The sequence below is a fragment of the Chiloscyllium punctatum genome, chromosome 15, assembly GCF_047496795.1.
Source record: "Chiloscyllium punctatum isolate Juve2018m chromosome 15, sChiPun1.3, whole genome shotgun sequence".
In the NCBI taxonomy this organism is placed as follows: Eukaryota; Metazoa; Chordata; class Chondrichthyes; order Orectolobiformes; family Hemiscylliidae; genus Chiloscyllium; species Chiloscyllium punctatum.
Window position 1 is genome coordinate 2322695 of NC_092753.1, and position 288358 is coordinate 2611052.

Here is a 288358-nt window from a genome sequence, read left to right on the forward strand (position 1 = left end):
ATTAGTTATCAGATTTTGGAGACTTGACAAACCATGATGACTGGGACCACCTTGCTGCTGGAACATCCTACAGCCATCGATTCCCAATCTTCCTTCACTTGTTCTGCTGTTGAGGTCCTTCAGACTGCATTTTGTCTGGCATCTCACCCTGATCTTTCCCTGACCAAGGATGACATTATCGGATTACACAAGCTGTCCCTTCACATTACAGTAGTGATCCATGGAAGGAGCATATTACAATAGTGTTATGGAAAGACTGGTCTTGTGACTCAAAGCTTAATTTGTAATATGGGGTGCATAGGTTTTCCAGATTGAAAATATAGGATATCTTAAATTTAGAGACAGGATGCTTAATTTTCATAAACACTCTGGTTTATTAGCCGCAGTAAGAACTAACTTCATACAGCTATTAGCTATGACAGCAGCCTGCAGTTTAGAACAACCTTTTTTTGCTACTTGAATGATACAATGCAGATATATCAAGAGCTTCTAAAAAGTTAAAATCTAATCTTTAATTACTACAGTTAAATTCAAAACAGTATGAAGGTGTGAATTACTTTGTTGCTAAATTGTAATGAAGCTTTATTTACACATCATGGATACAATGCTATAAAAGATCTAATGCAAGCTTTGAACAGTTTTCATCCTAATCACTCTTCATTACACTCCACTTATTATATGTTGTCTCAAAAGTTCTGTACTTTCACCATGAATGTATGAATTATTAAATAATTGCAGGAAAAGCAGACAAATTCATTGCAATGGGATATGTTTTAGAATTGAAATTGTGTGCCTATATTCAGGTACCATCCTAGAATTTTTAAAGAGTTCAATTATTATTTGTTTCAAAGACATGATTGACTTTTCAAGTTACAATTTAGGGATTGACGCTTCACCAAGTTTATTTTCAGTATTATTTAAAAATATTTATTTGCCAACAGATAAGTTTCAAACAATGGATTAAATTTTTCTTTTCAGTTTATTATCACTAGTGTTTGTTCCTTGGTTTCCTTCCTCTAGTGGATGTGGTTAAAGTTTTAGCCTCCAGTTGATTATGGAACTGTATTAAGTAATGCTAACTAACACTAATTAATACATTGGGGATAAATGATCCTGCCAATGCATTGAAATTTATGTGCGATGCTGAAACTGACAGTGAGTTTATGTATTTCATTGTTTTTAAATTGTGTGATTTTACTTCATTGTGAAGGTATTGTATTTTTGTGACAAGGCGATAAGGCAATAATATGTTGAAGAAAAACAATAAGACAGAAAAGGAGATGCATTCTGTTAAAGTGGACATTGCCATTTTATATATATTATAGCAAAGCTGCAGGTGGGATTTTCAGAGCAGCAGATGTTCTTCGTCATCCTTCTGTATAGAAAACCTTACAGGCATTGAAACAACACAGAGGAATATCATTGTATGACCTAATTGTATATTATGAATGCTGCACTAATGACATGGGTGAAGAATGTGAATGATAGGTACAATTATTGAAAATCTTTTATTTTAATAATGCGTAAAACTATAGCATAAATCCATAGATTCAGTGAAATAAACCACTTAGTCATATTAATTCTTTTGTGCTTTTTCTTAAAACAAAGCGTCATCAAATCTTGATTGTTGAAAAACCAATCATTAAGATTTCAGATGATTACATGTTGTTGTGTAGTGTGACTGTGTGTTCAACCCTGTATTTATTTCACTGTCAATGATCCTTTTCATATTGTATCTGAGTAGAATGTAACAAGTTTTGTTAAAAAGGGAAAAATGTTGTTTGCACTATATAGTACCATAGATTTATGTATTTTGTAAATCTATTGGGTGTGCTCTGAATAATTTAGATATTTAACCCATACAAAAAGCTTGCTATAAGTGGATCATGTGTGTCACTGTTCAAAGCACTTATAGCTGAAGGTATCTTACACACAAATTTCATAGTTGAAGTCAGCTTTAGACCATGGAACCATGGCAAGTTTAATAATTCAGATTAAACCAAGGAATAGAGTGCTGGTGTCATAAGAAGTGACTGTGTCAACTGGATTATTCTTCCTTTCATCACATGGTTCAGTTATATCAGGACTGTACTGTAATATCCAGTGTTCTATCAAATCTGCTATTGTACCTTTTATAAGAAACATTTTGAATCTGACAAGACTTCTGGATATAATTATACTGAAGAATATTTTTAAAGACTTTATTTATACATCAAAAACTATATAAACACCAGATATTACAGAAATTTTAATGCTCTGTAATGCCAATTAACATGTGCATAAATGTCATGCCTTACACTGTATTCTGAGCCAGTTTAATAATTACAGATTGCCACTTTCAGTTTTATGTTGTGAACAGCATGTTCTATGCTGCTTGTGTTCAATTTATTGCAAGCACACCATTCTGTATACTGATTGTTTTCATGATGCTGTACAGTATATTGATGCAGTACAACCTTGGCGTGGGTATTTAATAGAATATCAGAGAACTGAATTTTTACTCAGAGGATACAGCGTCATCAGGGATTGGTTTTGTTCGCTAAAGAAAATATTATGAATTTTCTTCTATTAAAGTGATTATTAAAAAGGTTTTATACTTGTTGTGAGTTTCATTGAAAATCCCTAAAATGCACCTTTCTTTGGGTCACTGGTCCCAAAATCTCACAAGGCCCAGTGTCAAATTACATTTAATAATCACTCCTGTGAAGCCCCTTGAGCATCTTGCCACATCTAAAATGTATTTTTAATCAATATAAGTTGTCAGTGCTCGTTAGTGAATGACTCTGATCAGTTTCACCACATCAATCATTATTAAAACAAGACATTTGAGCAGGAGTGGACCTTAATACCCGAACTTCAGCTTCAGCTACACTTTCCCACCTACTTCACATATCCTTTGTTTCTCTGGTTCACTGACATCCTTTAGGGAATGAAATCTGCTTACTCAGTCTGTCCTACATATGACTCCAGACCCACTGTAATGTTACAGAGTCATACAGCATTTTAAAAAAAGGCTCTTCAGCCTACCATATCTATGGAGACCAACAAACACTAAACAACATTAATTCCATTTACCTGCATATGGCCAATAGCCTACTATGCCATAGCATTTAAAGTACTTATCCAGATGTTTCCTAAATGTTTGTTCCTGCCTCCACCATCCTCTCAGGAAGCACATTTCATATTTCTACCACCCTCTGGTTTTTCACAGATCTCCTCTGAACCACTTACCCCTCCCCTTAAATTTGTAGTTCTGGTCTTAGATATAAGATGAAACATGTCTACCCTGTCTATAATTTTGTATATTTCAAAAGTACACAATTGCCTATGAAAGAATGGTGTCAAAAATAAATCTGTGCCAAATATCTTAACAAGGAGCAGGAGTAAATCATTCACTCCCTTTTCTGCCATTCAATAAGACAATGGCATTCCTGACTGTCACCTCAAATCCCATTTACCCATGATAACCTTTCACCCTCTTGCTTAACACAAATCTAGTCACCTCTGCCTTAAAAGTATTCAAATTCTCTTCCCACCACCTTTTAAAGAAGAGAGCTCCAAAGACTCTTAAGATTATGACAGCAAAAAACATCTGATCTCTCTTTTAAGGGGTGACTGCTGATTTTTAATCAGTGATCCCACCGCCAGTTTTAAGTACTCCTTCAAGAGAAAGTATCTTCTCCCCAGCTATGCCATCGCACATGTTTCAATCAAGTCACCTCTTAGTCTTCTAAGTATAATTACAGACTGTTCTGCTATAACACACATTTCTTCAATGTGAATTGGCTTTAACTCTCCTTACCTGTATTGGCTATAATGTGATTCTGGTCCCATTGGTTTAAATGCTGCTGCTATTACGTGATTTTCTTATAATGCAAGATTGCATGGGAACGGAACTATCGCGATATATCAGAACAGTCTGAAGTAAGTTTTCAGATGACAAGCCTACTCTGGTCCAAGGAAAACAAACTCAGCTTATCCAATCTCTCCTTATAACTGAGATTTTTCATCTCAGGCAATATCCCATTGAGTCATCTCCTCACCCTCTCCAGTGCAATCACATCCTTCCGATAATGTGGTGACCAGATCTGCATATAGTATTCCATCTGTGGTCTAAGCAATGCTTTATAAAGTTGAAACAAGACTTCCTATATTCTATGCCTTAGTTAATGAAGGCAAACATTCCATAAGCCTTCTTTCCCACCATGTCTACCTGTGCTGCTACTTGTGTGATTGACTCTTAACTACCCTCTGAAATGGCCCAGCAAGCCACTCAGTTGTATTAAACCACTACAAACTCTAAAGAAAAAAATGAAATCAGACAGATCACCTAGCATTGGTATAGAAATGACAATGGCAAGCATAACTCTGTTGGTTCCACAAACTTTTCCTTTCTAAACATCTGGGGTTTTTGTCCCATAGACCCAGTCAAACAATAGCCTGACATCGTCATTCCCATGAGATCATACCTTACAGGTGCCACCATCACCATCCAAGGTGATGCACAATACAATGACACATTTTGGAGGGAGTTGCCTTTAGAGTCCTCAATATCGACTCTGGACCCCATGAAGTTTCATGGCATTGGGTCAAACATAAGCAAGGAAACTTCCTGCCAGTTACCTCCTACTCCAACTCTCCTCACCCTTGACTGGTGAATTAATTATCCTCCATGAGGGTGGCAAGGACACAAAATATACTCTGGGTGGGGAATTTGGAAGTCCATCTCCAAGAGTGGCTTAGTAGATCCATTTCTGATCAAGCTGTTCAGGTCTTAGCTGCTAGATTGGATCTCTGGCAGGTCGTGGGAGAACCAACAAGAGGAACATACATACTTGACCTCATCCTTACCAATCTGCCTGCCACATCTCCATGACTGTATCAGTAGGAGTGACCATCGCAATCCTTGTGGATAACAGGATCTGCCTTCACGCAGAGAATATGCTCCATCATGTTGTGTTCAGTATGACTGTACTAAATGAGATAGACTTGGAACATTCCTGATGAAGGGCTTATGCCCGAAATGTTGGTTCTCCTGCTCCTCGGATGCTACCTGACCTGCTGTGCTTTTCTCGCACCACACTTTTAGACTTTGAACAAGTCTAGCAAGACCAAACCGGGCATCCATGACGCTGTGGGCTATCAGCTGCAGAGTTGTGGTCAACCACAATTTGTAACCTCATGGCCTGGCATACCCCCACTCCACCATCATGATGAAGACAAGGAATCAACCATGGTTCAATGAAGAGTGCAGGAGGGCATGCCAGGAACAGCACCAGGCATACCTAAACATGAGGTGTCAAACTGTGAAGCTACAACACAGGATCCCTGCATGCTAACAACAGAAGCAGCATGAAATAAGCAAAGCTTAGCATTCTGACAACCAATAAGTCATATCTAATCTCTGCAGTTCACCCTCATCCAACATTGAGTGGTGGTGGACAATTAAACATCTAACATGCTGCACAAATATCCCCCAAATGGGCGATCATTGCATTAGATAAGGCTGAAGTATCCATCTTCAGTCAGAGAACCAAGTTAATGATCCATCCCTGCTTCCTCCTGAGACCCACAGCATATCAGATTTTAGCAGATTTGCTTCAATCATTCACCATCCAGAATCAACTGATAACATTTGATATTGCAAAGACAATGCACCTTGACCCTGATTCTGCCTATAGAACTGAAGACTTGTGCTTCTTGTTAAGCTAACACAGTTCAATTGCAACACTGACATCTAGCTGACAATGTAGAAAATTGCTGAATTATATCCTGTCTGCAAAATGCAGGACAAGTTGACCAGATCCCTCAGGCTACTGCCCCATTAGTCTACTAATGACAGAAGAGATTGGTGACAGTATTATCAAGCAGCACTAATAATAGTAATAACCTGCTTAGTTCAATTTTGTCAATTAATATGTCTATATCGAACACGGACACCAAGTGTCCCTCTGCGCATCTATACTTTCCAAACTTGCACATTTAAGAAATATTGTGCATATCTGTTCTTCCTAACTAAGTCGATAATCTCTCGTTTTTCCACATTATATTCCAGCTCTTGCCCAACTTCTCAGCCTATCCATATTCTCTTAAAAATATTGTACTTCTTCCTCACAATGCAATTCCTGTTTAGTTTTGTATCACTTGGAAACTTGGAAATATTACATTTGAACCCCACATCAAAATTATTGATACATATTGTGAACAGCTGCGGCTGAAGTACTGATCCTTGTCATACCCCACTAGTCACAGCCTAACAATGTGAGAATGATCCAGGTTGCCAGCACATTACCTCGTTTAATTTCACTAACCAACCTCTGGTGAGGGACCTTCTGAAAATTCAAATATACTACATCCGTCAACTCCCCTTTACCAACTTTGTTAGGAATAAACTTTGTTTGTCAATCACGATTTTATATTTGCTAATCCATGCTGAATATGTCCAATTTGATCACGTTTATCCAACTGTCCATTTATCACGTCCTTTTTACTAGATTCTAGCATTTCCCTTCTACTTTTATGAGGCTGATTGGCCTGTTGTTTCCTTTGCTCCTTTCTTAAACAGTGGGGTGACATTTGCTACTTTTCAATCCTGAGGAATCATTCCAGATTCTGTGGAATTTTGTATGATTACCAATGCAATGACTATCACTATTGCCAGGTCTTTCAACCCTCTGGTAGACGAGCAGATTTCAGGAGTGTATCATCTTTCAGTCCTAGTAATTTTTTCAATACAACCTTCTTCCTGATTACCAAATTACTTCAACTTCTCATTCTCTCTGGTCACTTGGATCTCTAAGTCTGGGAGATTTATTGTATCTTCCTCAATGAAAGCAGGCACAAAGTGATCATTTAGGTTCTCTTTTTGTCCATTTCTCTATGATGATTACAATTTCTCCCGACTCTGCTTTACTGAGCCAACATTCAACTTTGCTTCCTTTATATGTACCTGTGGAATCTCACAGTTTCTAAAATATTTTTTGCTAGATTGCATTTGTATTTAATACTTCCTTTCCTTATCAGTTTCTTGATCGACCTTTATTGTATTCTCAAAATTTCCCAACCCTTAGATTTATTAGTTTCTAGTTGCTTTATAAACTTTTTAATCTTGTATAGTCATGAACTTCCTTTGTCAGCCATGGCTGACTGACCTTGTTAGTGTTTTTGTAACTTGGGAAAATATATAATTGCTACAAACTATATAATAGTTCTTGAAAGACTATTCATTGCAAAAGTACAGTCTAGTCCTTTTATGTATTTTCTCAATTCACATTGAACAATGAGTAGACTTTAAGCTATGCTGGGCATTATACAAAGAAGTAGCACTCTCTTAATTTCTAAAATGGGATGACACCAAAAATGGCTAACCTGGGTCACTTGATTCTTGGAACAGCAGTTACAATGTCAGTGGACCAGACAGGCAATGATGCAAAATGGCAATATATTTACTAATATAAACTTGTACTTGCAATGAAATGTCACCCATGTTCCCTATGTGCATTCAGAAGCTTTTTTGGTCACCTTCCACTGACTGCATTGTGAAGGGCAGCTGCTATCTCACAACACCAGACCTGGTGCATGGCGACAGTACTGCAAATCCTAGGAATACTTGCGACCCTGCCGGGTGCACAATAGCACAAGTGGGTCACCACAGAGATGTGGTGCACAGCTATTATTGAGCTGTGGAGAAGAGTGTGCGAGAACTTGTTAGAAGGCAGGCTTAATTGAAATATTCAAGAGGAAGATATTGGATGTCTGTATAGATAGAAATGAAATACAAGCATATGGGGGGAGAAAAATAGGAGATTGGCATTAGGTAGTGATGGTCATTTGACAGCCAGTATTGAAACCATTGGTCAAGTGGCCTCCTATGTTGTAACCCCTCTGTGATTCTGTGGTCTGTCCTGTTGTCTTCTGTTCCTAAATGCACGCTGCATACAATCTTCAACGGCTTCATGTGTTATAATGGTGAAAGTTGTTGGTTCCTCATCCTCTGTCTCTTCCCCATTCTCCAACAAATATGTTGTAGAACATAGAACAACACAGCGCAGAACAGGCCCTTTGGTCCCTCAATGTTGCGCCGACCTGTAAACTATTCTCAGCTTGTCCCCCTACACTATCCCATCACCATCCATGTGCTTATCTAAGGATTGTTTAAATCTCCCTAATGTGGCTGAGTTAACTACCCTGGCAGGCAGGGCATTCCTTACCACTTACCACTCACTGCATAAAGAACCTGCCTCTAACATCTGTCTTAAATCTATTACCCCTCAATTTGTAGTTATGCCACCTCGTACAAGCTGATGTCATCATCCTAGGAAAAAGACTTTCATGTCTACTCTATCTAATTCTCTGATCATCTTGTATGTCTCTATCAAATCCCCTCTTAGCCTTCTTCTTTCCAATGAGAACAGACCCAAGTCTCTCAGCCTTTCCTCATAAGACCATCCCTCCAGACCAGGCACTATCCTGGTAAATTTCCTCTGCACCTTTTCCAATGCTTCCACATCCTTCCCGAAATATGGGAACCAGAACTGTACACAATATTCCTAGTGTGGCTGCATTAGCATTTTGTATGGTTGCAGCATGATATTGCAGCTCCGGAACTCAATCCCTCTATGAATGAAACCTAACGCACCGTATGCCTTCTTAACAGCACTATCCATCTGGGTGGCAACTTTCAGGGATCTATGTACATGGACTCCAAGATCCCTCTGCACATCCGCACTACCAAGAATCTTTCCATTGACCCAGTACTCTGCCTTCCTGTTCTTTTTACCAAAGTGCATCGCCTCACATTTAGAGGCATTGAACTCCATTTGCCACCTCTCAGCCCAATTCTGCAGTTTATCCAAGTCCTTCATTCTTCCAAACTGTCCACTAGGCCACCGACTTTAGTGTTGTCTGCAAATGTACTAATCCATCCACCTATGCCTGCGTCTAAGTCATTTATAAAAATGACAAATAGCAGTGGTCCCAAAACAGATCGTTATGGCACACCACTAGTAACCGGACCCCAGGCTGAATATTTTCTATCAACCACTACTCACTGCCTTCTTTCAGAAAGCCAGTTTCTAATCCAAACTGCTAAATCATCCTCAATTCCATGCCTCTGCATTTTCTCTAACAGCCTACCGTGTGGAACCATATCAAAGGCTTTACTGAAGTCCATGTATACCACATCAACTGCCCTACCTTTATCTACATGCTTGGTCACCTTCTCAAAAAACTCAATGATGTTTGTGAGACACGACCTGCCCTTGACGAAACCATATTGACTATCCAAAATCAAATTGTTGCTTGCTAGATGATTATACATCTTATCTCTTATAATCCTTTCCAAAACCTTTCCTACAACAGAAGTAAGGCTCACTGGTCTATAATTACCTGGGCCATGTCCACTGCCCTACTTGAACAAGGGCACAACATTTGCAATCTTCCAGTCTTCTGATACTAAACCTGGTGACAATGATGTCTCAAATATCAAAGTCAAAGACTCTGCTATCTTCTCCCTAGCTTTCCAGAGAATCCTCAGATAAATCCCATCTGTCCCAGGGGACTTGTCTACTTTCACTCCTTCTAGAATTGAAAACACCTGCTCGCAACTAACCTCTAGTCCTTTCTAGTCTAATATCTCGTACTTCATTCTTCTTCTCTACAATATTCTCCTTTTCCTGAGTGAAAACCGATGAGAAATGTTTGTTTAGCACCTCTCCGATCTCCATAGGGTCCACACTCAACTTCCCACTTCTGTCTTTGACTGGCCCTATTCCTACTATAATCATCCTTTTATTCCTCACATACCTATAGAAAGCTTTAGGGTTCTCTTCTATTCTATTTGCTAAAGACTGCTTGTGTCCTCTCGTTGCTCTTCTCAACTCTCTCTTTTAATCCTTCCTAGCTGATCTGTAACTCTCCATCGCCTCATCTGAGCAATCTTACCTCATCAGCACATAAGCCTCCTTCTTCTGCTTAACAAGAGATGCAATTTCTGTAGTATACCACGGTTCCCTTACCTTATCACTTCCCCCCTGCCTGACAGGGACATACCTATCAAGGACACGCAATATCTGTTCCTTAAATCAGCTCCACATTTCATTGTCTTCATCCCCTGCATTTTGCTACCCCGTTCTATGCATCCAAATTCTGACCTAATCGCAGTATAATTGCCCTTACCCTATCGATAACTCTTGATCTGTGGTATGTACCTATCCCTTTCCGTCGCTAAACTAAATGTAACTGAATTATGGTCACTCTCTCCAAAGTGCTCACCTACAACTAAATCAAACACCTGGCTGGTGCATTACCAAGCACCAGATCCTGTGTAGCCTCCCCTCTTGTTGGCCCTTCAACATACTGTGTCAGGAAATTCTCCTGTACACATTGGACAAAAACTGATCCATCCAACGTACGAGAGTTATAGCATTGCCAGTCAATGTTGGGGAAGTTAAAGTCCCTCATAATGACCATCCTGTTCTTTTAACTCTTACTCAGAATAATTTTACTAATCCTCTCTTCCACCTCTCTGGAACTCTGCGGAGGCCTATGAAAAACCCCAAGTAATGTGACCTCTCCTCTCCTGTTTCTAACCTCAGCCCACACTACCTCAGTAGACAAGTCCTCGTCAAAAGTTCTCTAAGCCACCGTTATACTATCCTTGACTAACAAGGCCACACCTCCCCCTCTTTTACTGCCTTGCCTGTTCTTAATGAAAGATCTAAACCCAGGAATCTGCAACATCCATTCCTGACCCTGCTCTATCCATGTCTCCGAAATGGCCACAACGTCGAAGTCCCAGGTACCTATCCATGATGCAAGCTCACCTACCTTATTTCAGATACTTCTGGCATTGAAGTAGATACACTTCAAACCAGTTTGCTACCTGTAAGCACATTCCTGTGACCCTGAAATCCTGTCCCTGTCCTTCCTACTCTCATCCTCCTGTGCACTGCAGCTACACCTCTGGTTCCCATCCCCTTGCTGAGCTAGTTTAAACCCACCTGAATAATGCCAGCAAATTTCCCACCCAGGATATTAGTACCCCTCTGGTTCAAGTGAAGACCGTCCTGTTTGTACAAGTCCAACCTTCCCCAGAATGAGCCCCAATTATCCAAGTACCTGAAACCCTCCCTCCTGCACCATCCTTGCAGCCATGTGTTCAGCTGATATCTCTCCCTATTCCTTGCCTCGCTATCATGTGGCACGGGTAACAAACCAGAGATAACAACTCTGTTTGTTCTTGCTCTCATAGTCAGGATTACTGCAGCAATAATTGCTCCTGATCCATTGCATTCGTTGGGGATGGTTGATTTCTGAGATTGATGTTCATTTGACTCCTTGTGCATTTGATGACACCACATCATCAGCCAGCCTCTGGAAAGGAGCAGTTTCTCCAGTTGTACATCCATATCTTCAGTTATAACATTTAATCTAGTCACTAACTGTGCACAAAATGTAATTGATTAATTTCTATTGTAGCACTGAGGAGTCAATTGCAAATTTTTCCCGAATGAAAGAGCAATTTTATTATAAACTAACCCGAAGAAAAATAAACAAAGATGCAATATTAAGTATTGGAATACAGGAATGCAAAGTTAAAAAGGGATTGCGTGCAGTACTAGAGGAACATGAAATTAATATCGAGTTTTAAGTCCTTAGCGTGCCCTTGAGTTGTAAATTGAGTTTTAACCTTGGATTGTGATTGTTTAGTTGGTGTTTTGGATCACTAAAAGCCAGAGCTGTGTAGACTGGTGAGCCTGATGTCAGTGTTATTGTTGGAAGGGATTCTGAGGGACAGGTTCTGTATGTTGTCTGTGAGAAATCGTGTCTCACTAACTTGATTGAGTTTTTTTGAAGAAGTGACAAGATTGATGAAATCAGAGTAGTAGATGCTGTCTATACAAGCTTCAGCAAGGTGTTCAATAAGGTTCCACATGGTATACTAGTTAGCAGAGTTCAATCACATAGAGTCCAGGGAGGGCTAACCATTTGGATGCAAAATTGGCTTGAAGGTAGAAGACAGAAGTTGGTAGTAAAGGATTGTTTTTCAGACTGGAGGACTACGACCACTGCTTTTTGTCATTTATATACATGATTTGAATGCGAATGTAGGAGGAATAGTTAGTAAGTTTGCAGTTGACACCAAAATTGGTGATATAGTGGACAGTAAAGAAGTTTATCTCAGAGTATAACGGGACCCTTGATCAGATGGGCTGAGATGTGGCACGTGGAGTTTAATTTCGATAAATGTGAGATGTTTCATTTTGGTAAGGCAAATCAGGGCAGGACTTATACACTTAGTGGTAGGGTCCTGGGGAGTGTTGCCATACAAAGAGACCATGGAGTGTAGGCTTATAGTTCTTTGAAGATGGAGTCACAAGTAACAGGGTAATGAAGAAGGCATTTGGTACACTTGCCTTTATTGTTCAGTGCATTGAGTATAGGAGTTGGGATGTCATGTTGTCACTGTGCTGGACTTTGGTGAGGCCACTTTTGAAACACTAAGTTAATTTCTGGTCTCTCTGCTAAAGTAAAAATGTTGTTAAATTTGAAATGGTACAGGAAAGATTTAGAAGAATGTTGCCAGGTTTGTAGGGCTTGAGTTATAGGGAGAGGCTAGAGCTATTTTCCCTGGAATGTTGAAGGCAAAGAAGTTTATAAAATCACGAGGGACATGAATAAGGTCAATAGCCAAGGTCTTTTTCCTAGCTTAAGGAAGTCCAAAATGAGAGGACATACGTTTAAAATGACAGGGGAAGGATATAAAATGGACCTAGGAGGCAACACCTTCATGCAGATGTTGGTGCATGTATGAAATGAGCTGCCAGTGGAAGTGTTGGAGAATAGTACAATTACAACATTTAAAAGGCATCTGGATGAGTACATGAATAGGAAGGGGTTATAGGGATATAGGCCAACTGCTGGCAAAAAAGGTAGGCAGGTAGTGCAGGAGTCTTCTGTGGCTATCCCAATTTCAAACAAGTATGCTGCTTTGGAAAATGTAGTGGGTGATGGATTCTCAGGGGAATGTAGCACAGACAGCCAAGTTTCTGGGATTGAGACTGGCACTAATGTAATGAGAGGTATGTCAAGTTCCAAGTGATCAATTGTGTTAGGGGACTCTCTAGTCAGGGGCACAGAAACTCGTTTCTGCAGCCAGCAGTGAAAAATCAGAATGGTGTGTTACGTCCCTGGTGCCAGGATCAAGGATGTCTCAAGAGAGGATGCAGAATGTTCTCAAAGGGGAGAGGGACGAGCAGGAGTTCATTGTACACATTGAAACCAACAACATAGGAAGGGAAAAGGATGAGATTCTGAAGGGAGAATATAGAAAGTTAGGCAGGAATTGAAAAAGGAGATCCTTGAGAGTAGTAATATCTGGATTACTCCTAGTGCTATGAGCTAGTGAGGGTATGAATAGGAGGATAGAGAATATGAATGCGTGGCTGAGGAGCTGGTGTATGGGAGAAGGAGTCACATTTTGGGATCATTGGAATCTCTTCTGGGGTAGAAGTCCCCTGTACAAGAAGGATGGATTGCATTAAATTGGAAGGGGACTAGTATACTGACAAGGAGATTTGCTAGAGCTGCTTGGGAGGATTTAAATTAGTAAGGTGAGGGGGTGGGACCCAGGGAGATAGTGAAGGAAGAGATCAATCTGAGACTGGTACAGTTGAGAACAAAGGAAAGTCAGTCAGGGCAGGCAGGGACAAAGCAGAGAACAAGGTAGGACTGATATATTACATTGAAATAAATGCAGTTTAAGAGGCCTAACAGGGAAGGCAGGTGAACTCAAGGCATGGTTAGGGACATGGGACTGGGATATCATGGCAGTTACAAAAACATGGTTCAGGGATGGGCAGGACTGGCAGCTTAATGTTCCAGGATACAAATGCTGCAGGAAGGATAGAAAGGGAGGCAAAAGAGGAGGGGGAGTGGCATTTTTGATAAGGGATAGCATTACAGCTGTACTTAGGGAGGATATTCCCGGAAATACATCCAGGGAAGTTATTTGGGTGGAACTGAGAAATAAGAAAGGGATGACCACCTTGTTGGGATTGTATGAAAGACCCCCTAATAGTCAGTGGGAAATTGAGAAACCAAATTTGTAAGGAGATCTCAGTTATCTGTAAGAATAATAGGATGGATATGGTAGGGGATTTTAACTTTCCAAACATAGACTGGGACTGCCAAAGTGTAAAGGGTTTAGATGGAGAGGAATTTGTTAAGTGTGGACAAGAAAATTTTCTGTTTCAGTATGTGGATGTACCTACTAGAGAAGATGCAAAACTTGACCTACTCTTAGGAAATAAGGCAGGGCAGGTGACTGAGGTTTCAATGGGGGAGCACTTGGGGGCCAGCGATCACAATTCTATTAGTTTTAAAATAGTGATGGAAAAGGATAGACCCGATCTAAAAGTTGAAGTTCTAAATTGGAGGAAGATTAATTTTGACAGTATTAGGCAAGAACTTTCAAAAGTTGATTGGGGGCAGATGTTCACAGGTAAAGGGACGGCAGGTAAATGGAAAGTCTTCAGAAATGAGTTAACAAGAGTCCAGAGACAGTATATTCCTTTTAGGGTGAAAGGAAAGACTGGTGGGTGTAGGGAATACTGAATGAATACTGGGTCATGAAGGAGAGAATAGGGCCCCTCAAAGATCAGCAAGGCAACCTTTGTGTGGAGCTGCAGGAGATGGGGAAAAAAGTAAATGAGTATTTTGTATCAGTGTTTACTCTGGAGAAGGACATGGAAGATATAGAGAATGTACAGAAATAGATGGTGACATCTTGAAATATGTCCATATTACAGAGGAGATGGTGCTGGATGTCTTGAAACACAAAGATGGATACAATTGCCAGGACCTGGTCAGGTGTACCCTAGAACTCTGTGGGAAGCTAGGTATTTGCATCACCGATAGTACAGGTGAGGTGCCAGAAGACTGGAGGTTGGTTAACATGGTACCACTATTTAAGAAAGGTAGTGAGGATAAGACAAGGAACTATAGACTGGTGAGCTTGATGTCGGTGGTGGGCAAGTTGGTGGAGGGAATCGTGAGGGACAGGATTTATACCTATTTAAAGGCAAGGCTTGATTAGGGATAGTCAACATGGCTTTGTGCATGGGAAATCATGTCTCACAAACTTGATTTGAGTTTTTTGAAGATGTAACAAAGAGGATTGATGAGGTCAGAGTGGTGGACGTGATCTATATGGACTTCAGTGAGGCGTTCAACAAGGTTCCCATGGGAGACCTGTTAGCAAGGTTAGATCTCATGGAATACAGGGAGAACTAGCCATTTTGATATAGAACTGGCTCGCTGTTTTTCATATCTTCCTGATGGTGGCAATTGAATAAAGATTCGTGCACTTTGTGTCTTTCACTGTGTTTCACACCTGCACACACATACCATGGGTGCTGGGGAAAAAATAAGCACTACCGCAGTTAGGCGATAGTGAGGGGGTTAAAATAAAATAAAAAAAAACAGGAATGTTAGGGCCCGAGTGTTTATGGAAAAAAAAAGAAAAAAAAATAGAACTGGCTCGCATGTAGAAGACAGAGTGTAATGGTGAAGGGTTTTAAGACTGGAGGCCTGTGACCAGTGGAGTGCCACATGGCTCAGTGCTGAGGGTCCACTACTTTTCTTCATTTATATAAATGATTTGGATGTGAACATAGGTATAGATAGTCAGTATGCAGATGACACCAAAATTGGAGGTGTGGTGGACAGCAAAGAAGGTTACCTCAGATTACAATGGGATCTTGATCAGATGGGCCAATGGGCTGAGGAGTGGCAGATGGAGTTTAATTTAGATAACTGTGTGGCGCAGCATTCTGGGAAAGCATTTATACACAAAAGGATTTATACACTTAATGGTAAGGTCCTAAGGAGTGTTGCTGAACAAAGAGAGCTTGGACTGCAGGTTCATAACTCCTTGAAAGTAGAGTCGCAGGTAGATAGGATAGTGAATACAGCATTTGGCATGCTTTCCTTTATTGATCACACTATAAGAGTGTAGGAATTGGGAGGCCATGTTGCTGCTGTACAGGACGTTGGTTAGGCCGCTTTTGGAATATTGCATGCAATTCTGGTCTCTTTGCTATTGGAAGGATGTTATGAAACCTGAAAGGGTTCAGAAAAGATTTATAATGATGTTGCCAGAGTTGGAGGATATGAGCTATAGGGAGAGTTGAATAGGCTAGGGCTGTTTCCCCTGGAGGGTCAGAGGCTGAGGGACCTTATAGAGGATTATAAAATCATGAGGGTCATGGATAGGATAAACAGACACGGTCTTTTCCCTGGGGTGGGGGAGTCTAGAACATAGGTTTAAGGTGAGGTGAAAGATGTAAAAGAAACCTAAGGGACAACTTTACATGCAGAGGTTGGTGGGTGTATGGAATGATCTGTCAGAGGAAGTGGTGGAGGCTGGTACAATTACAGTATTTAAAAGGCATCCAGATGGGTATATGAATAGGAAGGATTAGAGGGATATGGGCCAAGTGCTGGAAAATGGCACTAGATTAGCTTGGGATATCTGATCAGCATGGACAAGTAGAACCGAAGGGTCTGTTTCCATGCTGTACATCTCTATGACTCTAAGTCATGGTCAGAAATCCTTTGTGAAACATCCTGAAATTGACACAACTGCTATCTGGGAAGATTAGTCCATTGTTTCCAAAAAGCCATGTGATCATGTCAACTGCCTGGCAGGATAATTGTAGTGTGATTTGCTGGAATGCTCATATTGCTCAGAAAATGTACCAGCTGCCATTAGTTTATCTTTTAACTTCAGAAGAATTAGATGATCAGTTTGCAGGAACCATTTCCTCTTTGTAGGAGAATCCAGTTTTCGGTTCAAATGCAGAAAAGTTTTAGTTTGTGAAGTCTCCAAGTTTAAAGAACTTGTATGGAAGTTGTCAGAATTGAAAAGAGGCTTAGGTCAGCAGTCCAGGGAGAACCAGAAAGAAATCTTAAACAATCTTAACGGTCTCAGAAGGCAAACTTTTCAGGACTGGTAAATTTTAAAAACTAAACAATTGGGTAGGAGTGGAGCACCTTCCAAACATGCAATGTCTACCACCATGAACAAATAAAAATTTACAGCATAGAAAAATAACCTTTGGCCCAATTGATCATGTTTGCTATTTAAGCTACCTACAAGTTTGTTGCAGTTTCTTCTTTCCTGCCTTGTGACACAATTTGTTTCTCCCTCAATTTCAAGTTTACCCATAAATGCATCACGATGCAGCACAGGATTCCACATTTTTTCCACTCACCCTGCCCTACTTTAAGATTTTTTTAATGACACATTTGCCTACTCTTCTTTCCAATCATTCCTGTTAGCTGCATATTCTCAATTTTAGCTTTATCTTTGTAAATCTTTTCTGTGCTTTCTCCACTGCTTTATACTTCTGCTATCTCAATAGCATTATTCCATACATGATTTCAAGTGCATTTCCTCCATGGATTGAAAATTACTGCTTTTATCTATTCCTTTAGAAACAAGCACCAGAACTTTCTTACATTCTTTATGAGTTTAGCAGTTGGCTTCCAATGTATGTTTGTATGTTTTCTTTGCTCATCTATCCAACTTAGTTTCTTACTTTCCTTGGGGTAAATCTTATTTCAATACCCACAAAATAAATTACTTCATACTTATCACGGTCTGAATGTCTTCCTATATTTTAGTATAACCCTTTTCATTATTAACCATACGCTGTTCTCCTTTGACTGTAACATTCAACCCACTTCCCCAATTTGATTTGTACGTGAGTTTTGACACAGATTCAAAAGAATTCAAATTATTTGTACATACAATGAATCATGGTCCAGTGTGGATCCCTATGGGACACAACTCACTTTCTGCCATCCTGAGAAACTTCCATTTACCAACTTGCAGCCAATGTTTATTGATATATATATATATAGGGCCAATCAAGATTCTGGGTGGCTGAAGTGAAAACCAACATCCATACAATTCAAAAACATTGGCATAATAAAGATTTAGCAACCTTAAAACAAATAAATAGCAAATTACAGCAACTATTGCTTGCATTTATTTAGCACTCTAATATGAAAGAAAAACATCCTAAACCACTTTTTGAATAGGGGCAGAGAACACAGCCTAATCAGCACATGATTAGGAAAGGCAATCACGTTTTGAGAGACAGGGAGATTGACAGGAATAAGTCATTCTGTGACAATGGCCTGAGAAAAGTATTGCCACAGAATTGGAATAGTATTTGCAATTGAAAGATCTAGTATTTTGAAACTGAGCTAAGAACACAAAGATCATAGGCCTATCCAGCCGATGATTTAAGAAACTTTGCGGTGACAATTTCAAAATCTGTTTTTGCAATGAAGTTGCGGGCATGGGAGATATGTAAAAGTTGGTAGGTTGCTGTTACATAGCTTGTGAATTCCATATAGTACAAAAACAAAACTTGGATGGAAGAGATTAAGCATGTTGCTTCTCGGAGTCTTCTAGCTTCTCGTTTATTAGTGCAGTTACAACCAGATGAGTGATAGATATCCTACCACAATACTAACTTGTACCTTGCAGATAGCAGAGAGTTTCTTTTTGGGGAGGGATTGGTGGAAATTGAAGCTCAGTATTCAATCTCTGCGTTTGTAGCCAGTGTTGAGATACTTAGTTCAGGTTCTGAGTTGGTTTGGTAGAGGTGAATATAGGATGATGAGCCCAATAAGGAATATGAACACTGTTAAAAGACTAGTGGGCAAATTATTTACTTTTGTGCTATTACCTGGATTGAGGGATTTTGTAGGTCACTACAGGTCAGAGAAGGAACCTGGCTTTTCTCCTGTTGTAAATGGCATTGCCTGAAACTTATGGTACAATTATACTTGCCACTTGTCAGACAAGTGCATGTCTTGCTATGGACAAGCATATCCAACTTCCAAAAAAATAGGTTTGAAGAATTGAAATACTAGGATCAGCAATTAAAACAATGGATGGTCATTGTTGAAGCAGCTGAAGATACATATGGCAAGGTTGCTTTATTGAAGAACTCTGCATCAATGCCATGAAGCAGTGATGACCCATTTCCCATTTGACATCTGTGGATCAGCCAATGACTTGGGCCCAGGTATGGTTGGGCAGAGATGCAGGTAACCTCCTTGATCCATGTTTTGCCAAGGCTTTTAAGTTTCTTACTTCAATTAACGTGTATCAATGCGGAAGGCAATATTTCTCACCTTTCCATCTAATGAGGGCTGTTATGAGACCTGAAATCAAGTAGCTCTGGTGTAAACTGAACTAACAATTGATAAGTAAGCACCACTGGCTGGCTTTATTAGTTTGATTAGCAAAAGTTTTTTTAGGTTCATAATTGGTTGCATTTTCCCTTTGCATTGAGTATAGCTTATACATCTATTTTTTGGTACTGTCCAGGTTGAACAAGAATGGTTTGGCTAGGGACAAGTCAACATTTTTCTTTTCATCGGTACAAACATAATGTGTTACATTCTTCTATTACTAAACAGTGGAGTAAGACGATTCATTTGGAGCTTGTCTGCCCCAGATGTTACTTTTTGATTTCTTGTTCTTTATTTCTTCTCGTCCTCCAATCCAGATGTCACAGACCTGCCTCAGATCACCTGACCCCAGTGCAGATCCGCGGGATACACTTGGCTTGGCGTACCAGCCTCCTGACCCAGCGTTGCCGTCACTCAGTCCAGCATGGACTTCCAATCTAGAGGTGATTCCCCTCCCAGCCTTGTGAACCCTGAGATGAAGTCCAGCAGTGCCTGGAGTCAAGGTTAGGTACCAGTGTGGTCTGAGTTGGAAGACTGTTGTTCTTAACTTTTTAATTTTTCTCCACTTCATAATTTATTCCTAAAATATACAATGCTGGACGACTTCTCTAAGAACTGTAACTGAAGCTGTACCTAAGGACCTTTGTGCCCAAGATGGCCCTGTAAGCGGCGACTTGTACAGTTTTCACTACACTCATTTGAGTACATGACAATAAAGCTAATACTAATTATATTTCTGTGTACATCTTCAGATCTACTGCTGAAATGCTACCAAAACCTATAGCTTTTTCTGTTCAGTGCTTACAGGTGCTGCTTTGCAATATGTGGAAAAAACATTTTCAGCTCACTATGATCTATGATGTTGAAAACGTTTAAGGAGGCCAAGTAGAATTATTTTTGCACGAGAAAACCTTTTTTTTCCTTGCACTGGTGTGTGCTGGACTCCACCATAGTTACGGCAGGAAATATGTACACCATCTTTTTACTTCATTATCCACAACATCCTCCAAAAGAGATGGCTGGTTTATACAGCTTTGGCCTTATCAGTTTATTGTAGAACAACTTAGTGTTATCTAAAAGCTTGGTGTGTTCAGCACAATGATGGAATCTCTTACTTTGAAATCAATAAAGATAGCTTTAGGGAACCATTTCCATTTTGTTCCTAGAAATCTTTATCACTACCTTTAGTCTTCAGGTATGATCTGGAGTCTGAAGTCACCATTGACCTAACTGACCTGTCCTGTCATTAGGGTCACCACACCTCAAGGTGGAGTCAGAAAGCATAGCAGGTTAGGAAGCATCCAGGGAGCAGGAGAGTCAAGATTTCAGGCATTTGCCCTTCATCAGGGCACTCCTGATAAAGGGCATATGCCTGAAATATCGACTCTCCTGCGCCTCAGGTGCTGCCTGACCTGCTGCGTATTTCCAGCTCCACAGATTTTGACTCTGACTCTTCAGCATCAGCAGTCCTCACTTTCTACACACTTCAATGTCAAGAAAGTGGGACCTTTATGGTGTGCTAGCTGGTATGGGAATTTAACACACTGTTAGCATAACCCTGCAGAACAACCAGCAGTCCAACTGGTCTAATTTTTGGTTTGATTTCCACAACTGTAGTTTGTGACAAGGTTAGGCAGGTGGAACTCAGAAGAAGAGTTCCCTGATGGGGGCTATTAATCTGGTCTACTCAGGGAACCCTGGCCGACAGATATAAACAGGCATGTTTTGAAAAAAAAATCAACAGGCATGTCAGAAATTCTGGTCACGGAGAGCTGTAAAAACAGCAAAACCCCCAGCCAAACGGTTAAAATTTTCTTCAGGATCCATGCCGATGTGGCACTGGAGTTGCTGCTAGTGTGCAGAGTCGAGACAGCGAGACTCCCATTCGACCTAAATTGAGTAAGAGGCCGTTATCAAGGGCTGAGCACACGCTGGAAAGTCCACCTACATCTGATCTGGAACAGTTAAATTACTTAGCAACATCAAAATCAGAACCAAAAATATATATCTGGTTAGATGGTAACCTGGTTCTAATGCAGGTTGATACCAGCATGGCCATTTCAGTGATCGTGCAACCAGTCTTTTTAGAAAATTTGCTCTGCTCCAACTCTTAAGTTTGTGCAATACTTCAGCTGGACTGAGAATCTTTACCAGGGAACTTTTACAAATTAAGGGTACAATTTTACTTCTGATCTCTTATGAGAAGCATCTGGTTTGGTCACCACTAATTGTGGTAAAAAGGCTAGGGCCCAAGCTTGACAGGCAAAATTGGTTGAGAAAGATTCACATTAATTGGATCAATTTCTTTTGTTTGAAAATGGCTGAATGAAGTCCTAATTAAATACCCAGAAGTTTTTCCAACAAGGTCTAAGGACTAACAAAGGAGCCAAGGCCATTTTGCATGTTGGCCAGGAAGCAATTCCATGATTCTGCAAGTCCTGCCCAATGCCATTTGCCTTATGGGGAAAAGTAGGCACAGAAATCAGGAGGCTGAAAGCAAAGGAATCATTAAACCAATTCAGTTTGCAAAATGGGCAGTACCAGTCATATCAATTGTGAAGCCCAATGGGTTGGTTCACCTTCATGGGGATTTTAAACAAACCGTAAATTGAGTTTTGCGGTTGGATCAATAATCAATTCCTAACATCGCAAAGCTGGCAGGGGGCTGTCCTTCACGAAGTTGGACATGTGCCATGAGCACTTGCAAATAAAGGATGACTTGGTGACGGGATACTGGCCTCTTTGGCGTTATTTCACCAACCATATCTAATTCTGCGCTGGTTAAGTATACTGATGTGTAGCTTCAATATTGTGACACCTCATTTTAAAATATGCTTCATACTGTTCCTGGCATATTCCTTTACAGTATGTTCCATTGATGTAAGGTTGACAGTGCCAAGGAATGAGTTATCTTCCAGGCCAAAAAGTTAGAGATTAAAACTGCATCTATTTCTGCAGCAGTTGATGCTGTGTTGTGCTTAAAAGCTGCCTAGCTTCAGGCAGCTGAAACTGTCACATTCTTAATCTAATTCTGTCCTTAAAGTGTCATATTCAGAATTGCACTCATGCTGCTTGTCAGAGGTAGTAAAATTCAAGACTGAGAACAGACCAAATTCATTTATTTCTTACCAAGATGCTGTATTATGTACAGTGGCTTGACTATTGCTCATTATATTAGAGTTGCAATAGAAAAATGTGCAGTTAAAGTGGGACTGGATTATTCGTGAACACTGATGAAACAATGGTATTTAAATTATAACACAACTACACTCAAAAGTATTATACATGATTTTATATAACTACAATGTTTATTATCCATAATGCATAAAGCATTCTTCCACAAGTATGTTGTTACCTATGCAAATGTTTTCTTACTAAAAGGAATTCACCTTGTATAAAAAGGCAACCAGCAACAAAATAAAAATCTCTAGTTTCATAGACTACGTACTTATGTAAAATAGTCATTTCTTCCAATTAACACATTTATGAAATACATTCAAGCTGTTACTGGCTAGGAGATTTTACATTCGTGTCCCTGATTTTTTTTTTCACAGGCACAGATAGTAACACAGCTTACTATCAGTATGTCAGGTCTCACAGTGTAAAAAACATGGCTGGCTGACTGCATATCATCAGTCAACAAATTACAAAAAAACTGAGTGTAAGAACATAGTATAAACATACAAATATTAAAAGGCCTTTAAGATAATCTGCCAAAACATTGTGCTGGTTTAGTTTTCAATTACTGCATAACAGTGTAAACCACTGCCTGATCCCTTCAAGGGCGACAGTATTAGCCTGGTTGATCATATGACAAAAATCATACGTACAAGATTGTTTACTCCACTGGAGCATAAGAGGAGCCAGGTAAGAATAGTCACAGGGTTTGCTGAGGCAAGAATACCTGATCACTCAAAAATCCTTCTAGTAATCTAGAAGCTTTGCATAAACATTTTAGTACAGTAAAATCCTGACGCAGATATCCTTTGGATTCTAGCTATTTGGTACCAGGAGACTAAAAGCAGTTATGGATTAACAGAAACCTGCAAATGGAACACTGCATTCCTGCAATTTAACACCTGGAAGATAAAAATGAAAATTCTCTATCCTATGTCTAACTGCAGACTCAACTGTGTCGAGTTAAAAAAGCATGTACAGAAACACCCGGAATGCATAATATTCAGCACTATTGCATCCTTGTTATACGAAATACAAAAATGACAAAACTGCCTTGGACACTGCAAAACAGACCCATTTCAAGTATTATATCGCAGGATGAAACTGTACATTTTCTTGGTTTAAAAGTCTTAAATAATATTAAAACTGCTCCTCTTAAAAAAAATCATGAAATTATTTCACATGAAGAGGAATTCAGTGGCTTTGAGGACCAACTTTCCATCAGGCTGATGAAAGGCAAAAAAGATATGTTAGTATTTTCCATGTTTCAGTCTCTCAATGTGATAACAAAGCTTCAAAGCCGGGCCCAACTTCAATCCCATATATTTCATTATCATGTCACTTCGTAGTAAGAGTAATGCCTTTCCATCAATTTCCTGCAACATACCATAATACACATTAAGGATTAAAACATATTTAGCAAACAGATTCTCAGGTCTAATACGTGTTAAAAGGTTTTCCAAAGATCTTTGAAAAATACTTGCATGTTTTCTGAAGAGATCAGCATGTGGTGCTAAAGCCTGAGGATCTGCTTCCTTAACAAACTTCATGACTTCTTCAATGGACCAAGTGGAAGGATCTTTATTACTAGTTCTTGGCGATTCACGTTCTGTCGAATGAAGGTCCGGTCCAGTTGTAGAACTTGCAGCTACATTACAAAAATAAATGAACATAAGTGCAGGCATTAATTTCTACTATGAACATTCAATTCAGTTTTCTACGTCTGTTAAAAACTCATCTAAGTGGATTAACAAAAATAAAATTTAACTCTAATTTCTAGAAGTATTAATTTTGTTTTTGATGTGCTCAATGCTAGCTATTTTTTGATTTTTGGTTCAGCCAGCACTTTAAAATGAAATATGATTGCATAACAAGTAGCATAGTATTCAACTACACTAAAATGCCATTGCGAAATGAAAATTTGAAAGTACGACAAACATCAGTACAGAGCCTATAGGGAAACCACAAAACAATGGATGCATCATCTCATGCTACTTTTAAAAAAACCCTCAAAATTTAAAGGATAGGCACATCACAATTTTACAACATAATCTGCTAGTATCACAGCAATATCATACATCATGCCAAATTTTGGATGGCTGCTAGATTAAATCTGGTAATATTGAACTAAAAAATATTTGTAAACACAACCAACATTTTTGAGAACATTCCATCTCCAATGTTCTCTAGATCTGGGAGAAGTGCCAGAAGATTAGTGCTGCAAATTTGACATCTTTTAAGAAAAGTTGCAAGGTCATTCATAATAACTACAGGTTAGTCAGTTTAACATCAATAGAGGGTAAGATTTTAGAAATATCAGGAACTAAAAATCAACAGGTGTTTGAAGATGTGGCTTTAACAAAGGAGAGTGAGCAAAAACTTATAAAAGGTAGATTAAACTTGACTATTTTAACAAGTTTTTTGATGCACTAACAGGAAAGGTTAAAGAGGAGAATATAAATATTGTTTAGATGAATTTTAAGAAAATTAGTGCCATTCCAGCCACATCCAGCTATCTTCAATGACCTTGGACATTTACATCCAAGTCCCTCTGCCACTGCAGCACCTTTAGAATTCAAACATTTATTTTTATTAAAAGTAAAATACGTGGATGCCAGGACATTTACATAAAAACAAAAATTGGAGATACTCAGCAGGTCCAGCAGCATCTGTGGAGAAAGAAATGGTTAACTTTTCAAGTTCAACATGACTCTTGCTTGGTACCCTTTATGTTATTATTTGCATACTCTTCCCATCATGCTGCTTCATTTGAACAGTTAAAAATCACAACACCAAGTTATCAAGAAACAGCACTTCGATAGCTAGCGCCTTCAAATAAACCTGTTGGACTCTAACCTGGTGCTGTGTGATTTTTAACTTTGTCCACCCCAGTCCAACACTGGCACCTCCAAATCGTTTTAATGAGGCATTGAACTCTTTTGGCTAATTGATTGTGCATTTCAATATAACAGAGTATAATTACAGAATTACTGCAGTATGAAGGCCGGTTATTTGGCGCATAGAGTTCACACCAACTCTCCAAAGAGCATTCCACACTGATCCAACATGTAACTCCACATTTATTCTGGCTAATCCACATAGATGACATATCACTGAAAACTATGGGTAATTTCAGCATGGCTAATTCACCTAACCTGCACATCTTTGGACTGTGGGAGGAAACCGGTGCACCAGATGTTTATAAATGTTAAGTTATACGTTTTGGTGTGAAATCAGAAAGGCTGAGTAGTATTTGGCAGTGCATGACAAATCCCCAGGTGCAGCCGAGTTGTATCCTTGGCTACTGTGGGAGACATGGGGGTGGTGGGAAACTACAAAAGGCCCTGATCCAAATTTTTAAATGCTCTCTGGCCACAAAGGAAATGCCAGAGGACTGGAGGACAGTTAATGTGGCTACACTTTACAAGAGATAGACCAGTGAGTCTAACATCAACGCTGGATTGACACTGCTTCCCCACCACCCAATGCCTGGAGGAAGAATGCCTCAATCTTCCGCCTTCGAACACTTTAACCCCAGGGCATCAATGTGGACTTCACCAGTTTCCTCATTTCCCCTTCCCCCATCTCACTCCAGTTCCAAACTTCCAGCTCAGCACTGTCTCCATGACTTGTCCTACCTGCCTATCTTCCTTTCCACCTATCCAATCCACCCTCCTCTCTGACCTATCACCTTCATCCCCACCCCATTCACCTATTGTACTCTATGCTACTTTCTCCCTACCCCCACCCTCCTCTCATTTAGCTCTCCATCCTGAGGGCACTCTCCTCTATTCCTCTTGAAGGGCTTTTGCCTGAAACTTTGATTTTCCTGCTCCTCAGATGCTGCCTGAACTGCTGTGCTTTTCCAGCACCACTAATCCAGAATCTGGTTTCCAGCATTTGCAGTCCCTGTTTTTACCTAACATCAATGGTGACTAAACTATTGGAGAAAATTGCTAAGGAGGAAATTAATCTCCATTTAGAGAGGCAAGGTTTGTTTAGGAATAGCCAGGGCAGCTTTCAGAGAGAGATCATGCTTAACAAATTTGGTGGAGACGAGATTACAGCAGCTGATGCAGTTTGCAAGGACTGTAACAAGGTTCCATGTGGGAAACTGATGAAGAAAGTAAAAGCTCATCACTTCCAGCACAACTTGGCAAGATGGATCCAAAACAGGTTTTGTGACAGGAAACAAGAGGGTGGTAGTACAACATTGTTTGCTAGACTGGAGCCTGGTGTGTAGTGGTATTCATAGGGATCAGTGGTCTGTCCATTATTGTTGTGATATTCATAAATTATGTAGATGAGAATGCCCACAAAGATAAGTAGTTTGTGGTTGACATAAAAATTAGCCAGGTGGTTGACAGTAAGGAAGGTATAAATGGATTGGTTAGATAGGCAGACAGAATTTATAAATGTGAGGTAATGTACTTTGGATGAGGGAACAAGGCCAGGGAATACTCCATGAATGACAGGACATTAGGAAGCTCAGAAGAACAAAAAGAACTTGGGGTGCCTGTCTACAAATTCCTAAAGGTAGTAGGACAGTTTGATAGGGTAGTAAGATGACATATGTGATCTTTGCCTTTGTCAGTCATGGCATAGATTATAACAGCAGTGGGGAGCGGGGGGGTGGGGGAGGTCACGTTGGAATGGTACAGAACTTCGGTTAGGCCACAACTGGAGCAGTGTGCAGTTTTAGTCCCCACACTATAAGAAGGATGTGATTGTACTGGAGGGGGTGGAGAAGAAATTCACAAGGATATTGTCTGGGATGGAACATTTCAGCTATGGAGAGAGGCCGATTTATCTGAAGTTGCTTTCTTTGCAACAGAGGTTTGAGGGGAGCCTCGGTAGAGGTGCTCAAGGAGCATATTTGTAAGGTGAGAGGAGGAGGTTTTGAGGAGGACATGAGGGCCAACTTTTCTTTTAACAACACACAGAATGGTTCGGTGTGGAATGAACCACCAGAGGAAGAGGTGGACGCAGGTACAGGAACAACGTTTAAAGACATGTAATAGGGAAGGTTTGGAGAGATATAGACCAAATGCAGGCAAGTGGGACTAGTTTAGTTTGGGAACATGTTCACTGTCGAATAGTTGTGCAAAGGGTCTTTTTCCATGCTGTTTAATTCTAAAACTGGTCAATGACTATTTTTGAGAGTGCAGATATGGAAAATAAAGAGCATGAAAGTATGGGAAGGAATAAAGCATGAAGACCACTGGCGATTTGTTGCAAGGGGTCGATGGAAGGCAGGATGGGATAAGAATAGTGGAATGCTCTTACACCAATTAGCAGAGTACGGTTAAGGCTGAAAGGTCACTATGGCGAGATAACAGTTAGTAAAGGTAGTCTCTCTGTTAAGTGTCATTATGATAAGATTGGGACCATAAATATTTGGGACAGGACATTAAATATCTAATTAATAGTTAGTACAGTCAGCTTGAGACAGGAGACTATTGTAATAGATGGAATAGTTAAATATTTAATCACGACAGATTAGTCTGGAGTGGAAGATCACTGTAGCAGAGGTGATAATAAATATCTAATCATGACATTAGGAAAATATTAAGTAGGGTCTGGAACGAAAGACCATTGTTGCAAAAGTTAGCACTAAATATCAAACCATGACATTAGAATAACATTAAGCAGAATGTACAACTAAAGAGATAACAGGAACTAACATCACTGGTTTATTGTGTAGCTAGAATGGAGTACTTTGATTAATATAGTTGGACATGCTGATAAGCTAACAGAGACATAATTTTAAAAATATATAAAAAACCACGGACCCTGAAGTTTGTGAAGTTTGTAGAAAGTCATGTTCTCAACATATGAATGAATATTTATAAATTACTTGTTTGGAATGTAGGGTAAATCTTAAAAATTTGCCAAAGACAGCACAATTGGAGGTTTGGCGAAGAGTGTCATGAGACCAATCAATTGCAACAGGAACTATAGATAAGCTAACAAAATTGGTAGACAAATGAAAAATGTAATTTTATAGATCAACTTTGTGACATGTATATTTTACATACTCTGCTCTGTTTCCAAAGAGTCAGAGATATACAGTACAGAAACAGTCCATGCTGACCAGGTATCATATATAAATAGAGTTCCATTTACCAGCATTTGGGTTATATCCCTTTAAGTCCTTCCTGTTCATATACCCATCCAGATGCCTTTTAAATACTGTATTCAGATCAGCCTCCATTACCTCCTCTGGCAGCTCATTCCATACACACACCAACTTCAGGATGAAAACGTTGCCCCTTAGGTCCCTTTTATATCTTGCCCTCTCACTTTAAACCTATGCCCACTAATTTTGGACTCCCTCACTCCAAGGAAAAGACTTTGCCTACTTATCCTATCCATGTCACTTATGATTTTATGAACCCTTATAAGGTCACCTCTCAGCCTCTAATGCTCCACGGAAAATAGTCATAGCCTTTTCAGCCTCTCCCTATAGCTCAAACCTTTCAACTCTGGTAACATTCTTGTAAATCTTTTCTGAACCCTTTCAAGCTTCATAACATCTTTCCGATAGGAAGGGGACCAGAAATGCATGCAGTACTCCAAAAGTGGCCTAACCAATGTCCTGGACAGCTGCAACATGACCTCCCAACTCCTTTATTCAATGCACTGACTAATAATGGCAAACGTACCAAATGCCTTCTTCACTATCCTATTTACCTGCGACTCCACTTTCTCGGAACTATAAACCTGCACTAAAAGGTCTCTGTTCAGCTGTACTTCTGATGTGCCAGAAACAAACAAAATTGCAACAAAACATACCTCAACATTTTAAAAACGGTTCTCAATTTTTAAAATTCCTGAGGGGTAAATTTCAAACTGCCTGGCCATCTGTTTAATTTCAAGAACGTAAAGCAAAAATAACTTAAGAATATTCCAGATGGTTAGACGGTAATATTATATACTGCAGAATATTATTCATCTTCAAATCAATTCTTTCCCAACTAGACTTGCATATCTTTTGGCTTTTGCTACCTTATGTAAGTGATTAAGGGATATAGTCAATGTGTCATGTGTAACAATGTCAGCTAACTATTCTTGATGCAGTGTATGAACTGCACTCATTCATGATGTCAACAGTTGAATGCTTTATATTGTACAATATATGTAGATAAGTTAAGCACAGATTTTTATCTTTCTCTTCTCTCCCAACACAACTGATAAACCCTTTGAATCAATTAAGATAGAGAACATGACCAAAAAGGTTGGAATATTGCATTCAATTCTGGTTACCTTCTTATCGGAAGGATGTAGTGAAACTTGAAAGGGTTCAGAAAAGATTTAAGAGGATGTTGCCAGGGTTGGAGGATTTGAGCTATAGGGAGAAGCTGAATACGCTGGGGCTGAGTTCCATAGAGTGCTGGAGGCTGACGGGTGACTTGATAGATGTTTATAAAATCATGAGGGGCATGGATAGGATAAATAGGCAAAATCTTTTCCCTGAGGTGGGGGAAGTTCAGACCTAGAGGGCATAGGTTTAGGGTGAGAGAGCAAGATATAAAAGAGACATAAGGGGCAACATTTTCATGCAGAGGGTTGTATGTGTATGGAATGTGCTGCCAGAGGAAGTAGTGAGGCTGGTATAATTGCAGCATTTAAATGGCATCTGGATGGGTAATTGAATAGGAAGGGTTTAGAAGGATATGGGCCAGGTGCTGGCAAATGGGACTGGATTAGGTTAGGATATCTGGTAAGCATGGACATTTGGATCGAAGGTTCTGTTTCCGTGCTGCACATCTCTACGTCTATCATTTTCTTCATACAGAAAGTGTTTTCTGCAATTACAATGACCAGTATTTTCAAGCCTCCTCTACAAATAACTCATGACTTGGGTTTGTTTTTATGCCACACCTGTGAAACGAGCAGCTTTGCAAAAATTGACAGATGAGGTTTTGCAATTTAAATGAGTGCTTTTCATGCGTCTTCTTGAACGCAAGCAGGACCCTAGAGTTTTCATTTAAAGACATGGCTTAGCCTTTAATTCCCATTACAAATGCCTGAATATCAGTTGCTACAGGAGACTGACAAAATCAGCTGTATTTTTACGTATAAGTGCAATGTACATTTAGGCAATTCTGACAACTTGTAGCTTCAGGTCATCTATTCAAGTTCAGAGTTCATTTTCTTCGCTATCATGAATTTTCTCCTTAACGTGCAGCCCTTTTACAACTCCATCTAATAGCTGTTAAAAAACTGATTTTTGTAAAACAGTTTAACTTGTGCTGTGGACACACAGTTCCACTACCTTGCATCATTTTGTTTATTTGATTTCTCTTATACTGCAGAAAAACCTGGAATATTTTACCTTATAATTTAGGAATAAATTGAAATAAATAATACATAAAATGTAGTTACTGAAATTGCAAAACAGACACTTCCTATTTGATCCCAGCAGATCTTATTTACCTTTCTTTTGTGCACTGATTAATTTCTATTTCACCAAGATTATCCTTACACAAAAAGCATCAATACTGTTATAAAAAGGCATACTGTAGAACCAAATGACTTACCTTCTATTCTCCTTTGCATGCGGGTTCTGTTAACATCATAGTAACTATTATTTGCTGCTGAATTTGAAGTCTGTCTTCTCAAAGTGGGTGCAGAATTTGAGGCACAGCCTGATGATACAACAGAACTTCTGAAAACAAATTTATTTCCTGAGTTACGATATTCACTGGAATTCCGTTGATGGGGACTAGGTGGTTTTACAGAATTTAGGGCAGAATCCAGGGACTCTGAATATTTGTACTCCTTCGGTGTAGCGTTCTCTTCTGCAGGCAATGCTTCTGCTGAAGGCAAAATTAAGAATGATTATTTAATTTAAAAACATTTGAATTAGAACTTTGTTCCATTAAATCATTATTTCTCATAAGGCAAATGCTACGTATATAAATCTGTGCATTATGTTTGATTCTATTTTTCACAGAATGTGGGATTAGCCCTTTTGCTGATTCTTCAAAAAAAATGAAGATCATTCAACTACATGGCAGTTTTCAAATGACTTACTTTCACACTATCCCACTGCTGACCATCGCTCCTCCTGAATTTTCACAATAATTGGGTTTTGACGGCAATGAGTGCACTTCTTGCCCATATTGGACTGTTCCCAAGGAGGTGGTTATCCGTTACCGTTTAAATTGCTGCAGTCCGTGATGCAAGTATACTTATGGTATTGTTACTGAGGGAAATCCAGGACATTGATGCTGATAGACTGAAGGACTGATAATATAATTCCTAATTAGTGTAGTGCATAAAAAGGAACTTGCAGGGTGATATATTTCCATATGATAACTGGCCTTATTCTTCTGGATGTGGATGCCATGGATTTAGAAAGTAGAGTCCAAGGAGGCTTGGTGAGTTAATGGTGCCTCTTGTGTATGGTACAGACTTCTGTTATCTTCTGCACAGGTGATTGAGGTACTGAATGCTCAAGTTGGTGACCGCATGCTACTTTGGCTCAGATGGTGCTGAGTTTGACTTTTATTGGAACTGCACTCATAACAAATCATAAGAGAGAGAAAACCATATAGCTCCTTAAGCATGATCATCATTTGGTGCTACTTGTTGGTCCACTGCATACACCATCAATTCCAACAGATTATCTAACAGAGAAAAGGGCTGCTCACTTATGAAGAAAGCTGCCAAAAAGCTCTCCTGTTTCTATTTCAAGAGAAAAACAATTGAGTCAAACTCTATCGCCTAAGTACGGGTGCAGAGTGAGGAATTCCCAGATATCACAAACTTATCCCTGCCACCTCTTGTTGGTTGGCACAGGGTTGATGTTGCATGTGGGGGAAGGTCATCCTCTGGGGAGATGCCTTATACAGAACATTTTTTAACATGGGAATGTTACTGCACAATAGCAAACACATTGTCCTTGACAGAAGCTGGACCAAGTTCCAGTGGCAAGGAAACCTTGAGTTGGAATCTCCTCACTGTTGCAGCCTTTAATCACCATCACAGTCACTGATACCACATGAATATTTACAACTGGATCGCCGCCATTGAGGCCTTGTTTCAGATTGCATTTTGTCTCGTTCCTTCCTTCTAGCTTATAATGGGTGGCATTGCCAGGTGTTCTGAAGAAGGGTCAATGAAACTGAAATGTTAACTCTGCTTTTCTCCACAAATGCTGCCAGACCTGCTGAATTTTTCCCAAGTTTCTCTATTTGTATTTCTGATTTCCAGCACCTGCAGTGCTTGGGTTTTACTTTGTTCCATCCAAAATGATATTAGTTTGTAAACAATCACATGGTAAACTGCTATTTTCTTATCAGATGAAAAAGACGTGAAGTGAATAATAGCTAATCGTTGCTACCTGAAAGAAATGTGTTTTACAATGCCATTGGGAAGAGGACAGTGGAAGTCATTTGAGAGCAGTTTGCCCTACAAATCAACAAACATCACACACAAACAGCTGATATGGCTAACAGAAAGAAAATGGCTAAAATGTGGCATGTAGTTGTGTCATCCTTTTCAACTGTTAACCAGAAGTACAAACGTCTTTTTAAATGTCATCAATTTTTATGGAGATCATGACAGTTGGATTTTTCACTGTCACGCTTAAAAAAGGTATAGTAATAGAGCAAGAAGGCTCTGGGCATCAGAATAAAATTTATTTCCTACAAATTCCACTCCATTTTTTTCTTCAGACTAGGTACTATTGAACATGTAAAGTAATATCTTTTCCTGAAAATAAATAGTCTAACATATATCAATAATTCTAATAAAGTGCAGCTTGTGCCCAAAAAACCTTTTCAAACACCGGTTGCAAACAGTAAGTCTTCAGTTGTATTTTCAGTTCTTTTCAGAGTTTCGGCACACTGAATAAATACTCATCAGATCAAATGATCAAAACAGATTTGTGCATAGACATACAAACATGAAAGAGGAGCACTTCAGATTCAGTTTTCACAGTCAAGAATCCAAAGATGTGCAGGCTAGGCGGATTGGCCATGCTAAATTGCCTGCAGTGTCCAGAAATGTGAAAGCTAGGTGGACTTGCCATGGGAAAATGCAGAGTTACAGGGATTAGGTAGGGACGGTGGGTCTGGGTGGAATGCTCTTTAGAGGGCCAGTATGGAGTTGATGGACCAAACGGCCTGCTTCCATATTGTAAGCATTCTTTGATTTTTAGTCTGATTTCTAATCTTGTGTTTGGAATGCCAATTCAAGGCTAAAAGAACAAATGTTGAGAGATGGCCAGATAAGTGAAACTTCTGTCAAACTTGAAATGACTAAATTGGACAAACGCAAATTACACATGAAAACAAAGAATATTTTTCAACTATATTCTACTCTAACTTAAGCCATCAGTTTTCTGGTTCATCAACCAAAACAGCTACTTATAAAGAGAGAAAATAACAGGAGTAGGCTATGTGGCCCATCAAGTTGCCTTAACCTTCAACGTAATGATAGGCGATCCTCTATTTCAAGGCAATATTTCCTCTCTCTGCCCATACACTTTGGCAACTTTATGTGGTTTCTTTTTAAAATATATTTAGGGATTTGACATCCACAGTCTACGGGTTCAATACTCTCTTGTGTGAAGGACGTCTCTCATCTTAATACCCCATATCCTGAGACCATGAAATATCACACAATTACAGTTCAATTAAATAATATGCACAACAGATTATGACAGACAATGAGATTAGTGGAGTTATACATCAATTTTAGCTATTCTTCTCTCTGTCCCAATCTTGGTCCAATATTTATAAATATTCATAATCATAGAAAACAATGATGCACATCATTGCCAGTGTCAGTGATTAGATAAAATCACTAAGTTCCATGACTCATCTTACTCTATTCAATTTCTCTTAAAACTCATGTATAATTCCACAAGTGAACAAGCCTTGTTACCATGTTTAGAAGAAACACAGTACAGAAAAATAATTAAATATTCATGATTTACTCAAGGTAAATACACTTTGCAAGCTTACTCTGACATTGTCTTTTTCGAATTTCTTACTAAATATTCAAAGGATCAAATAATGGGTCACCTTTATTAAAGGTCTAAAGTACCTTCTGAAGGATGAGACTCTGTTCTTGCAAGTTTTGGAGAGAGGGGTGCACTGTATGGTGGAGATTCTTGAGGAAACCGTTTTAATCCCCTGGTTAGCGTGGCTGGATCTAATGTTTCTTCTTTGGCTAAAAAAGGTTGCATTGGTTGTCACAAGTACATTGCAGCAGTAAAATCATAACATTTAAACATTCAACTAAAATCTTAGCCATTCACCGGGCTAACTAACAATTTGATAAATTATCTATTTTTGCTTCAGAATGATGGACGACATTTTTGAAAACAAACAAACAAATCATTCTACTGAATGCATGTATGCTTTCTTTATAATATTATCAATACCACCTTATAAACAAATACAGAATGTTAGAACATAAATTCTATGGCATACTTTTCAGACTTGCCTGACAACACAGAGCTTGCCGCAAAGTTAGAAACATTAGAAAGCTGGATATATGGAAAATCAGATGGAGGTGGGTATGGCACTCTATTCCCAATTATTTGTTTTCAATATCCATTTGTCAAATTTACTCTCCAATCTGAGCTGATTCAGATACAAAAAAATTGTGTGACTGTGAAAGTATTTTTCGCCTGTTCAATAGATGGTTGAACGTACAGGAAATACTCTTGCTTCAGACTGCTCTTTCAAGGTAAACTTGGGAAAAATTAGGCTTATACACAAAAGTACCATTCACACTTAGTTTCCACAAAAATAAACAGAATTTCTCTGTAATATGTGCAATGCCACATCAGTGACTGAGGAAAGTTGGAAGTGGCAGACCATTCTGGTAGCGCAGTCTTTTTTTTTGACATGTACAAACACATGTTTCCACACTGTATTAAAGTTCCACATTGACAGTTTTGCAAACTTGAACTATGACCCATTTAATAATGACATTCGTAATGAGAAAAGATTCAACTGCCTAACTGATTCTTCCTTACTTCACAAATCTGAAGGTAAAGTTTATTAAATCATTGTATTTTGGGAATGTACCATTAACTTAGAGAAAAACCAAGAAACAAAGGGAGCCACAAGACCTATTCCGAATTCTGCTGACAGTAAACCCAAGTATGGAAGGTCCATACGATCCATTACCCCAAGGTTGTTTCTCGTACACAGGTGCACAATCCTTTATTCGAAATGCTCAGGACCAGGCTGGTTTACAGAATTCAGGAATTTTTCCAATTTCAGAATAAGTGAGAGTTTGATGGTGAAATTTTTAAAAATCTTACCAGAGGAGCAGACTCTGAATAAAATGGACCCTGAAACAAAATTGAGGCCTGCCAGTGCTGGGCTACACCCCCCATCGCATCTGAGTGACACGCATCGAGTGGGTGTTGACTGTTTGCATGCCAAACAACCTTGTTAAATGAGAAAAAACTTCACAAAAACACCTTTGGATCTTTGGAACTTTTCGAATTTCAGATAAAGGGTTGTCTACCTGGACAACCTTATTCTATTAGGGAACAATTGACAGTATTCAGTCAGTTGTTTTGCACTTGCATTGTTATTTTAGCACATTGTCAAAAATTCTTTCATCACTTCTCATAGGAAAGAAAACCCTGCTTTTGGTTCTTTCACATTTTGACATATTTTTCTGAAGTGTATCTCTGACAGGAAGGATTCCCTGTAGTTTCATTTTTAAAGCTGGAAGAACTCAGTTTGCTTTACTGAGGACATTTGTAGACAATGACAGAGGCATATATACTGACAGTGGATAGACTATTAGCCTGTGAAGTCATATGAGAGTGGTAAGAATGTCAGGTTTTGCAAATGGTTATAACTTAAGTTTGTACTTAAGAAAACTGTGGGCGGCACGGTGGCACAGTGGTTAGCACTGTTGCCTCACAGCGCCAGAGACCCGGGTTCAATTCCCGCCTCAGGCGACTGACTGTGTGGAGTTTGCACGTTCTCCCCGTGTCTGCGTGGGTTTCCTCCGGGTGCTCCGGTTTCCTCCCACAGTCCAAAAGATGTGCAGGTCAGGTGAATTGGCCATTGCTAAATTACCCGTAGTGTTAGGTAAGGGGTAGATGTAGATGTAGATGTAGGGGTAGGGGTATGGGTGGATTACGCTTCGGCGGGGCGGTGTGGACTTGTTGGGCCGAAGGGCCTGTTTCCACACTGTAAGTAATCTAATCTAATCTAATCTAATCTAATCTAAAAAGTAGTTGGGAGTCTAAAGCAGTGATTCTCAATCATTTTTTGGCCACGGCCCCCCAGGAGCTCTTATCAGGTTCCAGGGCCTCCCTTTCAGACAGGGATACAACACAAATAGATAGACAGAAAATATTATTGAACACCAAGAAAACCTGAACATTCTGACATACTGGACAAAACTTAAAAAGACTATGAAATTAAACATCTATCAGGCCTAATGCAATCCTTGAGCTTGGTGCTTTTCTGCAAGTTTCATAATGCTGGGCTTCAAATTAGATTAGGCTTTGATATTTCATTGGTTCAGTTACCAGGGCCAGCATAAACCCTTGGGGCTCCCCTTCGCACATTTTTTAGTCTGTGGTCCTCTTCAAATGTGCCAGGGCCCCTAAGGGGGCCATATGGCCTCCGTTGAGAATAGCTGGGCTAAAGAACAGCCAATTAGCATTCCCACGTTCAGGGAACATCATTTTTAGGATTTGATTTCAGCCTCTCCAAAGAGTGAGAGGGAAGAGGGAGGGAAGGATGGATGTGCAGTCTCTGCTTTGTCACATAGAAACACGCACTGGAGCTCTCCCTCAGACTGAGAAGACCAATTTCCTGAGCATTTAGAATAAAACTGGAAGAGTCTCTGAGCTTGAATAAGAAGGCGTTTGCCTCACAGAAATATTGTCTATGGTTGAAAATACACTGAACATACTAAATCTTCTTGGTTAAAATCTCACAACACCAGATTATAGTCCAACGCTTTAACTGGAAGCAATAGCTTTTGGAGTGCCGCTCCGAAAGCTAGTGCTTCCAATTAAACCTGGTGGACTTTAACCTGGCATTGTGATTTTTAACTTTGTACACCCCAGTCCAACACCGACACCTCCAAATCAAATCCTCTTGTGTTGTCCTTTCAGCTATTCACTAGAAGCTTGAATTTCTTTTTACAAGTTTTTGGTCTCTACATAGAGTCTGATAATCTCCAAAAGGCAACTTTAACAGGATTCTCTTGCCTGATATTCTTTGCCCAAAATTGCAGCATGAATGACTATTTCCAGGTAACCTTTCATTAGAACTGTGCTTTCGACATCAATTGCTAAAATCAAATAAACTATTCTAGCTTGTTTATTAAGTCATTCAACACAGGAAATGTGCTACTCTACAGTTTCACGTATACTGGTTTCACTTCTAATCGGATGGGTCATTTCATGAAGTGAAAGGTGGACAATTGGTGAAGTATAAAATATTCAAGGCACAATTTTCCTCTTGTAAAAAGTGTAGGGGACAAAGATATAAGGAAGCTAGACTAATTGTGTGCCAACATCCATTAAGAGTTGACAGCTGAGTGTGGATGCATTTGTTGGCCTGTTGGAGGTCTTGATGCTGGGCTCCTGAATCAGAAGTTTCTGGCTAATTGAATTCTAGCAACGTCTGGGTCCAAAAGATCCAATAAGACCTATGTCTTGGTAAAAGGCATTCTCATGGGTGGCTCTTCAATCTTCTTGGAGTTGTGAGGAGATCAAAGGAAAAAAAAAAAAAGAGAAAAAGCGAGACTTTCAGAGGCTAAGCCCTGGCTATTCATCCATACCTCCAAATGTCCCCAGACAAGACCAATCAGAAGTCCCTAGTAGAGTCACCAAGATTTTAAAATCTACTCACGTTTTGGATGTAGGTTTGCTCGCTGAGCTGGAAGGTTCGTTTTCCGATGTTTCATCACCATACTAAGGAACATCAATGAGCCTTCGGATGAAGCACTGGTGGCATGGCCCGCTTTCTATTTGTGTGTTTAGGGCCCTTTGGTTGGTGACATCATTTCCTGCTGTGACATCATTTCCTGTTCTTTTTCTCAGAGGTTAGTAAATGGGATCCAAGTCAATGTGTTTGTTGATGGAGTTCCAATTGAAATGACACGCTTCTAGGAATTCTCGAGTATTTATCTGTTTGACTTGTCCAGGGATGGACGTGTTGTCCCAATCGAAGTGGTGACCTCCTATGTAAAGATACTAGCGAGAGTGGGTCATACCTTTTTGTGGCTGGTTGATGTTTGTGTATCCTGGTGGCTAGTTTTCTGCCTTTTTGTCCAATGTAGTGTCTATTACAGTTCTTGCAAAGTATTTTGTAAATGACATTAGTTTTGCTTGTCTGTATAGGGTCTTTCAAGTTCATTAGCTGCTATTTTAGTGTGTTGATGGGTTTGTGGGCTACCATGATGCCAAGAGGTCTGAGTAGTCAGAAAGACCCTATACCAACAAGAAGCAAAACTTATGTCATTTACAAAATAGCTTGCAGGAACTGTAATAAACACTACATTGGACAAACAGGCAGGAAACTAGCCACCAGGATACATGAACATCAACTAGCCACAAAATGACATGACCCTCCCTCACTAGTATCCTTACATACAGATGAGGAAGTACACCAATTCAACTGGGACAACACACCCATAGTAGGGCAAGCCAAACAGAAACACATACGAGAATTCCTAGAAGCATGGCATTCCAACCAGAACTCTCAACAAACACACTGATATGGATCCCACTTACCACCCCCCCACCCCCCCAGAACAGGAAATGACATCACCACAGGAATTACCAACGCAAGGAAACTTAAACACATAAATAAAGCAGGCCATGCCACCAGTGCTTCATCCAGAGGCTCACTGATGTTACCTAGTATGGTGACAACATGTCTGAAAACGAACCTTTCAGCTCAGCGAGCAAACCAACATCCAGAACCTCAACCTGAGTTACAAATCTTCTCAAAATTTGCTAACTAGTCACAGTTATTGCCCTCCAAGAAAGCAGCTATTTGGGCAAGATGCATGTTTAGATTCTTAAGTAGCCATTAATTGATCACAAAGACCTACCTGATGGCAGGTCAATAAAGTTGCCCATGGATATTCTCACCCAGAACATGACTGGTGAGATGAAGAAAGGGGTTAGCATCCCTGTACGGCCAACTTGTCAAATCAGTTTTCCATGTTAGGAGGGGAAAATCATGCTCTGCCAACAAATTCCCTTGGACGTTAAGACTCATTTAACTTTAAGGGAAGTATTGCTGAAAATTACACACTTTGCTGAAGCCTTTTGTCTAGTACTCAACAGGACAATTTGTGAGAACACCAGTTTAAGGGGCAGACCGAGACTTATGCTGCACAAGAAAAGTGTATGGATTGGTTGACAAAATCATTAATTGATAGACACTATTTGGAAAATGCATTCACCAGTACTGACTGACAGTTAATTGCCATACTTTGTTCAAATTCAGAACCAGGTAGGTTAACTGATTGGTCAGGGAATTACTCTGAGAAACTAACCACTGAATGGCCATCATCTACCTGCTGGGTTTTTTCTCTCTGCACAGAACAGGTCACGGTATATTAATATCTGTAGCTTCGAGTACACACATGTGCCACAATGACAACCAAACTGACAGTCTTAAATTGATTATCAGGGTACTCTTTTGCACATGTAGGATAATCTAGCAAATATTATCCAACTGCAGAATCACATTTAATATTGGACACTTTAGTTAGGCACCCTATTTGTTGTAGACATAAAGAATGTGTACCCATACTGCACCTGTTTTAACACATCAAACAATGTCAGCTATTTGCTAGTTCATTTTTCAGAGCAACGCTCTGACCAATCAGAAGCAGCCTGCCTGATTTAAAACTTAAATAAAACCTGTCAATCAACATTAATGGTTATGTTTCTCAACATCTCTACAAATCAGAAGAACAGAAGAGATGAAGAATAGGCTCTTCAAGCCTGTTCCACCATTCAATAGGTAATGGTTGATCTGCCCCAGGCCTCAAATCTTCCCTCATGCCATCTCTTCATAGTTGTCAAAGTCCCTGATATATTCAAAAATCTAACTCCTCTTTACAAGTTTTTGTGATTGAACCTTCATAATTATCTGGGGTAAGGAATTTCCAGACATTCATTACCTCCTGGGATAAGAAATATCCATTATACCTCAGTTTCCCTATACCCGTTTAGCTATTCATGATTAGTCAACCGTTTCAGCTCAAAAATCAACCCAGTGAATGAATTTTGAAGTGCTTGAAATGTCAGCATATCTTTTTTAAAATTAGACCCAATCAGTATACAATACTCCAGGTGCAGCACCATTTACAGCATACACAGCTGTGACAAGAGTTCCCTACTTTGAAAAGGCAGCGTTTCCTGACGTCAACGACTGCAGAAAACTAACACAGACACTTGTTGGGGAAACACATGGTTCCAAGCATTGAAGTAATAAGTAGACCACCAGCACAACCAAACCTGTGCATGTGATTCAAAGCAGCATAGAGCACGAGTGTATGTGTCCACAAACATAGCCTTTTCTAAATTCCATCACCCCAATAGCAAGACCGACCAAAATTCCACTTCCCTTCTTAATTATTTGCTGCACATGCACGCTAGCTGTGCCTCAACCAGATTCATCTGTGCTGCATTTTTTGGAGTCTCTCTCCATTTAAGTAATAATAAGCCTGTTCATAATTCCTACCAAAGTGCATGACCTCACACTTTGCTCACACTCCATCTGCCAAGATTTTGCTCACTTATTCAACCTAACTACATCCCCTTGCAGATTAGTTACGACTTCATCACAACATGCCATCTCACTAATTTCTGCATTTTCAGCTAACTTGAATACATTGAATTCTATCCTTGAGTCCAACGTTTTGACCAAAATATTTTTTTGCTGGGTGTCATGAAATAGCTGTTTAAATGTGGACAATGGCCTTCCCCTTGGTCAATCTTGCTAGTTACTTTAAACAACTTTCTTTCCACCTCTGTAATTGCCCTAAATTGATGACAGTAGTTTGAAACTCATGTTGCTTCTTCTCAATCCGAATTTGAAATCCTAACATGTTGCAATTGATCCTTAACTACAAGATTTCTTGGAAATCTACTTCATTACACATTACTGGATCTGAAATAGACTGTTTCCAGATAGTTGTACCTGCTTTAACTGCACTAAGAAAAAACCCTGATATGCCCTCCACAAAGTCATCTGCCATGGTCTCCTTGTCCAGTCAATCTGCAGATTAAAACGACCCATCACAATTTAGTGCCCTTCTCACATACCACCATTGCTTCCGGATTTACGCCACAGAGGGGCAAATCTTCAGGGGGCTACAGATTACTCCCACTTATGACTTCATTCCCTTGCTATTATCCAAACTGATTTCACATCATGTTCCAATGCACCAATTTCACAACTCACCATACCTTCCTTTAGTAAGAAAATTAGCCCAAGTTCTGTTTCCTTTTTGCCTATTCTTCCAGAAGATATAGTACTATTGAATATTGAGTTCCCACTATCGGTGACTCTACAATCACATTCATTTATTTATTTGTGTCACCAAATTATCTACCAGTATCAACTGGTCAACCAGTCAGCACTCGGCTCTTAAATGTTACAAATATCTTTTCTTGAATAGGTATTCTTACAAACAGTCCTCAAGAGCAAAACTACTCAGAAGCCAGTTCATATCTTTAGTTATACATTATTTAGCCAAAGAATCAACACCACTGCTTCAGGCAAGCAACTTATCCTGAGTGAGTCATTAAGTTATAAAACATGTGCTTAACTTGAAATTTCTTCCACTGAATTCAAACAATTGCAAACATCTGGCATTCCAAAACTCAATACTGTTGTGATTGGAGAGCTGAGATGAGGAGATAGATGATGCAACAATGAGAAACCTGGATAGGGAAACTATGATGATATCGAGCACATGAAGTTAAGGTGAAGCAGGACAAAGTTAGTCTTAATTACTTTTATCCTACCATCCTACCAAAACTAAAATAAATAATAAAAAGAGGGTATGAATGTAAAACATTCACACTCAGACTTTCTTATTCCAGATTTAACTTCTGAATCAATATTTTCACTTTGGCTTTCCAGGCAAAAAACTGCAGTTTTATTCTAAAATCATAATAATCGTTCTTTTTTAACAGAAATTGAGGTTCCTTTACCTGATTTCACTCGCTCATATTCTGTTGGACTGTGTGCATTACCTATGTATGGGCTGAAAGGCTGGCTGCTAAAGAGGTTCTCGCACTGCAAACTGTAACAGAGCTTCTCCAGAAATCTCAATACAAATGAGACGCTATTTACAGATGGAAGCTTCACAGTGTGTTTCTCTCCATCAAACGTGGCTATAAGAGGATAGAGAAGAAAAGTGAAAAGCGCTCATTGGACAAGGTGCAAAACACTTCAGCACATGGTACAACAAAATAAATAAATGTGAATTAATTAAAGGATGTTAAAAACATTATGCAGTTCTTTAACATATCTAGTTAAGCATCAAAATTACAGAAGCATAGAATTACAATGGGTCATTCAGCCCAACGTTTTTGCATATTTTGGCTGAGTGCCGACCCCCTCCCTTTACCCCATAACCATGAACATTGTTTAAACAAAATCTTTCAATGTCCTCTTGAATACCTCAATTGAATCTGCCTTCAATACACTTCCAGGCACTGCATTCCAAACTTGGAACTACTCACCTGGTATCAAAGCTTCTTCTCATCTTATTTGCTTCTCTTGCAAGACACTTTCAAACTGCTCTCTGATTCTCAATCTGTTTAAGAGAAGGAACAGTTTCTCCCTTTCTACTCTGTCCAGGCACACCAAAAGGTTTTAAAAACCTCTTTCAGATTTCCCCTCAGCCTTCTAGTCTTCAAGAAAAACAAGTTCCAAATTCTCCAATTTATCCTTGTAACTGAAATTTTGTATCTGCGGAATCATTCCCTTAAATCTCTTAGCGCTCTCTTTCAATGCATTGCAGAACTTTTACTGAAGTGTGGCATCCAGAACCGTACACAATACTCAAAAGTGAGATCCATAGTCTCCTGCACAGTTTCAGTAGAACATTCCTGGTCTTATACTCTGTCCTATTAATAATGAAACCTAGAATACAGAAAGCTTTACTGATAGCTCTCTCTACCAGTCCTTCCAGCACTAATGGTACATCCAGATCCTTCTACTCCTGCACATATTTTAGAATAGAACTCTATTTTATACTTTCTGTATTCTTTGTACCGTTTATCACCTCATACTTCTTCACTTCGAGCTTTACCTGTCATCAAACAATCACTTCAACTTACCAATGTCTTTTTTCAACTTCAACACTGTAGTCCTCACAGTTAACCATGACCAAGATTCTGTCATTTGGCATCTTTTAAATTGTCTCATTCAAACTAAGACTTGCATCATTTTTATACAAGTCAAGGTCCCAATACCAACACTTGCAGAATTTCACAATAACCTTTTCTCTAATCCTAAAATGCCCATTCACTATTACATTGTCAATTTTGTATCAACGTTGTTACTGTTCCTTTCTTCAAAGTTTAATGTGTAGCACTGTTGTGTGTGTGTTTTGGAAGTCCACCAATACCATGACAGTCCAGTCTTCTTCTACTCTGTCACTTTTCGAAAAGGCAAGTCAGTCAGACACTATTTTCCCACAACAAATCTATGCTTACTCTACAGAATTACCACACATTTTTCAAGGTGACTATTCCATTCTGAAAAATAATTTCTAGAATTTCCCTTCAAAAGATAAATAGATAGCAATTACAGACTAATCTTTACAACAAATTATATGGGAAAGTTAATAAAAAGAGAATGTGATGTAACGTATTTGTGACAATCTTGAACATACCACAAATCTGGATCGGAAAAATCCAAACAGAATTTTAACATTTATATTGAATATTATATTGAAGAAACTTCAATTTAAATTTGGAGAGACTGGGGTACTTTTCTCCCTTTGGAATGTCAGATATACAAAGAAAACAAGACCTTCATCTTAAAGTATATAGTACAACCTCAATTATCCAAATGAGATGAGTGGGGAGTATTTTGTTCGGATAAGTGACTGATTGTTCGGATAACTGATTACGTTTTTACTGAATTTTGAGAATTTGTTCGGATAATCTGAAATTCAGATAATTGACGTTCGAATAACTGAGATCGTTTTGTATAAAGGACCATAAGATACTGGTGCAGGATTAGCCATTCAACGCAGTATGCTCTACCATTTGATAATGAATGATAAGCTACTCAAGCTTATACTCCTGCCTTGTCCCTATAACCTTTGGTACCCTTACTAATCAAAAACCTATCTATCTGTCTGTCTTAAATACACTCAACGACTTGGCTGCCACAGCCAATTGCAGCAATGAGTTTCCCACCATCCTCTGACTGAAGAAATTCCTCATTTCAGTTCTAAAGGTTCATCCTTTCACTGAGGTTGTGCCCTTAATTCCAGTCTCTCTGACTAACGGAAAGATTTTCACCTTCACTGTATTCATGGTTCAGTTCTCAGTGTTCTCCAAGTTTCAAATCAGATTCTAACCTCCCACCATCCCTGCAATTTTCTTTTATATTACTAGCTAGCTTGCCCTCACATTTCATCTCTCCCTTTATTGCTTTTTCAGCTGTCTTCTGCTAGTTTTTGAAGGCTTCCCAATTCTCTGGCTTCCTACTCATCTTCACCATATAGTATGCTATTCTTTTTGCTCTTATGACGACTCTAACTTTGTCAGTCAGCTGTGATTGCCTCATCCTCCCTTCGTAGGTTTCTTCTTCCTTGGGATGAATTTCTGTTTCCTGAATTATTGCCAGAAGCTGTTGCCATTCTGCACCATCGTCTTCCCAGTTGGACTCCAAGCAACTCTGGTCAGCTCCTCCCTCAGGTCTTTCTAGTTATCTTTACTCAACTGTAATATCATTAAATCTGATTCTGGCTTATTCCTCTCAAACTCCAGGGTGAATGCTTTCATGTTATGATCACTGCCCCGGAGGGGTTCCTTCACCTACAGTTCTTTGATCAAGTCTGCCTAATTATACATCATCAAGTTCAGAAAAAGCCTGTTCCCTAGCGGGGTCTACCACAAGTTTTTTCAAAACAAAAAGAAGAAAATACCATTTTTTGGACACTCCCAAATTCCTTTTTGGGATCCACTACCAGTCTAATTTTCCCAGTCCACCTGCATACTAAAGTCCCCCATAATTACTGTCATTTCTCACGTGTTTTCTCTATTGTCTGCCCCATATTCTGACAACTTCTAGGAAGCCTGTACCTAACTCCCGTCAGGGTCTTTTCTCCTTTGCCATTCCTCAACTCTATCCACAGATTCAACACCTTCCAACCGTACATCACACCTTGTTATGGATTTAATTTAATTTCTTACTAACAAGGCAACCTTTTGTCTACCTGCTTGTCTTTTTGATAGGACTTGCATCCTTGAATATTTAGTTCCCAGCCCTGAACACTTCGCAGCCATGTCTCTATGATGCCACACAGCACAACCACCAATTGCACTACAAGCTCATTTACTTTGTTCCATATATTGCATGCATTTAAATACAACACCCTCAGTCCTGTGTTCACTGCTCTCTTTCTCACAGTTATCCCCTTATCTGCTGTCTTGTTAGATTTCCGACCCTTTCCATACTTTGTCCTGTTATTTCTAGAAACGTTAATGACCTCTCGAGCCCTCTTTTCCTTTAAGCTTAAAACCCTCGTAGCCTTGCTTTACCCAATCAACTCATCTATTCTTATTCTAAATGCTTCTGTAAAAAAGTAATTTGACAAGGTTATACATGACAACTTGCACTTTCATAGTATCTTTAACATTGCAACATCTGACCAACTTAAAAGTTCATACGATGTTTTGAAAACTACCCAATAGCCTTACAATAAAAAGAAACATCCACCTGAGTAGATCAGTAACTATTCAATTCCTTTGCCCTCGCAAGTGATCAAAGACAGTAATTGCAACTGTGTGGCTAACAATTGCAAATTAATAGCTTAATTATACACTAATGGCTTGCAGATGAATATACGTGAACATAGTCACATAAGCTCTTTACAAAGATGTATTATTTTAATTATTCCTCTGTAGATCAAAGTCATTATTATTTCAAACAATTATCTTCCTTTTTTTGCTTATCTTATAATAAATGTTGCTCTTCTCTAACAGTCGTTATGCCATAGTAGCTTTCCCCGACAAAAAATTTGATTTTTCTTCTAACTTTGCTTCTTTAATCTACTTTTCACCTCGTTTTTGAGAACCAACTATGTTTTCCGACACATCTAACCAACTTTAGCCCTCAGGTAGGCTGAAAGGTAAAACCTGTGAAATTGTCAGATGTAAATTTAAAAGTGGGATTGAGCAATTAGAAAGCAAATGGAGGAGAAAGATACAACTTGTTTTTGGAATTCTATGAGGATGAAGTTAAAAATTTTAGAAAGTCAGGCACAGTTAAAGAGAAGATATCCATCCAATGAGTTAAGATCCAGTTTACATGTAGCACAAAACTCATGCAAGACTTTCACTCAGTGTCATTGCTTCTGAGAAATTGAAAATAACAATGCAAATAAGAAGTTTGGAATTAGTTAACACAGATAGATGCAAACCTATAAATTTAAAGACAAACTATTTGAAAATCATCACAATTGTCAACATCTGAAACTATTTTAGTTTTGCTTTCAGTGAAAAACATTTGGTGTGCATTGAAATCGTAACAATATAACCGTATCTCCGCATTTATTGTTACAAAACGGTCATCCATGGTAAGATAATACATACATATGATAACTCATACAGTTTTGAAATTTCAACGAAACTGCTAAACCTTCTAGTTGAACGAAGTGAAAGACTCACTGTTGGCAACATTTTAATTTATAACTAAAATTATGGATAATTCATTGAACCCTAGTTCCAACATTCTGTTTGGGTTTTGCTAACATGCATTTTGAATCATTATTCATATAAAACAATTCAAAGTATGCCAATGACTGTCAACAGGATGTTAACTTAACCACTGAATCATAGAAACTCTAACGCGTGGAAAGAGGCCTGCTGGCCCATTGAGTTTGCACCAATCCTCCAAAGAGCATCCCATCCAGTCTCAGACCTCACCTTTCCCTGCATTTAACATGGTCAATCCTCCTAACTTGCACATCTTTGGGCTAAGGGAGGAAACCAATGCAGACACAGGGAGAACATGCAAACTCCACACAGTTACTAAGGCGGGAATCAAACTTGGGTCCCTGGTGCTGTGAGGCAGCAGTGCTAACCACTGAGCCACTGTGCAGCCCAAAATAATAATATACAGAAGTATAAACAGTATATAACAGTAAAAATACAGAATTTAAGTTAAAGTTCCTTCTACAATTCTTAACATTTAGTCACTCTCAAAGGATTACTTTTGACTACTTAACATGTTAAGTCTACACTGGTGGCCAATACTTGTTATTTGTTGTCTAGCTACCTACACTAAAAGATAATTCTGTAATTCACAATCAATAACTTATTTAACTTCCATCTTGGCAATACTGGAGAACAGATGCAAGATACATTATTCTGTTGAAAGGAACAGTACAAAGTATATAAAGTACTGCCATAAAATAACTTTACTTCAGCCTCACTTGAAGGTACTGTGGACAGAATTTCAATCAAGGCCTTGAAAGCACAATTAGATGATTAATTGAAAAGCTACAATTTGTAAGGCTGTAGAGAAAACACAGAAAAGCAGGGTCAAGGAGAACTGCTCTTAGAGAGTTGTTATGGGCATGATGGGCCAAATAGCCCCAGCCGATGCTATAAACATTCTCTGAATCTATATGAAATGCCTCTAAACGGTCAAAATACATATTGAGCTCATGACAGGCACAATACAAATTTTTTTTTTGATCAGTGTAAATTCGTCAGTTTTTCATATTTATCTTTATTGTATAGATAAAATATATCAAATCTGAACAAACTGAAAAATAAATCTTTACAAACATTTTTAATTAAATGTACCTGTTATTGCTTCTCCACCATGATGACCCGACTTAAGAAATGAGAAGACTGTTTTAGCCTGGTAGGCACAATCAACACAACCTTGTACAGCCTGTTGAAGCACTGTTGGTACAGGACCAGGTCCAAAATGATCTGGAAGCTGTTGAATGTTTTTTTTATTGAGATGTGGTCCGCAGTTTCCATGTTTGTTAACGTACACACAAACTGTAATAAAACAGCTGCTATTAAACATTAATACTTCAGCTTAACCTAGCCAATGAATTTATTAATTAGTAACCAACAAATTAATTGCTCCTAGCTTTCACTTAGGTGATTTCTGTGCTTACTAAGTAAATTTAATGATGTTTTTGCAATTTTTTACCAAATTGCAAGTTAATCTTGTCTAGAAATTTAACAATCACACAGTCACAGCACAGAAACAGACCCTTCAGTCCAATCAGTTCATGCCAAACATAACCCCAAACTAAACTAGTTCCATCTGCCTGCTCCTGGCCCATATCCCTCCAAACCTTTCTTATTCAAGTATCTATCCAAATGTCTTTTAAATGTTGTAATTGTATCCACATGCACCACTTTTGCAGTCCACATACGAACTACCAATTGTGTAAAAGATTTGCCTCACGTCTTTTTTAAATCTCTCTCCTCACTTGAAAAATGTGCCCCCAACTTATGAAATCCCTCAACCTAGGGGGAAGATAATGACCATTATGTGGATAAACCAACTGTAATTGATAAATATGTAAGCCAAGATAAGGATAAACTACATAAACATGCTTTGTATCTCACCTTACCCAGAAGCAGCAATTACTTAGTACTGTGGTTTATAAGATGTTGAAGTTTTCATGTTGAGAAGTGAATTATTGGTCTAACTCAATGCCTTGGAAAAACAAATGTGGTTACATGTTTGTAAAATGTTTAGAATTTTTGTCCAAGGAAACTTCTTGAAATGCTATGCAGAATTGTGACCTTCAGAATCTTTTGCAAGAGCTTTTACGAACAGGGTAATCCGGTTCACAGGATGTGAACTGAAATGTAAAGGAATTATGACAGCAGCCTAAACCAAAGACTGGGATATGCCCCAAGAGGGTAGACTAACAAAAGGATTAAAAAAAAAGTGCTTCAAGACACTGGCAGACACTGATAAATGAACCAAAGATTGTCAACTGAACACTTCGGAGACATGGTGCCACAGGTATGCAGGAGATAAACATTAAAGTAACATAAAGCTATATACTGCTGCCATTTATATGTATCACAGTTTAACTTGCACTGGTTAAAACTATTGCCATTCAATCATTGTTTGCACGTATGTGCGGTGCTTGATTAGTTAAACAAGTCTGAAATGTAACATACAAGTTAAGAATGGCATTAACCAAACCAGAAATTTCTGGAAATACTGATTATTTTGGTTCCTTAAAATAGGATTGTCAACTTCATGTTGAATTAAGGAGAGTTCTTTGACATGGCAAATCAACTCAATAGGAGTGAGAAATAATCATTTCAAATGATGTCCTTAAACCTAATATTAAAGGGACAAGTTCTTGCAACCCATCAGACTGGCATAAATTCAAATCGGAGTTTCAAGTGGAAGAATAGTATGTTATTCATCATTGCATCAAATTCCTTAAATTGCAACCTTGAAGCATTAACTGTGCAAGTAATTTGTTTAATTGGTTACATTTAACCACATTCATCAGTCACAAGTTTTAAATCGCATTATTCCAGTACACTGCAAAATGTAACAAACTACAAACAGGATACAGAAGTTAGATTACTGTAAAACTTGACATCACTTTCACAATTGTTGAAAATGTGTTGCTGGAAAAGCGCAGGTCAGGCAGCATCCAAGGAACAGGAGAATCGATGTTTCGGGCCCGAAACGTCGATTCTCCGGTTCCTTGGATGCTGCCTGACCTGCTGTGCTTTTCCAGCAACACATTTTCAACTCTGATCTCCAGCATCTGCAGTCCTCACTTTCTCCATCACTTTCACAATACAAAGATACCATTCATAGGACATATTTTCAAAGTGGAGGTAAAATGATGGATCAATGTACAAATCTGTTCTTCACAAGAGTCAAAGTGAGCTATTAGACATCTGATCTGATTATGTATCAAATTGACATGAAATTAATCATTGAAAAATTGCAACTGTTATTCTATATACTTTATGAAAGCATTAAACTTTCAATAAAGTAATACTTGGGATTCATCTGGCTCCAATATTTTCTTGGAAATCTCAAAATTATTATAGAAAAATCAAACCAAATTGAAACAATTTTCTAACTGGTTATTTGGGGGTCAAGCAAGTTAACTTAATTTCAGTTATTAAACACTAAGTTAGCAGACATCAAGTTATTATGCACCATTGAACTTATGAAATTCAACTTATGAACTTATAAATTTAATGTTAATTCAAAACAGTAAGTAGTTTTTTTTTACACTTCATAATAATCAGGCATCAAATTTTCTCAGTATACTTAATGAATTGTTCCTCTCAGGATATGCGCCCCAATTCCAAACAGCAAAAGCAAAGTTGATCAATAGTGTTCAGAATATGTTCATCATTCATATGAGGGATAAAGAGTGCTAAATTATGGCTTTCAGTTGACTGCACATATCCACAACCATACCATATCCTAATTGTCAACTTGGAAACAGCTGTTTAAAATTCATTATTGCATATTAGTTTGAGATGACTAGTGACATTTACCTGTAGACATTACAGATGGAGTTGTATTGTGAATACTAGCAGCATCTTGAGTTGCAAGTGCACTGTCAATGTCAGGTTCAGGGGTTGTTGTGGTAGGAGATGGAGGATGTGGACTCTGTGTGCTTCGTGACTTCCTCTGAAACGTTACAAAAAAGGTTGAAAATTCCCACCAACTGTGCATAAAGTATGGCAACATGATTTATTTTGTTGATACTTCAATAATGCTGACTGTCTCCACAGTTTAACCAAACATTTGATATTTGAAAATGTGATTAAGAATCAAATTGAGAAATTTTACTTTGTTTCACTTACAACCATTAATGACTTGCAAAATTTTGTTGAGTATTGCAAATACATCAAGTCATTAAATAGATTTCAGTACAGATTCCACTAAAGATTTTAAAAATAAATTTCTGGAGTAATTTTATTACATCACTGTGAAATAAATTACTTACGTTTTGTTACCCAAGGAATTGCTCTGTATTTGTATTCATGATGTTGCATTGCATTAAATATTTAATTTATACTTCACTGCTTTACTTTTGCCAATATTTTATGTTCCACGTTTGTAGTGAGTTTGGAAGCTGGTACAGCAATTAGTTAGACAGTATCCCAATTGAGTCAGCGGCACAAAAGGCAATGAATTGCCTTCCATCCATTGCCAATTTTACCCAGAGATAAGGAATTAACACCCAATTAAGGGTCTCTTCCCATTACTACTGGAATTAACCTAGGACTGCAGAGTTAGCTGGCCAGTCATCAAGTGGGAAGCACGACATGCGATCTCTATGGACTGAATGCGATCTCAATGGAGGAGCGCCTAAGTTAAAATCAATCAGTGCCTCAAGATATCTGGCATCAGGAAGGGATAATTCACTGAGTGCCACCCGCTTCTGCCCTAACTGCCAAATCCCCTTGACCCACACACCACAAACCCTTCTGTCAACTTGTAACTTTGGCCTGGGTTACTCTGCTCATGTGATGTTCTAGATGGGCTGGAAGGTTTCGTTATGATGAAAGCACCACATAAAATACAGATCATCATTGTTGATGAGCCATATTCAGCATCAATGGAATGTTGCAGCCAGCACTTTTTAAATCATAACAATTACTTTCAAATTAACAACATCCCTTCACAGGAATATCAGTAGGCTTAAATATACATTCACCTCTATTAAACAGCAAAAATATCATTTTTTAAGAGAGATATTATACCTCTCAAAACACAAACGAAACTCTAATTTTTGTCTATTACAATTCATAAAACAAAATCAAAGTGCTGAATACTCTATTTAGAAACATTTCAATTGTGTAACTGGACCTGTATGAACAAACCTTGACTCCTGGCTTTGCCCCTCTTTTCACTGTTTTGGATGGATCAGAGATGGAATCAGATTGAAGTGCTGAATTGGTTGGTGATGGTGCACTCTTTTTCGAAGTAGATTGTCCCGGTCGTTTGCCTCGTATGCTTTTACGATTTTTCTGATTTGTCACGTCATCAGATTTCTGTGGTGACTGCATTGTACGTTTTGGCAATCTGGAAGGAGTTGATGGAGTAGCAGGAATACTCTTTGGAATTGACACTAAGATTAAGGAGAATATTTTAAAAATGCTTTATTAAATTCAACAATACGGATGTACAATAAATGTTTCTCCTTCAAAACAAACCAAATCATCGACCATATTGTCTGGTAAGATTATCCTTGTCTTGTGAAAGTTATAAGTTAAACCATCACTGACAGCCTAAGTTCAATTGCAGTACTCCCACCTACCTGTCAACAGACACTGTTTCATACTACATTACATGACTTAAGAACTAACTGGTGACAGGAATATTGAGAGCACTGCAATGCTGGAGGTGTCATCTTAGAACAAAAATCTCCAACTGAGGTTCATCCTTCTCTCAGATGGAAGGAGAAAAAAAACCTTATATCGGGGAGCATTCCCAGTGTCCTGGGCAAATTTTAGAAACACTCAAATATGTTCATTAAAAAATGAAGGTGGTATTAAGTCAGGATGTAAATAATGTTTGCTCAATCCAACTGAAATTAAATTTGTGTCTATTAATCAGCTGTCCAGTTTGCGTGTTAAATCAAAGCTTAGACATCTGACTGCCACCGCAAACTGATAAAAAAACACCGAGTTAAAAGGTAACATTGAAGTTAGAACTAGAATTGGCATCACATTTACTGCTTTCTAAAAACCTACTTAATCATTTGTGGAAACTTAGGAACCAAAGAGGTGGCCAGACCGCAAAATGATGAGTTCCACAAGCAGAATAATTGAAGGAAATAATATACTTTAACAACAAACATACACAACTACAGGTATTAAGAAATAACACAACACTGAAAGGAGCTTTTGAAATGATCCATCATATACAGGGCCTCACCTAACTATCCATACACGACAGATGAACTGAACATTTACATAAAACTTTAGAGATTGGAAATATTTAATTAAAATTGAGGTTCTGATAGAAGTTAGGAAAATTTCAACCTTGATCCTAATTATTATTTGAAAGGTTGCAGCCTTACAAGTTTTGCCCAGTTATGCATACAGTGGAGGAATACAGATGCCATGAAAATTAAAACTGATACCAATCCAGTATGCCCTCAATCCTACAACTAACGATTGACCATTGCCTTGGAAAATCTCTTTCCACGCTGATCTGATAACCTGTAAATGTTGGGCATGACCCAAAATAAAAGTTTTGAATATATTCGATATTAGCTTTATATAATACATCAATAACTTTTACCATTTACCATGTGCAATTGCCCTTGTTGTAATTGGAATAGGCAATATATTTGTTTGCCTTGAAGTTCAGGCAATGCAATCAGGTCGGCAATTTTAAATAATCAACTCTCCATAATTGAAAAGAGTTATATTGTAGGAATAGCAATCTGTGTAGCAATTATGCAGATAAAAAGTTAAAAAGCTGACATGAATTAACTCAAGCCAATCCACTTTCCTGTGCATTTGCGAATGGCTACAAAATTGGCAAAAGAGATTTGATTTTGCAGAACTGTTGCCGGGGTCGCGTCAGAAGCAATAAGCCTGACCTCAGGGATATGAGTCAGGACTTCAATTTATTTGCACAGACTCCACGTGGAGTAGTCAAAGGGAACTTAAGCTGCTCAGGAATGGGAGAATTTTAAAGCTCTGCAGCTCACCATGATAGTAATACAGAGAGATGTTTAAAAAAAGTGGATAAAATTGTTTAAAAGACTGTTGTAAAACATGCAGAGAAAATTTGAAGATAAGCGTACCCAAAATCAAGCAGACCATTAATAAGAAGACAACTTGCAGAAGTCACAAATCTGGTTGCTCCAAAGGAGACTGAATGTGACCATCTTGAACCTTTATCACTCAAAGCTGAACATCAATTAAACAGTGTAGCAGTGAAATGACTCTCACCATAGAAGATACATCTTCTGAGATGCTCTCCAAATTGACAAATCTATCAGTAATTATATATTTCCTGCATTATTATGGACAATGAAAGATGTAAATAGTGTATCCATGTAACCATCAAGAGACACACAAAATTGAAGAGAAGTTCCCACTTTTTGCTGCCCAGTTAAGAGTAAGCATGCCTCAACATCTTTTCAACACCATCTTGCTCACTCCTTCCATCCTTCATCTCCCCTCCGTTCCTCCCCATCACAGGGTCTTCCCTTCTAGTCTCCCCTGTTCTCCAACCCAGTCTCCCCTCCTTGGCCCCTTTCTCTCTTTTCCCAATCCCCTCACCCTCCACCATCCTTCCCCACATTTCCAGCTCAATTGAGTATCAGGAGTGGTTTGAAATATGACAACACATTAACATCACAAAAGACATGGAGGTTATCATTGTTCCCATATGCAGTAATATACTTTTGAAAAATTGCATAAGGCACAGTATTCTTGCAGCTTACCTTTAGAAGGTATTCTTTCCTGATATCACTAACATATCTGCAATTTCCCACTCTATAAGGTCTTCTCAAGATTGAGTGGCTTTTTGATTACCTTAGTATTTCAAAATCTGTTTTGTCACACATTACACAAGAAACAGCTTGGGTACATACACCCTTGGGCACTTGTACCATGAGGTAAAGGAAAGAGCACTAAATATAGTCCAAGTGAACAGTCAGTAGTGGAAATGACAGAGGACCAATATACCAATCCACAGTGCCAACACCAGACATTTCACAATTATATGATAGCCCAGCATGTTTTTGGTTGAACCAGTTTGTTCTATTGACATCAAGGTTGCAGATTGTGACACTGCAACCCCCATCATTATGGTAGCAATAAATAAGATTTGCTGTGCATTGAGTACCAAGGTACCCCTGAAGTTCAGGTCTCATACTAGACAATTTATCTTAGTACAGCAATCCATCTAGTATGATTTAGAATCTTCTTGGTATCTGAACGGACAGGTTGAGAGATAAGATTGAACTCACTTTCATGATGTATTTCACACATTTCTGTGGTGTCTGATTATATATGTCCTTACACAGATACCTGCTCACCCTGCAGGAATCCACAACAGCTCAGGTAGAGGAGGAGAAAGGCAGCGTAGCAGGAGAAGGAATAAATGAAGCAACAAGACACTTGTCCAAACGCAAAGCTCCAGATATTGCAGAGCCATTCTATGCTCTTCTATTAAAGTACACATGGACCTTCACCAGGAAGTTTCTGCTTAAAAAAAAATCCTGCAACCAAACACTTCTTCCACAGAGATAATAAATGCAGAACAAAAGACAGCATCTCCAACAAAAGAGCACTCACAAAATACTGTGTTCAACTATCAGCCCAGGTTATGCACGTTTATCCATAAACACAATTCAGACCCACACCCTCTATTGTACAGGAAGTATTGTTGCCAGATGCTGAATGACACCTTGAACTCATGGAACACTTCCATTCAGTGGAAGTTATTTTCAGGCAATGCATCCATTCCACAGGGAAGTGTCGCCTCTTGCACACATCTGCCAGATGAATTGGTGAGCAGTAAATTGGTTAATGTGGTATGTATAATTGTGGTAATTCAGAACATCGAGCTGTATAAATTAATACATTGGTGAGCCCTACTGCTGTAAAAATAACTCTTCCTGTTGTTGAATTTATCTGTATGTCATCATGGAAGAGGTGGCTTAGCAGTTTTAATTGTGAAAAGGTTCAGAAAACAGACAACTAGTCGTAATTTTTGAATACAAATTCTAGGATTTGGTCTGATGTTCACATAATGTCTTGGGTGTTATCCCACCCAGTTTTCTTACACTATGTGCAACTGTGCAATACATTTAGTCACCAATCATTTTCTCGTACTTGAATTAGCTGGCTTGAATCAGGGTTTCAGGAAGCGATTGCCATTAGGGAACTCCAGTATTATATGACATGATTGGAGCCAAGGAGCCTCACAAATGAGATACCCACTGCTTGCAACTGGTTTCAGTGAAAAGATTGTTTGAGTTATACTGCTCATATCTATCATTTATCTTTAATAACATGGATTTCTTTCCCCATTTGAAGTATATTTAAAAGATAAATTGATCAAAAATACATCGATCTAATTTGTAAAAGGGTTGATTTGATAGAGGCATTTCAAAATCATGAAGGGTCTGGACTGCCTAGATAGGGAGAAACAATTACCGCTTATAAAATGATTGAAACCCAGAGGGCACAGCTGTAAAGCATTTTGCAGAAGAAGCAAACGTGAGGTGAGAATAAACGTTTACGCACAGCGAGTGGTCCAGGTTGGAATTCACTGACTCCAAGTGTGATGGTGACAGATTCATTCGAGGCACTCATGAGAACATTAGATGATTTAAACAGAAACAATATGAGGGGGTAATGGGAAAAAATAAAGCTAAAGTTAAAATGCTCAGAGAGCCAGTGCAGGTCAAATCGCTACCTTGTACACTGCAACAAGTTCAATGAAAAAAAATTCAGCTCAGTGCAACATTAAGCTAATGCTTATCACTAAGGAGGGTTGCGAGAACTGTTTGTTTTATGTTCTGATGGAAAGTAAACAACTCACAGCTTAAACTGAGCAATTGCCTTCAAATGATAAGTTTGAGCAAGGGTCACTTGACCCAGAATGTTAACTTTGGTTTCGCTCCGCAGAGGAGGCCTGACCAGCTGAGCTTTTCCAGCAATTTCTATTTTTGTCTGTCTCCAAACGAGGCCTATATACATTGGAAATGGGAGAAGAATATTAAACAAAGCAATTTTCTCAATTTAAATAAACGATTTTGCTATAATAGAGTTTATTCACAAATCACAAGTTGCAGAGATTCCTTAAACTACCGTTAAAGGATATTATTTAACTTTTTTAAAGTAATGCTGTAGTATTAAAAACACTTTGATAGGACTATGGTCTTGGCAACTAATAATGGCAGGGTATTTTCTTATTTTCACACATGTAAAAGATCGAATTATTATTTAAGAATTGAATTGTGGGGCAGCTGGTCAATCTTGGGTATTAAATGACATGCATGGAACATCACGATTTCAAACACAATATTTTCAGACAGATTTATTGCTCCTACTCAAATCAAAGTCTAAGCATACTGTATCAATAGATTCATATTTAAAAAGATAATTAAACTAAAAGTAGAACATTTGTTTGCAGTTCACTCTAACCCAATGTCAAGAGTCTAATTTTTTCACAAAGCTACACTATTCTCACAAGAAAACATGATTAAAATTGAAGTTATGCTGTGGCAATCTGACAGCTTATTAAACTTCAACAAAATAACTGAGCCTTTTATTTAGAACAAAGAGCAATATTCACTTTGAAGGAGCAATCTTATAAGCATTTTAGCACATTAAATTTCAAATAATATCAAAGACCTGAATGCAAAGAAACTATTTTATAAAATAGTAAGTTATAGTTTGAGAAGTTTTTGACGAAAATTTGCAGCAAAGTGAAGCTATCACTATAAAACATTGCACAATACAGCCCTCAAACAAAGACTGCAACATTCTTAATATAATGATTAACTGGAACATAGTATTTATTTCAAGTTTATGTTCTGCAACACTTGGTCTAAACCTGTTGACACTTGACTTTAGTTTTTTTTAAAATGTTTGACTTTTTTTAAACAAAAGGACATACTCTACAGCCTTCATTTGGATTGATCCACTCTTGCCACACAAAAGGTATACAGGCAAACAATAAAGGCCTACATCTCTGATCAATTTAGCAGTAATGTTACTTTTTTCTAAAAAAAAAGGATTTCATGCTCTTGCATTGCTCACCGTGATTTGGATTTTAATTCTTAAGACTTGAGTTTAGGAGCCTTGAATTCTCTTTCTGGATTTGCTCCGTCGACTGCACTTTTTTCTGCCTGCTAACCCATCAACAAAGCGCATGCTGACTTAAGCTCTACATGCAAACGGCATGTCTAGGATATTTGCATTTGTTTGGTTGGTTAGGGGACAGGGGGTGGTAGTGGTGGTGGTGGGGGGGGGGTGCGAAGAGAAGAGAGGGAACTTGGGTTTTAAAGTAATATGTATATTGTGCGTAGGGCACAGTGACAGTGCTCATCAGTCACCTGCTCCCACTATCTCCACCCCCAATTTTGCAAAAGGCCATAAGGTTAAAATGGGTCACAGATCCACAAAAGGCAGAAAACTAAATTGGTCATTTGCATCTGTAGACAAAAGTGTCTATTCTGAAACATATGTGATGAAACCAAACCAAAGAGACATAGATCAGATTCTTGTAGAATTAGATTTTGACAGTCAACTGGTTTAAGATTTTTTTGGAAATTTGGTAAATTGATAACTACTGTGTTATCTGATTGAGTGAGTGAGTGAGTTAGCAGACAGGGGAACAGGTAAAATAGACATTTAGACTTGCACTCAAATCACTAACTACTATGTTTAGAATTACGCAGCGAGGTCAACGGTCAAAGGCAATATTCAAATAATGCAACAGCAATGGTATTTCTCAAATATAAACCACAATGATCAAAATAGCTAGAGCCTGTACAGGTATGGAATCAGCCAAATAATGGCAAAGTTCAAGTTTAAAAGCACTGTTTCTTTTCCTGTTTACTAAATTGATAATGGGCTCTCCCCAAATTTCATAAATATTAAATAAAGCAATTTTCTCAATATACAAACTATTTTGGCAAAATAGCGAGTTATTTATAAATCAGGGTAGGTTGCAGATGATTCCTTAAACTGTCTTTAATAGAGATGTGAATATTTAGTCGACTAACACAAATCCTAATTCATTTTCTTCAACAATTTCAAATGGCCTTCATAAAATCTGAACAGTACCTTGATGTAATTGCTTTTATGAGAAAAACTGATTATCTAGAATACATTTAGTTAGCAAATAAAAGTATGGCTAAGGGAAATGGTTAATAATCTGCTGAATAAAAAATGAATACAAAATGACTGCAATGCTCATTACTACAAAATGGTTATTTTTTAAAAAACACAAGGTTTATTTTAATCCTTTTTGGCAGAGAGAAAAAAAATTAATCTTATGCATATGCTAACACCCTTTTTTTGATTCAGAGCCCAAGGTCCCCTGAAAAAAAATCTTGTTGTTATCAGAGAAGGTCCTATGTTCATTGTAGGCACTGCACTCTGCCTTTTTGTCACCATCAGATTATCACCTAAGAACAAAGAGTCTCTGTCCTATTGGCTCAAATGAAAATGTCACATCTCTCCTCCTTTTCTCATTCAAAAGATTCAAAGGGATTTAAAGGTAGCCATATTGTGTGCTGAATAGCATTTTAGAATGCAATTTAATGAAACAGGATATGGTCTGCATAGAAGAATCTATAATTCTGTATTTGCAAGTCCTGAGTTAACATTTCATAAATTCCCTCTCTCAAGCTGCTCACAATGAAATTGTACTCAGTTGTCAATTCCAGATAAGCACAATCTAAGCATAGATTCCAAAATACTTTTTTTTAAAACAATCTCTGTATATTTTTTTCCTAAACAATTCAAGCTCAAATACATACACCCAGAGGTACCTGATGTCCTCTTTAAACAAAAAGAAAATTTTAACAATAAGATCAACATACTGAAATATATTAGAGTAACAGTTGATCTCATGTAAAAGTCCATCCTCTATTATTGGCCACATAATTGGGAATTTGCTACATATCTCATGCAAAAGTTGACCCTACTTCTTTACAGATAACAGATCAACGTTTATCAGTCAGTGTGCCAGCTGTCATGCCCCCACTCCAGCTTTCCAGTCTGCTGGTTGTTCTGCTTCAATCCTGGTCTTCCAGTCCAATGGCTGTTGCATTCCACTCCAGGTTTTCAGAACTACCACAAATTGTTATTTTTCTTTATTCTTCAGCGATCAACTGGGCTTCTGCTAAAGATACAGTATGAATTTTGACAGGTACGAATTTAAGCCCCTCAATAGTAGTATCCATGTAATAGTCGACCACATAAATTTAACCTTAAAAAGTAGTCAAAAAAATTCAACTATTACATGAGTATATATGGCAATGGAAAGGAATTATCACTCATTGTATACAATGAGTTACTGAAGACAACAGCATTAAGTGAAAAGATCACTAATTATTGCTTGCCTATTTATGGAAACGCTCAAACTAATACTTCACCATTAGTTATTTTGGTATTCATAATGGAAGTATGCTACGTGATAGAAAAAGAGTCAAGGAAGTTAGTTTAGATTGGGGATCTCAACCTGGGATCTGCACAGAACCCCTAAAGAGTTGCAAGGGTTTCATAACCTAGCCTCCAGATCAGTTAATTCCTCACTAACTGTTGACTGACAAACATCATGGTCAGCAGAATACCAGTCATGTCATCCATTCAACCTCTTCCTTCTTATGAGCCCTAATTCGCAAAGTGTACTGTTATATTTTTAATATTTATTTTTCACATTTCCAAGAATGAAGTGTTACCTTTAACAATGCATGGTTCAATTTTCATTATCTCCCAAATGCTCCTCTCCCTGCCCTCACCTGTCAGCCCCTCCCACCTCTGGCCTTGCTCTTGGAGCTGATTATTCTGGCTGAATTAATCGTGTGCATGGGGTACAGCATTTATAGATTGGAGTTTCTTACTTAGGGAAACAGCAAGTGTCCCGATGTACACAGCATTTTTCTTCTGTAGCACAGAAGGTGCTGGATCTATTAGGTACAGGGTAATAACACATGGACCTTCAGTGGCAACAAAAGCAAAGTATTAAGCCAGAATAAACCGATCAAAGATGCTGCCACTGCACCAGATCAATTCAGTACCAGCAACATGTTTCATGTCCAATGATACATAAAGAATTGATGTTCAGTTCAAAAACTACATGTTTTTAAAAGATAACTTGTTTACAAGGAATCCATGGAATTTTAAATAGAACACTCCTATATTCTAAAAAGTCCTTTTGTAAATGCTCATATATTGCACCATGACGAGATCCTTGTGGCAATTTCCAGCAGACAAATCTTTATAGTTGAAGCACTAACACCAAAGTAAAATCAGGAAGACAATTTAGGTGACAATTAAAGTATTCAGCAGTCGACCACAACATAACGGTCATGTCGCAAGACATAACCCAAATACTCAAGATGACATGTTGGACATGTTTTTGAATCGCACCACGACAGCTGGTGAAAATTTACTTCAAGTAACAAACATAGAACATGAAGGCAGTATTAGTAATGTTGACCATAAAAACGTATTGGCTGTGAAGTACCTGTTAGAGAAGCATAGCTTACCCTCCTTACTCAATCAAGCCCACATATGACTCCAGACTCTCAACAATATGGTTGATTCTTAACCTGCAGGAATGGCCTAGCAAGCTACAAAATTTAAAAGGCAACTAGGGATAGTCTACACATATTGGTTATGCCAGAGTTGCCCACATTCACAAAATAATAGAAAGTAAAAAAGATCCTATAATACAACCATTGTGTCACATGGTACAAGTTGTTCATTCCACTTCAAAGTAAAATGTTATGTTTTGAAAACACATTTATGGAACCTTCTCATTTAATTTTTCCATCTCTTTCAGGTTGACTGTTATAACTTGATTCCTGACTTTGATAACATGATTACTACCATAATTTGGGCCAGCATTTAGATTCTTACAAAACATTCTTAGCAAACAAAAACCCTAGAAACTTCAAAAACAAGGCACTGCACCTTTCAAGATACTAAAGGTGAATTACACACCATACAATTTGACATGTTTCAGCAAATTGTACATGTTTTTACATACACAATTCACCATGAATTTTCTACTTGTTGTAAATTTCAAGCTTCATCAGTTGTGACCACAAGCACAGCTTGCAACATAAAAATCCATTAACACCAGATCACAATGTCATGGGAATTAATAATTTTTGAACTTGCAATAATCTTTAAAATATTCTTTCATCAGTGCCACTGGTGGGTCAGCAATTATTACACATCCTTAATTGGACTGAAGAGGTGGTCAGCTACTTTCTTCAATTTGTGCAATTGACTAGTTTAAATGCTGTTAAGAATTAAGTTGCAGGATTTTGACCCAGCAACATCTTAAAACTTGGAGGGTGCTTCTACGTGGCAGAGGTCATGGGTTGAAAGGTGCTTTTAAGGGAGGTTTGGGAAGACGCTGCAGTGCTTTTTACAGATGACAAACACTGAAGTCACCGTGCAGTGACAGAAGTGGATCTTTAACGTGGTGGATGGGGCATTGAACAAGTGGGCTGCATTTTCCTGACTCTGCTTAGCTTCATGTTGTTACCTCGATGTCAAGGGCAGTTATGTCAAGTTCATCACTTCTGTCCACATTTGGATTAAGGCTGTAATGAAGTCGGAAGCCAAATGTTCTGACAGAAACCAAAACTGAAAATTGTTGAGTGGGTTATTGCAGTTTAAGTGCCGCTTGATTATATTGTCAATGACATCGTCCATCATGAGAATAGACCAGTGGGTGGTAATTATCTCGGACTGATTGGACCTGCTCTGTGAAAAGGGCTAGTTTCCTGTTGTAAACATGAGTATATGACACACAATCAAAGACACTTCAACCAACAAATACTAACAATCATTACTTTTAAAAAAGTGATGATTTTAACTTTTAAAAATTATTACAGGAAATTCTGATGATCAAAGGATTTGGAAAAAAAACAAATCATGCTCAATGCAAAGTTAGTTTTAGATGTTGTGAACTAGCTCAAAAAGCTAGAAGCTGGTCATGCACCCAGATCGATCACCATTCTGATTTATTGTCCGTTTCTGATATTTGGGGCCTTCAAGGGAGCTCTAAAATGTAAAGGTTTAATTACTTAATAGGCACATCTCAAAATTTTTAAGTGTTTAAAATTTACTAAGTACCCAAGTTCTGTAATACCGATACAGCTAGTAAATCATTCTGTTCAGTTTCTCTTCAACGAAATATTCATTAATTTACAATTCGTTACTCACAGGTAAGGGACAAAACACTGGCTTGTTTCAGATAAACCTATTCAAATTACACAAGTGGGAAGTAAACTGGTAAATTTTGAAATATAATAAGCATGCTTATAACGGAGTATTTCAAATTTATAGCTTAAAATGCTTTCCAATTGTTCTAGTTTATGGAACATTTACATGTGATAATATGCAAATGAACTCCAGCAGGAACATGAGCAAAAAACTTGTTAAAACTAGTTCAATTGAGAGAACAAATTTGTACCAAGACTGCTAATTATAGTCGATGTTGAAATATTGGGCCTCATGATTAACAGTGCACGAACTTTCTGGAAAACAAATTCAATATATTTCCTAAGACTAAAAGATGTCGGAGCAAAACAGGTTACTCCACCCACTGAGTCAACTTCACGATTCAATGAGATCTGGTTGACCTGATGGAAGTCCTCCACCTTAGCCCCACTTTTCTGCCTTATCATCACAACCCTTGATTCCCTTACCGATTAACAAACTAGCTCAACATTTAACATACTTAACAATCCAGCATCTAAAGTCCTCTGTGATATAAAATAAAATTCCTCAGACTCTGAATCCTTTGCAAATTGAAATTTCTTATGCCCGTTTTATATGGGTAGCCCCTTAATCGGAGAACATGTCCTCTATTCCTATGCTCACCCACAAATGGGGAAAGAAATTCTCAACTTACTGTCAAGCCCCTCAAGAATCTTCAGTTTCAATAAATTTGCCTCACTTTCTTCTAAACTCCCATGTATATGGGCACAACGTGGGCAACCTCTCAAGAAAATTCCTCCATGCCCAGGTTCAACATGGTAAAGCTCGTCTGGACTTCCACCAGACATGGTGTTTTCCTTGTTAAAGGAACTAAAATGACTCTCACTATTCTTGGGGTGATGTGACTCATGCCTTAATTTGTAGAGCAATAATTCATTATTTTTGTTCTCCATTCTCTTTGAAATAAAGGTCATCATACATTTGCTTTCCTTATTACCTGTTCAATTTGGATACTAACTTTTTACGATTCATGCACAAGGAATCCAAATCCCTCTGCACTGCAGATTTCTATAGTCAGTCCCCACACAAATTATAGAAATGGTATTCAGAAACAAAAACAGAGTGTGGCAAAGGAACAGTAGGTTTGGCAGCATCTGTTGAGGGAAAAACAGTTAGTATTGAGTCCAGTGACCCTTTTTAGAACTGGACTTGAAATGTTAATTCTAGATAGATGCTGCTAGACTTACTATGTTGCTTCACAATTCTGTTTCATATTTTCAGCATCTACAGTTCTTTGTATTTTTTTTTAAGTTTAATTAATATGCAACCCCTCAATTTTTCCTGCCAAGGTTGATAATCTCATACTTACTCACAACACATTCCATCTGCCAAATTTTTGCTGAATCATTTAACATGTCTCTATCCCCCTTGACCATGACCCCACCTCCCACCACCAAAACATCATCTCCCAGACCATCCATAACCTCATCACCTCAGGGGATCTCCCATCCACCGCCTCCAACCTCATAGTCCCACAACCCCGCACCGCCCATTTCTACCTCCTGCCCTAAATCCACAAACCTGACTGCCCCGGCCAACCCATTGTCTCAGCCTGCTCCTGCCCCACCGAACTCATCTCTGCATACTTCGACACGGTGCTGTTCCCCCCAGTTCAAGAACTCCCCACGATGTTTGGGACACCACCCACACCCCCCACCTCCTCCACGATTTTCACTTCCCCGGTCCCCAACGCCTTATCTTCACCATGGACATCCAGTCCCTGTACACCTCCATCCCCCATCACGAAGGACTCAAAGCCCTCCGCTTCTTCCTTTCCGCCATACCAACCAGTACCCTTCCACTGACATCCTCCTTCGACTGACTGAACTGGTCCTCACCCTGAACAACTTCTCTTTCCAATCCTCCCACTTCCTCCAAACCAGAGTAGCAGCCATGGGCACCCGCATGGGCCCCAGCTATGCCTGCCTCTTCGTAGGATATATGCGACAGTTCACCTTCCGCAGCTACACTGGCACCACCCCCCACCTTTTCCTCTGCTACATCGATGACTGTATTAGCGCTGCCTCGTGCTCCCACTTTACCAACACCTTCCACCCCGACCTCAAATTCCCGTCTCAGGCTCCTCCCTCCCCTTCCTAGACCTTTCCATTTCTATCTCGGGCGACCAAATCAACACGGACATTTACTATAAACTGACAGACTCCCACAGTTACCTAGACTACACCTCCTCCCACCCTGCCCCCTGTAAAAACGCCATCCTATATTCTCAATTCCTTCGTCTCCGCTGCACCTGCTCCCAGGAGGACCAGGACCAGTTCCAGTACCGTACAACCCAGATGGCCTCCTCCTTCAAAGACCACAATTCCCCCCCAGACGTGATCGACGATGCCCTCCATCGCATCTCTTCCACTTTCCACTCCTCTGCCCTTTAGCCCCGCCCCTCCAATCACCACCAGGACAGAACCCCACTGGTCCTAACTTACCACCCCACCAACCTCCATATACATCGTATCATCTGCCGTCATTTCCACCACCTCCAAATGGACCCCACCACCAGGGATATATTTCCCTCCCCTCCCCTAACAGCGTTCCGAAAAGACCACTCCCTCTGTGACTCCCTCGTCAGGTCCACACCCCCCACCAACCCAACCTCCACTCCCGGCACCTTCCCCTGCATCCGCAAGAAATGCAAAACTTGCACCCACACCTCCCCCCTTACTTCCCTCCAAGGTCCCAAGGGATCCTTCCATATCTGCCACAAATTCACCTGCACCTCCACACACATCAGTTATTGCATCCGCTGCACCGATGTAGCCTCCTCTATATTGGGGAGACAGGCCGCCTACTTGCAGAACGTTTCAGAGAACACTTCTGGGATACCCGGACCAACCAACCCAACCCAACCACCCCGTGGCTCAACACTTCAATTCCCCCTCCCACTCCACCAAGGACATGCAGGTTCTTGGACTCCTCCATCGCCAGACCATAGCAACACGACGGCTGGAGGAAGAGCGCCTCATCTTCCGCCTAGGAACCCTCTAACCACATGGGATGAACGCAGATTTCTCCAGTTTCCTCATTTCCTCTCCCCCCACCTTGTCTCAGTCAAATCGCACAAACTCAGCACCGCCTTCCTAACCTGCAATCTTCTTCCTGACCTCTCCGCCCCCATCCCCACTCCGGCCTATCACCCTCACGTTGACCTCCTTCCACCTATCACATTTCCAACACCCGTCCCCCAAGTCCCTCCTCCCTACCTTTTATCTTAGCCTGCTGGACACACTTTCCTCATTCCTGAAGAAGGGCTCATGCCCGAAAAGTCGATTCTCCTATTCCTTGGATGCTGCCTGTCCTGCTGTGATTTTCCAGCAACATATTTTCAGCTCTGATCTCCAACATCTGCAGTCCTCACTTTCTCCTCTATCCCTCAGTAGACTTTCATTCTCACTGCTTGCCATTCCACCTATTTTTGTGTAATCCACAAAGCTGGTCAAAATACATCTACTTCCCTCATCCAAAATTGTTAACATATAATGTAAATTACTGTAGATTAAATAACACAGTATGGAAACAGGCACTTGGGCCCAACAAGTCCACACCAACCCGCCGAAGCGCAACCCAACCAGACCCATTCCCCTACACCTAACACTACGGACAATTTAGCATGGCCAATTCACCTAACCTGCACATTTTTGGATTGTGGGAGGAAACCGGAGCACTCGGAGACAACATACGCAGACACGGGGAGAATGTGCAAACTCCACATAGATAGTTGCCTGAGGCGGGAATTGAACTCGGGTCTCTGGCGCTGAGAGGCAGCAGTGCTAACTGCTGTGCCACTGTACTGTAGTCCCTGATTTCTGTGGCACTCCACTAGCTACAGCTTAACCCACCCTAAAAATGCCCTTTCTCACAACTGTCTATTTTATGATTTAATCAATCCTTTACCCATGCTCTCATACAAGCCCTGACACCCTGGTCTTATCTTATTGAGGAGCCTGATGTGTGGTACCTTACTGAATGCTTTCTGGAAATCCAGATATATTACATCTACTGCTTCCCTTTTTATCTATCTGCTTGTTTACCACCTCAAAAGAATTTTAATATATTTGTCAGGAATGATTTCCCGGTCACAAAATCATGCTGACTCTGCTTATTATATTATAAATTTCTAAATACTCTGCTCTATATACATTATAATAGACTCTTAATACTTTTCCAACCATAGACATGTTAACTGGCTTCTAGTTATCCTTCTTTGGTCATCTTTTCTTTTAAGTAAGGTGTTACACTGGTAGTTTTCTAATCCTTTGGGACATTTCCAGAATCTGAGGATGATTGGTATTTTACTACCACTGAATCACCATCTGTTGTGATCTGCTTTAAAATCCTAGGCTGCATCTCATCATGTCTAGGGGATTTGTCAGCGTTTAGCCCCATTAGTTTCTCTAGTACTACTTCACTCATGACAGTTATTGTATTTTTTTCCTATCTCCATTTTGTCTCTTGATAATTTAGTATTTTTGAAAGGTTATTAGTGTCTTCAACCATAAAAAGTCTTGCAAAGTATTTATTTATCTCCTCCACTGCTTCCTCTTTCCCCATGATTTCCCAAGGTTTGCTTTTAAAGAACCCCAAGTCCACTTTGGCCTCTTATTTTCCTTTTCGTTTTAGGGAGGTCTTAGTAGATTTTTTTAATATAAATAGCTTCCCTTTTCAACTTACTTAGAACTCCCCCTGGAAAGAAAGGGGAGGCAGAAACTATAGCCCATGTGTGCAGTGGGCAAGGTCTCAGAATCTAACATAAAGGAAGTTATAACTGGGCACCTAAAATCTCAAGTAATTGGGAAAGTAATGTTGAACCAAATTTTCTGAGGGAGTAACATGTGCTTATGAATAAAGGGGAGCTCAGACATTGACGTACTGTACCTGGATTTTCAGAAGGCATTTGCCAACATTTCACATAAAAGGTCATGGGGTAAAGTACAAGCTCATGGTAAGAGAGGTAATGTTGAAATGGTACATCTGCTATATTGATTGATTGAAGTAAAACAGCATGCATAAATTAGTCTTTTCCAGATTGGCAGGATGTAATGAGTTGGGTTCCACAGAGATCTGTATTGGGGTCTCAATTTTTTATAATTCACGTCAATAACCTAGATATGGGAAACAAAGATATGGCAGCTAAATCTGCAGATGACAAAGCCAGGTAGGAAAGTACTTGGTGAAGATAATAGTGTGATATAGACAGGTTGACCAAATGGACAAAAATATGGCAGATGAAATCCAATGTGATAAATAGTGGTGCTGTTCACACTTATTGGAAGAATTTTTTAAAAAAGGAGCATTATTAAACGTAATAGAACTGCAAACATTCAAAAATGCAGAGGGATCCAGATGCTCTAATGCATGAGACACAGTTAGTATGCAGGTACAGCAAAAGATCAAGGCTGCTAATGGGATGCTATCTTTCATGAAGAGAGAAAGTAAATGTAAAAGAAGAGGCTCTGCATCAGTTGTGTCGGACACCAACTAGAATAGTATGTGTAGTTTTGGTCTCATTATTTAAGGCAGCCATGATGTGGAGGTGCTGGTGTTGGACTGGGGTGGACCAAGTTAAAAACCACACATCTGGTTATAGTCTAACAGGTTTATTTGGAAGTACTACCTGATGAAGGAGCAGCGCTCCGAAAGCTAGTACTTCCAAATAAACCTGTTGGACTATAACCTGGTGTTGTGTGACTTTTATATTTAAGGAAGGATGGAGAAGGTTCAGAGGCAGTTAATCGGGAATGAGCGGGTTATCTTAAGATAACTTGTGGATTATCTTGAGTAGGCTGGGCTTGTTTACATTGAAGTTTAGAAGAGTGACTTGATTCAAGTGTACAAGATACTAACCATCTTGACAAGGTGAACGTGAAAAGATTGATTCACCTTAGGGACAGTGCAGAGCTGATTTAACTCTGATTTAAAATCAGGGATTGCCTTATTTTAATCTGCCTTTGACAGATTAAGAGAATTACTCTGAGGAAGATGTGAATTTGGAACTGTGCCTCAGAAGGCAGTGGAGACAGGGTAATTAAATATTTAAGGCAAAGTTAGATTGTTCTTGTTCAAAAAGGGAATCAAAGGTTATTGGAGTTGATGGGAACACGGAATTCAGAATACAAACAGCTTAGCCATAATCTTTAGGAAAGGCAGAGTAGGCCAAAAGGGCCAAATAAGTTTGCTCTTACCTCACATGTTCCCTCTCCCAACTACATGCATCCGACTCCAAACTCCCAAGCCTGCCTGCACCTTCTTTGATCTCAAAACCCTCTTGCATTTCCACTGTTCAGGCTCTCTTTCTCACCAAAACTCTCTTGCAGCCTGCTTTTCTCATTCTATACTCCTTCACAGCCTTCTTCCCTTTCCCCATCCCTCTGTTCTTACAGCTTTCTTCTCCCATTCCAACCATACATGTAGCCTCCTTCCAGCCACTTTACTGACTCTCCTTCTTAGTCTCCTTCGCCTCAAACTCAATTTTGTACCTCCTTCCTAGCCCCACCCATTATCATCACCTTCTCCTCAACCCGACCTCTTGCAGTCTTTTCCTTCCTATTATTTTAACAGCCCACTTCCTACACCTGTTCTTTCAACTTTCTTCTCTTCTCCAGCTATTCTGTCAAAAACCTGGCAACCACATCTTCGCACCTGACCTGAAGTGTTACTCTCAGCCTCCTCCTCCAAACTCCACTCCTTTTGCAGGCCTTTTCACTACCATCATGCAGACTCCCTTCTCACACAACCCTTCTGGCAGCCTTCTTCACCAAGCCCCAACTGCTTTGGTGCCCCCTTGAGATAATTGCCATTGTTGAATAAATAATTATTTTTTGTTTTTATCAGTAAAATAAACAAATCAACCAAGGTTATTTGACTCTAAGCTTAAACAATGTAATGTGTACTTAGTAAATATGATAGATACTTGCAATCTATGATAGACTTTTTCATAAAACCTATAGTTAACACAAAAACTCAATTTCATGGCTGAAAATATACAAGGTCTACAGAGCACCAACCATTGACTAACTTTATAATATTAATGACGAGTGAAAAAGGAAAGATCAGTATAGAGCTGCTGAAAAGTAATACCCTACAGACCTTTCTCAAAAGGGATGTACAATGACAAGTCCTTTTCCTTGAATATAATTCTTTATTTACACTGAAGGGTAACGGACCATACACACACACACAATACAAATGACAGTTGAGCAAAAATATAAAAGGAACATCATTATGCACTGCCTATAATGTGTATTCCAACAAACACTATTGGAACAGAGCATAGAAAACACGTGAAGCAGAAAACTACAAATTTGTCAGCATTCATTCAAAACTTCAAAGCAAGATATTATACAATGTTTATTTTAAACAAACTGAATAACTGACCTGTAGAGGTCAACTACATGGGCTTTAGCAACATCTGCAATGTCAGTTTATAGATATCGAATAGATTAATGTAACATAGACAGGCTGATAAAATTATATGTCCACAATGTAGCACAAGAGTTACAAGAGCTCTTTTGAAATTTTAGTCTACAATGTTCCACAATTTAGAACACTGTTTTTGGCAAACTTCGTACAAAATGACAATCTATTTTAAAACCTTACCTCTATTTCCAGGTGGCTGAAGGCCATCGCCTGTCATGCCACACCATCCAACTGGAAAGATGTCACGAGAATCATATCTGCACCAATAATCAAATGCGCCTCTCCAGCCATCAAATGTTATGAAAATGTCATCGGCTTTCACTTCACTAATAGTTGCTGGACAAATCAGATGAGGGTTTTTTCGATCCACTGCTTCTAGTTTCATCCCAACTTTGAAATGATTGTGCTGAGGACTTGGAGGTTCCTCAAACAGAAAAGACATTAGTATTTTTCCCCTGCCGAAGTGCATGCATGAACTTAACACAGAACACATGGATTGTTATTCCTTTTAATAAATAGAATCCAGCATTTCTGGGCTGCGACTATATTCAACATTTTCAGATGTGCAATAAACTTTTGTCAATGTAGAATGTTTGCAGATAAATGATTGATGCATCATTTTTTTCACTAAACAGAAATCCAAAACATATGGATGGATCACAATTTGATGAGTTTAGGGAATTTTAATTTATACAACAGGAAAATAACTACTGAAAGAAGCCAAAACTGCATTAGAGTAACAATTGACATTAGCAGCTGATAGAATAAACTCCTCTCTTCCATTGATGATACTTCACCCACACCCAAGCAACACCTTGGCCCAATTGCTGATTTTAAGTTGAAGTCTTTAAAGCATAATTTTAAGGAAGTGTTTGCTGATTCTCTCCTTCTCCCCACTCCCATTTCCCTATTCCTTCCTTTGCTGAGCCCCATTTCAAAAGAGCATGCATGCACAGTGCTGTACTTGCTATGGCATCATATGTAAATTCTACCTGATGACAATGTCTGGAAGTCATGCACAGGAACATTTCTAGATTAGTTCACCTGCATAGTTACCCGCAGTTCTGAACTTTACTCCTCACATCACTCCCACCAGTATTGGCCCTGAGCCTTGCTCCCCAACCCTTTAACCTCAATTCTTGTTGCCAGTGACTGTGGCTACCCGTGACATTGCTGTTGTCGATCATCTGACTGCACCAAATCACAGATTATTTCACTCACACATTTGCTGATGGATTCACTGCGAGCTAATTATACCAAATATAGGATAGAAGAAACCTGGGATTGGAAGAGCAAGCTCCTCATCATTATCTTCTATTCAGTTTTTGGGAGGTGAGAGACAGCAGGAGATACAGCATTTCTCCAATTGAATAGTGGCAAAGGGTTGATGTCTGATTTTCAAATACTGGCAAATCTTTTATATCCACCTTTGAAGGCTAAGGTTCTTAGCTCATTTGAGACAGTTATCTCTAGCAATGCAGCACATAGGTGGAGGCGAGGACTTAGCAATGTTATTGTTAGACTATTAATCCAGACACGCAGGTAATGTGCTGAGGACCCAGATTTGAATCCCAGCTTGTCAGAGGAGTTCAATTTTTAACAAAAATCTGGAATTCAGGGTCTAATGATGACCATGAAACCATCTCAATTATCAGAAAAATCTACCTGGTTCATTCATGTCATTTAGGAAGGTATTCCTGCTGTCCTTACTTCGTCTGTCTAAATGTGACTCCTGAACCACAGTGATGTGCTTGACTCTGAATTGCCCTCTAGGCAATTAGGAATGGGCAATAAACGCTGGTATCACCAGTAACACACAGTCCCCATGAATAAACAAAATCAAACATTGCTTCAGCACGACACAACATCAACCTTAATTTACTGATTCAAGTCAAAGTCTTCAAACAGAAACATTCCGAGAGTCATAGAGGTCTACAGTATGGAAACAGGCTCTTTGGCCTAACTTTCCCACACCCGCCAGGTTTTCAGAATTAATTTCTGACTTCAAGGGTTTTTTGTCCACTACTGCACTGTTTATCAGTTTTTTTAAAAGGTAAAATCAGTCCAAGTTTTTCCTTGGAATAACAATGTAACTTTAATCATCATGTTCACATCACTAAAACAAAAGAACACAAGTTAATTTTTTTTACAGAATGGCAACTTCCAAGACAAGCACTATTTTACAGGACCATGTGCTGCCTAATTATTTAAGAGGATATGTTACACAGTAAGAAAATGAACTTTATTACAAACATCCAACAAGCAGTGAGGCACCAAGCATAATTTTAAAAAGTCACAAATTTAGCTAATCTTTTAAAAAGATTTTGTTACCTTCTTAAATATGCACGCTGGGGCCATTTCTGCTCCATTTAGTGTTCGCAACAGAAACATTGGCCAGGATGAAGCATTCATTCTGAAACCTGTTCACTCATTAAAAAAAAAACGAACAAATAAACAAACAAATCAGTTAGCCAACATTGAAGTAGCAGAAAGGTCCACTCCAAAAAACATTTCATATGCCCAATAAAGTGATAGGATCTTTAACTTCACCTGGAATGCCAATGAATCTTTAGCATGGATGAAGTTCTACCCCTTACAAGGATGTAGACCTGTGATTAATTTTGCACTTAGGATCAAGGCCATTTACACGGTTACATGCCCTCTAGCCTCTGATGAGGTTCAGAGCTTGACAAAACATTCTACAGTTAGTGCCCTCTGTTTTAGCAGTAAAAACATTTTTGGAAGGGTCTTTTTTCTCAAAAAAGAATCTTTTGCAAATTGCCCAGAGAAGCCAAACCCCTTCAACAGTCCAGACATAATTCAAACTGGTGATAGCAGATGTAGTGTCATCAATTCAATCTACAGTATGCCATTTTACCTGTGGATGCTGAAATAAAGAAGGTCTTTGCCAAAGCATCAAGGCCCAGGAATTTCAAATAACTGGAGCATGAATCCGAAGGGAAGCCTTGGCTAGCCCATGCGATTGAGTCAGGATATGGTTCCAGAACACTGAGGAGCTCAACACTTGGCAAGAAGGGCTCTTTAACATTTGTCAGTATTTTAAAGACCAGCATCATAATCTTGTCAATAATCTTCTCTTCCCCATAAAAAAATACATTTACCTGTTGATGTCTTCGTAAATTTCAACATATTCTGAACTAATCTGGTTTACGTTTTAGAGTAGAGATGCAAATAATTATTACCTCTCTGTTGCAATATGTCTCAACTTTTATTACTACAATAATATAATGTGCACTGAAATGTAAAGTGATACTTCCCAGATAAGTCCAATACTCATTCTTATTAACCATCCATCACCCTGACTTGCAGGATGCCACAAATAATTATGTCCAATTCTTTTTCAGGAAAGGCTATTTTCATGCTATCCGTGCTTTTTGTATTTTGGGATAAACCTAAACAATGTTGATGTCAATTCAGTTTTGGCACAAATCACTTGCAGTGAACAGAAACCCCATGAAACTGGTATGCCTCCAGCCCTTTAAAACAACATGCATTGGTGATTTCTTTAACATGAAACAGAACCACTTTAAAAACAACCTTTTCAGATGGCTTACATATAATGGTGGTACCAACATATTGATTGGTTGCTTTATGAAATACACATTATCAGATTTGTTAAAAGATAGATCTTGAATATAGGTTTGCTTGCTGAGCTGCAAGGTTCATTTCCAGACATTTTGTTACCCTACTAGGTAACATCTTCAGTGGGCCTCAGGTGAAGCAGTGCTGAAAATTCCTGCTTTCTATTTATATGTTTGGGTTTCCTTGGGTTGGTGAAGTCACTTCCTGTTCCTTTTCTCAGGGAGTTGTGGATGGGGTCTCACTTGATGTGATCTCACTTGATGTGATCCTTCGATTGGGACAACATATCCATCCTAGGACAAGCCAAACAAAGACATGCACAAGAATTCTTAGAAGCATGGCATTCCAACCGGAACTCTATCAATAAACACATCAAGTTAGACCCCATCTACCACCCCCTGAGAAAAGGAACAGGAAGGAATTTTCAGCAGTGCTTTGCCTGAGGCCCACTGAAGATGCTACCTCGTAGGGTAACAAAGCATCTGGAAATGAACCTTGTAGCTCAGTGAGCAACCTTCATCCAAAACTTCAACCTGAGCTACAAATCTTCTCAAAACTTGCAAAGATAGATCGCTCTCTTTCAAGCAGAAGTTTTATAACCTTACCAAGTGGAGGCTGCAGCATTCCACTGTTTTTCTCACAAGTTCCAATAGGTTGTATATCTGATGAATCAACCAATCGCCAGAAGTCATTTTTGTTGTCACTCCCATCTAATCGTAATCGTAGCCTTGCTCCAGATATGCCAACCACAGTAGCTATACAAATTGAGGTAACATTTCTTGGGTCCTGAGCCTCAAGTTTCATGTCTATTTTGAACTCATTGGTGGGTGGTGTTCTTGGCTGGAAGTGAACGCACAACGTAAATACACTTTTTGAACAAATATCTTTCTCAGCATAGTTCTATAAGAAGCCATTAAACACAAATTTCAAAGTCACTTATCTGTGAACACCCTTAAAACAGTTAAACTACCACAAGATATCTCACAACTAAGCCCTCAGAACAGGGTTTCAGACCAAGAGTGTCCGTAAGAAAGTTCAAGAGTCGAAAACTTTCACTCAAAACTCTGGAGAAAACTGCATGTCAATGCAATCCAGAAGTGCCAAATCCTGAAAAGAAATTCAAGTTATCATAGCAAGATAATTGATTTACCATCCGCAAGCAGCCTTGAACCCAATGCTTAACACTTCCACTTTGCTAGGTTTTGGAGAGCGCCACCTGCTTTGGATTTTACAGACCAAACTTGCACTGTACCAGGCAGGAAGAACTAAAGCCTCACGGATACGATCACGTATGTGCAGGGTGATGGCGGTGGGCACCTGCCTCATCAGCCTGGACCATGAGGAGGCCTTTGACAGGATATTGCACACCTACATGAGAGATGTACTCTGCAAAATGGGCTTTGGGGACTATATCTGCAATTGGATCCAACTGCTTTACTACATCAACATCAGTAGTGCAGTCTCAATCGATGGGTAGGAACCAGACAGCTTCCCAATCCGATAAGGAGTCAGGCGGAGCAACCCACTCTCTTCTATGCTGCTTGTGTGTTGCATCGAGCCTTTTGCCAAGTCCATCAGGAAGGATGTAAATTTGAGAGGTGTGACAGAAGCAACAGAGGCCCACAGGTCAAAGCCTCCCTGACATGGATAACATTGCCATCTTCTGCTGACAGTGTGCAGTCTCATGAGCATCTGCGACCAGTTCGAACTGGCCTCAGGTGCAAAGGGAAATCGAGGTAACAGTGAGGTCACATTCTTTGGGAACTGAGCCAACTGATCCTTCATTTCCTTCACCATCAGGACAAGTTACTTGAAGGTGCTGAGTATATGATTCGGAGGGGCCAAGGCATGTGCCAAACCTTGGGAGGAGCATATTACCAAGGTGAGGCTGAAACTGAGCTTTAAAAATCTGATCAGGTGTGAGGTCCTCTTGGTTTTTCTGCTGTATATTGCACAGGCCTGTGCCAATCCACGAACTCTTGACACTGCAGTCACCTAAGCCATCTTATACTTCATTTAGAGGTCAAAGAGGGATTGGGTCCACAGGGACATCACATGTAAAGCACTGGGCAAGGGGGCTTACTCTATCCTCATCCTGATGGCCACCTTTGTTTGTGGTTGCATCAACTATGTACTACCCAAATGCCAAGTGCCTCTGCTTACTGAGGTTCTACCTGCCTCCCATGCGTGCTACAAAGAAGGGCCTCTCTGCCGCAAAATGTTCCAAGTAGTTGGACTGTCCCATACACCTGTACCTCATAGAAACATTTTGTGAAATAAAACAACTTGGACCACAAGTCCTCATTTGGCAGTGGTCAGCACGAAGCATGCTCGAGACCCTTCAGGAAAAGGATGGGGGGGGGTTGACCTTGTCAGGTGATTCCCAAGCAGACTGTCAAAGCCATTTGGCAAAACACCTCATGGTCTGAATTTTCCGAGAAGCACTGAGACATAGCTTGGCTGGTGCGAGAATGGCACTACCTGCGAGATCCTTCACGTACACACAATCGGTCAACAGCATCACATGCTGCCCTCAAAAGAGCTGCAGAGAGGATAATTCTGTCACACATTTCCTTTTGGAATGTGTCTTTGCAAAGGTAGTCTGGAGAGAAATACAATGGTTTATAATTGAGGTTCATTCCGAGCAGCTCATGACACAGGACTCTGTGCTCTATGGTCTGTTCCCGGGAATGCACACTGACAAACATGAACTGCACCTGGAACGCCATCAACTTGGTGAAACATACATTTTGGTCTGCCTGAAACTTGCTGGCCTTCCAGTTGAAAAGGAGTTGACCCCGACAAAGTGGTGCAGACTGGCACATTCCAAAGGTCTAGGACTACATGCCGAAGGAACCACTAAAAGTTGGAGCTGCTGCCACCAAAGCATGTTGAGGTAAGACCACCATAAGGTCTTCCTGCCAAAGTACAATGGGAGTCCGTTCAGTTATCGGACCCTCCTCGTGCCTAAATGTATGTCCCAAGAAATGCCTTGGTTTGCTTTTACAACTCCAGGGATTGCCAAATTTCTAGTGTTTACTTGCTTCATGTACAAAGACTGTAAAAAAAGTTTCATTAACTATGTATATATAAAGAATGAAGTACATTTTTGCAAAATACACTCCCCTGGACACCTTTCAAGAATTCTGCCTTTTTTGAGGCCTTTGAAACCTTTCTTATTCCAATTCCTACTGGGATCATTCCTTTTTTTTCTTTTGCACATCTGAGATTTGTATATATATCTGCCTTTTGACTTTGCTCTGTCTACATTATATGCACAAAGTGTATATAAGTTCTTTAAGTTCTGCCCATATGGCCAATATGAGATGGCAACTGAGTAGGATGCTCCAGCCAGAGCTCCTCCGCTCTATCTGTTCTTCCTCTTCTTTTCTCCTCTAAGTTTCTTATTCTTCTTCTCTCCAGGCCTCCAGCGACTAGAGACCTCCCAGCCTGGCACAACAGCTTCCCTTAGTGGCCTCTCAGCCTGACGCAGCGGCCTCCCATAATAGCTTTCTAGCGTATAATTACCACTTCCCAGCCTAGTGCAGCTGCCTCTTGGCAGAGTGGCCTCCCAATTTGACATGCTACAGTGAACGTCCAGCCTAGTGCGGTAACCTCCTGGCCTGGTGCAACAGCCTCCCAGCATGATGTGGCATGGCAACCTACAAGCCTGACCTAGCAGCCTCCTGGCATGGCAGCCTGACCCAGCAAGTGGTCAAAAGCGGTGTCCTTGCCTCGTGATCCAAGAGGTGAAACCCAATGCAGTCTGGAGGCTAGGTACCAGTGTAGTACCATGGATTGGAAGGTTGTGGTTCAGAAGTTTTACTTCTGCAATGCTGGACATTTTATTTCTCTATTTTCTAAGATTGTGTAACTATAGAAGCAGTACGTACATACCTTTGCACCCAAGATGACACTAAATGGTGACGTATAAACTGTTCACTACACTCGTTCAGTATGTGACAATAAAAACTAATTCCACAGCCTTACTTTAAGAGCCTTTTTAAAGAACCTAAGATGCCATCCATCCCTACTGCAGTAATTGACATCTTGATCAAGGTTACATTACCTCATTTACACCCCTTCTGTTTCTTCTCAAGATTTCATACTCTAGAATATAGAGCTGCTAATCCTGTCCCTCCCTCAACTATGTCTCTATGATACTCATGATATCACATTCCCAAGTGTTAATCAATACCCTCAACCCAGCTGCAAGGTTCCTTACTTCAAAATAAATACGACCCCCCTTTGACAGCCTTAATTTGACCATATTCACAATGCCTTCTAAACCAACTTTGCTTTTTCCTCTGTCTGCACATCACCCCCTATTGTATCTCTATTCCATAGCCCTTAACCCTGCAAACCTAGGTTAAACCCACACCAACTGTATGAGCAATGCTCTCCCACCCTCAAAGTTAGAACAAACAAGAAATATTTTAACAGTGATTAATGCTGAACAATCAAGAACCACTCAACTTGCAACTGGAAACAAGAAAAATCATATTAAACTTCCAAAGTACAGTTTGAAAGATTAAGTAGAAACAAGGTGTCCTCGAATGGGAAAAAATAAACAGTTACTCCAATTTGAGCTCAGACCTTCACATTGTTTGCGAGTATAAATAACACGCTCAAGCTGCCATGCATGTTTCTGGCATTGTCGAATACTGCCAAAGTTGGACATTAGAGGCGGGGGTAAGGGACATTATGGACATTATATGACATCCACAGAACGTATCCCTGGTCCAGCTCTATTTTAGGAATATGTGAATATGAGGATACACGCTATGTAGCCAATTAAGCTCATATTTTCAACAGTACTATTCTTGTCATTTAAACTAATAACTTCATGCAGATGCACATCAGAAACGTGTCATGATGAAATTGTGTCAAACTGATTGCAATTCCAAATTCAGTTTGTGGTTACTTGCCTGTTTAAAACAATGTGAAGGAGCAGGGACTTCTCCATTTTCCTTTAAGTACTCATCCCAGTTAAAATGTTCTGTGATTAACAAGAAACAGTTTAGTAAGTCATTTAATCGAACCATTTCACAGCCAGTAATCCTACTCATGGTCATACTAGAATCACACAAATAACAAAGGAATATTTATTCTGCTTTGCTTCATGGGGTTTTGGTTACTGTCACTTATTGAATATACACAACAAAGGCAATTAAATTCCACAGTTGGCTTGATAAGACATTTTCAATAAACCACACCAAATTATCATTCTTTAAATTAAGACAAAAAAAAAATTCATGACTCTTAAGCTATTATGCAGGGCATCAAATCTTTTCACGAAACTAAGTGATCGCATAGAAAAAGGAGGAGGAGGAGGATGTTCAGCCCTTTGGGCCTGCTTCGCCATTCACTATGACCATGGCTGATCATCCAACTTCATAACCTACTCCTGCTTTTCCCCTGTATCTTTTGACCCCTTCAGCCACAAAATGCTATACCCAGCTCCTCTGGGATACATAATGCTTTGGCCTCAACAGCTTTCTGTGGTAGTGAACTCCACAGGCTCACCACTGTCTTGATGAAGAAAATTCTCATCTGTCCAAAAAGGAACTGAACAGAAGCTGTTCCCGTTAATAAAAGAAAGAAAAGAACAAGATGGCATAGATTTAATGTGACGGGAAAATAAACCAAGGGCGATGGAAGATACCCTGTACGGCTGTTCAAGCCGTGAGTTTCAGCAATAATAGTAACTGAGTTAACTGTTAAAGGTCTCTGGAAGCAACTTTATTTGAAGTGAATAGTGTTGGGTGACTGAATTTTGGAATCTCAGAATTGTTATGGCATAGAAGGAGGCTATTCAGCCCATTATGTCTGCACCAGTTCCATTACCTTGTGTTTATCTCCTGCTTTTTCCTGTTTCCCCTGCACACTTTTCAAATAACCATCACTGCCTACCTGGAATGCCTCTCTTGAACCTACCTCCATCACCATTTCATGCCATAACAATTCTGAGATTCCAAAATTCAGTCACCCAACACTATTCACTTCAAATAAAGTTGCTTCCAGAGACCTTTAACAGTTAACTCAGTTACTATTATTGCTGAAACTCACATCTTGAACAGCCGTACAGGGTATCTTCCTCTCAGTTTCTGGAGTTTTCTCCTCAGAACATTTTGCTGTTTTGGCAAGGACTAGATGAATAGCACCACTAATAGTCATTCTGAATAAAGCAGTTTCTGACAATCAAACACCCTATACTCTCAATTGCTGAAGTGTTTGCAAGCAAGAATCTGCTCAGGAGCTTATCAATCATTTGCTGAAATCATACAATTTTGTAGAAATGTTATCTGGAGTTCAATGTTCAAAATAAACTTTAAATTTAAAAGAAACACAGATCTTCATAGAATTGAAAATTAAAATCCATTTATCTTCCACACAGAGCCTTAAGTTTCGAAATAATAGTATACTTTGATCTTTCACCATATTCCAAATGCATTATTCTTTTCCGATACTTAACAAAATTCAGTTTTGCTCAAAATCCAAACAACTGAGGCTAAACAGGGCATTACATGTTGCAAACTTTTAGAATGCCAAAACAAGTGTCCGCAAAAGTAGTTAATAGCACAGTGTCATGAGTGGTGAATCACACTCCCAAGAGCAGTAATAATGTGTGGTGTTAACAAGGATTTGCCATTCTTGTTTTATGGTTTGTGGCTCCTTTTCAACATCAGTTTCATAAAAGACCGAAATTCATCAGCCGCATATAAATGTCAACAGGAATGTTACACAAACCCACCACATCTCCAACATGCCCAATTATGCAGGGAAAAAACTGGGATGAACCTGAATCCGATAGCTAGTTAAGTCAGGCATCTAGCATTTTACTGGATTCTGTGATCCTTATATAAAGACAGATAGCACAGCAAATTTAGACAGAAGGACTTTCAGATGGGCATTTCCAAATACTGCAAGTTAATTTTTTGATGGGATGCAGCTAAAGCTTCTCAATGAAACCTAGGTTCAAGACAGATACTCGTTACATTGTTTTTTTTGTCAGTTACAAAATAACAAACTGAGGTTCCATCAACATTTGGATGTAGAGAAAGTGTGATGAATATATCTAAAGGACTTGAGTACAAGGATGCAGAAGTTATGCTGCTGTTATACTCAACCTCTGATAAACCCCACAAGGGGTTTACTGTGAGCAAATCTGGGCATTACACCTTCGGAAAAATACATTTGCCTCACAGGAGTACAACACAGGTTTACAAAAATCATAAGAACTACTTCAGCAGTTAGGTTTGAGGAGAGATTGCCCAAATTAGGCCTATTTGATCGGATGGAAATCTTCAAAATATTGACAGGAAAAGGCAGGATAAAGATAAATTCTTTCCACTTGTTGGAAATTCTGGGAGGGCATTGTTTGTGAATTTGGACTAAATCATTCAGGAGACACGTTAGGAAGCACTTCTATGCACAAAGGGTGGTAAGATGCTTGGAACTCCCTTTCATAAAACAGCAATGGATATAGAATCAGTTGTTAATTTTGAATCCGAAATAGGTACCGACTTTGCTTAACAGAAAGTTAAGGGACATGGGCCAAAGTCAGGAATATGAAGTTAGGCTATAGATCAACCATGATCTCACTGAATGATGCAACAGACTCGAGGGGTTGAATGGCTTTGCCCTGTTTCTATGTATCCATAAGCAATTAGACAATAGATAATAGGTATAGGAGCAGGCCATTCGGCCCTTCAGGCCAGCACCATCATTCATTATAATCATGGCTGATCATCCACAATCATTATCCCTTTCCTGCCTTATCCCCAAAACCATTGATTCCAATACCTCTAAGAGCTCCATCCATCTCTTTCTTGACAGTATGGAGAGACTTGGCCTCCACTGCCTTCTGGGGCAGAGACTTCCATATATCAACCACTCTCTGGGTGAAGAAGTTTCTCCTCAACTCTATTCTAAATGGCTTACGCCTTATTTTTAAACTGTGTCCTCTGGTTCTGGACTCACCCATTAGAATTGATTACTTACTGTGTGGAAACAGGCCCTTCGGCCCAAGTCCACACCGACCTGCCGAAGCGTACCCACCCAGACCCATTCCCCTACATTTACCCCGTCACCTAACACTACGGGCAATTTAGCATGGCCAATTCACCTAACCTGCACATTTTTGGATTGTGGGAGGAAACTGGAGCACCCGGAGGAAACCCACGCAGACACGGGGAGAACGTGCAAACTCCACACAGAGAGTCGCCTGAGGCGGGAATTGAACCTGGGTCTCTGGCGCTGTAAGGCAGCAGTGCTAACCACTGTGCCACCGTGCCGCCCACAAAGTGGAAACATGCTTCCTGCCTCCAGAATGTGCAATCCTTTAATAATCTTATACATCTCAATCAGATCCCCTCTCATCCTTCGAAACTCAAGTGTATAAAAGCCCAGCCACTCCAATTTTTCAACATATGATAGTTCTGGAAATTGACCTCGTGAACCTACGCTGCACTCCCTCAATAGCCAGAATGTCCTTCCTCAAATTAGGAGACCAAAACTGCACACAATACTCCAGGTGTGGTTTCATCAGGGCCCTGTACAGCTGCAGAAAGACCTTTTTGCTCCTATACTCCCAATTCCTCTTGTTATGAAAGCCAGCATGCCATTAGCTTTCTTCACTGCCTGCTGCATGCTTGTTTTCATTGACTGATGCACAAGAACACCTAGAGCACGTTGTACTTCCCCTTTACCTAACTTGACTTCATTTAGATAGTAATCTGCCTTCCTGTTCTTGCCAAAGTGGATAACCACATATTTATCCACATTAAACTGCATCTGCCATGCATCTGTCCACTCACCTAGCCTGTCCAAGTCACCCTGTACTATCATAACATCCTCCTCACATTTCACCCTGTCACCCAGCTTTGTGTCATCAGCAAGTTTGCTAATATTACTTTTAATACTTTTATGTATATCATTAATGTATATTGTAAACAGCTGCGGTTCCAGCACTGAACCTTGTACTACCCCACTGGTCACCGCCTGCCATTCCGAAAGGGATCCAAACCCATTTATCACTTCTTTGCTTCCTGCCAGCCAGCCAATTTTCAATCCACGTCAGTATTTTGCGCCCTATACCATGTGCCCTAATTTTGCTCACTAATCTCCTATATGGGACTTTATCAAAGGCGGTCTGAAAGTCCAGGTACATTACATCCACTGGCTCTCCCTTGTCCATCCTCATAGTTATATCCTCGAAAAGTTCCACAAGATTAGTCAAGTGCAATTTCCCCTTCGAAAATCCATACGGACTCTGACCTATCCTGCTACTGCTATCAAAATGGGTCGTTATTTCATCTTTTATAATTGACTCCAGCATCTTTCCCACCACTGACTTCAGGCAAACCAGTCTATAATTCCCTGTTTTCTTTCTTCCCTCCTTTCTTGAAAAGTAGGGCAACATTAGCAACCCTCCAATTCACAGGAAGCGTTCCCGAATCTATAGAAAAGTGGAAAACTATTACCAATGCATCCACGATTTCTAGAGCCACCTTCTGAAGTACCCTGGGATGCAGACCATCAGGTCCAGGGGACTTAGAAGCCTTCAGACCTAACAGTCTATCCAACACCATTTATAAAACTATATGAAAACAATAGAAAGTAAGAGGCCAGTATTTTGTAGTGGCAGCTTGAAACAAACTGGGAATCTCACTGACACTAACACATAATGTGGCTGAACAATACTTTAGTTCAAGAGATAGAAGCCAACTGCCTGGATAGGATCGCAACATAGATAATATTGTACGTAGCAAGTTCAAAGTTAGGTAAGAATTTTATGAATTTGAAATCCTCGATGTAAAATTTTTAAAGGCCTCATAAACGCCCAACAGATTTTGTAATGTAGCCTATTTTTGAAATGGGCATCTCAGCTCAGACAGTAATTCTTCAGAATAGGGAACTAGAAATTTTATGAAATCCGATGAGAGTTGCTTGATATGAGTGATTTATTTGGCAAGAATTCTACTTAAGACTTTGTGTGAAGTGAGCCTAGGAATGGAAGATGGGGCTATTGCTCCCAATTCTTCCCTGCTCAGAGTCACAAGTGGACATGCCAACAAATCTACTGTGTTACCCAAATGTCTGGATTCTCAGCAGACATCACATTATCACCAAATGATTCAAGTCAAATGCAAATACTCAGGTTTTCAGATAGTTATTATGAATTCCTCTTTCCTTTGTTTGTATTTTAACTATATAGCTGTATAAATAAATTGTGGTTTGCTTCAACGTCAAGTAGTTTAATCAGTCACATATGGAATACAGCACTTCACATCTACCTTTAAAAATAAGAAAATGTTAAGGTCTAGGCTACCTTCTTTAAAAATATATTGAGGGGGTCCGGTCTGGTCCATAACAATGTATCGGTCAAAACATGCATGGACCTGCCAGTACAGAGTGAAACCGAAAGCTGTGGATCAGGAGTCACAAATAGGCCAGAACATGTAAGGACGACAGTTTGCTTCCCTAAGGGATGTTAACGAACCCCAGATGGGATTTCATGAGATCAATAATAATTTCAGCATTACTGAGACTAGACTTTAATTTCAGATTGAGTTAACTGAATTTAAATTTCCCCAGCTGCCATGGTAGGATTTAAACCCATATCCTCAGGATATCACCACGATACCACCATCTCTCAATATATTTGGTGCCTTCATGAACAAACCTGGTACATTCTGGTCAGTCACAAACCAAGGTTCCCTATATATCAGCAGGGGTATTTGTCATCTTCAGGCACGCTTTAAGGCCAGGCTTGTGGCACTTGCCTTGTTCTTCTGGGGAATCCCCAACCATGTCTAAGTTGGAAGGATAGCAATCTGGTGCCTGGCATATTAACGATTTATCCTGCCCAACAGAGCAAATTCTGGATAGGCAGAAAATAAGGAAAGGAAGAGTAAAACTTGTGCTTGTACTAAACTACAGTTTATCCATAAAGCACCTGCACATTACTAGACAGCTTCCACTGCTGGGCTCATTATGTGGATAAATATCTAACAAATATCTAATCTGCACAATTGGCAGGTCTCTAGGCCTAGTCTATCGCTGGACCAGACTTTGGATGTCAGCACAGTTATTGTGATCCTGAAGTAAATATATAACACAAAAAAAAGAGGGAGAAGGGTTACAAGACAATGTTGGAAGAAAAGCATTTTGTAAACCCAGCACCCAGTGTGAGAGTTATTTAAAGTCAGCTATCCTGAAATTAAAAGCAAGTAGTTTGGTAGTTATGGTAAAGGAATTGTTTTGTATCCAACTTGAGTAACTGAAGTCAAATTCAAAATTCTGCTAAGAACAAGGCTGCAGCCTGAAGAAATTTACTTCTGCCAACTCATGAAGTAACACAATTCCTTGTATTCCTGTTATTAGAAATCCAACATCCACGCAATGCAGTCATGAATTTATTACAACTACAGCATTCTCACAGTCATCTAATGACAAGATTACACCATTGGAGGGCACCAGTGTTCTATTTACTGACTTCCTATTCTAAAGAAAATCAAACTCAAAAACACCAGTTAAATTTTGAACTCACCTGAACAAAAACTACTGCATTCTAAATTTTAACAAATGAATCAGATTCCATGTAAAAACAATTAAGTTAAAATCTAAAACTAAAAACTTTCTCCTCTACATGTTTTAAACAAAAAAAAACATGGTGGAGAAATTCAGCAGGTCTGACAGTATCTGTAGAGAGTTCACAGAATCTAAAATTCATCATCTACTGTGGTGAGAATCGAATCCAGAAAACTAGCCTGACTGGAGACCTGTAACATGACGACCACACCTCCATAACCAACATACAGTAAACATCTACAAGGTGGAGTACAACATCTTGCCAAGGTTTCTTCGAGATGACCTTCCAAAGCCACAAAAGCTTTCAACAAGGAGAAGACACACATGAACACTATGACCTAAAAGTTCTTCATCAATGGTTCAAAAATCATTAAACTCCCTTTCCAATATCACTGTGGATAAACTGCAACTAGAGATTGCAATAGCTCAAGACAACAACTCACTACTCTATTCAAGGACAATTAGGTTTGGCCAACTAATGTTGACTTGACAGAGATGCTCAATTCCCAAAAAGTAAATTTTTGAAAACATTGCAGGTTCAGAAATGTCATGTGAATTGCAAAAATAAATTAATGAAAACTGTTGAAAGATGAAATGCATCACTAATTAAAGGTTCAGGAAAAACGTTTTCATATGTTGCATTTTTAAGCACAAACATTCCTGCTCAGTTGTTACCAATTCACAGAGAATGGTAGGTTTGAAAGATCCTGCCTGTACATAACAGGTATAAACCTTTAAACTTCCTCACCATGAGTCATTTATGTAATTGTATATCAGTCTCAGTAGTACAGGAGTGGAGAAAACAAAAGTTTAGCACAATAAAGTTTGGTGAAAAGTTTGGTGATGTACAACCTAGTCAAAGCAGGAATGCAAAGAACAGAAACTGCTGGAACAATTCATTAGGCCTGTCGAGTAGAGTGCAAGGAAAAAATATTTAGACCCATTATCAGACTTGGAGAATTATAAATGGACATGTAAAAAACATGTAATAGATAAACGCTTGCACACGATATAAAAGACGATATAAAGATTTGCGAGCTCTTAAGATGGATGAAGTGACATTATCACAAGACAACAGGAATCATAACCAAAAAGGCACGATTGGGGCAAACAATCAATCTGAAGTGGTGAGCGGTATAGCAAAACAAAATCATAACCTGAAAATGCTGGAAAAGCAGATCAAGTTCAGGACAATAAAACTGAAGAGCATGCCAATAACAACAAGGATGTAGAACACCCCACCAACTTTGTGCTCTGAGTGTCCCTGACTCCCTCACCCACAAAGTTCCAACACCTCCTGCCAAGGAGAAAGGAGGACATAACAAGTTAAAACCTAAAGCAGTCACATATGAATGTCAGAAAACTACACAATTTAAAAGTTGGAAATAGTGATGACTTTTAAATGAATTTTATTTCAGTGAGTTTATTTTTATATCTTTGAGTACCAAGATACAATTTCATTCTGCATGATTTTTAAAAATTGATATTTGTGAGACTATCAATTTTCTATGGGCACACTTAGAAATTATTTCCAATGGAATCCTTAAAAGATGAATTTGGCACCATACTAATTGGTTTCTACATCAAGTTAATTAGTAAAATAAATGCATCACACAGAGTACACACAGTGATGAATATTGCCATTTTTGGTTGTTTTAAGTAGGTTAGATTAGAAGTATTTTACACAATAAATTTACAAGTGGAAAAAGTGAAAAAAAAAACCTTATGCTGGCCCACTGCTTACATCAGAGCTTTCTCATATTGAAAGAAAGGGGGTCAAATTCATCAACGAAGTCCAACCGAATTCTACTATATTACATGGCAAATTATTTTTATAAAGTAAACCCAAAAAATTTCTTTTTAAAAATAATGCTGGTACAGTACATTTACGACTACAGAATTGCAAAACATGTTTACAAAATAAAGAAAAAATATTTGAAGATGGTTCCAATGTTAAATAGAAAGCATATTTAAGCCACTTACAATAATGTAACTTGCAGAAACAAAATATATGCACCTGCGTTTGTGTGGCATGAGCACTTGAGATACCAGCACATGTTTTAGTGGTTTAAGAAATAAATCAAATCAGATACTGTTCAATTTTGTACAAGAAAAACCTAACACAACACAAAAGTTACTTACCGTTGCTCTTAAGAGGATTATTTGATACTTGGCTCTTCCCAGTTTTTTCTTTTCGATTTTCTTTTGGATCTAAAGTGCAAACATGGTGCTTTAGGTACATTAATTATTGGTACAATGCATGAATAAGTTCTTCATACTACTAGAGAGATTAGCTTCAAAACAATTACTTGTATCTTCTTCAAAAATCCATGTATTAAATTTAAAATGGTTATTAAAGGGAAAGCATCCAGTGGAAAATATGTGGATGTAACGTTGGATTAGCAAAGGATCTAAAACTGACATAGGTGTCATATATAAATTCTCTGGTAGCAGCTCTGATGGGCTGGATTGTATAAATGCTGAAATTTGGCAATGGGGTATGAAGTTCAGGCAAAGCAGGATTAATGAGGGGGGCCGTGAAGGTGGCTAGCTTTTAACATAAATTGGGAGAGGTAGACAAGCACCTGTCAGAAAGGTAAAGCATTTCTGGAGTGTGTCCGTGATAGTTTCCTAAAGCAATATGTGCTAGATTCAACAAGGGTACATGGGGGAATGCTCCATTTCAGAGCCATGGATAATTAAAGAGCTAAGAGACAGAATAAAACTAAAAGAGCTGACATAAATTCAAGAAATAGCACTGTTTCTGCTGAATGGGAAAGACAGACAAGAAAAGGGCCATAAATAAGCTTTTAAGAGTTACTAAAGGAGATAATGAGAGAAAACTTGCAGGGAAATCAAGAATCAATAAAACAAAATTCAATAGTTACATAAAGGGAAGGCAGTGGTCAGGAGCAATGTCAGCACACTAAAGACTAAGTGGGAACACAGAAGTAGATGTTGCCTCAGCATTTACAGTAGAAAAAGGAGAATAGCTTGCCTGAAGTCCTAAGAAAAAGTCCTAAGATCAGGGACAAGAACAGAATAAAATTAACAAATAAAACATTAAATTAATGGAATTAAAGAGTGACAAATTACTGACACTTTCCTTCTGAGGGTGTTAAAGGGAGCAGAAGAGCACATTGTTGAGCCCTAACTATAATGTTTCAGACTTTCCTCAATTTGGGGGTTATCCCTCTGGATTGGAAAATTTCATGTCACTTCACTTTTTAAGAAGGGTGGAAAGGGAAAAACCAAGGAATTACAGACCAAGTAGCCTAACATCTGTGGTGGGGAAATTATTGGAGTCTATAATCAAGGATGGTATAACTGAAAAGCTTGAAAATGTTTAATTAATCAAGGACAACCAGCATGAATTCATAACAAGTCAATCATGCCTCACAAATACTATTGAAATTTCTGAAGAGGTGGCTAAGGTAGTGGACAGAGGAATGTCTATAAATGTTGCTTATATGGACTTCCAGAAGGCATTTGATAAAATCCCACACAAGAGACTTAACTAAGGTACAAGCGCATAGAAATAAACAGATTACTGCATATGGGCTGGGAATTTGGTTAAATGGCAGGCAACAGAAAATAGCAATTACAGGAAGCTATTCAAATTGCTGTCCCACAAGAACCGTTTTGAAGGGTCACTGGATATGAAACGTTAACTCTGATTTTTCTCCACAGATGCTGCCAGATATGCTGAATTTTTTGAACAATTTTTGTTTTTGATTCACATTTCCACAGTTGTTGTTACTTTTTAATGACTTGAATAATACATAGACACAGTCATATATTCAAATTTGCTGAGGACACAAAGTTTACGGCATTACATGATGACAGGTCTGTGACAAGGAGACATTGGCACGACTGGCCCTATAAATTTAAAAGAATGAAAGGAAATCTCTTTTACATAAACTCTGACAGGGTCGGGGATGTATTTCCCTTTCTGGGGGATGTCCGTACTAAGGAGTTTCAATCTCAGGATGTGCAATAAGCCAGTTTAGACTTAGATAATGAAAAACACCTTTTCTCAGAAGGGATGGAGGCCAAGTCACTGAATATATTCGAGAAATAGATTTATACAGACTAAAGGTACCCAGAGGTATGTAGAGAGTATGGGAAGATGGTGTTCATGTTGAATAACAGAGTAGGCCTGATGGGTCAAATGGCTCCCTCCTATCCCTATTTTGTGTGTTTCTACAACTGGCTCATGATTAATGATTATAACTGATCAGGATTTACTCTCAGAAATCAGAAGAATCAATGAGATACAAGTGATCTTATTGAAACATGCAAAATTCATACAAGGCTTGACAGGGTAGAAGCAAGAAGGGTTCTTTACCCAGCTGGAAGGGGCAAGACCAGCAAACAACGACTGTGGAAAAGCAGCAGGCTACTTGGGATTGAGAGGAGAAGAAATGAGAAATGGTGAATCATTGAAAATCTGACACAGCTATTGAGGTTCAGTTGTGGAGTACATTCAAGAATGAAAAAAAGAGATTTATACAGTTTAAAAAGATAGGGATATGGGAATAGAGCTGGAATAGGGTGTTAAAGTGCATGATTTTGCACCATTTCACTGAATGGCAGAGCAGGTTTAAAAGGGCTAAATAGCTTACATCTGTTCTTTTTTAACCATTCTTTTCATGATGGCTGATTGAAAGTGGACATGATTAGGTTATACTTTGGGATTTTTTTCTCAATGACCTGTTCAGAGGTGTTACTACACACCTCTGGAGCAGGTGAGACTTGAATCTAAGTCTCCTTGTTCAACAAGTGACATTTTGTCTTAGCTTGCTTAATTTATGTTGACTGATCAAAGAAGAAATGTTAAATCAGGGACATTAATTGAAGTGTCACTTGAAGACATCCCAGAACAGGTCATACAGTTTTCAAGATGGGTGGAGCTTAGGATAGTTATCTGGTTTACAATTTTTCTACAGGTTAACTGGGGCAGACTTTTAGTTGCAGTTTGCACTAAAACCTTGTGTGGTTTGCAGTTTTCAGAGACAATTAAAATAAACTACCGATACACTTTGTGGAAGCAGAAATAAAAGGTTAGCATCTGAGAGAGTGTTGAATTAACTGAGGCATAACTGCAGTTTAAATTTCATGAGGAAATACATGTTGGAAGATTGACTAGTTTGAAGCCAGAGAGAGAAAATACAAAGTGGCACAAAGTTATGTGGCAGAGAAAGTGACAAGTAAATTAACTTGGGAACATGAAAAAAGTCAAAAGGTGTGGTGCTGGAAAAGCACAGCAAGTCAGGCAGCATCCGATGAGCTCTTCATCAGGAAATGTATTGAAAAGTAACCAGAACAAGTCTGAAAAGTCATCTCCTGTGGTGAAGTCACTTCCTGTTCCACAAACCCACCAACACACTAAAACAGCAGCTCATGAACTTGAAAGACCCTGTACAGACAGTGAGCAAAACTAATGTCATTTACAAAGTACCGTACAAGGACTGTAATAAACACTACATTGGAAAAACAGGCAGAAAACTAGCCACCAGGATACATGAACACCAACTAGCCACAAAAAGACATGACCCTCTCTCACTAGTATCCTCACATACGGATGAGGAAGGACACCACTTCGACTGGGACCATACATCCATCCTAGAACAAGCCAAACAAAGACACATGAGAATTCCTAGAAGCATGGCATTCCAACAACAGAGTTGGACCCCATCTACCACCCCCTGAGAAAAGGAACAGGAAGTGACTTCACCACTGGAAATGACACCACCAACTCAAAAGAAACCCAAATATAAAAATAGAAAGCAGGAATTTTCAGCATTGCTTAACATGAGGTCCACTGAAGATGTTACCTAGTAAGGTAAGGTAATGAAACATCTGGAAAGAACCTTTCAGCTCTGCGAGCAAACCTACATCCAGTTTGCCCTGTATTCCATGAGGTCTAACCAGTCCACCATGTGGAACTTTGTTGAACACCTTACTGAAGGTCACATGCATGTCCACCACTCTGCCCTCATCAATTCTCTTCATTACTTCTTCAAAAAAAAACTCAGAGTCAAGAGTTCCAACTCTGAGATTGAAGAGAATAGGTTTGCAAACAGCATATTTAACAGAAAGCATGAATGTTTTTAGATTGGCAATTTTCCAATGTTACACTTGGGGGGGGGGGGGGGGAAGGAAGATGAAGCCATCTGGTAACTATAAGCTTATTATATAATTTTCAGGAAGTTACTATAATGCATCAGAGGCAGTGTGACTGAATACTTGGACAAGTACAAGCTAATCAAAATTGATGTGAATTTATGAAAGTAAGCCCTTTTTGGCTGGATGTAACAAAGGATGTTCCCAAGTATCGGAAATGGTACCTCAGCTTTTCATTGTCTATATTTGTGACTTGGATGAAGAAAGAGTTACACATTCAAGTACATGAAAGCACTGTTTGCTGAAAGAAAAAGGAAATTAAAAAAGGGTATGGGATGGACAAAGTGAGTGGGCAAAATTATGGAGGATGGAGTTGCATCCTGGGAAAGGCAAGAACATGCACCTGACAAATCAGAATAATTTCCTAATGTCAAGATACATGCAGCTCTGAGGCAGCAATGGGATTCAGATGTTATGGATACATCATTAAAAGATACTGTAGTGGTACAAATGTGGCGAAATGAAAGACCAAATAATTTTGGAAGAGGTACAGCAGACTCACTACAACGGTCATTTGTGTGAAATTGTTAAATTACGGAGACAAAGTAAAATCTTAGTTGGCATCTCTGTGTATGCAGTAAAGTCACTCCAATTATGCTCATGAGAGCAACCACGAGCTGGCTTTCTTCAATATCACTAACACATGAGGCAGCATGAGCAGATATCTTCTGGAACCGAGTTGGGCACCAGCTCCATTTCATCCCAAGTTATGAAGACACAGTGCCTTTCAAATATACTCAAGCTTTACTGGAACAAAGAAAATCGCTCTCCCTTTAGACACAGCAATTAATCTAACTTTCTCACAAGGCTTAGCCAACATGAGGCTTGTAGGAAAAAAGGTGACCCTCAAAAGGGTCTTATCTGGCTTGCTACTCAGTTTCTAGATACATGAAGCATAACTAAAAGATACTGCAAAGAGATGCTCCTCCAATCCAATGCCATTTCTCTGCTGAGAACGTTAGTAAACTAATCAGCAGCAAACACAGGAAACAAAGAACAAAGTTGTGCAAAAAAGAATAACATTGCTCAGTCTAAGCCTTTACAGCATGAGCAGCAGCAGAGAGTCTGCTTTTCTCTTAGAGGGTTCAAGGATTGGGCATTCACTGGATTTTGACTATGGGGCAGAGACCTCCACATGGCAAGCAAGTCAGGCTGAATACAAGACCCTCACTTTGATGCAGGGCCACTGAAAAAGAATAATCAAGGTGGCTGCATGTCTCAACTTTCAGGGCTATGAGGAGCTTGCATGTGAAGAGAGGAGTAAATGAGAAGGAGATAGAGGGGGAAGAATGGATGACGAGAGAGAGGGAGAGTGTGTTTGAATTCTGAGACTGAGTTGTACACACTCCCCTTCCACACATCTATCCACAAAGCACATCAAGAAAGGAGAAAATCCATGGGCATCCTGCAACTTTCACATCAATGGCACCAAGGCCCATTCGGAACGTGCCAAAATCAGAGGTCAACAGCACAGGAAAAGGCACCGAGTCTGCACTAGTTGAAAACAACCCCCAAACTATTCTAATTTCATCTTCCAGCACTTGGCTCAAAACTTTGTATGCCTTAGTATCACAAGTGCACACCTAAACACTTACTGAAAGTTCCAAAGGTATCTGCTTTTAATACCATTAAATGCAGTGATTTCCAGCTTCCCACCAACCTCAGAGTCAAAAAGACTTCCTCACATGCCATCTAAATCTCCTGATCCTTACCATAAATCTGTGCCCCCGGTCACTGATCCCTCCACCAACAGGCAAAGGTTTCTTCTTGTCTACCCTATTATTTTCCACATTATTTTAATACATCTTGATGTTGTTCCTTAACCATGTCTGCTCTGCTCCAAGGAAAACAAACTTAGTCTACACAGTCTCTCTTCATAACTAAATGTCTTCAGTCAAGGCAACATCCTATCCTTCACTAGTAGGAAACAAAAAGGTCAGTGGTTACTCAAGTTCAACTCCTTAAATTGATCTCAGTCTCCTCTCCTTCTTTCATGACAAGAATTTGGGCCCTGCTCTAAGTCTTAACCAAAAAGGCAAAAATAATTAGTCAGCTCTGCAGCTTGACACTTATAGCAAGTTTACTCATAGGTCATTTAAATGATCATTTCATTGATTGGAATTGTGTTTTCCTTTCACACTCACGGTTACTACTGTTCCTAACCTTGCTTTCTTGAAAGCTGATCACCAGCCACGACAGAAAAATTGATGCATGCCACCGCAAGCTGAAGAATTTGGAAAAAAACCTGCTCTAAAATAATCAAAGGATTAAGTTAAGTAAATACAGAGAAATTAGTTCCTCTTATACAAGCAGCCCAGAACAAGAGAACATAATCTTAATTTAAAGTAGCCATTCAAACAGGAAACATTTTTCCTCCAAGTTGTTAAAATCTAGAAGTTGCTCTCAAAAAGCAGCGGTTGCTAAGTCATTTGGAATTTTCAAGACTGAAATTTATTGGTCCAAGTTGTTGGCCCAAGATATCTGAAACTAAGAGGGCGAAAGGAATTAAGTAAATGCTAGTCACAATCTAACAAGGAGCATAGATTTAAAGGGCTGAAAGGTCTGCTCTAAACCTTTAAGCACTGTGCGTGTTGCACAAACTAAGAAAGCCAAACTTGACTGTTTAAAGACAAACAAAATAGTTACACAGGAAAAACTCTGCAACATCCCAAATAGGCAGTACAACTTGGCTTTGGTTTTGTCTTTTCCACAAGACAGATAGAAATGAAACTATTTTAAGAACACTTGCTAGTTTAAGTTTTTAAAAAGGACTTTGTTGGTCTAAAGATACCAAACATTGATCGCATGATGGATAACTATAAATTCCTGGAAAATTTTGAAGCAGTTAGCAGGAAGCAGCTCAAACATCATACTACTGAATCTCTCATCCTTACATTGTGGGAGCTGAGCAGTCAACAAAATAAACATTCAGAGCTGTGTTTTACCCCAGCAGGGACCAAAAACAAACTGGAGCTCTTGAATCTCTGTACTTGAAATGGTGTTAATGGCCCAACACCTCACTCAAACAACAGTGGATTTTCATTAGGGCAATAGCAGTTAACTTTTTCTACTTAGAGGTACTGTTGCAGAACTTATTTCATTAGGTGAATATTGGATCTCTGGCCAGAGGAATAGAAACCTATTCATTAAATAGGACGTTACTCCTTAAATTGGCCTCATCACATTAATAAAAGTCAAGAGAGTTTTAGTTACGCTTTAACTATATCGTCTGGTAACAGTCTGGTGTATTGTTAACATCACAGTTTGCTAAGAATCTAACTAGTTATGCCTCAACTCCAGGCATTGTTCAACCTGCCTCAGGTGTAGATCTTCAAAATCTGATTCTGGAGGAAAACTTGTCGTTGCCTATAATGTGGTAAAATTCGGTACACTATTATCTTGTTGGTCCTTCATCAATTATTAAAGATATACTGTTATATCAGCCTTCTACATCCATTTGAATCTAAGATCCTACAAAATTTTCATTGGATACCAACTTTCTAGATCCTCACAAAAACCCAAAGGTCATAACCATGCTTTTGATACTTTTCCCCCTCAAGTTAATGCAAATTATAAACTTTTCCTTCCTTCCTAATATACCTGCTTGTATATTTTAACACAATCACCTAGGCTTGAATGCCAGAATAAACCAACTTTTGGTTTAATCATAAAGAACATTTCTTGCATGCCATTTAAAAATTTGAGTTCATAAATTGAGTGTTTGGGAAAAACTAGGCTATAGCCTCAGGAAAAAAAAACTAAACTATAAAACCTGTGCTTGCTGATAGAAGAGAACCTTGGGAGAATTCAATTACACATACTCTCTCTCTCTCTCTCTCTCTCATGTGCATAACAATAATCCTATAATTTCATTTTCTGTCATAACATTTGTCTGTTTTAATTTGAAGCTAATTTAAACATATGAGCAATCATAAAACCAAGATGCCAGCGAATAGGTGGTAGGGGGATGGATTGATTCCCATTCATTGAATAATTCTTTTCAACTTCCTAACCAGCTTCCACGTGCCATGGCAGCATAAGAACGTATACAATTTAAACAAGGGAGAAAGTGATCTCCAGCATCTGCAGTCTTCAGAGTCGAGAGTGTGGTTCTGGAAAAGCACAGCAGGTCAGGCAAATCCGAGGAGAGGAGAATTGACGTTTCAGGCATAAGCCCTTCACCAGGAATAGGCTCTTCCTGATGAAGAGCTTATGCCTGAAATGGCGATTCTCCTGCTCCTTGGATGTTTGCCTTACCGGCTGTGCCTTTCCAGCACCACACTCTCAACAATTTAAACAATGCAGAGTGTCCGACAGAGGATCCACCATACATCAAATAATTTATTATACCTTTCAGTCAAATCTACATAAATGAAACAGGACAAATTCGACCTGTGGCAGCTTTAAAGATAGCATAAACTGGAACTTGATTAAATGGATGCAATTGAAGAGAATAATCATTCATGTCGCTTCTCTGGTAAATAACGTGGTCGTACTCACCTACCAAACTACCCATAAACAACAAATAATTATCAAGACATTTAAAATTCTTTTGCATCAACTTGTGGAAACTTGGTCGTCAATGACAGGTCACAGTGAAAATAACGCTTCTTTTTTGAATGATGTACCATAAAAGTCAAATAAATGGGATAATAATGCCTTAGTCCAACTGAAACTCAAACTTCAAAAAGGTGTAATAACATATATCAAGACTGAATTTGAAGGGTCATGAGTCAATCTCCCATAACACATTTACAGTTCACTGTACCATTAACTAGAATACTCTTCCTAAAAGAGAAATTTTAGGTCACATGATCCACAACATCCACTCAACACATCTTAACTGCTGACAAATGAATAAAAGATTCCAAATCATAATAAGAAAAGACAAACTTTGCACAATTTCCAAACAGCCTTGTACATGAATTATCATAAATGTGAGTCCCTATTAAGCCAAACAAAGTCATGAAAGAACAAAACTGTCAGAATGTCAGTCGGATCAAACTTGGTTTTAGCACAAATATGATTAAACCGCTCAGAATTTGAAAGCTACTATCCTATGAACCATAACCACAGCACTTCGCAATGCCATCTAATTCTGTAAATGAAAATCCAACTTCCTCCAATCCTTTTCAATTATTATGCTGAAACAACTGAACTAAAATTTGAATCTAGACCTGAAATTTAACCCCAAGAACTGATGCCTGCTGAGAATCATTGTATCCAAGTTAGTTACATGGCAACTTTAGTTTACTACACCATGGATGAAATCAAGAGAACAAAATATATGGAAAAGTTAAAATCCAGGAGAAAAAGTTACTGCAGTCCCCAATTTAATTTACTTTTTATCCTCCAATAGAAAATCACCATCCACTAACCAGAGAGGACTTATCCACTTGTGGACAGGCCCAAGCCCTGAACATTTCTCTAACTGCATACAATGGACCTTTCACTTGTTAGTGTACCACAAGACTGAACAACGGAACATGCTGCTTTGTGGATGACAACTCATTTGGTCAATACAACTTCTGTTATATAGACACCACTGATTTCACTGGACTATGCCTGATATGCTAACTAAGAGTACTTCCTCCCAGTTAACTTTGACAAACTTGACATCTACTTTGTGTCTTCCCACTGTATAACTTTGCCTTCAATATATGTGGAACACATAATCCAGATTCTTACAGCATTTGAACATGACAACTGTCAAGATCACATTTTGGTAACAAGCACCACATGCCCATATCATTTTAGATTTTTTTTTAGAAGCTCTTGATAAAATTTTGTCCATACTGATCAAATCAAAATCACTATTTAACAGCAGTAGTTTTGGATCAACAAGAGATCCAACCCTTAATCTATTCCCCAAAGATTGTGCTGTGCAATGAAGTCAGTTTCTATTTCAAAAGCCTTAATTTGGTTTTAATGGCACTTTAAGGTTACAGCAAAGCTAGTTTATGGTTAATGAAAGATTCCCACGTGATCTTGCACATTACCAGTTTTACTCGTATTAGGTTCTAATCAGGCAATTAGTACTGATGTAATTCCAAATAATTATTCACAAGAAAAAGGAAAAGGACAATTGAAAACAAAAGACTGAAAAAGCATTAATCTTATCTGCAATGAAAAGCACAACATAAAGGCCTTGTGTAATAAATCCTACTGCTGGTCAAGACAAATCATACTTTCAATCCACAAAAAAGGTGGCACATTAATAAAATATTATTTTACCCAGACAAGCTTACCTTTTGTTGCTGAAGCTCTCCCCATGGCAATTTCTGCAATGTTCCACAACACGCAAAAGCTGGAATAATACCAACTTCCTTCTTTTGAAAGGTTTTTTCCTGCAAGAATTACAAAATGCAAGTAATAGAGAATGTAATAAGTTGCCCATGAACAAAACAGGAAAATGTGCCTATACGTGAAGTTCCAATCAAGAAGATCGACACATCAGTTATAAACAACTGTCACCTGTGTCTGGTTCATCCTCCACTCTTCTGTACGAACTTTAAAGTGACAAATTTCTTTGAATTGATTGAACATTTTCATTTGGTTAGCCAGGCCTCGACAATGTAGGCACACTTTGGTGTATACAGATTGCAGGTCTAACCACAGCACGTGCACTGCAGTCATTCAAAAAAATGATAATGTGCCACCAACTTCTCGACTGGGATGGGCAAGAAATGCTAACCCAGATGGCAGCACTTCATTCCACAAGTGAGTAATAAAATAAGACTGGTCATGACACTTCAGCCATCTGAAAGCTCAAAGTCGTTACTTTATTTTGCGTCATAATTACAATGAGAACTTTTGCATGTGTGTGTTATGGCATTATAACTTATCATTGAGCACTGTTGGCACCAATCAATAGCAATTCAAAAAAAATGGCAGCTTAATCTTCATCTGGTCGCGAAATGCACAATTGAAGTGAGGTAGCCGATAAGAATTAGATCAATAACTATTGTTCAAGATATTGCCCTTTGTTTAGAAAAAAGGTATTACACAAATCAACTTTCTTTTTGAAAAAGGTCATTAACTAGTTTCTACTGTACTTCACCAGCTGAAAGGATCACGTGGAGACAGCTGTAAATTGCTCATTTCACTTGCGTGTTAAAGAACATTGTAATTAACAGAGGGCTTCCTTTTGAATGGTCATCTTCTTTAAATAATGGGAGACAATAACCTCAAGTCGAATATTTGCTTTGAACAATTTTGTGAAGAACAAGGTTTTTCGGTACAGTTTCAGGAACTGATAATGTAAACTACATTGCAGAATTGAATAGTTACCTTCCACCAGTCTTTGCTCTCAAAAATATTGTAAATTAAGAAATGGGCGGGAAGTTCCCCAAGGAAAATTACAATCACCAGACAAGCAATACTGAGTAACATGTTGGAAGTGCAAGCTGACAAGTACCGGTCCTGATGGACCTCTCCTACAGTTTCAGACAAAATGGCTAACAAGATAGTTGAAGGACTGGCTTGAATTTTCCAAAACACTCTAGATTCACATGAGGACCCATTAGAAGGTAGCAAATGTTGAGACCTCAAAAAGGGAGACAGAAAGCAGGAAACTTCAGGCCACCTCATTTAACACCAGTCATAAAGAAAATGTTACAAGTTACTAGAGATGCTACAGCAGAGAACTTGAGATGTTCAAGGTAATCACACAAAGTAAACATTGTTTTATGAGAGGGAAATCATATTTGACTACCATGTTTGAGCTCTTTGAGGAAATAAAGTGCTCAAAATAAGGAGAACAATTGGATGTGCCACATTTACACTTACAGAACACATCTGATAAGTATTGCTTCAAAGGTTATTTTGGAACATAAAAGCTCATGATATTTAAAGATAGCATATAGTTTGGCTAACAGGAAGCAGAGCTTGGACAGACATAGGTATTTCAGGTTCGTACAACATAAGTGATGTGACATAGGGATTAATGTTGAGACCTCAAAAAGGTATGGTTGCCAAATTTCTGAGGACACAGAAACAAATAGGCAAGTAATTTGTGATGAAGCCATAAGGAAGCTATAAAAGGATTTAGATAATTTGTTTGAATGAGTGAATTGTGAAATTGTCATTTTAGCAGGAGAAATAAAAAGCATGTAATTCAAATGGAGAAAGATTGCATAGCTCAGAATAATAATAATCCCGGCGACCCAATACATGGATCACAAAAGGTTAATATGCAGATAAAGCATGCAATGAAAAGTTAATAGTATGTTAACATCTATCACAAGGAGAATTGGACACAAAGTAGACAGGTTGCCCTTGAGTTATAGGGATCACATCTAGGATATTGTGCACAGTATTGATCGCTTCAGTTAAAGTGAGAAAGCAGTTTAAAGAAGGCTTACTAGACTACCTGATGGGGTGGGCAGGTTGTCTTGGGAGGAATGGTCGGACAGGCTAGACTTGCACCTACAAGCGTTTAGAAGTTTAACAGGTGACTTGTTTGCAACATATGAAGATCCTTAGAGATCTTGACAAGCTAGATATGGAGATGATATTTGTTCTTATCATACAAACTATAACTAAGAGTCACTTTTAAAAATAAGAAGCCACCCCATAAGACAAAATTTGTTCTCACGGATAGTCATGAGTCTTTGGAACTCATTGCAAAAAGACAGTAGAAGTAGGAGTCTTTGAATATTTTATGGCATATTTTAGGTGGAGCAAAGGGGTACAAAGTTGTCAGGGGTTAAAGGAAATATCGATTTGTGGTCACAATTAGCCATGAACTTACTCAATTGCAGAGCAGGTTCAAGAGGCTGAAACACCAATTCCTGCTCCTTGTTCATATGTTTTTAAAATTTAACTGAAAACCCCTGAAATTCTGGAAGGATAATAATCAATTGCAAGTCACTGAATTTAGTGAAAACTCCATTTATTGCCATTTCACATTATGCTGTATCAAAACACACTATGAAATCATCTAGATATGGCATACTGAGTTCAACTGAAATACATTACTATTTTAACTCCATATTTATATTACATTCAAGGTAATCTAGTTTTGTGGACTGACTTGGTAAACCACCGGGACACTTCAGGTACAAGTTATGACCATTTAGTAAAGCATAAGCACGGAAAGCCAGCTTTAGGCAGCCTAAGCTTGTGCTGTGAAAAGCTTCTAGTCTTACTCTTTATATCCAATTTTGGTCATGTACGCATACTATCACTTCATTCTACAATTTAATCATATGCTAAACAATTGTCCCTGGCTTGATCCGGTGATACATACATCAGGCATTATTCTTATCCATCTAAGATTTCCCAGATCTCTCTACTTGTGAAGGCTGAATTCCCTCATGTTTCGATCAGCCACTCCTTGGCCTGGTGCCTTTCAAAGTCTCATTCCTGATCTTATCTAAAAGATATCTGGTAATCTTCTCATCTGCTTACATCTTTGTTAACTTAAAAACTTCTAATTGAAACTATTTAAACAGTTCATAGATAAACAAGCACATAGTTATAGCACCTGCAATATAGTAAGACATAACAATTTGCCTCAAGAGTACAATACAGACAAAATTGTAATTGGGCATATCACCAAAGCTTGGTCAAAAAGTGTCTGAAAAAGGAGGCAAGTGAAGATACGGGGCAGACAAGTATTGGGAGGGTATTCTAGAGCTCCTGAAAACCTAAGCAGGTGAAGGTTTTGTGACCAATGGTAGATTGATGGAAATAGGGCTGCCAAATATTCCAGGGTCAATCTTCTGGTGATTGGAAATAGCATTCAGGAGATTGGAATGAGGTTGTTTCCTTGTTTGCCAGAATCTGAATCAAGTTTTTAAATCAAACAAGAGGTTTTCTGATGAAGTCAGATTGAGACTGACGACTAGCCTGTTGGCATCCCCCCCACCAGTCAAAATTCTCTAAAATTTTGTTTGGTGCATACTCATTTTTCCCCCAATGTGTTGTAGTTTTTAACCTTGTTACTCAGCTGCTTATACATTATATTTAACACAGAATAAGGTCTGCGCAATACCTTCCAGTCACACACTAATCAGCATGATGGAACAGCTGCCAAGCCAATTTTCGTCAGCTGGCTCAGAATAAAAGTTGATCACTGAGCTCTTGTGGTCCGGTGCTAAATTCCATGCCTCGGAGCCAGGTTCAAGTCCAAGTCCCACCTGTTCCAGAGGTGTGCAATAACATCGGAGCTGGTTGATTAGAAAATATCTAAAAACTGATCATCTAAAAGTAATTGGTAGCAGAATTCTCATGTGGCAGGTAAAGCTCAAACTTTAAGCTCATGCCTCCTCAATCTTCTCCAGAAGAGATAGTTTCATTCACTCATTCCATGCTACCAGCTGTGATATCACAGCTATGAAGGTTCCATACTGTCACTTCCACTGGACATTTCCCGAATATGTCCGCTAGTGTTGGCATCACAATATAAAAGCACAGTGACTCAATATCCTAAATAAGTGCACCCATAATATTGAACACTGCACTAGCTCACCTGCTCTTCATTGATCAACTAATTAATAAACGGTTGATTGTGCTTTTTTCAGCACCTGGTTTGTTGTTATGCATTCAGATAGCAAAATGCATGCAAGATATTTCGCATCATATCAGTCGTCAGTTAAACTAGGTTAAGGAATGCAGCATGAATCACCAACCGTTAAGTCAAAGAAAAATGAAAAAGGCTTGCCTCATCTTACTTAACAGCTGTTCCTTAATAGTTAAATTTTAAATTGAAGAGGATGAAAAGTACAGCGTAGTCATGGTTTGCATTTTGCCTTTCATCTTCATTTCCCAGGGTGCGGTGTCAAACATTTCAGTCATTAAAGGAGCATCTGGCTTGTCTGAAATATACATGAAAGGAATCCCATTGGTCCAACCAGAGAATGTGCACCAGCAAATCTTTAGTACACACACTTGGCACTTAAAGGCTAAAGAGAACAGGAAGTAACTGCAAAACAAAGCACTGGCCATTTAGTAAAGGACAATGTGAATTCACATGACATTCATACTACAACCTAAACTCCTAAACATCAAAAAATCTCAAGTTATGGAGCCAAGTCAAATTACAAAACGCACAGATTAACAAGTGCCCTTTCAATTTTCACTTGACAACTCTATATCATTTGCAGTAAAAATCTTGACAATGTTGATACTATGATCTGTAATCCAAAATAAGGCTGCAATTGCAGTGTATTCAAAAATGGATTCACAGCTATTCACCACCACTGCAGCCACAAATACTAGCTAGAAATATAATCTGTTATAATAATATAAGACTATGGATGCAGATTAGTTGAGATTCTGCAAAAGCTTGATAGTTTTCTGTTTGCAAATAGTGCAAGATAAATAAAGCAAAGGGGAGCAAATGAAGTGGAAAGCAGATGCTAAAGTGTCAGGCCTGAATGGCCAATTTTTACTCTAACACAGCTACATACCAGGATCAGGTTCTACACCCAATGTAATTATTATTGCTGCTCATGTCACAACTCATGCTTGACTGTACACGGAATGCAGATCTGATTTCTGAGTAATGCTGACACTTGGATAGGGTCAGAGTTTTATATTTGTGAAAATGTCAAACTGTGATTGCTTCCTTTCTTAATTGCTGCTAATAGCAAAACATTGTTGGTATGATGAGGGGGGGGGGGGGGTGGTGATGGCGTAGGTGGTTATTCCAGGATGGCTACCTGTCACTAGTGGTCTGCAACACGGATCTGAGCCTACCATTATTTAAAAACATTAATGATTCAGATGAAGAAAGGAATCAGACTACAGCCAAGTATACCAGAATAATTGCACAATGATAGAAAGTGGCAGCAGAACTACAGCAAAAAGAACTTTGTTGCACTTATGGTCCAACTTCTCCAATCTTTCAATTAGGGAGACAGGCCCTAGAATATGGGAATAAAAGTTGTCCATTCAGCCCAATGAGTCCGATCTGACTTTTCATGAGATCATGATTGATCTGATAATCCTCAACTCCACCACCCTGCCTCTCCTCTAACTTTCAATTCCCTTTCAAATTACAAATCTAACCCAGCTTCGACAGCCTTCTAAGGTAAAGCATTTAACAGATTTACCACACTGAGAAGAAATTTCTTCTCATCTGTGTTAAAGGTATGACCCCTTATTCTGAGATTATGCCCTCTGGTCCTCAATTCTCACAAGGAGAAACAGTATTTGCATATCTACACTGTAAAGGGACAGTCTCACCGTACTTGGTATCAGCCTAGTGCACCTTCTCTGGACTGCAGTATATCTTTGTTTAGATAAGAGGACCACAAAACTGTTCATAAATGTGGTCTGACGAGTGCTTCGTATAATTTTAGGCAAAAATCCCTACTTTTATACACCTTTCCCTTTAAACTAAGAGCAAACATTCCATTTGCATTCCCTACAGCCTGGTGAAGCCTGACACGCACAAGTGCTCCGATACCTTTTTGCAATATTTCTCCACCTAGTATTCAGCCTATTTGACCGTATATTTTTCCACATTATATTCCATCTGCTAAGGCTTGAGAGTAAGCAAAACCTATCTATACCCTCCTGCAGACTCTCATCTTCACAACTCACATTCCCATCTATTTTTGTGTTACTTGAAAACTTGGATGCATTACATTCACTTTCTTCATCCAATCATTAATACCTATTTAAATAATAGTGGACCCAGATCCATGTGCCACACCACTACTTATAGATTGCTATCCTGAATATCTCTCTCAATGTCCCCAAGAGAAAGAAGCAAGTTGCACTGGGGTGTGAGAGATGGTGATGGTTGATGGCAGAAGGAAGCAGCAAGAACATGAAATAAAAAGGGTGCACTAAGAACAAGTTTGAAAGGGCAGACTGAGAGCTTCAAAAGAAGAACAATTTTATTTAAAAGAATACTCAGCCAATTGGAACCCAAGTAAATTTTGAAATAAATTAATTTCTTTCAAATGTATATGGACTCGCCAATTTAAGGCTGTGCAAGTTCAACAGCTACTGTAATAAATGTAATGTGTCTGACTATAATCAACATTTAAGAAATGTAAGCTTCCCCTGCGCGTTGCCATTTTAAGTTTAATGAGATAATTGAGGATACGGATGGATTCTTGGAATGCTGCCTCTGGGTGTGTCCAAACACTGACATCAACACAAATCCAAAAGCTATTGTTCAGTGACTGCTTCACTAAATAAGTTAATAAGAATGAAAAAGTCACTCAAGAAAATATCAAGAGCAGCCCCCAGAGAAAGAGTGACCCTAGATAGCGATAAATGCCCTATCAGTTAATCAAAACAACACTGACAGAGAACAGACAACACCACTGTTCTTGATGTTTTCTATTATAATAATAACAAGTGGCAGTAAAAGTGATATACAGTCTGATAACAGTTACCTTAGGAGTCCTCAACATTGATTCCATACCCCTCGGAAACATAGGAAAGGAAACGTTCCCTGCTCCTCTCCCTCAGCTGATGAATCATAACTCCTCCACATTGAATAACATGTGGATAAAGCATAAACAATGGCAAAGGCGCAGCATGTACTCTGGGTGAATGACTTCAATGTTCATCATCAACAATAGCTCAGTAGTATCACTACTTACCTAAAAATAGTTGAGTCCAGGTGACAGTGAGGAACCAGAGAAAACCTCATTACCACTAATCTGCACCTGACCACGAGTGACCAATGGTGGTGAATGAGGAATTGTGAGGGGCAGATGTGGCTGTGGAAGCGGCCACAATGGGGGCAGAAGTGACATCATCAATCGCCATGGGGATGGTAGCTGCACCAGCCACATGGCTGATGGCGTCAGAGAAGTTCCAGAGGCAGGGGAATCTTATGGAATGTTTGAGGAGCGTTGGTCATGGAGGTGGATGTATAAGAGTTTGTTGTACTTACAGTTTTTGATGTTTGAGATGGTGTTGAAATACTGTTTGTTGAGAGTATGAATTCTTCTTAGAATATAGTAAAGGAGGGGTCCTTTTGCATTCTGAGAAAGTGTGGCCCTCAGCTGTAGCAGGGCGGACAGTAAAGAGGTTAGGTGCCGGCACGTGGCTGAGTGTGTGGAGCGGAGAATCCTGTAGGAGAACTGTTGCTGTTGTTTTTAAATCTATACTCTGTACAGTTTGTCCTGTTCGGTTCCAAACTCTGCTGACTTAAAAGTAGTCCGGAGTCCTTGTGGGATTGGTTGGTTACGGAGGCAGGCACTCAGGAAGCAAATATGGCTGTGGTAGCAAGTCTGTTTCAGGACATGGTTGAGGAGCCTTAGGGCGGAGGAGATGACCTGGGGTTGCAGTGAGAGAGTGAGAGAGAGAGAGAGAGAGAGAGAGAGAGAGAGAGAGAGAGAGAGAGAGAGAGAGAGAGAGAGAGAGAGAGAGAGAGAGAGAGAGAGAGAGAGAGAGAGAGAGACTCTGAGATTCTTGTAGAGAGAGAAGATGTTCAATGCAATGTCATTGTGAAGACAAAGTCCTGTCATCACATTAAGGACACGGTGGCTCGTGGGCGGCACAATGGCTAGCACTGCTGCCTCACAGTGCCAGAGACCCGGGTTCAATTCCCACCTCAGGCGATTGCCTGTGTGGAGCTTGCACATTCTCCCAGTGTCTGCGTGGGTTTCCTCCGGGTGCTTCGGTTTCCTCCCACAGTCCAAAGATGTGCAGGTTAGTTGAATTGGCCATGCTAAGTTACCCATAGTGTTAGATGAAGGGGTAAATGTAGGGGTATGGGTGGGTTGCGCTTCGGCAGGTCGATGTGGACTTGTTGGGCCGAAGGGCCTGTTTCCACACTAAGTAATCTAAAAAAAATCTGGGGGGGGGAGAGAAAGAAAAACACAGTCAACAACATTCTGTAGATACCTTGAGTAGCAAGTGAAACGGAGTGCTTGGTCTGCTGAGATGTCCATCACTCGGTGGTCTAAATTTATCTAACCTTCAGAACTTTGGTACTAACTATAGTGTTGAGCTAGACCGAATAGTCATGCACACAGAATTGATTGAATCATTGTCAAAAACCCACAATAATGGCCCAAGATTGGCAATTAAAAGTGTTTTTCCATTGAATCAAATGCCATAGTAATGTGCATGGCAGTCCTAAATGGAGCAGTTTGTGCACCTCTCTGTAGTTTCTTAATCAACATTCCAGGTTACAACAACCAGTTTGGATTCATGCCTACTGGCTTCAAAGTCCAATCAAAAATACTATGTTCAGTATGACAAAATTTAATTCAGGAATACAGGTAAAATTTGAACTTTACAACATCCTGCAAACTTATTTCGATATCTGAGCAAATGAAAATATTCCCAAGAATACAAGATGATCAGCTTACCTGCAAGAATTGAATTATGGTTCTAAAACTATGTCAAGAAATTAAGTCTGATGGGAAAGATGTTTTTCTATCACATTTGATTTATACAAATCAATTTTCAATATAGCACAAAATCAACCCATGCACAAAAGGTTCCATTTACATACAACATCCCAAAGCTTCCCAACTTTGCAATGAAAAACAGGTACAAAATCAATTATTACCTTCAAATTTACTTCACATCTTCTCACAAATCAAAACCAAGCAAACCACAAATCTTCATCCAAAATATTTGGCAAGCCATCTGCTTTTCAAACCATTGAAAATGAAATTTCAAGCCTGAAACAGTAAATTTATATTTGACCTAGTGTCATACAGCATGAAAACAGACCATTCAGTACAACTCATTCATGACAACCAGACATCCCAATCTGTCTTAGCCCCATTTGCCAACATTTTGCCCACATCCCTCTAAATCCTTCCCATTCATGTACCCTTCCAAGTGCCTTCGAAACGTACCCACCTCCACCACTTCCTCTAACAGCTTGTTCCCTACACGCACCACCCTCTGTGTGAACACGTTGCCCTCAGGTTCCTTTAAATCCTTAGCCCCTCAGCTTAAAGCTATGCCCTCTAGTTTTGGACTCACCCACCCTAAGGAAAAGACTTTTGGCTATTCACCTCATCCATGCTTGCTATGATTTTATAAACCTCTAAGGTCATCCTTCAGCCTCTGACGCTCCAGGGAAAAAAGCTCCAGCCTATTCAGCCTCTCGCTACAGATCAACCCTTCTTGACCTGGCAATCCTTGTAAAATCCTTTCTGCACCCTTTCAAGTTCAACAACATCGTTCCAAGAGAAGGCAACCAGAATTGTTCGCAATATTCTGAAAGTAGCCTCACCAATATCCTGCACAGCCACACATGACATCCAATTCCTACACTCAATGCCCTGACCAATGAAGGAAATCATTCCAAACACCACCTTCACCACCCTACAACTCCACTTTCAAGGAACTAGGCACCTGCACCCCAAGGTCTCCTTGTTTGGCAACACTCCCCAGGACCTTACCATTAAGGGTATTGATCGTAGCTTGCCTTACCAAAATGAAACACTCACGTTTACCTAAATTAAACTCCACCTGCGACTCCTTAAGCTCACGATCAAGATCCTGCTGTAGCCAGAGTTAACGTTCATTGTCCATTACACCACTTATTTTGATGTCATTTGCAAACTTACTGACCATACCTCCTATATTCACATCCAAATCGTTTATATGAATGATAAAGTATTGGACCCAGCACTAATGCTTGTGGAACACCGCTGGACATAGGTCTCCAGTTGAAAAAGTAAACCTCCAAAACAACTCCCTCTCTCCTACCTTCAAGCCAATTTTGTACTCAATTGGCTAGCTCTCCCAGATCCCTTGTGATCCATCCTTACTAAACAATCCACCATACAGAATCTTCTCAAACACTTTGCTGAAGTCCATATAGATGTCAACCAGTCAGCCTTCTTTGTCACCTCTTCAAAAAACTCAATGTTAGTGAGACATGATTTCCCATACATAAAGCCATGCTGACTATCCCTAATCAGTCCTCGCCTTCCCAAATGCATTAAAACTAGTCCCTCAGATTTTCCTCCAACCTACCCACCATTGATGCAAGGATCACTGGTCTATCATTCCCCAGCTTATCCTGACAACCTTCCTTAGAAAATGGCACATTAGCCAACTTCAAATCTTCCACCATCTCATTCATGGCTATCAATGATACACATATGGCAGCAAGGGCCCAAGAAATCTGTTCCCTAGCTTCCCATAAAGTTCTAGGAAAAACCTGATCAGTTCCCAGAAATTTCTCCAACCTTACGCATTTTAAGACCTCTAACACCAACTCTTCTGGAAAAGTAACTCTTTTCAAGATATCACTGTTTATTTCCCCAAGTTCCCTGACTCCAATGTCCTTCTCGAAGTAAATATTTGTTCAATATCTCACCCATCTCCTGTGGTTCCACACATTGCTCATTAAGGGGCGCCCATTTTCTTCACTCAATCCCGCTGTCTATACCTGACGTATGCCTACTTGTTTTTCTTAACCAAAGCCTCAATTTCTCTAGTCATCCAACAGTCCCTAAACCTTTCAGCCTTGCCATTCACTAACAGGAACTTACCGTCTGTGAACTCTCAAATCTCAATTTTAAAGGCCTCCCACTTCTCAACCATCCCTTTACCTGTGAATAGCCTCTCCCAATCAACTTTTGAAAGTTTTGTCTCACACCATCAAAATTGACCTTACTCCAATTTAGAACTTTGACTTTTTGATCAGTTCTATCCTTTGCCATAATTATTGTAAAATTATCATCACTTGCTCCAAATAGTTCCCCCACTGATATCTCCGTAACTTGCACTGCCTTATTTCCCAACACAAGGTCAAGTATTGCTCCTTCTCTAACAGGTATATCCACATATTGAATAAGAAAGTTTACCTGTCCACACAAATTCATCTCCATCCAAGCCCTTAATACTATGGCAGGCCCAGTGTATTTGGAAAGTTAAAATCTTCTAGCATGACAACTCTATTTTTCTTACAGATATCTGAAACCTCCTTATGTATTTGCTTCTAGGCTTCTCACGGACTATTGAGGTGGCGGCAGTGCCTATAATACAATCCCAACAAGGTAATCATTCCTTTCTCATTTTTAAATTCCACCCATATAGCTTCATGAGATGAACCCCCAGGAATATCCTCCTTAATATTATCCCTTAAGAAAAACTCCACTCCTCCTCTCTTGGGTCCCTTTCTATAGCATCTGTAACCCAGAACATGAAGTTGCCAGTTATATCCATCACTGAGTCACGTTTCTGTAATATCTATGATATTCCAGTCCTATGTTCCCAACCATGCCCTAAGTTCATCTGCCTTACCTATCAGGCCTCTTGCATTAAAGTAAACACAGTTTAATTTATCAGTCTTATCTTGTTCTCTGCCAAGCTGTCTGCCTTGACTATTAGACTTGCTACCCTTTTCTACTGTACTAGCTTCAGCCTTTTTGTTTTTCTCACTTTCGCTTTGGTTCCCACTGCTTCTCCTGCCCCTCCTAGTTTGTAGCATCCTGAGTAGCAATATCAAATTTCTCCACAAGGGCATTTATCCCCTTCCAATTCAGGTGGAACTTGTCCCTATTACACAGGTCATTTCTATCCTTGAAGAAATCCCAATGGTCAAAAATGTGAATCCTTGGTCCCTGCACCAGCTCCTCAGCCATGCATTCATCCACTCTATCCCTCCTATTCCTACCCTCACTACCCATGGATTGAGAGTAGTCCAGATATTGCTACCCCCAAAGACCTATATTTTAACCTCCTGCCTAATTTCCCATACACTCTCTGCAGAATCCTCTTCTCTATGTCGTTGCAACCAAGGCGCACAACAACCTCCTGCTAGTCATTCACCCCTTTCAGAATATTCTGCACCCTTGCCAAGACAACCTTGATGCTATGTCAAGGAAGGCAATACATCATCTGGATAAGTTGCTGATGGCTGCAGAAATGCATGTTCCCTATTACAATTGATCGCTTGGAACCTGACGTACCCCTCATTATAACAGAGCCAGTCATGGTCCCAGAAACCAGGCTGTCAGTTTTCTACTCTCCTGAGGGGCCATATCCTATCCCAGTATTCAAAACAGCATACCTGACTATCGTTTCTAGCAGGTAAAATTACACCGGCTTGTTGGCTACGTAGAGCAGTTGATCTTCCGCAATTACACCAGCACCACTTCCCACCTCTTCCTCCGCTACATTGATGACTGCATTGGCGCTCCCGCGAGGAGGTTGAGCAATTCATCAACTTCACCAACACATTCCACCCTGACCTTAAATTTACCTGGACCATCTCTGACACCTCCCTCCCCTTCCTGGACCTCTCCATCTCCATTAATGACGACCGACTTGACACTGACATTTTTTACAAACCCACCGACTCCCACAGCTACTTGGATTACACCTCTTCACACCCTACTTCTTGCAAAAATGCCATCCCGTATTCCCAATTCCTCCGCCGGATCTGCTCCCAGGAGGACCAGTTCCACCACAGAACACACCAGATGGCCTCCTTCTTTAGAGACTGCAATTTCCCTTCCCACGTGGTTAAAGATGCCCTCCAACGCATCGCGTCTACATCCCGCACCTCCGCCCTCAGACCCCACCCCTCCAACCGTAACAAGGACAGAACACCCCTGGTGCTCACCTTCCACCCTACCAACCTTCGCATAAACCAAATCATCCGCCGACATTTCCGCCACCTCCAAACAGACCCCACCACCAGGGATATATTTCCCTCCCCACCCCTTTCCGCCTTCCGCAAAGACCATTCCCTCCGTGACTACCTGGTCAGGTCCATACCCCCCTACAGCCCACCCTCCAATCCTGGCACTTTGCCCTGTCACCGCAGGAACTGTAAAACCTGTGCCCACACCTCCTCCCTCACCTCTATCCAAGGCCCTAAAGGAGCCTTCCACATCCATCAAAGTTTTACTTGCACATCCACTAATATCATTTATTGCATCCGTTGTTCCCGTTGCGGTCTCCTCTACATTGGGGAGACTGGGCGCCTCCTAGCAGAGCGCTTTAGGGAACATCTCTAGGACACCCGCACCAATCAACCACACCTCCCCGTGGCCTAACATTTCAACTCCCCCTCCCACTCTGCCAAGTACATGGAGGTCCTGGGCCTCTTTCACCGCCGCTCCTCACCACCAGACGCCTGGAGGAAGAACGCCTCATCTTCCGCCTCGGAACACTTCAACCCCAGGGCATCAAAGTGGACTTCAACAGTTTCCTCATTTCCCCTTCCCCCACCTCGCCCTAGTTCCAAACTTCCAGCTCAGCACTGTCCCCATGACTTGTCCGGACTTGTCCGACCTGCCTATCTCCTTTTCCACCTATCCACTCCACCCTCTCCTCCCTGACCCATCACCTTCATCCCCTCCCCCACTGTACTCTATGCTACTTTCTCCCCACCCCCACCCTCCTCTAGCTTATCTCTCCACGCTTCAGGCTCACTGCCTTTATTCCTGATGAAGGGCTTTTGCCTGAAAAGTCGATTTCAAAGCTACTTGGATGCTGCCTGAACTGTTGTGCTCTTCCAACACCACCAATCCAGAATCATTTCTAGCAGTCAACCATCTACCTGACCATATCTGTACCTTCCTCAAACTACTATCTGTCACACCCCCTTGCACTCACTGTACACAGTAAACCCCTCATTGCCCCTACCTGCTTCTTCGACCAATCCATGTGGTCCGATAGAATTCAAAATCAAACACACATCCTGTAGACAGACAGTCTCTAGGAACATTCAAAATCTCCCACATCTGACAGGAAGAGTATATCACTACAAAAAGCCATTTCTGCCCTTTTAACAACCTACAGAACCCACTTCATCAGACTGACATCAAAACTTGACTACATTGTTATGAATTTTACAAATCCTTAAAGCAATATTTCTCTGCCCAGTACTGCACTCTTCCTGGGGATTTGGTTTGATTCAATAGAGATCCCTGTGTCAGGAATTTTAAGCTTATTTGCTTTCAAGCATTTGTCATCTGCAATAATTACAAGGCTGCCATGCCCACATCTGGCAAAACTACATCATAAATTGAACTAAGAGTTCAAGTAGTTGATTATATGTTTAGTACTCAATTGTGAAAAAAATACATGCTGGTAGTATCAAACAGTAAACCAGAAGGCAGTATTTAAAGCATTGTAACAAATTCTGAGCAGAGATTTTCTAACAAAATTTCTAGAGAACAATAAGATTGAATGTTATGACTACACAAAAGAAAAAGGGTGTGAATGGGAAAGAGAGAGAACTGAAGATCAGGGTAGGATGTGCACTGGTCCACCTTCTTTAAGATAATGAGATAAAGGAAGATGCACAATCATGCCTGCTTCACCATTCAATAAGATCACACATTTGATTGTTTGTCTTCAATTTCACTTCCTTGCCTGTTCTCAGTGGTCCCGGCTCCATTGTCAAAAATCTAACTCAGTTTCAAATTATCAAATGACCTTACCTCCATTGTGAAAGAGAATCTCAAAGACTAGAAAGCCTCAAATGAAATTCTTCCTGATCTCTGCTTGAAATGAGAAGCCACTTATTTTCAAATTTTTAATTCTAGATTTATTCACAAGAGGCAAGATCCCCTCAGATCTATAAAGCTTCTCAAAATCTTACATTTCAAATCATTTTCATTTGGAGGTGCCGGTGTTGGACTGGGGTGTACAAAGTTAAAAATTACACCACACCAGGTTATAGTCCAACAGGTTGATTTGGAAGCACTAGCTTTCGGAGCACTGCTCCTTCATCAGGTGATTGTGGAATACAAGTTCATAGGACACAAGTCACACTATAGGTGACCCCACTGCACTACACATACATACACACACACACACACACACACACAGACCCTTTCTCATACACTCCCACATGTACCCTCTCAGACTTACACCCCTTTACACTCACACATATACTCTGTCACACAGACACTCATACCCTCCCCACACACACACGTTTGCGGGGGGAATTTATACCTGTAGAATTACATTTTATTTTGCTCAAAAACTACATTAATCCATGTAAGATTCTGTAAATCCCTCTTTTAGATTAGAATCAGTCTGAACATTGGGACACAGACAGCCTCACACAGGGCGCCTCACATCTTCAATGTATTATTTGGGCCAACATGGCACTTAGTGTTAAAAGTTCACTTGAGACTGGAACGTGAAGTTCTGGAATTTACCTAATAAAGAACTGAAACCAACATGCTCATTCTAAAAGATTAGAGAGTTAAGAAACAATCCAGGTCTTTTTAAATTTATAATTTCAGTTACATCACACTGTAAACTTCTGCTATAAATTCTGTATCCTACAATCTTATACTGCATAACCACCTGATGAAGGAGCAGCGCTCCAATAGCTAGTGCTTCCAAATAAACCTGCTGGACTATAACCTGGTGTTGTATGATTTTTAACTCCATATTTCAACAAGTTCATTTCACAATATTCTCAGCTCTACCAAGGCATACTATTCTATAATGCTCTTTGAAACATCAAATGCTACAAATCACCCTGTTATACTAATGGTGATTTAAGATTTAAATTCCAATCTGTTCAAATTCTTATCGAAAGTACAGTCATCATTTGTAGATCAACAAATCACTTTTCAAAAAAGTGAAAGGAAAATGTTGCATATTTCAGGGTGTTGCAGGCTTTCCTATTTGACACTGGATTTGAGAATCGTTAAAAGGAATCTGTATTTGGCAATACTGAAAATCTTGCATTGGGAACAGAAAACTGTGGGAAATTATTTCAATTTCCGAGACTGCTCAAAAAACAGTCTAAACTTGTGAACTCAAGTGATTGGGAACACATTTGGTATGATCATACTAGGCAAGTGATCCTATCAGGTGACAATGTCAGCAATAAGGATTGCAAGGACAAGAAGGTCTGGGAATAACAGAGATAGTTTGGTTAAAGATGAATTCAAGTGGCTGCTAACATGGTGTATTAGCAATGCTACTGGGCTCAATCCAGAGGTCGAGACAAATTCTTTGGAGAAAGTGAGGACTGCAGATTAGATTAGATTCCCTACAGTATGGAAACAGACCTTCAGCCCAACAAGTCCATGCTAACCCTCTGAAGAGTAACCCATCCAGACCTGCTTGCCTACCCTATATTTAACCCTGACTAATGCATCTAACACTATGGGCAATTTAGCATGGCCAATTCACCTGACCTGCACATCTTTGGATTTGCTGGAGATCAGAGCTGAGAGGATTCCTGAAGAAAAGCTTATGCTTGAAATGTTGATTCTCCTGCTCCTCTGATGCTCCCTGACTGGCTGTACTTTTCCAGCATCACACTCTTGACAAATTCTCTGGAGACAAGAGCTCAAAAACGGGAGAAGCTAAAAAAGGTCTGAGTACACTCTTCAATTTTAAAACTACTTTGAAGAGGGTAGCATGAGCACAAGTATAATCCAAGTGGGGATATGAAAGTCCATCGCTCAGTAGAACATCACTAATGACTGAGCTGGCAGAGTTCTGAAAACCAAACCTTCCAGAATGGGCTTGCAGTAATGGGGAGTCAGAACCAAAAGGAGGAAAAAAACCTACCAGGCCTCAGTCTGACTAAACCGTCATGGGTTTATTTATCTATGACATAGTACTGTCAAAAAGTGTGCCAGCTGCTCCTGAGGAGAAAAAGTCCTGTCCTTCCGCTGAAGACACTCTCCATTGAATTGTGAGGCACTAACACTGCTAAACCACATATTCACAACTGACCTAGCCATTCAAACCAAGGCATTCACTAGCGTCATCATGATTGCCCAGCCTTAACCCTCACCCAATCATTACCATCAAGTCATCAGCAGATCAATTTAGGTTTAGGAGAAAGCAATTGAGCACACCAGTAGTACCAAGCTAGTGATCCTTCAGAAGAGAATGACATAATATTTAGCAGTGCAAGTATGTGGCAGTAAGAGCTAAGCAAGGCTACAAAACACTGGTTAAGATCAAAGACTAAAAATCTGCAATTCTGCTATTTCCAGTTATGAATCGCTCATAGGAGAGTTGTTCTCTTCTTAAATGTTCTCCTTAATGGGGAAGCCCAAATTCTGACCGCAAAAGACAAGGCTGAAGCTTTTGCAATCAACAGGATAATGTTTAAATCTCTTCTTTAATCTCAACTTGGACTTCCTCCCATTGTAAGTGCATCTCATTATCCTTTCTACCGAAAGGAAACCTTCATTAACTCATCTAGATATCAAGTAGGCAGTTGTAGAAAAGTCCAGTAAATTGCTAGTAAAATGTAGTTAGGAAAGTTTCAGTACATTGCAGCTCTGGAGAGACAGTTAAAAGCAATAAGGGAGAGAATAGGGCCCCTCAAAGATCAACAAGGAGGCCTTTGTGCGGCGCCGCAGAAAATGGGAGAGATACTAAATGACTATTTTGCATCAGTATTTACTGTGGAAAAGGATATGGAAGATATAGACTGTACGGAAATAAATGGTGACATCTCACAAAATGTCCATATTACAGAGGAGGAAATGCTGGATGTCTTGAAATGGGTAAAGGTGGATAAATCCCCAGAACCTGATCAGGTGTACCCTAGAACTCTGTGGGAAGCTAGAGAAGTGATTGCTGGGCCTCTTTCTTAGATATTTGTATCATTAATAGTCACAGGTGAGGTACCGGAAGACTGGAGGTTGGCTAACGTGGTGCCACTGTTTAAGAAAGGTGATAAGGACAAGCCAGGGAACTATAGACCAGTGAACCCGACATTGGCGGTGGGCAAGTTGTTGGAGGGAATTCTGAGGGACAGGATGTACATGTATTTGGAATGGCAAGGATAGATTAGGGATAGTCAACATGGCTTTGTGCGTGGGAAATCATGTCTCACAAACTTGATTGAGTTTTTGAAGAAGTAACAAAGAAGATTGATGAGGGCAGAGCAGTAGATGTGATCTATATGGACTTCAGTAAAGCGTTCGACAAGGTTCCACATGGAAGACTGATGAGCAAGGTTAGATCTCATGGAATAAAGGGAGAACTAGCCACTTGGATACAGAATTAGCTCAAAGGTAGAAGACAGGGTGGTGATGGAGGGTTGTTTTTCAGACTGGAGGCCTGTGACCAGTGAAGTGCCACAAGGATCAGTGCTGGGTCCTCTACTTTTTGTCATTTATGTAAATGATTTGGATGCGAGCATAAGAGGTATGGTTAGTAAGTTTGCAGATGTCACCAAAATTAGAGGTGTAGTGAACAGCGAAGAGGGTTACCTCAGACTACATCAGGATCTTGACCCAGAAAGGCTGAGAAGTGGCAGATGAAGTTTAATTCAGATAAATGCGAGGTGCTGCATTTTGGGAAAGCAAATCTTAGCAGGACTTATACACTTCATGGTAAGGTGTTGCAGAACAAAGATTTTGGAGTGAAATCAAGTAATTTCAAGTTCCTTGAAAGTGAAGTCGCAAATAGATAAGTTAGTGAAGGCGGCGTTTGGTATGAAAGATATAAAAGAGACCAACGGGCAACTTTTTCACGCAGAGGCTGGTACGTGTATGGAATGAGCTGTCAGAAGAAGTGGTGGAGGCTGGTACAATTGCAACATTTAGGAGGCATTTGTATGGGTATATGAATAGAAAGAGTTTGGAGGGATATGGGCCAGGTGCTGGAAGGTGGAACTAGATGGTGTTGGGATATCTGGTAGGCATGGACAGGTTGGACCAAAGGGTCCATGCTCCACATCTCTATGACTCTTGGAAGGGAAAAAGCACATCCTGGAACACAGTGGATTTAACAATTTCCAAGGGAAGCTCGAGTGCCCAAAAACACATTAATCATAGAATCCCAAGCTAGGACTACAGAGAATTGAAAGGAAGTACCGGAAATCTCAAATCCAATGTACCTCTTTTATAAAGCTGGTCAAAATGGTTTAAATAAATAATTCCAGATTTTATCTTGAAAATATTCCCATTCAAATCTCATTAATACTTAACTTCTTGTTCAGAAATAATTTAGTTTTGATTTCCTGAAATATTTGCAACCAATTATACTTTTATTACAAACAAGTATTGACCAATCCGTGAAGACTCCCAAACTAGAAGGTTCACCTTCTCTCCCAAAAAAATTGATTCAACTTCCATGCTGCAAAATATACACTTTCCAATCAAGAATTCAACAATTTGTTATAAGCACTTACAAAACACAACGGATTTTCAAGTTTTAAACTGTCTGCCTCAAATTTCATTGACAACCTAAGTGATTAGTTTTATTAATTTCAAATGCAAGTCTATAATTTGTTCGATAAGCAAATACTAGAAATGCTTCTCATATATTCTAAAGAGAAAAATTAATCAGACAAAATATTCATTAATAGCACGACATGACTTTACTATCCTTCAGTACAAATGCCGTGGTGGCAAGATGTCCAAGATTAAGTGCAACAGAAAATATAAATACAAATCAAAAGTAAAACCGAATGCTTCACCTAGCTGATTTCTTTATTATAACTAGATTACTTGTATATGGGAATCAGAAATTCAGGAATGACATCTCAGTTAACAACAGAATCTAGCCACTGCAAATTGCTCGAAATGGCTACTTCTAATAGCACACGTGTTAAAAATCACATCAGTTACACGAATTGAGAAAAATTTAGCAAATAAAAGTTTAAAATAGTGAACACAAGAAAAGGATGTCCAGGAAATTGCTGCATTGGCCCTTGAGAAGTTTAGTGTGTCAATAGAAAAGTAGGTGGCAAAACGTCCAAGCATTTTGACTACTATAGTTGACAATTGTTTTTTGTCCGCCCCCAAGATGGTAGAGTAGCAGGGCTGAACCCAGAGCTTGTCTACTCACGCCAGCTTTCTCTTTTACCTTTACCTTTCTTGGTCTTCTTTTAAGCCTGGAAAGTGGAGGGTCAAAGAGGTAGTGGCCTCTGGTACCAATGCCAATACAAGCTAGACACAGTTCCACCCTAGAACAGAGTCTCCCAGTAAGTGAGGAAAAGGCTGACACCCGCAGACAGACTTGCAAGTTAGACTGAGGCACTTGAATTTCGATCTTCGCCGAGCAATCTCCCTATGTGGTGGCCTCATCCAGGCGGAGGTTTTTATCTTAATCTTTGGTGTGTAGATATTCCAGTAGCTCAACAAGCCGTCTCATCCAGGAATGGCAGTCTTGGCCTGACATGGCAGTCTTCATCGGTGGGCGCTTCCGGCCTCATGACAGCCATGCCAGGCTGCTGGTTTTGCCCTGGCTGTGTTTTCAGGGTAATCCATTGTTCCCAAAATCTGTTTTCCCCGAGCCCAGGAGACATTAACTGAAATGTGATGAACTTGGTCTTAATTTTACTTTTAAAAAAAAAATTGTGCGGGACTTCTGTCATTGAAGTAGGTGCCTTGGTTGGATGACTTACAAAACATTTCCCTTCTTTTCAACTAAAAAGGATATTTGACATTTACATTGATATGCTATTCGACAACCAGTCGCGCTTGCCATCAAGATATCCAAAATTAGCAATGCTGGTGTTTGTACAAAGAAAGACCAAGATACGGAAAGGTCACCCTGGTAGTCATATATCGCATTTGGCTACCAATTCAATTCTTATTCTACAATGACCCAGTAACTACATGGTGAAAATGTAGAAACCCAACAGAACCACAGGTCCTGAGTCACCTTTTCACGTGCCTCAACTTCTTTCGTATGTAACATGTTCTTTAGTTTAAAGAACATTTTCATAACTGCCACCTTATGATCCAAGGCTGGCAGTGTTACACTTTGGTCCAAAGCCTACAAAGAACAGAACTGAAAACCACCAAACCCAGTTCTTTAAACATTTAAACATCAGAAAGATTTCAGTCATTACAAGCAAAAGAAGTCAGAATCCAAAAATGAGAAGGTGATTCAAAGCCACAATTTGGTAATCCAGTTAAACAGTTTAACTGCCTGTTTGATACCTGACTTGACCACATGCTGCAAGAGTAACAAAATTTAACAAGTTGTTGAAAGGTAAAGCACTAACATGCACAAAATATAGTTACAAGCAGGTTTACAAATAAACACATCTCAGAATTCAAGTAAGCAAAGATGCTACACGCATTAAATTTAAAATCATTACAATAGCAAAAACTAAATTAGCCATTCAAATCACACATTTTATCAATAAGCAAGCATAATATTTCCCCAGACATCAAATCTTTCAAACAATCCCATCAAGTTACCACTTCAAACTGTTGCCATTCTTGGGAGTGAACTCCTCTGCTAATTAAAGCAAACACCCAGAAAAGGTCACCTTGCCTCGTAATCTGTTAAAGTATGAGTGAGAGAGAACTCCCAAATTCCACTATTTGAAGAAAAAAATATCAATTTATTCTTTAACTCTAAAAGTGAACATTAAACAACTATTTACAATTCTAAGCCTTCTCTCTCCTGACTGCTTGCTCTCTGCATCAAACTCTATAACGATCTACTGTGCCAATAACTACCTGTATTGAAATCACATCAACGTAATTTTCAAAACCAGACAGCGGTGGCTGTCTCTGGTGTCATCCTTCCTTTAGCTGTCGATCTCCCTGAGTCGCAGTTACTATGGCAATGGCAGTTGATTGGATTCTTTAGCCAACGCAATATGCTGGCTTCTTTATACCCCAAACATTGAATATTGTCATTGGTTCGATGTTGGCAAAACAGTAAAATTTGATTGGGTTTTAGTATCTTGGGGTATTGAATTGAACCAAATCGGTTTAAATTCGAACTGTTACGAAAACACAGCAAGCAAAACTCAGGTACTTGTTTCACAGCCAAATGTTACGTATTTTTAATTTTTAGTATATTCTGAGACTGCTAGTCAGTCACACTACAGGTGCCTGAAAGCTCTGTGCAAAACTGCTTTCACCGTCTTAAAAGTACAGCACAACTTCATTACACCTTCCCCCCCTTAAGAAAAAATGAACTACCATAATGAGAAAATGACTTTTTTTCTTAACCCCATTACAATAGTATACACAGGGCATTAATCTAAGTTCATATATCTGTTCAATCTTATCTATACTTTATTCATTTATTCATTAAATCTGCAATAACACATCTGCTATCACATTCTTACAAACCGCAACAAGTACAATTTATTAATTAAAAGTCTGTAACACAAGACTCCAATGAAATAGTCGCATATTCTCATCTTTAAATCGTTCCAAGAATGTAACAGAATTGTGATCCGTGCATACAGCCATCTTCGACACACTGTTTGTCACATAAACGTTAAAATATTGTAAGGCCAGTATCAAACTCAATTCCTTTTCGATCCTTGAGTATTTTCTCTGGTGGGTCTTGAGTTACTTTGAAAAATAACCAACTGGCTGTTCAATTCCAACATCATTTCCTGTAGCAGTACAGCTCCAACTCCTATGTCACTAGCATTGATTGCAACTTAAAAAGGGTTTCAAAACGTTTCGTGTAGCTAAAACCGGTGCGGTGGTTAATACTGCTTTTAAAATTGTTCTGTCCACCAAAATTTTGCATTCTTCTTCAGCAAATCTGATAGCGCTGCCAGTACACTGAAGTTTGGAATAAGCTTCCAGTAGAATCCACTTAGCCCCAGAAATCGAAGCACCTTTCTTCGATGTCGGTCGTGGAAATTCCTTGATGGCCTTAGTCTTTGCGTTCATTGGGGTCAACCATCCATGACCGATGTTATGTCCTAAGAACATCACCTCTACTTTCACAAATTCTGTTTTCTTTAAGTTTTTCACCAGCCTTGCTTGTCTTAATCATTCAAAGAGTTCTGCCAACTGTACCACGTGATCTTTCCATGACTTACTAAAGATCACTACATCGTCCAGAAAGACTGCACAGTTGGTTAACCCAACCACAACTCTATTCATGATTCTTCGGAATGTGGCTGGTGCGTTCTTCATTCCGAAAGACAGCATTTTGAATTAATATAGCCCATTTGGGGTTGCAAATGCAGAAATTTCTTTCACTTTCTCTGATAAAGGTACCTGCTAATAACCACACAATAAGTCCAACTTGGTGATTTAATTAGCTTGTACAACTTTCTCTATGGAGTCCTCCAATCTTGATATTGAGTATAAGTCCAATTTTGTTACGGCGTTGACCTTCCGATACTCCACACAAAATTGTTGAGTCCTGTCAGGTTTGGGAACTAACACGATCGGTGAACTCCACTCTCTTACTCGGTTCCATGATATCTTCATTGAGCATTGTACCACTTCCTTCTGGACTTGTGTGGCTTTGAAAGTATTAAATCTGTAGGGGTGTTGTTTTATCAGAAGGGCATTTCCTATTTCTACCTCATGCACAATAGCATTAGTCCTCCTCATCTTATTTCTGCACATGTCCTCATATTGCTGCAACAAATCTTTCAACTGCATTCTTTGCTCCTGAGGTAGCTAGTTCACTAACCTATCCCATACCTCAATACATGGTTTAATGTATTTTGAGGCATATCAAACTCTGTGACATCTGGATTTGATTCCTTATTCTGCAGGGCAAAAACTAACACCTGTTTCTCCAGTTCCTTCTCTATTATAATAAGGTATCATCACATACACATGACATACCTGATACACATTTTGAGGGGTATGGATAGGGTAAATAGACAAAGTCTTTTCCCTAGAGTCGAAGAGTCCAGAACTAGAGGGTACAGGTTTAGGGTGAGAGGGGAAAGATATAAAAAAGACCCAAAAGCAACTTTTTCCACGCAGAAAAAGTATGGAATGAGCTGCCAGAGGAAGTGTGGAGGCTGGTACAATTGCAACATTTAAGAGGCATTTGGATGGGTGTATGAATAGGAAGGGTTTGGAAGGATATGGGCCAGGTGCTGGCAGGTGGAACTAGATTGGGTTGGGATATCTGGTCGGCATGGATGGGTTAGACCAAAGGGTCTGTTTCCATGCTCTACATCGCTATGACTATGACATCTTTACCTGATAGTTCACCAGACTCAACTTTTCCTCAAATTGATAGCGACTACTAGATTAGATTAGATTACTTACAGTGTGGAAACAGGCCCTTCGGCCCAACAAGTCCACACCGACCCGCCGAAATGCAACCCATCCAGACCCATTCCCCTACATTTACCCCTTCACCTAACACTGCAGGTAATTTAGCATGGCCAATTCACCTGACCTGCACATTTTTGGACTGTGGGAGGAAACCGGAGCACCCGGAGGAAACCCACGCAGGCACAGGGAGAATGTGCAAACTCCACACAGACAGCCAGTCAGTCGCCTGAGGCGGGAATTGAACCCGGGTCTCTGGCACTGTGAGGCAGCAGTGCTAACCACTGTGCCACCATGCCGCCCACTAAACCTGGCTTTGAAGGGATCTCCTACCACTGGTAACAATATTAATACATCATCCCCCAGGAAAACATCCAAATTTTAGAGTTTTTAATCTGCCACCTGTTTCAATCTATGTCGTGCTTTCTTCAGGTGCTGTTTCGCTAACTCAACCACTTAATTTAATCTTTCCCCCACCTCAGATACTTCAGCCAAGTGTGAGAACTCCAACTTTGGTCCTGTCAATTTCTCTGTAATTAATTTTAAAGGCTCTCTCACTTCAAGTCAGAATATTAACTCAAAAGGGAGTAAACTGAATAGATTCATTTGGGGCATCTCTAATGGCAAATAATACAAATGGGATACCTTTATCCCAATCATTCAGAAATTCATGACAGTATGCTCTCAACATGGTCTTCAGGGTCTGATGCCACCTTCCCAAAGCTCCCTGGGATTCAGGGTGATATGCGCTTGATTTAAAAGTGCTGTATACCTCAGCTATCCATGAATTCCTTAAACAGCCTCGCAGTAAAATCAGACCCTTGGTCTGACTGAATCTCTCTGAGTAACCCATACCCAGTGAAGAAAAGCTACCAACTCCTCTACCACCCTTTTTCCTTAATACTCCATAACGGAATTGCTTCCAGACATCTGGAGGGACCTACACAGTCAATCATCACCCGGGTAAATGGTTCTTCGAATGTGGGAAAGGTGCTGGTTTTGATACTGCCTGTGATTTACCTACCACTTGGCACGTATGATATGTACAGCAAAACGTAACCACATCCTTGCGCATTCCAGGCCAATAGAAGTGCTTTTGTACCTTAGCCGGAGTCTTTTGTACACCTAGGTGACATCCTATTGGTAGTTCATGTGCTGCCTGTAACACTTCCTGTCTGTATGCAAGCAACACAATTTGGTGCACTTCTGCCCAGTTCTCCTCTGCACTAACCTGCCATGGTATCCACTTTTATTTTAGGATTCTACAGAAGATAATAATCCTCAGGCATATTCTCTGACTATAAAATATATCTCTAATTGTCTTGTCTTTCTGTTGTATGTCCATTAGCCTTTCAGGATTAAACACTCCTGCCTGACCCCTCTGCCTGTTCAGGTTTGTCCTGCACTATTACATCAAACAGGATATCGGCTAACTAAACCTCAACTCCTTCATCTTTCTCTTTAGTTTTTGCTTTGTGCTGTGACTTATGATAGTGGGATCTTATTACTACATAGTCTAGGAAAATCGCAGGGTATTTTTCTTTTAACTCCTCAGTTCCCTGGACTTCCATTGGCTTCTCCACAATAAGAAGTATGATTCCCATCTTGGATCCTGCTAAAATCATTCCCAAGAACAAACTGAATTCCTGCAATTCACACTCTGTCAATCACTCCCACTGTTACTTGAGTTGGCACTCCAACCTGATCTTACATAGGAGAACACTACATTTCGGTCCATCTATGCCACAAACTACCACTCTCTCGGGTAACACATCAGAAGGAGTGCAAATACGTTCATCTCTTACTATTAGAGATTGATTAGATCCTTTATCTCTCAAAATTATAACTTCTTTCCCTTGTCCCCCTGCTGAGTAAACTTTACTCAGAGGCAAAATTCTTTGTACAGATCAGACACTAACTTCGTGCCCAGCCCCTGCCTAGGCTGTGCACTCCTGCTGCATCTCGGCTCTTCTTGGGGTTTCCTTTATTACTTTCACTAATGCAACTGACTTAGCTTCTTTTACCACATTGTTTCCCATAGTGCCTTTCTTTAATGACCAGCATTATGATTTTACGTGTCCCAATTTACCACAGAGGAAACACCTTTTGCCAGTGCCCTTCTTAAACCACTGGCACTAGAATTTTCTGTGTCCCACTCCATTACAATGAAAACACCTGAAGCCTTTCACCCTCTTGGTCTTCTTTTTAAACTAGTGATAACCAATTACCAGTGTTCTCGACTCTTTGTTTTGTAGTGTAGGATCTTCCTTTCTCCCAATTTCTATCCCTCACAGGATGAAATTCTTGCCAGAAGCTAAACTTTGCTTTATGTACCAATATATATTCATCTGCCATCTCAGCTGCTCTCCTCACTTTTTGAACTTTCTGTTCATCCACATGAATTCTTATCATCTCTAAAAGAGAGTTTGTAAACTCTTCCAGGAGAATAACCTCTCTTAGAGCCTCATAGGTCTTGTCTATTTTTAAAAGGCCTGCACCCATCAAACTGACTTTGTTTACTTCCTTCGAACTCAACATAAGTCTGACCTGGTTGCTTCTTTATGTTTCTGAACCGCTGTCTATACCAATTCATAAGCACTAATAGCCTGTTTGACCTCTTCATTATCTCTTGACCCCTTATCTGACAGTACTCCAAATACCTCATGAGCTCTGCTTACTAGCATAACCCACAAGTCCTCTGACCACTCCATCTACCTAGCCAATTTTTCAAATTAAATAAAGATTGCTTCAACATCTTTCTCAAAATGTGGCAGTATTTTAACACATTTGTATATATCACTACCTCCTCTCTTCATCTCTATCCTGTTAACTTGACTTTGCTGACTAAGTCACAACTTCTCAAGTTCAAATGCTCTCTCCCTTTCTTTATCCTCAATTTTAATTGAAGCGTTTCTAACTCTACTGCACTTGTCTGTTCCTCTGATACACCGAAGTGCTTGACTAACACCCTTACAATTTCAGTTTTACTTTTGTCTCTGTTTAAATCCAATTCGAACCTCTTTGCTAATTCTAAAAGTATGGTCTCTTTCTATCCTTCTACACTTTCTTGGCAAATTTGGGGACCATCTTTCAGAACCTCTTTAGCAATTTTATGAGCCATTTCTCCCACTTTTAATTTAAACAACCACAAGAAACCTAAATTAAACAAATTGTCTCTCCTACATTTTTATTTAATAATCTCAGACACTAATCAGCAAATGTTTAAATCTGCTAGGATCTTTTGTACCCCAAATCTGTCCAAATCTCAGACTAGATCTGTCTAAACCTGTCCAAATCACGGACCTGAGCCCCCAAACTGTTACAACATGGTGGTGAACCCCTCTGCTAATTAAACCAAACGCCAAGAGAAGCTCGCCTTGCCTCATAATCTGTTGAAGTATGAGTGACAGAGGACTCCCAAATTCCACTATCTGAAGAAAAAAAAAATCAAATTTATTCATTAACTCTAAAAGTGAACATTAAATGACAACTATTTCTAACTCTAAGCCTCCTTTTTCCTGACTGCTTGTTATCTGCATCCAACTCTATAACAATCTACTGTTCCAATAATCACCTGTAATTTTCAAAACCAGACAGAGGCGGTTGTCTCTGGTATCCTCCTTCCTCTGGCTGTAGATCTCCCTGGGTGATCTTCGGTCTTTTGCTGCAAAGGTGTTTCATATGAAAAAGGTAGCTTTGATAAAGAGTGTTTTACTCGCGGTTACTCTGGTGATGGCAGTTGATTGCTCTTGCTGGCAAACTCTCAAAATGCCGGCTTCTTTATACTCCAAAAGATCAGATTGCCTCATTGGTTCAATGTTGGCAAAACAATAAAAATCACATTCAATGGAGTTTTAGTGTTTTGGGGCATAATTTAAATGGATGGGTTAAATTCAAACTATTGTGAAAACATAGCAACCAAAACTCAGGTACTTGTTTCACAGCCATATTTTCAATTTTCCAGTTCACACAGACTGCTAGTCAGTCAAATGACAAGTGCCTGCAAGTTCAATGCATAACCACTTTCACTCTCTCAAAGTACAGTACACTCCTTCAACTTCATAACAATTAATATTTCACGAACAATTATCACTGTTAAAAAGGCAGTTAAGCTGACCACCAGATTTAAAAGTTGCTGTACCAGGATTAACAAACAATTACGTTTATTAAATTCATGAGTAACAGGAAGCTGAAGGAGGAACTTTGAGAGATTCACAAAGCTCAGCATACCTTAATTATTTGAACTTTGTAGCTAATTTGCACATTACTGGTTAATGTTAACAGCATTATTTTTTCAACACAACTCCACCCAAAACTCCAACAGAATGAATTTATTATTCATCTGCCAGTTCAGATCTTTTCTAAGATTTCATTTAGCTGGCTGAGAGTTGAAGTTTTAAAATTGGAATAGCTAAAAAGGAATAATTATGCACAAAAATGTTTTAAATCACAAGAGTGGCGTGAGGTAAGAAGTCAAACTTTTAGATTAACTAGTAACATTTAAACCCAGTTGCTGTGCAAGTGTCAACAGCTTTCCAACTCCACTGTTATGCAGTAGTTGCATAGAGGCTTCAGTTAGGAATATTAAGAGTCACAATTAAGAGAACACCTTTGATTTGCGTAGCGTATCTAATGTACAGCTTCACAGGTGAATAACCACAAAGCTTGGCATAATGCCAAAGTCACTCAATAAACTTTTTCATCTGTATGACAATAATTTAGTTTTAAAAGACGATCATGAAGGAAGGGAGATTTCAGTGGGGCATTAAACTTGACTAAGTATGGAGAGCTACTGAGGGCAGGATAAACAGCCCTGCATTATAACCAAAAGATAGCAGCTCTAACAATGTTAAAACAATGTTAAACCAATGTCCCACCTGCTCTTACTGGTGGACAAAAGATCCTGAAGAAGTATTATTTTAGTGAGGTGGGGTTACTTCCCTGAAGCTTTACTTCCAATCATGTTCACTAAAGGATATCAATTTATGGCTATCAGCAGTGTTCTAAAAAGAATTACTTCTTGGTGGTGAGCATTGCTAGCCAAACCAGCGTTTGTTGCCATTCTATAATTGCCTTCGAGAGAATAATTGCGACTGCTATACTGAAACACTAGACTTCATGTGTTGCGGGTTCAGGGCTGTCAGGGAGTTCCAGGAATTTGACCCAATAATAGCTAAGATACAACTTAGAGTCAAGATAATGTGGACGTGACAGGGACATTTAAGCAACTCCTAGATATCCATATAGATGATAGTAAAATGAAGGGTATGTAGGTTAGTTTGATCTTAGAATAGGATAAAGGGTCGGCACACCATTGAAAGCCAAAGGGCCTGTACTGTTCTTTGTTTGATGTTGAACTTGCAAGTTGCGATGATTGTATGTATCTACTGTTCTCGTTTCTCAAGACTGTAGATATTGCAGGTTTGGAAAAAGCTGTTCAAAAGAACATGTTAAATTGTTGAATTACACTTTGTCAATGGTACATTATTGCCACTATGTAGTGATAAAGATAGCAAACATTGAAGTTAGTGGATGAAGTATGCTGCTTTGTCAGAAACAGTGCCAAGCTTCTTCATGATGTTGAACCTGAACTCATGAAACATGCACTCCTACTTACTACTATGTAGAAGGTGAACAGGCTTTGGGAGTCATGACAAGAGAGTTTCACACCGCAGAATTCCCAGCTATATGTATGGCTGCTTCAGTTCAGTTTCTGTCAATGGTAACCCTCAAGATCCAGACAGAGGGGGAGTTAGCAAAGGAGTGATGGTTCGACATTCTCTACTTTTAGAAATACTCACTGCCTGACACTGAGGCACACAAGTTACTTGGTACTTTGCAGCGAAAGTCTGAATATTGTCCAAGGTCTTGTATACATTGACACTGGCTGTTTCAGTATAAATCAAGAGTCTCAGTTGTGCTTACTGTTGTACTGTGAAGATCACCATTTCTACCTTAAAGGACAGAAGGTTACTAATGAAGCAATTTAATGCGTTTAGGTCAAGGACACTATCCTGACCGACTTTACTTCCAACAACTACTAAACCCTTTGGCACACCATTGGCCAAATTCCTTCTTGTACTTCTCTCTTATTCTGCTACAAAAGCATTTCAGCAATTGTCCCAACACAAGTAGGAAACAATCTGGACAGCTTCAGAAACAGGACTGTGTCACATTGTAGCTGTGTGATCCCATCGTAAGGTTCTTGTGAAAGCCATTTTCGCATTGGTGCTGAGTGCCAGAATTTGACCAACATGTCTTCAGTATCCCTTGCAATAACCAACTCAGTCAGCATTAAAAATGATTTGGAGGAGCTAATGTTGGACTGGGGTGGACAAAGTTAAAAATCACAACACCAGGTTATAGTCCAAAAGTTTATTTGGAAGCACTACTTCTTCATCAGGTAGTTGCGGAATAGGACCTTAAGACACAGAATTTATAGCAAAAGATCACAGTGTCATGTAGCTGAAATATTCTAAACAAACTTCGATATTAACAAACTAAAACTAGCAAAACCATTCTCAAAGATGAAAGGACAACCACCTGAAGAAGCAGCGCTTCGAAAAAACCTGTTGAGTATAACCTGGTGCTGTGTGATTTTTAGCATTAAGAATGATCTCTCCATCTGAAAAGGAGTATTGCAAGCTAAGGTGCTTTATATCTTAATATGGACACAGTAGAGATATTGGTCAATAACTGGTTACCAACAAAAAATCTTTTCTAAATTTTGGATTTACACCATACACCTCATCTTCAGAGTGAGCTTGAGCTAATAATTCTTTATACAGAATTATTACAGAATAATTCTTTATACAGAATGGAGTAAAACAAGAGGTAGAAATATTCTAGGAAATTTGATGCAAGACTGATATATCCTGCTATTTTGCCACATCTCCGAGTCCAATAATGCTTGCGCCAGCTCCAAAGACACATATTTTAACCATGAATAGTGGTGAATATTATCCCTCAATTAAAAGGATAAAACCCACAAAAATCGATTACCTTGTCATTGCTGCACTGTGATTTCTAGGAGATTCTTGTTGTAGGAAATGTGACACCAATGTTGAGACTTCAAAAGTATTAATTGTCTGTAAACTGCGTTGAGACGTAATGATAATTGAAAATACAAGACAAATGCAAGTACTCTACTTGAATGAAATATGTGGAATGCCTTAAAACACCTATGAAACATCCTATGGTGCTACTATAAACAGTGAAATCAGTGTCTGAACCAATGCTTTTCTCTCCCAACCAACATCACTTCAAAACACGATCTGGTCATTTTTCAAGTTTACAATGTGCAACATCACCTCTTCCTTCAATATGTAGCTTCAAGCTCAAAACTTTAAATCTGACTTTGCCAACAATACCACTACCTTATTGGTTTTTTTTCCCAGAAAAGCACCCAAAAAGGTGTTTCACAAACTTTATAAAATATTGCTCACACATTTTGTAAGGTGAAATTTTCCCCATGCATATTTTATATGACTGCAGCATAATAGACATTAGACATTTAAACTTCCAGAGAGAAAAAAAATTGTTTGCTGTCTCCACTTGACTAAATCAGCGTTCCCTCCGCGACGACCTGGTCAGGTCCACGCCCCCAAACAATCCATCCTCCAATCCTGGCACTTTCCCCTGCCACCACAGGAACTGTAAAACCTGCGCCCACACCTCCTCCCTCACCTCTATCCAAGGCCCTAAAGGAACCTTCCACATCCAAAGTTTTACTTGCACATCCACTAATATCATTTATTGTATCCGTTGCTCCCGATGCGGTCTCCTCTACATTGGGGAGACTGGGCGCCTCCTAGCAGAGCGCTTTAGGGAAAATCTCCGGGACACCCGCACCAATCAAACACACCGCCCCCGTGGCCCAACATGTCAACTCCCCCTCCCACTCTGCCGAGGACATGGAGGTCCTGGGCCTCCTTCACCGCCGCTCCCTCACCACCAGACGCCTGGAGGAAGAACGCCTCATCTTCCGCCTCGGAACTCTTCAACCCCAGGGCATCAATGTGGACTTCAACAGCTTCCTCATTTCCCCTTCCCCCACCTCACCCTAGTTCTAAACTTCCAGCTCAGTAACTGTCCCCTTGTCTTGTCCGGACTTGTCCTACCTGCCTATCTTCTTTTCCACCTATCCACTCCACCCTTTCCACCTTCATCCCCTCCCCCACTCACCCTCTATGCTACTTTCTCCCCACCCTCACCCTCCTCTAGCTTATCTCTCCACGCTTCAGGCTCACTGCCTTTATTCCTGATGAAGGGCTTTTGCCCGAAATGTCGATTTCGAAGCGACTTGGATGCTGCCTGAACTGCTATGCTCTTCCAGCATCACTAATCCAGAATCTGGTTTCCAGCATCTGTAGTCATTGTTTTACCTAAATCAACCTATAACTTTTTATTGAAACAAACATTACATGCTGAAATGGTCTTCAACAAAAAAAGACATGAAGTAGTATAGCAGAACATAGTTCCATCAACTCCCAATTCATTACTGTATCGAAAAGAAAAAAAAATGTCCTCTTTCAGGGGGCTATTCATGACAAGGACACTGGTCCTGGCAGAACTTTTAAAAGCAAGTTAAGTGCTGTTTACACTGATTTGTTTGCAGTGCAGAAAGGCTAAGTACAGATGCTTACAAATGGAGATTCAGTCAGCATCAAGTAGCTCACTGGTCTGAGAGAAGGTGACACGTTGTTGATGACAAAGGTCTTCAGCCAATCAACGGCGAGAGGCAGAGAAGCAGAGAAAGATTGCCCATGTGTTCTCAGTCTTCTCTTTTGAACGGCAGTTTCTAAATGTACAATATACTCATTTTACAAGGAGGAGCATCCAGATAAGGCAACATACATATTGATTGGGTGACTGTTACAATCAGCGAGTGTCAATAGTAGAGATCAAGCCATCTGCTGTTACACAACGAATACTTTTCATCATGTTAAACTGACCTTACACAATGAATGCTTTTCCACCTTGATAACCCATGACCCTTGCTTCCAGCACTCCATTATTAACTGCCAGTTCTTTTCTGATCTGAGTCATGTTCGGCTGAACCTCATTTCACAAAACTCAGAACTTAACTCTTCCCCTACCTGCTTATACCCTATACACATTCTCACGAGTAAGGAAAAAAATCCCTTCTCTCAACTAAAGAAACCAGTTCATTGTCACTATGGATTATGGCTTTTAACTCTTAAAGTCAGAGCCATGGTAAGTGCAAATCTGCCACCCCGTGCCTCCTGAAAGCAAATAAAAGCACCTGGAGAAAGATCAAGGAGCAGCAGCCAAAAGGATCACCTCAATGATCCCTGCAGACAGGGAGCATTGAACTGTCTAATGTTTAAGAATTACAGAATTGTTTTGCACTTTGTCCTGCACATTCATCTTCCAGAATTGTTTCTATTGTGGCTAAACTTCAATGAAGTCTATGACTGCTTGATCCTGCGGCTTACTCTGCTGTTGTCGGAAGCAATGGAATTAAGAGTCAGGGCATTGAAGTTGTTAGCAAGTTGGCAAGGACCATTTTTCTCAAGGTCTGGATGAGGCCTGGAACTTAAATTTGAGAATCCTACAATATTCTGCTTTATTAATCTTATCTAACACAGTGTAATCCAGAATCATGTTCCAACAACCAAAATCTTCAATTTCCCCCCCAATCACATATTCACTTGGCCAAATGGAAGCTATGCCCATTGATAACAAGCATTAGAGATCCATTGTAATGGCAAGCTTCAACTAGAAATTATAAAACTTTGAATGACAACAAACTAAAAGATAGTGAATGCTCTATGATCAACTCTTTTGCAGTATTAATTCAACTATGATTATTATCACTACATTTGGCTCCCCAGGCATAACACCGACTGATAGGGGTTAAATTATTCATGCGTGTATGGCTACTAACAAAATTTGTATTTCTTTTGTTAAATAGCATTTCCAATATGTACCAGATAATACAAATTTAGTTGCACTATTCTCTGACCACTCAAGACAGGATCAATAACAGAACAACACTGACTCTTCTTCAACTTGCAGGTATCTTCTTCAGACTAACAAACAGAAGTCACATTGCGTGTGACCTCACATCCCTGACACTGCTGCACAGTAGAAGTGATATTGGTTATGTTGTGCACACCTTACACAATTGTCCTTTTTTTTGTACATTTAACATATTTATAATGCCCTAAAGCATTTCAAGTCACCTGCCTTCTGATTTCTCTTCATCATGATTGTTCCTTTTGACTGAGTGACAGATTTCAACTACATTGACACTTACCTCAGGAAATCAGTTTGCAAATCTCTTTACCTCTTCAACTGGACAACTCTTCTCACTGCAGTCCTGGTTGGGTGGTGCACAAATATCTCACCTATGAATTGCACATGTTTTTAGTATGCACATCCCAAACTTCCAGTTACCCTGTCAGCCTCATACTTGAACACGAGCTACCCACATAAGAAAATAGAGGCAAATGCCCAAAATAAACCAAATAGGAACAAACATCTCAAGTAAAATGCAGAGGACAAAGGTTGTCAAAAAATTACACCATTTCTGAGCCATCGTTGTGAAAGTAAATTACAGGAATAAGTGCAATGTCCACACTGTGTTCAAATGAACTTGCAATTTTATCAACGAATTTTCTGTTTCACAGTTCTCAGAAGATCATTTCAACTCAAACAATTATAGGAACTAAACTAGTAGATTCCCGATCACCAAGCAACACTGGAAAAAATGCATCACAATAAAAAGACTCGGCTATCTTCATCCCTTTACCCAAATAGAAGCAAGAAAGCATTATTAAAATTTAATATAGAACACCACCATTTATATATAATATAGTCTGAGTAAAGGAAACTCCATAAACAAGCAAATTTTATCTGAATCATTGCATGGTGGTAACCAAAATGTACTTCAGATCACGAGAAGCAAGCCAGATACTACAAAAATACTCCTCGTGTGAAGATGACCAAACCCATTGTAAGCAATAAACGAATCAGAGAGACAGCTTCAGAACAAAATCTTTTTGACTCAAAGATCAAACACTCGCTTCAACATCAAGTTTCATCAAGTCCCATATAACAGTATATTACCAAAATATTACTTAGAAATGTATTCATTAATGGTTAATTAGGAACAAAAAGACATGCACTTTAAATAATGCAATTGATAAATTGAACAACATTTAGCTAAAATGTGTTTTCAAAAGATTGGAAAAGTAGATAACTACTCCAGAAATCTCAAAATTACTACTTTTTGTTAATATCTGGATGCACACACTATTCCTTTCTCCAGTGGAATTAAATGAATTGTATCGATGAAAGTCCAAATCAAAACTGTAATAATGGACATCAGATCTAGGCTTCCCAACTACATTTCCATCATGAAAAATTACACTGCAGCTGGACATGCACAGATGTTTCCTTGAAATACAAAAAAAATTACACCCTAAACAAATAACATGTGTTCATGCAATGACTTCAGAAGTTCAAAATGTACAAGTTCCCATTCAAGATAAAACTTGTCAATATCAATGATGATTTGGCTCATTTTGCATTGATCTTTCCAAGAATCTGCAAGTTTCCTTGTACAACAACAATAAAATTTTTACAGCTCCAAACATTTTAAGAAGGAGACAATAGTTTTCAGTTTCTATCGACTATACATGCCCCTTTATATTTGCATTACAACACTGTCAATTGATTACAATAAAATAAAGATGACGTAATATTTTAGGAAAGAATTTCTGAAAGAGCAATATTTCACAACTGAGATTCAGAAGAACTGTACTTAAGTGTTTATTATTCCCAACAATGCTTGAAGCAAGAAGTAACCATAGCCCTACACAAATTAGTCTGAATTGTAACAATGTGGGATAACAAAGACTTTTCATCAATCCAAAATCAAAACAGACATTTGTAGCATTGCAGGTCAAGGATAACCCTTAATTATTTTTAAATCAACACAGCATCAGTGTTGCAATGAAGAAATCAAGTCACCCAACATAGAAAGCTCCTACAAAAAGCAATTTGTCAATGCCCAAATGGCCTGTTTTTTGGTGTCTTGATTTCTGCCACCAGGAGAATTCACCGATTCTTCTTTGAAATAGTGGCAGAGTCCTTAGTCCAGATGAGGCAGCAGATGGGACCATAGCTTAATATCTCATCTCAAAGATGTGACCACCAAATAAAGTATTCCTCCCCAGGAATGCACTCAAGTGTAATCTTTGATTTGTGCGCTCAGGTCTAAGATTGAATTTGAACCCCAAACTTTTGACTCGAAAGGTAAAAATGCGATCAACTTAGCCACAAAGAACACAAACTAAATATTGTCAACTTGCAAAAATGAATGAAGAACACTAGAAAGGGAATTACTTCTGGGAGAAGAGATGACACAAATTTATGAATTAGAAAGATCTTGAGACACAGTGGTAGTGACCATAGCCAAACCAAAAGATCTGGGTTCAAGTCCCACTTCAAGATGTAACAACCACAATGTGCATCACACATCCATACAGACTGATGACAAAAATATTAAAAAGATGAAAATGTTCACCAAATTAATCTATTTGTCTAAAGCTACAGAACAAAAAAAGGTTCAGCGTAAACTTTATATCAATTTCAGACAAGGTGCAGCAGAATAAACTTGCAAGGAAATTAGAGATAAGACACATCGTTGACCAAGTATAATGGGAACTTTAATGATCTGATCTGAATACTGGCCAGATTATTATAGTATGAAGGGCAAGAGCTCCTGAGTTGTGTTCAGAAGTTTCCACAGCAGTGTGTTTCCAGTCCAGCAAGGAAACGGGTATCACTAGACCTAGTTCTTTGGAATGAGGTGGGCCAAGTGAATCAAGTGTCAATAGGAAAATATTTCAGGAACACCAATCATTATGCCAAAGTTTAAGATGGCTGTAGAAAGGGTAAGGAACAATCCAGAATAAGAATCATTAACTCAGAAAAGGTAACTGCACTGGATCAATAATGCCTCTAGCACTTATGAAAAAGCAATAGTAATTTAAACTGTAAATGAGTAAATGTGTTGTCTTTAAAGGTGAGATAGTCTGCTCATATCTCTACAGAGGAAAGGTATGGCAAACAAATCCAGATCCCTGGATGCCAAAGGATTTATAACTTTATAAATGTGCTTGTTACAGTTATCATGTGAATAACAGAATTGAGAATCTGGTTGAATATTGAAAGTTCAAAGGAGAAGTGAAAGTTCAAAACAAAAGGAAAAGAAGAAAATCACAAAGAATTAGAAGAAACTGGCAACCAAAATGAAAGAGAAACCAAAAGTCCTTTATAGCACCTAATCAAAGGATTATAAAGAGGTGTAAAAAGGGGACCTACCAAACCTGGAGGCAGGGAACAAGGCTGAGGCATCAGACAAGTACTTTGCAGCTATTTTTAGGTGATGACGGTGAATAAAAGAAATAATAAGAACTAAGAGGCATTGGATAGGCTATCTGTCCTTCAAGATGATGAGATGTGTGGACCTGAGAAGATGTAAAGGACATTGAAAACTGCAAAAACATTGGCCAGAAATCTTCAATTTTCAGAGACTTGGTGTCTTGAGCAGTCAAGAATTGTAATGTTATGACCTTGTTCAAAAAAAGTATAAAGATAAGCTAAGGAACTAGAAGCCAGTCAATTTAACTTCAAAGTCGGGAGCTCTTTAAGGCAAGATTAATAATCACTTGGACAAATGTAGGTTACTTGAGGAAAGTTAGTAAGGATTTGGTAGGAAAACTCATATTTAGTTTACCGGAATTTTTTTGATGGATAGAAAGCAGAATTAACATTTTGGGTGCAAGCACCCTCCTTCAGAATGAAACATTAACTCTGGTTTCTCTCTACGTATGCTGCCAGACTTGCTGAGTTTTTCCAGCAATTAGATTTTTTTTGTACTAGGTACAATTTCACCATGTGATGATACAAGGTTTGAAAGTAGTAATAACTGTGCAGCAGAGAACAGAACTTCAAAAAAAACAGCACAACCAAACACATGGAATGGGCAGCCGATGAAATTTAATCCAGAGATTGCGAAGCATTTCACTGTGATAGGAAGAATGCAGACAGACACAATGATTACAATTCCAAAGGGAGTGCAGGAGCAGTGGGGCAAGGTATGTAGACATAAATCATTAAAGTTGACAAGACAAGTTGAATGGTTAATTAAGTATACAGCATACAAGGCTTTATTAATAGGAAGGAATGTTAAACTTGTAAAAAGACTGCCTTGAACTCAGTATTATGCTATTTCTGACAGCTACATTATAGGAAGGGTGTGAAGACTTCAGACAGTGCAAAAATGATTCACAATTGTTCCAAGAATGGGGAACTTAATTATGTAGACAGTCTTTGAAAAGAACATTGAATAGTGATATATGGAAAAATTGGTCTCATTGATAGAAGCATCAAGAATCAGAGGGCACAAAATTTAAGATGGGCAAAAGAACCGATGACAACAGGAGGAAAAACCTTTTCACCAGCAAGTGGGGAAGAATTGGAATGCACTGTATCAGAGTGTAGTGACGGTAAATTCAATCTAGACTTTCAAAGGGGAACTGGATTATCTGGAAAAGACAGTGCAAAGGATGACTCTGACTCGAAAGCAGGGGACTGGCGTCAGTAATATTGCTCCTTTCCAGGAAGCAATGAGATACAGAAGTGTCCTTTTGCGCTGTGACTAGGAAAACTGATTACGAAAAACATTTCTCAGTACAGCTTAGTAGACAGGGAGAACAGTCGAACGATCCAGGAAGGACAGGCGGTTTGTGGACTTTAGATAAACTCTTACCATTCTTGCAAATATCAAGTAAACCAAATCAAATACTGTACCCCCCCTATGGCCTAGAAACGAAACATCTGCCCTGAAACCGCTGCTATGGCAGCAAACAATGCTGAGAACACAAGTTTCTTACAATCTATACAACATCCACTATCTGCACGGCCCGAAATATACACCTGTAACTGGAATACTTGCATTATTTTCAACAGTAGAACCACGCTGCTCGCAGTGCGGAAATGGAAAAAAAATAACATTAAGGGAGGCGGGTGGAAGGAAGAGGAGAAAGATGAGCAAAATGGAAAGGGAAACGGGCGAGTGCAGGTGGAGGATATTGAGAGTTAAAGCAAAACTATAAACAATAGTCACATCGCGACATGCAGTGAAGGAATCCGCAACTTCAGTATCTGATCCGCCAACCCCGCAGCTCCACCAAGATAAACCCAGGAATCCCAAGCTCCAGTTGCTGCCGGAGATGGAAACTCTGGCTCCGGGCTCCTCGTGCATGATCCCAACTGAAGGAGCCGAACAGGTGAGAGCGCGGATCCCGAGTCAGGGGCGCGAAGCTAATTGTCGCCCCCCTCGACAACGCAGGACCCAGGGGGCTCGAGCTGCGCCGCGCGCCACTCTCCCTCCTCCCGAGAGTCCGGCGCGAGCGAGCGGCGGCGGTTGGAACTCAACCGTCCAACGTCGGGGCACTTGCGACTCACCCGAACATCTTCCCCTCCGCCTGCCTCACACCGCGACAGGAGGGGAAGCGAGCTTGCGAAACAACAAAAAAAAAAGAAAGAAAGGCCGTCTCGTGAGACCCGCTCGACCGAAACCGTTACCAGCCCCAGCCGCGCGCTCACTCACTCACCCGCAATGTAAAAGGCGCTGAGAGCCGCTCAGCCCCGCTATCGCAGACTCTACTCAGCCGCCATGTTCCGCTGCGTAACGGCGACGTCAGGAGCATCGCGTGCACGGATGAGTCGTGGCGGCGAAGGGAGGATCGGAGTTTACGTGCCCACAGCGCACACCCAACAGAGTATCGGACGGAGGCAAGTTTAGCGCTAATCCCATACCCTTTGACCGCAGCACATCAGAAATTTGGCACGTATTTCTATTTGATGCAGCGAGCAAGATCATTTTCAGTCACCCTCTTTGTTTGTACCTAAATTATTCCCCCCCCCCCAAAGTGCAGAGCTAATGAATGCAGTTTTCAGTTCACCTGGAATCAGTCAGCAAGGAAACACAATGTCTGAATTAACATGGGTAACTGAAATAACAGTATTGCTGCAAAAAAAAAGTGTTTGGAAGTTACATCATATTTGGTTTTATGACTTTTAAAGTTTTCAGTCCTGAGTTCTGTCTCAGCCGGCCAACGGGGCCCTTTGTTTCAATTTGAATGGTCGAGAAGCAGTACCTTTTATTGTGCTCCTCCACAGACATCTGTCATAGTGCCTAACAATTACCCTACTTGGCGTAGTCTGCTTTGTGGATTGCATGTCATTTCACACCACACAGACAAATTCTCTTTGAATGACCACAAATACCACAATCGTTCATGAAAAGAGCTTATTTTGTTCAGGTCGATCGGAAATCTGACAATCTTCTCCTGGTTGAAACTAAGCTAACATCATGATCCCATCTAACTGATAGCTTTTCCAATAATTTGATTACTCAAGTAGTCAGTGTTTTACCCCGAAGAGCATCAACAACTCTGGTTTTGGGAAACATTTATTTTTTTCTGATGCAACTATGATTCAGATAAGAAAATATCACAACAAATCCAACAATATTTCATGACAGTAAACACCAAATATATTGCACTAAGTACATGTTTTCATTTCCAGAATGTCAATCACAACAAGGGAATTGCACATTTACTTGAACAAGTACATTTTCACAATAGAACAATAAATTCTTTAGATCAAAAGCACCACCTGTTAATAAAATCAACCATCCTATTCAGTCTAAAGCGAGAAACACAATTTGCTTGGCCGAGTCAAGGAAGCAAGTAATTCAGACTTTGTCTTAGTTTACATCACAATTAGGAATCAATTATCAATATAATTAACATTAACTGATTCAACAAATATATGTAAAATGTGAACAGGACAATAAAAACCAAGAAGATGTTAATAATTTGTTCTGACTGATTTTTTTTTCAAAAATGCTTCATATGACAAACCCAATTAATATTGAGCCAATGCGAGCTGTAATTGGTTTGAAGCTATTTTGAGATGGGTAACCTATTCATGAGTAAAAAGTATCAAAAAAGAGGCATGTTAGGGAATTAGTTTTACACATTTGACGCAACTTTTAAAAAGCTACCTGATGTCTCTGAGATATACTGTATTTCATTCAGTTATGAAGAGGAAAAATGATTACATCATTAATTAGCTCACTTTTAACAGAGATTTGGTGTTCGAAAAATGTTTTGAAAGTTGGTGCTTTAAACAAACTTGCTCTGATTATGAGTAGTCTGCACCAAACAACACTTAATTATGTCATATCTGAATATTTTCACAATGTTTTATTTCAATACAGTTCCAAGAAGTGATTGTTCTTACACCACCACCAAAGTAAAAACCCTTTTCTAATGACGAAAGAAAATTTATCAACAATACATCTTTTATTTTCAGTTTAGCTCAGGAAAAAAAAATCAGGTCAAAATCTCAACTGATAAATTCATTGGCCCTCACCCACTCAGAGGAAATCACCTTCAATGATGAGTATGTGGTAAAATCAGTACTTATGGTCTGCATCTGACTATTCTGCTTCAACTGGGAGTGCAGTATTGCTGAATTCCTATTAGTCTATTTAGATAAATAATTACTGGTGGTCCATGCAGTGTCTTATATCTTCCATGTATAAAATATAATATTGTTCAGTTTTGGTGAATCACGTTAAAAGATATTCCTCCAAAAAAATATTGGAAAGACTAATTGGAGATAAGTCCCATGATTAAACTTAAAATATAAGCCATAGTTATTACTTTAACCTGTGGCAGTGTTTGTAGAGGAATAAGACAGTGTTATTTTCTGGGTCTGTAGATTGTGAAGTAAAAATGGCCTTTGCAGTGATATGTGCTTCTTGTCAGATGTGGGAGTTTAAAGAGAGTTTAAGGGTTACTGCGCATTATATCTGCTATAAAGGCTGTTGGATGCGAATCTTATCAGATCGAGTGGATCGGTTGGAGAGACAGATAGAAGCGATGAGGAATTTGCAAAGCAACAGTATGTGATGGAAGGCAGTTATAGAAAGGGGGGATGTCTCAGATACAGTCACATGATGGGTTAACTCCAGGAAGGGTAAGAGAGGTCGGCAACGAGAGCAGGAGTCTCTTGTGGATATACCCATTTCAAACTGGTATGCTGTTTTGGAAAATGCAGGGGGTGATGGATTCTCAGGGGAACGTAGCACAAACAGCCAAGTTTCTAGTATTGAAACTGGCTCTAATGCAACGAGGGGTACGTCAGCTTCCAAGAGATCAATTATGTTAGGGGATTCTGTAGTCCGAGGTACAGACAGACGTTTCTGTGGCCAGCAGAGAAAAAGCGGAATGGTGTGTTGTTTCCCTGGTGCCAGGATCAAGGATGTCTCCGAGAGGGTGCAGAATGTTCTCACGGGGGAGAGGGCTCAGCAGGAGGTCGTTGTCCACATTGGAACCAATGACATTGGAAGGGAAAAGGTTGAGACTCTGAAGGGACATTACAGAGAGTTAGGTAGAAATTTAAAAAGGAGGTCCTCAAGGGTAGTAATATCTGGATTACTCCCAGTGCTACGAGCTAGTGAGGGCAGGAATAGGAGGATAGAGCAGATGAATGCATGGCTGAGGAGCTGGTGTATGGGAGAAGGATTCACATTTTTGGATCATTGGAATCTCTTTTGGGGTAGAAGTGACCTGTACAAGAAGGACGGATTGCACCTAAAGTGGAAGGGGACTAATATACTAGCAGGGAAATTTGCTAGAACTGCTTGGGAGGATTTAAACTAGTAAGGTGGGGGGGTAGGACCCAGGGAGATGGTGAGGAAAGAGATCGATCTGAGACGGGTACAGCTGAGAACAGAAGTGAGTCAAACAGTCAGGGCAGGCAGGGACAAGGTAGGACTAATAAATTAAACTGCATTTATTTCAATGCAAGGGGCCTAACAGGGAAGGCAGATGAACTCAGGGCATGGTTAGGAACATGGGACTGGAATATCGGAATTACGCAATTACGGAAACATGGCTCAGGGATGGGCAGGACTGGCAGCTGAATGTTCCAGGATACAAATGCTACAGGGAGGATAGAAAGGGAGGCAAAAGAGGAGGGGGAGTGGCATTTTTGATAAGGGATAGCATTACAGCTGTGCTAAGGGAGCATATTCCTGGAAATACATCGAGGGAAGTTATTTGGGTGGAACTGAAAAATAAGAAAGGGATGATCACCTTATTGGGATTGTATTATAGACCCCCCAGTAGTCAGAGGGAAATTGAGAAACAAACTTGTAAGGAAATCTCAGCTTTCTGTCAGAATACTATGGTGGTTATGGTAGGGGATTGTAACTTTCCAAACATCGACTGGGTCTGCCATAGTGGTTTAGATGGAGAGGAATTTCTTAAGTGTGTACAAGACAATTTTCTGATTCAGTATGTGGATGTACCTACTAGAGAAGGTGCAAAACTTGACCTACTCTTGGGAAATAAGGCAGGGCAGGTGACTGACATGTCAGTGGGGGACACTTTGGGGCCAGCGACCATAATTCTATTCATTTTAAAATAGTGATGGAAAAGGATAAACCAGATCTAAAAGTTAAAGTCCTAAATTGGAGAAAGGCCAATTTTGACGGTATTAGGCAAGAACTTTCAAAAGCTGATTGGAGGCAGATGTTCGCAGGTAAAGGGATGGCTGGAAAATGGGAAGCCGTCAGAAATGAGATAGCAAGAATCCAGAGAAAGTATATTCCTGTCAGGGTGAAAGGGAAAGCTGGTAGGTATAGGGAATGCTAGATGACTAAAGAAATTGAGGGTTTGGTTAAGAAAAGGAAGGAAGCATATGTCAGGTACAGACAGGATAGATCGAGTGAATCCTTAGAAGAGTATAAAGAAAGTAGGAGTATACTTAAGAGGGAAATCAGGAGGGCAAAACGGGGACATGAGATTGCTTTGGCAATTAGAATTAAGGAGAATCCAAAGGGTTTTTACAAATATATTAAGGACAAAAGGGTAACTAGGGAGAGAATAGGGCCCCTCAAAGATTAGCAAGGTGGCCTTTGTGTGGAGATACTAAGTGAATATTTTGCATCAGTATTTACTGTGGAAAAGGATATGGAAGATAAAGACTGTAGGGAAATAGATGGTGACATCTTGCAAAATGTCCAGATTACAGAGGAGGAAGTGCTGGATGTCTTGAAACGGTTAAAGGTGAATAAATCCCCAGGACCTGATCAGGTGTACCTTAGAATTCTGTGGGAAGCTAGGGAAGTGATTGCTGGGCCTCTTTCTGAGATATTTGTATCATCAATAGTCACAGGTGAAGTGCCGGAAGACTGGAGGTTGGCAAACGTGGTGCCACTGTTTAAGAAGGGTGGTAAGGACAAGCCAGGGAACTATAGACCAGTGAGCCTGACCTCGGTGGTGGACAAGTTGTTGGAGGGAATCCTGAGGGACAGGATGTACATGTATTTGGAAAGGCAAGGACTAATTCGGGATAGTCAACATGGCTTTGTGCGGGGGAAATCATGTCTCACAAACTTGATTGAGTTTTTTGATGAAGTAACAAAGAATATTGATGAGGGCAGAGCAGTAGATGTGATCTATATGGACTTCAGTAAGGCGTTTGACAAGATTCCCCATGGGAGACTGATTAGCAAGGTTAGATCTCATGGAATACAGGAAGAACTAGCCATTTGGATACAGAACTGGCTCAAAGGTAGAAGACAGAGGGTGGTGGTGGAGGGTTGTTTTTCAGACTGGATGCGTGTGACCAGTGGAGTGCCACAAGGATCGGTGCTGGGCCCTCTACTTTTTGCCATTTACATAAATGATTTGGATGCGAGCATAAGAGGTATGGTTAGTAAGTTTGCAGATGACACCAAAATTGGAGGTGTAGTGGACAGTGAAGAGGGTTACCTCAGATTACAACAGGATCTTAACCAGATGGGCCAATGGGCTGAGAAGTGGCAGATGAAGTTTAATTCAGATAAATGTGAGGTGCTGCATTTTGGGAAAGCAAATCTTAGCAAGCCTTATACACTTAATGGTAAGGTCCTAGGGAGTGTTGCTGAACAAAGAGACCTTGGAGTGCAGGTTCATAGCTCCTTGAAAGTGGAGTCACAGGTAGATAAGATAGTGAAGACGGCGTTTGGTGTGCTTTCCTTTATTGGTCAGCGTATTGAGTACAGGCGTTGGGAGGTCATGTTGCGGCTGTACAGGACATTGGTTAGGCCACTGTTGGAATATTGCATGCAATTCTGGTCTCCTTCCTATCGGAAAGATGTTGTGAAACTTGAAAGGGTTCAGAAAAGATTTACAAAGATGTTGCCAGGGTTGGAGGATCTGAGCTACAGGGAGAGGCTGAACAGGCTGGGGTTGTTTTCCCTGGAGCGTCGGAGGCTGAGTGGTGACCTTATAGAGATTTACAAAATTGTGAGGGGCATGGATAGGATGAATAGGCAAAGTCTTTTCCCTGGAGTTGGGGCGTCCAGAACTAGAGGGCATAGGTTTAGGATGAGAGGAGAAAGATATAAAAGAGACCTAAGGGACAACTCTTTCACGCAGAGGGTGGTACATTTATGGAATGAGCTGTCAGAGGATGTGGTGGAGGCTGGTACAGTTGCAACATTTAAGAGGCATTTGGATGGGTGTATGAATAGGAAGGGCTTGGAGGAATATGGGCTGGGTGCTGGCAGGTGATACGAGATTGGGTTGGGATATCTGGTCGGCATGGATGGGTTGGACTGAAGGGTCTGTTTCCATGCTGTACATCTCTATGACTCTATGACTCTATAATGACATTTTTGTTTTCCACTCCAAACTCTGTCTGTACTTAATTTCTGGCTCTTTATCAAAATATTATCAGTCTGTTTGCAAGCTTTTCACATTTGATTTTGCAATATGCTAATAACCCTTACATTTGGACCAGAACTAACATTGCTTTTTCTACTTCTGTAATATTGCTTAACTTCTCCCTATTTAAACTCATCTCCTGAAACTCTTATCCATACCTTCGACTTGATAGTTCTGGTATGTCTCCCAAATCATCCAAACCTCTACTGCTTATGTCTTAACTGGCATCAAGTCCCATATGACTATCATCTTGTGCTTATTGATCTAATGTAGCTGCCAGTAAAGCAATATCTTGATTTTCAAATTATCAACCCTTGTTTTCAAATCCCTTTATCACTTTCCCTTCGCCGTAATCTCATCTATCACATTTCTCTATTTGCGTTCTTCTAATTTTCATGTGTTGTGCATTCTCAAACATAATTGCTCTTTTGGCTGTGTCGTCAGAGCCTCATAATCTGAAATTCCCTTCTTCGCTTTAGCTTTCCTACTTTAAGACACTTCTGAAAACCTGCCTTTTTCGCCAAGCCTTTGGTCTTCTGTTTTGTGGCTTGGTGTGACATTTTGTATTGTAGTGCTCCTGTGAACTGCTTTGGGGATGTTTCAATATGTTAAAGATGCTATAAAAATACAATTTGCTGCTGTTAGTTGCACATGAGGAACGGAAGTAAACCCATCATAATTCATCCTTACAAAGATTCTAAACCAACTCGTTTCAGCATCCTCGGTTGCTTAGGATTCATAGGGTTCCTTCAGTTCTCTCCTGACTCCTTTCCCTTCTGCCAGAGCTCTTTGTGAAGCATTTTTTGATAGCAGTCCATTGCAGTAAAGATCGACATTGAAGTGATTTTGAAGAAGCCTCACAGGTTCATGAATTATAAAATTTAATGGTACAAAAGGAAATTATTTGACCATTGTGCCTTAGCCAGCTCTCTGAAAGAGCTATTAATTAATGCCATTGCCTGATTTTCTTTTCTCCTGTAACTCTGCAGATATTTCCTTTCTGTGGGATTCTGTGTTGAATCTGCATTCACATTTGCATTCCATTCAAGTAATCATAATAAATTATCATCCCACTTTGGCCATTTTGCCAGATACTTTAAATCTGTACCCTGTTGTTACTGATCTTCAAGCCAGTTTCCATCCCTAAAATGTTGCCCAGCTCTTCCCTGCTTCAGTTCCACTCTAAGGAAGCTCTTATCCATATCTTTGTTACATAGACTTGACTATTCCAACACATTCCTGAACAACCTTCCATCTTTCATTTTCAATAAACATAAACTTATCCAAAACTCTGATACATGTGTCCTAAGTGTGTTCTAACACAGTTGTGGTCACCGAGCATCCCTCTGATTGCAGACCTGCACTGGTTACAGTTTTAAATTACTCATCCAAGTTTCAATTCCTGATATGAATATGACCCTCCCTTTCACTGAAACCTCTCATACCTTTATAAACTCATGAGATATCTGCACTCATCCAGTTCTGTCCTCCTATGCATTACCATTGCTACCAAATCCCTAATTTTCTTCTTAAACGTCTTTCCACCTGTCTTTCTTTAACATGGCCCAGTAGACTTATTTTTTAGAGCAAGCTTTTGGTCAGCTCTCTATTATCTCCTTATACGCTTGATAATACCCCTCTGGAGCATTTCGAGACATTTTATTACAAAGAAGTGTTACATGAATGCAAAATTATTGTTGAATAAGTTTCTTGTGATTTGCCTTTTACATATTTGCTCCTTTGCAATCTGTATTTGCACAAAAGGAATTATCGTTGCTTTTTGATTACCACAGCATTATTATCACAATGATTAAATCGCTGTCAACAATGTCAACTTTTCATTGAAGGAAAGACCAGACAGTCCACAGATTCCTTAACCACATCAATGATCATAATGTATATAATCTCACATAATTGATAGGAAAGAATTAAACGTGAGGCATTGCATTTTGGTAAAACAAACAAGGGCACGACATATACAATTAAAAGTAGGGCCTTGGGTAGTGTTGTAGAGCAGAGAGACTTAGGGGTTTAGGTAACTAATTCTTTGAAGTTTGCATCACATATAGATATGATGGTTAATAGGGTGTTTTGCATGTTCGGTTCAGACCTTTGAGTAGAGGAGTTAGGATGTTATGTTGAGGCTGTACAGGACGTTGGTGAGGCCTTTTCTGGAGTACTGCATGTGGTTCCTTCCTGTTATAGGAAGGATATTCAGCTGAAGAGATTTAACAGGATGTTGACGGGAATGGAGGGTTTGAGTTATGTGGAGTGGCTGGATAGACTGGGACTTTTCTCAGTGGACCTTGGGGTTTTGAGGGGTGACCTTATTGAGATTATAAAGTCATGAAATGTATAGATAAGGTGAATGGCAGGTGTCTTTTTACTCGGGTGGGGGATTGCAAAAATAGAGGCCAATTGTTTACAGTGAGAGGAGAAAGATTTTAGAAAGATGTGAAGGGCAATTTTTTTACACAGAGAGTGGTTCATATGTGGAATGAACTTCCAGAAGATGTGGTGGACTCTGGTACAGTTAGAATGTTTAAAAGACATTTAGGTAGATAATGAACAAGAAATCTTTGGAGTGATATGAGCCAAGGGCAGGCAGGTGGGACTAACTTTGTTTGGGATTCTGGTTGGCATGGACTGGTTGGACTGAGTAGTCTGTTTCATGCTGTATGACTCTAAGACTCTAATCATTCAACAAGTGGAGTAAAACATTGGTCTCATTTATAGAAAACACTCCAATCATTTAAAAGATTTGTCAGATTTGTGGAGCTGATCTACAAATTAGTAAATTTTTTTGAAACACAAATATTGCAAATATTTATTTTGTAAATTTATCATGACAGTTTCTCCACTTTATCCAAGAAGTAGCTAGAATTATTTCTTAACTCAAAACTTCAGTTCAACAATTAAAGAGCTGCACTAAGGCTCAGTATAGTACATTGAGGTATTCAGCCTCCGAGGTCTTGTTTATTGTGGAAATTAGACCAAACACTATTGAAAGTCAAGGATCCTGTTTTATAGCTCACAGCAATTTGCCATTTTGAATTGGTGGTATAAATTCCTGAAAGAGGAAATGTTTCTAAGGAGTTGCTGATGAGTCCTCAGATTATTGACTTTATTTGTTCTTTTATTGGTTTGAAAGAATGGATAGCAGTATTTACTGAAACTAGTTTGGAGGATATGGTAAATCTAAATTCAACAGTACTGTGTACAGGAAACAATTCACTCTACTCTCGTGTGGATCAGAATATTTATTGATCCGACCAAAACTTGCTTTGTCCTTCCTAGTTTAATCATCAATACCTTATTCATCAGGTTGTGGCATGTCACCAGATTAGAAAGCAAAAATGTGATACAATATACTTAAGCATTCAAGATGAATCAGGCATTTGATCATGAGCTGTGACTCAGTTAGTCGTACTCCTGCCTGAGTCAGGTGATGGTTGCAGTTTCACATCCCATTTCAGGAGTTATGCACAAAAATTAAGATTGACATAAAAATCAAAGCAGTAGCAATGGAGTGTTTTAGAGGTGCTGTCTTTCAGATCAGACAAAAGACAAAGAGCCTGACTGCTTTCTCTGATAGATGTAACGTTCAGTGGCACTTTTCAATTAAGAAAAGGAGAGCTATCCCAGCAAAAACAGATTATCTGGTCATTACCATATTGTTGTTTCTTAGAACTTATTGTATGCAAGTTTGCTGTATGTTTCATATACTACGATGACTATACGTTTGAATGGCTCCTTGCCGTTATCTTTCCCTTTAACGGAACCACTTGGCCAATAAAGGAAGTTAGATTAATGGCCTCAATTCATAAGGAAATAGCAAACAACACGGTGTCAGTCCTTGAACAACTTAGTGCAAAAATGATAGCCATTCACACAGTTACCCTACAAAACAGATTGGCCTTAGATTATTTACTAGCTGAAAAAGGGGCACATGTGCCATTATTAGCTCCAATTGTTGCATCTATATTCCTGACCCCAGCGAGAACATTACAAACCTCGCCAATCACATTTGAAAGGCAGTCTCCAATCCCCGTGACACCAGCTACAGTTGGGATCTTTGGAGTTGGATAAGTGGTTGGTTTGGATCCTGGGGCAGAGTCCTTCTACAAAGCTTTATTGCCCTTGTTGTTATTTTTATTACTGTTTCGGTTCTTGTTATCTTCCTTAAGCAGTGCTGTGCGTGTATCAGCTCACTGCCATTGCCCTCCGTCCCATGATCCTCCCAGCTGGCGAAAATCATTGTTGCTCAAACCCCTTTCAATGGAAACCCCTGCCATAAGGCAGAATTCCCAATTGAGGTCACCACTGAGTTTGAGTCCTCCGACTCTGAGGGCTACCCATCTGATTCCAAACTGCCACCACCAGATAACCCTCCCACCCCCCACCAACCCCCCCCCCCCCCCCCCCTCACCCCACCCCATCCCCAATCGCCGGCTCTGGCTCTTTTCCCCTTTTTGTCGAGGCTCAGGACCTTTTTTTTGTCTCATGCAAAAAAAAGGAGGGACTGCGGACATAATGTTTTGGTCCTGGAAGCCATTTTAATTGAATTTTAAACTTCGCTAGGCTAAAATCATGACTAGGAGAAATTGTAACTAACACTGTACCAAATTATGTGACATGACCCTGTAAGGAATGAGATTACAATTTTATTCATAAGAAAGAAAACATTATTGAAATTAACAATGATTATCTCTGTTCTGTGCTCCTGCCAACTACGCCAAATTGTTGAAAGAAAAGCTCAGAAACAGATATTAAGTATTGACCAGCTTTATTACTCACGATATATGTCATGGGAAGCAGCTAGTAAAGACTGTTTCCCATGATATATATATCGTGAGTAATAAAGCTGATTAATACAGTAGGTCTGTTTCTGAGATTTTCTTTCAAAATTATGGAATGTGCCATATAAATGCAGTCCTTTTGTTTCTTCTTAAGATATCAGCAACAAATAATTATAGGATATGACAGTTAAATGAGCTTAGATGTCCCTGATGTGATGACTCTTCCAACCACTTTCATTGAGAAACATTCAAACAGTGACCAATGCATTGCAGTGTATTTATTAGCAACTAATGATGAGCCACTGTTTCCCAACTGAAGAAGAAAAGTTATTAGCCTTGGTTTTCATTAGCCTCAGTAGAGCATTTCTTATTTTCTGAATTAGTACAATGATCCTTTTTGAAAAGAGTAAATATTAAAGTGTGTAAACTTTTCTCTCTGCTTATCTTGTTTTGAAATATTTAAACCGTTTCTCTCACCATAGAAACTGCCTGATCTGAGTATTACCAGCATTTTCTGTTTACATTCTTGTTTCATACCTGATTTTGCTCAATAAATATGTGAATGAAGATGAAATTCAGAATATCAAGCTACACTTCTCTGCTCCTCAAGTACTTAGTTAAATGAGGGCCTGCGTATTACTACTAGCCAGTTCAATGTCAGATTTAGGGTTGTCCAGACACTCAACCAAACATTCTTCTTTAGATACTAGTATTCTTCTAATCAAAACAAAGGTATTATTGTACACAATGACTGGTTTGTATAGTGCTCAGTAGCATATCTGCAACAGAATCTTTGATGTGTGAGTATATGTTTGCAAATGTCATTTAAACAAAAACTGCTGTCCAGCCAATGGTTGTGACTATAAAACTCAGGTTTATAAACAGTCTGTCTGAGTGCAATATATAGGACCTTGAATCTTAAGATCTTATTCTGGTTCATTTTGACTAGTATGTGATTTCCTGGTGCTGAAGTTCTTTGTAACCTGAGCAAATTGCATTATCCTGGATCATTTGGTCCCCATTTTGTGTTTGCAAAGAAGCACAACATGATCAAATTTCTAAGCCTTAATGTTTACACATCTGTTTGAAACAGCAAATGGCAGCTTGCCTGAGGTACTGGAGAACTATTTATGCTCTAAGAATTGTACCCCAGCAACAACCAGTAGCCTCAGGAACACAGAAATGAAAGTGAGAGTGCTTCTCATAATATTTAAAAGCTGCTGTTAAATTGCTTGTCACAATTGGAAAAGAGCAAAAAGAAAAATTATATGCCTTTGTGTGAATGGCAGGTTTATTGGACAGATTACCAAAGAGTGTCTGCAGCAAATAAAACTAAGAGAAAATGAAAGGTTTGAGATAGAGGGAATAATATACTGATGTTGTCTATAAATTGCTAAACCACTTTGTTTTCTGCCCAAGGCTCATTGGTGAGTAGAATTTTCTTAAATCTGGTCAGAGCTATAATATATACATGTGCCAATAGACTCAAAAAACATGTATTTAAAATTGGTTTGCTTTTGGTTTGCAGATGAATCAGAATGTTGCAAATGTCAAAAGAAAAGCTATAGGACTCACACTTTTCACTTCACTCACTAATTAAGTTTATAAGCTTAATCTTTTTAACCAAGCCTTTAGAAACATGCATCAAGTGCCTTCAATGCTGTTCTGTACAAATGTGTACTCTTGAAGTTGGCAGATGAAATCAAACAACACATCTGAATTCAAACATCACTTCTAAATTGACTGGTTTGGCTCCTAGCATGCCTAATTATCTCATTGTCATGAATATGAATTTCAATACCATTATTGTTTAACAAAATACATTAAAAATGATAAATTATTCATTTCTGACTTCATGTTGTGAAGGATACACAATTTGAAATGTAAACTGTTCTCATTTTTAACAAGTGTAAAATAAATACTGTCAGCTCAATCAAATAATCTTGCATTTTTTGCACAAGAGAAGGGAGGCTTGAATTGCTCTATAATACTTTATGATCTAAGAGGCAGCAATAATGAGTACTGTCTGGAGGATGAGTCTTTTATTTTCTTTCAATGAAAACATTTAGTATATATGCAACAGAAAACTGAAAGTTTCTTGATTTCTTCAGACATGCCTCATAAGTATGTTTAAAAAGCCATTTTGATGAAAGGTTGTTTCATTAAAACATTAATACTGTTTTATCTCTCGACAGATGCTGCTAAGCCTGCTGAGTATTTCCAGTTTTCTGTTTTATTTTAAAAGGTATATCTCTTTATGCTATGGGGGTCAGTTAGCTCATTCGACTGGATAGTTGTTTTCGATGCAGAGTGATGTCAATGCACGAGTTCAATTTCTGCACTAGCTGAGGCTATCATGAAGGTCCCATGTTCTCAACATCTCCCATCACCCAAGGCATGGTGACCTTCAGATTAATAAGGGAGCAGCCCTAGAATTACCTGGGAGTATGGCAACTTTTCTTTTACTTATGTTTGTCCAAATCTGTCTCCTTCACTCTTTTATATTGAACTTTCATTGTTGTTCTGGATTTTGCTCTTTAACTTTGCTGCATGGATCTTGTTTATTTTCTATTGTCTCCCTCGCTCTCATTTTCTCTTACCACCTTCACTTCAAAGGCCACACACTTAGAATTCTATATTTTTACATGTTATTCTTTCATACTGTCTGTTTTGTCTTCCTTCCTTGTGTGTCTCTTTTCTTCTTCCCACAGACAAAAGATCCAGACCCCAAACATTCATTTTTTGTTTGCAATAGAAATAATGTTACTGATTCTAATGTATACAGAATAGAGTATAAATGAAAAAATGGAAGGTGAACTGGAACGTACACTTCTGACCATGAGGGAGCAGAGAGACTGGTTGGAACTAGGTTAGTCATTGGTGTCAGAGACTGAAAATTGGATTGACCTTTTTGTGAGGTGAGCCACTGACTAGTAATGGGATAAATCAGATTTGGACAACAATGGAAAGTGTATCAAGAAGCAGTAAAAAAAATGCAAATTGAGGAAATTACAATATTAACGTTCATACAATTACAAATGAATTGCTAATCTTGGAATCAAACAATAACTGATCAATAAAAATTGTATAAGTCTGACCTCTACACTGGGACATACTGTTAAAATAATTGGACATTCAGGGAAATGTACGTTTAAAGTGGAATTCTAGGTTCCTTGATTTGAATAAGATGCAAATTTCTATTTTGAGATAGAGCTAGGTAATTCAAGATGGCACCGTCACAGGGCTACTCTTTGTGAGCTGTCCATGCCACATTTCTTACAATCATTCTGCACTTCGAAACCTCAATTCTAACTCTGTTGTCCAATTTCAAATCTAATATTGATCTTGCTTTTTGTGCACCTTCTTTGCAGCTGTAACTTTGTAATTTGTGCTCTGTTCAATCTTTGTATATTATGATCTGCCTGTACTGCACACAAAACGTTTCACTGTACCTAGGTGCATATGAAAACAATAAATCAAATTAAAGTTGGAACATATGCCAGGCATGTTTCTGACAAAGAGAAATCCCCAGAGATCCGTTTTGTTTTTGTAGACCAGTAGTGGTTTAGCTCTAGCCTGTTTTCTGTAGATTGGGTTCCCCTTCTTCCTCTCCAGGAATCTTCCTGAATGGAAGTTGAAAGTGCATTCTATTCTTTCTTTACCTGGAAAGTTATCTTTTTCTTTGTGTGTAGTTCACAGCCATCTCTGTAACATTATCAACTATTTTGGCCACCGTGTCCCAGAGTGATTCAAATCAATTCAATATTTGTGTTTATTCTGTGGTTTGATGCCACACCGTAACTTCTTTACAGACTGATGGAGGGGACAGCAAAGTTGAGGACTGTCTTCAGGCTTAGACTTCAAAGTGGTAATATATTTATGGTATATTAACACTAAATACTGCAATATATGATAATGATTAGGTATACTAGGTTCTTACTTACAATTACAATTTTATTTTCATCATTCAAGGCCATGTACTGTCTGTGGTCCCTCCAGAGAGTCTCACCATAGGGTGTCTTTCAGTCAATTCTTCTAAAATATTCTATCACTGCTCACTCTGTGGTATTTATACTCTGATGTACAGCTCATTGACATCATTGTGAGGTTGCTTCAGGGTCCTGACCCCCTTAAATGACAATGCTGTCATATTCAGCAGTACAAAATCTTAGAATGGTTACAACACAGAAGAAGGCCATTTGATCCATTGAGCCTGTCATATATCACTTTGAGTTCATAATTCCAACTGTGATCAAGCAATGAAAAACTCACCTGGAGAATGGTGTTAGCGGAACTTTGCACCAACCTTAATTTGTGTGTAAAAATGTTTTTCAAAATATTGTTTAGTCCTCACGGCAAACCATAAATTACAGAAACTCACATGCAAATGGAATCTCCAGGACCCACATCTAATTATCACAATCTTGCAAGAATAATTTGAGTATTTTATGAAGATCTGTGACTGACAGTTGGTCAAGGAATTTCATGCTGAAATGAAATTTTCAATAGTCATCTATGAAGGAGCAGCATATCTCTTAAGCAATCATATTCTCTTTTCCTTTCCTGAAGACACAGAGTCATACTGTGTACTGACCTATGGAACTTCAGTGACGTGTTGGCAGTTGTTCAAACCCATTTTTTATGATCACGGTCAAACTTGATCATGTCTTAACCACAGCTTTTTATAATTAAATCAACAAAAATAACATTTTAGGTATGATTTGTGGGAAAAATAATACTTTTGTTCACATTTTGGAAAATATTTAACTGAGAATACCTGTAACTTTATTTACTCTAAATGCGATATATTGCAATGTTTTGCTTGCAAAATGGGGTCATTAGCAAAATGCGAAGGATCACATTCCATCTGAAAATAGTTTAAAGATTCTGCTCCCTTATTTAAATTTATTTAACTATTATCAGTGGCAGTAAATTTGCTGTATTTGTGATTCTATAAGCAACTTCAGTTAATCATTTTTCTAAATTTAAGGGTACATTCTGCCTCAATCTCCATAGCTGTCACAAAAGTTAAAAGCAAATTGAGTTCAACATTAAAGAAGTTAGCCTATTGTGTTTCTGACTGTCATGGCTCTTTGTGTTGGAGAAGGACAACAAATTATACATGAAGAATAAAACCAAAAGAAAAAAACATAAATATAAAGTGAAAGTACAAAGGCTAAAAGCTGATAGATAACAGTGCAGTTCATATTCATCTGTGCAGACCATTCTAAAATATATTTTTATCATCCAAATTAACCTTGTGAGGATTGGAGAACTCAGGTTCACTGCAATATACACAATATGTAAAGCTCAGGTACTTATGTAACACCATAGGTTAAGGATTAGTGCTCTAACATTTTGCATTGGAGTGGTAGAATAAATTCTTACTTGAGTTCACCATTTCTGTTATGAAGAAGTGGTGTAGACAATAGACAATAGACAATAGATGCAGGAGTAGGCCATTCTGCCCTTCGAGCCTGCACCGCCATTCAATATGATCATGGCTGATCATTCCTAATCAGTATCCTGTTCCAGCCTTATCTCCATACCCCTTGACTCCACTATCTTTAAGAGCTCTATCCAATTCTTTCTTAAAAGAATCCAGAGACTGGGCCTCCACTGCCCTCTGGGGCAGAGCATTCCACACAGCCACCACTCTCTGGGTGAAGTAGTTTCTCCTCATCTCTGTCCTAAATGGTCTACCCCGTATTTTTAAGTTGTGTCCTCTGGTTCGGCACTCCCCCATCAACGGAAATATGTTCCCTCCTGCCAGAGTGTCCAGTCCTTTCATAAGCCTATACGTTTCAATCAGATCCCCTCTCAGTCTTCTAAACTCAAGGGTATACAAGCCCAGTCACTTCAGTCTTTCCGTGTAAGGCAATCCTGCCATTCCAGGAATTGACCTCGTGAACCTACGCTGCACTCCCTCAATAGCCAGAATGTCTTTCCTCAAATTTGGAGACCAGAACTGTACACAGTACTCCAGGTGTGGTCTCACCAGGGCCCTGTACAGCTGCAGAAGCACCTCTTTGCTTCTATACTCAATCCCTCTTGTTATGAAGGCCAGCATGCTATTTGCCTTCTTCACGACCTGCTGTACCTGCATGCTTGCCTTCATTGACTGGTGGACAAGAACACCCAGATCTCTCTGAACAGCCCCTTTACCTAATTTGATACCATTGAGGTAGTAATCTGCCTTCCTGTTCTTGCCACCAAAGTGGATAACCAGACATTTATCCACATTAAACTGCATCTGCCATGCATCTGCCCACTCACCTAACTTGTCCAGGTCACCCTGTAATCCCCTAACATCCTCATCACATTTCACCCTACCACCTAGCTTTGTGTCATCAGCAAATTTGCTAATGTTATTGCTGATACCATCTTCTATATCATTTACATATATTGTAAAAAGCTGCGGTCCCAGCACGGATCCCTGCGGTACCCCACTGGTCACTGCCTGCCATTTCGAAATGGAGCCGTTAATCACTACCCTTTGTTTCCTATTAGCCAACCAATTCTCTATCCAATCTAGTACTTTGCCCCCAATCCCGTGCGCCCTAATTTTACTCACTAACCTCTTGTGTGGGACTTTATCAAAAGCTTTCTGAAAGTCCAGGTACACTACATCCACTGGATCTCCCTCGTCCATCTTCCGAGTTACATCCTCAAAAAATTCAAGAAGATTAGTCAAGCATGATTTCCCCTTCATAAATCCATGCTGACTCTGTCCTATCCTGTTACTATTATCCAGATGTGCCGTAATTTCATCCTTTATAATAGACTCCAGCATCTTTCCCACCACTGAGGTCAGACTAACTGGTCTATAATTTCCTGCTTTCTCCCGCCCACCCTTCTTAAAAAGTGGCACAACATTAGCCGCCCTCCAATCCTCAGGAACCAACCCCGATTCTATTGAACTCTGGAAAATAATCACCAGCGCATCCACGATTTCCCGAGCCACCTCCTTCAGTACCCTGGGATGCAGGCCATCAGGTCCCGGAGACTTATCAACCTTCAGACCTAACAGTAAAAGTTAGCAGCCTCTTTTGTAGATTAAGGATACACTTAAAATTATACTTTATCTTTCTCCTGTGGCTGTATCACAGAAGCATAGATGCAAGAGTAGGCTATTCAATCAATTGAGACTGTTCTACCATTCAGTTAGCTCAGTGTCCTAACACCATTTAGCTACCCTGGTTCTGTCACTCTAATATGTTTACTTAATTAAGATTGAGCAAAATGAAGAATATGCAGATGCTGAAAATCTGAAATAAAACCGAAAATGCCAGAAACTCTCAGCAGGGCAGACAGAGAGCAGCAGTTAACATTTTGTTCTGTGACCTTTCCACAAAATAGAAAAGATATAATAGATATTAAGCAAGTGGCAGGAAAGACAAGTACATAAGCATTGTCTGAGTTACAGTAAATGTTAGGAGAGGAGTTAGTTTTTCAAAACCAAAAAGAATGTTAAAAAGCAAGAAACAAAAGACGTGCTTATTTGTGTTGCTAACATAAGGCTTTCCAAACTGTCAGTTGCAACCCTGATAGGATCACGATATGAGGTTTTAGGTCTTTAGCGCCAAATGAATCATGGCTACTGTGAACTCAGCTTGATTTCTGATAGTTACGTGAATCTTCAAGTTTTTTTTGGTGAGTGAGGCTGAATGGACTGCTGTCTGAAGCCCAGTTTCTGAAACCTAGCCTCAGTAATGGTGACCATGAAACTGTAATTGATTACTCCAAAATCTGATCTGCTTCGCTTATGTCCTTTAGGGATCTTAATCTAAAATCAGAGCAGCATCTTAGGCTACTTTTAAAGAACATTTATTAAAAGACTCTGCATGACGGTAAGGTCCAGAGCAGCACTGGATCATCCTTACTAGGAAATATTGTCATTTGCGTTACCTTCTTGTACCTCGATGTTAGCAATTCGAAATGCCCTTTTATGGTTTTGTCAGGCTTCTTACTGGACAAGATAGATGTTGTTCAACCTAGCCACCTAATGGGCTCAGTCTGAACCAAAGAATTGCACCAAATTACTTCGGCATTCCATAGTTTCCATTCAGTCTGCCTCATGTACGGGCTGCTAATGTTACGTTATCTTTAGATGGCAGGAAATCAGAGAATTTGGTGTTGAAGACTCTGACCACTAATCTATCTCAAATGAGCTCATCTTTCAATGTGTTGTAAAACTGAAGTGGCCAATTGATCTAAATCTTGTACAATGGAGTCTGCCAATTTCCCTGGCTTCTTAGATCTGTTGTTGAAGCAGATGGCTTCAATATGAGGTTCTTCTTGGAACTGATGTGAGAATCAAGTGCTACTGACTGACTGAAAATCTGCAGAAGTTTCATTTACACCTTGGATTTTCAAATAAGCTCAGGCCACACTTCCAGGTTACTTTTAAAGAATACTCTGATTAGATTATGGTCTCCTCTACATTGGGGAGACAGAACGCCAACTTGGGGAGCAGTTCAGGGAATATCTCTGGTCTGCACGTACCAAACAACCCCACTTCCCCAAGGTCACGCAAATCCTGGACCTCCTCCACCGCCAAACCAAAGCCACCCACTAACTGGGGGAAGAACGCCTTATCTTCAGCCTCGGGACCCTACAACCATCAACATTGTTTTCACCAGTTTCAAAATTTCCCCCCCCCACCTCATCCCACATCCAACCCGCCAACTTTGCACCATCCTCTTGATCTGTCCATCTTCTTTCAGACCTATCCATTCCACCCTCCCCACCAACCTATCACAATTACCTCCTACCTGCATCCACCTACCTTCTCCCAGCTCCACCCCTCTATTTATCTCTCAGCTCCCATCTCCTCCACATTCCCTTCTCCAGCACCATATTTTTGCTGTGACTGCACATGATGGTGAGGCTACAGAACAGCAAGAGCCATGATGAATCTTTCAGCAGAGTCCTAGTCCATGATGACTGAGATCCCAATATTATCATAGCTTCCCTCAGGCTTATCTGCATGTTAATTAAGATCCATCCCCATAATCACTCCTGAATCATCTATACCCAAGAGTTTCATTGTCATAAACCAGAAGACAGATTACATTTTAGCTGAAGTACTCAGGTACTTACTCAGGTAGAATCTACTAGTGTGTAACTCCTGGGATTACCTTGTACTGATGTCTATTCCTATCCTTGCTGACCTTCATTGATTCCCCATGTGTTGAATTCAAATTCTTCATATACAAACATCTTTCTTGTCCTTCTATCACTCTAGCCTAGCAATTTCTTCATGATACTGAGACCTGGCTAACACTTTTCTGTTATAAAATAATCATGTACTGGAGAAAGTGTATCTTATAGTGCAAATGGGAGATCTTGCACCAATAGCCCTGACAGAAATATATGCAAAAGTCGCGATCATGGTTTGAATGGATTAAGTGATGAAATAAAGGCTTCAGAATAGTATTGGGACTGAACTAAAAGTAGGAGCCCTCATGATTGTGAAGTTGTGGTAGCTGCCAATAAATTTTAGGACAAAGTGGTAAGAAAATTATTTGGATGAGAATATAGGAGGCATGGTTAGTATGTTTGCGGATGACACCAAAATTTGCGGTATAGTAGACAGTGAAGGAGGTTATCTTAGATTAAAAAGAGATGTTGACCAATTGAGTCAATTGACTGAGGAATGGCAGATGGAATTTAATTTGGATAAAAGTGAGGTGTTGCACTTTGTATAAGTGCAGCCTTTGTTTGTTTTACCAATGTTAGGGCCCAATGGTCGGGCCCTGGGTAGCATTGTCGAGAAACATAGGGGTTGAAGTATATATTCTTTGAAATTTGCATCACAAGTAGACATGGTGGTTAAGAAGACATTTATCATGCTTACTTTTATTGCTCAGAACTTTGAGTATAGGAGTTGAGATGTCATATTGAGATGGTACAGGACGTTAGTGAGGGCTCTTCTGGAGTACTGTGTGCAGTTCTGGTCACCTGGTTATAGGAAGGATATTATTAAACTGGAGAGGGTTCAGAAAAGACTGTTGCAGGGAATGGAGGGTTTGAGTTATAAAAATAGGATGGATAGATTGGGACTTTATTAACTGGAGCATAGGAGGTTAAGGGATGACCTTAGAGGTTTATAAAATCATGAGGGGCATAGATAAGGTGAATAACAAAGGTTATTTCCCTAGGCAAGGGGAGTTCAAAACTAGGGGGCATATTTTTAAGGCGATGGGAGAAAGATTAAAAAGGACATGACAGGCAACTTGTTTTTACACAGAAAGTGGTAAGTGTGTGGAACGAACTGCCAGAGAAAGTCATAGATGCAGTTATAGTTACAACATTTAAAAGACATTTGAATAAGTACATGAATGAAAATGGTTTGGAGGGATACGAGCCAAACGCAGGCAGGTCAGACTAGTTTGAGAACATGGTCGGTGTGGACTAGTTGTACCGAAGGATCTGTTTTCGACCTGTATGACTGTCTCTATAAAAAAACCGAAACAAAGTGGATAAGATTGCTGTAGAAAGTTTTGAGGTTATTCTGAGGTCATCCCAGATAAGAGGTACAGTGGTGAATTTGTATTGAGAAAATCTTAGAGAGTTAAAGTTAGACTGGTTGCTTCAGGTTTCGCACAGCAACTGGATGATAATAGATGTTAGATTAGATTCTGTCACAGCTGAAAAAGCCATCCTAAAAAATCTGATCACATACTCATAGGAGAATGGGTCAATTAACATAAAAGCTTCCTTCTTTTCAGGGTGATACTATTTTGACAGAAGTATTTCTGAAACTACGCAAAGAGAAAACAGATGTAGAAGGAAAACTATAGAAACTAAACAAATACATTTATAAATCACACAACACCAGATTATAGTCCAATAGGTTCATTTTGGAAGCACTAGCTTTAGGATTTTTGTGTAATTTTTAACTTTGTACAACCCAGTCCAACACTGGCACCTCCAAATCATAATACATTTGTAGTTTGAATGTTTCTCCCAGGGAGTGATGTGTTGCTAAAATTAAGGTTTTGTTGAACTAATCAAAGATCTCATAATTTTCATTGGTAAAAGAAAAACTTTAATGTTGCATGTTCATGATTTCTTCTGATGTAATCCTACGGAATCTGAAAAATCTGTTGTGAATAAAATGAAAGTAAAAATTTAAATAGTAGATCAGGAATAATTATAAATTAACAACTGATCTAGAGAATGTTACTTTTTATCCTAATTAATCACACCAAGTTAGCACAAAAAGGAAACATTTTCCTAGCTGCCATCAAATCTGAGGAAGGGTCACTGAACCCAAAACATAATCTCTGATTTCTCTCCACTGATGCTACCGGACCTGCTGAGTTTTATCAGCAATTTTTTGTGTTTGTTTTTGCAGCATAGAAAGATGTTGTTATGTCTAATTAAGAGATAGCAATTACAAAACTTAATTGGTCAGTTTAACTAATTGTTAAATTGATCAGATTATAGTTTTGACATGTTAGAATCATAGAGATGTACAGCATGGAAACAGACCCTTCAGTCCAACCCATCCATGCCGACCAGATATCCCACCCAATCTAGTTCCACCTGCCAGCACCCAGCCCATGTCCCTCCAAACCCCTCCTATTCATATACCCACCCAAATGCCTCTTAAATGTTGCAATTGTACCATCCTCCACCACTTCCTCTGGCAGCTCATTCCATATACGTACCACCCTCTGCGTGAAGAAGTTGGCCCTTGGGTCTCTTTTATATCTTCCCCTCTCACCCTAAACCTATGCCCTCTAGGTCTGGACTCCCCGACCCCAAAGGAAAACACTTTGTCTATTTACCCTATCCATGCCTCTCATAATTTTGTAAACCTCTATAAGGTTCCCTGGAGCCTCCGACGCTCCAGGGAAAACAGCCCCAGCCTGTTTAGCTTCTCTCTATAGCTCAAATCCTCCAACTCTGGCAACATCTTTGTAAATCTTTTCTGAACCCTTTAAAGTTTCTCAACATCTTTCCAATAGGACAGAGACTAGAATTGCACACAATATTCCAATAGTGGCCTAACCAATATCCTGTACAGATGCAATATGACCTCCCAACTCCTGTATTCAATACTCTGACCAATAAAGGAAAGCACACCAAACGCCGTCTTCACTATCTTATCTACCTGTGACTCCACTTTCAAGGAGCAATGAATCTGCACTCCAAGGTCTCTTTGTTCAGCAACACTCCCTCGGACCCTACTATTAAGTGTATAAGTCCTGCTAAGATTTGCTTTCCCAAAATGCAGCACCTCACATTTAACTGAATTAAACTCCATTTGCCACTTCTCAGCCCATTGGCCCATCTGGTTAAGATCCTGTTGTAATCTGAGGTAACCCTCTTCACTGTCCACTACACCTCCAACTTTGGTGTCATCAGCAAACTTACTAACTGTACCTCTTATGCTCGCATCCAAATCATTTATGTAAATTACAAAAAGTAGAGGACCCAGCACCGATCCTTGTGGCACTCCACTGGTCACACGCCTCCAGTCTGAAAAACAACCCTCCACCACCACCCTCTGTCTTCTACCTTTGAGCCAGTTCTGTATCCAAATGGCTAGTTCTTCCTGTATTCCATGAGATCTAATCTTGCTAATCAGTCTCCCCTGGGGAACCTTGTCGAACGCCTCACTGAAGTCCATATAGATCACATCTACCACTCTGCCCTCATCAATCCTCTTTGTTACTTCTTCAAAAAACTCAATCAAGTTTGTGAGACATGATTTCTCATGCACAAAGCCATGTTGACTATCTCTAATCAGTCCTTGCCTTTCCAAATACATGTAAATAAAACATTCAAAGTGTTAAATCTAGATAAATTTGTAGTTCAGCAGCCATTCTTAAGTGACTCAAAAGAACATGAAGCTGGCTAATTTAGTCTTCAAATGCTTACTTTCCAGTGGGATTTTCCAGTGCAGCTAATTTCATAATATTTATGATCGGTAAGAATGTAAAGATAAGAATATATAAAGGGTTATTAAGCATTCTTTAATTGCTGAATATAGTACAGTATGATTGTTAAATGTATGGATATCTCCTTGTGGAATAATGTACATTCTATGAAAGCGTGGAGAAAGTGAGGACTGCAGATACTGGAGATCAGAGTCGAGAGTGTGGTGCTGGAAAAGCACAGCAGTTCAGGCAGCAATCGAGGAGCAGAAGAATTGATGTTTCAGGCATAAGGGCTTATGAAGGGCTTATGCCTGAAACATCAGTTCTCCTGCTCCTTGGATGCTGCCTGACCTGCTGTGCTTCTCCAGCACCATACTCTTGATTCCATGAAAGTGTGAGCGGGAAAAGATGATGATTGATCTTGCTGCTTAGAAACAAATGCTGGAGAAAAATTAAATTCTTAAAATTAAATAGATGACTGGAAATAATTAACTATTTGATTGTATTATAAAAAGAAATGCATAAAGAAATTGTTAGAAGTATGGGAAGAAAGATGGTTATACTTGGAATTAATACATTGCTCAAAATATAAAATTCTTCGATTTATTTGAATTTTTGATCATGTTATGATTGAGGTTGGAGAGGTGCATCAGTTCTTTTTTCGTCCCATTCCTTAACTGGGCAAAATAAATTCTAAAATTAATCGAGTTGATGATATGGACATTTTGTATAACTTTTAGACTAGTTTAGTATGAGAAACAAGTAAGCCAGGTTTAGTTAGTCAACAAAGAATAAAACGTTTATTGCAAGTAAAATGTAAACACACATACAAATATTGTTGCAAAGGAAGGTTCAAACTGTTAGAATATAAGTCACATTTATATTTAAACATTCAAAACTTAACATGCGGCAAATATGGGTAACTGACAAATGATGGTTGAACGGCTTATAGAATCCATTAAATAGCAAATACAGTCAAGACAGATCCCACAGATTTCTTATCAATCCCCACAGTCCTCCACCAAGAACTTGGAGATAGGGTGCATCATCAGATCTCATAAGAACTTCACTAGGAATTTCAATTTATTATTTTTGCCAATCTGGCCTTGAAACTCCTTCAAGGGCTGCTCCATTGTGGATTGTCTGAATGATTGGACAAATTCTGGTCCAGGATCTTCTATTCCTGAGACAATACTCCTCTGAATTCTGGATACTGCAATACAGCATTTAAATCAAAGGCACAATTCTAGATTTTCATTAACAGCATTTTTCACCCAAGGACTATTGCATCAGTCATCTCCTAGGACTCCTTCCTGAGTTCTAATAGCATAGTACTATCCAATTATTGTTGTGACTGCTACCAACACACATAACCAGAGTAGTTCAGGTTGAGGTTAGAGAGGAGCATCAGTTCCTTTTTAGTCCCAAATCATGACCAGAGTAGTTCAGTTGCCTCCTCAGCAGTCTAACTGAATAGCAGCACTAGTTGACAGAGGCTTCATCCATCTGCTTCTCTCACAGTCTTACTATACAACCCTACCTATCTGCAATATTTAAATTGCTCTTCGGTCACCCTTGAACTGTTTCGAGAGACCCTTTGAACATATCATAAAAGACCCCACCATTGATTCTTCGCAGGTTTGAATGTAACCATCTCACAACTATTGGAACATCAGATTTCAGAATGATACAATTCACAGATTGCTGACTCCTACACAATCAAACAGATCCAAGAAAACAGAAGGAATTCTTCACAATACAGTATTCAAAACTTTATATCAAGCCCCATCCTTGTTTCCAGGCAAAATTGAATTTTGTTAGTATTTTAGAGCAGTCACATGAAGCAGCCTGTTAGAACTGCCTGTTCCTTGAATGTTACAATATTCAGTGAGTATGAGCTCTGATGAAATGCATACATGAAAGGAATTCATCACAATTTCCTCTTGGGAGAAAGAAAGTTTCACCACAGTGAAAGGTTCATCAGAGTAGCTTTGAAAATATAACAAGTTCTTATCAAAAATGTCCTACACACAGTATTGCAGATTATCCAGATGATCCTTTCCTGTGCATACTTGGTTATGATTTATCCAAGACTATGAAAGTTTAATTCAAACAAAAGTAAATACACGTGATAAGTAGAATTAACATGGTTTGAACTTCAGCATGAACTTAATGTCAGCATTTTTTTCTTATGCTCTACAGTGATAGAGTCATATAGCATGGAAATAGACCCTTCGGTCCAACCAGTGCATGCTGAATATAATCCCAAACTAAACCAATCCCACCTGCCTACTCCTGGCCCATATCCCTCCAGACCTTTTGTATTCATGTAATTGTCCAAATGTCTTTTAAATGTTGTAATTGTGCCCACATCCACCATATTTTCTTTTAACTTTGCAAAGAAGTTTGAATTAAGTTCCACAGTTGCTCTTTTCATTGGGTGTAGTTTAACTCTATATTCTAAGGAAATCTTGTTAATTCTAATTTATAGTCAATTATGTCAAAATGAATGCTTTGTGTGCTAACAAGCTCTGTTCCAATCAAAATCCTTCTAGGCTGATTCAAAACTTTTTTATGTTCAAGTAAAAGTGTTTTGTCTTCCAAACAATTATGGTCCAACCTTCCAGTTCTCTTGGGGTTTTCCTTCGTCTTTAACTCTGCTGATATAAATGCATGTTTAGTGTAATAAGTCCTTTTCGTTTTCTATGCAAAGCTTTGCTATCTGAATGGCAAGTAACTTCAAAATTATCTTCAGTATTCGCTTATTCCATAACAGACTTGGTAATTTCATTGCTTTTATTTGCGCTAAATGCATAAACCAATGTTAAAGGAGATTTCCTTTCTTCAGCTATTTTGAAAGTCTGGATTATTTATTCACATTGAAAATCTTCTCTATTTTCTTCTCCACTTTACTCCTAATGTTCTAAGTCCTCACTCTTACATTTTACTGCCTGTGACTGATACTCAGATATTCTCAGTAGTTTGTGTTTTTCTTCAGCAAGCTCATCCTACCTGCGTGAAAGTTTATATTGCACAGCCATTAGTTTTCCTTTAGATGCTCATTATTAGCAATAAGCTTTGAATACACGTCCACAGATTTATGGGAAGTTTGGCAAGATTATGATGATCAGGCGACTGCTACAACCAAGTCATTACTCACCATAAAAATTATCCCTTTAATAGGTCAGCTCACAATCATTCCAAGAGTAACAAGTCTGCTTACTAAATCACTTCATGGCTTAACTTTGTACAAAATAACAAGTTTGTAAATCCCATGAATACCAATCATTAATGTATTTTCTCTTCCTTCAAATGACCTCGAACTCAAATTTTATCACCACACATGATGAATCACTGAATTGCTCCAGTTTCTTTCAAATTATTAATCTTTTTATTTGATTTGCTAATGGAAGAAGGGTATACTTTTGAGTCAAAAATCTCTGTAACCTCCAGTAAACTGACTTTATTTAGCTGTATATCAGGAAAAATCTCCATGACTTTGGGTCCATGGTCTGAGGAGTGGCAGATGCAAGTTTAGTATATGTGAGATGTTGCATTTTGGTAATACAACAAGGACTTATACAATTAATTGTTGGGCCCTGGGTAGTGCTGTAGAACAGAGTGTCCTAGGGTTCTGGCACATAATACTTTGTCATAGGTAGACAGGATGCTTAAGAAAGCATTCAGCATGCTTGCCTTCATTGCTCGGACCTTTGAGTAAAGGAGTTGAGATGTCATATTGAAGTTTTACAGGATGGTGGTTAGGCCTCTTCTGGAGAACTGTGTGCAGTACATCCTGTTATAGGAAGGATATTATGAAATTGGAGAGGGTTCAGAAAAGATTTATCAGGATGTTGCCAGGAATGGAGGGTTTGAGATCTATAAAATAAACTGCAAAGGCTGGGAACCTTTTTACTGGAGCGTAGAAAGTTGAGGGGGGTGACCTTACTGAGGTTTATCAAATCATGAGGGACATAGATGAGATGATTGACAAGGATCTTTTCATGAGAATGGGACAATTCAAAACTAGGGGGCATATTTTTAAAGATAGAGGAGAAAGATTTAAAAAGGACATGATGGGCAAATTTATTACACAGAGTGGTCCGTGTATAGAATGGACTGCCAGAGAAACTGGTGGATGCAAGTATAGTTACAACTTTTAAAAGACATTTGGATAAGTTCATGAATAACAAGGGTTTGGAGGAATATGGGTCAAACAAGGCAGGTGGGACTAGTTTAATTTGGGCACATTGTGAGCGTGGACATGTTGGACTGAAGAGTCTGTTTCCATGCTATATGATTCTATGATTAACTGAGATGCTTTGCTCATTCTAATAGTATCTGAAAGAGAACATTCAAATTATACTATTGCCTACTGCTTTCACGTTTTGATTCCAACAACTAGTGCTGAGATGTTTACCTGTTTGTAATAGAAAAAAATAGGCTTTCGTGTGTTACTCTTGCTGTCTATGCTTCCCTTCTGTCCTGAGAAAAGGATACCTTCTTAAAATAACTCTACTGAGAGGCAAGTGTCCCGTACCAAGTCACTCTTTATTTGCTGTGGCTAGCCAGCTCAGAGTCAATCCTCAACAGAGGAGAATTTGCTTTTTTTTTCTAACAGTGCTAGTGCATATTTTTTCCTCAGCACCCTTGATGTGTGTATGCAGGTGTAGGACACAGTGAACAACAACAAGTGTGTAAACCTTTTATTTATATTCCACCACCAGGGAGAGAGGAAACCTCCCCAATGGACAGTGACAAGCAGTGCCCTTCTCATCAATGGGCAATGCTGCATGATCAAAAAAATGAAGGGGAGGGCATGGATTAAATTAAAATAGAGATGGAGGGGGAAATAAAACACTCCACTTCCTGTTGTGCCCACCTCTCCCTGAACAGCTCAAGGGTGTTAGTAGAAACCGCATGTTCCTTCTCCAGAGACACCCGGGCTCGGGACGTAGCCACGGAAGACAGCCAGGCAAATGGCTATAATGACCCCCCTCCACAGCTTGCTGTCTGTACCTTTTTATGGCCGGTTTGGCCAGGGAGAATTTGGTTAAACTTGTTTTTTCCCTTTTTTTTGTTAAACTGAGTACATTCTAAATCGCCTGGTTATATTTTTACCCTTTGTTTCTTTTCCTTTTTTTTAACCCATGTTGTGTGTGTGCAGGTGTGAGACACACCAAAAGCCAACAGGTGTACAAATCTTTATTCACTTTCCACCACCAGGAAAAGAGGAAGCACCCGAGTGGCCAGTGACAAGCAGTGCCCTTCTCATCAAACGGCAATGCTGCTCGATCAAAAAAGTGAAGGGGAGGGCAAAGATTAAATTAAAATAGAGTTGGAGGGGGAAATGAAACACTCCACTCCCTGCAGTGCTCACCTCTCCCTCAACAGCTCGAGGGAGTTGGTCGACACTATGTGCTCCTTTCCAGAGACACCTGGGCTCAGAGGTAGCCACAGAAGAGGGGCTGGCAATCGGCCATAATGACCCCCTCCACGGTCCGCTGCCTGGACCTGTTTATGGCCAGTTTGGCCAGGGAGAATTTGGTTATATCTTTTTAAACCAATTCCACACCAGTAGGCTTGGGCCCAAGCATCTTACTATCATTTATGGTAACCACACCAAATGCTTCTCGTAAGAAACTGGAACTGATGTTGTACCTTTAATTTGGAATGGTTCCCCAGTGTATGTTCTTAGTCTGGCTGAGGTCTTCTGCAATGTTAAGGGAGTCCCAAGTGAATCTTGTTAAAGATAAATTCTACAATCACATATACAACTGCACCGGTACCGACCTCCATGGGAATTGGGTGACCATTTAACCAAACATTAATTTTAATCAGTTCTGATTTATACATCACTAAACAATTTAATTGTTCTAATGCACTTGTGGGGAGACCTTCCAGGGTGAGCACTCTCCTGGGTACCAGCCGATGAAATTTCTTATTCAAGCCAAGCCTTGTAGGACTCCTTTGCTGTCTCGTGTCTGTATACCAACAGCAACTATAATGGCTTACCAGCCCAGATCCTGAAGAACATTTTAGCCACTAGGCTGAGGCTCGTCTTTGTTGTGGGGTTCCGCTGTGGGCTAGCCTAGGGTCCCTCTACTCAGGATATGTTTTGCATGTGATCTGCAATTGCCTAATGTTCATTTGAATGTTTTAATCTAACCATAACGTCATTTCTTTAACTATGTCTTATTTCTAACTTATTCTCTAAACACTATAAAGTAATGCAATTACTTTTCTTTTTATTCCTTTTTTTAATCTAAGATTTGTACCTAGGCACTTGAACTTACGATGGCACCATAAGAGACAACTTTGTAAAACTTTTCACTGTACTCTTGCACTTCTATACTTGAGTACACATGACAGTAAAGGATATTCTATTTTATCCTGCTCTACACTCAAGTGGTGTTCCCCAAGCTCAGTTGGACAGGTGAGGGTGTCCACTTCCATTGGGATGCCTTGTAGTTCCCCTGCTCCACTTGCCAGGTTTTCTAATAACAAAACTAGTTGCAGTGCCTGTTTGAGTCAAGCTTCCCAAATAAAAGCATGATGTCAGAAATGCTTACCCCAACTGTTGTGAGCAAATGCTTTTCAGGCATGTACTGTTTTTCCCCAGTGTCACCGAAACAACTGCACAGAGGCTGGTATCCCGGCACCAAGTCACCCCTTATTTACTTGTGGCCAGCCGGCTCAGAGTCATTCCCTGAAACTGAGGAGAAGATTGTAAATCACCTCTTAATTTTTTTTCTTCTTTTTTAGTGAAAGGCAACAGGTATACAAATCTTTAATCAATTTCCACCACCAGGAAGAAAGGAAACCTCCCCAAATGGCCAGTGACAAGCAATTCCCTTCTCATCAAAGGGCAATGTTGTGTAATGAAACAAAAACTGAAGGGGAGGGCAGGGATTAAATCAAAATAGAGTTGGAGGGGGAAATAAAATACTCCACTCCATGCGGTGCTCACCTCTCCCTGAACAGCTGGAGGGAGTTGGTAGACATCACGTACTCTTTCTCCAGAGACACCCGGGTTCAGATGTAGCCGCGGAAGGGGGCAGGCAATGGGCCATAATGACCCCTTCCACGGCCTGCTGCCTAGACTTATTTATGGCCAGTTTGGCCAGGGAGAATTTGGTTTTATATATATTTTTTTCTTCTTTTCTTTTGTTTTGCATTTCCCCCACACTACCGTCTAACAGTGGTCTTGCTTGTATTTTCCCCAGCACCTATGTTGTGTGTGTGCAGGTGTGAGACACAATGAAGGACAACAGGTGTACAAATCTTTATTCAGTTTCTACCACCTGGAAGAAAAGAAATAGCCGAGTGGCCAGTGACAAGCAGTGCCCTTCACATCAAAGGGCAATGCTGCATGATCAAAAAAGTGAAGGGGAGGGTAGGGATTAAATCAAAATAGAGATGGAGGGGGAACTAAAGCACTCCACCGTCTGCAGTGCCTACCTCTCCCTGAAAGCCTCAAGGGTGTTGGTAGATGCCGTAGTTATATTTTGTTTTCTTTTGCTGGTGTGCCCTGTTTATCTTGGTCAGCCAATTTCCACCACCAGGTTGGCCCAGGTTAACAACCCCATCAAAAACCTCATAGTTAATGAGGTCCACCTGGTTTCAAACACAACACTTCTTTTCCCCACTGTCCCTGATCATTCCTAGTTGTTTACCTCCTAAACCTACTCTTTTTTTTGTGGGATGATGGAAAAAGGGTTTTTTTAGGTAAGGGCTTTTTGAACAAGGTTATAAAAATCAACCACATTAGGTACTCATTTGTCTTTTGAAACTTACTGATTTTCGATGTGTGTTCTCATAGATGTAGAGAGAAAATTTTTTAATTAGTCAAGGAACCTCCCTGAGAATTATGTACGTGCCCCCTACTTTGCCTGCATCCAACTGTTGAAGAAAGCTGTTTCATGCTCTCTAATTCCACACAATTATACTTGGGCTGTTTCCAAAAACTTTTACATTCTGCCTGTAAAGTTCAGAGACCCTGACAATAACCTAAGCACTGACAATAACCTTTTTGGCAATTTTATAATCTATATCTTGATGTCCTCAGAAAGCACAGCATAAACTTATTGAGATTTCTCACTTAACTTGCTCTGCATGAATATCACCAGGATGCTGTGGGACATTACAGGTATTTTGCAATTTTTAAAAACCAAGTGGAAAAGATCTCTTTATCCATTTCTTCAAATGTTGGGATTGCTGACCAAACTTAAACAGCTCTGCACCTGGCTCTGAATAGAAAGCTCTTCATCAGTACCTTCATTAAGTTTCTAGGATTCCACACTTCTTAGTTCAATTTTTATAATCCAAATTCTTTCGTTGATCCCTTTCTCTGTCTTTTTTTGTTCTTTCCTTTTTTTTTGTTCTTTCCTCTATTTTTCTCTTTGAAATGCTCTTTCTTAATCCTTTTCACCTCGTTGAATTTCTAGTTTTAGCCTCTTCTTTTCTAACTGAATCACTGCTAGTACTAGTTTACATAATTCTTACTCAACATTTCCCTACTACTCTTCCAATTCAACATTCAGATTGTTGGCAACTAATTTTAAAATTTCTTGTTTCTTATAATTTGATCAAAAACTACCTTCAACTGTTCCACTCCATAATTCAGTTTATCAGTGTGTAATGCTTTCAACCTACTTATATTTATTCCACTCCGGTGTATGGACACACCTTAAAACTAGACATTACTGTTCATACGATTTTACTCTGACATACAAGAAGCCTAACCTGGCATTTTCCTTTTTTTTTGCCAAAATAGTACCATTAATTTCCAATTACATTCATATCAATGGTAGACATAATCTTTATTATGACTGAGATTGGAGAAATGCAACAATTCCTTTCTAGACCCACTCCTCCACTGGTTCATGGCAAATTTTAAATTTAACTAGAATGATGATATGGCCAATTATATCTAGGTTTTAAACTGTATATGGTTTAGCATTTGAAACAAGCCAGTACTGCCCCTGCATTTGTTTCTATTCTGGATCAGTTGCAGAAAACAAATTTTGCTTGATGGTATCCTTCACCTTTGCTCAGACCTGTACAGAACTATTCGTGGCACACAGCTTCTTCTGAGCCCTGACTTAAACAATTAACTGCCTACTAACCTAGAGAACATAACCCTAAGCTTTAACTGCATAGAGATATCCAACTGTTCTTGACTTCTTTCTGAGTGTCCAATTGCGCTGACTCAGTGCAGTTTTCAGTAGTGCAGTTTAATACTTCTTCCCTGATTGGAACTAAGTTCTACTTATTCTCTAATAAACTGCAACTCTGAAACTATTTCAAGTGACCAATAAAAACTGTAAAACAAACATTACCCTAATTTCTAACCAAAATTGAATGTAACTAATATTTTGGAACAGTTAACTGTAAGTTTATGATCCCAGTAGGGTTATGATCAGATCTGAGAGGGAAATATGGCCTGATAGATTTTGTTTTTAAATTAATGTGGTGTCCCTTTACAGAAAACATAGTCATGAGAGGCTGCAGAGTTTCATTAACAAAAGAACAAAAGTTTACAACAAAGACAAAAAAAAACTAGATGTAGAACACAATTACCAAAAAAGTATAAAACATCCAACACCATCATTTAACAGTGATTCAAATGTCGAGAAATTACCCCCTATACCAAATCCTAAAGTCCAACATAGTTAATTCTCCTGGATTCTTTCTTGTGAACAATTTTTACATAAATACTTCTAAAGCAGACTTTATCAACATTTTAGTAACCTAGAGCCTTCTAACTAAACACCCCTGATCTGGACAGTGCACAAACTAAACTTTTCTACTGAGGTAATTGCTTTCCCTGAACTGTCCTGCACTCTTTTGTTTTAGGAGAGAAACTTTATGTGCTGTCACTGCAGTGATGTCTCTTCTGAACTGTCCAAAAACTATAAATCACTGGGTTTCCTACACTAAAATATTTTCTTGATTGTTTTGAACATAAACAAGCTAATGACCTTGAATGTTTTCATTTCTTGTCATAAACCAGCATAGTACAAACAATTTTCCATTAATACTTCGGAGTTACCTTAATTCTGACACTCTAGATTAGATCATTGTCCCAGAATCACTGACCTAGTTTTATTTTTAAATCCCTTCAGAAAAGTAACCAATTCCATATCCCACAATTTGAAAATCCAAACTCTGAAAATGATACAAATCAGACACTTTTCATCATAAGAGATGAAAACCTATCTTGAAGAGGCATTTTAATTTCCACTCACAAAAATTACTTTTAGTACTATTTCACAATAACAGTAATAAAATACTGATGTAAATACACAAGTTTAATGGCAATTACATTTTACACAAGTCCTTTCAGTTTCCTTCATGCTTGCTTTTAATAAGGCATCTGCTATGACATTGCCGTTTTGCAGAGACATGAATGATTTTTAAATTGTATGACTGGAGACTTCCATCAAAATAATCATTGACTTTTGTCCTGAAATATCTGAAAAAACGTTATCAGTATAAATACCAGTTTCTTCAATGTTGTTTGTGACATAATCTGGAGGTGCTCCACAATTTAGTGCTTCCAAATATATCTGTTGGTCTATAACCTGGTGTTTTGTGATTTTTAACGTTGGTGACATAGATTTCAAACTGATGTAGAGCCAAGGCTCAATATCTCCTACTCCACCATCAAATATTTCTGTTGACACGCATTCAGTTTCTTTGAAAAATAACAACAAGATGTGTTGGATCCCAGTTCATATCTTGTAGTCAAACAGCACCCACATGAATATCACTACCATGAACAACCAGTTTGTGTGTATGGTTTGTCATAGTTTGATAAGGGTTAAAAGCAGAGCAACTTTCAATGCAACTTTCAAGTTATCAAAGGCATTCTGACGTGTTTAAGTTCATTCAAGTTTTCAGTCTTTCTTTAGTTAGAGGTGCCACTACGTTGCTGAAGTTCTGAACAAAGTTCTATTAAAATCCAATCATGCCAATATGTAGCAAAATTTTTGGTGTTGTCCTAAGTGAAGGAAGATCCAAAATAGCATTTACTTTCACTTCTAGATGCTTCTTGGCTTTGATCCACAGTGTGGCCCAAATAATTTACTTTTGCTTTAGAAATTCACTTTTAGCCAGACTTGTAATTAATTTGGCTATTTAGGAAGGAGTCCTACGCAATTTATTAAGACCTTGACAACAGTTGTTTGAAAACTGGGATTAAAGACATAGGTTCAACTGATAGTTCAGGTTTTCCAACCACCTGAAATATATTGCATGGCTGACAAAATTTGACAACATCTTTACGTCATCCCAGTCAATAAAAATGTTTTAATATTTTAGCTGATGTTTTCTGAATGCCTAAGTGACCAGTGATTGGAATCTTGTGAATCTCTCTAAAAATTTCATTCTGGTATTGACTTGGAACTTGACGGGCCACTGATGATTCCTCAATGGCTGGCATTTGAGGTGTTCCCCAATTCTACATTAGTACATTGTCTTTCAAGTAAGAATACATAAGTATTGGTGTTTTTTCAATTTCTAATTCAGATGTTCAGTACAGATCTCTTAATTAGAGATCTGTTTGTTACATTTCTAATGAAAAGATAAATATTTCAGCTTTATTCTCTTTACCATCTTCCTTTTTTATTTAATTTTCTTTTAAGAATCTGTATCTGATAACTGAATTTTCAAGTCACTTCAATTTTTCATTGACAACTCTCCTTCCTGCCTAATTTTATGGGCCTGAGATCTTGTCGCAACAGAGTCAGGAAACATTCCAGAATTTTCCTCCTGTTGCTTTTCAGTTTTTTTTTACCTCCAGTGGTTGTTCCACTACCCTTAGCAAGGCCATTATTTTTGAAACAGCTAGATCATTTCCCAAGGGAGAAAGTGAGGACAGCAGATGCTGGAGATCAGAGTCAAAGAATGTGGAGCTGGAAAAGCACAGCCAGTCAGGCAGCATCCAAGGAGCAGGAGAATCAACGTTTTGAGAATAAGCCCTTCATCAGAGCTTATAATGAAGAGCTTATGCTCTAAACATCGATTCTCCTGCTCCTAGGATGCTGCCTGACTGGCTGCTTTTCCAGCACCACAGATCATTTCCCAAAATTAAAATCAATTCTTTATATAAGGGCTTGCTTCATGATTCCAAATTCTTCACTTACTAAGTCACTCATTAATCCAATACCTTATAATGGGGCTGGTTTATAACTTGCATGTATTCCTCCAATTAATATTTTCTACTTCAGTAATCCCTCTGGAAAACAAATACTATCATCATCAAGAATCAGTAACTGACTTGATCCAGAATCTCTCAGTTGGTTTACATCCTTGATTTGAAGCAGAATGAAATCCCTTCACGTTTGAAAGAAAATATTCAGCATGTCTAATTCTCTTTATCAATATTCAAAGATAGATTTTCATGGCTTTATGCAGTCATATCTCCCTTCTTAGTACATTCTAAGAAAACATATACTCTTTGTAATACTGCTACAATTTTAAGACTTATTTCCTTTCCTGGTGCCCATTTATTACACAGGCCTGATTTGAAATTATGTCATCATTCTTTCACCATTGCTGGGTTAAAATATGGAGCTCCTTTCCTAATAGCATTATGGGAGTACCTACACCACATGGACTGCAGCACTCAAAGATGCAGCTCACCATCACTTGCTCCAGAGCAGTTGAGGAGTGACAACTCTCATCCCATGAATGAACAAAAAATGTCCAATAAAACACTTTCAATTGTCAATGAATTAGAGATTTGTTATTGTTCTGCTTTGCAACTAGGTATTAGCCTCCATCTTTTATTTTCCATCTGCTTGCATTCCTCTCGCTGATGCTGACTGAATGTTTTCACACATTCCTTTCAACACCACGTTCTACCTCCACCAAAACCTCTCTCAACACTTCTATTGCTGCTAAATTATCAGACTGTTTATTTGACATGTAATACTAAATGAACAGAAATTTCCTCACATTAAATATTGAGAAGACTGAAGCTATTGTTTTTGGTTCTTTCTAAGAACATAATTCCCTAGCTCTTACTCCATTCCTGTCTCTGGCAACAGTCTGAGATCAATCCAATTCATTGGCAACTTTGGTGCCACATTTAAACCTGTGATGAGTTTTGATCTCATATTTAAGCCATCACAAAGACTGCCTATTTCCACTTAAGTAACATTGCCTGACTTTTGCCCTGTCTCAGCTATTGACTGGTGGAACATTCATTCTTGCCTTTGCTAACTCTAGCATCAACAGTTCAGGTCTGTTTCCCTCTTTAAACTGGAGGTTATCCAAAACAGTACTGCCCAGGTCTTCACTCTCACCAAATCCCATTCCATTAGCAGCCCTATCTTCACTGTTCTGTATCAGTTTTCAATCAAGCAATGTTGTAATATTAAAATTGTCAACCTTCTTTTAAAATCCCTCCATGACCTAATCTCTCTGTACCTCTCTAACCTGAGTGAGCCTCACAACCATACAAGACATCTGTATCTCTCTAATTCTGATGTCTTATGCATCCCTGATTTTAATCTGCCATTAATGCACTATTGGTGACTATAATTTAGTTGCTTAGGCCTCAATTCATGCAATATTTCCCACATCCCTCTGCCTTTCTGTATCACTTTTCTCTTTGAGAACACACATTAGCACCGAACTTTGATCAAGTTTTTTATTAGCCAACTAAATATTTTCGTATGTGGCTCAATGTCACGTTTGTTTAAAATGGTCCCATTAAATGCCTAAGGATGTTATGTTAAAGGAGCTTTATAAATTATTATTATTGTTAGTATTTCATGATTTTGCTGCTCCTATAAAAGCATTTCTCACAGTTTGTCCAACTATTGCAGCATTGTGTTACATCTGATCTAAAAGTCAATGCAAAAAGCTGGCAAGATCAAAATTTGGTATTTGTAGGTTGGCAGGAAAGGAAGCTTATATAATAAGTCTGCTAGTTCAGTCAGATAGTTTGTAATTCATTAATACCCTCTTAAAGTCAGTGTTTTGCCAATGATTATACAGCTCAAAGAAAAAAGGACTATCAATTTCAGCATTAATATGCTATTCAGGCTGAAAGCAATATTTCGGCACTTAGCTGCAGATCCATGCTTCTCGGTCCAACTTATGTTTCTCGAATACGGGGTAGTGGCTAGTCAACAATATGAAGCTGCGGTGTTCAAAGTGGCTACTAAAGGCAAGTATGATTGGCATGTGGTGTCCAGATTTCAGCCTAAAGAACTTGTGTAGAAACCACAGCAGTTCATAATATCCCTTTTCCATTTTTGCAAAATGTTGGCAAAATTACATAGTTTTAATAATACATCATTAATGAGAGAACTTGAAAGAAGCTCCATTCTGTGTGTCAGCTATAAAATTTGCCATTGAATTTCTTTTTCATCTCAACAGACTTCTTTTGCAATACTTTGGGGATGATGGCATCTTAAAAATAACCTTCAATGCTTTGTACAGCTCTAAAATATAATTTTATTGGAAGGAGAAAGCATTGAAAGCAAAGAGGAGTGGAAGAGATATCTATGATGTCTGCTGTATAATGTTTCTCAGCAGACATGCGATATATCTTTAAGAAACATGCTCATGAGGTCATCACAAAACCAGTATTTAGCAACGCCAGTTCACTTCACATGGTATCAAGAAATAAATTATTGCAATGGATACAAAAAAAGCTATGGCCCTGACAACATCCTAGTTGTAGCCCTGAAGACTTGAGACCAAAAACTAGCTATGATTTCAGCCAAGCTGACAGGACAGCTACAACGTAAGGGACTATCTAACAAAGTGACAAATTGCTCAGATATGTCTTGTTGACAAAAATAACAGATCAAATCCAAACAACTAGTTAATCCCATAAGCTATTCTAAGTCATCAGCACTAATCCATTTTTCAACGATACTCTGTTTAAGTTTCACCATGTCCATTCAACTCCTAAACTCATCCTAGCCTTGGTCTAAACATGGACCAAAAAGTAAAATTACACAGAACCGATGAAAATGATTGCCCTTGTCATTAAGGCAACATTTGACCATTACAGCATCAAGGATTTCTTGTACAATTGAAATGTATAGGAATTTGAGGAACAGTCTCCATAGTTGGAACCATACCTTTATGCAAAAAAGTATGCTGAACATTGTTGGAGGCCAATCATCTCAGTTCTAGGACATCAATGCAGGAGTGCAGACATTGCCCCAGGCCTCACCACTTTTAACTGCGTCCATCAATTATCCTTCATTGTAAGGTCATAAGCGAGGTTGTTAAGTGATTTTTGCAGTGTTCAGTTTCAGTTGCATCTCCTCAGATAATTAAGTGGTCTGTATCTACATGCAGGAAACCTGGGTGACATTTGGGTATCAGAACATAGGAACTGGAGTAGGCCATTCAGCCCCTTGGACCTGCTCCACCATTCAGTGAGATCATGGCTGATGTGTGACCTTACTCCACATACTGCCTTTGGTCCATATGCCTAATAGCTTTGCTTTAAAAAAATCTATCTCAGATTTAAAATTAACAGCTGATCCACCATCCACTGCCATTGTGGGGAAGAATTGCAAGCATTACCACCTTTTGTGTATAGCGTGCTTCCTGACATCTCTCCTGAATGGTCTGGCTCTAACTTTCAGGCTATACTCTCTAGTTTTAGAATCACCAACCATTGGAAATGGTTTTCCTTTATCTACCCTGTCTGTTCGTGTGAATATCTTGAAGATTTCAATCAACTGACTGTGTGGAGTTTGCACGTTCTCCCCGTGTCTGCGTAGGTTTCCTCCGGGTGCTCCGGTTTCCTCCCACACTCCAAAGATGTGCAGGTCAGGTGAATTGGCCATGCTAAATTGCCCGTTGTGTTAGATAAGGGGTAGATGTAGATGTAGATGTAGGGGTATGGGTGGGTTGCGCTTCGGCGGGGCGGTGTGGACTTGTTGGGCCGAAGGGCCTGTTTCCACACTGTAAGTAATCTAAAAAAAAAATCACGATTTAACGTTCTAAATTCTAGAGAAAATAGGCCTAATTTTTATAGTCTTACCTCATAACTTAACTCCTGAAGTCTTGTAAACCCATGTTATACTCTCTCCAAAGCCAGGACATCCTTCCTAAGGTATGATATCCAGATTTGCTCATCTCACTTCAAGTGGGGTCAAACCAGGGTTTTGTATAACTTCTGCATCCTTGAACTACAGCTCTCAAGATATAAAGATCAGCATTCCTTTTTATTTTGAATATTTTATGCAACAGTTCATGACATTTCAAGTTCAATGTGCCTGAAACCCCAGGTGACTTATGGACCAGGCCTGACCCCCTCCAAACACTTTAGAAAGGTTGCCCAGACCCTAATGTGTTATTTTATTTTAGGCAGATATTAGTGGATACTCCAGGAGTGATGCAGCTGGTCAATCTACTCAGCTTTAAGCAAAACAGAATTTATTCAAAAATTACGAATGAAACACGAAAAAGAAAACAAAATTTAGAATATCTTAACTTATTTGATAACCCAACTGACATGATATCGCAACTTAACAAAGCTGTTCCAATCCCTGCAACGTCCATTAATACAGCCCTTGGCAAAAGGTAAATTCAAATACAGGTTCTTACAGATAGGAGTTTTCATAGAGAAAGTTCAGGCAAGACCTCTGTTGAAACATAGAATCTCTTTTCACTGTAACTGCTTCTGTAGGTCCCTAGCAGTTTGTTTTACTGCCTGCTAAAACTAAAACATACTGGAAAAAAAATCTGAACTGGGACCACTGGCCACTCCCCTGCCATTGTTCAAAGTAACCATTTCCAGACAAATCAGCACCTCTACCTTTACAACCCCTTATTAAAGGAGCAGCATCATTACAACAGCCACAGTATTTAACTTCATACCATCCAGAAAATATCTTGATCTATCCTTTTGAAGTCAAAAATGGATAACTTCACACTTGCTGCATCTGCCACAGCTTTTCTCATTCACTTAGTCTATCAATAATTTTATGATATCAACTACAGTGTCTACAGTGCTGCCTGACTTTGTGTCATCAGCAAATTTGTATGTAAGACTTTCTATGCCATTATCCAATAGATAATGTTAGTAATTGAGACCCTAACACAGAACGATGTGGGATACCACTGGTCATATCCTGTCAATTTGAGTGCTTACCCATTATCTCGACTTTCTCTCACCTGCCACTCAAAGTTTCTCAGCCATGTCAGTAACGTATCATTAATACCGAGAGTTTCTACCTTAATTAACAGTCTCTTATGTGGGGCTGTATCAAATGCCCCTGAAAGTCCATATAAACAACATTTCCCTGTCCACTACCTTAGTCACCCCTTCAAAAAATTCAATGAAGTTTGACAGGCATCAGCTACTTGTTGTGAAACCATGCTGGCTCTCCCTGATTGACTGAAAAATTCTGAGCTGTTCAGTTACCTCATCCTTGGCTACAGACTCCATCAATTGCCCCTCTACAGATGTTAGGCCAATTGGTCTGTACTTCCTTAGTTTTCCTTTTTCGCCGTTGTTAAAAAGCAGAGTGATATATGAAATTTTCCAACTCAGAGGGATGACTCTTGTATTTAGGGAACTCTAAAAAATTATAGTTCAGGCATTGACAATGTGCTCCCCTATTTCCTTTTACACCCTTGAATGGAAACCATCAAATCTTGGTAATTTGTCACTCTTTATTTCCATTAATTTCCTCATTACGAATGTTTTATTTATGTTAATTTTATTCACTTCCTTTTGCCAATTCACTATTAACTTCCTTGGGACTTCTGGCAAACTATTCTCCTTTTCTATAGTAAAATCCTCAGGCAAAGCAATGCTTCAAGATGTCTGCCATTTCCACATAACCGACATTGGTCGTGACAACCCACTTTCTTTTTATATAACATTAAAATCTTCTTCTTACGGACTTTGATTTCCCTGGCAAGTTTCCACTCATAATCCCTTTCAGCAGCTCTACTAAGCTGTTTTGTGACCTGTGACTGGTCTTTGGATCTATCCAATTCAGTAGGATCCCAGAATTACAATTGAAATTAGAATTAGCTTTATTGTCACAAGTACTCAAATGAATATGGCGAAAAATGTATAAGTTGTCGTAGCATCTTAGGTACAAGGTTCCTAGGTACAGCTACTTCAGTTACTGTTCTTAGAAAAATAAAAAAGGAAAATGTCCAGTATTACAGATTTTAGGAATAAATTATAAAATGGAGAAAAAAATGTTCAGTATAGCAGTCGTCCAATTTAGTCCAAGCTGGTGATTGTGGTCAAGATGAGAGTCATGCTGGAAAAGCACAGCAGGTCAGGCAGCATCCGAGGAGCAGAAAAGTCGACGTTGTGGGCAAAAGCCCTCCATCAGGAAAGCTTTTGCCAGAAACATCGATTTTCCCGCTCCTCAGATGCTGCCTGACCTGCTGTGATTTTCCAGCAACACTTTAATCTTGACTCTAATCTCCAGCATCTGCAGTGACCACTTCTGCCAAGCTGGTGACTATGCTGATTTGTTTGTATTTTTCTAAACCTTGTTTAAAATTTTATCCTGTCCTTTATCTCTTTAGTTGTCCATGGCTTTTTTAATGAGAAGCTGACCTTATCTTTATCAGGAGTGCAAACTGGTTTTGTTTTGTGTTAAATGTTTCTTTGAACATCCTCCTCTGTTCTTTAGTTGTTTTAACAATTAGCATATTGTCCCATTTTGCTGTGGACAATCTGTGTTTCATCTCATTAAGGACAACCCTCCCTAAACCTAAGACTCTAGCAACTGATTCATGCTTTTCAATTTCAAATGCTACGTTGAACTTGATTGTGTCATGATCACAATTTATGAATGTTCACCCACAAATGGCTTACTAATTAAATCCGGCTCATTCCTCATTACAAAATCCAATATTGCTTGCCGCCTTTTTGCATCCAGGACATATTCTGGTAGGAAACTATCCCAGACACATCCCAGAGATTCACTACATTTTTGACAGATGCTTGCTTGCCTCTCCCAATCTAACTAAAAGTTAAAATCTCCCACTAATAGTATTCTGGCTTTGCTACACACTTGCCTAATGGGTTTGGACTTATAAGTGGCATATAATCTTCATGCCAAGCAATAGCCAACTCCAACAAGAGACAACCTACACCTCTGCTTCAAAATGAACATAATCACTAAATTCTTCATAATCAATACCAGGGGAATCACCAATGATGAGAAACTTAACTGAATCATCCATGTATATTTTGTGTCTATAAGAGAAGTTCAGAAGCTGGGTGTTCTGGAGCAACTGACTGACCTCCGAACTCCCCAAACCCTTTTCAACATCTAGAAAGTCCAGGCCAAAAATGAGTTGCAATACGCTACTGATCCAGGCAAGTGGACAAATCTTTGAAAATGCAGCAATTTTGATACTACATAGGACAATGATTCACAGCAGCAACTCACCAGAGCTCCTTTGACAGCACTTTTCAAACCTGTGACATTTACCAACTAATAAGATGGAGCAGTGGGTGCATTGAAACACCATCAGTTCCAGGTTGCACTCCAAAACACACATCATCTTTGGAAATACGTCACCAATCTTTCATTATTGCTTGGTCAAAATCTTGGAACTCACTATCCAACTATACCGAAGCACTGTCAACAGATGGACGAGAGAAGTCTAAGAAGGCAGCCAGCCATCAGTTGCTCAAGGAGCAATTCAGACTGGGCAATAAGTACTGCCTTTACTGTAATATCCACAAGCATGAACAAATGAAGAAAAGCTACATACTTAGCAAAATTTGACTGAAACTTCAGTCCCAATTAGATAAAAAGAATCTCTCATCAGTGATCATGAGATGATATTGCATTTAAATAGTGCCTTTCACAACCCTAGAAAGTCACAAAGCATTTTATCATAAAATATTTTGAAATGTATTCCCTTTTGTCTCTAGAAAGTCTAGTCATCAATGAACACACAAGCAGGTTTCCACGAATTGCAAAGTGTTAGTAACCGGACAATTGTTTTTAGCAATATTGTTTAACATAGAAAGATCGGCTTGGGTGCTTTTTTAAACATTCTTGATCTTCCTTGAAATATCGTCTTTGAATGTTGCATATCCATTAAGAGGCCAGGCAAGGTTTCCTCATGTCTCCGTTGAAAGGCAAAAGTGTAAATGGATTGTTCTTCTGTTTCCAATAAAGAGAGAATGGAGAACAGTTATGGCTATCGACAGCACATTTGGGAGGTCAAGACCCTCAGAGGCGGCCAAGATGGAGCCCTGAACTGAAATTATAGTATAGCCTGTTCTTAGAACAAGACACCACATTGGTAAAAAACTTGCATTTGTATGACTTTTTAAGTTTTGTAAAATGTCCCAAGGTATTTTTCGTGATCATCATCAAACCAAAATTTAACACTGAGCCACATTAGGAAATCTTAGAAAGGGAAGGAGAGATCGAGAGGCAATTACGGATCTTCAGGCCTTGCAGCTTTAGGCATGGCTACTAATGTGAATCAATTTAAATAGGGCTCCCCCAAGAAGGTAGACTTGGAGGAAATCAGATATCAGAGAGGTTAGTGCTGGAGGAAGTTATAGAAATAAGGAGGGGCAAGGCGTGTGGAAATCTTTGAAAACATGCATTTGAATTTAAAAACAAAAAACATTGCTTGACCAATACAGGTAAGCAAGCACAGTGTTGGGTAAACAGGACTTGGTGAATTTGAATGTAGACAGGATGATTTGGAAGACCTTAAATGTACTAGGGTAGAAGGTGAGAAAGTGCATTGGAATAGTCCAGTGGCAACAGGCATGGATTAAAGTTTCAGCAGCTGAAGAACTGAGACAGGTCTAGATCAGGTGCAACTATGGAGACAGAAATAGGTGGTCTTAATACATATATGTGGTATGCAAACCTTTACTTCAGCCACTGACAGTTGCAAGGGAAAGAGATGGAGTCAGCTAAGGAATAAGGATTGTGAATGGGTCTAGAGACAAAGTCTTTCTATTGTCTCATCAGGTATTCTAATTTCTGAGTCAGAAGGTTGTGTGATCAAGAGCCTTCATAGGACTTGAACAAAGATGCGTTGGCTGAACTACTGAGAGGTGCTTCACTGTTTGAGATGCTATTTTTTATATGTTAAACTTTCCATCCTCTCAGCTGGACATGAAAGATCTCACTGCACTATTCCAAACAGAAGCAAGAATTATCCCTGATGTCGTGACCAATCAGTCAACATCACAAACCAGATTATCTGTTTGTTTTAAAATTGATGCTTGTGGGAGTTTGCTGCCTATAAATTGGCTGTAGGGTTTACAACTTCACAAAATTCATTACATTTCATAACCACCTCATTGGCTGTAAAACACTTTAAGACATCTTGGAGCCGTGAAGTGTACTATGAATGCAACCCTGTTTTTCAAAAATAATTGGAGACAAAGCATGTTCATCTGATAGATGTCAGATAAATAATCTACATATAGAAACATTGGAGACACTAAGCAAGTTGGTGGTGAGGTAGAGGTATATGTTTTCAAAGTACATATGGAAATTGATGTTGTGTTTTCAGAAGATACCATTGAGGTGCAGCATTTCAGTGAGAAATAATAAGGAAGAAGGTGCAGGTTGTTGACTTTTTCTCCAACGTCTGCTGGTTGGAATGTTATGGTCTCTGCTTCGATTTTGAGATCTTCTCAGATAATTTTGCTGACTCATACTGTTACTTTAGAACCTGTCTCCTTTAGCTATTCTGTAAGTGCGATGTTACTCGGGCTTTAAGAGGTGTATTTTATCTTTTTTCTTTCTGAAGAAAGTTGAGACACAAGTGATGAGAGGTCTCAAAGTCAATAGAGCAAACAGCTTGTGAGGCCTTAGGATTATTTTTTGAGGTTTGGTTTGGTCCATAACAAATTGAGGGCTCTCTTTGGGATCAAAATCTCTAATTCCAGGTGGGGGTTAGGATGATTGGACTCAAAGACTCTGCCAGTATTCCTGATGAAGGGCTTTTGCCCGAAACGTCGGATTTTCCTACTCCTCAGATGCTGCCTGAACTGCTGTGCTTTTCTAGCACCACTCAACTCCAGAATCTGGTTTCCAGTATCTGCAATCACTGTTTTTACCTACCTGATTGGACTCAAAGGCAGTGAGTGGTGTGTATTGGTATTTTTTATTTCAGGTGTTGCAACAGGATGGTTTAAATAGGGTGTGCCTTGTCACTAAGACTTTCCTGGGAGTGGAAGAAGTCACTTTGTGAGTTTTACTGTAAGTGAGCCAGGCAAAACCTTGGGAACTGGCAGACAAGCTGGAGTTGGGGTTGACTTTGTCCGTGCAAAAAGGGGAGGTAATTGCAGCAATAGCTCGATATTTACGATTGCCGGAAATGCTTTCAGAATCTTTGGAAATGGCTAAAATTCAATTACAAATGAAGCAGCTTGAACATGAGAAGTTAATGAAACAGTGTGAATTATGATTGAAAGCAGAAGAAAAGCAGAATGAGATACTTGCTCTAGCAGAGGGAAAAGAAAAGGAAACAATAGCCCTGGCAGGACAAAAAGGAAAGGAAAGCCCGAGCAGAAGAAAGGGAGAAAGAGAGAGATTTTGATCTTCATAAGTTGGAACTGAAAACTTAAAGTCGACTGGAATTGCTGGAGGTAGAGGGGAAAGGTTGGAGTCATGATGAGGGCAGTGATGGAGAGCGATCCCATTATAGCCAAAAGCCTGGGAGGGACCTGTTTGAATCTGTCCAAGCATTGCCAAAGTTTGACGAGAAGGATGTCAAAACCTTTTTCATTTCATTTGAGGAAGTGGCTAAACAAATGAAATGGCTGGTGACCATGTGGGTATTGTTGACCTAAACAAAGTTGATACATACAGCTAGTGTTATGAAGTTGAAGGTTTATACTTTACCCTTAAGAGAGAGTGAATGCTGTTCTGAACTGAGAGATTGCAAGCACCTGTGCATATGACTCGATGGCAGTCCCAGAGTGCACCAAAAAATTGAAAATATAGAACGTTTGTTTGTGAAATAGATACCTGAGTTTTGGTTGCTGTTTTAATAATAATTCAAATTTAACCAATCAGTTTAAATTATGCCCCAAGACACTAAAAAACAATCCAGCTTGAATTTATTGTTTTGCCAACATCAAACCAATAAGACAGTCCGATGTTGAGGGTTTAAAAATGCGGACATTTTGAAAATTGGAGGGAGAGCAACTGCCCCAGAGAGAGAAAGTCATGAAGAGCTAATTGCCAATTTAACATCCTGCTATCAAAGAAATTACAAAATACTCCCTATCAAAGGTACCTTTTCATGTGAAATATACTCGCAGTAAAAAGAAAGAGGGTGACCCAGGGAAATTAGCAATCAGATGAGTAAAGACGCAGATGAAGACAATGACTGTGTGGTTTTGAAATTAAGCTAATGTAATTTTAATGTGTCTGATTGGAACAGCATATTGTTATAGAGTTGGAAGCAGATAGTAAGCTATTAAGAGAAAGGGAAGCTTAAAGTTGTGAATAGTTGGTGTTTAATGTTCACGTTTAGCGTTAAAAATTCATTTTATTTTCTTTAAATAATGGAATTTGGGAGTTCTCTATCACTCATATTTTAACAGATTACGAGACGAGATGAGCTTTTCTGGGTGTTTGGTTTAATTAGCAGAGGGGTTCACTTCCATGTCGTAACACTAGTTAGATATCTGCATCACTATCAGAGGAAGTTATAGTTAAATATACAGAGATTGAAAGGATCAAACAAAGTTAATTTTGACAGGTGGATAAGGGCATTGAAAATAGATCAAACACGTGACACTCTTAGACAATTATTTTGGAGGAGTTCAAAAATTCACTTTCTGAAGTGAGAACTCATGTAGAAGAGCAGAGAGTTAAATCTGCAATATTAACAGTGGAAATGACCAATGATTATGAGTTGGTTCATAAATCAAAGTTTGGCTTCCGACATCAATTTCAATCTGTGACGGATAGAAGCTGGGCAAAAGAGAAATCCTCAGATCATAAGCCAAAAGGAGATCTCATTGAACACAGGAAAGATAGGTTACCACAGGGTAAAAAGGAAACCCATGAGAAGGTAAGAGAAGTGAAAAAGGTCGGGGTTTTCACTGTAATAAAGTATGGAGTTGCAGTGTAGGTGGTTTGGAAAAAGCACTGGGAAGATGAATGTGGGAAAACAGGATAAGCCAGTGAGTATTGTTGAAGTAGTAAAAGAAAGCTCAGTGGAAGCCAAAAAGCTACAAAAGAATGTACAACCTGATCAGGCATGGTTGAGAAGCAAGTGCCCGATCTCTTTAAAGAATTTACTTGTGAGCGAAAGATTTACTCTTGTATTCCAGAGAAGGAGTAGGTAAAAAGAATTAAGGTTTTAAGAGATATGGGACCAAGTCAATATTGTTGGTGAGGGATGAGGAGATATGTAATTTAGAAGGAATATTACCAGAAAAAGTGACAATATGTTGAAATCATGGTGAGAAGAGCAGTGTGTTCTACAATATAAAGTGAGGTTGGAGAGTATGGCGAAAAGTGGTGAAGTGGCTGTAGAAGTAATAGAGAAATTCTCATTTCTGGAAATACACTTTATCTTTGCTAATGATGTAGCTGGATCATAATGGGAGTGATGCCTACTCTGGTTGAAAAGCCAGTGGAAAATCAGACAACTGAGGTGTTACAGGGAGTCTGGCTGGGACATTTCCTGACTGTGTGGTAACAAGGTAACAAAACTACAGTTTGAAGCAGGAGGAGAAGTAAAAGAGTAAAAATAAGGAAGTACAATTATCAGAGACTATGTTTGATCAAAGGGTTGAGAGAAAGCAAGAGCAGGTAGAAGACAATGTAGATACTTTTAGTTTAGAGAAATTAGCTGAATAATAGCAGAATGATGAGAAACTAAAGCAGTTATATCAAAAAGCAGATGCAGAAGAAGAATCAAAGTTGTTTCCCAGAATGTTCCTGTCTTAAAAATGAAGTCTTGATGAGAAAATGAAGACCCTCACATATTCAGATGGATGAGAAGAGGCCAAAGTTTCATAAAGTTGTTTTCTAGTGTATTATAGAAAGGAGATGTTGCAAGTAACAAATGAATTACCAGTAGGAGGTCATTTGGGAGTACTTAAAACTCAAGTCAAAATATAAAAAATGTTTCTGATGGCCTGGACTGCATAAACATGTAGTTGAATTTTGCTGGACATATCATATGTGTTAGGTAATTGGAAAATGTGAGGCAGTGATAAAAGCAGAACCTTTAATACCCATTCCTGCATTTGAGGAACCTTTTACCAGAACTCTAATTGATCGCATAGAACCCCTACCTAAAACAAAAAGTGGGAATCAGTATTTGTTGACCATAATGGATACATCTACTAGATTTCTAGAGGCCATTCCATTGTGCAGTATCATGGCTAAGAGGATTGTAGAGGAGTTAGTCAATGTTTTTACTAGATACAGACTACCCACAGGAATATAGTTGGATCAAGGGTCAAATTTTACATCAAATAATTCAATGAGGCTATGGATGGCCTAGTAATAAAATAATTCAAATCCGCTGCACACCATCCAGAATCATATGGAGCATTAGAACAGTGGAATCAAATGTTAAAGACCATGTTGAGGGCTTATAGTCAAGACTATCCAGGGAATTGGGATAAAGAAATTCAATTTGTACTTTTTTGCAATTAAGGATGCACCTAAAGAGTCAATTAAATTCAGTCCATTTAAATTAGTTTTTGAGCAAGAGATGAGAGGGCAACTAAAATTAATTCAGGAGAAATTGGTCAGTCAGAGTTCAGAGATCATACATTTGGACTGTGTGTCAAATTTTAGGGTTAAATAGAGTGGGTGAATTGGTTAGACAGCATTTGAAAGTAGCAGAACATAAAACAGGAAGCAGACATGAAATCAAAAATTCGTAATTTTGCGAGTGGAGATAAGTGTTAGTGTTAGTTAGTGTTATTACCAGTGGTAGGTGAATCTTTAAAGGCAAGGTTTAGTGGACCTTATCAAATTGAAAGGAAACGGAGTAAGGTGAATTATTTAATAAGAACAGTAGATAGAAAGAAATCTTACAGAGTGTGTCATGTGAATGTACTCAAAAGGTATTTTGATTCAGAAGGAAAGCAAGAGGCGAATGTGTTATTGGTAACAACACAGTGAAGAATCAAGTTCAGATGATTCTGAATTAGAAATTTCTCAAATTACATTGGACAATGAGGAAGATCTCAAAACTTGGGATAAATTATTGAGTTAACTTCCAGAGGAAAATTGAAATGACCTGAAAGAGTTATTATTATTACATGGGGAGATTTGTGGGAATAAGCTGGGAAGTACGAATGTGATTGTACATGATGCAGATATAGGAAATTTTATTCCAATTAAGCAACATCCTTATAGACTTAAACAACTAAAGTTAGCACAGGTTCAAAAAGAGATTGAATGCATACTCAAAGATAATATCATTGAGGTGAGTTGCAGCAAATGAAGCTCAACTATAGTAATGATGCCACAACCAGGTGGTACCCAATGATTATATGTGGACTATCGCAATGTCAATGAAGTTGCAAAAGCTGATTCATATCCTATTCAATATTTAGAAAACTGTATTGAGAAGGTAGGACAAGCAAGTTATATTTCTAAGTTGGACTTACTCAGAGGATTCTGGCAGATATCTTTATCCTGAAGAACGAAGGAAATTTGGGCTTTAGTGATGTCGAATGGATTGTACTAGTTTAAAGTCATGCTATTTGGTGTGAAAAATGCGCCAGCCACATTTCAAAGACTAACCAATAAAGTCATTTCAGGATTTCCCAACTGGTAATCTGGTGATTTTTAGTCATACATGGAAGAGACATTTGGAGCATCTATCAGAATTGGTCGATAGGTTTATTACCAAGCCTGCTTGCTGAAATCTAACTAAGAGTGAGTTCGCAAACCCCAAATAACATTCCTGGATCATATCATTGGACATGGACAAATGGCCCCAAGGGATGTGCAAACAGAGGTTATTGAGGACCTTTCCTTACCATCAACAAAGAGGAAAAGCACTATTTCTGGGATTGAGTGGATTTTATTGGAGGTTCTTACCCAGTTTTAGTGGTGTGGTTGCTCCACTAACTGGCTTATTGAAGAAGAGTAGAACATTTCACGGGCTGGACAAATGTCAGAAGGCTTTTGACATCCTGAAAACCATGTTAACCTTTGCCCTGGTGTTAGCCACACCTAATTACTTTGGCTATCAATGTGAGTGATGTGAATGTCAGTGCTGAACTCTTGCAAGAAGACAATGAGAAGACAGAAAGACTAATCAGGTATTTTTCCATAAAATTAAATAATCATCAACAGAAATATGTCACAATTAAGAAGGAAACTTTGAGTTTATTATTAGCGATACAAAACTTAAACAATTATACTGCCAGCAATGTGTCTGAGACAATTATATTTACTTGTCATAACCCATTAACATATTTTGTAAAAAAAATCAGGATAGAGACTATTTAGATGGAGATTATTATTGAAGCCATTCAATTTGAAAAATACACAATGGCAGGATAAGAGAATGTTATTGCTGATGTGTTGCGACTTTGAACAAAGACAGAGGCATTCAGTATCAGGAGAAATGGACCAAAATGGACCATCGTATTGAATGTTTACATGCTTGGAGTAATGTATATGTACTGTAGTGTACTAATAACATACTGCTAAAGTTTTTTTAAATAATGAAGCCATCTTTGTGTATTAATAGTTTTTTTTTCTTTTAAGGGGGAAGATAGAACGATATTATCGCTTTAAGAGAAGTAGTTTTTCTGCCGAGAAAGGTTGAGATAAAGGTGCTGAGCAGTCTGCTCAAAGCCAGTAAAGTAAACAGCTTGAGAGGCTTTGGGATTTTTATTAAAAGTTGGAACATTAGAAAGAGCCTGATTGGGTTGGGTCAAGCTATAGAACCAAGGTTTTTAGTTTTAGCTTTTAGCAGTTGCTGGGGTCTTGAAGCTGGATGTGGAAGCTCTTATTCCTCTCTCTATTACAGCTAAAAGCTGGGGTTCTCTTTCTGCTGCTAGAATTGCATGTGATTCAATCTATTTTACTGAGTTTGTCAAGAGTGTGTTTATAGGCTGTTACTATATTGGAACAGTTAACTAGTAGTAGTTTACATATATTATTTTATAAGCATTTTGATAGAGTTACAGGGAAACTAATTCTTTATTTTTTATTTTCTCTGTATTTTCAGTATAGTGTACAGTAAAGTGTTTTTGCATAAAGTCGAGTAGTTTGACCAAATTGCACCTGGAATGCAATGCTTTACACTCACCTTTAAAATAAGAAAAAGTTAGGGATTAGGCTATCTTCTTAATATATTTTGAGGAGGTTTGGCCTGATCCATAACATAAGGCAACCTTTTCATTTGTTTTATTTCCATATCAAGTTTCCTTTGCAGTCCTGCAATCAGACCATTTTCTGTTTCATGCTGTTTATTTGTCTGTTCATCAGTTGATGTGACCTTCAAACATTGGAAATCTCTTCTGAAATGTTTAGAGTTATCAGATTGAGCTTTTGATTTGCTTCTGCTGAGATGAGTGGCTTTAGCATCTTGTGTTATTTGTGAAATTCCAGAGGTTAAATCTTGCCATAGCATTAGGTCCTCTTGCTGATTTACCCTTTTGGGGTGAACATTGTTCCACCACAGAGCTTCAATGTGATTTTAAATAATTACCTGATGTAAATATACAGGGGTCTGCAAAGCCTAAATGTTGCAGGAAGCATCAGTATCTGCCTCGCACCTCTTGTTTGTTTGACCTTCTCCTTCTGCTCTCCTTATCACAATTGTTCAAAACCATTTTTCGTCTTTATGCTTGGCATTGCAAAACCATTCTGTGATGTTAAGACATGCCTGCATCTTTGATATCTCTCTGGTACCCATGTTTAATTTGTTTGAATTGTCTTCCGACATTTCAGTCGCAATGTTCCCGATGATCTTTACAGGCTTGTTTCCTTCCTCACTGAACACTTAACACTTCATGTTTAATATTTCTTGGAGGACCTAAGTTTTAAAGAATTGTGGAAAGAATTTATGTATTTTAAGTTTTATGGAAGTATCTAGAGTGCTTTAAATTAAAGGGGTTGTTGAAAGTTTTTTGACATGACTGGTGATAACTTTATTTTGCTACAAATCTCTGCTGAGGCTGGTTGAACAGTGATTTGCTCGGAGAGAATGCTTTGGTATCTGGAATTAGTTAGGGTCAAGAAGCTTGTGAGGAAGAGCTGCCCAGCTGATCTCCCATTTTTTGAAAAGAAAACAATCTTGTTGAGTTCATGTTGAAACCTATTTCTTTTCTTCCGAAGCAGTGATCAGAAGAACTTCTCTATATTGCATTTCCTGAGCAAGTTGTGCCTGAAAGACTCCAAAGACTTCACTGCATGATTAGTGAATTGACCATACCATAACAATAGAGCAACAGACTTCAGAATATTCACTTCAAGATCAATTCATCGGCTACAGTGTTTGTTTCAGACAGAAAATAACTGCTGAAAAATCTGCATTTTTTTCTCTTATTCTTGAATGTGTATATGTTTTGGGGATAATCCTGAGTGTGTCTCAACCAATTATTGCATTTTAATTGAATAAGTCTTTGTTTTGAAAATAAACTATTAATTGTATTTCTTAAGAAACTTAGTTGATAGATTTTTTAAATTTAAAACATGATATTGATAAAGTATTTAATAGGCCATTTTGATAACTGAGCAAAGTATTTCTATTTTACATTGTGACACATGGAGTAGTTGGAGTAAATTTATTGTGCACACCTCCAACCTTGGTTATAATCTTGTGCATAAAGTGGTTCAGCTTCTTGCACTGAAAACAGTTTCTACATGGTAGATATGCTTTCTTTTGTTTTATGTGATGACCTTTGCAATATTTGCAACTTGTCTTTCAGCTTTGATCTTTCTGCTGATCCTCTGACATTACTATTGTCTTTCGCCATGTTTGTTGCAAAGGTCTAGTTTGTTTTAAACATAGTGAACGAGTCTGAGCTGCTTACCAAAATAGCGCACAGCCCTAAGCTGCTTCTCCACTTTGTAGACAAATTTCCCAGTACCCCGGCTCTGGTGAAAAGTCATCCAGACTCGAAACATTAGCTTCCTCTCTCTCCTCAGATGCTGGCTGACCCATTGCGATTTCCCACATTTTTTGTTTTCAGTATGTGTTGTAGCTATAGACTTATAGCTCAGAGTTTCTGCATAAGTTATGACTACATTGAGAGCCAAATTCATGTGCCTTAGCAGTCACAATGTCATAATAGGATATCTTATGCCAATGAAAATTCTATATTTCAAGAGGTCATCTTTCAAGTGTCTAAAATCACAGAATTAATGTGTGGTGTTTTAATACAGCCATATATGGACATGGAAACAAATTTCTAAACTGGGGGAAGGCTGATTTTAATAAGATCAGGCATGATTTGGCCAGAATGGACGGGGAACAGATATACTTTGATAAATCTGTGTCAGAGCAGTGGGATGCATTCAAGAAGGAAGTAGGGAGAGTACACGGCCAACATGTTCCAATAAAGACAAAAGGTGGGACTAATAAGTCCTGTGAACCCTGAATCTCAAGGGATATACAGGATCAAATAAAGAGAAAAAAGGAGGCTTATAGCAGATACTGAGGGCTCATAACATCAGAAGCTCAAGAGGAGTACAGAATGTGCAAGGGGAAATGTAAAGGGAAATTAAGAAAGCAAAAAGGGGTATGAAAGAATCATGAAAGGTAAAGTAAAGGAAATATTTGAAGTTATTTTACAAGTACATGAAAAATAAAAGGATAACTCAAGAAATAGTCGGTCCTAATAATGTGTACATTGGTAATTTGTAAGTGGAGCCAGTAGATGTAGGTAAGGTTCTAAATGAGTACTCTGTCGATATTCACTGGTGAAGGGATGATGTAAATGTAGAAGTCAAAGAGAAGGAATGTGACGTAAAGAAATTAGCATAGACAAAGAGGAGGTACTGAGGAGTCTGGCAGGCTTAAAAGTAGACAATCTTCAGGGCTGGATGAAATGTATCCCATACTGTTGAATGAGGTATAGGATAGCAGGGTTGCTGGTAATAATTTTCAATTCCTCTCGAGCCACAGGAGAGGTGCCAGAGGACTGGGGGACATCCGAAGTGGTATTGTTATTTAAGAATGGAGCAGGGGATCAACAAGGAAATCAATTTAACCTTAGTGGTGGGGAAACTATTAGAAACAATTCTGAGGGTTGGAATTAATCCCCACTTGCAGAGGCGAGGATTTATCTAAAAGAGTGGAGAGTGGGGTGCTTCAAACGCACAGCAGGTCAGACAGCATCTAAGGGGCAGGAGAAGAGCCCTTCATCAGGAATAATTTATCAAAAAAAGTCAGCATAGTTTGGTTAAGGGGATATCATGTCTGACCAATGTGATTGAATTTTTTTGATGAGATAACCAGGTATGTAAATGAGGCAATGCATTTTATATAGTCTACTTGGACTTCAGCAAGACTTGTGATAAGATTCTCCATGGGAGACTAATAATGAAGGTAAGAGCAAATGAGAGCCAAGAAAATTTGGCTGATTGGATCCAGAATTGGTTGAGTAGCAGAAAGCAGTGGTGGAGGGGTGTTTTTATGACTGGAAGCCTGTGGCCAGTGGACTTCAATGTTGCGGCCCTTGCAGTTTGTGATATGCCCAGGATTCTGGGTAATCCAAGATGGAGGATGGGAAAAATTTCTTGCTGTAACAGCTGCTTTGTTTTTGAGGTATTTTAGGTGTTGGAGATTGCTGCTCCTTGAACTCCAGGAGCAGCAATTCCTGTTTTATATGCTGTTGCATTGTTTTGGAACTTTGGAAAGAAAAAGTCAAAACAACAGCAGTTTTAAAAGGGAGAAGAGCAGACAAAGGAAGCACATGGTGAGGACAGTGCAAGAGAGAGAAAGAGAGAGAGAGAGAGAACCTGCACAGTTACCGCCTTTGCTGTTTGAATTCATGTATCGCTGGACATTGGGGTGCATCTGGGAAAATTAACAAACAGTGAAATTCACAACTAATCTTGGAGGAACTGTTGGGCGAAGTTCACAGCACAGAATCAGAAAAGTTCATTGTTGTTTTAAGTCTGTCCAAGAGAAAGCTGTATTAGGGAGTACAGTGGGTTTTTTCTTGATTATATGTTTTTGGAGATAAGTCTCTTGATTAAACTTAAAATATAAGCCACAGCTATTAATTTAACCTGGAGCAGTGTTTGTAGAAGAATAAGACAGTGTTATTTTCTGGATCTGTAGATTGTGAAGGAGCAAAAGTGATCTTTGCAGTGATATGTGCTTCTTGTCAGATGTGGGAGTTTAAAGAGAGTTTAAGGGTTACTGCGGATTATATCTGCTATAAAGGCTGTTGGATGCGAATCTTATCAGATCGAGTGGATCGGTTGGAGAGACAGATAGAAGCGATGAGGAATTTGCAAAGCAACAGTATGTGATGGAAGGCAGTTATAGGAAGGGGGGAAGGTCTCAGATACAGTCACATAGATGGGTTAACTCCAGGAAGGGAAAGAGAGGTCGGCACCTAGGGTAGGCATCTTTTGTGGATATACCCATTCCAAACAGGTAAGCTGTTTTGGAAAATGTAGGGGGTGATGGATTCTCAGGGGAACGTAGCACGAACAGCCAAGTTTCTAGTATTGAGACTGGCTCTAATGCAACAAGGGGTACGTCGGCTTCCAAGAGATCAATTGTGTTAGGGGATTCTGTTGTCCGAGGTACAGACAGACGTTTCTGTGGCCAGCAGAGAAAAAGCAGAATGGTGTGTTGTTTCCCTGGTGCCAGGATCAAGGATGTCTCCGAGAGGGTGCAGAATGTTCTCACGGGGGAGAGGGCCCAGCAGGAGGTCATTGTCCACATTGGAACCAATGACATTGGAAGGGAAAAGGTTGAGATTCTGAAGGGAGATTGCAGAGAGTTAGGCAGAAATTTAAAAAGGAGGTCCTCAAGAGTAGTAATATCTGGATTACTCCCAGTGCTACGAGCTAGTGAGGGCAGGAATAGGAGGATAGAGCAGATGAATGCATGGCTGAGGAGCTGGTGTATGGGAGAAGGATTCACATTTTTGGATCATTGGAATCTCTTTTGGGGTAGAAGTGACCTGTACAAGAAGGACGGATTGCACCTAAAGTGGAAGGGGACTAATATACTAGCAGGGAAATTTGCTAGAACTGCTTGGGAGGATTTAAACTAGTAAGGTGGGGGGGTAGGACCCAGGGAGATAGTGAGGAAAGAGATCGATCTGAGACGGGTACAGCTGAGAACAGACGTGAGTCAAACAGTCAGGGCAGGCAGGGACAAGGTAGGACTAATAAATTAAACTGCATTTATTTCAATGCAAGGGGCCTAACAGGGAAGGCAGATGAACTCAGGGCATGGTTAGGAACATGGGACTGGGATATCATAGCAATTACCGAAACATGGCTCAGGGATGGGCAGGACTGGCAGCTTAATGTTCCAGGATACAAATGCTACAGGAAGGATAGAAAGGGAGGCAAAAGAGGAGGGGGAGTGGCATTTTTGATAAGGGTTAGCATTACAGCTGTGCTGAGGGAGGATATTCCCGGAAATACATCCAGGGAAGTTATTTGGGTGGAACTGAGAAATAAGAAAGGGATGATCACCTTATTGGCATTGTATTATAGATCCCGTAATAGTCAGAGGGAAATTGAGAAACAAACTTGTAAGGAGATCTCAGCTATCTGTAAGAATAATAGGGTAGTTATAGTAGGGGATTTTAACTTTCCAAACATCGACTGGGACTGCCATAGTGTTGAAGGTTTAGATGAAGAGGAATTTCTTGTGTGTACACAACAATTTTCTGATTCAGTATGTGGATGTACCTACTAGAGAAGGTACAAAACTTGACCTACTCTTGGGAAATAAGGCAGGGCAGGTGACTGAGGTGGCAGTGGGGAGCACTTTGGGGCCAGCGACCATAATTCTACTCGTTTTAAAATAGTGATGGAAAAGGATAGACCAGATCTAAAAGTTAAAGTTCTAAATTGGAGAAAGGCCAATTTTGACGGTATTAGGCAAGAAATTTTAAAAACTGATTGGAGGCAGATGTTCACAGGTAAAGGGACGGCTGGAAAATGGGAAGCCTTCAGAAATTAGTTAACAAGAATCCAGAGAAAGTATATTCCTGACAGGGTGAGAGAGAAGGCTGGTAGGTATAGGGAGTGCTGGATGACTAAAGAAATTGAGGGTTTGGTTAAGAAAAAGAAGGAAGCATATGTCAGGTACAGACAGGATAGATCGAGTGAATCCTTAGAAGAGTATAAAGGCAGTAGGACTATACTTAAGAGGGAAATCAGGAGGGCAAAAAGGGGGACATGAGATAGCTTTGGCAAATAGAATTAAGGAGAATCCAAAGGGTTTTTACAAATATGTTAAGAACAAAAGGGTAACTAGGGAGAGAATAGGACCCCTCAAAGACCAGCAAGGTGGCCTTTGTGTGGAGCCACAGAAAATGGGGGAAGATAATAAATGAATATTTTGCATCAGTATTTACTATGGAAAAGGATATGGAAGATATCGACTATATGGAAATAGATGGTGACATCTTGCAAAATGTCCACATTACAGAGGAGGAAATGCTGGATGAATTGAAATGGTTAAACATGGATAAATCCCCAGGACCTGATCAGGTGTACCCAAGAACTCTGTGGGAAGCTAGAGAAATGATTGCTGGGCCTCTTGCTGAGATATTTGTATCATCGATAGTCACAGGTGAGGTGCCGGAAGACTGGAGGTTGGCAAACGTGGTGCGACAGTTTAAGAAAGTCGGTAAAGACAAGCCAGGGAACTATTAACCGGTGAGCCTGACCTCAGTGGTGGGCAAGTTGTTGGAAGAAATCCTGAGGGACAGGATGTACATGTATTTGGAAAGGCAAGGACTGATTAGGGATAGTCAACGTGGCTTTGTGCATGAGAAATCATGTCTCACAAACTTGATTGAGTTTTTTGAAGAAGTAACAAAGAAGATTGATGAGGGCAGAGCAGTAGATGTGATCTATATGGACTCCAGTAAGGCGTTCGACAAGATTCCCCATGGGAGACTGATTAGCAAGGTTCGATCTCATGGAATACAGGGCGAACTAGCCATTTGGATACAGAGCTGGCTCAAAGGTAGAAGACAGAGGGTGGTGGTGGAGGGTTGTTTTTCAGACTGGAGGCCTGTGACCAGTGGAGTGCCACAAGGATCGGTGCTGGATTCTCTACTTTTTGTCATTTACATAAATGATTTGGATGCAAGCATAAGAGGTACAGTTAGTAAGTTTGCAGATGACACCAAAATTGGAGGTGTAGTGGACAGCGAAGAGGGTTACCTCAGATTACAACAGGATCTGGACCAGATGGGCCAATGGGCTGAGAAGTGGCAGATGGAGTTTAATTCAGATAAATGCGAGGTGCTACATTTTGGGAAAGCAAATCTTAGCAAGCCTTATACACTTAATGGTAAGGTCCTAGGGAGTGTTGCTGAACAAAGAGACCTTGGAGTGCAGGTTCATAACTCCTTGAAAGTGGATTCGCAGGTAGATAGGATAGTGAAGAAGGCGTTTGGTACGCTTTCCTTTGTTGGTCAGAGTATTGAGTACAGGAGTTGGGAGGTCATGTTGCGGCTGTACAGGACACTAGTTAGGCCATTGTTGGAATATTGCATGCAATTCTGGTCTCCTTCCTATCGGAAAGATGTTGTGAAACTTGAAAGGGTTCAGAAAAGATTTACAAAGATGTTGCCAGGGTTGGAGGATTTGAGCTACAGGGAGAAGCTGAACAGGCTGGGCTGTTTTCCCTGGAGCTTTGGAGGCTGAGGGGTGACCTTATAGAGGTTTCTAAAATTATGAGGGGCATGGATAGGATAAATAGACAAAGTCTTTTCGCTGGGGTCGGGAAGTCCAGAACTAGAGGGCATAGGTTTAGGGTGAGAGGGGAAAGATATAAAAGAGACCTAAGGGGCAACTTTTCCACGCAGAGGGTGGTACGTGTATGGAATGTGCTGCCAGAGGAAGTGGTGGAGGGTGGTACAATTGCAACATTTAAGAGGCATTTGGATGGGTATATGAATAGGAAGGGTTTGGAGGGATATGGGCTGGATGCTGGCAGGTGGGACTAGATTGGGTTGGGATATATGGTGGGAAATGGACAGGTTGGACCGAAGGGTCTGTTTCCATGCTGTACATCTCTATGACTCTATATATATGAATAATTTTGATTTTATTATCGGAGGATTGATCAGTAAGCTTGCTGACAATACAAAAATGGTTGAGGTCGTAAATAATGAGGAGGATAGTCTTAGATCACAGGACGATACAGACAGGCAGGTCAGATGCTACTGTTCAGTAGCAAATGGAAATCAATCTGGATAAGTGCAGGGTGATGCACTTGGGCAGGACAAGCAATGCAGGAGAATACATGATGAACAGTAGGACTGTGGGAAGTACCAAGGATCAGATGGACCTTGATGTGCATGTTTTGCCATTCTTTTAAGGTATCAGAACAGGGAGATAAATTTGTTAAGAAAGCATATGGGATGCTTTCCTTTATTAGCCCAAGTGTAGAGTTTTAAGAGTAGGTATGTTATATTAGAACTGGATAAAACATTGGTTAGGCCACAACTGGAGTGTTTTGTGCAGCTCTGAAATCCACAACATTAAAGCAGAGATGTGATTGCTCTGGAGAGGGTGCAGAGGAGATTTACCAGGATGGAGCCTGGGCTGGAGAGTTTTAGTTATGAAGACAGATTGGACAGACTGGAGTTGTTATCTCTGAAGCAGGGAAGATTAAGGGGAGACATGATTGAGGTGTATAAAATCATGAAGGTCATAGGCAGGAGACAGGAAGAAACTTTTCCTTTGATATGGTATCAATGACCTGGGGGCAAGGATTTAAAACAAGGGGCAGGAGGTTTAGAGGGGATGTGAGGAAAGAAAATTCACCAAGACAGTGGTGGGAATCTGGAACTCACTGTCTATAAGGGTGGTAGAACCCCTCATAACATTTAAGAAGCATTTAGATGTACATTTGCGATACTAAGGCATACAAGGCGATGGGCTAAGTGCTGGAAAATGAGGTTCAAATAATTAGACAGTTAGTTCTGAATGGCGCAGACTTGATGGGATACAAGCCTTTTCCTGTGCTGTAGACCTCTATGATTCTCTGGTTCTGACATATCTATCTATTGCCAGAACCGAAGCAGAGTCATACCAGACTTGAAACATTAACTCTGTTTCTCTCTGCACAGATGCTGCCAAACTTGTTGAATTTATGCAGACATGTATGGATGTCTCTCTTAGTCTGCTATAGACATGTGAACTCTAATATGAAGCACAAACACTGTAGGCAGACAGCTTGACTTCACTTCAGTAAAAGTTCTTGTGTTGAATACACCATTGTATTGTATATTTGAAGCATGGTGTCAAAAGAGGTACTGAGTATTGCATAGCTGTAAGAAAGTGCAGCTGCTGACAGGGAATTGCTGCTACATGCAGAGCCGTGAGCTGCCAGCAGAATAAAAAAAAATCAACAAAGCAAGTCTCAGTTAAAACACCAGTTAAAAGAAAATGCCTGCAGCATTTTCTTTACCAGCTCATGTTCAAATGACGGGGGAATAGTAAGCAAATTGAAATTTCTTCTACATACAATAGTAGAATTATGAAATAGCTGTCGATTTGTTGAGCAAACCAGAACAGTTACAAGTCACAGTACTTTTATTATTGTTCGGAAAAGACTGTTTGAAAATATATTCCACCCTAAATCTCTCTGATGAGCAAAGAAAACACACATGAATTTCCAAAACTATAAATGCATGGTCTGAATCCAAAATGAATACTAAGGATCAAAGTGAAGAAAAGAGTCCATTGATTTATATGTAATGTCATTAACTTAGTGCGCAGTAACCTGTGATTTTGCACAATTAAAGGATGATCTAGTTAATGACAGGATTGTAATAAGCATAACAAACCCAGAAATTAAGGCAAATCCACTGAGAGAAGAGAAACATACATTTGGGAGAGCAATTGGCAATTGACATTTGACAGAAGCACTGAGGTTGTCAGTAAGTAACTAGAGCATATTCATGGCAAAGCAGACCAGATCTTCCATTGTGCTTACTAATATTCCAGGCATACAGTGCAGAACAATCACAGACAAAGTATAGGTGTAACTACTGCAAAGGTCATCCTGCGAAGGTGAAGGCATGTCCAGTGTGGAGAAAGCAATGTTCTCACTGCAAGAAGGTGGATCATTTTGCATATAAGTATTTGGCTAGAAGGAAGTACAGCAGCCAGATGTAGATGGCTACTGGAGATATATCAACAAAATGTTTCTCCCTGGCTCTCAAAAAAGTGAGAACTGTCGCAGCAGTGCAGCGACCAACCAATGTAAACACAGTGCAACAATTTGTTGATTCATTATCTATTTGCTGAAATTATTTCACAATTTGTTGTTGGGAGTGTAAACCATTAGGCCAAGGTACTGCCAAGATATATTAGGGCATGGAACAAGAAGTTGTGTTTATTAAAATCAAAAAACAAGTGTCAGCAACAATAGTGCTAAAGTACTATAACATTAAAAAATTAAGTCAGCCTGTAGTGTGATACCCAGTGAAATGGGAATTGGAGCAAAGCCAACCCAGCAAGGACAACATTTGCATCCAAAGCATTAATACAAATGGAACAATGCTACGCCAGGCTGAGAAAGTGTGTCTGGCCATTGTCTGAAAGATTTTCTTTAATACCTACTTAGAAGACACAAAGTGATAACTGAATCCAAACACAAGAGCTGAGCAGAGCTGGGACAAATATCCTTGCAGGGGCTTTTGCGCATTCCGTGGTTGAGGTATTAAATTAGTATGGCAAGGGAATGGGAATCAAAGTGTAGGCTTAGATTGGCCAGATTCATATCGGGAAATGGGAGATAGGGCATTAATTAGTGATGTATTCTGTCTCAGAAAAACAATAGAATTGAGGATTAAGAAGTGTCCAACAGAGGAAATTCCATCGTTCCCTGAAGGTAGCAGCACAGGTCAGTAGAGTGATCAAGAAGGCATACGACATGCTTTCCTTCATTGGACAGGGTATTGAGTACAAGAGTTACAGTTGAATAAGACTTTGGTTTGGCCACATTTGGAATACTGTGTAGAGTTCTAGTCGCCATATTACCAAAAGGATGTGGATACTTTGGAGAGGGTGCAGAGGATGTTTGCCAGGATGTTGCCTGGTGTGGAGGGTGCTAGCTATGAGGAGAGGTTGAGTAGATTAGGATTATTTTCATTGGAAAGAAGGAGGTTGAGGGGGGAATCTGACTGAGGCATTCAAAATCATGAGAGATGGAAACAGAGTGGATAGCAAGAAACATTTTCCCAAAGTGGCGGACTCAATTACTAGGGGTCACAAGTTCAAAGTGAGAGGGGAAAAGTTTAGGGGAGATATATGGGGAAAGTTCTTCACAGAGGGTGGTGGATTCCTGAAATGTGTTCCAGCGGAGGTGGTAGAGGTGAGAACGATAGCGTCATTTAAGATGTATCCAGACAAATACATTAATGGGCAAGGAGCAGAGGGATACAGATCCTTAGAAAATAGGCGGCAGATTTAGATAGAGGATCTGGATTGGCGCAGGCTTTGAAGGCTGAAGGGCCTGATCCTGTGCTATAAGGTTCTTTGTACTTTGTTCTTTGAAATTGACGGATTGAGCTGTTTGTACTTAAACTCAAGGAGTACTACAAACAAGGCAGATGAACTCAGAGCACAGCTAGAAACATGACTGCACAATATCATTGCTGTTTGGAAACCTGGTTAAAGGAGGGGCAACATTGGCAGCTTAATATTCCTGGATAAGGCAGGATAGAGTGAGTGACAAAAAAAGGTGGGGTAACAGTGTTGGTTAAAGAATCAGTTACAGTTGTGAGAAAGGATGATATACTAAATGGTTAAAAAATGAGACTTTATGGGCTGAACCTAAGAATAAAAAAAGGGCCAGTTACACTTCTAGGACTATACTACAGATCCCCAAATAATGAGAGGGCAATAGAAGAACACACATGCCGACAAAGTTCTGCCTGCAGGAATAAGAGGACGGTCATAGTAGGAGACTTTTATCAACTGGGTTTCAAACAATATGAGGTGAATTGAGGGTGAAAAATTCATATACTGTGTCCAGGATTTTTTTGATAGCACCTCCTCTCGTTGCACCTCCAATGAGAGGAGGTGCAATTCCAGATTTAGTTTTGAGAAATGAAGTTGGGCAAGAGAGTGAAGTGACATTGGGCGACCACATCAAGGATAGTAATCACAATTCGGTTAGATTTAATATTATTATGGAAAAGGACAGAGCTAAATCAGGAGTAAAAGTATTAAACTGGGGGAGGCAAGTTTTACAAAACTGGGAACTAATTCGGCTAAGGTGGACTGGACAGGACTGATAAAGGATGAATTGTGGTAAACCAGTGAGAGACGCTAAAAAGTGAATTCCATCAGACACAAAGCAAACTTGTCCCTCTAAATATAAAAATAATACTTACAAATCTGGGACCTCCTCCTCCACACACCCCCCCGTCCCCTCCCCCCCCCACCACCACCACCACCACCACAATGGTGATGTAGAAAAATACAGGAAAGATTATAAACAGAATAAAAAAGCTTATGATAGTCATACAAAAAAACTTCAACAATGCAAATAGCCTAAAGGAGTACAGAAAGTACAAACAAAAGGAAATCAGAAAGAGGACATGAAAAACTATTCGTGAGCAAGACAGAATATTTTATCAGAACATAAAGAATAAAAGTGATAGTTAAGGAAAACGTGGGACCTATCAGAGATGAAGAAGGGAACTTGTGTGAAGATGCAGAGGATATGGGAAGAAATTTAAATGAATTTTTCATCTTTGCATTCACAAAGGAAACAGATGATGTTTCCCTTGGCAGAAAGTTCAAAAACCTGAAGTCACAGATTCAAGCTAAGTGGCAGAACAATTAGAGAGAACATGGAGAAATTTGCTGGAAGAAAGTCTGGAATTCATTGCCTGAGTTGGTGGTGGAAGCAGAGACCCTAAACTCTTTCACAAAGTTCTCGAAGTGCTGTAAGCTTCAGGGCTATGGGACGTGCACAGGAGTATGGGATTAGAAAGGGCATCTGGGTATCTTTGCGTAGGCATTCACAAAATGGACTGAATTGCTATCTTCTGTGCTGTATCATTTCTATTTTCTGTTTTCAGAAGCCTTTTTTAAGTAGTTACCTCAACCTGCTCCTTTCTGCTCCAAAGGAACTTCAAAGAATGTTGCTGTAGTCACAGGATGAGGATGGGGATGTGACATACAAGCAAAAGAAAGAAATGCATATTGCAGACTTGCTGTCTAAAGCAGCACTCACAATAACAAGAACAGGGGATGCAACAACAAAGTGTGAAATCTTCCAGATTCAGCGTAAACCAGCAGCTTGTCATGCTCTTGAAGTTATCAAATCAGCAGAAGTATAGCATATACAGATCAAGTGCCTGCTCAGTTGAAGCAAGTTTTCCAACAAGATGCAAAACTCCAACTATTGCTAGAAGTTGCAAGGTGAAGGCCCAAGAGCATCAAGGACACATCTGTTGCAATAAGAGAACCTGGGCAAACAGAGATAAATTGACAGTTCAAGGTGACATACTGTGCAATTTTGTAATTAGTTGAATGAGGGTGTGCTTGCTATGCCTGCATTTATTGCATATTCTAATTTCTCAGAGGGCAGTGAAGAGTCTACCATATTGTGGTGGGTCTGAAATCACAATAGACCAAACAAATAAGGACAACAGATTTCTTTCCCTAAAGGGCATTAGTGAATCAGATGGAATTTTATGGCAATGAATAGAAGTAGCATATTTTGTTTTAGGCAATGTTTGCTGACACTGACAATTGCAGTCAACTATGCAAATGCAGTCACAGTTCCAAGCATTTGTATCTTCATGTAGACTTTATGTGTGACATCAAGTGCGAATGTATTGTTGCGCATGTGCAGAGAAGGGTGCATGATTTTTAAATTGGCTTCAATGGTGAGGAAAAAGTATGTGGGATAGGATGGTGGGGTGGGGGCAGTGGTGTGAGAATAGAAGAGGATCCAGAAACAGGAATGGGTGCAAGGTTGACAAGGAGAGCCCAGAACTGTGAGGAATTTTATAGGAATGACAAGGAAATTCCAGGATAGGATGGGAGGAGATAACAAGGAGAGCCCAGGAGCCAGGAGGCCTTCTCCATCTCTGACTACCTTCCACACTCCCCCAGCTCTAAACTTTAACTCCAGTTCTATCGCAGATTCTGACCACTTCCCAGTCCACCCCTTCTTGGGTCTTACCAATCCCATCCTGATTTCTTCCAATCTCTTCCCCCTCCCAACCTCTTCCCCCATCCCAATATGATCTGGTAAAGAAAACCAAGTGAAGCAAGCTAGAGAACCATAGATGGCACAGGATATTCCAGATAGACAATGGATTAAGCTGGGAATAGACCTCTTCGCATGCAGAAAAATTGATTACCTTGTCATGTAGACTACTGGAAGGCAGAATAACTGACTTTCACGATGACCACTGAGATTGGTGAGTGTCAAAAAGCACACTTTAGTTATTATGGCACTTACAATATCGTCACGAATGGCAATGGTTCACCGTTCACAAGAAAATAATTCAATTGCTTCATAAATAATTGGGAAATTCAACACCAGACATTATCTCCTCACTATCCCCAATGAAATTGACAAAAGGACCATAAAGAAATTTAGCAAATCTGACACAGATATATACAAGGCAATCCTCAAGTGGAGAAACACACCTACTGAAGGCATGGCAGGAGTTCAGTACAAAGGCTATTATTACACTGTGCACAAACAACACTTCCAACAGCAAAAAAAGCGACTGAAGCCAGAAGTAATAGAAGTATGAGTATGAAAATCAAGGTGAGAGTGAAGATGGGGGAAGGAGGAGAGTGTGGACTGTGGGGGGAGAATGAGAATGAGGGACTGGGAGGATAGGGATGACATGGGGCTGTGAAGGAGAGGAAGGGGAGAGGCAGAGGAGAGGGAGAGAGGCAGGGGGAAAAAAAATGCAGTGGTACCCTCTCCATACACATCCTCACTCCCACTCCACTTCACAACATTCCCATGCACAACACCTTTTCACAACCTGGACCTCACAAGCTCCCTTTTCACAACCAAACTCTCCCAACTGCACAGTTGCCTCCTTCACCACCTTCGCAGCTGTACCCTCTCCCTCTTCCATATAACCATTTCTTTTGTTGGTGTTTGTTAGCTGTTGCCAATCAAAGGGGCAAGACCCCTGACTACTAATTAGTTACCCAATGTCTGAAACATATGGCTTTAGCACTCCCAATAACAGCCAAAATGAGATGTTCCCTGGCTTTTGGACCCAGTCACAAAAAGACATTCTCTGAAGCTTTGGGCTGTTTGAGCTATGAGGTGGTTGCTTCTAAAATTGTATTTTGTAAATAAGTATAAGATTGTGTAAAATTTGGCTCCAGTGTCATCCTTCACCAGCTGAATTTTGAGATTTTTGAGAATAGGGAACTCCAACTAAAGACTTAGCTAACTGAAGGCGTAGCTACCAACTTTGTCGGGCATTTAAAAGCAGGGATACTCAAGAGGCAGAGTTGAAAAATCACAGTTATCTAAGAGAATTTTGGGGGTGGAAGATATTAGTGATATGATGAGCCCAGGCCATGGAAGGATGCAAAAACAAGGACAAGCATTTTAAAATCAAGGCATTACTTGGTTGTGGGTCGTGGTGAGTCAATCAGCACTGACTACTTTATGTACATTGCATTTGGTTGCCATTACTGGTGTCCAGAAGTTCTGGTTGGAGCACAATCTGTGTTAACAGCTGCACTAACAAGATACAGAATGCCATTTTCTATGGTGGTTATTTTCACATTTGTCACTTTCAATGAAAATGCATTTCCAATCTTGTGGCTGATTGGTGGATATAGATAGTTTGAAATATTTTATTTTTTGTTTCATGAAATGTTGCATTTCAAGAACTGAAATTTGAGCATGTATTATTTTCTGAATGATTACAGATCTAGGACTGAGCCAGTTGTTGACAAAGGTGTTCGACTGAACAACATGCTTAATTTACTGACATATTTTGAACAGAGATGGAACTCATTGTGAAATAAAGGTCATCAGGGCCAACAATCCCTGGGGGTGCTTTAGGCTTCACAGATAATAAACTAATTTCAAAGTAACAGGTCTCATATTTTTGATCATACTTCACCAAGCAAGTCCTTTTGGTTTAATCAGAGGCATGGTCATGGAGGGATCCAAAGTCTGTTCAGACATTTCCAGAAAGTCAGTCAGAGATCTGGGGTGAATATGTTCCTGGTTGTCTGTCCCCCTTTCAGTTGGAGTCAATGAAGGGTGCTCTGTTGGCCCAGAATGGAGATCAATTTCAAAAGGAGTGGTAACACCATGATTCAGGCAAAATCATGGGCATTTAAAGTAAGGGCAGTGATGGGGGACATTTAAGTCAGGAGGATGGAATTCGGAACTACATTGGAGAAAAAGGGGAAGTGTTGTTGACTGTGACCACCACTGTTGCCACTTCAGGTGGAGTGTAAAGGAGTGGGGTGGATATCAGAAAGATGTAGTGCCAAGATGTGTGGGTAGGGAGGATGTGTAGACAAAGTTAAATATGTTCTGTCTCCATTTAGAGGAATGGCTTGAAACGGGCTGGTGGAGTAGTGTAAGTTAACAGGGGTCGTGTAGGCTTTAGGGGATACCTAATGATCAGGCAATGTCTGATTCTGACAATGTCCAGCACAATCTGCATCACCAGCCATCACTTTCCCACTTCTAGGTGTGGAGTGCTCCGAGAAAATGGCTGGAACACCTAGAGTGGGCAGAGTAACGGTCGTAGAAAAGCAAAATACAGCATTGTTGCACATTTGAAATAATGAGAGAAAATCCTGGATAAACCCGGGAGATCTGGTAGCATCGATTAGAGGCAGAAACATGTCTACATTCATGTTTCAACTCCAATATGACTTCTTCAGACCTGGAAGAGGTTGAAACATAGTTTTTTTATGCTGTTGACAGAGGAGTGAATGGGACAGATGGTGAGGGTGTCCAGAGCAAAAGACAAAGGTGGTAAAGGAGAGATAGAGGTGTAAAGTAAGTGTCATTGTTTGTGCAAAGAGGAGGAAATCTGTTCTGCTGAGAGCAAATCTGTCAGGATGCTCAAATCTGGTTGGCATTGTGGGGGTACAGTTCTGCCTCTGATGGCTTCATTTCTGTTCTCTTTTCTTTTCTATAAATTAAAGGTCAGGTTTGTCTTTCAAATTGGCTATGGGTAGTGTGGCTTTGCAGCTGTTGTACCATTTCATTGCTGGGCAGGGGCAACGCTGAAATGCCAACATTTATCCAGGTGAACTGCAGCCATTCAAATATGATGTGGACACAAGGGATGCTGGTCTTCAGGAAGGTATGGACTGAGTGGAGAGTTATTGTGGGACTGGTGCATGGAAGGAGGGGATAGAACTGAGATCTGAGAGACTCCATGATGCAAGGAAGGTAACTAGTGTGGCAAGTATGGTAAGAGGGTGAGAAAAGACACTAGGCCACTGAGTGAGAAATCTTTCAAGAAACATGATGCAATATGAACTTAAATAAAACAATGGAAGCTCAACTCCACAGCATGAAAGCCTTCCTGAAGAGGGCAATGTAATGCTTCTACATGGACCTCTGAGTTATTTCACCTTATTCAGATGTATGTAGCATGACCTATGTTGCCAAAAAACACAAGGAGATTATAACTCTGGCAGGTCTATAACCTTACTGCCCCCCCGCTAAAAGCTAACACACCCAGTGCATCATGGAATATAACAGGCTATGTTCTTATATACTTACAATTCAGTGTGACAGGATAGCAACTCTGAGGCATTGTGCGACAATCAGACTGATGGGATGTGCTTGTAAATTGGCAAATGCAGGGTGATACTTGTGATCTAAGTTCACTTGTGATCACATCACAACTTGGCAGAGGTGGCAGGATTCAATTTTTGAGTAATGCTGAAAAAAATACACATTTTGTTGAATCTTTTTATTGTGCACTCATTTTTGCAAGAATACCAATTGAAGGGGAAACTTCTTTGTAAAGACTATGCATTTTTAATTTTGTGCTAATTAACAACTGTAGCCTGAAATAAGAAACAGCTGATTTAAACCTAATGTTTACAAAGATGACTGCATGCTTTGAAAATCAGGAATTTGATACCAATTTGTTTGGTTATGGGTTCCAGAAATGTGCAGATGAACTGGAACTGATGAGTTATTTACAAGTGAAGCTGATTGATTTATGGAGTAGGAACAGATTAATAGTGACAAGGGTCCTCTGCTAACCAACAACAAGTTGATCAATTATCATTTAGGTGAACATCCTGGGTTGTAAGCAAGGCAGAGAGAAGCTCATTCAGATCCAATGAGAAACCAAAAGATTTGTTGCAGTTTAAAAACTCTCTCTCTCAGTTATCTCCAATAAGCCACTTTAAACCTGAAGAAACTCAGCTTATCTTGTCTCCAGTAGATGCTGCAAGCTGTGACTTTGAATTGGATCAGTCAAAGACCTTTCCTAAGTGAACCAGTCACCTTGGATCTCCTGCAAACCAGTGGAAACATTTGGAAAAAGGAAGATCAAGGAGGTACCTTCAGATCAGCAAGAAACAACCCAATGCAACTTGGGAACAAAGACCAAAAAACTGTTTCCCTCGTTTTCCCTCAGCTCATGTGCTTTTTTTCCCTGTTTATGTTCTGCCTGTTTGTATGCAAGGGGGAATTAATAAGGGATTTGGAGTTTGAATTTGTAGAGTTTACTTAATTTAATTTAATTGTTTACCTGCAGCTATAATATAAAGCTTTGTAATAAATAACTCTTTATTGTTAAGTATAGAAACCTGGTTAAATGTTTTCTATCAACCTGGATTTGAAAATCAGACAGTTTGCATGCTTCTTTTAGAAACTTTACTTTTTATGGCAATTCCTGGAATTGGGCAGGCATGATTTCCAGTTGTGACTCCAGTGAGTTGTAATGTATTGAACCTCTTTACAATGAGCAGTGGCAAAAAGTGCATTTTTGAGCAAGTTCTGTACAACAAAAAGACTATTTGGTTCCATGGTTATAAAGATAGGAATGGTCTTGATTGCTTGAGACCAAGATTTCTAATATGCATTGTTAGCCAATGTAGGAGCTGTATGTGAAGTACAATGTCATAGCAAAGGCTGCAAACATGCTCGCCCTGCCCATGAAGACCAAAAAATAAACTTATTCCACCACTATGCAGGTGTTGGCAGGCATTTTGATATTTGGTAAAAGATGGCACATTATTGAATTTAGGCTTTTATGAGTGATTTACAGAATCCACTTAATGGTCAGGATTATCCCACATCCATACTCATCATGTTCTATTTTGTGGTCCTGTCACCCCGTTAGAAGTATAAACATAGAAACATGAAAAATAGGAACAGGAATAGGCTATTCGGTTTTCCAGCCTACTCCATCATTGATTATGATCATAGGTGATCATCCAACTCAATAGCCTGTTCCCGCTTTCCCCCGTATCCTTTGATATCTTTATATACCAAATGCTGTATATAACTCTTTATTAAATGTTTTGACCTCAATTGTTTTCTGTAGGAGAAAATTTCATAGGTTCACCATTTTTGGGGTCATCTCAGTTTTACATGGTTTAATCCATATCTTTGAACTGTGATCTCTGGTTCTGGGCTCCTGTGATGATACTATGGCTTTAGGAGGTGTGTTTTACCTGTTTTTTTATGAAGAAAGATTGAGACAGAGACGATGAGCAGTCTGCTCTAAGGCCAAGTAAGTAAACAACTCGTGAGCTTGGGTTATTTTTTAAAGATATAACAATAGAAGCATCCTAGATGGGCGGGATCAAGCTCCCACAGAACTAGGATTTTTAATTTTAGCTTTCAGCTAGGGTCTTGAAGACAGCTGTGGAAGGTCTTATTCATCTCTCTGTTGCAGCTAAAAGCTGGGGTACTCTTCCTGCTGCTAAAATTGCATGTGGAACAATCTATTTTGCTGGCTTTTCTTTTGCCAAGAGTGTGTTTATGAGATGTTACTATATTGGAACAGTTAATTAGCAGTAGTTAATATAAAGTTTAAATGATTTTGTTAAGCATTTCAATATTTGCAGTTAAGGCAGTTCTATTTGTTTATTTTTATTTTGTCTATATTTTCACTATTGTGTAAAATAAAGTGTGTTTTACTTAAAGTTGAGTAGTTCGACCAACTGAATTGCATCTGGAACGTAACACCTTACCTTTTAAAATAAGGAATAGTTAGGGTCTAGTCTGCCTTCTTCATCTATTTTGAGGAGGTTTGATTTGGTCCATAACAATCCTCAAAGAATTCCAGCAGATTTGTCAAGCATGACTTCCCTATTGTAAATCCATGCTGTCAGGGTCTGATTCTACCACTGTTTTCTAACTGCTCTGCTACAAAATCTTTGATAATGGACTCTAGCACATTCCACACTACTGACATCTGACCTACTGGTCTACAATTTCATGCTTACTCTCTGCGTCCCTTTTCACATAGTGGGTTACAGGAATCCAATCTTTAGAAATTGCTCCAGAATCTAAACAGTCTTGGAATATGGCCACCAATATGTCTATTGATTATAGAGCTATTTCCTTAAGTACTCTTGGATGTAGATTATCGGGCTCTGGGATTTATTAGTCTTTAATCCCATTAATTTACACAACACATTTCTCTGTTAATACAGATTTGCGTCAGTTCTTCCCTCTCACTAAACCTAACCTTCCCTCCCTCATAAGTTCAGAACTGGATATGTTCACTGATGATTATACAATGTTTAGTACCAATCCCAGCTTCCAAGACACTGAAGCATTCCATGTCCAACGCAGCAAGATCTGGACAATATACAAGTTTGGGCTGTCAAGTGTCAGGCAATGACCATCTTGAACAAGACAGAATCAAACCATTGACCTCGATATGCTGAGATGTCCCATTGACCATAAACTGAACTAGACCAGCCATTTAAATACTATCACAAGAGTAGATCAAAGGCAAGTAACTCATATCCTAACTCCCCATCATCTGTTCACCATATACAAAGCACAAGTCAGAAGTATGATGGAATACTCTCCACCTAATAAGTGCAGCTCCAACATTCAAGAAGCTTGACACCATCAAGTATAAAGCAGTCTACCTGATAAGTATCATTTCCACAAATATTTCTCCTACTTACCAACACTCAGTAGCAGCAGTGTGTGCCATCTACTAGATACACAGGAGAAATTCATCAAGACTTTTTAGATGTCATTTTTCAAACTCATAATCACTATCATCTAGAAGAACAAAGGCAGTGGATTCATGAGCACCATAACCTGCAGGTTTACCTCCAAGCCATGCACTATCCTGACTTGGAAATGTATTGCCATTTCTTCAATGTTGCTGGTTCAAAATTCTGGAACTTCCTCCTTAACAGTATTGTGGGTCTACCTCCACCAAATGGACTGTGGAGGTTCAAGATTGCAGCTCAGCACCACTGTCTCAAGGGTCATTAGGGATTGACCAAGAAGCGACACATTCCTCCCATGAATAAATTTTTAAAATTCCTCTGAATATCACAACTATCAGTATCTCACCTTTTAAAAATACTCCTGTTTTTCTAATATCATCCAGGATGACACTTTTACAGTTCTCCACAGACATGCCACTTGCCACGTTCATGCCCACTCATTTCAGCTGCCTATACTGTATATCCTTTAAGCCTCTTTGAATCCCCCTGATGGCTTACTTTCCCATCTAACTTTATACTATCAGCAATGGTTTGATCACTAAATCAGCAGCTATAACTGGATAATCAGAAAAGAAATTTCTTCTCAAAGTTACTTCAGCATGAAGTTCCCTTGCCAGTACCAAGCTGCCTCAGGACACATCTGCTACTTCAGGAATGTATGTAGCACCCACATCCAAGAGAGGAGCAATTTATTTATTTTCCCATTAGGTAGGCATCAGATGAGCTGACCAGAATTTACAATTTTATGCATCTATGTCTAATGAGTTGCTCATGACACCCAATTTGGCATCCAAGATTTTCATATAAATCTCTTGACATCATGAAGATTAAAGGGCTTTCATGCAATTATTTTTCATCTGGGATCTGACCAGAGATACTTTTCTGTTTATCACTGTGATTATTATCCAGACAGCAGCAACGATGCCTTCTATAGCCCTAAAGCTAGCAATTGACAATTATTGCATTTTAAGATTTTATATCTCACTCCTGTTTCACTTTTTATTTTTAAGTGAAACATTATTGCATTCTTACTCTGTAAATGATCGTTTAAATCTAGGAGTGACTGTGCTTTAAGAGCCAAAGCATCATTGATTTAAATCAAAATTTATCAGTTATGTAATCAGGAGTAATATTATTCTTATTACAGTTATTGTTGTGACTTTTTTTTCCCTTTGATCAGTGGACTGTAGCAAAATAGAGTTGTTTCCATTCTCTAAAGAGGGTGTTATTGTTACTATATTGACCCCGATGACCACTAAACTATATCCCAGGATAATGACTATTGGGTGATCAACCGTATGGAGACAATGTTTTTGGATGGACAATAATCTATAACCTGATGATTGAGGGACATCTTTAGATTAGATTAGATTCCCTACAGTGCGAAAACAGGCCCTTCGGCCCAACTAGTCCACACTGACCCTCTGAAGAGTAACCCACCTAGACCCGTTTCCCTCTGACTAATGCACCTAACACTATGGGCAATTTACCATGGCCAAATCACCTGACCTGCACATCTTTGGAATGCGGGAGGAATCCGGAGCACCCGGAGGAAACCCACGCAGATACGGAGAGAATGTGCAAACTCCACACAGACAGTTGTCCGAGGCTGGAATTGAACCTGGGATCCTAGTGCTGTGAGGCAACAGTAATAACCACTGAGCCACCGTGCATACATCTACAAGGATGTATAACAAGGAAAAATAACTTGTGTTCTGAGACATCTACAGACTGTGCTAACTTTGTGAGAAAGAATTTTTTAATCACAGTGATAATCACAGGGCGGCACGGTGGCACAGTGGTTAGCACTGCTGCCTCACAGCACCAGAGACCCAGTTCAATTCCCGACTCAGGCGACTGACTGTGTGGAGTTTGCACATTCTCCCCGTGTCTGTGTGGGTTTCCTCTGGGTGCTCCAGTTTCCTCCCACTGTCCAAAGATGTGCAGGTCAGGTGAATTGGCTGTGCTAAATTGCCCGTAGTGTTAGGTAAAGGGGTAAATGTAGGGGAATGGGTGCGTTGCGCTTCGGAGGGTCGGTGTGGACTGGTTGGGCCGAAGGGCCTGTTTCCACACTGTAAGCAATCTAATCTAATCTAATCTCAATTGATAAATGCCTTATTTGGGAAAATGTGATCAAAGCCTTGAAAGTGGAGCCGGACATTGAGTTCAAAGGGGACACTGCTTCCGGGATTTGCTGCTGCAGCTGAATGGTCCAGTTAACCAGATGACCTGGTGGGCGAAGGAAAGGACATTGATGGAATGACTGACTATAGAGTCTATCCATGTTTGGAGACTTGGTGACGTATGTAACAAAGTTATTTTACCATTGTAGGAATGTCCAATGAACTGACTAATTTGGGGTTACTGTTTGTGCTCTAATGAAATTGTATTTCTTAAAATGTTTTTCTTTCCTTTCATTGAAGTTATCTTTTATTTCTCTTATTTCTTTCTGAATTATCATGTATGACTATATTATCAGAACAAAATTGAATAGAATTGTTGCCTTAACGCATTATCTGGTATTGTCGCTTACATCTGCAATGTCAAGATTAGGCTTCAAGCCAAAGGGAGACTCTGCAGGGATTCTTACGCCAACTTCACTCAGTGACATTCCATATTATTTCTATTAGTTGAAGAAGACAATTATTGGGAAAAATCATGTTTTGGAGAGCACTATTCTCTCCTGAATCCATGGCTCCTGATCACACTGAAATGGTCCACAACATTGTGTGAACACATGAATTCATCAATTCACTTATATTATTTCAAGCTATAGCTATTCAGACTTCCACAAAAGTCAGCTGTAGGCATATTAATGAGAATGTTGTGAAATCTTTCAGTGGCAGTGTGAGTAATGTTCAACTCCATACTGAGAATGATACCCCTGGACAATGTCTTCACGGTGTCTATCTCCAAAGGCTTATTCTTCCAAAAATTGGTTTTACTTATGTGAGATACATTTTCCGGAATCCAGGTGTATTGGGTTTGAGGGGGCAGAACTCTGACAATCCCTTGGGAACTGGAAGTATTTAAGAAACTTGTTCTCTGATTTATCTAGTTACAGCTTAGCCTAGTAATCATATATTGCTCCCAGTGCAAAGCTAAATAGGAAAGTAAGCTGCAAGGGACATGCAAAGCGGATATAGAGAGATATAGACAAGTGAGATGATTGGAATATATCATGGAAAAATATGAAGTTGTCAGCCTTGGAAGAGCAATTCAGCTTGGATGCTTTGGCATCTTTGCTGATTCTATTGCCACTCCCTCATCATGAAAAGCATGTAACAATTGGAATGGTTGTGTCCTGTTTTTCATACATTAGCCCGCAGAGGAGATGGGAGTCATACCAGCAAAAGTATGAAAGAGCCAGGTGGTGCACTTATAAAGTCTGCCCATAGTGTCCAAGGATGTGCAGACTAGGTGGATTATTCATGGGATATGCAGGGTTACAGGCATAGGGTAGGCTGGTGAGTTTGAGTAAGATGCTCTTTGGAGGGGCAGTGTGGACTCGATGGGCCGAATGGCCTGCTTCCACACTATAGGGATTCTATGATTCTATGGAACTAATGCTTATTTTCAACCAGTCCATGCTAACCATGTTCCCAAACTAAACTAGTTCCACTTGCCTGCACTTGGCCCATATCCTTCCAAACCTTTCCTGTTCATGAACTTGCTTACTTGATTGCCAGACTTCCTCATTGATCTTAGCCCCTTTAATTTCATGGCAGATAGCCTTCAAATGTGAATAGGGTCAAACAATTTGGTTTTATTTGATTTGGAATAAGAACATACTGCTCAAGCTTGTAATTGACAACTCTGTGTCAAATTGTGACACTGGAAAAGCACAGCAGGTCAGGCAGCATCCGAGGAGCAGGAGAATCAACGTTTCAGGCATAAACTCTTTATCAGAAATGTGGGGAGGGGGCTGAGAGAAAAATGGGGGGGCGGGGAGGCTGGGGGGAAGGTAGTTTGGAAGGCAATAGGTAGATGCAGGTGGAGATGGTGATGGTGATAGGTACGAGTGGAGGTTGAGCAGATAGGTGGGAAGGAAGATGGACAGGTAGGACAATTCAAGAGGGTGGTGCCCAATTGGATGGTTGGGTCTGGGATGAGTTGGGGGGAGGGAAGATTAGGAAACTGGTGAAATCAACATTGATGCCGTGTGGTTGTAGGATCCCAAGGCAGAAGTTGAGGCGTTCTTCCTCTAGGCGTCAGGTGGCTAGGATTTGGTGGTGGAGGAAGCCTAGAACTTGCATTGGAGGTGTGGGAGGAGGAGTTGAAATGGTCAACCACAGGGTAGTGGGGTTGTTTGGTGCATGTGCCCCAGAGATATTCTCTGAAAAGTTCTGCGAGTTGGCATCCTGTCTCCCCAATGTAGAGGAGACCACATTGAGAGGTGCACTCCTCCACTTCCTGCACCTCTGCCCTTGAACCCCACCCCTCCAACTGCAACAGGAATAGAACCCATCTCACCTTCCACCCTACCAATCTCCAATACAATGCATCATCCTTCACCATTTCTGCCATCTATAGTCAGACCCCACCACCGGAGATATATTCCCTCCCCACCCTTATCAGCAATTCCACAGACACCATTCCTCCATGATTCCATCATTAGGTCCATGACCCCACCAAGCCACCCTCCATTCCTGGAACTTTCCCTTGCCACCACAAGAGGTGTAAAACCTGCGACCACACCTCCCTCCTCACCTCCATCCAAGCCCCAAAAGGATCCTTCTACATTGGGCAGAGACTTTCTTGCACATCTAAACACCTCATCAACTGTGTCCGTTGCTCTCAATGTGGTCTCCTCTACATTGGGGGACTCACGGAATGTTTCCGAGAACATCTCTGGGACACACACATTAAACAACTCCCCTGCTGACCACTTCAATTTTCCCCTCCCACTCCGCCATGTCCTGAACTGCCAAATCCTAGCCAACAGACATGTAGAGGAAGAACACCTTATCTTCCACCTTGGGACCCTCCAACCACATGGAATCGATGTCGATTTTACCAGTTTCCTCATCTCCCCTTCCCCCACCTCATCCCAGATCCAACCCTCCAACTTGGCACCATCCTCTTCAACTGTCCCACCTGTCCATCTTCCTTCCCACCTATCCGCTCCAACCTCTCACCATCACCTCCCACCTTAACCAATCTTGCCTTCCCAGCTACCTTCTGTCAGCCCCCTTCCCTCCCCCTCACATTGCTAATGAAGGACCTCTGCCGGATACATGACTCTCCTGCTCTGCGGGTGATGCCTGACCTGCTGTGCTTTTCCAGTACCACACTTTTTGACTCTGATCTCCAGCATCTGCAATGTTCACTTTTTACTATTGAAAATTTAGTGGCTGGTTTCAGTCCTGGCCTGTGAAATGGTGGAATAAAAGTGGAATAACTATTCCATCAGGAATAGTATTACAATATTGTAAACTTTGGATTAAGGACAGGAGCAATCTAGAATGTAAATACTGATCAAAATGAAGTTTAATTTTAGCAAATGAAGAAGTGACCTAATCTAGGTAAACTGGTGACAAAAACTGATGGGCAGATACAAAATTTGATAGTTAGAACATGTTATCCCTTTGGACAATATTCTCTCCCACATATGCAAACTCATTAATGTACCTGCATACTATTCCAGCTCCAAGCCATTCAGACTAATGTATTTCCACATCGACATCTTAAAGGAGGTGTTGGAAAATCATCCTATGACAATGTGGCTGATGTTGTCATACAGTCATAGAGATTTACAGCATGGGAACAGACCCTTTGGTCCAACTCCTCCAAGCTGACCAAATATCCTGAATTAATCTAATCACATTTGCCAGCACTTGGCCTATATCCCTCAAAATCCTTCCTATTCATATACCCATCCAGATGCCTTTTAAATGTTGTAATTGTATCAGCCTCCACCACTCCCTCTGGCAGCTCATTCCATACACGCAGCACCCTCTGCATGAAAAGGTTGTCCCTTAGGTCCCTTTTAAATCATTCCCCTCCCAACCTTAGCCAATGCCTCTCGTTCTAGACTACCCCATCCCAGGGAAAAGACCTTGGTTTATTTACCATATCCATGCCCTTCATGATATTAAAAATGTCTATAAGATCATGCCTCAGCCTCCGACCCTCCATGGAAAACAGCCCCAGGCTATTTGGTCTCTCCCTATAGCTCAAATCCTCCTGGCAACATCCTTGTAAATCTTTTCTGAACCCTTTCAAGTTTCACAACATCTTTCTTGTAAGAGGAAGATCAGAAACACAATATTCCAGAAGTGGACTTATCAATGTTCTGTACAGCTGTAACATGACCTCCCAACTCCTATACTCAATGCTCTGATCAATAAAGGAAAGCATATCAAATGCTTTCTTTACTATCCTATCTTACTGTGATTCCACTTTCAAGGAACTATGAACCTGCACTCCAAGGTCACTTTGTTCAGCAACACTCCCCAGGGCTTTACCATTAAATGGTATCAGGACTTACCAGTCTTGCCCTGATATGCCTTTCCAAAATGCAGCACCTCACATTTATCTAAATTAAACTTCATCTGCAACTCCTTAGCCCATGGCTCATCTGATCAAGATCCTGCTGCGAAGGATTCAACATGGCGGCAGTCTGAAAAGTCTGCTGGGTTGGGCTCTGTGCCATACCCTAGGCAAGGTGGACTTCTACTACTCCCCCCGCACTCCCACCCCGCAGCCACTGCTTCAACTCTCGTGGCAGCACCTTTAAGCTCGGTGGAGCAGCAGCACCTACTCACAGAGCTTGCAAAACTCCGTGAAAAAGTTGAAACAGCACTGAGACTGATTACTGCCATGAGCAGGAGATTCAGGCATTGGATCGACATGTGGAAGCAGTCACGTAAAGGACCGTGGCGGCAAAGAACTTCGAGGGGTGGTCTGAAACTTGGAAAGCCAGATTTGGGCCTGGCTGGAACAGGTTGACGCCCTCGAAAGTTGAGGTCGGAGAAGAAATTAACATGTCCTGTGTCTTCTGAAGCATGAGGAAGGCGAGAACCTGGCTGAGTTCCTTGAGAAGTGGCTGCTGAGGTTGCTGCAGCTGGAGATCAAGCCGGGCCGGGTGAGTGTGGAGCGAGCCCACCATCCCGCAGGTCCGAGTCGGATCAGCACCCCTGCCCAGTCCTCGTACGACTCCAGCACTGCAAAAAAAAGCAGTTGTAATAGAAACATCCAGAAGGCTGGGAAGAGTTCCTCAGGCTCTGGCATTTCAAGGTGCGAAAATAATGTTTTTCCAAGACTTTTCTGGGGCCATAATTAAGAAGAGGCAGTCTTTCGATGTTAAGAGAAAACTAAGAAACTTGAATATTCAATATTCTGAGGTACCTGGTAATACTATGTTTTAATTATGGGGGATCTGTCCATGACTTCAACTCACCGGAAAAAGCGAAAGAATTTGGGAACTCTGAAATAATTGACTTGGGTTGAGGGTGAAGGAGGAAAATATGTTTTTGGACAATGGCATAATTTTTTTTATCTTCTCTTTCTTTGTTCTAAATTTGATTTGCTTAATATTGTATCCGTTTGGAAGTTATCTGTTATTTTGCTGTTCTGTTTTTTTGAGTGAGGGGTGATTACTGCTTTGGTGTAAGGATGTTTGGGATTGAGATATGTTGGGGGTGGGGGGGGGAGGAGCGTCCATTGTTAACTTTCATGAGTGTGAATAACATGGTGTTTTTTCCCGTTGCCTGTGTTTGGGGTACGGCCTTAAATGGAAGGTGCCAAGATGGCTGTAAGATTGGGAGTGAATGCCCCTTTGTGGGTGAGCGGGAGATCTCTAGTGATTTGTGACTTTTGTGTTTATTTGTTTAAGTTAGGAGTAGTGATTAGTTGGTTTTAGTAGCATTTTTGGGAATAATTTTTAGATTTAGTAAAGTCTGTGTTTTTTCCACTTGCTGCACATTGAATGGGCTTCTTCCTCTCAGGGGACTGCAGGCGATCATGGCTAGCGATCTGTTCAGATGGTGCACCTGGAATATAAAGGAGAGTCATTCCCCTATTAAAAGGGAAAAGGTGCTCACAAACAGTAAAAAGGAGTCAACATCGTTCTGCTGTAAGAGACACATTTAACAGATAGGGAACATTTGAAGGTACAGTTGGGGGGGCGAGGTGGGGGTGGGGGTGGGGGTATGATGTGGTATTCTTCTCCTCCTTCAACTCCAAAAGTAGAGGAATGGTCATACTGGTACGAAGGAACCTCCCACTTCAGATGATAAATCAAATCAAACATGAGCATGGATGATTCATCATTCTCAAGGCTCTGGTGCATGGAGAAGAGTATGGCATTTTGAACAGTTACTGTCCCCGGGGCATCAACTCAAATTTTTAGTTGATGCAGTCTCTAAATTAATGGCTCTTGGGGTGCGTCACATGATTGTAGGAGGAGACTCATGGACCCTGGGGTAGACAGGATGCCAAGGGGTCGGTTGGGTACACCTCTGCAGTCTAGGCAGCTAGTGAACTTGTGTAAGGAATTGGGGCTGGTGGATGTGTGGGGGCATGTCCACCCTAATGGGAGGGACTTTACCTTTTACTCCAACCCGTAGAAGTGCCACACAAGAATTGATATGTTCTTTATTCTGTCAGTTTGTTTGGATTTGGCGTTGGCCTGCAGGATTGGGAACATAACTATTTTGGACCTTGCGGTAGTGTATATGGATGTCAAGACCAAGGATAGTGGAGCAGACATATGGCACTGGCGCATGGACCCATTTTTGTTGAGGGATGGCAATTTTGTCCAGTATATTACAAGAGAATTCATGGCCTTCTGGAACATCAATTGGAGTACAGCCAGTAATCCATTGGTGCTTTGGGAGACCACCAAGGCACATTTAAGGTGTCTGATTATTTCATATTCAACAACTACAAGGAGGCAGAGAGGGGAGCAGCAGATGGTGCTCGAAGCCTGGCTGAAAGCAGCCAAGTCGGCATATTATAACAGACTATCTCTGGTTAAGTTACAGCGGGTCATGGCTCTCTGGGCTGCTCTGGACTCAGTGCTCACACTCAGTTGCTTTCCTTTGTAAAGCAAAGGCTGTTTGAATATGGGATAAGCTGGGTCGACACCTGGCTTATCTGGCGAGGAAGAAAAGTACTCTGTAGTCCATTGTGTCTATTAGAGAGAGAACTAGGAACATCACACAAGAGCTGAAAAAGATTAATGCCAGATTTTGGGAATTCTATGCAGAGTTATACCGGTCGGAGGGCTGTGAGGATGGATTAGCGAGAATGGAATCCTTTTTTGAAAACCTGGAACTCCCCGGTATAAATGCAGAACAGGCCTCCTCTTTGAATACACCTCTGAGGACCCAATAAGTGCAAAAGGCAGTAAGGTAGCTCCAAGGTGGCAAGGCATCGGTCCAGACGGGTTCCTGAGTGAGTTGTACAAGGAGTTTATACACATTAGCTGAACCACTTCTGGAGATAGTCCTCACTTTCTCCTAGTTATTCAGATGATCCCTGGAACGGTAGACCGAACATACGATGAATGGGTGATGATCCTGGGATTATATTCATTAGAGTTTAGAAGGTTGAGGGGAGATCTAATAGAAACTTACAAGATGATGCATGGCTTAGAAAGGATGGGTGCTGGGAAGTTGTTTCTGTTAGGTGGGGAGACTAGGACCTGTGGGCACTGCCTTAGAATTAGAGGGGTCAATTTAGAATGGAAATGAGGAGATATTTCTTCAGCCAGACAGTTGTGGGCCTCTGGAATTCATTGCCATGGAGCACAGTGGAGGCCGGGATATTAAATGCCTTCAAGGTAGTGATTGATAAATTCTTGGTCTATCGGGAGAGTGTGGGTAAGTGGCCACTTACCCACACTCTCAGCTAGCCAATTTCTGATCCAAACCGCAAAATCACCTCCAATCCTGAAACTCCATATTTTGTGCACTAGCCTACAGTATAGAACCTTATCAAACACCTTATTGAAGTCCATACAACCACATCAACCACTTTACTTTCATCAACTTGTTTTGTCACCTTCTCAAAGCACTCAATAACGTTAGTTAGGCACAATCTACCCTTCACAAAACCGTGTTGACTATCTCTAATCAAATTATTCCTTTCCAGATGATTTTAAACCTATCTCTTATAAACTTTTCCAACACCTTACCCGCAACCAAAGTAAGGCTCACTGGCCTATAATTACTAGGGTTGTCCTGACTCTCCTTAATCAAGGGAACATTTACTATCCTCCAGTCTTCTGGCACTACTCCTGTTGACAATGATGTCATAAAGATCAAAACCAAAAGCTCTGCAATCTCCTCCCTGGCTTCCCAGAGAATCCAAGGATAACTCCCATCCGACCTGGGGTCTTACCTATTTTCAGATCTTCCAAAATCGCTAAAACCTCCTTGTTGTCAACTGCAATCCCATATAATCTAGTAGCCTGTATCTCCGTATTCTCACTAACATTGCCTTTTCCAGTATGAATACTGATGAAAAGTATTCATTAAGCACTTCTCCTATGTCCTCAGATTTCACACACAACTTTGCAACACTGTCTTTGATTGGCTCTAATCTTACTCTGGTCATTCTTTTATTCCTGATATACCTAAAGAAGGTTCTGGATTAGTGGTGTTGGAAGAGCACAGCAGTTCAGGCAGCATCCAAGGACCAGCGAAATCGACATTTCAGGCAAAAGCCCTTCATCCTAAAGAAGGCCTTAGAGTTTTCCCTGATCCTATCTACCAACAACTTGTCATCTTCCCTCCTGGCTCTTCTCCGCCCTGTCTTTAGATCTTTTCTGGCTAACTTATAACTCTTAAGCCCCCCTAACTGAATCTTCAAGAAAACTCTCGGAAGAGAATTTCCTCTCTTTTAATTTTGAATTTGGCGCCATCTGTAGGGGATCTGTGGTGGCCAGCAACAGTATAGGCCAACAGGCTGATCAGAAATCAGGCTCTTGTAGATTCTTGGGCAGCAAGTAAAAGTTGGGATTAACATCTTAATTACTGAAGGCAAAAAAAAATACGGACACAGATGGAATTAAACATGATGCTGAACTATCAAAAATAAGCATTAAATAATGGTTTACAAATATATTTTGAAACATTTTCCTGTTTGAATGAGACATCTCACACTTGTAAAATTAATTTTGCAAAATCAGAGACATTTGAGCCTGAGAGTCAATAACAATTATGAATTAATGTACCATTAAAAGCTTGGTTGCTCCTGATCAAATAAAGCTTAGCACAGCAAATGATTTTCAGTGAGAATAGAATGTTATAACCTTAAGTTCACATTAAATTACTAATTCTGTGATGATTAAGTATTTGAGGACTCAAATAGCACATCCTGTGAAGGAGTAAGTATCTCAGAGAGGATCTTCCAGATTTCTGTGTTTAACTGTGCACATGGAGAAGTTGAAAGTTGCTGTCAGTTTTGCACAGTGAGAAAGCAAGCAATGATAGTCCGCCTTCATGACATTCCTAGCCTACATCTTTCACAATTACCATAATTACTTCACTGCTTGCTACCCAATTTTCCCAGGCTGTTTGAAGTAAATGAAGATAATGGATATTGTGACCAGCATCTTAACAAGGAGTTGTTCAAAGACAACTACAGGAAGTGTTTATGGAAGGGATGGCAAGAACAAATGAAACAAAGGAAAGTGAACAATGCCAATTTAAAATTTGAAAATGAAAGCAGCCAAACACAGGGATCTCAAAGTACTTTAACTCAGAACTACCTAATCCACCACTAGAACACTCCCACCAAGGTTTAATTGGAATTGCAGACTAAGTCTTTTCTTGTTGCACAATAATTCATAAGGGGACAATGCATGCAAATCCATGTTGAGAGACCAGAAGGGAGCGCTTATTTTATCTGAATGTGCCACCTTCCTCCAAAAGCATCAAAATTTACATTACTCCCAAGTGACCTGCTTTAGAACCATAGGATATGTACTAGTCATATCTTGGGGATTTGTCAGATTTTAGTCCCTTAATTTTCTCCAGTACTTTTTTTCTCTGTTGATATTAATTAACTTGTTTTCCTTCCTCTATTTGATCCTTGTCATCTTGTTTATATTCTGGGAGACAGGATGCCAACTTGCGGAATGTTTCAGGGAACATCTCTGGCTCACATGCACCAAACAACACCAAGCCTTGTGGCCAACCACTTCAACTCCCCCTCTCACTCTGTCAAGGACATGCAAGTGCTGGGCATCCTCTACTGCCAAATCCAAGCCACCTGACAACTGGAAGAAGACTGCCTCATCTTCCGCCTTGGGAGCCTTCAACCACATGGCATCAGTATTGATTTCACCAGTTTCCTCATCTCTTCCCCCCCCCCCCCCTCCCCCCCATCTTGTCTGCGATCTAACCCTCCAACTCGGCATGAGCCTCTTGAACTGTCCTACCTTTCCATCTTTCTTCCCACCTATCTGTTCCACCCTCCCCATTGACCTATCACTATCACCCTCAACCTGCACCTACCAATCCCCTCAACCCCACCCTCCTCCTCCTATTTTTCTCTGAGCCCCCTTCTTCCCAACATTCCTGATGAAGGGCCTATGCCTAAAACATTAACTCTCTGACTTCTTGGATCCTGCCTGACCTGTTCTGCTTTTCCAGTGCCTCACGTTTTGACTCTCTCATCTCATACTGGGCAAAACATTTCTCAAGACTGCAGTTCAGGAATTCAGTTCCCACTGTATCTTTTGCACAGACTATCATTATTAATATAAGGTTAGTTGAAATCTGCCACAGTCACCACCTTATTATTTTGGCATTTGTTCTTTTTTCTCCCTACAAACTGTTCTCAACAATGTGATTGCCTTATTTTTGTTCCTTCATTCAATCCATACAAGACAATATTGCCATCATGCCTCCTTTTCTTGCCCAAACACCAGAAATAAGCTTGAATCTTCACATTTTTGGCTAAATGTCAGATTCAATGAGTTCTATGAAGGGATTCTCACTGCAAGGCTTCATGAAACCTCTCACTGCAACTTACAAAATCCATCTCATTAACTAACAGCCCCACTTTTGTGGCACACCTCTCACCCAGTTCTCGTCCCATTCTATCACTAAAACACACACACAACAATTTGCCACTGCTGCATATCCCAGAATGGAATAATAGTCCTAGTGCCAGAACCATATATAAAAGGCTGTTGGACATCTGGTCAACCACTATTAGTCCAGTTACCCTGCACAGTTTCTGATATTTGTCCTGACATGGCAGACAAAGCAAAATGGATACCCTGCTTTGTGGGTAGGCACCTGGAGATCCTGATGAAAGAGGTTGTGTAGAGGCAGGACCTCTTTTTCCCTGAGGGTCAGCAGTGGAGACCACAACCCCAGGCTATGTCACTTTGGTTGAAGTGGCCACCTGGGACAGTGCAGTCTCCATGCCAGACAAATGCCCAGCAGTGTAGGAGGAAAGTCAATGGTCTTCTCCATTCCATCAGCATAAGAGTTATCATTTTGTCCCCGAGGACACTCACTCACTGTATCTCTGTTATCCACCTGCATATCATCAGGTGGATGAAGGAGCAGCGCTCCAAAAGCTAGTGTGCTTCCAATTAAACCTGTTGGACTATAACCTGGTATTGTGTGATTTTTAACTTTGTACACCCCAGTCCAACACTGGCATCTCCAAATCATTTCTCTGTTATGTACCACATCTCACCAAGGCTCATGCTCTACTCCTCTCACTATTGTCTGCAGACTCCTCCTTCACTGACTGTTACCACCCCAACCCCTGACACTACTAGCCCTGCATATCATCTGTACGGTCTACTCGCTCAGGACATCAAAGGTAACCACTATGACACTCGCTCTCCTCTCCTTTAAGAGCACATTTCTCTCCTTTCAGGAGGAAAACAAACCCACAATAGGGCAGAAAATGTCAAGACAGTTGGTGGGCCATCTGACATTCAGCTCATCACACTTGCTGAGAAAAGGAGCACACTGATCACTTCAAGTGGCTAACTGATAGGTGTAAAGACTGGATCATTACATTTTTCATATTTTTGATTGTGGTCAAAAATGGGAAAAGGAATTTTATTTAAACCAAGGACTGTGGAAGAGTTGGTGCACTTTTAAAAACAAGTTATTGAAATTCGTTGTGTGTTGTGCTTACATGCTGCTTTGTTCACACAGTGGGGGTAGATGTGTGCAGATGGCATGGGACTGGTTTAAGTACAGAGTGAGATTTGGCCTTTAACTAATTATAGAGTCTAGAGTCAGAGTCCTACAGCACGGAGACAGGTCCTTTGGCCCAAAGTGGTCCTTGCGGAGCAAAATGTCCATCCACTCTAAAACTATTTCCCTGCACTTAGCCCATATCTTCTAAATCTTTCCTATCCATGTCTTTGTCCAAACGCCTTTAAAATGTTGTTAATATACCCGCTTCAACCACTTCTGCTGGTAGCTCATTCCATATGCATATCAAAGGGTTGACCCTCAGGTTCCCTTTTATTCTTTCCCCTCTAATCTTAAACTGGTGCCCTCTAGTCCTCGACTTCCTAACCCTGCAAAATAGACTGAGTGCATTCACCCTATCCATGCCTCTCATGATCTTATACACCTCTATAAGGTCCCCTCTACATTCTAATGAAAAAGTCCTAGCTTGTCCTACTTCTCCCTATAAATCAGACCGTTTAGTCCTGACAACATCCTTGTAAATTTCTTCTGCACTCTTTCCAGTTTAATAACATCCTTCTTATAGCAAACTGAACACAATACTCCCAGTGTGGCTTCACCAATATCCTGTACAACTGCAACATAATTTCCCAACTTCTATACTCAGTGCCCTAACTGATGAAGGCCAGTGTGCCATAAGTCTTCTTCATTGCCCTGCCTACCTGTGACTCCACTTTCAGAGAAACGTGTACCTGAACTCCAAGGTCCCCCTGTTCCACTTCACTCCTTAAGGCCCTATCATTCATCATGAAATTCTTATCTTGAGTTGACTTAGCAAAATGAAGGACTTTACACTTATCTATATTAAACTCCATATGCCATTTCTCAGCCCACTTCCCCAGCTGATCAAGATCCTGCTGCAATTTCTGATACACTTCCTCCATGTCCATGATACCACCTATTTTAGTATCATCTGCAAACTTACTAATCATGTACATTCTCATCCAAATCATTGCTATAGGTAACAAACAGCAATAGACCCAGCACTGACTCCTGAGGCACTCAACTTGTCAGAGGCCTCACTCTGACAAGCATCCTTCCACTATTACCCTCTGCTTCCTACCATTAAGTCAATTGTGATTGAGTTTTTTGAAGAAGTAACAAAGAAGATTAATGAGGGCAGAGCAGTAGATGTGATCTATATGGACTCCAGTAAGGCATTCGACAAGGTTCCCCGTGAGAGACTGCAAATCTTAGCAGGACTTATACACTTAATGGTAAGGTCCTAGGGAGTGTTGCAGAACAAAGAGACCTTGGAGTGCAGGTTCATAGCTCCTTGAAAATGGAGTCGCAGGTTGATAGGACAGTGAAGAAGGTGTTTGGTATGCTTTCCTTTATTGGTCAGAGTATTGAGTACAGGAGTTGGGAGGTCATGTTGCGGCTGTACAGAACATTGGTTAGGCCACTGTTGGAATATTGCGTGCAATTCTGGTCTCCTTCCTATCGGAAAGATATGAAACTTGAAAGGGTTCAGAAAAGATTTACAAGGATGTTGCCAGAGTTGGAGGATTTGAGCTATAGGGAGAGGCTGAACAGGCTGGGGCTGTTTTCCCTGGAGCGTCGGAAGCTGAGGGGTGACCTTATAGAGGTTTACAAAATTGTGAGGGGCATGGATAGGATAAATAGACAAAGTCTTTTCCCTGGGGTTGGAGAATCCAGAACTAGAGGGCATAGGTTTAGGGTGAGAGGGGAAAGATATAAAAGAGACCTAAGGGGCAACTTTTTCACACAGAGGGTGGTATGTGTATGGAATGAGCTGCTAGAGGAAGTGGTGGAGGCTGGTACAATTGCAACATTTAAGAGGCATTTGGATGGGTATATGAATAGGAAGGGTTTGGAGGGATATGGGTCGGGTGCTGGCAGGTGGGACTAGATTGGGTTGGGATATATGGTCGGCATGGACAGGTTGGACCGAAGGGTCTGTTTCCATGCTGTACATCTCTATGACTCTACGACTCTAATTTTCCAGCTTCCCCTGGATTCCATTCGATCTAACCTACCAGAGTAGCCAACCGTGTAGAACCTTATCAAAGGCCTTACTGCAATCCATATAGACCAAATCTACCGTCCTGCCCTCATCAACCTTCCTGGTCACTTCATCAAAGAACTCTTACAGATTTGTGAGGCATGATCTCCCACACACAAAGCCATGCTGACTGTTCCTAATCAAACCCTGTCTTTCCTAATGCATGTGTACCTTATCTCTCAGCAGCTTCTTAAGTAACGTACCTACCACAGATATTAGGCTTACTGGTCTGTAGTTCTCAGGCTTTTCTTTGCAGCCCTGCTTGAATACGAGCTTAACGTTCGCTACCCTCCAGTCTTCCAGGACCTCACCTGTGGCTAACAATGATGCAAAAATATCAGCCAGTGCCCCTGCAATTTCTTCTCTAGCCTCTTGAAATGTTCTTAAATATATCTGGTCAGGACCAGGAGATTTATTCACTTTCATACATTCTAATACATCCAACATCTCTTTTGCTATGATATGGACTGTCCCAAGATATCACGACTAACTTCCCCAAGTTTCCAAGTCTTCATGTCTTTCTCCATAGTAATTACAGAGGAAAAATATTCACTGAGGACTTCACACATCTCCCACGGTTCTATACATACATGTCCACTTTAATCCTTGAGGAGTTCTATTCTCTCTCTAGTTATTCTTTTTCCCATTAATATACTGAAGGAATTTCTTTGGTCTCACCATTATCTTCTCATGCTCCCTTTTTGCCCTCCTGAATTCCTTCTTCTGTATTCCCTGTAAACCTCCAGGGATTCTCTTGATCCCAGCTGCCTGTACCCGAGTCACGCCTTCTTTTTTCTGCTCAAAGCCTCAATATCTATTGTCATCCAGGGTACCTTATTCCTGTCAACCTTGCTTTTAACCCCCACAGGAACATATAGACTTTGAATTTAGGCTATCTCACTTTTAAAGGCCTCTTACTTGCCAGGAATCCCTTGCCTGCAAACAAACCACTCCAATCAACCCTTGCAAGCCCCTCTCTAATTCCATCAAAATTTGCCTTGTGCCAGTTTAGAACTTGAATCTGTGGACCAGTTTTGTCCCTCTTGACAACTACTTAAAATTAATAGAACTATGGTCACTGGTCCCAAAGTGCTCCCTCACTGTCACCTCCGTCACCTGTCCTTCCCTACTTCCCAAGAGTAGGTCAAGTTTAGCCCCTTCCCAAGTGGGATCCTCTAAACTTTCCTGAACGCACTTAACAAATTCCACCCCATCTAAGTCCTTAACACTGTAGTCTATATTAGGGAAATTAAAATCCCCTACTATGACTCCTATTGCTCCTGCGAGTCTCCTGAAGCTCTCTGCATATTTGTTCCTCCAATTCTCATTGAGTATTTGGGGACTGAAAGTACAACCTCAATAACATCACCATCCTCTTCTTGCTCCATCCACAAAGCCTTACTGGATGCTTCTTCAGTTATTTCATCTCTGATTACTACTGTGATACTCACCTTAATCAAAAATGCAACTTCCCTTTTTCCACTTTCCTGCCTAAAGTACCTGTACCCTGCCACATTAAGGTGCCAGTCCGGTCCCTCCTTAAGCTATGTTTCTGCTATGGCTATAATATCCCAGACCGACATTCCTATCCATGCCCTTAGTTCATCAGCCTTACCTCTCAGCATTGAAATTACCCTTGCATTGAAATTTAATCCAACACGCATTCCTTGCTCCCTGTCATGTTTCAGCCTGACCCGTCTCTTCACTTTACTATTTCTGATTACTGTCTCTCCTTCCAGCTTCACACTTGCCTCCCTGCTGTTGGGGATCCCACTCCTTTGCCAATCTAGTTTAAACTCTCCCTTGTAGCACTAGCAAACCTGGCCACCAAGATATTGGTTCACCTTCAGTTCAGATGTAACCCGTTCCTCTTGAACAGGTCACCTTTGCCCCAGAAAAGATCTCAATGATCTAAAAATCTGAATCCCTGTCCCTGCACCAATCCTTCAACAATGCATTCATCTGCCATATCCTTCTATTCTTACCCTCACTAGCACTGGAACTAATATGGAGATTACCACCGAATAGGTCCTGGGTTTTTTTTATATAAATATTTTTATTGAAAAGCTTTTTAAAATCTTTTACAAAACATTTATATATACGAAGAAAAAACTAACACCATCAAAACAGAAAAAAACAGAACAAGGCCATAACATAGTATCATTGTTACTAAACAACCACCATTCTACCAAAACAAACCTATCTACTTAACTAAAACTAAACTACAAACATATTGAATAAATACTAGCTTAAATTACATTCAAGTTACTTAAATTAGATAATGTCTTACTATTTTATTCTGTCTTACTCATCACGCTTCACTGAGGCTCTCATCCCTGGGAGTACCCCCTACAGTACCCATATTCTTTTCCTTTCAGTATCCTCTTCCCAGGGCCCCATGGGCACCCATAAAGATTCCCACGGCTCTGACTAACATTGCCAACAATTAAGTTTCAATATAATTTAAAAAGGGCTGCCACGTCCTATAAAACTGTTCCATTTTGTGGTGCACCATATTTCTAAGGTAATCTTGGGGGAGATGCTCCAACACCAGCTTACGCCACCCCATAAAACCTGGTGGTCTTTCTGACATTCAATTTAGTAAAATGTTCTTCCTCGCGCAATGGGCAAGGACATTACACAGTCTCTTCCCATGTTCCCCCAGAGAGGGCAAGTTTGGCAGCCCCAAAAGAAGAAATACTGGATCCATGTTAATTTCAATCCCCAGAATGTCCTTTAACTCCCTTACTATAACACTCCAATATCTTTGGATCTTACAACATGACCAATAACAATGTGTGAGAGTACCTATATTAATTTTACATTTGAGACATTCTGGTGACACTCCTCTCTTAAACTTAGCTAGCCTCTCTGGTGCCATATAAGTCCTGTGTAAGATCTTCAATTGCATAGCCTGTGCTCTGTTACATACTGAAAGTTTCCTTAAATTCCCCCAGATATCTTCCCATATCTCTGGTGAAATGTCATGTCCTAACTCTTGGTTCCACATCTTACAGAGTCCTTTCATCATCCCCCAGAGCATGGCCTTTCTGTAAATGATATAAAGTACTAAGTGAAAGAGTACCCGTACACCAGAGTACACTTTTCTCCACATTTGACTTATAACATTGGGCCAGGAGTGTGGTCTTCCACTGTATACGGCCCCTTATCTGGAAATATCGGAAACAGTCCTAATTGGATAATCCATATTTCTGACTTAACTGACTGAATGACATCAGGTTCTCTCCTTCGAACAAATCTCCCAAACATAGAATTCCTTTGTTATCCCATGTCTTGAAGCCGGAGTCCATTGCCCGAGGTTTAAATCCTTGGATTTCTACCAACAGGGTAAATGGCGAAGTCTTAAAACCAATTGCCCTCGTCTTGCTTCATTCTCCTCCAAGCTTTCACTGTATTCAAGATAATCGAACTATTGCATTGCTGGGTCACGGATTTCACCTTGTCCATAAATAATAAACTAATTCGAGGACATTTTGACTGTGAGGCTTCAATATCAAGCCATATCGATTCTGAATTCCCCTGTATCCTGTCACTAACATATGTTAACAAAGCACTTATTTGAAATTTCTTCAAATCCAGAAGATCCACCCCTCCCTTAGCTTGCAAAAGCTGTAATTTAGTGAATTTAATTAGAGGATGCCTATGGCACCAAATAAAGGACCCTAGCCAACCATTAATTCTCCATAATACTTGTCTAGAGAACAGTAATAGGAGAATTCTCATAGGATATAGCAGTCGGGGGAAGGACATTCATCTTAATCAGAGCTATTCGGCCCTGCCATGATAATGGTAATCACTGAAAATCCTGTTTTATCCTCTCGAGTAGTTGTACAAAGTTAGTCTTATACAGCAGGTGGAAGAAGGGATAATAAAGATTCCCAAATATAGAAAAACTTTTGGTGACCACCTAAACGGGAATTGCATTTTATTCTTCAAGTTAGGCATATCCACTAAGCCCCCTACTGGCATAGCTTCCGATTTTGTGAATTTGATCCTATAACCTGTAAAACTACCATACGAATTAATTGTTTGGATCAGTCGTGGAATAGACTTCTCCGGTTTGGCCAGGAGTAAAAGGACATCATCAGCGTATGGGGTAATCTTATGTTCCCCCATTCCCACTTTTGGTGCTCCTATTTCATAGTCTCTTCTAATAGTTTCGGCTAATGGTTCAATTGCCATAGTAAATAGCAGCGGTGATAAAGGGCACCCCTGTCAACTACCTCTTCTAATATTAAAATGTTTTGACTTAATACCATTTGTAATAACTGCTGCCTTAGGATCCTCATACAGTACTGCTACCCAGCTGGCAAAGGATCCCCCCCAAACCAAAATGCTCTAGAACCTCAAATAGATATGGCCATTCTATCCAATCAAAGGCTTTTTCTGCATCTAAGGAGACCACCAATCCCAGAATCAATCTTTGCTGACATACTTGCACTGTATTCAGTACTCTCCTCATATTGTTAAAGGAACTGTGGCCTTTAACAAAACTTTTTTGGTCTCCTTTTATAATATGGGGCAAAACCTTCTCCAATCTAAGAGCCAACATCTTTGATAAAATTTTGAAATCTACATTCAGTAGCGAGATTGGTCTATATGAAGTACATTCTTTGGGGTCCTTCCCTTTCTTTAAAGTAAGGGAGATATTAGCTTCCCTAAGAGTAGATGACAGACAATCCTGGGTATAAGAGTATTTGTACATTCCCAGGAGTGGTTCCACTAATATGTTTATGGATTCCTTATAAAATACACTTGGGAGTCCATCTGGCCTTGGTGCTTTGCCCCCTTGGAGATGTCTTATTGCTTCCAGCACTTCCTGTACTGTTAGAGGTGCATTCAAAAGGGAAGCCTGCTCCTTACTCACATTGGGGAGGTCCAGATTTGTAAAGCAGGACTGCATTCCCATTGTACTATGTTCGCTCCCCTCCGACCGATATAGCTCTTCAAAATATTCCCTAAACTACCATTGATCTTTTCCAAATCATGGGTAATCGTACCAGCCTTCTCCCTAACAAAGGTAATAGATTGGGAGGCTTTTTTCCTCTTAGCTAAATAAGCCAGATATTTACCAGGCTGATTTCCGAATTCGATCAGTCCTTGTTTGGCAAAGGAGACCTTTTTTTTTAGCCACTTGTGTGTGTATTGAGTCGAGGGCAACCCAGAGAGCTGTGACCCGCAGAAGTTTAACCAATGACTGTTTCTTATAATCCATTTTCTCTGCTATCCTCAGTCGAGCCTCCAGCAACTCCTGCTGCTCTTCCCTCTGTCTTTTTTTAGTCGCCGAATATGAAATAATCAGATCTCGTAAAAATGCCTTTGTTGTTCCCCAAAGTACTGCCTGAATAACTAGCCGTACCTGAATTAATATCACAAAAGGTCCTGAATTCCCTTGTAATATATTCAATAAATTTACTATCCCCTAGCAAAAATTTGCCCCACTACCCTTGGCTTTAATATCTAAGTATACCAGCGCATGATCTGAAATAGCTATACTCCCTATTTTACATGCAAATATTCTGCCCAGACCATCAGATGGCACAAAAAACATATCAATTCACATATGACATTTGAGTGGGTTGGAATAGAATGTGAAATCTCTTCCATTAGGGTGGAGATACCTCCACACATCCACTAATCCCAACTCATATGTCCACCAACTGTTTAGACTGTGTGGGCGTACCTACCAGGCCCTTTGGCACCCTGTCAATCTCTGGATCTATAAAGCAATTAAAATCCCCTCCTATAATCGTGCGGCACACCCCAAGATTCATTGATTTAGCCACTGCATCAATTAGAAATTTAAGAGGGTGCGCTGGGGGGCAATATACATTCAGAACACCGTATTCTTCTCCATGTATTAGGGCTTTCAAAATAAGAAACCTTCCATGATCATCCTTAATCTGCTCCATTACTTGGAAGGGGAGGATCAAAAAAAAAACACCTTGTCAAAATCCCCCGGTGAAGTTTCAAATGTTCCTTGTCAGTTAGGTGTGTCTCTTGCAGCAGTGCAATATTCACCCTTTCCTTCTTGAGGCTCAACACAACCTTCTTTCTTTTAACAGGAGAATGACTTCCTTTTATATTCCAGGTGCACCACCTGAACAAATCACTAGCCATGGTCATCTAGAACAGCCCGTAGTTTCCCAGGAGGAAGGAACTTATCTGAGGCGTGACAAGTAAAAAGATACTAACAACTACATTTTTAAAAAAACACTACATTTAACGGAAACAAATACCTAAATAATCCCCCATTCGCTCAGGATCTTCCCCCCTGCCCAAGGGGGCACCCTTCCCAATCCCTGTTACCATCTTAATCCCTCTAGCTGAGGCCGTGCCCTAGTCCCAGGCAATTCACAAATAATAAAGACTTGTTATTTTCATTCTGATACAATGGATACCCATTCCTCCCCAACACCTCTTAGTCACAAATATAGTCACCCCAAATGCAAGATCAAAGAGACAGCATTAAAAAAAACCTAGATATTACCCAGCCGACTGATATATTAAGTAGTTCGAATTTAACAAATTTGCAACAAAACCATACATGTACAACTAATAATCACAAAAAAGGGGAAGAGGGAAAGAGGGAAAGGGAAATAGAAAGGGGGGTAATTTGAAAGAAAACCCCAAACCAATGTTCGCAATAATGCCCCCTTCCCTCCCGTCCCAACTCAGGTCCTTCATTTCAGAGATTTCACAAAGTCCTTTGCCTTTTCAGCAGAGTCAAAGTTATATACCATTCCCTCATGGGTGCAACGCAACATGGCTGGGTACCTCATGAAGTATTGGATGTTTAAGTTCCTTAATTCTTTTTTTAACATTATCAATTGTTCTTCTCCTCTTGACCAGGGCTCCTGAAAAATCTTGAAAAAACATTATCTTTGAGCCTTTATACATTAAGACTTGTGAGTTCTTTCCCAATCTTCTTGCTGTGTCTACTATTAACTGTTTTTCTTTATAATACAGAAGCTGCACGAGGACCAGATGGGGGAGTTATTCCAGCTTGGACCTGCATGTTGTGACTCAGTAGGCCTGCTCCACACTTACCAGGCCTGACTCCAACTCTAACTGCAGAAGCTTTGGGAGCCATCCCTGCAGTGAGATCTTCACCTTCTTCACATTCCAGGAGGCCCACGATCCGTAACTTTTCTCTTCTGTTTTTATTTTCTAGATTATTGACTTGATCCTGAAGGACCTGAACCTGGTCTTCCAGCATTAGGATCCTCCCTCCCGAGACTTCAGCCAGGGTCTCCAATGCTGCAGTCCTTTCCTCCACTGCCTCCAGTCTTCGCTCCAGGAGCTGCATTTCCTGCTCGTGCTTTTTTAACATGACAGAAAGTGGCTCTGCTGTTGCTTGAATCCACTCTCTGAATTTAGCAAACTGCAGGCACCCCCCATGCAGTAGGGGAGTGCCCTGTCTGCTGCCTCTTTTAGGCCCCTTTCCCTCATCGGTCTTCATCCTGACTTGAAGGTGTCTCAGGTGATTTCAGCAACTCAAAATAATCAGCCAATTTAAATTAATACTTTTTTCTCCTTGGGGTAGTTGAAAGGGCGGGGGCGGGGGGTAAAGATCCACTTTGCCCAGGGGTATGGCAGAGAGCCCAGCACAGTAGACCACTCAGACTGCCGCCATTTTGCACCCCCAAGTCCTGGTTTTTAACTTTTTTCAGAGTTCTCTATAATCACTCTGCAGGATCTCATCCCTATTTCTAACTATGTCATTTGTGCAAACGTACATAATGACTTCTGGATGCTGATTTGTGTCTTTAAGGAACTATCTATGGGATACACCCTGCAACAATATTTGTCCAAGACATGGTAACATTTGGCTTCAAGGGAATTTGCAGGTAATGCTACTCCCTGAAGAATTGTGACTACTCATTGATGCCAAAGATCATCAGTCTCACACCCAGGTCTTGGCCAGTATCTGGGGAGTTATGAATATTGCTGAACATCGTTCAATCATCAATGAACATTTCCACTTCTAATCTTTTGATGGAAGTCATTGATGAAGAAACATGACCTGGTTGGGCCTAGGACACTACCCTAAAGAAGTGATGCCCCAGAGCTGAGGTGACTGCCCTCCACCTCGCACTCTGCCATCTTCACCTGGTCTGGCCTGCATGTGACCTCCAAATACACAGGAATGTGATTGACTCTTAAATGGCCTCTAAAATAGCGAAGAAAGCCACTTAGTTGAATCTAACCGTTTCAACATGTGATAAAATAAATAAACAAAATAGACTACTGGGCATCAACTAAGGCACTGGCATTGACAATGGCATACACGGCCCTGTCAACACTGCAGAGTCTTCCCTACTAACATCTGGGAGGCTGACACAACCATTCTCACAGAATCTTTGAGGCAATGTCTCAGACAATATCAGTATCATTACCATTCTGATGTGTGACCTGTTCAGCACATTCATAATGATCAGCACCATTTACGTCTCCTCAATTACCGAAACAGTCTATATCCAAATGTAGCAAGATCTGGATTAACATTCAATCTTGAGATGATAAATGTCAATTAACATTCACGCCTTGAAAATGGCCATTTCCAATAAGAGAGAATCCAAACATTGCCTCTGTTTCAATGGAATTATCATCACTAAATTTTCCATTATCTACAGCCTGGATGTTTCCATTGACCAGAAAATGAACTAGGCTAGTCCTGCTGACTCCTCAAAGACTCTTTACCATTTACAAGGCACAAGTCAGGAACAAGACGGAATGCTCCCCACTTGCCTGGATGACTACAGGTCTAACAACAATCAAAAAGCTCGCATCATCCTGGACAAAGTAGCTCACTCAATTGGAGCCCCATCTAACACAATCAGCACAGCAGTTCAAGCAGCATCCGAGGAGGCGGATGCTGGCTGAACTGCTGTGCTTTTCCAGCACCACTAATCCAGAATCTGGTTTCCAGCATCTGCTGTCATTGTTTTTACCTAACACTATCAGCATTCAATCCTTCCACCAGTGATAATGAATGTCAGCAATGTATACAATGAGCACGATTCACTACAATAATTAATCAAGACTCCTTAGACAGCACTTTCCAAATCTATGACTTCCCTTAAAAGTAAAAGGTAGCAGATACACAGGAGTAGCACCATCTGCAAATTCCCCCGAACCACATATTACCATCTTTTGGACATATATTGTTGCAGGGTGTATCCTGGAGACAGCTCCTTAACAGCACAAATCATATGGACTGCAACAAGAATGCAGTTCTCCTCCCTTTCTGAAGGGCAATTAGGGGTAGACAACAAACACAGGTCTATCCAGTGACATCCAAATTCTGTGAATGTTTTCAAAGAAGAAACCAAATGTTGCACTAATGGAGTTGAGGACAAATGGGCAACAGTGGAATGACATTTCGAAAAGACCCTGAAAACATATGCGGCAGTGTTTGCAAAGCTAATCCCTGCCTTCTGTATTTCAGTCTCCTGGCAGTAGAGCAGATGCAATTTGAGTTGATGGTTGAGAGGAAGCTGTTTCACCCGTTAATTTAAGGTAAACATCATTGTCACTTGCAATCAGTTCTGTTTGCTATCATCTGCCTTGAATTAGCAGCAAAGATTTATTCTGGTCATGTTTCTATTTTTCCCTTGAGCTGAAAATAAATTACCTATTAGCAAAAATTGAGTGGCAGTGAATTTACTTTTGTCAGTATTTTCTATTTTTCACTGAGTTCTTGCTCTTGCATTCTTCACATATCATCTACATTTGCTTTCTGAGAGGTTAGTTCATAGCCAACTGCCAATGTTGCAACATAACTAGTCCAAAATGATATGTAAGAACCATTTTATAAATCTTTACTGCTGAGTTCCTTTTAATCCTGCAGGGAGGTTCATTGTCTCCACTGTGAATCTGCATTGATACTGAATCAAGGCCCAGATTTTGCCATGCCTAACTTGTTTATCAACTATATAATTAAATAAATTTCAACTCTGAGGCCTTGTTTAGGAAAAAAAAACACATCTGTGGGAGTTATGAATAAAAATCATTGTTATATAAGAAAATTCATACACTAACTTCACTGTTCAAGGATGCGTTAGTTCTTCCCACAGCACATAACATAGTATTCTGTGCTCTGTTTAATTTCATGCCGCCAGTTGAGAATGCTGAAGTTAGTTTCCTACTGTTATTCTGGATAGGAATGCACCGTTGATGTCACGTTTTAGATCTGCCCCTTTTCACTGACCTTTCAGATGATGGCATAATAGACAAGCATAATCTTCAAGCAATGTCAATATGTACAAACTTTCCCGTCAATCAATAACATACAGCAAAGGGATTATTTTTCTCCCTGTGTTGAAACAAATTATAATACTCTAGTTGATATCGACTATCACAGCTAAGACCAGAGACTGAACATAAGGCCTACAATTAGACCATAAGACCATAAGACATAGGACAGAAATTAGGCCTTTCAGCCCACTGAGTCTGCTCTGCTCCTCAATCATGGCTGATAACTTTCTCAACCACATTCTCCTAGTTTCTCTCTGTAACCCTTGATCCCCTTGATACTCAAGAACCTATCTATCTCAGTCTTAAATATACTCAATGACCTGGCCTACACAGCCCTCTGTGACAATGAATTCCATAGATTCACCACTCTCTGGCTAAAGAAGCTTTTCCTTATCTCCATTTTAAAAGGTCTTCCCTTTAGTCTAAGGCTGTATCCTCGGGACCTAGTCTCTCCTGCCAATGGAAATATTTTCCCAACATTTTCTCTGTTCAGGCCATTCAGTATTCTGTATGTTTCAATTAGATTCACCCCTCATCCTTCTAAATTCCATCAAGTATACATCCAGTGTCCTCAAAAGTTCCTCAGATGTTAAGCTTTTCATTCCTGGGACCATTCTCGTAAGCCTCCTCTGAACATGCTCCAGGACCTGTAAATCCTTCCTGAGATATGGGGACCCAAAATGCGCACAATACTGCAAACATATTAGGTGAATTCTTTCATCACCTAACCCAATTGCTCTTGCCTACAATGAATTGACTCCTGGCCAACTGATGAAAATGAAGTGAACTTTGCAATTAACATTTCCCTGCAATGTTCCCTCCAATTTCCTTTTGAGTGTGCAGACAATCTTTTTTGTGTGAATAGTTCCTTTAATATTTTTGTGCAGTGATACTCATGCGGTAATTTAAAGGGATTGAATTGTATTATTCTGAGTGGGACTTTGTGGGTTGCACCTTAGTGCGAACATTTGTTTCCATGCTAGCTTGTTAACAGCCAGTTTCTGTTTCTCCATGAAATTTCAATTGGCTATTTCCTAAATTGGAATTGATTCCTTTTCCCTTCTCAAAAATAGATATTATTGTTTCTTGCACAAAGACTATTCCATCTCCAAGACAACGAGCAACAACAGTTTGCACATATACAGAATTTTTAATGTAGTAAAATGTCTCAAGGCTCTTCAAAGAAGTGTCATCGAACCACATTGACACCAAGCCACATAAATAAACCACAACTGATTGATGTCTGTAAGTGTCAGCTTTGTGTCTCAAGCTTCCATCACTTTGCTTACCAAAGCAACTTACCACTCTATCCTCTTGACACCTTTTATCTCAAAACAAAGTGTAATACTTAGCCTCCTGCACTCTGAAAAGCTATTGTGTTATGTTTATATGTTTCTATATATGTATTTTTAATCTAAAAATCTGTCACCAGGTATGAAATTCTTTTTACTTAAAGTCTAAACCTCCTCACTTCTCCAAGTGTGAGATGGCAACCAGCTGTGTGTTGTAGAATAATTTTACAAGTGCTTGTTTGCATTAACATTTCACTTTTAGAAACACCTGCAACCAGCAAATATCCTATGCATGTTCTGTGATCTCATGGTGCCAAACTGCTGAATGTGGTATTAATAGGTGTCTCACACTGGGAACTAAGCAATCCAATTGGCTTGACATCGATTGGAGCTTATAATAATTTTTCACAAGCAGTGATCTAACTGAGGAGGCAGAAATGATTATCACACCATTTCCGAGCATGCACATTACAGTTACTTATTTTATACACGTCAATCTTTCTCTCCCTTTGTTTTTTTTAACCACCCTCTCTAATATTAAGAAAATTGAGAACAGGAGATGAAAGGCAAAATGCAGGAGACATTCAAGACTGGAAAGAATATAAGGGCTGGGGAGTGATGAGTGAATTGAAAGAACGAAGGAGTGATGCCAAGCTTGGCAGTAAAAGTCTTCAGATTATTGAAAGGAATAGAGGCTTGGAGGAAATAAAGAGTTCTATAATTTTGGGGTTCAGGAAAAGAGACAGTTGAAATCAAATGTAATATTTGATTTTGATTTTAACACAGTGAGAAGGCAGAGGAGAGGAAAAGCATGTTTGATAATCTATGAACAAATAAGATGAAAAGTCATGAGGACCAATGACCAGAATCACAAAATCACAGATGTCTTACAGCACGAGGGGAGGCCATTTGACCCATTATGAGCAATATGATTAATGCTAGTCTCCTGCTTTTTCCCTGTACCCTTGCACATCATTGCTATTCAAATAATTATTTATATCTTTACCAAAACCATAAAGTAAAATTAACAGTAACAGGACCGAATTTCAATGGGCAGAAATGATCACTTATAAGATTATTGTGCTGCTTTTTAAAGATTCTGTCAGATGATAAATGGAATATGTTTTACAAATTTCTTTTGTCTCCAAATGGAATTTTCCTTACCATGATTCTCTGATTCTTTACCACAAAGACAATAACCCACCTCCAGACACACAAACATATGAATTAACAGCAAAAGTACCTCATTAAGTACTGCAAGCCTGCTTTGTAATTCATTAAGGTCATGGCTGATCTGACTACAATCACAAATCTGCATTTTAGTCTATTGCTGCTGACCTTCCACCCCTTGTTGAGCAAGAATCTATCCCACCCTTCCACAATAATATTCAAGTACTCTGTTTTAAGGGAGAGAGTTCCAAAGACTCATGACACTCAAAGCACTGCTTTAAACAGTGTTATTTAGACAATTACCCCAGTTTCAAGTTATCTCAAAAGGTAGACGGATTGATTGATTTATTGTTGTCACCTATACCAAGTGAAAAGTGTTGTTTTGCATGCTATAAAAGCATATTTTACCTTACAAAGTGCATCATAATAGCAGAACAGAGTGCAGGATACAGTGTTATAGCCACAGAGAAGGTGCATAGAGAGAGAGATCAGAACTAACATTTGAGAGGACTATTCAAAAGTCTGATGTCAGCAGGGAAGAAGCTATTCTTGAATCTGTTCATACATATATTCAAACTTTTATATCTTCTACCTGACAGAAAACAGTGGAAGAGACCATAACTGGCATGAGAGGGGTCTTTGATTATGTTTGTTGCTTTCCCAAGGCAGCAGGAAGCATAGGTGGAGTCAATAGATTGAAGCTGATGGACTGGGCTGTGTTCACGACTCTCGGTGGTTTATTGGTCTTGGGAACAGCAGTTGCCGTATCATGCTGTGATGCATCCAGAAAGGATGCTTTTTATGGTGCATCTATAAAAATTGGTCAGATCCTCGTGAACATATCGAATGTCCTTAGCATCCTGAGGAGGTAGAGACATTGTTGTGCTTTCTTGACTGTTAAGTCGATGTGGATGGATGAGGACAGATTGTTGGTGATCATCGCTCCAAGGAATTTGACGCTCTCAACCATTTCCACCGCAGCATCACTGTAACAGACATGGATGTGCCCTTCACTCCCTGAAATCAGTGACCGGCTCCTTAATTTTGTAGACATTGATGGAGAAATTGTTGTACTCACACCATGCTGCTAAGCATGCAATCACTTTCCTGTATTATGTCTTATCAACCTACAACAGTGGAGTCATCAGCAAACTTCTAAATGGTGGTGGGGTGGAATTTGGTCACACAGTCGTAACTAAGTAAAGAGTATAGTAGGAGCTGGGTTTGCAGGGCATCGCTGTTGAAGTTTATGGTGGAGGAGGTGCTGTCACTTATTTTTACTGATTGTGCTCAATGGGTCAGGAATCCAGTTTCAGAGGGGGGAGCCAAGACCTAGATTTCAGAGTTTAGAGATAGGTTTGTTTGGAATTATGGTGTTAAAGTCAATAAATAGGAGCCTGATTTAGGTATTCATGTTATCCAGATGTTCTCGAAATGAGTGTAGGGCCAGGAAGATGGTGTTTGCTGTGGATCTGTTGTGCCAGTAGTTAAATTGCAAAGGATCAAGGCAATTTGGTAGGTTTGAGCTGATGTCAGCGATGACTAACCTTTTGAAGTACTTCATAATTATGGAGGTCACAGCCACCAGGCAGTAGTCATTAAAATGCGCTGCATCATTTTTTTTTGGACACTTGGATGATGGTGGTCTTCTTAAAGCAGGTGGGGTCTTTAAATCTTAGGAGAAAGTGAGGACTGCAGATACTGGAGATCAGAATCAAGAAGTGTGGTGCTGAAAAAGCACAGCAGGTCAGGCAGCATCCGAGGAACAGGACAGTCGATGTTTCGGGCATAAGCCCTTCATCAGGAATTTTGGGTGGGGTGGAGTGGGGTCACCCAGGGGGGCTGAAGGAATAAATAGGAAGGGGGTGGGGCTGGGGGGAAAGGTCACCATCCCCCATCTGCATCCACCTATCGCCTTCCTAGCTATCTTTCCCCCAGCCCCAGTGTCCTCCTATTTATCTCTCAAACCTTTTGGGCACACTCCACATTCCTGATGAAGGGCTTATGCCCAAAATGTCAACTCTGCTGCTCTTCAGATGCTGCCTGACCTGCTGTGCTTTTCCAGCACCACCCTTTTTGACTTCAGATCTTCGTAAGGAGAGGTCAAAGATGTTTATGAATACTCCCGACACCTGGTCTGCACAGGATCTGAGTGCATGGTTGGGGACTCCACCCAGGCCAGTCACAAGAGCAAACATCCGCATAGGTCTGCCTGACCATGACCCCTCAGTAAATTATGTTTCAATCAAATTACTTTTTCCTCTTGTAATCTCCATTGAATACAATCTGAGCTTAACTGACTTTTGTCCTCATAAATCAACTCTCCCTTTCCTAATATTAATCAATTCTATTTATCTTTATTACTATGTTATGTATATTGTGTGGCCTACAACAAATTCATTGCCAATTATCTCGCGGTTGGGAGTAGAGGCTAAAGTATATAGCCTTCATTGGTAAAATTAACTAGTCTTTGCTCATCTCCACCAGCTTGCTGATCAAAAGGAGGAACAAAATCTGAGAGACCAAGAAAACTTTCTTGACCGATCCCTGAAAAATGTATCAAGTTAACCAATATACCCATTTGATACAACTCGATGTTTACATTGTTGGAAGAGGAACAGAATCTAGTTTTACAGGCTTCTCACTGAAATCCAACTGAATCAATTCTATTTGTAATTATTGAAATGTTAGAGGCTACTTGTGTAATTATATGTTCAGCTTATGAAAATTAGTCTATTGCTGGACTAAGAGATTTATAGGCCTGAATTTTGCTTGACCCAACAGAAATATAGTGGTTGAGCAATGTAATCCCACCAGCAACCAAAAGCAATTTCCAGGTAAGATGCTAATGATAGAGCATTATGGCAGCTAGTAACGTGGTCATTGAAGCACACTATACATGATCACATAAGTTACTCTGACAAAATTAAATTGACACAGATTTCAAAGAACAACATGACACTTTTCATCAATTTTAACATTTAAAGCATGAGTTCTTATGTGCTTTTATCGACACAAACACTGCTTCCTTAAGCAATCCCTAGGCATAAAAATTGGTTGTGCCTAATCTTGAGATCAGGAAATGTTGCCTCAGCTCAGAAGCCTGAGTGTAGTCTGCAATTGCTCAAATTGGTCTGGTCCTATCATGTCATTGAGAATGGTTGCAATTTAGTTTTATTAAGCCATTTAAGATTATGTGATAGCAGTTAGACATTCAGTTTAAACTCTATGGTGAATCCATTCACTTTCAGTTTAACAATACAGAATTTACTTCTCAAATCATTGACTTCTCCCAGAACTTTTTTTTTGCTTCTGTGGTCTTTCCACTTCTTGAATTTACTTTGATTTTACAGAATTTCCCTGTTTATTCACTGTATTTTGTTTTGTCCTAATTCAATGCAGTTGTCCTCTCCCTGCTGAGTAGTCATCCCATTGTATGATTTATTCCCTCCACATCTTGGACACTTCAAAATGGCGGATGGTCTCCAGTTTCATGAGTTGTACTTCCTCCATGCTTTCTTTCCTGCAACACAAATACTGAATCATCTCATCTGGTTTCTTCCACAGCACTTCTATTTACCCTCAACAAAAGCCGTTTTCTGCCTCTGAAGTTCAGCTTGCCTAGTGCTCTGTACTTCTATTACCAGCATCAAATCCTCTCTGGCTTGTAAAAGACGTGACAAAGCCCATCTGAAACTCTGACCACAATCTGCTTGCAAATTCGCTCTGCCTTCAGCACCTCATATACATAATTTTCTGCTAGTCTGTAAAAGTCATTTATGAGCAAATTTTCCCAAGGCCGCTGGTTATATTTTGCATGCTCTATTACTAAATTTATCCTCACAATGAAACCATTTAACATCTCCAACATTTCTTCATATGAAGCAGTATTTTTATCACTGCCCTGTCTTGCAACTACATTGCTCGTAATAGTCCCGCAACATACTGAAGCATACTGATCTGGTTCTTCTGCCCTTTTTTTTGTCCAAGCCTGAAACTCTTCTAAAACTCATACATCTTTTCTTCCACTCCACTCATTCCTGATTCTGGTGGGTTCCATCATTCACCTGGAATAACACTGGGAGTGACAAATTAGTTTCCATGCTTTCCTTATGCTCTGAAGTTGCTTGATTGACTGTGACTGTTGTTGTTCCGTGAATTGCTTGTTTGGTTCAGTGCTCACTGCTGGTTGTTCCCAAATCCGTTTTTCAGCCTTTTGCTGTGCCCGTGATTTTCCCAAGTAATCTGATGAGTGTTGAAAACTCTTCCTTTTCTCTTTTTGACTATGTGGTTCACATCAATAGATGCAGTCAATAACTGTTTCACTTTCTTGTTGCCTTTCAACTATCACCATGCTTCACTTTTTGTATGGTTGTAATTTCAATCAGTTTCCTATATATAAGTATCAGCTTTTAAGCCCTATGTGTTTTCCATAAAATCTCATTTATAGCATAGTAGATACACTGCTTATTCATTCTCTGATAAAGCTCAAGCTCACACACAATCATTTGACACTGACATGAAGATTACATTATAATGCAACATCATCATTAGATGGAGTGGTGCAATATTAATATCATTAATCTAGTAATCTAGAAGTCCAGGTTAATGATCTGGAGACATTAGTATGCATGCCGTCACAACAGGTAGGGAAATTTCAATACCATTGAAAAATAAATCTGACATTGAACAGTTAATCCAGTGGTGACCATGTAACAATTACCATTTGTAAAAATCTATCTAGTCCACTCATATCCTTTGGAAAAGGATATGCTGTCCTTAGCAAGTCTACATACTTGTGACTTGAGAACCACAGCAATGTGGTTGATTCTTATCAGCCTTCTGTAATAGCTTAACTAGTCACTCAGTTGTATCAATATGCTAGAAAGTCTGAAGCAAGGAATGAGACTGGACAGAACAACCACAGTCAATCTGCGTAGAGAAAGTAACTTCAGCAAACCAGCACTGTTGACTCTGAAAGTCATCCTGATTAATGCCTGGGGTTATGTGGCAAAATTGGGAGAGCTGTCCTGCAGGCCAGTCAAACTCACAGAATTCTATCTTATAGACAATGACCCGGACACCACCTTCATCATCCCAGAGACAGTGACACAGAAGTAGACAGTTGGAATGGAATTGCCTGCGAGCTCTCATAATTGAATCCAGACCCAGTAAAGTCTTATGGCATCTGATGAATATGGACAAGAAATCCTCCTGCCAATGACCACGTCCTGCTTCCTATACCCAACAATCCCAACCCCTGCACTCCTTAGCTGATGAATCAGTATTTCTTCATATTGAACACCACTTGAAAGAGGTACTGAGAGTGACAAGGGCACTGAACGTACCCTGGGCATGGGAATGAAATGTCCCCATTTCAAGACTGGCATAGCTGCTAGGCTGGACTTCTGCAGATGGTGAGGGAACCAACATGAGAGAAAAACCTACTTGACTTCATCTTTACCAAATTACCTGTTGCAAATGCATCTGTCCATGACACTACTGGTCAGAGTGATCATTGAACAACTTTGATTGAAGATCCCTTCAAACCCATTGTCTCACATCACTCTGCTGGTAAATAGGGCTAGTTTTGAACACTTCCACCAACTCAAAACTGAGCATCCATGAGATGCTGTGGACTGTAAAATTCTATTCAACTACCACCACCCTGGTTTAATGAAGTGTGGAGGAAATCATGCCAGGAGCGGCACAGCCATATCTAACTAGGAGCTGCCATAAAGCTATGGTACAGGACAACTTGCAAACAGCAGAAGCAACGTGCAATACTAAAGCTAAACAATTCCAAAAGCAACAAATCAGAGCTAAATTCTGCAGTCCTGCCACATCAATTTGTGACTGACAGTGGACAATTAAATAACTAACAGGCAGTGGAGGCTTCACAATTATTTCTATCCACAGCACTCAGTCCAAAAGACAAAGCTGACTTAAAACTGGAATCAACAGGAATCAAGGCGAAAACTCTCTGCACCAAGGCTATAGTTCATGGATTTCAATTATTTTAGTCCTAGGACATCACTGAAGGAGCTCTTTGAGATAGTGTCCATGGCCAATGATCTTCAGCTGCTTCCTTTATGACCTTCCCTCTATTATGAGATGAACGGGGAAATATTCTCTCGTTATTGCACAATGTTCAGAACCATTCATGACTCTTCAAACACTGAGTCAGCTTGTGTTCATATGCAGCAAGATCTGAAAAACATCCAGAGTTAATAAGATGCAAGCAGCATTTATATTAGAGAAGTACCAGGCACTGACCATCTCCAGCAAGATGGAATCTGATCATCATTCCTCAATACACAATAGCATTACTATTAGCTGAATCCATCACTATCAACAGCTAGGTTGTTAACACTGACCAGAAACTGAACTTACCAAATACATACTGTCACAATAAGAACAGGTCAAAAGCTTGGAATCCTGCAGCAAGTAACTTATCTCCTGACTCCCTTGTGTCCGTCCATCATCTACAAGGAGCAAATCAGGAGTATAATGGAATACTCCCCACTTGCAGCTCCTACAACACCAAAAAGAGCTCAAACCCATCCAGGACAAAGCAACTCATTTGAGTGGCACCCTATCAATCACGTTTAGCATTCACTCCCTTCATCACCAACACACAGTGGTAGCAATGTGTACCCTTACAAGATGAACTGCAGTAGTTTACTAAGGCTTCTCTGATAGCATTTTGTAGACCAGTGACTTTTTCATCTCAAAGGACAAGGGCAATAGATGCATGGGTACACCAGCTCTCCAAGCACCTCTCCAAGCCACACAGCATTTTCATTGGAACGATATCACTGTTCCTTCATATTCTTCGGCCAAAAATCTTCAAAACTCACTTCCTAGCTCACCTTAATGAATACCTATGTCTCAAGGACTGCAGCATTTCAAAAGCTCAAGTCCATTTAGGGATGAGCAATGAATGCTGCCTTAGCCAGTGTCAATGATATCCTATGAATGAATACAAACAAAAGTCTGTTAACGTCTCATTACTCTAAATTGGTTCTATGTTGCTGAAAGGAATGGAGGTATGATTAGGCTATGTCAGTCAAATAATTGCTACATTAGCTCCCGATCCATCCATGATTGCCCTGGAATTTACAGGAATTCAAAATTAATTGCCAGTGTATTGCTGCATTTCATCCTGTAGCAAAATCAGAAGGACAACAACAGTTTTAAAAAATTCTTTGTATGTTCTTGTTCACATTAAATGTACCAATACTTTGATATGATTTTTAAAAAATGAATAACTTGCATCATTTAGCCCCTTTCATCACCATAGGGTATTCAAAAGTACATTCGTGCCAATGAAGTATTTTTTCAAACTGCTGTCATATTGTAAGAAATGTGACAGTCAATTTGCACATAACAAAGCTTTTGTGATGTCATATGAGGGATAAATATTGACCTTTGTGACATGTGACCATTTGCTTTATATGTTTGAACTGGTTAGTTGGTTATGGAATGGCTGAGTTCTGTCAATTGTAAGCTGTTTCCACTGCGTAGCACGTAGTCCTGAGTGTTGATTTCACCAGGCTGGCATGTCATTTTCTCATATGCATGCATGCTACACTGCAGTCATTCAATTAAGATTGATCTCATGGTTTGCTTGTAATGGTAAAATGAGGGATATTGTAGACCATGAGAAACAAATTGTGATAAAATACTATTCTGTTGCTTCTGATGGTCCATTGTACCTCATTAATGCTCAGTTTTGAACTGTTAGGTTTTTTTCTGTATCTGACTCAGCAAATTAATTTCACCATGAGGGAGGGATCTTGTCTCAGTATGAACTTCCTGGTTGTCACTCTTCCCAGTGCTGTATTATCATGAACAGATTAGTATGCAAAATCTAGATTGGTGAGGAAGAGTTCAAATAGATTTTTCTTTTGTGCTGCTTCTATCATCACCTGCTTTAAACCTAGCCTGGCAGTCTGATCAGATAATGGTTGTTCTACCGCATCAATCTTTATGGTGGACATTGAAGCTCCTCCATCTACAGTACATTATTTGCCCTTGATCACTTCAGTTCCCTCTCCCAGAGTGTCAGTCAACATGAAAGAGTGCTGATTCATTGAACCATGGAAGCGTAGTAGATAGTAAACAGCAGGAAATTTCCTTGCCCACCATGTTTGATCTGATACCAAGAGGTTTCTTGACAGCTGAAATTGATGTTGAGGACTCTCTCCCAACCATATTGCCACTGTATGACACCTTTGGTGGGTCTGCCCTACTGGTAGAGTATCAGGGACAGTGATGGACGGCTCTGGGACACTGGCTGTATGGTACAATTGTAAGATTCTAAGTCAAGCTTTTGCAGATGACAATTAGCAATGTTGCTGTGAGTCTGAAATCATACATAGGTAATACCAGATAACGATAGTGGAATTTCTTTCATACAAATGAACCCAGAAGGGATTTTACAACTATTGAAGAGTATTATGACCACCAGTACTGATAGTAGCTTGCAACTTTTCTAATGTAATTACTGAATTAGATTATCCAGCTGCTTTGGTGGAATTGGAACCCCTGTTTAAAATTCAATTTGTCTAAACCTTTGCATTATGAGTTCAGTATTCAGCCATTAAACAATAGTCCATAAATTACATTAGGTTTCCAGGACAGAAGAAGGCCATTTGGCCCAATGTGTCTGTGCAGGCTCTCTGCAAGAGCCACTTAACTAGTTTCACTTGTTATAAATATGAAGTTTAGAAGGTTGCTATGTTTTGGAATTGTCTCTTCAATCTAGGTATTTTAATCTAGTAGTGGAATGTAGGGGGTATATGGCCTTTTCAAATTCTACCTGCCAACAAGTTGGCATGGTTTGGCTGTTAAAAATTAAAAGGGGCAGACTTCAAACTGTTTTATTGAGAAGAATGTGCAAGATATTCACATCTGTAGACAATGGCAAGAGCATCTGAGCCAACTGTGGGTAGACTGTTACTATATCAAGTCACAGGCGGGGGTTAGGATGTCAAGTTTTAGAAATGCTTAAATCTTAATCTGTCTACTGATTTCTGAAATCAGTAATCTACAGTTTAGTAAATTAGCACTTCTTTCTGGATAGCATCTAAAGAAGGAGCAGATCTCGGAAAGCTTGTATTTTCGGACTAACTAGTTGGACTGTAACCTGGTGTCATGTGATTTTTGACCTTGTCCAGTCCAGTCTAACACTGGCACCTCCACATCATGGATACAAGGCCAATGTAATTCATGTTAACATATGGATGGTCTTTAGGATGGAATAGTCAACAGAAAGCCATTATGATACTGTTTCCAGATTATCCCTAAATCCCAGAGACTGGTCAATTTATAAGAATCTGAAAGAGATAGAGAGAGAAAATATATAAAGGCTGCCAATCCTACACTCAAAGCAGGGAAAATACCAACTCTGTTATTCACCAAGCAGACTATGAATAGGAGTTCTTGCACTAATATTGAAGAAACCAGTTTTGTCAGGATTTAAACAAGGCTGATTCACCCAGCTGTGAGTAGAAGGAGGAAGCTCCAGTCTTAATACTCACCAAGAAAATCAATACAGTGATTAGAAGCAGCCAGCTGGGAAATGAAAATGTAAGCAGACCAGCAGAAGTAGTGAACAGTTTTGGAATCGTACTGGCAGAATAAAGTATCCAGCTATAGGACAAAGTAAAGCATAACTGTGATAGGAGATTTTCAGTTGTTTTGTGTATAAGTTGCTTATTAAATAGTATTTAGACAATATTGCTTTTAGCTTGTTTGTTATAATAAAGATCTTAAAACATGAAATCCTGTTGTCTGATCCTTCAAGTCACTAGAAATTCAAATATCTTTTAACAAGTCTCTGCCAAGATCACTGTTTTGCATTCCTCTGAACTCCTGCATTTTTTCTTCAGATAACTATCTAATTCTCTTTCAATGCCTTAGCTGAATCTACTTACATTACATTGTGGGTGGCAAGGTGGCTCACAGTGCTAGGGACTTGGGTTCGATTCCAGCCTTGGGCGACTGTTTGTGTGGGGTTTGCATGTTCTCCCCTTGTCTGCGTGGGTTTACTTTGGGTGTTCTGGTTTCCTCCCACAGTCAAAGATGTGCAGGTTAGGTCAATTAGCCATGCTAAATTGCCCGTAGGGATGTATAGGTCAGGTGCCTTAGTCAGGGCAAACATAGGATAGGGGAATGTGTCTGAGTGGGTTACTCTTCGGAGGGTTGGTGTGGACTTGTAGGGCTGAAGGGCCTGTTTCCATATTGTAGGGATTCTAATTCATACTCAGAAAGCTGTTAGCCATTTACTGTAGAAAAGAGGGACAGGATTTTACAAGGAGTGGCATTCTGTTCCTTTTTTACCTTAAGAAAGAACTCCTATTTTGTTACAGGGGATTCCAGTTGAGGCTTCTGTGGAAATGAAGAGTATACCTTAAATCTGACAGGTTCCTAATGGTACCAAAAGAGAAAATGCTGGAAAATCTCAGCAGGTCTGGCAGCATCTGTAAGGAGAGAAAAGAGCTGACGTTTCGAGTCTAACTGACTCTTTGTCAAAGGTTCCTAGTGGGCGGCACAGTGGCACAGTGGTTAGCACTGTTGCCTCACAGCGCCAGAGACCGGGGTTCAATTCCCACCTCAGGCGACTCTCTGTGTGAAGTTTGCACATTCTCCCCGCGTGTGTGTGGGTTTCCTTCGGGTGCTCTGGTTTCCTCTCACAATCCAAAAATGTGCAGGTTAGGTGAATTGGCCATGCTAAATTAGTGTTAGGTGAAGGGGTAAATGTAGGGGAATGGGTCTGCACTTCGGTGAGTCGGTGTGGACCTGTTGGGCCGAAGGGCCTCTTTCCACTCTGTAAGTAATCTAATCTAATTTAATGGTGTAGGATAACTTTCTCATCACAGTAGCTGCTATAGTCTGTGATTTGAATACTGAGTATCACAGATATATACCCTTATAGTACTTGTGCAAGGCTAATTATGTAAAGTAAACGTGAAATTAGGGTGCCAGTGGGTAGGTTGCCAAGCGTCAGGCGGCAAGGAGGCCAGGTACGTGATGGAGTGTCTATGGACACGTAAAGGTGGGTATGGTGAAGGTTTTTTGATCCTGTGGGTTTTATGGAGGGTGTTGTGTCTCAGACTGGAGGGGTGCCAGGTGCAGAAGTGGGGGAAGGAATGTCAGCTCTGGCAGTAGGGGAAGCATTTGAGATATGGCAGCAGGGGTGTTGGCATGTCCCAGTAAAGGTGGGGATCATTTTTTGGTAGGAAGAGGAGCTTCTGGCTCCAGGAGGGAAAGGGGAGGTTTTGGGTCCACAGATGTCAGGGGTGGGGGTGGGATGTGTGTGTTGGCTATGGTAGGCAGGGGAAGAGGAGGATGTTGGACCTGATAGGTCGGAGTGTTCCGGTGTTGGTCTCAGGGAGAGAAGAGGCATTGGTTCTGGTGCTGGGGTGGAGGTAGGGCAAGCCAAGGGCAGGTGTCAGGTCTGATGACAGAACCACATTGGGTACTCAGAGGAGAGAAGGTTGTTTTGTATCCAAGGGGAGTGGGGTGATGTTGGGTCCAACGTATTGGGGGGGGGGGGGGGGGTAATTGTGTGTATATGTGTGTTTCTGAATGTGTGGTGGTGATGGTAGTGGTTTGTGTCAGGTCGTGACCAGAAATTTTCACACCTAGGGGGTGAGGGGTGTGTCAGGTGCCAGGGTAGAAGGATGGTGTTGGGTTCTGGGAAAGAGATGGCTATTGGGTCTCAGAGGTGTCTGGAATAGTGGCTATTCCAGGTAGTGGGTCCTGCAAGACAGGGGGCATCATCTGGAAGCAGGGGTGAAGAAGGTGGGACTGGACCCTGGGGAGGAGGAAATGGTGTTGGGTCCTGAGGAAGTGGGGTCTGACAAGTCTCAGGAGGAGAATGGTAGTGTCAGATCCTGGGGAAGAGTTGGGTGTCACAGGAATGTCATGTCTTATGGTTGGTGGCAGCATTTTGGCTGGTCCTGGGGCTGGGGGAAGTTGGGGGGGAGGTGTAAGGGGTGCATGGAGTGAGGGTTCAGTAGGAGTAAAGGGTTGGGGAGGTACAGTTTGGGGGTTATGTGATGAGATGAAGGGTCCACTTAACAGTAACCCAGAGTTAGAGTAGATTGTTAATTGCATAACTTTTCCTGTGCAATTGCTTAACTGCAGTAGAACCTTTCAAATTCTCTAACTTAAATAGTTTCTTTTGAAGGTTTGCAGGAATAAGGAAATTGCACTGTGGAATATTAAATTTTCCAAATAATTCCCTCAGAGCGTGGTACAATGGAAATTCCGCAGAGTCCAAATGTACGACACCCATTTACATGACAGAACTGACTATCTGTCCTTCAAAAAACCTGGCTCAAAGCTTTTCCTCATGGCACTGTTTCTTTTGCCAATTACTTTAGATAGCTGGTAAATTCTTGTTCTCAATCCTTCTGGGAACAGTTGCTCCTAATTTACTTTGATCAGACTTTCCATGATTTTCAATACCCATAACATATTTATTTTCAACTTTGCACTTTTAAGGAGGGCAGCCTCAGCTTCTCCAATCTATTCTTCTCACTAACAATTCTTTATCCCTGGAATCTTTATTGTGAATCTTTTTTGCACTCTCAGAAAGTGTGCTGTCCAGAACAGCACACATTCACTCATTGAGGCTCAGCCAGTATGTTTTATACAGGTCATTATAACTTGCTTGCGTTTTTAGTCAAAACCTCTATTTATAAAGTTAAGGATCATGGATGTTTTATTAACTGTCTCAATCTGCCCTGTCTCCTTCAATGATTTATGCAATATATCCCCAACATCCTCTGCTCCTGTGTTATACCTTTTACAATGGTACCCTTCTCTTTATATTACCTTTCCTCAGTCCTTTTATTCTGAAAAATGGTAAAAGAGATTGTACACATTGATGATCTTTATTGTTGTGAGGAAGTAGATCCCAATGGAAGGGGGAGGAGCTCACAAAAGATCCCAATGAAGGAGGTCAAAAAGGAGCCCAAAAACTGATAAGTTATTTGACGTGAACATTGGTGAAGCATTTACATCCGGCGAGTACAATAATATATTTGAGTAATCTAACACATTATATTGGTGAAAACTTTAGAAGAACAACACAGTAATTTTAAAATAACTTTTTCTGTGTCAACCTGTTAAATTTACAATCATTTTTCTGCACTTAATTTGACTTGATACCCATACTAATGTCACAATTGTGAATACAAATAAATGAACTCCATTAAGCAAAAAAAAACTTTTTCAGTGAGTCATCATTTTTTTCTCTCATGTAATTTGTGTGGCATAATAAACTAAAGCTTGAGTAATGTTAAAAAAAATTTAACTAACCATCACTTTCACCAGTATTCAAGTGTTGGTTGCAGTGAAATGTAATTAGGGAATGCTTCTGCTACCTGCCTGGTACTTCTTGACTGACCAATGGGTAGTCAGTCTCTCTCTGCAAGAATCCATAAATATTGTAAATCAGAGATACTCATGGATAGACTGTAATGTTCAAGCCATAAAACCCAGGGTTCAAGCCATCATTGTAGAGTCATTCTGAATCATATATAATACTGCATCCTTCTAAAATGAATGCTAATATGTCCATTATAAGTGCTGGGCTTTCAGACAATGAGGGAACTATTGAGAAGCTCACTAGCACCTCAAAAATATTTGCTCATTTCATTCACCAATGCTATCATGACATCTTTTTTATTAAAACAATTCCAATAGACCCACCTGGAGCATGTCAAGAGGGAGCATCATAGCTTGTCATACATGTACTGGGGAACAGGGGAACTGGAAGGGATGATAAGGAACTACTTTTCTGTCCCCAAGGTGATGGAAGGGGCAGTAATGATTGTCACTACTGAGAAATCCAGGGATCCAAAAGTCTAGCTTTAAAATAATCAATGATTCAAGAAAGGTCAGTGGAGATGTTTTCCTTTATTGTAATAGACATCATGATAAGTTGGAAGAGTACACAGGCCACACATGTAACCCAATGCAAGAGGTTTGCCAGAACACTCTGGAGAATGTGGTAGGCAATAGATTTCGGCGGCAACAAACTATCTGAAGGATAATCGGAAAGTGATCAGAGTTTGTGTGGCAACTATGATTGTTTCTACAGATGACTTACTTGAGACCTTGAAGCACATCATAATTCAAGAGTTTCAAGAATTATATTAGTCTGCTTGGTCTCTTAGAATGCAAACCATTTGCCATATTTGACCCCAACCAGTAAGAAGGGATGCAAAGAATGGTTGTGCATATCACTGATTTGCATGATTGTGATATTATGGTTACATTAATACAACCGAGGCAGTGTTAGAACAGATTGGAACCTCTGGCCTGCCCTGCAGTCCAAAGTTTCATCATAGGTGGAGAACTGTCATCTGATCTGCCATTAGGATATTGCATCTTGCAGGGAATTTGTTCCTGATGCTGCAATGCTTATGTTAGCTCCCATAAGAATCTGACATGGGTAATGTGGTACAGAATGATTTAAACAAAATGATATCATTGATATATCAGAGAAGGAATTGTGAGTGGGGGCCAGAACAAGACAGAAACAAGGAATGTTCCATGTACCCCATGCAGAGACAGGCATAACTAGGGCCCATATGAGTACCCATGATCATGTCAAGACACATCCTGTTAGGTTGATATTATGCAAACAAGTAAAACATGATTCAGAATTCAAACTTCAATGTAATTCTGTGGAGTTTTAACAATGTGTCTTGATCTGGTCATCATGCATCCGTTTGGATGTTTGGAGAGGTTGCTCTTGGTTGAAAATTTGGTTGCCTTGCTGCTGATTGCCGTCATTCAACATCACCACACAACCATCATCACTATCAGAGTTTTCTTCCTCCCTCTATGTCCTTGATTGGCCTGAAATGTCGATTTCGCTGCTCGTTGGATGCTGCCTGAACTGCTGTGCTCTTCCAGCACCACTAATCCCATACATTGATCTGAGCTGACTTTTGTTCCTTCATAATGTAGTACCATGATCAGCAATGGCTTTATATGATCTGGGATTGTTGTAAATTCAAGAAACTTTTCCTGCTCTCCAAGTATTTGTAATTGGATTTCTAACAATGTTTGTTCTGTATACTGTTAGTAGTTCTCTACTTGCTTTCTGGTCATATATTTCTTTTATTCTTTGAAGAATGCCCTGTCTCTGAATGGTTAGTCAAATGGTTGATGGGCCAGATTGTTAACACTTGCCTTCCAAATATAAGTTGTGTTGGTGATGGTATTTCTTTCCCTATTGGTGAAGCACAAAAATGCAGAAACGCAAAGCAAAAAGTGTGTTTTGATACTCCACACTTAATGATCATTGATTTGATCATATATGCCTTATGTTCTACTAGGCCATTTGAATTGTTGTTAAGCCTTTGGCAAGATTCCATTTGGTAGACTAATTGCCAAAGTTAGATCACATGGGGTTCAGATCAAGCTTGCCAACTGGATACAAAATTAGTTTGATGGTAGAAGATCTAAGTGATGGAGAGTTGTTTTTTGGACAGGAAGCCTGTAATCAGCAGTGTTCCACAGGGATCGATACCAGGTCCACTTTTATTTGTTATTTATACAAATGAATTGGATGAGAATATACAAAGCATGGTTGGTAAGTTTGCAGGTGACACTAAAATTGGTGGTACAGTGGACATTGAAGAAGGTTTTCTCAGTTTACAAAGCGGTCTTGATGAATTGGGTCAGTGGGCGGAGGAGTGATAATTGGAATTTTATTTGGATAAATTGAAGGAATTATATTTTGATAATATAAACAAGGAAAACACTTATACAATTAATGGTAGGCTACAAGAAGACCAGAGAGATCTGGGGATTCAAGTTCATAATTCTTTGAAATTTACATCATAGGTAGACAGAGTGGTTAAAAAGGTGAAAGTGGGTACTGCAGATGCTGGAGAATAGAATCAAGATTAGAGTGGGGCTGGAAAAGCAGGTCAGGTAGCACCCGAGGAGCAGGAAAATCGATGTTTCAGGCAAAAGCCCTTTATCAGGAATGAAGAAGGTGGTTAGCATTCATTGCCTTCATTGCTCAAACATATGAGTATAGAAGCTGGGATGTCACATTGAGATTGTCCACGACTTTGCTGAGGCCTCTTCTGGAGTACTGTGTGCAGTTCTGGTCACCCTATTACAGGAAGGATATTATTAAACTGGAGAGGGTTCAGAAAAGATTTACCAGGATGTTGTCGAGAATAGAGAGCTTGAGATACAAACATAGACTGAAAAGACTTGGACCACCTTCAGTGGAGTGCAGAAGGTTGAGGGGTGACCTTATTGAGGTTTATAAGGCCATGGGAATGATAAGGGCCTTTTACTCAGGGTGGGGGAATTCAAAATTAGAAGCATAATTTTAAGATGAGAGGATAAAGGCTTAAAAAGGACATGAGGGGCAATGTTTTTACACACAGAGTGGTTAGTGTGTGGAATGAACTGCCAGAGAAAGTGGTGGATGCAGGTAAAGTTAAGATATTTAAAAGACGTTTGAACAGGTTCATGAATAGGAAAGATTCGGAGGGATATGGGCCAAGTGCAGGAAGGTGAGACTACTTTAGTTTGGAAATATGTTCAGCGTGGATTGGTTAAATTGAAGGGTCTGTTCCATATTGTATGACTCTACGAATGAAATTGGGTGAAAATGTGATATGGTCACTCCCCACTTAGCACATCTTGAAATGGTTTGTGAACAAACTGTGGCCCATTGCCAGACTCAATTGGGGTGATAGATTGAATAAACATCTCGTCAATGATGGTTGCACTTGAGTTGTTAAGTCATTGAACAACTGTAAATTTGGAGAAGCAAGTTCAGACGGATGTAATCTTCCCCATGCACTACCAATGTGTCTGTTGCAACTTTAGTCCAAGGAGTGGATGTAACATCAGTGGATGTTCCTTTGTTGCTGAGGTTGGTACATTTGGTATGTCTGAGTTGATAAAGTGTGGTACTGGAAAATGCAGGGCATCTTAAGCAACATCTGAGGGAAATAAAGGGGGAAATGGATAGGCTAGGGGAAAAGGTAGTTGGGTTGGCAAGGGATGGGCAAAGATAGGTGATTGTGATAGGTTGGTGGGAAGTGTGGAGTGGATTGGTGGGAAGGAAGATGGATAGATTGGTCAAGTCAAAAGAGCGGTGCTGAATCAGAGGGCTCTATCTGTGATGGGGTGGGGGAGGTGAAAGTTAGAAACTAGCAAATTCGATGTTGAAGCCATGTGGTTGTAGGCTCCAAAGGTGGAAGATGAGGTATTCCTCCTCCAGTTTATGGGTGGCCTTGTTTAGGCAGTGGAGGCCCAGAATGGACATGCCATGGTGGGCAGGAGGTGGGTGGGGGGGGGGGGGGGGGGGGGGAAAGTAGGAGAGTGAGTTGTATTTGCACTCAGTTTCTCTGATGTAGATGAGATCACATGGAGAGCAATGGATGAAGGAAATGAGGTTTGAGGATGCATAAGTAAATCTCTGCCAGATGTGGAATGATTCTTTGGGGCCTTAGACAGAGGTGAAGGGGAGGTGGGAGTACAGGGTTTACAACTCCTACGGTGGCAGGGGAAGGTGCAGGTATGGAGTGTGGTTTGGTGGGGAGTGAGTTATGGAGGGAACGATCCCTATGGAATGCAGATGAGGTAGGGAGGGAAATATAGTTTTGGCGTTGGGTCTGACTGTAGGTGGCAAAAATGGCAGAGAATGATGCTTTGCCAACACACAGAATTGATGAATGTTACACAGTCATTGGTATCTCAGATTGTACCATTGTATGCCCCTTGCTGAGTACATTTCTTCTAGGATGAGTGGTGGTAATATGTTGGAGTTATCTCACATGTCAATTTTAACTTAAAGGGTGCTTCAACCAGCTTTCTCAGGACATATCATGTTAATGGTTGTAAGAGTTCCTGATCACTTTATATCATCAACATTTATCCATATGTACAATGACATAGAAAGCTTGGTCATCTTCTGAAATTTACCTTTCACTCAACTCACTGTGCACTTCACAGATGTGTTTGTTTTTGTTCACATTCTTAAGTCATTCCTTGTTGGAAATGCTTTCGTGTTGTACCATCTTGTTGCAACCCGAGTTCAGTTTTGGGGTCTGGTTTGGCCTTTGGAACCATATTTTCTGCACCTGCATGCTTAATGTCCTTTGATGGCAGATGCTTTGCAGATGTGAAGAAACACTTGATAGTCTTTGATAATATCTGTGGTTGGTCACAACAAATATGATACATTACAGGTACTGCAGAAGGGAAGCCGTCAGGAGGGGAAAAGGGAGAATATTTGCACTTTGAACACTCCATGGCACATTAAGAGATTGTTTTGGTTTTGAAACTGACATTCAAATGTGTACCAAATCATTAGACTAATAATTTTGAACTTATAAATCAGAAATCAGGCTGACCGGTCATTTATTATTTTTTAAAAGAGAGACAAAGCTTCTAGTTTTGCAGAACTTATATTTTATACAGAAGGCTTACAGCTGTTGAAATTTTCAGAACTATACATAGACATTTATACTATAAAACTTTTCAAAAGTCCAGAACTGTTGTCTAGCTGGTCTAAATGAGGTTTCTAAGCGTCTATCACCAAGATCTTAGACTTCTAAAAACAGCCACTTCTTCCTTCCTTGATCTGTCACCATGATTGGGTAATGCCTCCCACAAGATATTTGAACGTGATGAAGCAATGCTCATGTTAGCTCCTGTAACATAAGAACGCAACATGGGTAAATGATAGCAAAAGATTTAACAGACTTTCAATAGAGCTCCTGATATATACATATGTTACCGTTACAGAAATGTCAGTGTCTGGCTATTCAGTTACAAATGCTTCTGTAGGCCCAGTTAAGATAGAATCTGGGACCTTCATAGCTTCAGGTCACATCTGACAATACAGCAATGATATCATGAGCTTGTAGTTTAAAGATATAATGCAAATTAATGATAACACATAAAATAATCACCAGTCATGCATATAATGGATGGTCCGAGTGTTCTAGCAGCCAACCTGATGCATTGTTGTGGCTAAACATTTGCAGCTTTGTGGATAACTTTACCTCTTAGTACAAGACCAAGTCATACACACCAGAAGTCCCAGGTTTCACCCTTTGTACGGAGTGAGCTGATCTCAATCATGTCAACTGTGGAGTGTTCAGGAAATGGCTTGGTTTTGATTTCAATCAAATAATTTGCTGTCTAGACTCACCACATGGGCAATGTACTGGAAAATCATCACAACTTGTATAAACTGGGCCTCAGCAAAAATCAGATGCGTCAGAAGAATGAGATACCTTGTATGTTGGAAGAATATTATTCGGTATAAGGGAAACTGTTAGGACGGGATAAAGGGAAATGCTTGTGGTCTGATCTTTACATGCATATTAATTGATTATTTTAGTTTTGTTTTTCAAACAGAGATACTTAAAATGTTTAGGGTGTAGCTTTGCTCGCTGAGTTGTAGGTTTGATATCCAGACGTTTCTTTACCTGGCTAGGTAACATCATCAGTGGCGACTTCCAAGTGAAGCGAAGCTGTTGTCTCCTGCTTTCTATTTATATGTTTATCCTGGATGGGGGTCCTGGGGTTTGTGGTGATGTCATTTCCTGTTCGCTTTCTGAGGGGTTTATAGATCTAGATACCATCTGTGTGTTTGTTTATGGCGTTGTGGTTGGAGTGCCATGCCTCTAGGAATTCTCTGGCATGTCTTTGCTTAGCCTGTCCCAGGATAGATGTGTTGTCCCAGTCAAATTGGTGGTTTTTTTCATCCGTGTGTAGGGCTATGAGGGAGAGATGGTCATGTCTTTTTGTGGCTAGCTGGTGTTCGTGTATCCTGGTGGCTAACTTTCCTCCTGTTTGTCCTACGTAGTGTTTGTGGCAGTCCTTGCATGGTATTTTGTAGATGACGTTGGTTTTGTCCATGGGATGTACTGGGTCTTTTAAGTTTGTTAGTTTTTGTTTGAGAGGGTTGGTGGGTTTGTGTGCTACCAGGATTCCAAGGGGTCTTAGTAGTTTTTCTGTGACAAAGGTGTAGATGCAAAGACTAGAACAAACAACCCTACCAACCATCAAACCAAAAATCTGGGTCCGCTACGTAGATGACACCTTTGTCATCACAAAACGAAACAAGATAAAAGAGACATTTAACGTCATCAACAACATCCTCACAGGCATAAAGTTCACCAAGGAGGAAGAAACCGACAACAACTCGCATTCCTGGACGTCACAGTCGAAAGAAAGGACAACGGAGAACTACAAACCTGCGTATACAGAAAACCGACAAACACTGACCAAATACTTAACTACACCAGCAACCATCCCAACACACACACAAACAAAGCTGTATCAGAACATTATTCCAACGAGCCACCACACACTGCAGCACAGACGAACTTCGGAAAACAGAGGAGAACCACCTATATGGCGTATTCAAGAAGAACGGATACTCAAAAAATACAGTCCGCAGATTCCTCAAGAACAAACCATGACAAGCAGACTAAACACAGCCAAAAACCCTAACCACCTTACTATACATCAAAGAAGTTTCAGAAATAACAGCCAGACTACTAAAGGCCCCTCGGAATCCTAGTAGCACACAAACCCACCAACCCTCTCAAACAAAAACTAACAAACTAAAAAGACCCGTACAACCCATGCACAAAACCAACGTCATCTACAAAATTCCATGCAAGGACTGCCACAAACACTACGTAGGACAAACAGGAAGAAAGTTAGCCACCAGGACACACGAACACCAGGTTCGTGGTACCGGAAAACTGGAGATTGGCTAACTTGGTGCCACTGTTTAAGAAAGATAGTAAGGACAAGTCAGGGAACTATAAAACAGTGAGCCTGACATCGGTGGTGGGCAAGTTGTTGGAGGGAATCTTGAGGGACAGGACGTACATGTATTTGGAAAGGCAAGGACTGATTAGGGATAGTCAACATGGCTTTGTGGGTGGGAAATCATGTCTCACGAAGTTGATTGAGTTTTTTTGAAGAAGTAACAAAGAGGATTAATGAGGGCAGAGCATTAGATGTGATCTATATGGGCTTCAGTAAGGTGTTCGACAAGGTTCCCTATTGGAGACTGGTTAGCAAGGTTAGATCTGGCATGTAGGGAGAACTAGCCATTTGGATACAGAACCGGCTCAAAGATAGAAGACAGAGGGTGGTAGTGGAGGGTTGTTTTTCAGACTGGAGGCCTGTGACCAGTGGAGTGCCATAAGGATCAATGCTGGGTCCTCTACTTTTCGTCATTTATACAAATGATATGGATGTGAGCATAGGAGGTATACAGTAGTTGGTAAGTTTGCAGATGACACCAAAATTGGAGATATAATGGACAACGAGGAAGATTACCTCAGATTACAATGGAATCTTGATAAGATGAGGCAATGGGCTGAGAAGTGGCAGATGGAGTTTAATTTAGATAAATGTGAGGTGCTGCATTTTGGGAAAGCAAATCTTCAGTTATAATGGTGAAATCCCCGGGAGTGTCGCTGAACAACGAGACCTTGGAGTGCAGGTTCATAGTTCTTTGAAAGTAAAGTCACAGGTAGATAGGGCAGTGAAGAAGGTGTTTGGTATGCTTTTCTTTATTGGTCAGAGTATTGAGTACAGGAGTTAGGAGGTAATATTGCGGCTGTACAGAACATTGGTTAGGCCACTGTTGGAATACTGTGTGCAATTCTGGTCTCCTTCCTATCGGAAAGATGTTGTGAAACTTGAAAGGGTTCAGGAAAGATTTATGAGGATGTTGCTAGGGTTGGAGGATTTGAGCTATAGGGAGAGGTTGAATAGACCAGGACTGTTTTCCCTGGAGCGTCGGCAGCGGAATGGTGACCTTATAGAGGTTTATAAAATCATGAGGGGCATGGATAGGATAAATAGACAAAGTATTTCCCCCCCCCCCCCCCCCCCCACCCCACCCTGAGTCCAGAACTAGAGGACATAGGTTTAGAGTGAGAGGGGAAAGATATAAAAGAGACCTAAGGGGCAACGTTTTCACAGAGGGTGGTGCATGTATGGAATGAGCTGCCAGAGGCTAGTACAATTGCAATATATAAAAGACATCTGGATGGGTATATGAATAGGAAGAGTTTGGAGGGATATGGCCTGTGTGCTGGCAGGTGGGACTAGATTGGGTTGTGATATCTGGTTGGCATGGACGAGTTGGACCAAAGGGTCTGCTTCGGTGCTGTATATCTCTATGACTCTATGACTTGTTTAGCACCAGAATGATAAACATTGCTCACTCCAGCAATGAATGCCATCTACAAAGATGCACTGCATAAATTCACCCAAAGATCCTTAGACAGCACCTTCCAAACCCATGACCAGTACCACCTAGAAGGTACATGTGACCAGCACCTGCTGCACTTTCTCCTCGAAGATATTTGTCATCAGGACTTGGAAATATATTATTGCTCCTTCAATGTTATTGGGACAAAATCTTGAAATTTCCTCCTTAACAGCATCGTGAAACTACCTATAGCACAGGGACTTCAGCAGTTTAAGATGGTAACTCATCACCTTCTCAAGGGCAATTAGGGATGGACTATAAATGCTGAACCAGTCAGCAGTACCACATTCCACAAGTTAAATTAAAAAAAAGAGATTTAATGTTGTGTCCTGTTCTGGTCGTCTCATTGTCAAGAGAATGTCAAGTCCTTAGAAAACATGCCAAGGATCAGAGGACTTCAGTTACATGGAGGCTAAAGGCAGTTCACTCATTCTCCTTCAAACAGAAAATTATGGGGAGATTTACTGAAAGTAACAATCATAAAGGATTTTGAGAGAAACTTTCTCATAATAGATGAGTCAATCACGAGAGAAATGGATTTAAAGTAATTGCCTTTTTTTTTCAGTTGTTAGGATCTGGAGTCTACTACCCGAATGAGTGGTGGAAGCAGATTCATGAATAACTTCCAAAAGGAACTTATGGCAATACTTGAAGGGAAGTAAAATATAGGATTGTAAGGAAAGTGAAGAGGAATCAGATGAACAGGGTAGCTCATTCAAACAAGCCACACTGGCACAATGGGACAAATAGTCTCTTTCTCAGCTCTCTCCATGATATGAGTCAATTTTGGCACAGTTCATGAACTATTCTGGATTAGCTAATTCTGCAGATGTGGGCTTTGACCATACCTTAAGAGCTAAAATGTTAATCATTTATTAAAATGTTAAAGTTGTTGAAAATATTTTGCAATAATTTGACATTGTGATGGTAGTTTAAAAAAAAATCAGAACAGCCACCTGTCGTACATCTCTCCAAGTTTTCATTCCCATTGACAAAAATAGTAACAAAAGTAATAGACATCTATAACAGATGTCCAATTTATCACACACCTTTATACAGCATAAAAGTAATCTAAATCATTTTCAATTAGTCAAGCAACTGTAATCTTAATTAAAATACCGGACTTAAATTGCTTTGATAAAATAAACATTTTTTCTCTTCAATCTCACTTATGTTATCAAAGTCTTTTATCAACCATTCTTTTTAGTGAGAAATGACATTCTCTGTGACTATAACAAAAGCAAGCTATCCATCTTTGTCCATCTCAATCTGCCTACTGCTTTTGGTACAGTTGACCACATTAGCCACTTCCTACAATTGTCTACTGTTGTCAAGTTAGGTAGGATCACACTTACTTAGTCTCACTCCTATCCATCTAGTCATAGGTAGGGTACCACTTGGAATAGTTTATTTTCTCACCTATTAACTATTCCTTCTGGTGTCCCCAAGTGGTCTAAATCCCCAATTTCTTCTGTTTTTCATTTACACGCTCCTTCTTGATGATATGACCTGAAAACAAGGCATCAGTTTTCACAGGTATGCTGAGAAGCACCATATTGCTTGATTTACTGCCATCTCTCTGGACTCCTTCACCTACACCAATTGATCAAAATGCTTGTCCAATATCTAGAATCAGATATTTGCAAGTCTTGACCAACTAAATTTTGCGAAGACCAATGCTGAAGTCTTTGGTCTCCACTACAAAAACTATTTCCTAGTGATCAACTCCATTCCTCTTCCTGGCAGAGGAGGCTGAACCAGACGTGTACAACTGTACAGTCATATTTGTTCCCACGTTCCCTCTGGCCACATAGCAGTACCCTCACTAAGACTAAACTTCATCCAACTCTACCCCTGCTTTAGTTCATCTGATGCTTAAATAATTGCCTTTGTTGTCTATAAACTTGACTGGCATGAACTCCTACATTTTACTCTCCTTGATGCCATTGAAAACTCTGTTGCTTGTAACAATCAGCATTAAGTCCTTTTAACCTAACCCCATTTGTTCATTAACCTACATTAGCTTCCTATCTTGATTTTAAAATTCTCTTTCCTGTTTTCAAATTTCTGTATGGTGTCTTAATATCCTCCATTGCAACAACTTCTGAGAAACTTTTCAATCATCTAATGCTGGCCTTCTGAGCAATCTACATTTTAAATACTCCTCTATTATGGCCGAGTTTTCAAGTGGCTAGATCTCTAGCTTTGAAATTCCTATTTAAACTCCCCAATTCTCTACCACATTTTCCTCTTTGAGAGGATCCTTAGAACCTCTCTCTACGATCATTTGACATGTAATTGCTTTCTGTTGCTCAATGTCAAATTATGCTTTATAATATTTCTGTGAAGCACAGCAGAGTACTTTACTACGGTTAAAGTGCTACATAATGATAAACTGTTGTTCGTCCGGTACTTGTGGATAGAATGTGAATAAAAAATTGTCTGCCCTATTTAGGAAGGCAGAGAAGATCAGAAGACACCATTTGAATAAGAGCATGGAATGTGTGTATTCTAAGCAACAATTGTCCTAAACAAACACACATTATCTAGATTATTTGAAAGAACTTGTTTGGCACATATTAGCTGCCTCATTTCCTATTGTTACAACTGATTACATCTGGAAAGTACTTAATTGGCTACAAAATGCATTATGACATCTTGATGCAAAAATCCTATGTAACTACAAATCCATCTTTCTACAAGCAATAGTGGGGATTTTCCTAATGAGTAAGTTGTCAGAAATGTTGCTCACAATCAGTTGATGAACACAACTTGTTTTTACATACAAGTTATATGTGCAATTGGGAAAGATTATTCATAAATTTGCTTCACAGCCTGCCTATAGACCAACAGTTGCTGGAAATTTGAATGAAGAACAGAAAATTCTAAAAATACTCAGCAGAATTTGAGAGAAAGAAACAGTTACAGGTCTATCACATTTCTTCAGACCTGTAACTTAGCTCTGAAGAGAAGTCCTTGACCTGAAACATGCATTCGTTCCTCTCTCCACTGATGCTGCATTTTCTATTTTTATAGCTAATGGAACACATCGTACTCAACATGCGTGATGTAGTACATTGCAGTGCCAAGACATGATTCCTAGTTGTTCACTAACTAAAAGTCAGGTTCTGCCTCATAAGAAAGAAAAATTAAAGGGAGAGATATCATGAAACTGCTGTCATCGATTTCTCATGGATCACAGTGCACTGATAGAACTCTTCAGTTGTTTAAAGGGTAAAAGAAAGATTACGATCACTAACCTTTTGCCTGGGGTCCATCCACAATCCCAGACTTCTAGTGGTGCATTGCTGACAACTGTCCATCCTTGGAGTGACCACAACGTGGAGTTGCTAGTCTTTGATTGGCCAGCAGTTTTCAGTAGGCATGATTTGTGCACCTAACATCCTGAATCCCAGAAGAAGTTGAACAATGGTCATGGACCGTTAATACCTTTGGCGTTTCCCCACTGGTTCTGCAACTGGAGGATGGGACCCCTCTCAGGCCAACTAAATCAGCTGTTGACTTGAATCAACAGATACACTTTGCACACACTTGCCAGTGATGTCATGTAACAACCCAGAGACACAAATTTCTGTTTGAACAATCCCATTGTTTCATTGCACAAGAAGCAACTACTGATGCAATACTGTAGTTACATAAACTAAGCTATTCTCATGTGTGTCTATATTACCTGTCAGTCCTCAGGTTGATGCATAGAGTTGATGTATTGCATCTGATTGATCATATTCACATGGAAATAAGACAATTGCTGCTCATCAAACCTTCAAGAACATTCCACATGAAGTCTCAACTTGGGCTATCTTCTGGAGAGTTGGTCCGCGTCTCTCTCTCTCTCTCTCTCTCTCTGTGGGTTCTCCTGCCATGAACAGTCATAAACCTTCTTTCATACTCATTTCTTCCCAGCCATTGAAAATTCCTTCATTAGTCATTTTGTACTGTTAATTAATTTATTTCCTAGGCCCATCCTGCAGAGTGCCCTTTAGTTAGTGCCTTTTATTTCTGGTCCTACCTACACAACATGAATGGTTCACCCCCATATCCGGCTCCAAATCTAATAGGTTCTGTTGTGGTGTTGTTACAGCACAATACTGCAGGAAATACCACATCTTCCAGTTTGTTTCCAGTGAGCTCATTGTCCTTCAGGAATGTGAACAGCAGTCTCTGGCAAAGTAATTAACTCCTTACTGGGTATTACACAGCCAAATGTTTCAGTTCAATTAATTTTCAACAGAACTGGAAAAATTTAACAATTGTCAAGCAAATAAGCTAAGAGAAAAAAAGAATTAGCTAGGGACGGGAAAAAGTGAGAAAGGGAAATGTTCATGACTGGGGTGGCAGGAGACAGGAATGATTAGCAAATGAAGCTTTCAAATATAATAATGTTCTAAATTACTACACCCAAGAACCTGCACTGAATGGCAGTATCCTGCTCCAATTTTCTGTGTTTATCTCTAATGGGAAACCTGTAAATGTAGTTTAATTTGATCTTTTGTCCCCATATGACTGGCATTTCTGCTAGGTTTTAAAACTAGAACTGCAGTTACAGCTCATCTGCATCAATTTGGAATCCTTGGTATGTAATATTAATGCTACATCAAATACTAACTTCACATCATGAGCATCACCATATGGTAAATGAGTAACAGATACATTTCTTATGATCGCTTACTCCAGCAGCCCAAGGGTTTGGTGCGTTATGGGAACAGTTCAACATCACCAGAAATACTTGCAAGGCTTACTTCTTGTGCAGGAGGGAGGGGTTCAAATGTTTAGAACATCAGGACCGGTTCTTGGGGAGATGGGGCTATTACAAATTGGACGGCCTACACCTGGGTCTGACTGGAACCAATGTCCCAGGGGGTGCTTTTGGTAACACTGTTGGGGAGGGTTTAAACTAATGTGGCAGGTGGATGGGAACCAAATGAGGAGGTTAGTGCACAGTAAGGAGGTAATACCTAAAGCTGTAAGAACTAGATAATGAAGTCAGTGTGACTAAGGGGAAGAGCAGGCAGGGAGCAGAAGATGAATGCACATATTTTTGCCTTTCTAGTCCAGGGATTATAGGTATGTCAGTACGGTATGGATTCATTAGCTCAGGAGTCGGGAAGTCTTTCCTGCAGTGAGACAAAGGGAAGAACAAAGTGTGGTGACAGTGGATGGAAGGGCATTTAGTGGTGTTGCATGACCAGGAAAGATTGTAAGGTACAGTCAGTGCTGACCAAAAAAAAAAAAGAGGGCAGGCAGGGTGAGTAGCTTGGGTGGGTGAGATGGATGAGAGCTGTTAAGTGGACATGATATCTGTAAAAATGAGCCTTGGTGAAATTAATATACAATGGAAGATAGAGTGAGTGATGGCCCTGGTGTGCAACAGGTCACAGATAGTTGACATGGCACTTAGACTGCAGAGGTCAGAAAACAATGCAGACAGAAAGTTAATGGTTATGTGTTGTACTCCAAAAAGTATAGTGCATTGATCAAGGCCCCTATCTCAGTTCACACCCGCTGAGTCTGGTGTCATGATCTCTTTTGCAGGTCAGCAGGAAGGAGCACAGCCCTCCTTTCCACCATAACCATCTACAAGCATTTCCAGGTTCCCGATGGTAAAACAAACAGCTAACTTGTCCTTCTGGACTACTTCCTTCATAACAATGGTGCAAGATCATCATGTGACAAGCAGTTCCTGTTTGTAGCATCTGAAGTGGTGTGCAGCAGCATGAACATTACAAATTCCCAGCAGCATGAACAGTTCCATCTTGCCTATCACATGACTCAATGAGATGGGCGAACGGGCTGGTTGCATAATTAGTGAGATGAAGAGCAAAATATACGATAAGAAAATAGGTGATGCTGGAGTGGGTGTCATGAATCTCAACTGAAAAATTACTTTGCCCAATAAAATGGCAAAATGTACCCCTTTTTATTCCACATACAGAGGAATAAAATGGCTGTCCACACCTCCAGAGACATTTTGCTCTTCATTATGTGAGTTTACTTTATATCTGATGGGATTGAAGTGGAACATCATTTTCGACAATTTTAACAATGTGACTGTAGAGTAAAAAGAGTACGTTAGTATTTTCCTACTAGTATACAAGTAATTCCCAAAAATGCTTTTGATTTTAAAAACTAGTTTTTTTTTGTTGTGATTTAGTTTTATAACTCTTTTTGCTGTAATATGATTTTCCCCTCTCTGTAATTTGCAAGTGCTACTCTTTTGGGCTGTTTTCAAATCTTTTACTTGCTCCTTAGCAAAAGTAATTCAAACCATCAGTGTTAATATATGGCAACTATGATTTTGATATATGCACATGACAGGAAAAGACTTCAACTTTACAATTTTCCATGAAAGTTGTAGAAATTATTCAGCATATTTTTAGATCAAGTAAAATCTGGACTTAGTGACACCATTCAAAGCGAGTTCAACCAATTTTTCATTTTAACAGGAGTGGAAGAGTTAAAAGTTCAGAACATTCTCATCCATTCAGAAAAAGTAACTAAACTCCTTTAGATCACAGGAAATTGTGAAGCTCCCAGGAATATTATAAACACTTTAGATTATAATCATAGTGACTGATAAAATTATAGGGGTTTACAATTGTGAAAGGTTGTCTTGGGACCAGAGAAGGTAAATGGTCCAACACAGACAGCCTGAAGATTCTCATGTGTAAGTGAAGAACTGCTAATTGTCATTACTCTCCCTATTGATTGGTCAAGGGCAGAATTTACAGACTAACTTATTGATCAGTTTATCCAGACTGACTGACAACCTTTCTCACAAATTACGCAGAATGTTTGAATACTTTCCCTAAAATGCAAAGAAGTTTGATTAGATAACAGCAGTTCCTATGAAGAGAAATGAACAGGTTCGAGAATCACTGCAGGTCATTCAACCAGGAAATGAGTTTCTGGAGGCAACAGCCTGGTTTTTGTGGTGGTAATTACACCGGAGTGGTCACCATTCACCACTATTACTCTTTTGAAACCAAAAGCACATTCAAAATTAAGTGCAGAAATCCGGAAGTTTCTCTGAGTGATGTTTTGCTCCAGATGATAATCAAGCACAAATCACTGAACTTACAAACAAAACACTCATGATCTTGCTGTAAAAAACCTTGAAAAAGTTATAGGTCATTGACAAAATTACAGAGTTTTTATGTCATGTTGTGCTCAAGCCTAGTGTTGAAAAGGCTTATTAACCCTGAAAACCAAATTTTATATGGGTGGTATATTCGAATGTCCTGTCCTACTGGTAGGATAGCCCCAGCAGAGAAAAGAGAGTGAAGACTGCAGATGCTGGAGAGTCAAAGCCAAAAAGTGTGACGCTGGAAAAGCACAGCAGGTCAGGCAGTATTGAAGGAGCAGAAGAGATGATGTTTTGGGCATAAACCCTTCATCAGTCCCAGAGATAATGGCACAGTGGTATCTAAGCAGGAAGGAGTTGCTCTAGGAGTCCTCAACACTCTGGACACCATGAAGTCCCAGGGCAACAGGTCAAACAGGGACAAAGAAACCTCTTGCTGATTAAGATATACTGTTGGCCCTCAGCTGCTGAATCAGTGCTCCTCCATGTTGAACAAAATTTAAAGAAAACACTGAAGATGGAAAGGTCACAGAACGTACTCAGGGTGAGGGATTTCAGTGTCCACCACCAAGAATAGCTTGGCAGGAGCATGACAGATTGAGCCAGTCAAGTCGTAAAGGACACAGTTGCTGAACTGGGTTTGTGGCAGGTGGTGAGGGAAACCAACAAAAGGGGAAAATATATTTGAGCTTGTCCTCATGAATCTTCCTGCCAAAGATGCATTTGTCAGTGATGATATTGGTAATAGTGATCACCTTGGTGGAGACCTTAATAATATCTTATAGCATGGTTGTGTGGCATTATCACTGTGCTAGATGGGACAGACTTTAAATAGATCTAGCAACTCAGGTCTGGACATCCATAAGGCACTGTGGGCCATCAAAGGCAGCAGAATTGTACTCCAACACAATCTGCAACCTCACGGCCTGGCATATTTTCCACTGTATCATTACCATCAAGCCAGGAGATCAACTCTGGTTCAACGAAGAGTACATGTAAAAGAGCAGCACCAGGCTTACCTAAAAATATGGTGTCAATTGGGTGATGCTACAAAACAGGACTACTTCCATGCCAAGCAGCATAATTGATACATAGAGCTAAGTGATTTCACAGCCAATGGATCAGACCTAAGCTCTGTAGTCCTGCTAAATCCAGTCATGATTGGTGGTGAACAATTACACTACTCACTGGGAAGGAGGCTCCACAAATATCTTCATCCATACTGATGTATAAGTTCAAAGAAAAGGTTGAAGGATTTGCAACAATCTTCAGTTGGAAGTGCTGATTGGATAACATATCTTGGCCTCCTCCAGAGGTCCATAGCATCATAATTACCAGTCTTCAGCCAATTTGAAACAATCCACAAGTTATCAATAAACGAGGGAGACACTGAATATTGCAAAGGCTCTGGGACCTGGCAACATTCCAGCACTAGTAGTAAAGATCTGTGCTCCAGAACTTGCACAATATTAGCCAAGCTTTTGCAGTTGAGGTACAGCACTGATACAACAATGTGAAATATTCTTATGTATACCTGTACACAAAATACAGGAAAATCCAAACTGACCACTTACCATTCCATCAGTCTACTCTTGATCATCAGTAAAGTGATCAAAAGTGGTGTCATCAACAGTGTTATCGAGCAGATCTACTGAGCATTTAGCTGTTCACTGAAGCTCAATTTGGGTTCTGCCAGAGCTACTTAACTCCTCACCTCATTCCAGTCTTGATTCAAACATGGACAAAGAGCTGAATTCCAGAGGTGAGGTGAGAGTGGCTGCTTTTGACATAAAGGCAGTATTTGACCAAGTGTGGCACCAAAGAGCCCTAGAAAAACTGAAATCAATGGGAATCAGAGGAAATTTTTTTCACTGGTTGCAGTCATATATAGAACATAGGAAAATGGCAGTAGTTATTGGAGGTTAGTCATCCCAGCTGCAGGACATCTTTGAAGGATTTCCTCAGGGTAGTGTCCTAGCCTTAACTATCTTCAGCTGATTCATCAATGACCTTCCCTTCCCATCGTAAGGTCAGAAGTAGGGATGTTTGCTGATGATTGCACAATGTTGAACACCATTCACAACTCCTCAGATACTGAAGCTGTTCATGTTTAAATGCAGCAAGATCTGGACAATATCCAGGTTTGGGCTGAAAAATGCCAAGTGATATTCAAACCACAGAAATACCAGGCAATGTCATCTCCAATAAGAGACTATCTAACCACCACCCCTTAACATTCAATGGCATTATCATCACTGAATGCCCACGATCAACATCCTTAGGGTTAGCATTGACTAGAAATTGAGCGGACCTCACTATATAAATACACAGTCAGTTCTTCTATAATGCAATGGTTGCATTCTTGTGCAAGCCTGTGATACAGAAAAAGCATGCTTCAGAAACAGCGCTTAAAGTTTTGGTAATGTAATTGTGTTACAGCCAACACACATTTTAAAAGCTTGTGCTTTAGAAACAGCACCCCCAATTTGCCAATCATGTTACAGTGAATTTACATTGACGAAATCTACAGCACAACCTGTAAAGTGGCTGCAACAGCAGGTGAGAGGCTAAGAATCCTGCAGCAAGTAACTCATCTCCTGACTCTGCACAGCCTGTTCCCCATCTACAAGTCAGGTGGGTGATGGAATTGTCCCTTCTTGCCTGGATAAGTGCAGCCCCAACAACACTTAAAAAGTTTGATATCAACCAGGTCAAAGCAACTCATTTGATTGGCACCATATCTACAAACCTTCAGTTGCAGCATTGAGTACTACCTACAAGATGCACTGCAGAAACTCATGTAAGATCCTTCGACAGCACCTTCTAAATCCAAGATCAATACATTGAGAAGGACTCGGGATGCAGACATATGGGAACAACACTACCTGCAAATAGTAAAAACAGTGTTATTTACTGTCGGCTTGCTGTCTGTGAGAGAGCTTTCACATAACTGGCTGCTTATTTTCTTTGATAACATTGCTGGTACTAAGTACCTGTGGATCCCTTTGATTTGATGCAAATTTAAATGAACATCAAGAAAGCAGAAATCTATATGAAGCAGCTTTTCTCATGGCTCATAGGAAGAGCCAGGTGTTTTGCCAGTGATTGGGCTAGTATAAAAGATAGCTTTGTAAATTGAAGTTTTGTCATTTTGAACAGCAAAGTACATGAAACAGTGGTGTGGACCTTTAGATCTAGGAGGCAGAATTTGCCAACACAAATTGTATTTGAAATATTATTGAACTTTGAAAGACCTAATCTTATTCCACTGCAGTTATAAATTAAATGTGTGAATGAAGAAATTCCCTAGAGGGCATAGGTTTAGGGTGAGGGGGAAAGATATATGAGACCTAAGGGGCGACCTTTTCACATAGACAGTGATTTGTGTGAGGAATGGGCTGCCAGAGGAAGTGGTGGAGGCTAGTTCAATTGCAACATTTTAAAGGCATCTGGATTGGTATATGAATAGGAAGGGTTTGGAGGGATATGGGCTGGGTGCTGGCAGGTGGGACTAGATTGGGTTAGGATGTCTGGTCGGCATGGACAAGTTGGACCAAAGGGTCTGCTTCCGTGCTGTACATCTCTATGACAATAGTATGATACCTCTATATAACAAAATATGATTGTTTCTGTTTTGCTGTCTTAACTTTCTATACAAGTGCATCACTTTTAAACTTAGCTGTGACTCACTGGGTGACAATTTCAAAGAACAAAACTCATTTTGTTTTTTCTTTAGACACAAGTTGAGAAAAAGTAGTTTCTTCCTATGAGGTTAGCACAAGTGATGGATTGCCCATCCAATTTATGAATTAGATTTGAGGCAGAAATAAAAATAATCTCAATTAAATATGGATTAGGATCAGCAAGCATAAATCATATCAATGAGCATATTCTGGCATCTAATATTATTTCTGCTTCACCAATTTTTAAATAAAGCCTATCTGAGCAGAGTGCATAATTTTCCACAGTAATAGAAAAGTCTTCTCTCTATTAATCCTGTGAAATAAACTTCAAACCTTGAAAAGAAAATTACCCTCAATCTTTGAAATCCCAGGAAATGCAAGCATAGTTTACATGTCTTTTCCATATAATCGAACCTTTCGATCTGGTAACACTGTCGTGAATTTGTGCTGTACTCCTTTGAAGGCCAAGATAACCTAAGGGGTAGTGTGATGAACCAATTGCTGCATTCCAAATGTAGTGGAATTGGGACTTTATATAGCTGCTACAAAATGTCCTGTGCTATATAATCTAACCTAGTTAGAAAGACAAAGATTCAATACACCTTTTGTGATTGATGACAATATTTTAGTGATGTGTACACAGATCTCCAAATCTCTTCAATTCTCCACTATTGCTAGCTTTTTAACCATTGAAATAACTTACATATCTATCCTTTTTGGCTGTAAATGGATTACCTTGAATTGAAAATTGATTACTGCAATACCACGTATTCATTGAATCTGTAAATCTATCATTGTAGTTGTTATGTTCTTCTCAGCATGACTTACTGCACTATCAATCTTGGTGGCCCCAGCTTTCTTGGCTGCACAGTCAACGTCTCGTTTTGGTTCCTTCCTGTTGTCAAGGATTGGATGCAATGATCTAGATGTCATGTTGACTGTCAGTAACAGCATTTTTGCAATCAGGTTTTACTGCTAACTTCGGGCTGGCAGATGCAAAGTCTTGATCTTGACCAAGGTGACTGACCATATGTTCTCCTCATCTGGACAATGCCAGAGATGTGACATGTATCTGGCTAATGATTGCCTTCTGAGCTGTTGCCTTCTTGCTAGGATCATCTGCCTTTTCCAGACTTCATGTCCATAAAAGGTGACATCCTTTATCAATAACAGTTGGAAATGATGATACTATTACTTAGTTTGTACATCAGTGAGGCGATGCACCAGGGTCTGTCTGGTGGTGTGTTAACAGCTGCTTGGAGGCATACATGAGAGCTGAAGATAATGTGAACATCAGTGAAACATGATCTCTTTCAGAACTGGAATGCGTGTTTGGCAATGACTCGGCTGTACTCAGCAGAAATCGCTGACATAGTTTAGAAGGAAAATTATGCGTGAAGTCAGATAAAATGGGGGAGATTCTTAACAAGTACTTTGCATTGGCGTTCACTGAGGAGAGGGACATGATGGATGTTGAGGTTAGGGATAGATGTTTGATTATTCTAGGTCACGTCGGCATAAGGAGGGAGGAAGTGTTGGATATTTTAAAAAGCATTAAGGTGGACAAGCCCCAGGTCCGGATGGGATCTATCCCATGTTACTGAAGGAAGTGAGAGAGGAAATAGCTGGAGCCTTAACAGTTATTTTTGCAGCATCCTTGAACACAGGTGAGGTCCCTGAGGACTGGAGAATTGCTAATGTTGTCCCTTTGTTTAACAAGGGTAGAAGAGATAATCCGGGATATAGGGACCGGTAAGCCAGACATTAGTGGTAGGGAAGCTGCTGGAGAAGATACTGAGGGTTAGGATCAATTTACATTTGGAAGAAAATGGGCTTAACAGTGATAGGCAACATAGTTTTGTGCAGGGAAGGTCATATCCCACCAACTTATTAGAATTTTTTGAGGAAGCGACAAAGTTAATTGATGAGGGAAGGGCTGTAGATATCATATACATGGTCTTCAGTAAGGCATTTAATAAAGTTCGCCATGGTAGGCTGATGGAGAAAGTGAAGTCGCATGGGGTCTAGGGTGTACTAGCTAGATGGATAGAGAACTGGCTGGGCAACAGCAGACAGAATAATAGTGGAAGGCAGTTTCTCAAAATGGAGAACTGTGACCAGTGGTGTTCCACAGGGATCTGTGTTGGGAGATTAGCAAATTTGTAGATGACACGAAGATTGGTGGAGTAGCAGATAGTGAAGGGGACTGTCAGAGGACACAGCAGAATAGAGATAGATTGGAGAGTTGGGCAGAGAAATGGCAGCTGGAGTTCAATCTGGGCAAATGAAAGGTGATATATTTTGGAAGATCTAATTCAAGAGAGAACTATATCGTAAATGGAAAAGTTCTGGGGATAATTGATGTACAGAGAGATTTGAGTATTCAGGTCCGTTATACCCTGAAGGTGGCAAAGGGGGTCAATAGAGTAGAGTAGAGTAGACAAGGTGGCATATGGCATGTTTTCCTTCTTGGACAGGGTATTGAGTACAAGAGTTGGCATGTCACGTTACAGTTGTATAAGACTTTGATTTGGCCACATTTGGAATACTGCATACACTTCTGGTCACCACATTACCAAAAGGACGTGGATACTTTGGAGAGGGTACAGAGGTTCACCAGGATGTAGCATGGTATGAAGGGTGCTAGCTATGAAGAGAGGTTGGGTAGATTAAGGTTATTTTCATTAGAAAGATGGAGGTTGAGGGAGGACCTGATTGAGGTCTACAACATCATGAGAGGTAGAGACAAGGTAGATAGGAAGAAGCTTTCTCCCCAGAGTGGGGGACTCAATTACTAGGGGTCACATGATCAAGGTGAGAGGGGAAAGCAGAAGGGAGATTTGCGTGGAAATCTCTTTATGCAGTGAGTGCTTGTGATGTGTCACCAGCAGAGGTAGTAGAGGTGGGCACGATAGAGTCATTGAAGATGTAGCCAGACAGATACATGAATGGGCAGGGAGCAGAGGGATACATACCCTTAGAAAATAGGTGACATGTTTAGATAGAGGATCTGGATTGGCACAGGCTTGGAGGGCCGAAGGGCCTGTTTCTGTGCTGTAGTGTTCTTTGAATGAGTGGGACAGTAGCAACATGAATACAAAATTGGCTGAGGGATAAGAAACCAAAATTAAAGGATAATGGACATTTTTGGGTTGAAGGAAGGTTTATAATGGAATTCCCCACAGATTGGTTTTGGAATTGTTGCTTTTCATTATATATAAAGCAAGTAAAGGCACCATAGTTTCAGCAGATCATAGGGCTGCTCTCTTACTGGACTGAGACAACTGATGATGAGTTTAATTGGAGGGTGTCCATACCTCGGGGAAAACAGGACCTTCGTGGTAACCTCAGCTAATGTGGGAAATGAAGCTGAGCTGTTGGCATCACTCTACGGCTCATTTGGATCTTGATATGTAGGGGCAAATTTCCAAATTTGTGCACGACATAAAACTTGGAAATATTGTCAATTGTTAGGACAACCGTGTAAAACTAGAAAAAGACATTGAAAAGTTGGTGGATTGGTCGAGCAGGAGGTTCATGAAGTTCAATGTAGAAAGGTGTGAGGTGATTTTTTTCTACCAAAATGTTTGATAGATATATCATGTAAACAGAGTGAAAAAGGTGTGCTGTATTAAAGGATACACAGGAGCAAAGAGGCCTGGTTGAATGTGTGACTAAGTCATTAAACGTAGGAGGATAAAGTAAAAAGGAAGTAGGAGTATACTTAAGAGGGAAATCAGGAGGGTAAAACGGGGACATGAGATAGCTTTGGCAAATAGAATTAAGGAGAATCCAAAGGGTTTTTACAAATATGTTAAGGACAAAAGGGTAACTAGGGAGAGAATAGGGCGCCTCAAAGATCAGCAAGGCGGCCTTTGTGTGGAGCCACAGAAAATGGGGGAGACACTAAATGAATATTTTGCATCAGTATTTACTGTGAAAAAGGATATGGAAGATAAAGACTGTAGGGAAATAGATGGTGACATCTTGCAAAATGTCCAGATTACAGAGGAGGAAGTGCTGGATGTCTTGAAATGGTTAAAGGTGGATAAATCCCCAGGACCTCATCAGGTGTACCTTAGAACACTGTGGGAAGCTAGGGAAGTGATTGCTGGGCCTCTTTCTTAGATATTTGTATCATCGATAGTCACAGGTGAAGTGCCGGAAGACGGGAGGTTGACAAACGTGGTGCCACTGTTTAAGAAGGGTGGTAAGGACAAGCCAGGGAACTATAGACCAGTGAGCCTGACCTCGGTGGTGGGCAAGTTGTTGGAGGGAATCCTGAGGGACAGGATGTACATGTATTTGGAAAGGCAAGGACTGATTAGGGATAGTCAACATGGCTTTGTGAGTGGGAAATCATGTCTCACAAACTTGATTGAGTTTTTTGAAGAAATAACAAAGAAGATTGATGAGGGCAGAGCAGTAGATGTGATCTATATGGACTCCAGTAAGGCGTTCGACAAGATTCCCCATGGGAGACTGATTAGCAAGGTTAGATCTCATGGAATACAGGGCGAACTAGCCATTTGGATACAGAACTGGCTCAAAGGTAGAAGACCTTTGGTGAAGGGTTGTTTTTCAGACTGGAGGCCTGTGACCAGTGGAGTGCCACAAGGATCGGTACTGGATCCTCTACTTTGTCATTTACATAAATGATTTGGATGTGAGCATAAGAGGTATGGTTAGTAAGTGTGCAGATGACACCAAAATTGGAGATGTAGTGGACAGCGAAGATGGTTACCTCAGATTACAACAGGATCTTAACCAGATAGGCCAATGGGCCGAGAAGTGGCAGATGGAGTTTAATTCAGATAAATGCGAGGTGCTGCATTTTGGGAAAGCAAATCTTAGCACGACTTATACACTTAATGGTAAGGTCCTAGGGAGTGTTGCTGAAGAAAGAGACCTTGGAGTGCAGGTTCATAGCTCCTTGAAAGTGGAGTCACAGGTAGATAAGATAGTGAAGAAGGCGTTTGGTATGCTTTCCTTTATTGGTCAGAGTATTGAGTACAGGAGTTGGGAGGTCATGTTGCTGCTGTACAGGACATTGGTTAGGCCACTGGTGGAATATTGCGTGCAATTCTGGTCTCCTTCCTATCGGAAGTATGTTGTGAAACTTGAAAGGGTTCAGAAAAGATTTACAAGGCTGTTGCCGGGTTGGAGGATTTGAGCTTTAGGGAGAGGCTGAACAAGCTGTGGCTGTTTTCCCTGGAACGTCGGAGGCTGAGGGGTGACATTATAGAAGTTTACAAAATTATGAGGGGCATGGATAGGATAAATAGACAAAGTCTTTTTCCTGGGTCGGGGAGTCCAGAACTAGAGAGCATAGGTTTAGGGTGAGAGGGGAAAGATATAAAAGAGACCTAAGGGGCAACTCTTTCACGCAGAGGGTGGTACGTGTATGGAATGAGCTGCCAGAGGAAGTGGTGGAGGCTGGTACAATTGCAACATTCAAGAGGCATTTAGATGGGTATATGAATAGGAAGGGTTTGAAGGGATATGGGCCGGGTGCTGGCAGGTGGGACTAGATTGGGGTGGGATATCTGGTCGGCATGGACGGGTTAGACCGAAGGGTCTGTTTCCATGCTATACATCTTTATGACTCTATGATAGATAAAGCAAGCATCTGATAAAGTATACAGATATTCAGCTTTACTAATAAGGACATAGAGCACATCAGCAATGAGGTTATGTTGAACTTGTATAAGACATTAGTTAGACATCAGCTGGAGTATTGCATACAGGTGTGGACTCAACACTTGAGTAAAGATGTGAATGCATTGGAAAAAATGCAGAAAAGGTTTACAAGAATGGTTCCATGTATGAGACATCAGATTATGAAGACAGATTGGAAATGTTGGAATTGTTTTCTTTGGAGAGAAGGCTAAGAGAAGATTGAATGGAAGTTTTCAAACTCATAAAGGGGCATTACATAGTAGATAGGGAGAGACTATTCCCTCTTATAAAAGGATTGACAACAAGAGAGCACAGAATCACTATACAGAAGTAGCCCTTTAGCCTTCACTGGCAAATGCTACTCTAAATCTACATTCATCCCACTTTCCAGTACTAGGCCCACAGCCTTATGACATTTCAAGGGCTCATCCAAGTATTTTGTAGAGGTTGTGAAGTTTCCCACCTCAACTACCCTACCAGGCAGTGATCTTCAGATTCCCACCACCCTCAGCGAAAACCTTTTGTTCTCAAATCCCCTCTAAACCTCCTTCCCTTCATTTTAAAATGATGTCTCTTTGTTATTTATCCTTCAATTAAGGGGAACGGCTGCTTTCTATTTACCTTGTAATCTTATACACCTCAATGATGTCCCCTCTCATCCTTCTCTGCTCTAAAGAAATCAATCTAAGCTATTCAGCCTCTCTTCAGAGCTAACCTGCTCCAATTTAGACTCCAACATCCTGGTGAATCTCCTTTGCACCCCTCCAGTCCAATCATATCCTTCCTATAGTGCAGTGACCAGACTGCACAGTATTCCAGGTGTTGGGTAAGATGAGGGAGAACCCAAAGATATATTCTTTAAGTATATCAAAGAGAGAAGAATAACAGGAAAGAGACAGCCAGTTAGGAACTGAGGAAATAATCTGTGCATGGAGCTGGAGGATATTAGTAGTGGATTAAATGAGTATTTAAGTTTTCAAAATTTTGCACAGCTCCAACATAACCTCCCTGTTCTTATAATTTATACCATGACTGATAAAGGCCAGGTCCCATAAGCCTCTTTAACTACAATATTAACTTGTCTTGCTGCCTTCAGTCATCTGTGGACAAGCATCCAAAAATCCCTCTGTTCCTCTGAGCTTCATTGTGTCTGGCCATTCATAGAATACTCCCTTTCTGGTTTCTTCTTCCAAAGTGCATCACCTCACACTTATCAAAGTTAAGTTCCATTTCCCACTGATCTGCCCATTTGACCAATCTGTCTATATCTTCCTTTAACCTAAGGACTTCTTCTCACTGTCAACCACCCAATCTTCCTTTCATCTGCAAAATTACTAATCATTCCCTCTATATTTTTTCTATATTGCTTAGATATAATTACAAAAAATAAGGGACCAGCACAAATTGCAGCGACACACTACTGGACACTAGCCTCCAGTCGCTCAAATGACCTATCACCACCCATTGTCTCTTACTACTAAGTCAATTTTGGATCATACTTAACAAGTTACCCAGGATCCAATTTACTTTTACCTTCTTTTCCAGTTTTCCACGTGGGTCCTGGTCAAAGGCTTTGGTGAAATCCATATAAACTATATCAATTTCTTATCTACATACCTGATCACCACTTCAAAATTTTCAATCAAATTTTTAGGTTTGACCTCTCTCTGACAAAGCTGTGCTGATTATCCCTGATCAAACCTTGCCGCTCTAAGTGGAGATTAATTCTTCACTTCAGAATTTCCTTCAAAAAGGTTTCTCTACTACTAATGTGAAACTCACTGGTCTGCATTTGCCCGGTTTATCTCTTCCACCTTTCTTGAAGTGGAATCACATTAAATGTCCTCAAGTCCATTGGCACCATTCCCTTGGCCAGAGAAGAATTAAAAATTTGAGTCAGAGCCTTTGTAATTCTCTCCCACAGCAATCTGAAATATACCACATTAAAAGTATCCACTGTTAAGCCCACCAAAATGTCCAATGCCTCATTACTCTTTCTGCCAACCTCTCAAGAAGCTCATAACCCCTCTTGCCAAATACTTCACTTACATCCTCCTTGTTTAAATTGAAGGCAGTTGTGAAATACTCATTTAATCCACTACTAATATCCTCTGACTCCATGCACAGATTATTTCCTCAGTTCCTAACTGGCTCTCTCTTTCCTGTTATTCTTTTCTCTTTGATATACTTAAAGAATATATCTTTGGATTCTCCCTAATCTTACCCAACAGTGGTTTTTCCATGCGCCCCCCCCCCCCCCCGCCTTTGCTTTACTAATTGCTTTCTTAAGTTTCCCCTGAATTTTCTATACTCTACATGGGCCACTGTTGATTTGTTCCCTTTGTACCTGTTAAAAGTCTCTCTTTTGCTTCTTATCCAGTCCTGAATATTCAGAGACGTTAAAGGGTTCTCTGGGACTTGTTGCTCCTACATTTCTCCCAAAAGGGATCATGTTTGGTCTGTACTCTATTTTAGTGCTGCACTGTTCTGTTGTTAGATTTAACCAGAAGTAGCTGTTCCCAGTTTATTTTGGCTTGATCCTGCCTCATTTTAATAAAATCTGCCTTTAGCCAAATCCAAAACCCTTTTTTTGTAGACCATTTATTCCCTTTCCAATGCAAACTTAGAATGTATTGTGGTCACTATCACTAAAATGCTCTCTCACTGCCACTTCAAACACCTGGCCAGATACTAGGTAATTAACAAAAGAAGCAACTGTGATCTTAAAAAAAACTTATTTGCAAAATGAACAATTAGGGCTTGGAAAGCTCTGCTTGGACATATGGTGAGCACAGGTTCAGTTGTGGCATTCAAGTGGGAATTAGATGATTAATTGAATAGAAACAATATTCAGGGTAATGGGGAAAAATTAGGAGAATTACACTAAGTCATCATGCTTATTCAAAGAGCCAGTTCAGACACAATGCACCATGGGGGTGGCACAGTGGTTAGCACTGCTGCCTCACAGCACCAGGGTCCCAGGTTCAATTCCAGCCTTGGGCAACTGTTTGTGTGGGGTTTGCACATTCTCCCTGTGTCTGCATGGGTTTCCTCCGGGTGCTCCAGTTTCCTCCCACAATCCAAAGATGTGCAAGTTAGGTGAATTGGCCATGCTAAATTGCCCATAATGTTAGGTGCATTAGTCAGAGGGAAATGGCTCTGGGTGGGTTACTCTCCAGAGGATCGGTGTGGACTTGTTGGGCTGAAAGGCCTGTTTCCACACTGTCGGGAATCTAATCATAGCAATTCTGTGATTGTGAATCAATTTAGTTAACTAAGTCATTAGTAAATAGTTAATAGGTCAAGCACCAGCACAGATCCTGTCAAACACCATATTCCAATATGGATAAATATTTATTATCACGACCGTCTCCTTCCACCTAACCAAGTCAATTTTTTTCCATGTGCACTGGAAAACCATGCTACCAGTCTCTAATGTGGAAACTCATTGAATGCTTCTGTAACCCACATCCATAGACATTCCACTACTACCTGATTACTGAAGAAATAAATAAATTAGGTTTGTTGGACAAAATCTACCAGCTCAGAAATAATTGTTGGCTTCACTAATCAGCTCAAATTTCTCAAGCGCTCAGTCACTCTACCCATAATCATAGATTCCAATAACTTGCCCACAACAGATGTTAGATCGACAGGTCTATAATTTTCCCTTTTTTTTCCCCTCTCAACTTTCAGGAGCGTATGAGTTGAACTTGGCTGGACACAAATGCTGGAATAATGTACCACTGGCATGGAAGTATTAGAGGAGACTTTCGGAGAATAGATATTCTGTACTGTGGGAGGATTAATGTCTTACAATGAAGGAAAAGTTTATAAATAACATTAGCATTATGGGGGAGGATGTGACGAACATTCACAAAGCAGGAAGAATCTGAGGACAGGAAAAAAATGAGAACAACAATTCCAGGTTTTCCAACTCACCAAATTCTACAACATAAACACTGCATGCAGTAACAATAGGATATGTTTGAGCAGTGGGTTTTAAGAATGTGTTCATTAGATGTTTGCCTTTGATTTCTATGTAAGTCCTGTTTTTGGTGTCTAATCTTGAAATGGATGAAAGTAGTGATTGTTGTTTAGGAATTGAGGAGAAGAATATTTTTGGTTCATTCATGCTGACAAGTGTATTCATTATTGCAACTGCCAGACGTTCCCCATTTTTTACAAGTTTGTTCATTGTTTAAAGATTAATTTTACCCACCTACCGTTTTTCTGCATCTGCATGTCATTTAGTGTTGTTTTATGTCTTCAAGTTGGTAAACTACTATGCCTTGAAGAGACATGCTCATACCATCACTGTCATAGCATGTATCATCACTCTACCATAGCATGTGACCCGAGGGCAGAAGGGTGTCATACTCCATTTTGAAAAAAAACAATACTGGAATCATGCTTCTCTTTTGTAATCTTATGGCTTAATATTAGCTCAGATATTTATGTGTTTGAGAAATATAATGTTTATATATAATAGTTGTAATAAACATTTACAGTTGCAGAATTAGAGAGTATGGAAACAGATGCTTTGGTCCAACGAGTTGATGACGATCACACATCTTAAACTGATCTAATCCCATTTGCCAACATTTATCCCTTATCCTTCTAAACCCTTCCTGTTCATATATCCATCCAGATGTCTTTTAAATGATGTAATTGGACCCACCTCCACCACTTCCTCTGGCAGCTCATTCCAAACACACACTACGTTTCATATGAAAGTTCCAAAAACTTGTTGAATTCTTCAAACTACAATACCCACACAGTTTCTTATGGGAGATAACATAAGCTTTTGTCATATTAAGTAAAACACCCTGTTGGAGGTAAATTCACACCATAGTCTCTAAAGGTGAATGAACAAACTGCTCACAGTGCTGTACTGATCTGAAATTGCTAATTCATAGTAGGTAGGGTGCTTGATCTCTGTGTCACGTCTCCCAAGTTAGTGCTCAGGAGCTTAGCTTGTCATACCCGTTAAACCAGAATAGAATTATAAGGTGGGCTTGTGCTGTGGCATAACACCACTACTTATAAGATTAGATTCCCTACAGTGTGGATACAGGCCCTTCGGTCCAACCAGTCCACACCGATCCTCCGAAGAGTAACCCACCCAGACCCATTTCCCTTTGACTAATGCAACTAATGCTATGGGCAATTTAGCATAGCCAATTCTCCTGACCTGGACTGTGGGAGGAAACCTGAGCACCCAGAGGAAACGCATGCAGACACGGGGAGAACGTGCAAACTCCACACAGACGATTGCCCGAGGCTGGAATCAAACCTGGGTCCCTGGTGCTGTGAGATAGCAGTGCTGATCACTGAGCCACTGTGTTGCCCACTTGATGAAGCATTGCTCGGAATACTGCCAATATTACAAGAAAAATTTCATGACAATTGTTTAAATAATGTCCTAAAACAATACATGTCTACAATGCAATTTGATCCATATTTCCGAATGAAGCACTGAAACACATTAGGGGGAAAAACCCTATCAAAGGAGTTACAAATATGAGCAAAATGATTATTTATGCAGATCAAGTATTGTATCAGTGAATGGTTAGTTTGTAGACCTTTTCAAAAAAAAAGAGATGTGACAGTCCATACACTTTATTCTTATGCAGTTTTTATTGTAGTATAAATCTACTTGTTTCCAAGACTGGCATTGCATTCCTCTGACGATATTCTTTCCATGGCTTCCAGCTTCATAATTCCCAAGCTCAAACAACTGATCTTTCTTCCCAAAATCCACAAATAAACTTTCCTGGATCCATATTTCAGCCTGTTCCTGTCCCCTGAAGTAAATTTGTCCTACTATAACTACTTTTTCTCCCCATGCGGTCTCTTTGCAGAGCATGTTCACTCAGTCTGCAGAATCGATCCTGGCCTTCTGGCTACTAGCCATTTTGATTCTCGCACTTTTGTCGTTGACATATTGTAATATTCTAGTGAAGCCCAACACGTTGTCTCCTCCACTCAGGCATGTTGCAGCCTTCTGGACTCAACAATGAACCCAACAACTTTAGATCATGAACTCTGTCCCCCACTTTGATTTGCTATTTTCGTCAAATGCCAATCTGTATCTTGTTTTCATGCTTTTGCTATTACACAAAACAGTCCCTTATTCTGCTTATGATACTTGCCCTAGACCAATTGTTTCTTTACTACAATCATTGCCACGACCTTTAACATCTTTGTAATTTAATCTCTGCTTCACCTATCCCCTACCTTCCCTTTTCTACTTGATATTTGCTACTTTTTCAAAAGCATAAAACTCATGACATGCCTACCTTCAAAAAGTTTGGTCTATTCTCAGTGGTTAGCCAGAGTAGTGAAACTGAGCATCATATTTTATGCAAACCTCACCAAACAGCTGCTTACTCCAGTCCCCTGAACCCACAATGTAAAAACCAGCAGAGTCAACTTGTCTACAACCTTTTAGTGCTCTCAAGGAAATGGTATAACTATCATATTAAATTCCACAGAACTGGCACTGGTGAATGAAAGTAAGTTGTTGCATTATTCCCACTTTCTTTTCAACCCTTTATCGTAAAAGACAACAAGAAAAAAAACAACTTTTGTGACTGGGAAAACTTGTTTTCCTCCACATCTTGTTTCCCCTCAATCGGCCCCTTTGCATTCCTTTTCTAAATTCAGATAATGAGCTAACGCATAATGGGAGGATACTTTCTGATGATTTACTGCTGCAGCAGTTCAGGTAGAGATCATGAGATTGCTGCTGTCAAAAAGGCTCTGATTGCTGTCATCATAGGTTGAGATCACATTGCTCACTGGGCGATGCAGGCTTTTACACGGTCCAACAGATTCCTAGGATTGTTAAAATTTTGCCCCACAGACATTGCAGATAGCTTGAGAACTTTCATGTTCCTCTGAGCAATGAGCTCTGCACCCGTGACGGTATCAATCAGAATATCAGCAATTGTGCTCCGACCACTGCCAATCAATGAATGCTCTTGCCTTTCAATCAACCAAACCACACTGCTTCCAATCTTGATGTTGGAAGGCCAAAGAAAGGCCCTGAGGAACCAGAGATGCTCAAGGGCATCTGGCAGTCTTTCCAGTGAGAATCAGCAGCCCCTGGACCAGTCAGACATTGAACCCTGGGAAGAGCACAACAAGCACTCGGGAACGGACAAGAATGACCAGTTTTTGTTTGTATTATTTGTACGTTATTGGATAAAGTTGCCTTATGAAAGATTTTGTTTATCGCCTTTACCATTCGATGCTAGCTGACGTGTTGGGGGGGGGGGGGATTGAAGGAGAAACACCAATCCCGGTATTTTGAACAAAAAACATGTTATCTGGGGGTGAGGGGTGTTCACCCTCTCTCCTTCCAGGCTGTAGTTTGGGAGGGCAAGGACCGCTCGAGTCCTGGCACTGCCATGTACAGGGAGAAGAGGGAAGTGGGCATCCAGGCATAGGGAGGATGTGGTAGAGGGCAAGGGGCGAGGGAGCCCTCACCTCCCGTTGTCCGGGTCCTTTCCTCTTTCATCCTCCACCTCCTCCGCCGCCGTGACTCACCGTGCACGCGATGCCCCGACGTCGCGCGGTTACGCATTGGAACATGGCGGCTCCGTTGAGTGGTCGCTGTCGCGGAGCTGAACGGTTCTCGTCGCGGGTGAGTGACTGAGGGCGGCTGGAGCTGGAAACGGTTTCTGTCGAAGCGGGTCCGTTTATATTTTTTTTTTGTCGCCGAGGTGGGGGCGGGGTGTAAATGCCATTGCACGCTCGCTCGTTGGTTTCCCCTCCTGTCGCGGTGTGAGCCAGGAGGAAGGGGGAAGCTGTTTGGGTGAGTCGCCAGTGCCCCGACATTGGACGGTTGAGCTCCAACCGTCGCCGCTCGCGCCGGACTGTAGAGGGGAGGGAGAGCGGCGCGCGGCGCGCGGTGCAGCTTGAGTCACCGAGCTCAGCTCCTTCAGCCCGGGTCGTGCAGGAGAAACGAGAGCTTCCAGCTCCGGGAGCAACTGCAGCTTGGGATTCCTGGGGCGGGTATAAATTATTTTTCACATGGTTATTTGCCGTAATTTTCCGGGAAATTGATATCTGTAGCCGTGCGATTGTCAGTTTTGATCTGAACCTTTTCACCTGTTGACACATTTCAAGGGCATCCATTGCCCCAACTATTCTGTTTCTGGGACGACAACGATTGCATCCAGTAGAATTTCTTATCTCCCCCGCACCCCCAAGGATATGCTTTTATCTCTTAGGTCTCCTGCTTTGTATGTTGTATTTACCTTGCATGTTTTGTGTAATTATTTTAGAGAACTTGATGTAAATCATTTCTGTGGATATTATTTGACCTATTTTGCAAAACCACACTCTCAAATCGTAGATCTTAATCCATCGAAGTTGTGTCTTGAATTTGTTTTGGTTTATATGCTGGCAGTTTTATTTTGGGCTCCTGTGAAAGTGTC

At 39.9% G+C, this 288358-nt stretch overlaps 3 protein-coding genes across 10 annotated transcripts in view; 1 reads left to right on the forward strand and 2 right to left on the reverse strand.

The window, feature by feature from the left end:
* Window positions 1-22377: 22377 nt before the first annotated feature.
* On the reverse strand, window positions 22378-139078 carry LOC140485981 (polycomb protein SCMH1-like). Of its 5 annotated transcripts, XM_072584461.1 has the most exons (16): window positions 138987-139061; window positions 133616-133706; window positions 98722-98820; window positions 88430-88498; window positions 79621-79691; window positions 75298-75532; window positions 73421-73509; window positions 71270-71513; window positions 52535-52782; window positions 51200-51335; window positions 48488-48691; window positions 42644-42826; window positions 34513-34638; window positions 30996-31274; window positions 23937-24100; window positions 22378-23828 (listed from the first exon to the last, which is right to left on the reverse strand). In XM_072584461.1, exons 3-16 carry the CDS (start codon window positions 98744-98746, stop codon window positions 23703-23705), a joined length of 2199 nt encoding a protein of 732 aa, XP_072440562.1. In that variant the 5' UTR covers window positions 98747-98820; window positions 133616-133706; window positions 138987-139061; the 3' UTR covers window positions 22378-23702. The 5 variants fall into 5 exon arrangements, with proteins under 5 accessions (XP_072440562.1, XP_072440565.1, XP_072440561.1 ...); XM_072584464.1 differs by lacking the exon at window positions 133616-133706 and having other exon boundaries at window positions 30996-31271; window positions 138987-139078; XM_072584460.1 differs by lacking the exon at window positions 133616-133706 and having other exon boundaries at window positions 138987-139078.
* A 120460-nt stretch (window positions 139079-259538) lies between these two features.
* Window positions 259539-288056, reverse strand: LOC140485946 (uncharacterized). The gene is made up of 3 exons (XM_072584388.1): window positions 287466-288056; window positions 273328-273434; window positions 259539-259848 (listed from the first exon to the last, which is right to left on the reverse strand). Exons 1-3 carry the CDS (start codon window positions 288054-288056, stop codon window positions 259842-259844), a joined length of 705 nt encoding a protein of 234 aa, XP_072440489.1. The 3' UTR covers window positions 259539-259841.
* The window catches only part of cdkl5 (cyclin dependent kinase like 5), a 157144-nt gene continuing 155647 nt past the window's right edge, over window positions 286862-288358 (forward strand). The window contains exon 1 of one of the 4 annotated variants that reach the window (XM_072584467.1): window positions 286862-287108. The gene's annotated coding sequence lies outside the window, so the exon portion shown is untranslated. Of the gene's footprint in view, window positions 287109-287325; window positions 287563-287817; window positions 287934-288358 lie in introns of those variants that run through there. The other 3 variants (XM_072584465.1, XM_072584468.1, XM_072584466.1) reach the window with 3 other exon arrangements.

What these genes read in the sequence shown, in the direction of transcription:
- LOC140485981 (XM_072584460.1), bottom strand. Translation starts at nt 98,746, where the DNA reads ATGGGGAGAGCTTCAGCAACAAAAG. An exon ending in GGGCAAAGCCAGGAGTCAAG is followed by an intron (nt 51,336 to 52,534) that starts GTTTGTTCATAC and finishes GTAACGTTTCAG; the next exon opens with AGGAAGTCACGAAGCACACA. An exon ending in CTGATCTCTTCAGAAAACAT is followed by an intron (nt 23,829 to 23,936) that starts GCAAGTATTTTT and finishes GGTATGTTGCAG; the next exon opens with GAAATTGATGGAAAGGCATT.
- LOC140485946 (XM_072584388.1), bottom strand. Translation starts at nt 288,056, where the DNA reads ATGGATGCCCTTGAAATGTGTCAACAGGTGAAAAGGTTCAGATCAAAA. An exon ending in GTCGGGGCATCGCGTGCACG is followed by an intron (nt 273,435 to 287,465) that starts GTGAGTCACGGC and finishes TACTATTTGCAG; the next exon opens with GTAGTGTTGTTCCCATATGT.